At 43.6% G+C, this 288,358-nt stretch overlaps 4 protein-coding genes and 6 long non-coding RNA genes across 15 annotated transcripts; 6 read left to right on the top strand and 4 right to left on the bottom strand.

Moving 5' to 3' along the window:
- The first annotated feature begins 533 nt into the window (after positions 1-533).
- Positions 534-14,548, top strand: rab11fip2 (RAB11 family interacting protein 2 (class I)). Of its 2 annotated transcripts, none has more exons than XM_028990095.1 (6): positions 534-736; positions 944-1,624; positions 5,291-5,703; positions 6,740-7,088; positions 8,448-8,538; positions 11,266-14,548. In XM_028990095.1, exons 2-6 carry the CDS (start codon positions 1,272-1,274, stop codon positions 11,494-11,496), a joined length of 1,437 nt encoding a protein of 478 aa, XP_028845928.1. In that variant the 5' UTR covers positions 534-736; positions 944-1,271; the 3' UTR covers positions 11,497-14,548. The 2 variants fall into 2 exon arrangements, with proteins under 2 accessions (XP_028845928.1, XP_028845929.1); XM_028990096.1 differs by having other exon boundaries at positions 534-750.
- Positions 14,549-66,893: 52,345 nt separating this feature from the next.
- LOC114796050 (uncharacterized) lies at positions 66,894-69,974 on the top strand. The gene is made up of 3 exons (XR_003750590.1): positions 66,894-66,911; positions 68,782-68,900; positions 69,962-69,974. It is a non-coding gene; the product is annotated as an uncharacterized LOC114796050 (long non-coding RNA).
- A 13-nt stretch (positions 69,975-69,987) lies between these two features.
- On the top strand, positions 69,988-74,752 carry LOC114796049 (uncharacterized). Its single transcript, XR_003750589.1, has 3 exons — positions 69,988-70,003; positions 74,484-74,559; positions 74,642-74,752. It is a non-coding gene; the product is annotated as an uncharacterized LOC114796049 (long non-coding RNA).
- Positions 74,753-112,764: 38,012 nt separating this feature from the next.
- emx2 (empty spiracles homeobox 2) lies at positions 112,765-116,893 on the bottom strand. Its single transcript, XM_028990029.1, has 3 exons — positions 116,136-116,893; positions 115,122-115,306; positions 112,765-114,006 (listed from the first exon to the last, which is right to left on the bottom strand). Exons 1-3 carry the CDS (start codon positions 116,497-116,499, stop codon positions 113,839-113,841), a joined length of 717 nt encoding a protein of 238 aa, XP_028845862.1. The 5' UTR covers positions 116,500-116,893; the 3' UTR covers positions 112,765-113,838.
- On the top strand, positions 116,629-121,297 carry LOC114796122 (uncharacterized). The gene is made up of 3 exons (XR_003750608.1): positions 116,629-116,840; positions 118,227-118,495; positions 120,372-121,297. It is a non-coding gene; the product is annotated as an uncharacterized LOC114796122 (long non-coding RNA).
- Positions 121,298-124,935: 3,638 nt separating this feature from the next.
- On the bottom strand, positions 124,936-125,910 carry LOC114796119 (uncharacterized). The gene is made up of 3 exons (XR_003750606.1): positions 125,640-125,910; positions 125,413-125,478; positions 124,936-125,328 (listed from the first exon to the last, which is right to left on the bottom strand). It is a non-coding gene; the product is annotated as an uncharacterized LOC114796119 (long non-coding RNA).
- A 4,111-nt stretch (positions 125,911-130,021) lies between these two features.
- LOC114796120 (uncharacterized) lies at positions 130,022-130,875 on the bottom strand. The gene is made up of 3 exons (XR_003750607.1): positions 130,479-130,875; positions 130,276-130,341; positions 130,022-130,193 (listed from the first exon to the last, which is right to left on the bottom strand). It is a non-coding gene; the product is annotated as an uncharacterized LOC114796120 (long non-coding RNA).
- A 13,162-nt stretch (positions 130,876-144,037) lies between these two features.
- LOC114796104 (uncharacterized) lies at positions 144,038-145,183 on the top strand. Its single transcript, XR_003750602.1, has 3 exons — positions 144,038-144,355; positions 144,508-144,573; positions 144,639-145,183. It is a non-coding gene; the product is annotated as an uncharacterized LOC114796104 (long non-coding RNA).
- Positions 145,184-157,558: 12,375 nt separating this feature from the next.
- Positions 157,559-265,758, top strand: inpp5a (inositol polyphosphate-5-phosphatase A). 5 transcript variants are annotated; one of them, XM_028990045.1, is made up of 16 exons: positions 157,559-157,994; positions 187,178-187,219; positions 193,715-193,815; positions 194,098-194,185; positions 215,794-215,857; positions 216,441-216,544; positions 222,662-222,714; positions 223,995-224,114; positions 231,068-231,152; positions 247,404-247,499; positions 247,945-248,019; positions 252,090-252,163; positions 260,010-260,121; positions 263,509-263,577; positions 263,945-263,981; positions 264,166-265,758. In XM_028990045.1, the coding sequence occupies exons 1-16, from the start codon at positions 157,917-157,919 to the stop codon at positions 264,198-264,200; spliced, it is 1,233 nt and encodes a 410-aa protein (XP_028845878.1). In that variant the 5' UTR covers positions 157,559-157,916; the 3' UTR covers positions 264,201-265,758. The 5 variants fall into 5 exon arrangements, with proteins under 5 accessions (XP_028845878.1, XP_028845877.1, XP_028845875.1 ...); XM_028990044.1 differs by having other exon boundaries at positions 264,163-265,758; XM_028990042.1 differs by having other exon boundaries at positions 263,945-264,029; positions 264,166-264,304.
- Positions 265,759-266,640: 882 nt separating this feature from the next.
- On the bottom strand, positions 266,641-267,970 carry nkx6.2 (NK6 homeobox 2). Its single transcript, XM_028989760.1, has 3 exons — positions 267,471-267,970; positions 267,213-267,385; positions 266,641-267,071 (listed from the first exon to the last, which is right to left on the bottom strand). The coding sequence occupies exons 1-3, from the start codon at positions 267,868-267,870 to the stop codon at positions 266,793-266,795; spliced, it is 852 nt and encodes a 283-aa protein (XP_028845593.1). The 5' UTR covers positions 267,871-267,970; the 3' UTR covers positions 266,641-266,792.
- Between the last annotated feature and the right edge of the window lie 20,388 nt (positions 267,971-288,358).

Below are 288,358 nucleotides of genomic sequence, written 5' to 3'. Positions count from 1 at the left end.
TCTTAATTGTCCCTGTGGGGCAAATTGTTATGCTGTCAGCAGAGATGCGCACACACTACATTCAGAATACAGTGAAAAGGCCAAATATTACTACTCTTATTATTCTTAATCTTCTTTTTGTTAAACTCTTGTCATTATTTTATGTGCGTTGTCATTTAATTGCATTGCTTTTTCAAGTTCATTAACACTAACTTTAAGCTCTCTGATAAGTTATTCATTTTAACTAATAATAATAACATTCAACATTTCACAACAACAACAACAACAACAGTAATACAATACTACTACTGTACTACTACTGTTCTACTATTACTAAACTACTAAAAGTAGTATATTAAAAACAAAGTTCTTAAGTCTGATAATGCAGATAATGCGCTTTGTCGATATGGTTAAAAAAAAGATAAATAACGAGACCAAAACTAAACTTTCTAGAGTGACCAGCGCTCCTAGAAAACGATTCTGTTTTGAAGCCTTTCCTGCCTCCATAGCAACGGAGGAGGCACCTGACCTCTGACCCGTGACGTCACGGGCGGATATGAGGAAACACGGAAGTTAAGAAAAGGCTGCGGTGGAACATCACATTTTGATCAGGCTAAATATATAGTTTATTTGTTTTTTTAAATCAGACTTGCCGTTCTTTTTTTTCGGTATACAGTCGCCGATTCTGACTTTTAAAGTAGCCACCGGTGTTTTTATTGTTTCGCTCTCTGCGCTCAGAGGAAAGAACGGAGTGGAGGTAAAGTAGCCGCTGTGAGTTCTCCTTACTGCTTAATCCATGTACCTTGCTTATTGTTCCTCGTATTAAATGCCCGCGTGTTCGTGGATCGCTCCTCGGCTGCTTCTGATCTCACGGCGTTTGGTTTAACTCTGCGGAGCACACGACCTAAGATATTTCATTCAGGATGTGTTTTCTGTCTTTTTTTATTATTATTATTTCCCGCAGGCGAGGCGCCAGGATTGTACACTCGTTTCATTCTCGTGCTACTGTCAGTGGTTTAAATGCACTTGGATTAATAACAAAACAATGAAATCAAACGAATAATTGCACTGGAGACGAGCTGCGCCCCTGCTTCCCACTGCTGCTTTCAAAGCACAAATGGCTGACTACGTAGATTCGTTCAGCTGAGGGGATCACACTTGGAACCAGGAGGATCGATACCTTCGTAGCAAAAACCGGGGCGTACTTTACTCCAGCCGCCGTGCGTTTAATCCAAACCCACCGATGTTCACGCCGTAGCCTGGCTTCAACAAGGGGGAGAGCGACACTCACCATGTCACTGGCAGAACAGTCACAGAAGTGGTTCCCGACCCACGTCCAAGCCACGGTCCTGCAGGCCACGCACCTTCAACCGAAGGGCAAGGGCGGCACCAATGACGCCTACACCATCATTCAGCTGGGCAAGGAGAAATACTCCACCTCCGTGGCCGAGAAGACCCTCGCCCCCGTCTGGAGAGAGGAGGCTTCCTTCGAGCTGCCTGGCCTGCTGGTGGTGGGCAACCCGGAGGTCTATGAGCTGTGCCTCACTGTCATGCACCGCTCCCTGGTGGGCATGGATAAGTTTTTGGGACAGAAGGTCATAAATCTCAACAAGATCTTTGACGACAAGCAGCGGAAAAAAACCGAGTGAGTACTTTCAAGTAAGATGTGATCCAAACTTGCCAACTGCACCGTGCGTGATTAAACATGTTCATGCTCACTGGACATTTATGACTATTTTTTTTTTTCTAAGTTATGAAAAAATAAGTGTTTTAAACAGTTTTGCCCAATAAGCACTTGTGTATGTAATTCATAATGGGCCCTATATGTGGATTTGAGCTGTGAAAAATAGTTTGCCTCGTCACTGTCCGGGTCAAGAATGAATGGAATGAGTTCACGTGATCGTTGTAGTGCAGATAAGATGAGGACTGACGTGTGTGCAGAGGTCGGCATGTCACTTTCCTCGGATATTATTACGGCTGCATGGGTAAATCGCAGCGTGAATACCTTTCACCGTAAACCGCATGGCTAATGTCGAGTTGGCCTTGCTGTTTTATTTCAGACATTTTCTGGGATGGTTCACACGGCGGCAGATTTCATTTTTAATTTTTAAAAAAAAAGGTGAGCCGTCGTTATTAAAAGACAGCGAACATGTGGGGTGTGTGTCCTTTTACAGGACGCACCCAATTCACAATGGAGCACACTCCCCTTGTTAAAGGGCACCGAGCCGGTGTTTCAAGTCCGAGGTCTGAAAAGAAAAAAAAAAAAAACATTTTTAAGTAGTAGTCTCATCAGTGGTGAACATTTACTTTTTAATTGTATTATTTGCAGTCTACGGGCGAACATCGATTTCGCTGAATAGGTGCACCCGTGAATCTGTGGGTTCAGGTGTTTCTGGTCTCAGTGTACATGTTGGAAATAAGCAGGATTTGGCTTCTTCTTTATAATTCAGAGAATACTCCCTGTTCCAAATAAGAGCTTTTTCTTCCTCCCCCAGTGGATCCAGTTAATTCTCGGGACTTGTGAATAAAACCTTTGTTTGGCCATTCCGGTTCCTTCCACATTTGCATGAATCGCCACACAAGCGGCTGGTGGAGCAGTTTGTGATTTTTATAAAGCAGAATTTCTTCATTTCGAATTAATCGGCTTTAGCTGTAGGTCTTGTTTCCTAATGGAATTTTTGGTGTTGTACCGTGAGATTATTCATATCCAGATGTGTTAGGAACTAGGAAAGGTGAAATGTGCCTTTACTCGCAGCTATCATCATAAAATGTGGAGGTGGGAGGAGCCTGCAAAAGTGCGGGATTGCGGTTGGGAGGGTTAACTGGCGAGGAGCGCAAAGTGTCAAGTGCGGCGCTGGAATCTGTTGGCAATTACGCCACAGTCCATCACCGTGGATACGCATTAGCGCACTTCCCCCCCCGGCCTGCGAGTGCCGCGATACGTCATAATCAGCGTCGGCGCGTCGCGTTTATTTAAGGAGCCTCGGCCGGTACACCTTCGCCGGATTTGTTGTAACTTTTCGACAAGCGGGGCCATTGTGGCCCGTTGGGCTCGTCCGTCACTCACTCCGGCCTTCGGCGAAGGTATGGGTGCTTCCCACGTTAGCGGCCACCCTTCCGCCCACTAGTTTTCCCCAACGCCTGTATTGCAGTGGTGACCTAGCGGTTAAGGAAGCGGCCCTGTAATCGGAAGGTTGTGGGTTTGAATCCAGATCCGCCAAGTTGCCACTGAGGTGCCACTGAACAAAGCACCGTCCCCACACACTGCTCCCCGGGCGCCTGTCATGGCTGCCCACTGCTCACTCAGGGTGATGGGTTAAATGCAGAGGACCCATTTCACTGTGTGTGCTGTGATACACAGCAGCACAGCACACGGTATAAACAGTGAAATTTAATTGATTTATTTACTTTTTTGTGTTGGTTGTTAGTAGTAGCCTAGTGGGTAACACACTCGCCTATGAACCAGAAGACCCAGGTTCAAATCCCACTTACTACCATTGTGTCCCTGAGCAAGACACTTAATTGATCCAGGGGGGGACTGTCCCTGTACCTACTGGCTGTAAGTCGCTCTGGATAAGGGCGTCTGATAAATGCTGCAAATGTAAATGGTTGTTGGTTGTACGCAGGCTTCCCAGCAGATTTTGGAGGGAAGAACAGGCCTGACGTTCTCTACCCCCCTTCCGAAGGGTTCCACTGTGGCGCCACTCTTGTAAAATCACCATAATCTCATTTAAGTTTAACACCCAGTGCCCAACTGTAACGTTACGAGAACGTCCTTCTCAGCAGCTTACTTAAGTTACCCAGAATTCTTCTCTTTTTTTGTTATTTGGCACAAGGAGCCTGGGACAAAGGGCAGATTTGTGCAAATGTCACCTCCTTTTCCACATAGCCGAGGCGTCAATCACGTTACTTCCAGCCCCCCCCCCCCCCCCAAAAAAAAAAAAAAAAAGGCGCGAAAGGTTAAACAAACGGGCTCGGCAGGAAAGCGGCCTAGACGGGGCGTGCCACCCGCCGCTCTTCGTGTGACCCAAACAAACGCAGTTACCAGGGAATTATGTTTATCCCTCTTATAATATGCGTTCTCAGGCGGGGGGGGCGGGGGGCTTTCGCGTCGAATTGCCCGTGGATTTTTGCGCCGAGGCAAAATTGTGTTCTCCAGCAGACGAGCCACCTTGCCCTCGCCTGCCGTATGAATTATACATCCGGGGGGCGTTTTGGAAAGCGGCTGCCTGAGCCTGGGAGTGGGATCTGAGCAAAAGAGCGCTGGACTGTTTCCATTTCGTTCGAGCAGGTTACTGAGACGCCCTTCGTTGTGTTTGAGTATCCGAGCCGCATATCAGAAGTGTGCTGAGCCCAAAGTCATGTGAGCCGCAAAATTATAGCACGTACATCATGAATGTTTCACAGAAAGATTTATTAATTTATTAGTTCTGGAGCCAGTAACCCAAAGGTTTGATGTAATAAAAGTATTGAGTTTGAATAAAAGAAAAAACATTTTTTTTTGTGAGGAATAACAGCCAATTGCTTGCTCATTTTAAGAGGATTTTCATGTTGCATAACACACTATTGACAGAGTTGTTTAAAAACTCAAAAGTAGGAGTTATCTGATTAATTGAGTAATCGATAGAATACTCGATTCCAAAAATATAAAAAAATTGTGTACTTCCTTGGGTCTATTCTGCCAGTTCAGCCTGCAGTCATTACATTACCGATTCATAATGAAAATGGTAGCACATCTGTTTAGTCAAGTAATAATCAGTCATTTTTTTCCTGGCGCTGTATAAGATGTAGCACGTGAGGGAGATTTTGTAAAGGTCGCGTTCGGCAGATCGTCCATCAGAATAGTTGAACTGAAGCCCTGTTAATCTGTCCGTACGTTTGGTAGATCGTGGGCGTGGCCTCAAGATGTCTACTGCAGGGATCGCTGTATCGTGAGATTGTGGCTGCACTTGTGTGTGTGATGTTCCCAGTTGCTTGTGATCACCCTCATCCTTATGTGTGTGTCCTTATCCTTGTATGTGTGTGTGTGTGTATGTATATGTGTGTGTGCCCCCAGTGTCCCAGGATGGACTCTTGCAGCATTGTCCCTGCTTCAGACTAAGTGGGGATAGTGAGTGAGTGAATATATTGCTTAGTGCTTTTGAAATGTATGGAGACCATCTTTGAGTTGGTCTCCATACATTGGTAAATATCTTGCATGTAAGTTTTTTTTCATTTGGGTGTTTTTGGTGAAAACGCCTGTAGCCGTGTGGTGTTGGTGGTAAACTCTGCTATGTGGGTGTAGTGTTGACCCAGGTTGTATCTCCTCCAGCTGGTACACCTTAGACTCCAAGCCGGGTAAGAAGAGCAAAGAGAGAGGGAGGATCCAGGTGAGCATCCAGTTCATGCGCAACAACATGACCGCCAGCATGTTCGACCTCTCCATTCGGGACAAGCCTCGGTCGCCCTTCTCCAAACTCAAGGACAAGATGAAAGGCCGCAAGAATGACGGCACCTTCTCCGACACGTCCTCGGCCATCCTGCCCCGCTCGGCTCTGGGGAACCCTGCCTCTGACCTCCAGGGCCAGGCGCCGGACAACGGCTTACGACCCCAGCCAGAACCTAAACCCAAACGCTCCCTGCTGGCCGGAACACACAAAATATCCGCAGCCCACTCCATGTCGGACCTGATCGGTACCCACTTCCGACCCAAGCTTGACTCCATGAACTCCATCGATGAGAGCGGTGAGGTATTATTTTGAATGTTGGTTTTGGCAGATATGGTTCCTCATGTCCCCCCACAATACAATGGCAACAACCTCAGGTTGCAGTCTAGTTTAAACAGACAAATTCTGGAATGATTTTATTATATTGTGTCATAATACAGACTAGGGGTGGAAATCTCAGAGAATAAACTAAACTTTATTAAATTGAACTTAATATCTACGGGATATTAATAGTGACATAATAGTGATATTAATAGTGACATCCTGGGGCAGTGGTGGCCTAGCGGTTAAGGAAGCGGCCCCGTAATCAGAAGGTTGTGGGTTCGAATCCCGATCCACCAAGCTGCCACTGAGGTGCCACTGAGCACCAGGTCGCCTGTCATGGCTGCCCACTGCTTCACGCAGGGTCATGGGTTAAATGCAGAGGACAAATTTCACTGTGTGCACCGTGTGAAGTCAATCACTTTCAGTAAATCGCAGGGCCGGTCTTGATGATATGATTATGCTATGTGTATTACTGAACAAGAGTACAGGGTCAGTGGTGGAAGTCATACTCACAAATCATCACAGAAAGAAAACAGAACCTAAAAAACTAAAAAAGTGACCTATACATGTTCGATATTAAAACTTGAACATATGCACGATTTCATAGAAAATGGCAGGCATTTATGGTTTTCCATATATGATGATGATGATGATGTTGATGATGATGATTATAATTGTGGTGTTTGAAAATATCGATAAAGCAACATATTGTGATCATTTATGTGGTGATATTGTATCGATACAAGGACATCAAATATTGATATTTTTGTATACAAATTTATTCCAAAATTAAGTAATGTTTTGGCTGAATTATTAATGTAATATGATCCACCCAGATCGTAGACAGCATCTTGTATATAGTAACGAGATGCTTTGAGTATTGATATATGACCCAAAATATCAGTGCTTCTTGCAGTTTGGAATCTATTGTGTTTTCATTTCACTGCCTGGTCTAGGTTGTGAAACGTAATTTTCTTCATGCTTATTATTTCTATTTTTAAAATTGTCAGGAAGCGCGTCACCCCATCGGCGTTCCCAAAGTGAAGTACCGGGTTACACCGACAGCGAGGCTTCGGACCCTTTCTCGGATGTTGGGGACAACATGCCGCAGAAGTACGCCACACTTCCGCGCAACCTCAATCCATTTGACGCAGAACAAAGTGCGTTCTGGGACCGCGGGGAGCGGAAGGAGAAAAAGGAGAAAGTCAGCCTGCTGGAGCGAGTGACGGGCAAAAAAGAGGGCAAAAAGGCGAGCAACGGCGGCCGCTCGGGCAGCTCCGGGGACCTGCGCTCACCGAACCCCTTCAGCATGGAATCCCTGGCCGACACCAACCCGTTCACATCGCACTACAAATCGAGGTACGGAGCCCCGAACCCCATTTTCGTGGGCTGTGCTTGACCTGCTTACGCATGTCCTCATTCTTGGTGTGGACCGTAATGTTCTCGTCTCTTCCCAACCTGAACAGTCACACGCTCCCCGGCAGAATTTATAGTGGAGTGAGTCACGCTGTACTGTGCACCAGGGCTTTACTGAAGCCTTCATGCGGTGGGTGGGTGGGTGGGTGGGCGTGTCTGAATGTGAGCGTACACCGATATTAAATCAGCGATGCAAAATCCACGTCTATTCCCATTCACACAAATCTGGTTTCTAAACTGCATGGTGAAGCGGGTGTCGATAAAGCTTTCATTAGCAAATATTGAAGGGAAATTATATAATCTTTATTGATTTCAAATAAAAATGTAATCCAAAAAAGTGACTCAGGCTGTATAAAATACCAAGTTTATTGGGAACGCAAATATCACAGCATTTTTGTTTTCGGGAGTAGAAGTGACCGCTTGCTAGTTATCTTGGACCTTGCTACCCGTTTAGCTTTTTTTTGTTGGTGTGTAAGTATTTCTGACACACAGAATAAAGTTGAAAGGGGGAGGAGCCTGTAGGCGCGACTCAGCGTTCTCACACACCCTACTTCCTCATTCTGGACTATTTAAACTCCCTGCACAGGTGCAGCGCAGCATCCTTCTCGTCCCTTTCTCATTTGTTTCCTCTTCATGCTCTACCCTCCTAGTACTCATGCAGATTATCTGTTCTGATGGTGACATGAGCAAACACGCCTCATGTGCTGCATCTTGCGTAATCGCGTACGTACGTAAATTCCACATTTGTGTTCTTCCAATTCCCCTGAAGTGCCTGAACTCCCAAGGGCCGATATACTTTTGCTCCTAAATCACCTGTCCTCCGATACCTCTGCTTAATGACCACTGTCCTGCAGGCCCTGTTTGTGGCATTAAGGGACCCCGCCTTGTACAGTCTGGCCACACTGACAGGGCCCTCTGACCCTCCGTAATGAGGTGTCGCGTGGAGGTAGAAGCTGCTTCTCCAAGTCCATCGGTAGCTCCAGCCACTTATGTCCGACTCTCAGGTGGGGGCAGCATGAAGCAGTGCAGTCTGGTGGTGGCTAAAATGCTGAAGTAAATGGTAAAGGCCTATTTCGAACTCTCCTGCCCGTTGTTGAGGAACTCTGATGTTGCGTGAGGGTTGGAAGGTTCTTTCCAGCTGTGCATCCATACTGCCACATTCTGAACATTGTGGAAAAGGGGTGATTTTAAGATTTGAACCTTTCTGAAAGTTCTGAGGATTCTGAAAGTTTGCAGTCCCTAGTTTTTTTCCATGGCTGTCGTGTCTAATGGAGAGTTTTTAATTGTGCTTGCCTTCCGCAGCGATAACGTGAAGAAGCCCACCAGCAGTGACGACCTCAGCCCCAAACGGAAGACCTCCCCCGACAAAAAGGGCGGTGACGCCAGGAGACATGTAAGCCGGCTGACCCGAAGGCTCGTTTCGGGTCAAGGTTCCGCTCATTGACGCATCTCACCAACGTACAATTATCACCTTCTCACGTGTTCATCAAATAATTCACCCAAAAGAAGCTTCCCCGCCTGCGCCAGTTTTTAATTGGCCGTTCGTAGTCGTCTCGCTAGTTGCGGTGGTCAGCGATGGTACTGGTGCCATTTACCTCATTAAAGGCCGAAACGGACGCTCGTCGCCTTCAATCTCGCCGTAATTTGAGACGGTGTGAAGATATTAATGGGCCGCCACTGGTTTAGGAGCCCGGGGTTCGGGGTTTGGGGTTCGGTTTGGTTGTAGTGCAATTACACTTGCGATTAAAACTTGTCGCTTGCTCGTCTGCTTTTGCACCGCCGGTCCGTGCACCTTCGGCACGGCACCCGTGTTGTCGTCTTTATATAAATTGGACGATTATGGTGCGATATTCATCTTTTTCGAGTCGTTAGCAGAATTTGAGCCTAAACGAGGGAGACGGGGCTGCTCTTTGGTGGGTGTGTTGGAGCCACGTCCGTGAAATGCAAGGAGACCGTAATTAAAGGAGGAGGAGGAGGAGGAGGAGGAGGGAGCTGCGCGAGACGCTTCGGAGAGACTCGGGCTTTATATTCTCTGTGCAAAGACCCTCATTAACGATGGTAATGAGACAACTGGAGAATGCCAAGTGGACTCCTTATCTTGGCGGCGGCGCTGATTGTAGAACGCGGTCGTCAGCAGCTCTGCCAGTTCATGGTCATTTCCAGGCCTTGCCGCTACCGGCAGGGGAAGGCTTTCCCTCCCTCCTGCCACAACGGGGCCCTGGTCTTCTGGCCAAGGCTTTGCGGATCGTGTATGGTCTGGATCGGCTGGTTTTTGTAGCATAAGCGATCCTCTGCGTGGAAGACGGCTGCCCTGTCATGGCAGTGGGGGAGACGTTGTAAGTCAGGTATTTGTAAACAGGGGTCCCCTGGAGGAGGACGTCCAGGCTCATTAGACACCATTATGGTTCCTCCCGTACCATGCGGTAAAGAGAGATCAGAGCGCCCAGGCCTGGGCAGAGAGGGCCGGTCGCTGCCAGGGTTGCTGCAAGTTTAATAAAAATTCATTAATCTGGCATTTCTCTGAAATCTGCAGGGCACAGCTGCTTCCCCTGGGAACGGAAGAGGATCGCTGTTTCGTTTTATCTTTATTATTGTTATCTGGACAGGCTAATCTTAATATGCAGCTCTCGTCTGTTCAGCCGGTCAAGGTCACATCTGGGGTCACAGAAGGAGGAGGGTTTCCAGCAAGATTTATGTTGGTTGGTTCTGAGGGACAGATGCATGATTGACCATACTAATGCATCTAAAAACTATCAAACATAAAGTGAAAATTTCATCATCTCATAATATTCTAACATAACCTACCTAAAGACGGTACGGCGAGTATTCAGACCCCCTTACATTTTTCACTCTGTTATTTTGCAGATATTTGCTAAAATAATTTTTTCCACACAACAGCCCATGTTGACAGAAAAAAAAGGATTGTTGACATTTTTGCAGATATTTTAACAAAGAAAAACTGAAATATCACATATTCAGTTCCGATTCTTGTTGGAAGGCAGGGTCACAACGGCTCGGACTAGATCCACCTGCGATGCAGTTTTGTTGTGTCCAGTGAAGGTGTGCCAGTTTTGTTGACTGCCAAGTTAATAAATGTATAATAATCATCTGCAGCAAACACTTTGATTCTGGGTCACATAGTCCATGAGAAATTTTAATTCGTTAATCATTTTATTATGATTCCACACTCAGAATCCTTAACTGCACACTCTGTCCATACTGTACTCATATCTACATAACACTCTCCCCATATAGTTCTTATGTTTATATGATTATTCATACATTCATTTGTGTTGTGTTGGTTATACACCTGCACTTTATCATACTGTTTCTACTTTATACTGTTGTTTTTTTTTTTTTTTTAATACCAGGCATTGCATTTCGTGCCATGTATGATGGTGTATATGACAAATAAAATCTAAATCTGATTCATATAAACTCCACACTCAAAAGGTCCGAGCCAGGATTTGAACTCACAGCCTTGGCCACGTTGCTAAACGTTCACTAAAATCCAAGCTGTTCATAAAACACTGCACACAAACACACACACACACACTCTCAGTCTCAGACAGCTGACAACTTTCCAGAAAAGGTGCTGAGAACCACTTAACACGTCAGGCAGATGAGCTGCAGCTACCTCCTGTGGTCTGACGATGTCACTCATGACAAAACAGAAAGAAAAAAAAAACAAAAAAAAAAACACTGTGCATTGATATGATTTAATCCTGGCTAATTACAGGCTTGCAATTAGCTTCTCTTTGATTGTCTTTTAGGGACAGGAGGCTAACATGTGCTCCCATATTAACATTCTAACACCTCTAATTAGTCAGGAGTCCAATCATTTCCGTTATTTCTTTCCCTCCAGTTTCACACATTTGTTAATTTTTTAATAAACCACAACATTTGTGTGATGAGCCAGATGTAAGGATAAATTGCTGTCAGAATAATTATTTATCTGAAGCATCTTATGAGTGAGGAGCTTCAACCCAGTAGGAGATCTTGAAAAGATCAATAAATGCTGAACCTATTCAGCAAGATCAGGGAAAGGTGAAAAAGACATGGGGAAGGAGATGAGCTGTGAAGGGATTTTTAAAGGTGTCTTCTCCTGGTTGTACCACAGGATTCAAGCCAAGCCCAAGCCTCCGTGGCCTCCTACAACAGCCTGTCTTTTGAGGAGGTGGTGCAGGAGCTGATCAAGCAGAAGGAGGTGGTAAAGAAGAAGGACGCCCACATTCGTGAGCTAGAGGACTACATCGACAATCTTCTGGTTCGGGTCATGGAGGAGACGCCCAGCATCCTTAGAACGCCCTACGAGCCCAAGAGGAAAGCAGGCAAGATCTCCAAAAAGTAGTGGAGGTGCTCAACAGGATGATCTGAAAACAAATTCTAGCTTAGAGAAAGGGTGTTGACTTCTTGTTAACAGTCTTGCTCTCATTGGTCCAGTCATGGTGAGACAGATGCCAACAGCGGAGGTCCAGCAAGGTCTTAGATTTTTAACCCAGTTTCTGAAGGTCAACTGACATTATTTGCCCCCTTTTGCAAAAAAAAAAAAAAAAAAAACATTTCCGATTTTCTTGTGGGGGGGCTTTTGACACATTTGCACATGTTGCCTGCATGAACACACATGATTGTTTTAAAGGCTTGGGTTTGGTCACAATATTCGTGACACCTAAAGCCATCGAGGGCTTCATGAGCCCAGAGTAGAACTGACCCCCAGACACTACAGTGAATCGCTGCTGCTTGAGCTTTTCCATTTGCGCACAGTTCAGTTCGTATTTGTTCACTATTTCAAGCCTCGCTGTGAAAGGCGTGTTTACTCGATGCCTTGACGTTAGAGACTGTGGCACCGTAACGGTGCGGCCTTCGTGGTCTTATTCACTGGAAGCCTGTTTACACTTTAACATACCCTGACGAGAGGACACGTAGCCCACTGCTGTCATTATCTCGCCATCGGTTTAGCAGGAGGTATGCAGAATTTAATGTAATGTATTATTTCATCATATCCTTTTAATGTTTATAATGTTTTTTTTTATTATTATCTCTGGCCAATTTACTAGTGAGTTGAAATGTTTAGTACTACTTTTCCTGAATGTGACTGTAGAGCACAGAACAACACTACTGATCGAACGACAGAGCTGAAGGTCCCAGAGTCGGTGGCAGATGACGGACTGAAGGGTAGTCAGACCAATGACTGCTTGCGGCCGCGTCAGAGCACGGCGTTCACTTGAACATAACAGTGTCAAATACTGAAGGATCTCCAAAATGCTGGAAATGGTTTACGTCGGGTTACAGAGCCTTGCACACTTCGCCGAATCTGTCGAGGAATGTACTTAATCACTGAAGTTTCTCTCACAAAAAGCTTTTGTATGTGAAAACTGTTATTGAATTGACAGCCTCCATGGCTTTTGACTACAGAAGTTCTACAGGAAGGCGTTTTCAGCCAGTTGAAGGTATATAGGTTGGCTTCCTGATGATGAAGAAGACCGAAATATGGAGGAAAAAAAATTGGTTTTGAACATCAGATTAAATATGATTTAATATCTTCCATTTACTTTACTTGTATTCTTACTCTTTGTACATTATCACAGTGTTAGCTAGCTGTGTATTGAGCAGAGTTCTGCAAACTGAACCGAGAACATGCACTTGTGTGAGTTGCACATGTAAAAAAAATAATAATAATCTTCCCAAACACTAAAAATCCTAAACTTGCTTAACAGTAAATTACTGCATATTTAAACACAGAATGTCAGTGTAACCATGGCATACTGATTGTTTGCTTTTCCCTTTCCTTCTAAGAAATGTGTTTTAGGGACCCCCTTCATTCAGCAATTAATTTTTATAGATTTTACTAAAGTATTATTCTGTATATATTGTCATTTTATCCATAATTGCTTCCAGGAGTGGTGTGATGGTGAAGGATTGTGTATAATAATCGTATCATAACACTGTACCGAGGGTCCAATCAGGAGACCTGTTATAAAATGTGATGCCAGGGTAGGCAAGTAAATTTGATCACTTTACAGTGAATATCAATATCAATTACATTTGATATAGCAAAATATCAATATTTTGCAATAATTCAACTGTTCTGAGGACTGAAATCGTGTATTTTGATGCTGTAGTGGTACAGTAGACAGTAGCTCAGCGTTGTTGTCTTGGTGCCGTCGGCAGTGTTATTTGGGAACCGTCAGCTGCTTTTACAGCTACTACAGGTACTAATGGCATAAAATTCCCAAATGTTCATTACAGAAGTTTTGTTCTCTTTCTTTATACTGCACATGTGGTACGGAACTCATTTTTATATTATTATGCCATTATACCAGTTCTTTATCTATACACGGTTTAATGTAACAAATGGTTTGGAACATTCAGTCTGTGTTGTGTTGCTTTTCCTCTCAGGTTGAATCACTCAAGAGCAATGAACTCAAAACACATTTTTTTTTTAAATTTTATTTTAAATATTTCTTTTTACACAGGCTAACTGGTATGTGTGTGTGTGTGTGTGTGTGTTGGTCACCTCAGTTGTCACCGGGGTGACAGCCAGGTAATAATCCACTCTGAAGAGGTCTCTTATGCCATAAATTCATACAGACACGTACAGTGAATAGCATCACAATCAGTCAACATATCATCTCTATATCATATCACAAAGCAGCTTTATATGAAACTAACTCACCTTTAAGGTGATTAGGTCACTGGACAGGACCCTAATTATTTGTGGGTTTTAATGCATATGTTTGTTTCCCTCCCCCCTGGGATCTCTTACACATTCCTCTTACCTACACTGTGGTTTTTTAACTGCAACTGAGCAGTGAACCAAATTCTACAGAAATTTCACTACTATGACATCAACACAGTATTTATGTTCTCATTATTCCTCTAGCTTTGCTTTTTTTTTTTTTTGTATTTCATGCAAAAGTGTCTTAATTTTGCTTTTTCCCTCCAGTGTTTCCACCATCATGCCTGAAGGGTATGAGAACCAGACATTTTTCTTTTTATGCTGTCTAACCAAGTTATTAATGTTACAAAATGGATGTGTGTACTATACGCAAATGTGTTCCAAATAATGGATCAGCCAAATGAATAGTGGAGGTATTTGGTTACTTCAGAACAAACTGTTTGTGAAGTAGCAGCTCCTGGTCATAGTGTAGCTGCATTCACAATGAAACTTTAGATTTCACCCAGATGCTGTGGACTAAATGAATGCTGTAAAATAATTATACAAAAGCCAAATTGCAGGGATTTGTGTATGTGGAGCAGGGTGAATGGTGTGATTGGTTGATATGCATGTAGCATGGATTTCAAAGCTGTAATCCCAGATTCCGAGTGTTTTTCCCTGTACCCGTGTCCCTGTTGGGAGAGGGCTGTACTCTTTGAAATTAAAACATTTTCTTCTTATTAAACACCAGCGCGAGTTGTCTTTTCTGTTGCTAGTTTTCTAGTGATTCTATGAATGGTTCTGCGATTCCCTCTTCAGGTTGGAGATTTTCAGGAACGGATTCCCATGCCTCCCTGGACAAAAAGAACAGGGCCTGGCTTCTGGATGAAAGCCTCTCCCCTCATTTGCCTATGTGTGGCGGCTGAGTGTGTGAAAGCACGGAGGACAAGCGCCACTTATGTTGTTTACCGCCTCTGTCTTTTGTCAACCTGCTATCGTTTCACCTCGGCAGAACAACAGGTAAGGAGGATGGCCTGGTTTCCTCCAGAAGCCTCAGCAGCTTCTGAAAGCCGACAAAAGACCGTCCGCCTCCTCTAGCACTCAACGAGGTGCGGATTAAACAAGTTAGGCTCAGATGCATTGTGCCGTGTTCCAATGGTCCGGAGCTCACCGTCTCCATCCAGACCCGAAGGTCGTTCTGTCTGCAGATGTGAATGGAAGGATAAGGCCGACTCCCACATGCGCTGTTACCAGGAACGCAGGGAAGGTGTAGCGCCTTCGGCTCTCTTGGAAACCAAATACAAAATGCTGTTTTCATACAAGTTATTCACACACGTTATAATATTAACACTACATTTAAATAGCACGTATTTGATCGATATTAAAAACACTTGTTTTAAGATTGAACAATAACAAAAAATTAAATAAAATTTACTAGAGTAGCATGGTCATAATAAAAAAAAAATATATATATATACATGCAACACAGTACACAGGAAAACTGAGAACTGCATCTGCCATCTGCCTCCTTTTTGCAGTTTTTTTTTTTTTAAATATATGATTTGTAGTTTTATTTTTGGTACGTAAGTCATGTGATTCCATGCAACTAACCCAACAATTCTATGAGCAACTAATATTCATGAAAGGTGGGAATTAGGTCATCAGTAAAAAAAAAAAACGCTTAAATAATTCTTCTCGATAAGCAATCATTTAAATGCGTACCCATTTTGAAGTAAACATCAAATTACTTGTGGCTGATCAGGTTCTGTTGTGCTTGCCGAAGGCGTGGCATGTTTTCAACGCTCGAGGACGCGTGCAAACATAATTTCCATTGTTGGCAAAAGGTGCTGAGCAATATGTTGGGCCCGCATTAGGCTCCCCAGCTCATGAATTAGCAATGGCAGAAGCTGCCCAGTCCTCATGCGTCACCCATTCATCTCCCAACTAATTGGAATTCTTACAATAACATTTACACACTCATCAGAAGATTGGGTTTCTGTGCAGCGGGCCAGGTTTGGGTGGGTTGCATGCGTATTTCTGCCCCGTCTGCTGTTGCATTATGTGCTATTTCTGTAATGCGATCGGGCGTCGGCCTGCTAAGCGGCCGCGTTTGGTGTGGGGACGGTGACGCGTGGGCAGCATGCGATGTGGCACGTGCGCTCGGGATGTGTTTTTTTTTTTTTTTTTTTTTTTTTCACAGGTCACCTGTCCTGGTGTTTAAAAATAAATGGGCGTCGTGCGTAGGGATCGGTGTCGCCCAGCACGTGGGTGTCATCGAGGGGTCGCCTGCGGCGCTACAAGGTGAAATTTTAGCAGGGGGAAGAGGTGCTTTGTGAGGTAAAAGTTAAGCACGCGGCCTCAGAGCATGCGGCAGCTGTCAAGGTGAAAATCCCAAAGGGACCCCACCCGTGGTGGACAGTAAACTAATCTGGACACTTGTTTTATGATGGGAAACGCCCGTCAAATGGGCCCCATTGTGCTGCCATTGTTCGTGCTTGATTGCTGCCACGCGTCCGATGTTGGGTGAAGAATGGCCAGGTGACGCCTCGGCTTGGGGAACCCGAGGCCAGCAGAAGGCAGTGTAAAAATCAAGTGGCTAACACATGACCCCAGGTGACAGATGGCCTAGGTTCATGAAAAAACAGCAGGACAACGGCATCATTATTTACTACAAGCGCTTGCTTGAGTTTGTCTTTATGACAGGTAATCAGTACAGTACAATGTCCTCCTAATGTACAAATTTCCACTTATTTCTACTTGTATTTCATGCATAAAATAAGATGACTAGAGAAGATGAAATGAAATACTACAAAAAAACAGCAGCTAGCCAGGAGATGTGTTGCAGTGGTGGCCTTGCAGTTAAAGAAGCAGTCTCGCAACCAAAGGGTTGCGGGTTCAGGTCCCGAACCATCAAGGTTCCACTAAGGTCCTCTTGAGCAAAACTGCCCATTGCTCATTGTGTGTGCAAGCCGTGCTTGCTGTGTATCACAATGACAAAAAAAATGATTACGTTCACAATATAAAAGCACAAATACAAGCTTATGATATGGAACAAAAATTAATGGCTGGACGACATAGCATAGAAGACCCTGGTTCAAATCCCACTTACTACCATTGTGTCCCTGAGCAAGACACTTAACATTAAGTTGCTCCAGGGGGGGACTGTAACTATAGATTGTAAGTCGCTCTGGATAAGGGCGTCTGATAAATGCTGTAAATGTAAATGCAAAATATGGGTGTCCTGGTGTGATGAACCATGCTTCTACTACATTGTGTGGATAGTCAGGTGTCTCACCTAGGGAAGACATTGCACCAGGAAGCACTATGGGAAATTGAGGGCTTACATGAGGTCTTTGAAACCGATACCACAGCAAACCTTCAAAGGACAAATGCAGTCCTTGCCCCAATGAGTCAGGCTGGTCAGGCTGGCACCTACTCAATATTAGCATGATGATATGGATATAGTCTGAGTTCATGAAATGAAACTTAATGTACTGAACCAAAAAATTCTTATTACCTTCTAGAGATATAAATATTTATAAGAAGTATTCAGGGTGACATATGGGTTTGCTAAAGTGATTGCACTCGGGCAGTGCTGTGGAAACCGTGGAAATGCTGCTGTTGTTCTGTCCACACTCTGATTGGCCAGAGTGCTGTGAATGCGCCTTCACGGTTCTAATTACTTATAAAAACCCATTTAGGAAAGGAGTCATGCTTTCTCAGGAACTGGTGGGTAGGTAGGTAGCTGCTTGCTGAAGATCTCAAAATCTGTGTCTAGGCTGCTTCTTTCATCATGGCACTCCAAAGTACTTCTTTAACATGTGTGCTGAAAGAAACTGTAATTGTCCAATAACTCATACTTTATTGCCGATTTTATTAGAACTCTATTATCTGAGTGATAACAGTGTTTTGGTCTGGAATGCAGCAGCAGAGCACTTTTTTTATGTGCAGCAGTATATCAAAACACTGTGGCCACAGTCCCAAACCATGAATTCAAAAGTTAAATATTAGTCACTTGAATGATATTTGGCTTCGCCAGGTCCTACAGGGATCGGCTGAGCAGTCTAGTGCTGTGCCAACCTGTCTAGTTTTCAGTGTCAAAAAACTCTGTTCTATTGCTCTATATCTTTAACTATAATACTGTCAGTAGATTCTATTGTTCAGTATTCTGTTTTTTTCTGTTCTTTAGAATCACCTCTACATATGATCAAAGTGTGCCAAATTTATATACACTGCCTCTGCTCTCAATGTAATTCATTTTTTCCAGTTTCATTTAGTAAATACATTTTTCTATATATATATATATAATATACATTTTTTTTTTTTTTTTTTAACTTTTGAGTTACTTTGACTTGCTTCAGATTGGCTCTTATTGGCCCTATTTTATCATTTAGAACTTCATCCATGTCAATAGAACTCCACTAGCAGTAGTCTATAGATTTTTTTTCTTTAAGAGTTCTTTCAGTTCTTAATGTTCTGTCTTTATCATCATTCTAATTCAAATTCAAATTCAAATTTTATTTGTCACATACACAGTCATACACAGTATGATGTGCAGTGAAATGCTTTCTGCAACTGCTACAGACCACAGTATTGCAAATGTTGCAAGTAAACAATGAACCAATATGCAAATATTGCAAACATAACCAAGTATTACACTTTTACGTCTTTAACATAAAATATGTGTAACTGGTAGGGTGAAGGTGTGCAAATGAGTTACAGTTTTTACAATGTTTAAAGAAAGAGAGAGTGGTGGTGCACAGTGGTGCAAGCTTATGTGAAATATTGTTTACACTTGTATCATTATTCAACACAAATATACAAACTTGTGGTGTTATTGCATTATACCATTGCGTACACTTGATGTACTGACTTCCTACCATTTATAAAAGTTGGAATGTTTTCATCACGTGACCTGACACTAAAAAAGGAACCTGCCTGGAAATAAGTCTGGTTCTGACGACCTTATAAGCTCCTGACATTGCAATAGAAACCTGACATCTGGTCATCCTAAATTCTTATTAAGCAGCAAATGACTCACTTCAGGGGGGACAGAAGAGCTGTTATTGTGTGACTGGACTGGATTCTATAGGTGCAGCATTCTCCCTCACACTCCAGAACGTTCCTGGCTCCAATGTAAGTGTTACATGCAGAAAATACATTTTCCCGCGCCACCAACCAGGCCTCGCATTCATTCAAGCTGCTTTTCCTGCATTACCAGATTTTCCAGCCCTTTCCAAAAGGAGCGGCTCGGCTCTGAGCACAACAGACGGCCTACATACCCACCTTTGCAGACTGCCCCGAAAAAAAAGCCAAAAAAAAAAAAAAAGTGTGATAGAGTCGGCCCCGCCGCAGTCAATCAATCAGTCATCTCCCTGCCTTTCAGGGCCGAGCACGAAAGCTCCAGCAGCGCCGCGGCTAAGCTGCAGATGTACCAGCCAAATGACTCCGGCGGGAATTACCGAGCCATAAATTCAGCCGTCAGACGGGCGGCAGTATTTCACGAGCGAAGCCACGCCACGCCACTTGTTACCATAAAAAAAAAATAAAAAATCGACCAAAAAAACAACAACAACAACGTGTCTCTCGGCAGGGGGGAAGATTGTCACGTATCTCAACTGACAAATTTAATGGTGTTTACATCCAAACATGCCCACACCTCCGCCCGCACCACAATTACAGCTCTATGGGAGGAGGCGGCCCTTGGGAAGCGGAGATGCTGAGTGGCTCCCCACCATGCAAGTCCCTCATAACAACGACCTGCGAGATGTCATCTCCGCCAGCCTCCAATAATCATCTTAAGCCGACGAATGTATAATCCTCTGTAAATGTGGGGCAAGTTGTGGCCTGCCACCCCCCCCCCCCCCAAACCTTCTCTTTTTCTCACCTCGCTCCCCTCCACCCAGACAGTGCCTCATTGTTCCAGAGCCTCGCCCAGCTCTTCAGGTCCTGTCAATTGGCGATCTACGCATGTTTACACGCCGTCAAGGATGGGTCGCCAGCACAAGTGCTGGACTGAAGAGGTCGAATTTGCAAGCAGGGTTTATTTTAGTGGCTAAAACTCAATGGTGGGGGGTGGGGGTGGGGGGCGTGTTTTGTAGAAAAATGTTCTGTATGATGATCTGTGAAAACGGCCCGGTTGTCCTCATGCATTAACAGTAAGAACTTTACTATGGTTTATCCATTAAAACATTCATTCAAGAACATTTAAGAACAAATGGCAGCTTCTCACTTATTTTAATGTCGTTGAGGAACAACTGGAGAATATTTGTGTGAAAGCACCCCAAGCTCTAACAGTAATGGATGGCAAAGTCTTGTTTTTTTTCTTTTCTTTTATGTATGAATATGGGTCAAAGTGTGAAAAAAAGACTCTCTCTGAGGCTCCCGGCCCTGAAGGCCTCCACTTGTGGCCTAGCGGTTAAGGAAGCGGCCCCGTAATCAGAAGGTTGCCGGTTCAAATCCCGATTCCTCAAGGTGCCACTGAGGTGCCACTGAGCAAAGCACCGTCCCCACACACTGCTCCCCGGGCGCCTGTTATGGCTGCCCACTGCTCACTCATGGTGATGGGTTAAATGCAGAGGACAAATTTCACTGTGTGCACCGTGTGCTGTTCTGCTGTGTATCACATGTGACAATCACTTCACTTTAAACTTAAACTCACTGATGAGCACCAGGTCTCACTGCCACCAATCAAAATGTATAAATATGTAGACTGGCATTTAACTTGTGTAGTACCACTTGTCAATCCTCACCTGCCTTGTATGTGAAAAGTGTTGTTGTAGAACTGCTGGGCTGCTGCTGGAGTTGTGAGTGTGTGTGTGTGTGTGTGTGTTTGTGTGTGTGTTGGACTGTGTTTAGGATGGCAGCAGGATTGTCTGACAAAACCAAATGCCAACAGTTAAACACGACAGATTGTGTGTGTGTATGTGTGTGTGTGTACATGCATGTGCACAAATGCGATCAAATCCCATATGTGCGCAGTTTTTGCTAGTGTACTGGTTTGTGTATAAACAACAAGTAAGGATTATGTGCCATGTGATGCATGTGCAATGTGTGTGTTGCACAAGTCCCCATTAGCACAGTAATTTGAAACTGTGAGTGTGTGTGTGTGTGTGTACTCTATTTAAACCGACAGCAACAGTTGCAACAGTTGAACAGGACAGTCTCTACAGTATAGATGAGAGAGAGAGCAGACATTCTGCATGGGAGTGTGTGTGTTTGTGTTCAGATCAGATCCCATATGCACCCAGTGTGTTGCTTTTGATGCTAGTGAACGGCCATGTGTGTGTGTGTTTGTGTGTGAACACATACATACCCAAGCTGAAATAAGCTTTGGTGTGACGCATGTATAATGTGTGTGTTATATAAGTCCCTGTGACTACAGTAATTCAACACTGTTAGTGTGTGTGTGTGTCTGTGTAGTCTTATGAACACTATTTAAACTGGCAGCAAGACTCAATAGCAACAGTTAAACAGGGCGCTGGTGTGTGTGTGTATGTGTGCGTGTGTGTGTGTGGATGTGGGTACTTTCACCTCTCTGTTCTGCCAACATCGTTTTGGTGTTTGGCGTGCTGTTGGCCCGTCTGCATCCACACACAGACGGTGTCTGTATCCAGACCCGGACCAGATGACAGCGGACTCCCAGGAGCACAGAGGCAGTCGTGTGTTGCTGCTGCTGCTCCCTCGGTCCGCGAGAGTTAAGACCTCGCCGCCACCTGCCACGGCTGGACTGAGCAGAGCAGCCTGGGAACCTGTGTTTTTTTTGGTTTTTTTTGCCCTTCGTGGATGATCAGATTGCTTGTCAAGAACCGGAACTGAGGAACCCAATTCCTTTTTAAGTATGTTAAGCGGTGGGCAGGAGACTGAAACAATCCCCATTCTGGCAATGCAGCTTACGCCATTTTGTATGCGTGACATATCGACAGGGTGCTGTTTAAATCATCCAGAATGAAGTAGGGTATATGACAGCTGTCAATCATGCCTACCGGCTCCTGCACTTCATCATTAAAGTTCACCTCCTGGGTGTCAGATATAATTACACAACGGCAACTAGCAGTCACTTCTAGTTTCCATCTGTTTATTTCAGTGAATTGATGTGGCATTAGCCAACACGCCCCACGCAATGCATCTATTATAGCATTATAAAAATAGGGCTCGGCATAGTTACAGCTGCTGATGAATGACGTGGCATGGGAGCAGGTGAGCACTGGTGTAACTTGACCTTTGACCTTGCGCCACTGCATTGACACCTCATGCTGCAGCACCACCTCCAGTCGATGACTTCCTAACTAAAGTAATATGTATTTTCCAGGAGGGCCTGAGTGATTGCAGTGTTTTCATGCCAAGCATTCCGGCTCAAGATTATTTTTTGATATCCCGAATGCGTCACGAGCGCAGGTGTGGTAGTAGCCTATGGGTAACACACTCGCCTATGAACCAGAAGACTCGGGTTCAAGTCCCGCTTTACTACCATTGTGTTCCTGAGCAAGACACTTAACCCTAAGTTTCTCCGGGGGGGGACTGTCCCTGTAACTACTGATTGTAAGTTGCTCTGGATAAGGGCATCTGATAAATACTGTAAATGTAAATGTAAATGTAAGGTGTGTGTATTCTACTAGAATGCTGTTCTGGTGGTTACTTCTGTAAGTGCCTTAAAAAAAAAATCTAAATCAAATCTTGCTCTTCAACTGCAGATGTCACTTTTCTTATATTACCCCTTATTAGGTATTAAATCTCTATAAAGCCTTAACAGTCAATCTCATGTGAGTACTGTAATTTTGCCGCATGAATTAGAGGTGTCAGGGTACTTAGTGTAATTTCACTCTAATCCTGCTCCTCGCCGTGAACAACAGGTGACGGCGTTTCCCCGACGCGCCGTGGATTGCAGGCGACAATGGCTCGGTCCCGTGATTTCAATTCGCTCTGTCGTGTTGGCCTGTTATTTCTGGCTCGTGTGCCTCTGTGCCAAATGTGGCCTGCATGTAATGAGCATCGCCTTTGATGGGAGGAATGAGAAGAAGAAAAAAAAAAACCCGCACCTTGGTGGCGTTCGTGCTTGAGGAAAAAGGGTCGCTTAGTAGCGACACCCATTTTCTCAGCGGTGCCTCATTAACGAGCAGAACAATTAACCAATTGACCAATTAATTACGATCCTCTAATCTATGGGGGGGTGACTGGTTCGAAATGATGCACCGCTGTTTTTCCACTCCAACAAAAGAGAACCTCCATGGGCACTCCACACAAGACGAGATTTAAAGGGGCCTTTAATCAAATTAATCTGAGATAAACAATCATTTACTCCACTAAAAAATGGCTCCCAGTAAGTATTACAGTAACTTAAAACGCCAGAGCGAGTAATCGCTTCCGTCTTTTTCTCCTTTCTTCCCCCACCATCGGGAGTAATAGGATTTTATTTATGCTTTTGCAACTCACAATGTGCCGAACGCTCCGACCGCCGTTGCTTTGACTAATCCTTTTGGTCACAAGGTCAGAATCAGTGGAGATTTGAAATTGCGATTTTGGTTTACAGGCGGCGGCTGAGACAGCCGAGGAGGATCGATTTCCTCGAGGACCCTCTTGGGGTTCTTCAACAGAAGTCAGTGGATACAAACGCACAGTCTTACCACAGACTGCTCGTTGCTGGTGTGTACGACTCTTGATTATTGCTCCACGGTGCCCCCTACAGTTGCAGATTATAATTCGATTTAATTACGTAGTTCTCCTGGTGCTAACGCTTGCTAATGTCACAGCATTTCTGTCTTCTGGATGTACAGAAATAAACAAATAGATTCAAGAAGTGCCTTCTAGCTTGAAGAGAAGGAAGTAAATACCCACATAAGCATGTTTTCGTTAGATCAAAAGGGGGAGGAGCCTGTAGGCATGATTGACAGCTCTTACACACCCTACCTCCATTATTCTGGACAATTTAAAGCCCTTTCAGTCAATACGTCACACGCCCAGGTCTATCACCGCATCCATCTCCTCCCTTTCTCATCTGTTTCCCTCCGTTCTCTTGTTACGTTCCAGTCTAGGCGTATCGCCCATTACAAAAGAAAATAAAATACAAAACCTAATTAGACAAAAGTATTTTATTAACATAAATAAATAGAAAATACATACAAAAAAAATTACAATGAATAACGACGAACAAAAATGGGAAAAAAAGAGAAAAATGAACACGACAAGCAGGCAGATGCAACATGTTGCGTCGCCTCCTAGATAAGGTGGAAACCGGAAGTGATGCAATCAGGAAACGCTAGGGAGGCGGGCGGGGTGGATGGCACGGTAAGCACGGCCCCGGAAAAGAAAACCCTTTTATTCTGGCTGTCCACAGCAGGGCGGGCTCAGTTTGCAATCACCAGGCGTCCTGCAAACGCAAACACAAAACAGAAACTCGCCAAAGCGGCAGGGCGTAACGCTCTACACTCGCAAGACAGGGTACGTCAATGACGTCACACTCTCACACTCTGCTGTGCAACACGCCCACTACCAAGCATAACTTTAGTGAACGTACACAAAACACACAGGTTGCCATATTACATGTCACTATTCCACCAATGATATTTAATGGGTGGTAGTAGCCTGGTGGGTAACACACTCGCCTATGAACCAGAAGACCCAGGTTCAAATCCTGCTTACTACCATTGTGTCCCTGAGCAAGACACTTAACCCTGAGTGTCTCCAGGGGGGGGACTGTCCCTGTAACTACTGACCGCAAGTCGCTCTGGATAAAGGCGTCTGATACATGCTATAAATGTAAATGTAAGCTGTAGCTCTCCTTTGAGGCCATGCTTTCTAACACCTGGGCTGTCTGCAGCCTGTAAATGATCATGGACGCGAGGACCGAGCACTCGCTCCCAGGCCTGGACCGGCTCTTGCCGTGCGCTTTCCCTCTCGAACGCACGCCTGCAAACATGCCGGGGTTTATTTTATAAACAGGCGAGCGCGGCAGATAGCGGAGGGAGAACTTCTCAAAACAGCCCCGCCGTTCATGGGCCGCCCGCTGCATTTTCAGCCCATGTGTTCTCATTAGGGGCTCTCTCACACGCTTCCCAGCTCCCAAACGAGGTGGAAACTCTCCCGTGTTTTTGCAACTGTCAAATAGCTACATGATGACCCGTCAAGACGGTGACCTTGACTGGCCCATCCCTTTTTCTTGCCCCTGCCGCTTAAGGTTCCTTGTGCAGAGCTGTGTGCAGGTGCCTGCCCTGACTGGCTGTTTTCTTACAAATTAGGGCAGCGGGACCCGGCGAGGCAGCGCCTCCAAGAACGAGCAATAAATTACGCTGCCGTGATCGGCAGCGGGGTGTTAGGAAACCGGCACCGAGGAGTTCCTCTGTCATCGGCGATGCCTATCCATTTCAGCCTGGGACTTTTAACAAGATATATTGCTACATTACAACATTTTACAGACATCCACACTTTAAAAGCATTTCACTGCGTATCGTACCATGAATGACCGTGTACGTGACAAATAAAATTGGAATTTATTGCAATATTAAGGATAAGCATGCATTAATTAGAAATTGTGCAAATTTGATTAGAATAAACAACAATCCAACTTCATTACTAGTTAAGAAATTCTGGATGTCAGAGGCCCCTCATCTTTACATTCATACGTTCGAATACAATACAATCAAATACGAGTGAAGGATTTTGCAGTAAGATATTTTTTAAAAATTTGTTAATTTAGCAAATGAATGGTCCTCGTTTCTAATGTGAGCTTTGGAAAACCTGCTGAAAACAAATTCTCAATGTTCTAAGGTGGAAAGAGCGTCTCGTCCCTGAGTACCATCCTGAATAAAGATGATAGGAACTGAAAACAGAGTGGCACTCATCGGCTCGGACGGAACGTGTTTATTCAGACGGAGCCGTCTGAAGGCGGAGGCCCCGATGATGGCCGAGTGTGTGTGCGGTAGGAGAGAGTCGGGGAGATAGGGGAAGATGGGTACTTATGATGCAGGCACATGGAGCCCCTCTCCTCTTGCAGTGAACCAGATCGGAGCGGGAAGCCCACAAGGCCGCCATTGTTCATCCCATTAATCAAACTCAGTAAACCCAAGTAGCCCTCGCTGTCACACACACACACACACACACACACACACACACACACAGAGGTGCACGCGGTGGGTGAATGAGACACACACCACCGTGCTTGGCGCATGAATGGGCTGCTTTTTTAGCTGGCAGCGATTGGTTGTCGGACTGAGAGGAGGATGTGTTTCTGTTTAATTAGTGTGATGAGCTCAGCGCAGTTTGCGTGCTGTGTCGGACACCAGGTATTAACCCCTGGAGTTTGACCCGCAGTGGGAGAGAAGTCAGCAGGTCGGTCTCACACAAACACACACACACACACACACACACACACACACACACAGTCCTCAGGCTGATTGGAAAAATAATTCTCCACTAATCTGTTGTTTTTTTCCCCACATCTGCAGGATAATTTTGGGAACTCTTACAAATACCAGACTAATTTAAACTAAATATACCTACCATTGTTCAATATAATTGATATTATTTATGGTGTTTCTGTTATTCCATTCCTGTATACTGCGTGTTTTAAAAATGTGTACAACAGAGCACATTCAGAACCCAAATAAAGGGATATTTTTGCAGGTTCCATGTAAGAGACATCATGGAGAGATGGTTTTGTGAATGTCAAATTCATTAGCTCACCAATGAATATTCTTTAATCAAAGGACTGAAAATATATCTGCATGTCTAGCTTGGTGGTGACCATAGTCCCATGAACAAAGAAAGGCTCTACAGTTTGGGTAGGTTTCATCTGTGAGGATTCTTTTGAAATCCATTCAGTCCAATAAATAATAGATTTTTTTCTTTCTTCACATCATTTAAATAAATGTGCAAATGAAAACGAGACATTTCTTGCATTGCAAATAGCATTTAAACTTAATCTGAAGGTAACTGTTTCAATGCTCTGTATGCATTTATTAATGAGGAACAACAATAGAGTTGTTCAGAGTCACTGATTAAATAAAATTCTAAATGTTTATGAATGTATTTCACCTGCTAATATGTTTCTTTTTGATAAAAACAGCTTCTGAATCAAAGAGAGCATGATTTCCAGTTATTGGCATCTTTTAACATATAACATGGAAAAGTGAACACTGATAACAAGCCACCAAAAGCATATATGTGTTTGAAAAAACCATGCTCAGTAAGGTGTTGAGCTATTTTAATATATCACTTTTTTATATTTAAATTAATTTGGATATTTTTTAATGCAGAATGGGTGCAAAATGCCTTGTTAAAAAGGAATGCCTAATTTAAGATAATTCATCCATCACCTGACCGCGTCTGTAGGAAGGTGATAATTACCCCCGAAGCAAATGACTTTAATTTGCTGCAACCATAACAATGTTCTGTTAGCGGATTTGCGTATTAATCGGGAACAATGCTGAACACCATGACACTTTTCCCGTTGCGTGCGTGAATTCCACCAAAGGTAACGCAACCACTGCAGGCCCGCAAGAGCAGATAACCATCTGAATGGCACACTTATTAACCGATCAAAACAGACATAAAGGGGAAGTTCACGCATCACTTTCAGCACCTCCTGGAAATACGCAGGCGCCTTTTCTTTTTTCAGGCCCCAGGGAGCCACTGTGTGTCTTTTGCTGGTGTTGTTATTGTCAGAAAACATGCGGTGCGTCGGGGGGCGTGCTAATGGTTATGCACGGCAAGAGGACGTCCTGTAAGCTGTTGCAGTGTTGGGTGTGGATGCTGTTGGAAAAGATTTACTATTACAAAAGGGGTTACGGATTTCAAGACCGTTTTACGGCTTCCCCATTTTGTCACTGTGGAACACTTTTTCCTGAATCTTCTATACACTCAGGATAGAAGCCTAGTTCTAGACTACAACAGAACTTCATTGAAGTTCTCCAGTCAAAAGCCCTTTTAGTTTAAGTCTAGACTAAATCCATGAATTTGAAACAGACTCTTAATGTACATGTTTGTCTTGAAGTGTAGAGAACGGTGACAAATAGCAGGAGAAAAGGGAAAAGTTGGGCGCTGTGAGTGTGAGACATTGGCCGGAGTTATTTTCATTTTTTATTTCTATAAATCCTGAAGACATACAGTATATGTGCAAAATGAGCACACATACCCCATGCACTTTTCTTAATTAGCTCTGGGTAAATATGGCCAAAATCACTTTTTTATATTTTAATGTTGATAATAATGCCTAGAAATCTCAAATATTGCCTACGTTCAGTGAAAAAGAGGATTCACATTACTGGAACATCCTTCTGAAAAGGGTGGTAGTAGCCTAGTGGGTAGCACACTCGCCTGTGAACTGGAAGACCCAGGTTCGAATCCCGCTAACTACCATTGTGTCCCTGAGCAAGACACTTAACCCTGTGTGTCTCCAGGGGGGGGGGGACTGTCCCTGTAACTACTGATTGTAAGTCGCTCTGGATATGGGCATCTGATAAATGCTGTAAATGTAAATCTTTACTTATGCAGTCAATACTTGTTTGGTTTTTCATTTTCGATGCAGCAGAAGTTGTAAGATGCGCCGGCTCCCCGATGATGCTTGCACCGGCCCCGTGTGCTTCTCTCATATGCACTAATTAAAAAACACTGCTAGAGAGAGCGTGTGAGACCGTCTTATTTTGCCATAATAAGTCAAGCTTTCATCATTCTTTTTCACCCCCCAACCCCCCAGCATGCCGCTGCGGGCTTAAGTTTGTACTTATTAATACCACGTGCACCGAAGCTGCAGTCGCAAACCAACAAAGGACGTTGAGTCACAGCATGTCAGGCTTCTAAAGGGACTGTGTCTTCAGCTCCCCCTCCGAAAACACATTATTAATTGGATTTAGATATTTGCAAAATGATCTATTTAATGGGATTACCACTCGTATAATGATCTTATTTGTGAGGGAAGCGATCCAAGCTTTGGGGCAGGCAGATAATGCACTTGCAGCTCTTTGCTAGTTAATGTTGTGTTACTGGGAGGGGATTGAACTCTGAGGGCCTTTGTGCGAGTGAGAGGTAAGTTACACTCGTGGAAAGGGAGACGCTTCGGTGGCACGTCGGATTGGCTTGAGTGGTCCCCAACTCTCGCATTCCAGGGGCCCGTCTGGCCAGCAGACACGGTCACCGCTGAACCCCTGAACAAGTTCAAGGGGGGAGGGGGGAGTAGCAGAGAGGGAGTGTGCAGGTCTGGAAGGTAGAAAAGACGGTGAGAGAGATACGAAGACTCCGCCCCCCGTCCCACCCCATCCCTGGGCATAAAGGCCCTTTCTTATGTCTTCACCTGCCCTGGTATCTCAGCTTTTACAGGGTCCAAATTCATTTAAAGTGTCCTCCCCCACTCACACACACACACACTTTTACACACCTACAAATTCGCATTTCTACCTGTTGTGTAGTGCTGGGGTGGAATGCGATACCACAGTAGAGCGAAATAGCCCTAATGTGGACAAAACAGGGACATTGTTGACGGCTGCATGGCGAGGCGCTCCGAGTCATTTTTCCGGACGGAGTGCCAGCTGGATCCATCGGCCACTTTCCCCCGCTGTCATGTGCACTCACCCACAAATCTTACTATTAAGGCTTTTTTCCCTCTCCACAGTTCACACAACCCTTAAGGATATTAAGAAAAAAATCCCAATACATTTCTATAATATACATATATAAAAATGTATAAAGATTCAACTGAATTTTTTTCATAATCTTTTACTTGGTTTGTAAGGATATAGCTAAATGTGATTATGCTAATGACTAAGCATTTGCATAAAACTGGAGGATATATTAAACCAGATTAAAAATATCAAATATTTATAAGCATTATTTTCCGTTCGCATTTACAAATGTACAACTTTATGTTTTTCTTCTGAAAATAAACTGGCAGGGAAAAAAAAAAATCTCAGTAGCCCAACAGAGGCCTGTAATCAAATCTGTACTTTTCCCCTTTAAACCTGAGCTGCTAAAACCGCCATGCAGTACATATTTTATGTCACGCCGTTTTAAATTCGGGCCGGCGAATAATTTAGCACAAAAGGGCTAAATGTTATCTGGTCACATGTTTCCTCTGGTTAGCGTTGGTAATGTGGTGTGCAGCGGTGTGGCGTGAGGATATATTAATCTTCTGCCCTCTGAGGGCTCTGTGTGGGGCCCTGCATACTACAGGCCCTCACAGACGTCCATTCAGGGTATTAATCTGCAAACAAGTGTTTTTTTGTGTCGCCGGAGTCTTATTTTCATCGCCATCAATTTGCTACATAGATTGGATTGTGATTCGGGGGGCCGGGCTATCGAGTTGCAGACCCCGCCCCTCACCCCCCATTCCAGCCTCGCCCTCACAATCCTCTGTGTCCACATGACCCCTGCAAAATGGCCGAAGCTGCTCTGTCTTTACCATGAACCAGCTTTTTAGTCCCTCCCCGCCATTTTCTTCTCTTAAAAAAATGATTTCATCTTATAAATAAATGAATAAATGCATATCAAGTAAGACAGCAAGGAGAAGGGGTGCTAGGCCTTGAGCACAGATGACAAACTTCGGTCCACTAAGGAGCTGATAATTGGCAACATTAAATATTTAAAGTTCCCCTAGGCCACTTCTAATGGCTTTTTTATTTAAAATAAATAGCCCCACAGTTACAGCGGCTCTTTTTGTTAATATTTTCATTGACCCACTGCGCAAAGAAACGTTGAAGCGACATCTTTTTGGGGTAATCTTTGCACGTCCGCTGTTGGTCCTCTGAAGGTGCAGACTGTGATGCCTGATGCCGTTTTCTTTTATGTCTTCCGAACATCCACTAATTACATCTTTAGGAGTGGCATATAAGGACTAATTCTAGTCCAAATAAGGACGGTCCCACTGCAGATAGACATGCTGAAGCGACAACTTTTTTGGGTCATCTTTGCTCGTCCGCTGCTGGCCCTCTGAAGGTGCGAACTGTGACGCTAGATGAAGTGTTTTAGTTATCAAGTCAAATTATCAAGTTAAATGCTATCAAAATACAGATTGGCAAGGGCTAATTTTCTTGCTTTAGCCAACATGAAATATGGGTTTATCTTGTAATGCTCTGTTTGGATTCTCCAAAGGTTTCTTGCCCCTTTCCCCCTTCCCCTTCTTATTGAATTTTGCCATCAACGCATTAGTGAAGCACTTAAAAAAAAAATCATTGTGAATGATATACAGTTCGGGCCAAAGGCTTGGACACACCTTCTCCTTCAATGTGTTTTCTTTATTTTCATGACCATTTACTAACTGAAGGCATCAAAACTATGACACATGTGGAGTTATGTACTTAACAAAAAGTGGAGACCTGGCCCCCACAGTCACCGGACCTGAACCCAATCGAGATGGTTTGAGGTGATCTGGACCGCAGAGTGAAGGCAAAGGGCCCAACAAGTGCTAAACACCTCTGGGAACTCCTTCAAGACTGTTGGAAAACCATTTCAGGTGACGACCTCATGAAGCTCATCGAGAGAATGCCAAGAGTGTGCAAAGCAGTAATCAGAGCAAAGAAACTAGAATATAAAACATGTTTTCAGTTATTTCACCATTTTTTTTGTTAAGTACAATCTACGAATGTAAATGGTCATGTAGGAACAGCATCAATCAAGATTTTATACATGTTGACAACTGATGGTAGTAAAACAAGCCTTTATTATATTTGAAAAGCATATTGTGTGGTCAGAGAGACCACACCTGTTGAGAGAAAGAAAGAGAGAAGAGAGAAAGTTGTAGTTGTAAGTATTTCTCTCTCTGTTGCTCAGTGTCCTGTCATCTCACACTGGCGTAGATCTCACATAGATCAACACTTACCATCCCAAGGCAATAGAAATGTCCATCTGTTATCTGTCACTGCGTCTGCACCACAAGTTTAATTTACAGTTTAAATTTAAACCACAAGCGTAATTTAGAAATGACAAACCTTAACAGAGTAGAGCAGCATTAGAAGATAAATAATAAATCTGAAATTATGTCATAACAACAACTGAATTTCGAAATGTTTGGGCTCACCATACCTTGGCCTATCATAGGTGGAGCTGTTAAGATCTCTGTGCTGGGATCTGTCATCATATCTGTAGTCATCAGTCTGGCCTGCAAAAAATACAGCTAAAAAAAGAGCATTTCAGAGCATCTGAAGCATGCACCACAAAGAAGTGGAGGTGAAGGACACACGGCATTCTCTCAGGACTAAAGCAATATCTTGTATTGTGTGTGTGTGTGTGTGTGTATATATATACATATATATATATATATATATACACACACACACACACACACACAACGTACGTGTTGCAACGTAATGAGCTTGGTTTGACAGTATTATGAATGAATGAAATGTGTGTCATTTGGAAGTAGCCCGCCCCCTTCACTTTCGAAAGCAACACCAGCAAGCGGGCACACCGAGGACCCCGCAATCACTTCCATTCACATATGTGTGATAGAATTTAGAGTACACAGGGACGCTGATGTTAGCTCCTTATTCGAATTGTCTCTTCCACCTTAAATACGGCAGGCTGCAATAATATTTATTTTACAAGGATATGTCCATACTCATCATAAATCTATGTGCACATGAGCAAAGTTCAAAGGTCAAATTTACAGTGAAAAATGTTTTGGGCCAGAAAGGTATTAGTAGATTTTTTTTGTAAAAGGATGCTATTCACTGAACTGTATCCCCAATATGTGTATTGCAGTCTGCAGAGCAGTATTTAATGTGAAACTGAAAATGAATGCGCCCTTACTCCCCACAATCAGGGAATGGAAAATTGGCAGCCAAGCAATCATGATGGCAGGGTAGCATGGAAACCAAAAAATTGTAATGCCACCCCCCCAACAATGTCACCCATATCAAAAACTGCCACTGCATATCCAGATGCATACAAAGATGTAAAGCATTTCCAGTTCAAATCTGCTGCTGAGACAAACAAATGAAGCTGTAGGTAAACGAACTGGAACAGAACACACCTACAGTTATGAACAGAGCCTAGAAACAGCAGAAATGTAAAATGAAAATGAGTTTAAATTGTACATAGAAATCATGACTTCATTTGCACTAAAATCAGACCTCGGACGGAGGTCTTGCAGACGTAAATACTGGACGTTCAGATGACATAAAAACATTCATCTGGCATCACAGTCTTCACCGTCAGAGGATCAACAGCAGACATGCAGAGGTGACCTGAAAAAGACGCTGCATCAACGCGCCTATGCGCAGTGGGACATAGCAGGTTTGAGCAGGAAGGCACCAGTCTGTCAGTCAAGTTTTGCTCTTTGCTTTTTTTCACAGCACTTTGTTAACAGTTATTACATTATTGTAGGCACTGAAGTTTGTTATGACGGGACAAGCTTTTCTGATAATAATAAGGTTAGCATGCAGGTGCACACCATAAAATGTCACTCTTAGTACGCCAGGTTGAATGTGAGAGGCACTTTACGGTGTGTTTATGGAGGACAGAAGAAATAAAGCCTGTTGTAATCGGCGTGTCTGGATGGTGACTCGGTGCTGATTGGCTTTCAACTGATGTTCTCTCGCATGGTTCCACATGAAGGTAAAAGAATCTACATGATCAGACCTTTAATGTTCTGAGAACAGTCGTATACCTCTGTCTAGACGTGAAGAGCGTTGTGGTTTGACCTTTGCCCCTTGTCATCCCAGCCTGATTAAAAAGGAACTGTTTTTAGTTTGGTGAACCAACACTGATAATGATATGCAAATCCCCAAATGTGGCAAGAATATACAAATAAAAACAGTTCATGGTAAGGCTCAATATTTGAAAGTGAAGTGATTGTCATTGTGAACCACTGCAGCACACAGTGTCCTCGAAATGTGTCCTCTGCATTTAACCCATCACCTGGGCAGCCATGACAGGTGTGTGGGGGACGAATCCTTGCTCAAGGGAACCTCAGTGACACTTTGACGCTTCAGGATTTGAACCTGCAACCTTTCAATTATGAATCCTCTTTAACCATTTATCAATCATCACAGTGATAAAAATTCACCTCTCCAAGTGAGAGTCAGGAAGTTAGAGATAATCTCCAAAAAACTTGCGTGCAAAGGCTTTAATTTTTAACAGACTGACCCATTAAAAGAGTTAATCCATCTGTGTCTGTGGAACTAAATTTAGGTAATAAAGTGAAAGAAAAAAAAAACCTAAACCCTTCCTCTGTTCTTTGCACGATCCACAACCTCCTTTCTAGACAATAAAAGTGCAATATATTTCTGTCTAGGCCCCACATCTGCCGTGTCTTCACAGCGGTCGAGTGCTTCAGTAGCACCTCCAGACTCCTGCTTTGACAGATGCATGAGGTGCATGTGTGCAGAACATTGAGACATGTATCACCATGCCCTCACCCCAATACACCACCACAACAGCAGGTTTGAATATTTTCTCTCCGACTTGTCTTATGGTTCATATTAATGCCGCTCCTGACAGGCAGAACCGCCGAGCCTCTCCACAGGCGGCTCCTACCACACAAACTCGTTGATGCAACGATAAAAACGGCTCCCCGAGACACTCCTCACGTGTTATTAATGTGGCCGAGTTTGCCGGCGAGAGACGAGCGGCCCGGGACAGCAGGATTGATGGGCACGGCGAAGTGGATTTGAGTCTAATGAGGACTGTATGCACATTCCAGGAGCGGTCAGAGGAACTTAGGAATCGATGACAGAGGCTGCAATCAGATCTTGCACCAAGGTAACGAACCTGCGTTCTCCAGGACTGACACACATTTCTCACGGGTTGCAAAGTTCATTTCAGTCGAAGAAGTCATTTCATCCGTCCAAAGTGATAGTTCTTATGCAACAGAGACATCAGAAGTAATAAACCAAAATTGACTCCACACCACATGTCCATCATTAGACTGAATTGGGGGAGCGGTAAACACACCAATCCAAACACTTATAGCTCACAGACTTTCTACAAGACGTCCCACAAAAAATCTTTTCTAAGGCTTGAGATAAATAGAATGAGCAAGCTATTGTCTAATGTATTGTTGTGTGAGGCCTGCAAGCATTTTTGAACATCTGGTTCCTTCAGGAATTAATCCTATGGAAGATGTGAGTGGGATTTTCGGAAAGTGGCTAGAATGGGGTTTGTAGATTAAACTGGCTTTTGAACAGTTTGTTGTGGGACATAAATGCATTGCCTGTAGTTGAATTTTGCCAAATTGTAGTGTTGTAGAGTTGAAATTTGCAATAAAGAATGATATATTTTTAATCATAGCTGAAACTGCTGGGGTTGCTGAGTTCATTCGGCATGGGATCATTGCCTCTGATAATTAGTATAAACTCCTCATAATGATCAAAACAACAAAGTTTTATCAGTTTTCAGCATCATGAGACAGAGCTGCAAAGGTGACTTTTTCAGGTGATGTAGAGAATTTATCATAGGCCTGTAGATTTAATATTTAAACAGAATGCCAAAGGATTTAATTGCAATAGTAAATTTGTCCTATCTTCTTTAAATGACTGTTAATCTGTATGCGTAAAGGCTTAAGATCCAAATCCATTACCAATAACTTTTGCTCCAGGTAATACAACTTTAATCTCAAGCAATTTACAATAATTAAAAAAAAAAAGAAAAACATGATTTGTTATTTGATTGGACTGACCTGGAAAAAAAGATGCATCACTCCTCCAACAGAAGAGTTCAAATGTTTACAGAAAAACACACTCCATGTCAATCGCCCTAACCCTAATCACAGTTTTAATCAATCTAATCACTCTACAAAACCAAAACCTTACAAGAGGGGACCTTTCTTGTTAGATTTGAATACCTTTTGAGTCTTAAGCCTTTCAGTTCATCATCCCTTCTTCAATCGGGGTCAGACCTGCAGGCCTGATGCAGAAGCACGAAAGCATATCCCAACGTAATAGGTTGAGTGCTTAATGAATGGAGCAACCGGAGACCAGAGAAATTCTCTGTATTGATGATGATGTGACACTGGGAACAATTACGGCATCTGTAATTGCCAATTATGTTTATCCATGTTGTTGATGCAGGAGTGCACCGCAAATCCTTCAGGGTCTTGCCTCTTGTGTAACCGAAGGGAAAAAAAAGAGAATTTTGCACAAGTTCCTGCGATAGTGGTTGAGAACTGAAGGATTTGGTGGGTGTTTAAGTGCTGTGTTCTTTGGCATTGGAGTGAAGACAGTCTGTGGCACTGCGCAGCGCTCAGAGGCAGCCCTGTCTGTCCCTGCTGGCCTGAAGTAGAAGTGCACGCCGGCCACCGGTTCATTCCTTGCCCCAGGGCGGGTGGAATAAAACACAAACAGCATTTACTGGTTTATTTTAAAAGTCTAATGACACTCTTTCATCTGTCCTCACAGAAAGCTGGAGTTTTGAATGTTTTATTTTTTTTGTCTTGAATTTTTTCATGTGGTCAGTGTGCTTGTGAGGTAGAGAGCAGAAAGGCCACGTTCCAGTCAAATTGTACTGTACTTTCGGATTTACATATGGTCTCACGTAATGTGTTTGATCCTCCCCAAGCACACAACACACACACACACACACACACACACACACAAACACACAGTGTATTTACATGTTGCAGTCTTCTGGGAACTTATTTTAAAAGGTCAAAGTTTCACCCAAAATGTGATTTTAAATAATCATTTTTTTTATGCTTTTGTGTTAAATCTATAAACTGTTATATCACTCTCTGCATTACAAGCACAACTCTTCAAAGGACTAACAACTTTGGCTCTTGTGAAAAAAAAAGAAGAAACAACAACAATAATTCAAATTTAAAGTACTTTAAAGGCTGTATTGAATTGTGCTTTCAGGCAAAAATGAGGGGGCAAGGAACAAATGTGTGCCCCGTACTTAATACTTCACATCAAAAGTATCCTCCTCATTGTAAATTTGTGTGACATTAATCGGTAGCAGATGCCGGACTCGCTTTTGCTTTATCAAGGTCGAAATTTATTACTTCCTAAACGATTGCTGAACAGGTGGCTTTTTATATACTGTATATGTGAACCCTGCCTTTATGAACCTAAAGCTTTAAATAGCTGCAAATGTACATTGTACATATTTGCTGTATTAGGTGTTTTCTTCCCCCCCCCCCGATGGAGCTATTTTGTTGATATTGATTTATGAAGTGTTTGGGACTGAGGTCACTGGCCCATTGAAGATTTATTAAATGGCCACAGAGAGCTATTACTAAAACCCAATCAATCACACCGCACTATTTTATTATTGTTGTGACGGTACTGCTATAACCTCTATCAAATGCATCACTCGCAGAAACAGTTTTTCCCCGCGGCTTTGTTTGAACTAAAAAGAGAGTGCAAATATTAGAATAGATGGCCCACTTCAGAGAGACGACTTTGCCTCCGACATGAATCATTCAGCTGAGCAGATGAACACATTTCTCTTCGGACAAACTATGTTGGGAAATATTTACCTAATTCCATAAAGCATCGACGTGCACGTATTTGTGCTTTGGTTTGCATGCCCGCAATCTGTAGTACGGTTAAAAAAAAAAAAATTCTGTGAATAAATATCTTGATTGCACCTTTTTTTTTTTTTTTTTTTGCAGGTTGCATTTTAAGCAAATGCACGTAATCATATGAAAAGTTTTTATTTCCGATCACAGGCGTCTCACTGTAAACTGACACTCTGAATGAACGTAAGAGCTCCTCCAGTGGCCTACACATATTCTTTACGGTCCCAGGCTGGCCCAGAAGGAACAGATGTGAGAAACCGCGGACAGTACCCTGAGTCAGAGCTTCCACCCAGGCCTCAGCCACATTTCATGCGAGACAGTTTATGTGTTTAGTTTTCTCAGCTCGACGCTTTCAAGTGCTTCTGTTATCATGGAAGTAAAGAGTGTTATTTTACCATCAATTCCCACAGGCTACATTATAAAAAATAAACTGCCCCCCCACCCCCAAAAAAAGAGTGACTATGAATAATTAATGCAATATTTATAAATATCTGCATAAAAAGTGTTTATTATGTTCATCAAACACTGCAACACTTTTGAATTACATAACTATGTAAAGGATAGATATTGAATCAAACCTTAAATTAATTTGAAGAACCTCTAAATTCCCTTCAATGGAACCTGTGTTCTCCACAATCTCCTCCGCTGGACTCAATCACTTTTTAAAAGTGTTCACACTGAGGGGCACCCATAGGAAATACCACTCAAATTTCCTAAAGTGAATGCATGATAATATCAATAATAATTTAATGTGATAATGCATTACCATTTGCACAAGAAACAGGATCCTCATAATTCACATTAAAATGTAAAAAAAAATAATTTTATTTAGCTACAGTAAATTCAATCTTTTGCAGAATGCTTAACGATCTCAACAATGAAGGCAAATTTAGCATTAGCATACTGCAGGCATATCAACAAATTACAGGGATAAACTATACGTCTATTTTCTGCAATTGCAATAATTGTGATGGCATTGTAGGTTAGAATATTTGTTTTTTTTGCCTCGATGGCCACAGTTATCTTTCCGTTTGTACTGCAGAGAACTCAGCCGAGATCTGCATTGTTTTGTCATTACGGCTGCTGGTGACTTGCTGTTGTGCCTGGAGCCTTAAGTGCCGTGCATTATCTCTGAAAATCCAGGCAGCCCTGCTACACCAAGGCACTGGGAAGCATTTAGTTTCACTACCGAGCATCATCGACAGAAGAGCTTTGGAGGGCAAGGATCAGTGTTACATAAGCCCTTGCTTTGCATGCTCCTTTTTGGGTAATGCAGATGCGTTTTTCGGGTATGGCTCGTGGGTGTGCTCAATGGCTTTTGTGGCTCTGGAAGTGGGCAGACGCAGTTTTCTGTCCCAGATTTTGTGAATAACGTCGTGTAAGTGAAGTGTGTGGGACGACGCGCTTGGCAGGCGAGCCTGACAACTGGATTAGTGCATGCGGGGCCACCTCTGAATGGTCCCCACACGACTCACAGCCATGACGACGAGGCGTCTTCAAGCCAGGTATCACACATCTGACGCCATTTCATGACACAAACACGTATATAACACACACACACACACACACACTCACACAGATGCTGCAGCGCATTTGATATGCCTGCCATGCATGTGGCTGCACTGGTGAATGTGTGCGTAAATTTGGCATGTCTAAAAAGAGGGATAATGATTATAAATGTGACAGCCTGAAAACTAATTACAATTGTCTCACTGCGTTTTTCTCTCTCTCTCTCTCTCTCTCTCTCTCTCTCTCTCTCTCGCTTTTCAATAACGCCACAAACATTTAAAAAAAAAAAAACTCATTTAAATCTTCCACAAGTCCAAAAGGCAGTCTTGCTCTACAGCCATTTGGCACGTTCCTCCACCAGTTTACATTTGGAGGGGATTAACAGAAGAGCTCGAAAATAATCGTGCCAGATGTCTTTTTACCCCAAATCTTTTTTTTCTTTCTTCTTCTGTGGTTTCATCATTCTTAAGTGAGCACACTTTTGGTCCCTTGTAATGTTCAGCCTCGTGCAGCGAAGCGCATGAAACATTTTCAAGTGTGTCGCGTTCCGCTTTGGTTTCGAATTGTTCAGACAGCAACAACTGGTGCTGTTTATGCACGGGAACATGTACTGAGCGACTCAGGTTCTGTTAATGATGTCTAATTGCTGAGATGTTGCTTCTTCACTGAAAGCAGCAGTTCCCGTGCATAATAACCACTTTACATGGTGACAGTTCTCACTGGATCCAGAATCTAGAAAAATCCACGGATGCTCAGGACTCTAGAAAACATTGTGTAGTCTTTACACATTAAGTCACCAACACATAGACCTCACACATTAAGTGTGCAAAGTTAATTACTCGTATACTGTAAGAGTCTCTCGGCTGAATCTGTTGATGCTGAACCCATCTATAAAGTGAAAATGTTATATATTTGTTGATACTGTCCCCTCATAAAAACCCTAAAAGTGAAAGTGAAGTGATTGTCATTGTGAAACACTGCAGCACAGCACACGGTGACACAACGAAATGTGTCCTCTGCTTTTAACCATAACCCTTGGTGAGCAGTGGGCAGCCATGACAGGCGCCCGGGGAGCAGTGTGTGGGGACGGTGCTTTGCACGCTGACACTACGATCCTTGGATTCCATCTAGTTCGGGTGAGATTCCGGGCCTTGTGTTATCCCATCACCGCGTGAGCAGCGGGCAGTCATGAAGGTCACCCGGGGAGCAGCGTGTGGGAACGGTACCATGCTCAAGGGACCTCAGTTGCACCTCGACAGTTGCTAGTCCACGCGAGGCCACTACTCGCGCCACCACAATACTACTGTTCTTGCAGAGTACTTGAGTCTGTCTCTTGGATTTAACTTTTTGTAAATTAACAGTATGCCTCAAACATGACAAAAAACGGTTGTTATACTGTTGTAAATTCTTATTGGCAGAAAGCAGCTCTTAAAACGTATTGACCCTGACATTCAATCAAAAAGGAAATTCTGTACTGAACTGAGCATTCGTTTAAAAAAAAATGTCTTTTGTGAGGCACTTTGTTTTAATAGAACATAACTGTAGGTCTCGTGCTGCAGCATGGAGGCGTTAAAATGAACAAGACAACATCGGCCCCGTCCAGACGTACATTAATAAACACCACCAGACAGTCCACCATTGCTGTGCTGCTCCTGGAAAACATAAAAAAAAAAAAACCTTGTGCAAATGACGCTGTAATAAACACAAATTTACACTCTGCCTCACACCTTGTTCATAACGGGTCCCTTTGTTTAAAAAAAAAAATGGACAAATTAATGAACAAAAAAGTTGGAAGCGCGCGTGGTGCGCGGTGCGCGCTGTTTGTCAGATCTGTGTTTTGGTTTTAATGAGCGTTGCTGGAATGCGGTGTCTCCCACATGTCTCCTGCCCAGGGTGGGGCCCTTTCTTATTGCTGCCACATGTTGTGCTCTTTAGTGGCTCTTCCAGTCATGTGTGGTCAGCTGGTTCAAAGGCGTCGGCCTCATTTGTTATACAACGACTGTGTAGCGGCGATCCGAAGCCTCGCTGCATCTGCAACGCCTGTGAAACAAACGCCTCGTCCTCCCTTCCCTTCGCCTCCGTCATCTTCGGCCCGACTCGAGCCTCCTGCCACGACTGCTTGGCTAATTAACATGTAGCCGACACAAAGCGCAACCGAGGCTGCTTTCTCCTCGAGGAAGCCTTTTAGGGGGCTTTAAACTCCAGTAATAACGCTTAAGTCCGTCTTAGAGATGGGGACTCCGCGCTGCAGTTGATCACTGTCATTGTGGTGGCGGCGCGCCGTGCCACATATGGCAACAATCTGCCATGGTAATCCAGTTTGAGATTATGGGAGGCTGACTGGAGACTCCCCAGATCACATGTGCTCGGCCTGGCCTCTTCTGCATCATTTTTGAATGAAGAGAACGGCCCGGAGCCTCAGCCGAACTTGATGGGATCCGAGGGTTGCGGCGCCTCCGTGTTTTTATGAGGGCACAGTATGCAAATCAAAGCCACCAACAATAATCACAAGGCCCAACAAGTCCTGTCCCATCGTGAATGGACATGTGAAGAGGCATGGAGTTTACCGCCACCCTGCGCTGAGAGACGTTCTGTTGTCTGTGCTGTAAAGTAGGGCCATGGCCGTAATCTCCTTTCAGCAATTTAGAGCCTGATTTGGTAACATTACACCTGCCTCCCTGAGCCACCGTTTTCGGCACGAAGCAGGACGTGTCACCTCTGCGCCCGTCTCACTCAAACCGATGCTCCTCCCTGTCTCCTTCCCTTCATTTGCAGCCGATTCTTTTCATCTGCTGGTTAGAGTTTCTTAACCAGATTACGGCGGGGCGGAGTGTCGCTTTGTGTCGCTAGGCAGCGCCGGCATCCTGGATCTAGCGGGGAGCGGGGAGGGAAGGTGTTTGCTCACGAACGGGTTCGACCCCGTTTCGTTGTCCCCCACAACCCTCCCTTCCCCTGCGTGTGACTTGGACACAGTTCTGCGTTATCACATATGACATTGTGTGTGAGCTTTGCATAGAAAACCCCGGCACTGTGTTTGCTCACTGCGACGTCTCCGTGCTTTATCTCCGTCTCGCCATCCCGTTCGTATTTATTGTCGGATCAAACTTCTCCACAATTGTCATTCTGAACCAAGGGAAATCCCCCAAAGACAGATGGGCTGAATGGTGAGCGGAGCGAGAGAGCAGCATCCTCTTCCCGTCTGTCTCCAATGAAAGTCCTTCAGCCGTGGTGGGTCTGCCGTCCCCGTCTCACTTTCCGCAGAACACAACCCCTCGGACCTCCAGCTGCTTCGCCACGGGCCATGTTCACTAGTTCGCCCATCAGAATGCTTGAATTAAATCGCTGATAATCTGCATGATGCTGTGGGTAGACGGCTTTGTCCGTCTACAGCAGTGTGTGACGTCCACAAGGGGTGTTAGGCCTGTCCAGAATGTAGGACATTAAACATTAAAGTCAAACAAAAAATAACCAGCAAGTAGCCACATGTGGTGCCATCACCTCTCTGTAATTTATATACGGTATAATTTTCTGTAATTTCTTTTGTATTTTTATAGGTAATTTTCTGTAATTTATACACAGAATAATAAAGAAATAATCAGCGAGAGCAACGGAAGAAAACAAATTCGACAGCGTGGCAAAATTCCCAAACTGAGACCAGGCTCCCGCTGAGCATGCCACGGCATAGCATGTAAATATTTTTGCCCCCTTCCCTGCAATATGATGTTGATTAAAAGTGTAAAGGTTGGGGTTAGCGCCGGGGCAGGGATTAGTATTATGGGCTGCGCCTGGGGTTACCATAACAGTCCGGCTAGCGGGACTAGCAATAACAACAGTAGTAATAATAATCGCTGACTAATTGATTGAACTCTGTGTGCTTCCTTGGCTCGGAGAAGATATTTGGACAGGCTCGGAACCCCTCTTGAAGCGCATGGGGGGAAAGCCGGCGTAATTAACGGCTCTTAAACGCCGCTGCCGGGACACGGTTTGATGCCATTTTCCTTTTGTTTTGATAAATAACATGGAGGGCTTAGAAATAATTTGTAGCAATTACTTATCAAGATTCAAGCCTGAGAAATAGTCCCAGAACAATAATAATGAAATATAGAGATGAATATATATATATATATATATATATATATATATATATATATATATACACACACACACACACACACACACACCAACACAGACTCTTTCCAAAATTCGAGAAAAAAAATATGTAGTTCCTTATTAGAATATTAGATTTATGGAACAAAGATAAGATAATTCTTAAATTGAGACACCTTTTTTTGTGCTCATAAAGTCATGTCTCAGGTGCCACACCGAGGTATTTGTCACTCATTGTCACTCGTGTCCCCTTCACGGGGGAGAAAGCCTTAAAATACGTGCTGAACCCCCACCGCCCTTCTCTTCCTTTGCACAGTTTTAGAGCACCACCGGGTTTAGGGCATTGTAACGCGCGTGTCTTCTCCTTTGTCTGGCCCTGCAACCTCCCAGCCCCCTCGCTTTCTCCCTGCTTTTGTGCCCATGTCTGTAACCGATGCCCACTGACTGCCTTGTGGAGACTGGGCCCACAGCCTCTCCCCCCCGAGGCATGATGGGAGCTGTAGTTTATGGCGGGTGGAAGGAAGCAATTCCCACAAAGCCTTGCCTTTCAGGTCAGGTTTTTCATTCTAAGATTGAGTGAGGCTCTACTTTTATGAGATTGCTTTAGCACTAGAAGAAGAAGACTTATTCTTTTAAAATGAAAAAAAAAAAAACCCTTATCTCTTATTTACAAAGTTATACATAAAACAGTAGAGGAGATATGGTAAATACTTAGCATTTTTAAATGAGCATTAGTATTCATTCTTTTCCTACCATCTCAGAAATCCATAGCTTAAATGCAAATGCGCTCTGGCTTGCCCCGTCTCGTTCTTTGTTAGCCTCACACCCCGCTTAAGCCGCGCATCTTAAACAGGGCCATCGTGGCATATGCATGTGCAGTATCTTATCTCCAGAATATCGCAAACACTTTCAGGACATCAAATATTTAAGCAGGCCAAACAAACAGCAGACGAGTTGGGGGAAGTGTGTGTGTGTGTGTGTGTGTTCTCTTAGCTCGCTGCAATATTTTCATACTGAATGATTTTGTATTATCCATATGATCCCGACATAAAGAGGGTCTCTGAACCCTCTCTCTTAAACTGTAGCAGGCATACATTAGCAGGCTTAGCGCTTGGCAAGTCTCACATTCCCGGAATAGATTTTCAACAATGCTGCACTAGGATGCATTAAATAAATCTCCACCGGGGGTAATCCTCAGAACAGTTCACATTTTGGAGAGACACTCCGAGGCAGGACAAAAGTGCCACGTCTCAGGACAGACGGGCATAAAGAGATATTTCTGGAGAATAGGGGCTAGCAGGGTGGAGGAATCCTCCTCTAATGTGACAGCAGATTCAGCAAAAGGGAAGAGAAAAAAGATCATTGCGCTCCTATTCGTACAAAAGCAGATTTTTATAACCTCCTCTGTCTGTCTATCTATCTTTCTATTTTTTTTTTATTTTTTTTAGTCTAGAGAAGCATTTTCTTAATCTAAACACGGGCAGAAGGACCATCGGAAACATGTCGTAGATAACTGTTAATCACATTAAAATTTCGCAGACTTCATAAAGCTCCATAAATAGCACACTGGGGTTGATCCCTCCCTTTCCCCTCATTGAGAGGAAATTATGCTGGATGAATTGCGTTTGCCATGCATGTAGGCTAATGAAAGCTTGGCTCATGGGCTTTCCTGAACAAAAGGGCGTGTGATTTTCCCACTTTCCACTAAAATAAGAACCTGTTCCACTTTTAATTAATGGCTCTGCCCGACTTCATTCAAGATTGGCCGTGCACTTTTCAAATTGATTTCGTAGGTGTGCTCGAGGAAAACAAGGCCTTGTGGGAAGATGCACAAAAAAACATTTTTCGCCGATGAAGTCTTTTTTCCTTCCCTAGCGGATTTCTGTTGACTTGACCATTTACTGGAGAACTCACAGGGAGTCACATTGCACTTCTTTTTGGTAACGTCAGCACCTTATACTTAAATTATTCAATGTATTCATCACAGCCAAAGACCAATCCAATTTTTTTTTTGTTGTTTTTTTTTTGCCGCTGGTTCATTAACAACGTAAACCAAATGTTTAAAATATCATCAAAAGCGGTTTAAGGGAGTATAAAAGCTCATTAAGGAATCAGACGTGTCCAGTGTGCCAGCGAGGGAGGCGCAGAGGATGTAGATCGCCCCCCCAGGCGTGATTGGCGCCATGTTTTCTGTTTGCTCTTAGATCATGCGGCCGCCGTCTAGTGACAATGAACGTGAAGTGCTGACAATTAACATGAGCCTCCTTTTGAATGTGCGCCGGCATGCATTATGTAAAGCCGTCGCTGTAGCGCCACTCAGACAGCCCGGCGTGCAGTTTGGGTAAACAGAGCGTCTGGGGCGAGCAAGCGTCCATCAGAAGCGCCACGCACTGGCTGCGCAAACAAATCCAATGAAGGAGATTTTCGAAAATGGGCGCACAATTATGCAAGTCAATGATTTAATTACACAGCACTCGAGAGGACCTTGGCCTTCATTACCAGCAATTCAATGCCCCTCCTCCCGGTACCAGCTGAATCTGGCTGTCGCGGGCGCACTTCTGTTTCTCCATCCACATCTACACAGCTACAAAACATTTTATGTCCTATTAGGTTCCATTCATGATCATTTTTTTCTTCGCATTTACCTCCTCTTGGGCTTTAGCACCGTGGTAATTATTTCAATTGTACAAATCCCCGAAAACGCCAAGGTTAATTATTTTGCCTTTAAACTCACCCACAGTTTGCTTTCAGTAGTCTAACAGAGACATGATATGCATTAGAACCCCAGGAACATCTCAAGATTTCTCAAGTTTTCTGAATTTATGTCAAGTCCCAGTTCAGGTTTAGCTCAATGGGAAACCTGGAGGTTTTCCGGAAAACACAATGGAGCTCTGGGGCCATTTATCACATTTACTTTGCTCTCTTCACATCAAAAATGAGCACCCCGAGAGCAAAGGCGTGCTCCTTAGAACGTCGCCAGAACATTCTGCAGACGCGTGTTCATGGTAGCCCGATTTGGCGTTTTGTATTTCTAAGCTGTCAGAACGAATCTGCCCTGACGCTGAACAGAACCCGGCCCCACGCAGCCGGAAACGGCACTTTAGTGCCTTTCATAATGATTATCGCAAATCACGGGCCACTTAACTTTATTGCCACTAGGCCCAACAACTGCTTGACGCCTCGTAGAGACGATGAAGGCGGAGCTCCGTGCCCTAATGAAATGCAGCAGCGCGCCTGCCCACGGTTCGCGGAAATCCAGGACCCGAGCCAGGAGCCAGGCAGCCACTTTACTTTGGGTGCCGCCTGGGGAACCTCATTGCCCCCCTGCCGCCCCCCCCCGCCGTCGACGCTCCCCTGTCTTAGGGACAGGCTGAGCACGGGCGCGGTCTCCATGGTGACGAGCCACTTCAGCGCCACCGGTTTTGCCTTGCCTCGCGATGAAAACGCAGGAAATATCAGAGCAGCGTGGAAAATCGCCGGACACTGTTGACCGCGCGCCAGTCGAGGGTGGAGGCGAGGGGAAGGAGGAGAGGGAGGGGGGGGGTTTGAGGGAAAGTGAGAGATTCCCAGAGGATGTCCTGGACCGTCGGAGTGTTTTTGCGGCCCCTTACAGGGGGACTCCAGACATTTGCAAGAGCGGCTCGTCAGACGGTGCCATGGCCCCGGCAATTAGGAGGAGTTAATTTAAAAGCATAAGCTTTTTTTTTTTGCTTAATTAATGGAGGTTAGATGACTACTGCGGAGCCGCTGCTGAATCGAGACCCCTTAATGTCTTCACAGCCCCCCATATTATCTGCCTCTGCCACCTCGTGCCCCGCGGCGCCTTCGGCTTTTCCGGAGCCTAAAAATAAAGAGGCGCTGGCATCGCAGGTGCAACCGGAGGTGGAAGTGACCATGATGTCTCAACGACGTTCCTGCAATTCACATGTCCGTTCTCTCTACCCTGGTACCCGGGCGTGGTGGATGACTGGAAAGAGAAGAGGGGGAGAGGGAGAGAGAGAGAGGGAGGGAGGGAGAGATTGCGGCATTAAGTAAATAATTTGTATGATAATTCATTACAGAGCCGTCGTTTTCAACTTTAATTGGTCTAAATGAAGAGACATTTCACACCATTTAGATAAAAAAGAAAAAAGGAGGCCAGCATAATGAAAAGAGGCCTGGCTATCAGACTTCAGAGGTTTGCTCTAAATGAAAATGTAATTGCAGGCGGAATGGTACAAGAAGAGCCGACCCAGCGCTGCGGATCCGGGGGTATCTTCCGACAGCCGAGCAAAAGCTAATGACTGAACAATTTGAAACATTTACTCACCCCAAAGACTCTCATTAAGTCAATCACAGGCTAAAGCAAGACCCTCTCACTGCGACGGCACAGGGCCCCACATTTATTCCGACTTCAATCGCGAGGGGCCGACTCGCGCTCCCTTCTCGCCCCTCCCGCCGCTCCCCAGACAAGATGAAAAGGAGGCAGAGATAGAAAATGCCCAAGTAATTTATTCTGGATCTTTGAGAGGATAATCACCAATTATTTGTTTATAACACTGGTTAAATTTTCATTAGGTAGATTAATGGAATATCATGTACTGTCAACACTGGACCGAGGAGTGGTGTGTCAGAGATAACCGGCCAGGCAGATGATGTCGCTCTGTTGGTAAATTGGTTTTCCTCGCTCACTGTCCCCCCTCCGTCTCTGTATGAAAATGCGGAGGTGCGCAGCGTGGACGGTGGGAGAAGGGAGGATGGGGTAATGGAGCATGCGAATGAGGAATATGGAATTATGGAAATGCTCAGGGGAGATGCGCAGGCCCTCCGCCGGGATGGCCCTCGACTGCTGAGTGAACTTAATGCTTGATCTGCACGATAAATGCGCCATGGCCCTCTTGTGTGTTTATCTGCACAGTCTTTTCCCTCTCTAACTAAATATCAATCAGTGGCATAATGGCCTGATTTTATTACGGTGGTGGGCGAGGGGCACTTTTTGATCTTCCACCCCACCATTTCCTTCAGCCACTGGGAAGTGCACTCAACTTGGCCACTCATTTATCCAGTTTCGATGGGCTCATAAATGGATTCATAGATTCATGAATAGAGTTCGTTTCTAGCAGTTTCACAGGGTGAGGCATAATCTGGCATTATGCAGGCAACTCCAGATACCAGCAAATGGCAGCTGGCAGGGAAATGGCCACTCCAAGGTAAGCAGGATGACTATGGACTGACCTCTTGTGATGATAAAGCGATAAAAGTCAGTAAATAAATGCACTGGAAGTGGTTTGAACCTAGAGCGTATGAGAATTTTGGACTTTCAGCACATACTTGTGCATATTTGGATGGCACTGCCTCTGCATTTATCTCTCCTGGGGCTCCTCAAGCCAAAACTCGGCTGGCCACAACATCACGTGACAGCAGCTTAACATACCTGTTGGCCAACATCACTCTTATCTACAGTTTAGAGCCAAACCCCATTAAAGGTCTGATTAGCGTGTGGAGTTTATGCAAAGATAATTACACATATACTGAAAAAACTGTTGGCTAGTATAGCTTATGGAGACCAGGAGGGGATGAAAAAAAGAGGGATGTATACAAAGGAGGGATGCACTGATACGTAACATTTTGAGTCAGTGGTGTGATTGTACTTTGAAGATGGGCGTGGACTTATAAACAGGCAAATGTAAAAAACTTTGGACAAGAGACATAACATAATTTTTGAATGCTCCGATATTTTTTGTTGATCAAAATTTTATAATTTCCATTACCAATATTGGTAACACAAATAAATAAATACAGTAGTAAATCAATGTCAGATATTGGTAGTCTGTTTCACAAGAACTCATAGTCTCAACAACATTGTTATTGGTTCATCCTAATACTGAGTTAATACATTTATATGTTCACAATCTGACTCTATCTAGTATTACTTGCTAATTTGTCACAGAACATCAATAAGTTTATCTTTGCTACTTAATGTTAATTTATGCATCTAGAAATAGCTATTATGCTTAAACATTCTACATTTTAGGCATCAGTTATTAGAAACTACTAAGTAGAACTATGTTGGTTGTGTCTCAAGCATCCACATCAGCAGCTCAGGTTCACAGTCTAAGAGCCAGGCTAATAACCACCCCTACTTAACACCCTCATGCAGCAGATGAGATCACTGCTTTAATTAGGCTTTGGGGTCAAACAAAGGCGGTGGAGCCCTTTTTTCAAAAAAGGATATGACGTTCTTGTCTCCACTGGACGAAGAGTGCACTGCTCCAACAGTATCTGCCTCACTGGATTGTGAGTAAAAGTGATAAAGTGAAGTGATTGTCACATGTAAAGACCCCCTGACTGCCCAACTACAATTACAGAAAAAAACGGAAAGCGGTGCAGGAGATGCTGTATGGCTGTCTTTTTCCTAGCTACCACACTCAAAAAGCAGTCACAGAAGCCATTAGGGGAGGTCTTTGAGCTCAAAACACCCCACGTTTCTTGCAACTGTTGACAGAATGTCACACATATCGGGCCAGTTCACATCTAAATATGCATCCGTCATTTTCCCAGCTGTCATCCACCCTTTCCCTGGACTCCAGCATCACCTCTCGGGCTCCCAAAGTCACCTAAAATGGCCAGTGTCACCCAATCAAAACAATGAGCAGTGAAAGGTGGGGGTTATCATCGGGTGAGCTATCTGTCACTGGGGCTAGCAGCTTCCAGCAGGACACTAGGAGCATTTAATTAGGCCTGCTGTTCCTCTCTGGTGTGAAAGACTCTCAGGCCCCTTTGATTCGCCCATTGCTCTCCCAGCAGGAAGTGGGGTGGTGATAATTGACACAGGATTTCCTTGTTAACCAGCGGCAGACTCTGTGGATTAAAGTGACAGAGATCTCTAGAAAGCGAGTAGTGGGGAGCTGATAAGGGGAGGGGTTATTTGGGGAGGTGGGTCGGCGTCGGGAAGGGCAGAATGGAGGGGCCGGGCAAGCTACTTACCACTCTTGAGAAGAACTCGGTGAGGAAATAGCAATAACAGACGGTGGCACGCAGTCCCGCCGTGAGTTGTAGCTCCCACTTATCTTGGCCATTTCAGCTTGGCTGATCAAAGATTGGCTTCCCTCAGAAATAACCTGGGCCCTGGGTTGAGTGCATGTTTCCACACTATGGATCGCCCCCCCATCGCTCTCTCTCTTTTATTGAAGGGGGGCCAAATTATCACCCTTTGCTCCCTTGCCTATCCCACCTCTGAAGCACTGTAGCTGTTTGCCGAGCAACCAGCAAGATAATCTCCTTTCATTTGGACAATTATACACTATCATGGACCGAAAGCACGTTTGCAGATGATGTAATTTCAGCCACTTCTCTAACCGGCTGTGTCATGAGCCATGACAAAAGCATTACCATACAGAGAGGACCAGGACATGGACAGCCATGGACAAACACAGGGCGGAGGCGAGACCTAATCCACTCTATTTATTCTCCTCTTATCCAGACGTTGCTACCACTTGCACACAAGCACGCTCAGACACTGAAATGCACAAGCTGAGACCATCAACCCATTGGGGTGAACCATGGTACATCTCATGTGTACATCTTAGGGCATGTTTGGACAGAATACTTTGGAAAAAGTAGTGATGGCTGGATGTTGCCATGAATGCATTCAGTAATAAATTGTGTTTTAGTACATAAAAACATGTGTAAACATGGAAATGCATGTGTAAAACACATGTGGTATAATTTTTTTTTAGTATTATTTAATTTAGCTGAATATTCTTAAAGTATTCTCTCATTTATTGATTTTAAAGTAATGGTAGTTTAAATGCTGCCTTACAAAATGTAACATGGACTGAATAAAGATGCATACATTTTTTAATCAGTATACACGACCAATCAAACATTTGGATGCACATACTCTGTGGCAGTTACGGAAACTAAGATGATGGCAATTTTGATGAATCAATGCAAATTTTGCCTCTTTTTACATTCATGTCTAGTCTGTTCATTGTCGTTGTCAAAAAATGCGTTATGAGATGCTCATTAACATGAGTGAATCATAAGAAAGTTTTCAGCATAAACCTTCAGGTCTGTTGGAAACCATCCACGTTGTCTAATGTCTCATCTTAGGAGAGACTAAAATGTTTCTTTTTTTTACATAATCTCACGTTTTATTTCATAGTCCTGTGTCTTCAGTTTTGTTGTAGTGTACGTATCGCTATCCATCATATGCATAATATAAGAAAAATAATAATTCCCCTATGTTACAGATCTAAATCAGCCCATATTTAATTTGTCGCCGACCCTCCTAACAACAGCCTCTATCAGGACCCTGGCACTGTTTGCTTTTGCCTAAGCCGTTGTTACAGACAGACAGCACACTCTCGCCCTTTGACCTCAGCAGGCTTTGGAGAGTGTGTACTTCCTGTCGCTCAGAAGCAGGGTGACCTGGAAGCTACTGGCTACAAGTGCGAGTGACAGATTTACTCACACACCTGACATTCTTCAAACAGAACCTGACCAAATCCAGCATAGGAAAACATTATCTGGTCACTTTCAGCGGGATGCTAATAACTGCCAGTCTGAAGGCGTGTAGGGGACAAGGCCATGGGGTTAAAAGCAGGTCTTTCATATTAATCACACAAGGAATTTCACTCCCTACAGCCCCCAAAGGGTGGGCAGATGGGCCTTACCGAGAGAGGGGCGGGGGAGGGAGGTCAGAGTGTCGCTCAGACATCTTTATTTTTGTTTGGTGATCCGTTTCCACAGTAGGTTTATAATAAAAGTTCTTTTCAATACGATGGTAGGTTGGGGCTGACACATGTAAGACTTCAATCATTTTAATGATAATAATGAAAATTACAGAGCTGTGCACACAAATAAGCATTTTTAAATGAAGCAAGAGCAGGAGTGTCTCCAAATTAATGAGTAATAAAAATACTACTAATTTTTTCAAATTAATTATATGCATGCAGCACCTTAATTGAAATGGAACAGAACAAAAATCTATTACATTTTGTTAATAATAAAAAAAATGTAAATGTAATTAGAACTCTGACTAAAATAGCGATTTTAACAAAACTTTCCTAGTTTTGTATATGTATAAAATACCTTGCATCTAATCTATGTACTCATTTCTTTATATAACGTATGTATATACTTAGTTAGAATAGCTCACCACTGTAATTTGAGCTTTTTCCCATTCCTCCCCTGCCCTGCCTGGATGGTGCATCTGATGGATTCCTCTGGCGCGATTCTCCTCTGGGGCTCTTTGGCCCGGCGGAAGGTCTCAATTTTTTACAGATCCTTCAGACACTCCCGCTCGACCAGCAGAATGATTAATAAATGGAAACATTACTGTCCGGCCTCGGAATGCACCGTCCTCCACCACCTCCATCACCTCCGTCACCTCTGGCTGCCTGAAGGTCAGCAGATGAGCAGAAGTTGGTGCGTAACAGGTTCACGAGAGGTTTCAGTTTGACTCTTCTCTTTACATAGAGGTTGCGTGATGTTCTTCACCATAAAGAACAGACACATGCAACAGAAGTTGTAGAGCGAAATTCCACACAATCAAATATGGTGTTGTGTGTAGGCACGGCTTATGGAAACAGCCCTTGATTTAGTTTGATGTGGAAAATGTTCAACCACGTCGGCACCCGTTTCCCTCGGGATAGCGTTTCTTTGACAGTTTTTCTTCTTCTCTGAGTTTTTGGGAAATAAAAAGTCTGTCTTATCAAATTTCTACCTTCCTGCAATTTAGAAAGTCCAAATAGCAGAAAGGCCAAACAATCTAGCAAAATGCTTTTTAACGTGTTTATGGCCAACACATTACACTCGCCAGCGCTGTTGTGGAGTGGGGTGAAAAATTTCTATTGGTGCTCACGCTGCGCTATCTTTCATTTTGTCAACGGGCGCGGTATCTAAAGCACGCTGTAAGACTTCAATATGTTAGTATTAACACGCTTCAGGGTGCTTGACTCCCGCCCAGGAGTTACTTCTTACGGCAAAGAGGGAGAGAAGCAAGACACGGGGCGCGGGATTTGCTGCTCTCGCGCTCTAAAGCAAATAGGATGGGCAGGGAAGCAATCATACAGCCGACATATGCCCTGCTATCAAGAAAACACAGGAGTGTAGATTAAGATTTTGTCATGAACAGAATGATTTTCAATCAGGCACCAGATAAACTACTTTACCGTCTCACCGTGATGAACAAACCAGCTTCCGGTCCCTTGGATTTTGGGCATTTCTTTGCCTTGCCTCACATTTGGCGACACAGAGGTATCTGTGCTGAGGCAAGTGAGGCCTAGATTGTGAGGAGATGAAAATCCCGAATCAGAAATCTCAGGTCAGGACTTTATTAATTGACATCCTTGAATCCTAATTTGTGCCTCTTTAAACATGTTCAGTCTGTAAATTATCCTAAAAAGGAAAAACTTTTCCTAACACTTCCTAACACAGAGAAAAAAAGATTTCATGCATACTTGCATCCTACAATTTTTCACACCCACAGTCAAGATTACCTTAGTGTTTGGTGGGCTGGTGTGGCCACAGTATGCCCCAGCTTTTTAAAAATGATCATGGTCTAAGTCAGTGTGACTTGGTTATGTGTAAATGTAAAGGTGTCGCGTCATGTGTTACAGGTCGTGTCCCCATGAGAGTGAGATCTTTCCTTTTCCATTTCCTACTTCCCTTTTTGTACAGCACAATATGCACTACCAAAACATGATTGAAATCCAAAAAGTAAGACTAAATGAAAATAAAAATGTGTCATCAGTTTTCCGCATACGTAATCAATTTCATCTTAACATGTAGCTGAAAATTTTAAGAGAAACAAAAAAAGTCCTATTTTTAAATAGATGGGCAGCATCAATGCAAAAGTAATTTTTTAAAAATGTTTTATGTTGTTTCTTTGCGGAAGCAGCTGCTATAAATTCTGGTGAAGAGTGTTCCTCTCCATGAATTAAGTGAGTTTAGCTGCCATATCCGGCCCATGTGTCGACTTATGGCTCAACAGGAGGGGCGAGTTCCCTGAACGGCGACTTGATAAAATATCACCCTCTCTACATTTGGGGAATAGGGGGAGAATCTGTAATTGTGCGCATAATGAATTGTGAATAGAGGAGGAAAAGTAAACAACACTTTTGGTAACAGCCTGGATGCTGCAAATTGGACTGAAACAGGGCTGTCAGTGCCACAGCTCCAGGTTTCAGCCGGGTGCATAATTGTAAATAGAATATTTATCCTTTTTCCTGACAAGCTGCCGTGAATAACTAGATTCCAACTTGCAATTTTGTGACTGTCGCCAGTTCGGGGGTAACATTTTCAAAAAATTTTTAACACAAATAGAGTCAGATAAACAAAGCTCTCCCTTGTCGAGTCAAAGCAAATCATCACTGGTCAAGTAATTAATTATCCTTTAGCCAAGTATCACACTGAATACATATTATGCAGATAGTTATTTGCACTAATTTGTAATACAGGACATATTTTTAGACTATGCAGAACAATGCAGTGTGTACCATTCATGCAGCAATTTCAGTAAATGCAACAAGTAACTAAACTCAACATAATTAACGTAACTTAACTGGACAGAATTGAAACAGTGTGCTTGAACACTACATTTGCATAAGTGAATTTGCATCACAATGACATTACTTTTGAAATGTATGGGTTCTGAGCAGCAAAGTCTTCTTTTCCGTATGAAGTGGTCATGCGATAGCGCAGCTCTGCGTCACGTGATTTCATCAAATGGCCAGATGCTCTTTCTCGCAGTGCCACTTTTGGGTCTTTGTTTGCCGTACCTTATGTGGCTACAGATCAGGCCTGGCACTGCGGCCTAATCACACTGCATCAGACGCGGCTTCATTGTGTGCTTGCAAAAAACACTTATTTGGATTATTCATTTATGTTTTGCACCGATAAAGGGGTAAAAAGCAATGGTTTCCTCTGGGACTGGAAAGGGAACATTGCCCTCCCCATAGATTTTACACAAGATTACATTTTTTGACTTTTGCTAAATTTGACTAGATGAAGCTGCAGGTCTACTGGAAGCCAAGAAACATAATCTAAGATATTTTTAAAACTGAGGCGCAATAATCTGTCAAGCAATGCATGCATATGGGAGAATGTACATATTTGAACATGAACGTAATATTGATGCATTACATGATAAAAGAGTAACGATAGACATTTTAATCTCAGAACAACTCAAACAACTAAAAAGGAAAATTAATTTATATCCTCTCAGTGCTGCCCAGCAGGACTGTCACAATATTCTATATTAACTCTTAACAGGTCCCCTGAGTGTGACTATGACATCTGTCACACCCATGAAAATCCAATTTCTAACGTCCAGATACAGGCCTACACTTGGCCGTCTGTAGATCCTATCTGGTGTTTAAGATGGAGATAAGAGTCAGAGCTGGGAGGCGACCTGTGGCTGAGCTCAAGGACGGCGAACCCAGGAGGAGCAGGAAGCCGTGACCTGTGCCGGCCAGGGCACGCCGGCCAGGAGGATTAACCAAACAACGGGCGCTGATAAAGCAGACGGAAATCAGAAGCACATGTCTTCTGAAGGGGTAGAGGGTGCACCGAGAGGTGATTATTTGTTTTTGGTGAATTAGTCAGGGGCTAATTGATATTAGCACTGCGTCACAGAAAGGGTTCAGGCCTCGGGAGGGCCGGGGGAGGGACGAGAAGGACTGTTACCAATCAGCTCAGCCGAAAAATGCCAAGAATGGCCAGGCTGGTCCTCAGATAGAGATCTGTCCCTCTAAACAAGTGCACATTTTTCCAGCCCTTTTCCATATGGCCGCGTGCAAAGATTCCCACCCCCAACAGCAGAACTTTATCCTTATTATTTTAACTAAGCTTCGCAAATTTACCTGCAAATCGACCTTTGAAGCCATCTAAAGGTTGACATGTGCAGTAATAATGACTGCTTCCCATGACAAGGATGCATTGTTGTTTAAACAATGCGGGTCCATGATTGGTTAAAAATCATCTGTGGTGCCACAATGGCATCTCAAATGTCTGCTATTTGCGCTATTCCTATTTCAGTGTTGGCGCAAATTAAATCAATTTCACGCCAGGTTCGGGTTTTAATGTTGACAAAATGAACACCCGTAGCCGAAAGTAACTGAACAACGGACCTCATAAGAGATTCATTAATTCTGCATTGCGACATAAATGGCTTATATCATGTTGCGTTGGGCATGATTGGGCCGTTCCTGTCACTGAAGCATTTATGAAGGATATTTCAGGCCTTGGTTATTCTGTTACCAGCTATTTTTACATTTCGGTTCATACATTTTTAGACAGTCACCATGTAAAAGCCACGTGGCCACACAGTGACGTCTTTCTCCGCACTCCCACGTGCATTTCCTTCTGAACTGGTGGACTTGGTTAGTGCGCGTGGTCCGGTCACAGGTCAAACTCCTACAGTGGCGCCCCACTGAGTGCGAATGTGTCTTGGCTGTTCGTTTTTGTTTCTTTCGGTACCTGGCCCGTTGCGGAAAATCCACACAGCTGTGGCTACGGAAAGCGTCCAGGGGTGAAAGAAAGAAAAAAAAATGTGGGAAAGGTAGCTCCGGGGTTGATTTACTTGACAGTGAGTGTTCCTTTAAAAAAAGGCAAAAAGAGTTCATTACACTCCTCTCCACTTCCCGAGCGCTCCCAGAGGACCTGTCGCCGTAGACGCGGAGAGATGAGCGCGGCCGACGACTCGTCTTCTCCGAACAAAAACGTATTAGCAGAGGCCGAGGGGTGAGGAGGCCATTTACCATCCACGACCTCTCCTTGGAGAGGTCGATCTTTTTTTCTTCCACTTCATTTCAGACATTTGTATTCCTTCGTCTCTACTGATGTAGCAGACGTGCGTGTGTGCGCGAGGTTCGATTAGAAATATCCATTCTGATGTAATTGGATCATGCTGACTCAGAGCAAAGTTGTTTTCTGTTCACCCAACAATTGAATTTTGTTCACAATTAATTGAAATAAACCTTAAAAGAACTGAAAATGAAAGAAACAGCAGCCATTGGGTTATTGTTGTCTCTACTAGTTTACTTCACTTTTGCTAAAACTGGAACATCGTTAATCTCAGTAAAAGATTTTATTACTTAGTTTAGATTTTTTTTATAAAATTTTACACAATTAAAGAAAATACATAAAAAAATAAGTAAGACAACAAGCATTACAAAATACATGTGAGGCATTCCACAACAATGACAAGCACATTGCCAATATGATAGAAGTAAACGTAAACGGTTTAATAAAAAATAAGGCAAAATAAAAATAAAGCTGATGAAGGACAAAGGAAAATCAAACACAGAAACATGTAATAAAAGTTGAAATTGTAATAAAACCCAATTTCTCTAATGGGTTAAGCTAACATCAAAAATTGTTTGGATAAAAAAATGCACATGAACAGTAGTTCTCAGTTGTGCATTGACTGGAGAGACATAAGGGAGCCCAGGGGGATACAGTGCTGTGCAAATATTTAAGCAGCAGTGAAACTAATTTAAATCTTTTAATCGTCCCAAAAGTAACTCTAAAATTGTCCAGGAAGTGTATCTAAAAGTTTAAATCGTATTGATTAAAAAGTGAAAGTACCAATAATGTTCATAACTAGAGATGTGCTAGAAGTTGGTCTCTCCAAACTCTGTTAACTAATGAATTATTTTTAGATTGAAGTCTAGAGATGGAGAACAATATTGCATTGTTGCTCAGAGAACATCCTGAGAACAGAGTCTCTTTGAAATAGGTGGTTTTGTTCCATCAAGAAAATTGTTTTCGCAGCTTAGATAAAAGCTGTATTTGTTTTTGCAGGTTTGTATTGGTGCCTAAGACTTTTGCACAGTATTGAATGTAGACAGAAACTCATGTTCTCATGTTTAAAAAAAAAAAAAAAAAAAAACAGAGTTAAAGACCATCACAGGAGTGTTGGAGAGCAGAGACCTTTCCCCTCAACGCGTCTTTACACTTTCTTATGTTGCCCCAGAAGAGGAGAATCGTTTATCAAAGGCCTCATTTTTAAAGCGCCATGAATGTCAGGCTGTGTTGCCGGCCCTAATTGAAATGTAGCCGGGCCAGGCGCAGGAGCGTACAGGCACCCAGCTGGTGACGAGCGCATGCTTTATTGCCGTGGCAACAGCACCTGTTTGATATTAGCAGCCCCCCCCCCTCCCCTTACAGTATATTTTACATTCCTGAAATCAGCTTTACCTTGATTTATCTAACTGGGGTCAGGGCGAAGATGAAAACGCTTTAATGCGTCGGTATGAATATTTCGGCGACGCCCCTCCACCCAGGCACCGTTTGCGTTTAGCCTAAGAAGAGGTGTTAAACAGAGACAACTTTGGGAATCTCTGATGAGGTTATGGTAATGATTTGCGGCCGGCCTCTAGAGCTCTGTCATCTGCGAGTGATTCGGGCCCGGGGACTAAAGCCATTTCATGTGCGAAAGATCTTCAGAGGCGCTTTTTGCAGACGGGGGGTGTCGGCTGCCTCGCCGTACACCATCTGCGGCATCGGAAACAATTAGCCCGGTCCGGGTGGATCCTAAATCCAGTCCTGCGTCGTGTGGATGCCTTAAATGCGGGCCAGTTCAGCAACACCACGTTTCCCTCGCTCTCCTTGGCTGCCGCTTTTGGGAAACTCGGCCGAGCTCGGGCGAGGGAACATGAGCGTGCAATTTTATCAGGAACCAAGGAAAGAAAAAAAGAACAGCCAAGAACTATCTCTTCCTGCCGGGCCGTTTTTAAAGGAAAAGTGGATATCGGGATGGGGGGGCGTCGCCCTTCCCCCCCCATATCAACCTTGCCATAACCCCAGGCTCCTGAACTCACTTGTACATTTTAGGCCCCGATAATAAACCAACATCTGCAGAACTTACAAGTGCTTTAGCCGAGTTAATTGAGTAAATTGAAGCAAGCTGCGGCGCAGTGGTGATCTATGATCCCCGGTGCTAGGCCCAGAAGGGAGACAACAGATTTACTGCGAAAGACAGTGGGCGGCCTTTTGTTCAGGCCCTGGTTCATGGGAAGTTTGAGGTCAGGCCGGATTAAAATATCTCAAGGAACAAATGGAGTAATTTGAGTGTAATATAAGGAGCCTTGTGCCAGTTTCTGCAGGAGATCCAGGTGTGATTTATTTGATTTTTTCGACCCCCACCCCCCCACCCCCACCTCAGAAAGCAAGCCTTTTTCCACCAACCCTCCCCCCCTCCCCGAGTCAAACACACACTCTCACACAAATACACTCTCACTGCTCGCCACCTTTGCACCCTATCACTTGGTGTTTAGAGATAATAGGAAAACGGGTCATTAGCCGATTCTTCAGTCTTTAGTTGTGCCATTACTGAGCGAGGGAGAGGAAAAGAAGGCAGATGAGGGCCGCTCATCAGAAGGAAGACGCTGATGCTCCGCTCAGCTCAGCTATTTCCTCCTCTGCTGTTGCCTTCAGGGGTTCCCACAATGGCCAGGCCAGACGACGCTAAACTTGCAAAAAAAAACCCACCAGGGTGCTGCTAGTGAGTAGGGCTGTGTACAATATTCATATATCAGGGCATGTTTTTTTTTTTTTCTTGCACTGCTCTATTTTTTTTATGTTAAATATGCACAAAAAACATAATTTTATGTGTGACTGGTGTCCAGAGAGTTCACTCAATATAGCACAATACAAGGTGTCTGTGTATGTGTTGAATTCTGCCAAATTCAGCACTATCCAGTTAAACGTGTTCTATTCAGTTTTTTTTTTCTACGGGGAAACTGTAGAGTACAGTAATCAAAACCATTTTTAACTCTCCGTGATCAAACAATGGTTGAAAACTTATACCTTGCATCAAAATTTAATGAAATTCAAATTATTTTTAAGGGACCGCACCTGTCATGCAAGCACCTGTCAGAGTAGCATCTGTACGATTTGATAAATTAGTGCCGTTCGTGTTTACAGTTTGCGGGTTCGAAAGGCCGTACTGAGGCTGAGGGTAAGAAGCCTGTCAGGGCGAATCGGGCCCAGCTGGCTTTGGTAGCCCCGGTGATTGGCTTAAATTGAGCGTGCTGGGAAAACGCTGGTAAAACCTGGGCCGGCCAATGAGACTGACAGGCCCCTTTCGCAGGAAAGAACTGTGCAGTGTGCACCGATTCCCTTTAGGTTCTCCCAAGTGTTTATTTGACTTCAAGTGTTTATGCTAAAACCATTCATCCTCTGCTGCTTTTTTTTTTTTTTTTTTTTTGGAGTTTCAGGCTAGTAAATTAAAAAATGTCAAGTTTTGGAGGGTGCAGTGTAAACTCTTTGTTCATTTCTGTTTTTTTTTTTCCTTTCTTTGACAAGAACATAAAAAATAACTTGTGGCTGAACAAATTTCCATATTTGATATCAAACCGAGGATGAAAATATTTTAAGAGCAGAACATCTGAATCGGTTATTTATGGCCTACTGAGTGCTTTCATGTGCTAAGTAAATTCTGCTGAAATTGCATGGTGTCGTGTTACAAGCGCCTGTTTGAGAAGTTATGGGTCTCTTAAAATAAGACACTAATGAGTAATTAGTTTGGACCAAAGCAGTCAGATCTCTCATATTGCATTTTACTGCGTGCACGGCTCATGCATTTTTACATTGGCAGCACCAAAATTACTACCTGGGCATCAGTGTAATTATCAAGAGAATAAAACAAGAGAAATCCATGTTAATTATTTAAAGTGTAACATGCCAGATAAAACGCTGAGTGCTATGTGAATGCTCCCCATGTTAGATAGAGAGATGCAAAAGAAGACATCTGAGTTAATTATTACAGAATGCTACATGCTAAGAGGGCTACCTAAAGGTGCTACATTATCGATAAAGTGTCACAAAAGAAGAGAAATAAGCATCTGTGAATTATTTTCCCTTCATGAAAATATTACACGCTATATACATGTTCAGCATGGTAGATGAAGTGGAATAAAAGAAAAATAATAAAACAAGAAAAATTAATAAAGAATGTTTCATACTACACAAAATGCTACATGGAAATGCTAATGAAAGTGCTACATGAAGTTGCTGCATGTTATATTAAAGTGCTATGTTAATGTTCTAAATGCTTGATTATTTTCCTACATAAAGAATTCTACACGCCAAAAATAAATGTTATATGATCAGTATGCTTTAAAAATGCAGAGTTTCATGGCAACACGAATTCCAGCACGCACGCACACACACACATACATCTCCATAATGCTAATAAGGCTTGTGAAACATATGCTATCGTGGCTGAGGATCATTAGGCTGTTATGTTCATCATTTGGCCCCTGTCCCGGTCCTGCTTTATTAGCAGATCTTTTCTGCTGTTTCTTGACTAGCGGTGCCGAGGCCCCGACGCCTTGTCTCCTCCCCCGGCAAAGCGCTGCGCCGGACCGCTAATGAAGCTTTCCTGGGTGGATGGCACAGATAATTAGCCTCCTCTGGTCAACAGCAGTGCCACCACGTCACCTCTCCGGCAGCGTTTTAACACCCGCGCACCAGGCCGGGGCGGCCATTGGCTCCTTCTTAAAGCACGCAGGCACATGTACACACTGCGGCCCGCCCTTATGACACAATGCACGAAACATCAGCCGACAGAGATAGAGAGCGAAAGAGAGAGAAAGAGAGAGAGAGAGAGAGAGAGAGAGAGAGAAAGCTGGGATGGAGGGAGGAAGGGGGGACAGGCAGCCAAACTCGTTTTCCGCTTGATGGGTTAGCTGCAGAGAATGTGCCTCCACTAGGTAAATGATTAAGGTGTTTTGGGGGGGGGGGTGTATGTATGTGTGCATGTGTGTGTGTGTGTGTATTACGGGGGGCTTTACTGCACTGCCATTATGCACTTCAAAGCTCTGCCTGGGCAGGTTCAATGAGAAGCAAATGTGCTTCCCCCCACCGCTCAGAATGCCTCAAATGTTTTAGCAGGTGCAAGCGCAAGAGGGGCCGGCCGAGCCAGCAGCAGGGCCCGCCGAGGCTGCACCTTGCCTAGGAGAGATCACAGAGCCTGCCCTCGGGCCAGATACCTGAGGGAGGGGGAGCTAGTGGTCAGCGCTGGAGGTCAGATCTGGCCTTGGTGGCTTTCGAAGCCGGGCAGGGGAGGGTGGGACAGTAAGCCTTTGGCCCAGATTCAGAGGCTGGGAAAAGGTCATTTAAGTGCAGGTCATGGGGCGGCAAATGTTTGAACAAGTGTTGAAAATGAATCGTTTTCTGTCTTAATCAACATTAATTCCAACACAGACTATCTTGTGCCATGTGTGTTTGAACATCACTTGAACATGCACACTGAACTGCATTGATTGGGATCAGTTTAGGTAGAACCCAATGATATTTTGACTTTTATTTTGTTAAATTACAATTCTATATGGTATAAGGTTATGTTTTAAATGAATAAAAATAATACACCCCAGTTAATCTGCGTTTCCAGGAGTTTGTATGAAATTCCCAGCAGCCATGAACATTCTGCCTTTTCTCTCTGTTCTCCAACAGTTGGCAGTGTTTCTCAATCTTAACTCAGCATTCCTGCAGCTAACAAGGGCAACAAAAAATCCTACAAGAAGAGCATTTTACTTTGAAGGAATAAGCCAAATTCATTAATATTTACAATGATGTTAGAAATTCACGTCTGGTATTTCATAGACTTGTTTGCAAGGTGTACGGTAAAAGTGATGGATAGAAATCAATTATCACCTTTTAAAGTTTGCTAAAGTTTAAAGCATGCTAAGAAATAACTATTCAGTATTCAGCAGTATTCGGTAAAACACTATATATTGTGTCATTATACATTATACATAGATATATGACACAATAAGCCATTATAGGCATCAAGTTAAAAAATAAACCTAAATATCTTTAGGTCTTACAAATATGCTAATACATTTCAAAATGCAACACAATATATCTTGTTTGTTTTAATAAGAATATACATACATATATAGAATATCATAATTCATTAAACACTTACGTATTGATTAATTTCTAATTAGTCTTTTCACAGATATGTTTTTGATGTTTTTAATCTTTATCAAACAAAAAAATCTAAACTTGAAGCCTTTCCAGACACATTAGCAGGTTTCATCCAGATATTAGTCATTTCTCCTTTACGTCACGTCTCAGTGTGCAAAGGAGGAGAAGGAAGGTGATCTTTAGGTAGGACTTTGCATTATTTAAAATAGCACTTCCGTTTGTAAATCCTTAGACGAAGTTGCCAGGTGTAGATTAATCCGCTCGACATTTTCCCCAGACATCCTGTACCTCACACTGACATTCTCCTTCAACTGCTATGGGGATTCAGCGTCTCACCCTGATATTTCAAGGTCCCTCACAGGGTCCTCTGAAAGACGCTTGCTCATGCGATGGACTATAAAAAAGTTTAGTAGCATCAACATGTTGGCAAACTGATGAGGAGAGGAAATTGCTTCTCCTCATATAGCTGTCTTGCTCTTCCTGGCAGTAGGCTGGCCCCATCCCACCATAGTACAGTTAGAAGCTGCTACCATTCTACCTAGTAGGATTTATCTCATAAAGCCTATTAGGGGCAGTGATGGCCTGGAAGCGGCCCAGTAATCAGAAGGTTGCCGGTTCGAATCAAGATCCGCCAAGGTGCCACTGAGATGCCACTGAGCAAAGTACCGTCCCCACACACTGTTCCCCTGGCGCCTGTCACTACGGGTGATGTTTAAAAGCCGAGTTCTGTGCTGTGCATTACAATGACAATCATTTCACTTAACAACAACAATAAAGCGGCCATCCGGTGTGCATCCTATGTGTTCACGCTCACAGTTTTAAATCCAACAGCCAGCGTGTTAAAACGTCTGCTCGCCGCTCTAAAGCCTGCAGGGAAAAGGTCAAGGGGTCATCAGTCCGCGTGGGCGCATGCGAGCGTCCTTACTTCGCGCAGACGCCCAGACTTGATTTGTGCTCGTCTTCCTGCCGAGCAGCAAGAGGGAATTCACAGCGGCGGTTTGGCGAGCGATGCGATTCCGCCGCTCATTAAGAATGAAATAAACGGGTGAGCGGTGCCGGCTGATTTGTCAACACGCTGTATATATTACACCGTTCTTCTTCTCCTTCCTCATTACCGCTGCTCAGACCGTGTTTTTGCGAACTGTGGAACGTCAGAGACCACATTTACACTCAAACTAATTTAAAAAGTTTTCCCATATATCGTAGTAGGTATGGTGAACTCTGCAAAAGACACACACACACACACACACGCACACACACACACACACACACTCACAGACTATTAATGACTGCTAAAAAGTGAAGCGTAAGTATTCTGAAGGTAAATTGCGCAGCAAAGCATTTCTCTTAACTCTGCCTGTTCAGATAGCTCATGTGCAGCTTTTCTTTTTCACAAAGACGAGCGATTGTGTTTTCCTCGGGAGGCTGCATGCCGTCGGAAACACCGCGTAGCTCCGGGCCCGATATCGTGCGAAAAAAGTTCCCGTCTTTTGAAGGGTCAGGTTTGGAGCTCGCTGGCAGAGTCAGGCGGAGGGAGCAGTTGGCTCGCGGACTTATCTGGTGAGCGGAGCGCGGGGCGCTTTTCTCTCCCTCGTCCCTCCATTTCCCCCTCTATCTCTAGCACCAAACTTATCACAATAATGTTGAGTAAGATCGTTTTTGGCCCGCGCCTGACAAACTGATATAAATTTCAATCTGACTCTGACAGAAGTTTTCATTTTGCCAAGAGTGCAAAAAGACTCGAGGGAGACGGGAGGGGCGGCTGGGTGGATGCACATGTTGGGTGAATGCAAGTTATAATGTTACCATGGGAAAGCACTCATTGCTCATTGGGAAAGCTGCTAGATGTTATGGGGGGGGGGGGGTCTCTTTGATTTTTTTTTTTGACATAGGTAAACATGCATAATTGACAAAGTCTTATGATACACAGTGATAAATCTGCCACGATGGAATACACTGGTGGCATCCGTGTGATGTTTCCCAGTATTTTCCCACTGCTAGAGAAGACGTAGCACGTGTGGAATGTGCGCGCATTCACTAGTTCGCCCATCGGAATGCTTGAACTGAAGCGCTGATAACCTGCATGTTGGTGTCGGCAGTGGGCGTGGACATCCATTGACCCACCCTGTGTACGAGGGGTATTAGGAGTGTGGCGAACGGAGGGAAACAGAGGAGAAAGGGAGGAGATGGACACTGTGCAACACCTGGGCGCGTGACATATTGACAGGAAGGAGGTTTAAATCGTCCAGAATGAGGGTCAGTGTGACTGTAGTGTGCGAGCTTTGTTTCTCTCATTAAAAGGCGGCTTGGGAACTTTTCCACACTTTACCAAAATGCACTAGACGCTGCATCATATATAGAAATGATATCTCAACAAGAACAAATGAATGAAGTAACCATGAAAACAAGAGCTTTGGAGAATTTTGTCCTGGAATAGTCCTGGAATCATAAAAAATGGCATTCAAAGTAATTTATCCAACTAGTCTACAGGAAACTACAAAATATGGGCAAAACGCAACTTAAACATTGTGCAACACTAACACAGACTTAAAGCCCAAGGGCTGTAGTTGAAATGTATTATGTGCAGTGAAAAATGTCCTGATACTTGGAGAACATTAGATGCACTCTGTGAAGCGTGAAGTGCTGAGGGGTAGTTAATTGAAGTTGGACTTCATAATCTGTTCAAATTAACCTGCATTTTCAATTGCAGGAATTTTTTTTTTTCTATTTATTTTTGCATGTCATTACTCCAAAAAAAAAGCAATTAGGAACTAAAAACCTGCCCTGTTTTCATGAGAAACTTCCAGACCTTTTTTCCGATCGGTTGCCATCTTTGCTCCCGTCCAGGTCCAGTTTGGCACCAAGAACAGAAGGGGGAACCGTGCACCCTCATTACACAGAAGCCACTCTAATTACAACCTGCTCAAGAGATGTTATTCTACACCTCGCAGTGACAATGACAGCACCGTCTCCTACCAGCTCCTCTCCGCTCCGGCTTTTTGTGCACCGGGGTGCGGGGGTGCAACACAACACCCCCCTGTAAATAAATGAAGCCACTCTTGGAAGATGGGCCAGGCGGCAAACAAAACAGGCCCTCCACTGGAAAATAAGGACACGAGATGATCGGCGGACAGGTGCTAATGTCACCTGTCCATGTGACACATACGCTTGTTGTCGGTGCCAAAGTTATAAATGACTCGCAATCATCCGCTGGTCTCTACCTTCTCATTTTGCTGATATAATTGAGGCGAGGGGGCCTAGCCAGTGAATTAATGCCATTATATGTAACGTGATATTGCATCGCACCCATACGGTGAAAAAATATTGTTTGAAATGCTGCACTAAACTGACAAATCCCCTTGTGGCAGCCATCACCTGAGGAACCATGTGCCTTTATCCGCTACATTTCTCCAGCATTTATATTCATCTTTGCTAATCCAAAGATGGATGTTCTCTGTAAATATCCGTTGCAGTGAATGCACCTAGAGCTTAAGCAAACTGTCCAGAATTTAATTATGAAAAAAAAAAAAAAAAAGCAAGCAAGATTACAGAAATTACAATATATAGCAGTGGAGTGAATGCCTCCAAAACCCCTATTGAGTCAGCTCTGAATGTGATGGACAAATTAAAATACAGTATTTGACAAGGATATTTTCTAATGCACAATTAGGTTAGCCTAACGCATGGCTAACCTGGCCGATAAAATGATCCCCCCCACAACGACTGCACTAAAGGAAGACGTCCAAACACTCCCCTCAATCTCCCGTCCTGCCAGAATTCAAACATATTATGGCTCTGCGGGTTTTTTCACCCGCCTTTGAGTCCACATTAGGCTGTGCGGCTCTTAAAAGGTTTATGACGACCATTTAGCATCACTAGAGCGCGGCTTAACATGGTCGTGTCAAGATAACATGGAAGCATCAGCGTTGTTTTCACTGGCTGTCAGAAGAGATTTTACAGTGGCTGGAGGGAAGAGGACACGGCGCCGAGGAGGCACTAGTGTGTACTGTCACCAGCGAGGAGAGAGGAGAGAATCAAAAATAGCACCGGGGAGGGAGGGAGGAAGGGAGGGAGGCTGAGAAAAGAGGGCGAGTGTTCAAAACTCTGTGGAGCTGGGGTGGACCTATGGGTAAGTCTCTGTGTGTGCATATGTGTGCGTGTGTGAATGCATGTGTGCAAGACATGCAATAAAGTGTGTGTGTGATGTGCCTTATGTTAAAGTGGGGACAATTTGCTGGTCCTCACAAAGAAAAAAATTAATTATTTATTAAAAATAATAATAAAAAATCATCAGCAGGTGACTTTGCTCTACATCTGTATGTATGGATATGCGCAAAACACAAGATGCTGAAATGTCCATTTTGTGAGGACCCAGTCTTACATAAAAAATATTTGTCTTTGGTAGTGACTGTAGAATTGATGTTATCATACAGACTCAATGTTATATATTGCATTAGTGGTCCTCACAAGATGCTTATTTGTTTTATAAAATTATTTGAAATATTTTTCTTTTGTTGCTGATTTTAGTGTTCAGGCTTATTAAAATCTCGCTAACTCATAATGAATATGGTATATGTTTTTTGCCTTAACTTTATTTAGATATTAAAATAAGTTTGTTTGTAGGTGTTTTAGAGAAGAACCTCTATCTAAGAGAAGCCTCTATCTCTGGAATTGAATTGTTTTACAAGCATCTTGATTTGATAAAAAAAAAAAAACTGGAAGCTCAGACTTGCTGTCTCACATTTGATGCTTTTACAACACGTTTTAGAATAAAACTAAAGATTATGCTGTAAATTCTGTTACAAAAATACTGATTTAAAAGCACTGTCAGTAAGTTAACATTTTAAGAGGAGCAGCTGCTCTCTTTTTTCAGGTTTTCAAGGAAGAAAATACTTTATTGAGGCGGAGCCAAACATGTTATTTATTGCTGTCTCATTCCTCCATGCACAAAGAGTCCAAGATATGTGGGTTTCACAGTTTCTCCTTCTCTCTTCAGCCATCAGATGTCATGACAACCCAGCCCTGTAGGCCAGCAGAGTAACTGCAGCATTAATTGGTGTTGTCCAGGCCAGACAGAAATAAAAGATCCCATCGGGGCTAATAATTAATGTATTTTTTTCCCTGTACCCTTTAAGGTCCTCTCTCTCTCTCTCTCTCTCTGCTGTGGTATCATTAAGGAAAGGCTTCTTCCACAGAGCGAGTGGTTAGATGTTGGAGACTCATTAGGGTATTTTTAGATAAGGCCTGAGTAACAAGAGTATTGCTAGCGCTTAATGTGTTTGTTTGGATTCTGTAATCTTTCTTTAAAAAAAAAAAAAATCCACCAGTGTTATGCAAGCCGACTGCTCCTCATCTGCCTGTTGGGATGGACGGGGCCGATAAGGCCTATTGTGGAGTTGTAGGCGCCTGGGCTAAATTGAATTATGTAGGTTTGATGGGAGCTTGTACTGGCTGATTCCTGATTGGCCGTCAATGGTTCTCTACAATCGCTTGGTAATATAATCCGAGCGTACTGCACCCTGCGGAAACTGATACTCATCCACTGTTGCTCTGTGGTCCAGGGGTCTCTGATGGAGATACTGTATCGACAGTAACGCTGCATGGAATTTCCAGAAGTTCCTTTCCATCATGTATACCCAGATATGCACACACACTCAATTTCTGGTTTATCATGTGTTTTTTTTATAGTGGCAAAGACAATATATGTAATTTTGATGTATTTTGCATTTAAAGAAGACGACTTTAAAAGGTATGATGCTTGCATGAGTGAAAGAGTCTTGCAGAAGAATATTAAATGCTTGGTTGTATCTGCTATGATAGACTGTTTTTTAATGTATTTTATAGTGTCCCATTCAGTTCTTACGGCAAGTAGAACTTGCAATACATTGCAACCCTATGTCTTAGCATTATAGCCTCACTTAGTTTCATTTCAGTGTTAATTTTTATACTGTTTACTGTATAAAAAACACAAACAATAACCTGGCCTGTATTGACACTAGGATGCTGGTAGCAGATCTGTGCTCTAGATTCCGGATCTCCACAGTGTTCTCTCTGCTGCTGGTGGAACATGGACGATTTACAGTCGATTAAAGCCCAAATCCACTGTCGGCTGACAAAGGTAGTAACACGCGAGTCTATCCTGAAAAACAAGTGCCACACTCGACTGATGAAAACAAATTCCACCCGTCAGCAGAAGGCGGGGCTGGTTGTGCTTCGTAGCTGTTGTTACTCGTGAATACAGTATTAAGTGTCAGGTAGCAAGCGGCTACTTCTCTCCTATGTCGGCTCCCCCCCCTGTGTGTACTGCATCCTTTAATTGTGCCCACACAGGCCACAGAGGAAGCCGGACCGCCGAAAACAACAGGTAAAAGTGGTCTCGGGGGGGGTTGAGTACAGTTAAAACGTTCCGATTTTTTCTTCCACAAACAGGCGGGGAATTACAGGCCCTCGCCTACTACACACGCAGTTAACAGCCTCAGCCGGGCGGTTTGGCCATCTGGCTTAATTGCAGGTGGTGTCGCACTCGTGCCCTAATGACTCCGTGTCACCCGTACTGAGGTGCAAATGAGTTTCCACATGATCGGAACGAAAAGGTGCCACAAATCAGACTAATGACACAAAACTGCCTGGGTGCGTGATGCCATTGGCCAAAGTGATGGAATAAATCAATTTCTAGAATTTCAGCTGCAATAGAATACATTTTACTACTCCTGAAAGTTTACCTTACTACAGAAATTTGACAGAATATACCCTATTAATAAATAATCCCACCTCGCATGCTCGTGTTATTACTGATTCACTTTGCTAATTTGCATTCCTCTCCTTATCATGCTATATGTCATTTCCTTCTTGAAACAAGAGAGTCATGCACCTGAGATAAAAAAAAAAAGCTGGTCATACGACCCAGTGATCTGTGACCGCTCTTCATTCGGAGCAGGAGGAGCGTTCGCTCAAAATTCCACCCAGTTTGCATCGCGTGTCTCCTCTGCGGAGCAACTTTGTTTCCATCTTGCATCTGTCACTCTGAATGCATCCAGGAAACTGAGGTTTCTGAGCTACAGCAGGCATAACCCCCCAGTTATCTCTAATAATTACGGCAAGCAAACATTTTGTTGTTCCCTCTGCAGAAACGTTAGTGATGTTCATTGCATTATATTTCTCTCTAATACTTTTTTTCAGACGGAAAGGCATGTATTGACCAGGCGCTACAAAGAAATTCAGGTGGGTTGGAAGGTTGCACAGACCATAATAATCAAGTTTTTTTAATGTCCGACTCTCATAATGAATCTTGCCCCACAGACTCTGGGCTTTCTCTCTGAAAAACATAGTTAGTATGCATCTTGTGCCGCTTATATGACTTTTATCATCCAGCTGTGAAAATGACTGCTCAGTCTTTAAATAGCATGGGAAGGGGAAAAAAATACTTTAGCACTACAAATTTGTCAAATGCAATTTTTCATGAATCTAGATACCATATGCTTCGGAGACCGCCGCTTCCCTAACCCATTGTTGCAGAGGCAAAAGGTTTAAGATGCCCACAGGGCAAATCAAGTGGCTCTATTCCCAGCATGCCTTGCTGCGTGAGATACCGGTAATTAACTTAATTATAGCCTTGAATTATAGCGGCCGCCTGATTCGTGGCATGTGTTGATGCTCCCCCGCTGGCCTAAACAACCACTTGCTGCCTCAATACAAGGCAATATTAATGAATGAGATAGCAAGCTTCTGTCACACTGGACTGGGGCTCTTATTAGTCTTTAATCAAGCACTTAAAGGTAAAACGTTTTTTTACAATAGTTTTTTTTTATTGAAATGCACTTGGACTGTGAACTGTGCTGTTTGCTATTTACTGTGTGCTTTATCAGTCACTTGTGGATGAACATTCCATGCACATATAAACACGCAGCATTGCTGACCGGATTTAGACCAATTATGTGACAGGAATGCAATAAAAAGTGCACATCCACACAAAAAATAAGGGAGAGGTCTGTGGCCTGGACTGCTGGCTTCAGTGAAATAAACAGAGAATAGTGTTTTTAAGGTAAGTGTATAAGCATGATTTATCTATTTATTTATTTTTCCGGAACTATATCATGTGTGACGCGGCTCAAATGCAGTATCGCTATTGCCGTTCAGAGATTTTTTTCCCCATTCCCATTTGAACATTGTTAATGCCGCCCAATCACAGCCATGGAGTAATTAAATATGACACAGTTTGTTTTTCCTCGCTGAAAAAGCCATTTGGGGGGGGGGGGGGGGGGGGGGGGGGTATCTAAGCTGCTCTTTGAGCAGCACGGTGTGCTGTCAGCCACCCAGCCCAGGCAATAACTGTTGTTAATTAGTCTGATAAATTACGTTCAAAACAATGACATGTTTAAATAGTCCAATTTAGCTTGTATCCTAAATGAGATATTACATCAAAAGCCATCAATTTCTCCCTTTCTTGCTCATTTGAAGAGGCGTATGCCATCCTGAAAGCATTTTAAAGGTTACGATTTCCTTTGACGATAAAGCAGTACCTTTTAATGAAATTCTAATTAGTAATTTCATGGACTTTGTTATTAACCATATCTGATTACTGCACATTTCCACAGCACCGCTTTAATTAAGAACACTTACTGTACAGTTTCAAACAATTCCATTTTCAAAGATGGAGCAAATTTGTTTTAAAGCCATATTTAGTAAACAACAAATTAAGCATTTTTGACTTTTAATTAAGTTTAAATGTTTTTTTTTCAAAATTTTCCTTAATTTTAAGCATGTTGTTCGGTAAATGAGGGTTGTGTTATTCTTGTCATTCCAACAACAAAATGTATAAGCGGCAGAGGAACAATTATCTCCAATAAACAATTATTAGGTGTAATCTCTTTGTTCTGGGTGCTCAGACATGATTATTTGCAGCTGAACAATGGTAATTAAATTGTCTAACCATATTTGTGCATTTGATGCGTGTTTTGCTTTTCATACTCTCCTCCAGCAAATGTTGTAAAAAGCTTTGGTTATGATACAAACAAGTAGTAAGAAGTAATATTTTTTAAATAACATTCTAAAACAATTTTTAGTGGTCTAGTACATGACTAGACCCCTCTACCAAATCCCAACTCTTTGGTCAAAAGCCTTTAATTATGCTGTTCATGTTTCTGACGTAAACCTCCATTGGTCCTAGCATAGACACCTGTGGGATCCCGTGAACCCTGACCAACACAGTGTCCTCCACGGTGGCAATCTGCAGGGGTCCGTGACTGACACCCCTGTATAGCTGTACTCATTTCAAGTGCAGAAAGCATGGGGGACTGCTTCCCCCATTAGCCCCCCGGTCCCTTCCCCCTTTACCCCTTTCCCTAACATGGAGCCCACCTTGTCACAAGCGGACCCGTAATTTGGACTAATAATTACCAGACGTCACCACAATGAAACATCAGTGTCTGAACTTCTTTGGGCCCAACTGAATTTTAATACATTTGGAAAAGGTTGGCCGAAGGCAGGAAAGGCCTTACACAGGGGGATGGGGAGAGGTGAAGGAGCCCCACATATGGAAGCACTTTTGAAAAAAGTGATAAATGATTTGAAATCCACCGCGTTGCCCCGAATGGAAATTAGGGGGAACAGGTGTTAAATGGGAACCACTGGTGCATTTTTTAATCGGGAAAGGAAAATGGTTGCAGGTCTTTGAGGCCAGATGTAGCTGGACGGGACAGGGTGAGAGCTGATCGCTGCTCTTCTGACCTCCACTCTCTGATATTGCTTGTCCCTTTGAAACTGCTGGTCAGGAAAGAGGTCTCTCCACCATGGATAAACATCCCTTTATCCCAAATCTATGCTGCCGGTGTGAAAACAATGTGGCCACCTCTAGAAGATCCCAAAGCAGAGAACATCTAAGCTCTGCTTTTTGGCTTTATGGTTAGTGTGCTTCTTTAATATTGACATTAACAATGTTTGGCTTCATTACTCATGATACAATCAGACCGTTTTCAAGATGAGCTCAAAGGTTTTGTGTGTGTATACTGGATTCCAGCCAGGGATACATCCAGCCTTACAAGTAAACAAGCAAAAAGAACATCATTTGCTTTATGTTGGAGCCATTCTGTAAGTGACATGCCATCAAAAGCCACTTGGTAACAAATGGGTAATAACAGACGCGATTGGCTCTGTCATTTTTGAGGCAGAAGTGAAGTTGGATCATGAGTCTTTGTCTGAGAAGTCCCTCGGCTCTCTTTCCTCCTTTCTTTAACCTTCTTCTCTCCGTTTGTTTATATGCCACGCCGCCCGCTACACCCCCCCCCCCCCCCCCTCGCACACATGATTTAAATGTTCTTAAAAAAAATGAAAGCTGAATTGTCCACTTGTTTCAAGCTGAAGCACTCCCAGGTAGTTCTGCCTCAGCTGTCCAAACAGAGGGAGTGGAGATGACGGTGGTTTCAGGGGCAAGTCCAATGACGACGTGTCGTGTTACTCACCCTTCCCAGCGCTCGAGGGGTCCCACAATGCCTTGCACCACGACGCCCAGCAATCAGCTGGAATGCTTTGGGGCGAAGCGGTTGGCTGCGGTGTTGGGGACGAGGGGGCTGACAGCAGGCGAGACTGTTTATTGTAATTTACATCATACCTATCTATACTCAGAAACGAGTTAACCGTTTAATTAGCGTCGGGGCAGCCCGCCGCAGACCCTGCCCCTTCTTTTTCCTCCTTTTCTTGTCTTTTTTGTTCTTCTCTTGAACGCTGTGCCGCCTCCCATCACTCTGCCGCCATTGTTTTGTTTAACCAGGCCAGCGTTTTATCGGTCTTTAATTGCCTGCTCCATTAATAAGAGAGACAAACTAATTTAGCAGAACCTGTCCTCTTTAAGAACCCCGGGAACAAAGAGTGGGAGGGTGGAAATCAATCTCGGCTTTGTGGCGGAGCTGCTGACCCGTTCACGCTTTGAAGGCAAGAGTGAGAAAAAAAAAAAAAAACGAAACGGGCATCTGAGAAGTTATTTAACTACAAACAAGCGCCCACCTTCCCCATTCCGGCTGCATAATCAGGCATAATAAGTGGCCCGCGAAAGGTCCACTTAATGTATTTCTAACACCGGGGACCTGCTAATCCTGTCAGAGTGGGTGAGGTGGTGGGAGGACGGGAAAGGGAGCGTTCGACTCCAGAGCCAAGGCAGCCTTTCAGGGAGTCGGCGAGGGAAGCGAGAGCGGCTCGACTTAACTCGCACGTAAAGGCAACAAATCCACGAGCGAAGTGTACGAGCTCACGCTGCGTGATGGCCACGCGGCTGAGTGCGGTCGTCTTCGCCGAGAGAAAAGAGAGGGAACGAGAGAAGGCCGCTTTCAAACGCCGGCCGGCCACATTAGCAGCTCAGCCGTATAATCGCATCTCCGTAATGAGTTATTAATTAAGCCAGGGGCGCTCACTGCCCGCTAACGGCCCTCACAAACAATTGACGGGAGATTTGCGATTTTTGACTCGCTGACACCATTAAACAAATCAATATTGGATTTTGCATCGCACATTCACTGACCCCCCCCTCCCACACCCCTTCTCGGTCTTTGCCAATCAGCCGCACGGAATGCTAATCAGGGAATTAGCTGCCTCGTATTCTGGATGTGTCTCATCAAACAGATCCTTATCAGGGGGAAGGGGAGGGGGAAGAGCTAAAGGCCCATTTGCATAGACGAATAAAAACTTCATCTTTTCTCGTATTGTTTTGCAGGTGAAAATTTCACTGCGTGTCACTCGTTGTGCCATCGGTGAAAACCCCCTCACCCCCACTGAGCCCCCTTTCCTAAGTAAGAATTTTTTTTTAAATAAAATTTATAAAACATTTTATTAAATTTTATAAAATAATTATTTTCTTGTATTATTTTGCAGGTGAAAATTTCACAGCGTGTCACTCGTTGTGCCATCAGTGAAAACCCCCTCACCCCCACTGAGCCCCCTTTCCTAAGATTTTTAAATTAAATTATTCCAATTCCAACACCCATTCGGTCCCTACAGAACCTTGCATCTTCTACGAGAGGATGACGAGGCATTTGGGCAAATGTATTATTATTTTTTTAAAAGCTGCTGCCTTTCATGTTGCTGCTGTGTTTATCATATTTACTCTCCATCTTTCTCTCTTCCTGAAATGTCCTCTTTTTTCTAAAGAAGTCCCTGTCCTTTCTTTGAAATGCCTCGGCCGCTTCGCAGACGACCCGAGCCGCCGCGCCTGGCATTCTGTTCCTTTTTTGATTGTTCCCGTAATCTCGCAAGATAAATATTGCACTTAGCGCACCTAATGATGATTGCTGTTCACATCACAATGGGGAGTCCGCTGAGGCGCCGGGCGACAGGGGCTCTCTATCGTAATGAGCCATGAGGGGATGAAATAACCACCGGTTATTTCCATTTTTGGAAATGCATTTCAAGGAGCCATTGTGTGCAGTGAGGGCCCCAACATTTGGGTGCCACCCTCACCTGGCGTGAAGGGATTTCTTTAGAGGCGCCTCAGTCTCCAGCTGCTCTCAGCTTCAGTGCCATCGATCAGCCAGTAAAGAGTGAGGCCTCCGAATGCAAGTTATTCGTATAATGAAGGAGATTCCCCCTCCCATATCTAAAATCATTATCTAGGCCGGGTTTAAGTTTCACCAGGTGGACTCTGAGGGACAGAAACACTCATTTACCCAGTCCCTGCAATCCCTGGTCCACGTCGTCCCCCTCTTCACCTGACCGCTTCGGTAAAGTGACCGACGGGGGCAGGGAGGGATATGAGGGCTCATCGTCGTCTTTGTGCCGCGTGTGTGGTCGCGGCAAGGAGACGAGCGCAAGGCTAATGTAGGAGATTGACTCTTAATTGCAGAATCACTTCTCATTAATGAGGCCAAGCTGAGAGAACGGAACCCTGCCCAACACAGCCGCTCTTTCCCAGAAGCCAGGTTAAGTGTTGTTTCAGATGACTAGCTGTCCTAAATGACAGTTCAGAAAATGCTCTGAGCGATCGGCGCTATTAACCCTTTGATCCCACCCCTCTGGATTGCATACTCTTGCTCTGCCTCATGTTTCGTACAATTAGACATAAAAAAAGCACCCTCTGAGAATATGTATAGTAGCAGGAGTGATTACCCATTGGTAGGTAGAATGATCACTTATTTATATAAGCAGCATTAAATAAAAAGTAAGGAATCGTAACAAACAAAAGCTTTAATATGTCAGTATAGTCCTAATATATATTACATATTGTACATGGAGGTGAAGTGCAAGGGGGTGCAATATCGTACATGTACGTATATAATGTAAAAATATACACATTATAAATGTATATATATGTGTGTGTGTCTGTGTGTGTGTGTGTGTGTGTATGTATATATATATATATGTAGAGAGAGAGAGAGAGAGAGAAACATTGCATATGCTATGATTACTACACATAAAGTAAAGAGTTTTTTTTTTCAGTTTATGTTCATGGTTATGGGTTATTATGGGTTCAACCTTCTTCTGTGTTTATACATGTACTTGTAATGTTCTCAGGTCGAAAGAATTTTACCATGAGCATCAGCCAGTCAGGTGCCAGAGTGGTTGGCCGTTTTATAAAAGCCCTTTGAATATTCGGTAAAAAGGTTTTTGACTGGCGAGATGTGGGACTTTGTGATCACAGGTATGAGTGTTTGTGTTTGTTCGTTTATGTGTGGGTTCACAGTGGTCCACAAATGAGAAGCAGCCACACATGACGCAGGAGCCCCATGGAGACCTTGAAAAGGCGGGGCCATCTCTGTCCACTCCAGTGCGTCTAATGAGGCGAACGAAAAAGGCCCATTTAGGGGGATCATGTTTCAATTTAGTTCTGACCACGACCAGATCAAAGGTGGATTTTTATTTTGGGCTCAAAGCGCATTGAAAAGGGATCTGCTAATTATTACAGATGATCTGGTGGAGAGAAGGAGGTAAATTGGGAGGTGGACAGTGCAGAGAAATTGGGGTAGCGGGCCAATTACATCTAAGGAGACATCCAATGCATCCTTATGATGGATAGTAGTGTGGGATTATGGAAGACAAATCACAAGACATCAGTTTTTTTAATTCTTGTTGGTTTACTGGCTGATCGTGCTCGTCTGGGGTCTCCAAAAAAAAAAAAAAAAAAAGATTGTCAAGAGTGTTTGAAGTAGGGAAAAAAAGGACGAGTGTGGGCTGATGGTGAAACCCTATCTGTCCTGCTTATGCAGTCAATTTTCTTCCGCTTTATTCCTTTAACCACACTGCGATGTGTGTTCTGCCGCCGAGACTGCACTCCAGGGTCGCCAAATTCATTTCACCTCCTGCACCTCAACTTGACTTCAAGCCAGACAAGCAAAAGTGATAAGGCTGCATTAGGTCCCATCGCTCCCGCAGGAATGCTATTACACAAGAGGCGCTGATGACTTCAGGAGAACAACAGGTAATCCTGTGTCAAATTAGCTCAAGATACTTTACCTGGAATGTAAAGTGGAAGGAGTTAACACCATTTGCACCAATTGCAGTAAACCTTGTTTTTTTTTTTTTTTAAATGTGAAAGTAGTCTGGATTTATGACTGCAATAAAAACACAAAAAACAACCCTCATAAGATGATCACCGTTTCTGAGTTATCCCTTCTGTCCAGGCTGCTGACTTGAGATTAGCACACGAACTCACCTTCGAGAAGAATTTGAATTTGGAAAAGTGGAAACAGGTCGTATGTCTGTCATCACGTTCCACGGCCCGATAGATTGTTAGGATCGAATCAAACACCTGGGAATCTGACTTAATAACAGTGTGTGGAATATGAATCATCCCCATTCCAGAGATGTCGCCATATAACTCTTTTAAAGGGAGGCTTTTGTTGTCCAATAAAAGGCTTGCAAATGTCAGCCGAGGTGGAGGCTTCTACCATTGTAATGGATTCCAGTTAGCCTTTCGCTGGCCACAGAGCGCAAGCATTTCATCTGAGCAACAAATGGCCCTTTCCATTACACCCGTGCTGCAGAGCTGGTGACAAGTTCAGTCTAGAATAGCCAGTCCAGGCCCCGGTGACGTCAGGAGCGTGATTGCAGTCTGCACCCATGCATTATTACATTACGGCCATTTGTTTCCATTATCGCATCAAAGACACGGACCAGTGATGAGGCAGCCATTCTCCACCGTGCACAGTGTGTCGCGACGCAAGGAACAAATGGTACTGTTTGAAGTCACGGCGAGGTTACGCAAACAATGGGGAATCTGCGGTTTAATATAAGGTTAGAATCACAGTCTTGTGTTACAACCCACAGAGAGCAGCAGCAGAGACCCCCCCCCCCCAAAAATCCCTCCAATCGCTTCCCTCTGCCTCAGGATCTAGAAGTCGGAGGGTCACCGTGGCGCTCCCTCTGCTCCAATTAAACACCTCCTTAGCACAGGTCCTGGAAAAATGGTGCCGAGCCGATTCGAAAAAAAAGGTAGAAAAAAAATACAGACAGGAAAAGACCAATCTAGTTATTTCCCAAAAATTCACAAAATTTTGAGGCATTTATTTTTCATTCTGTACTGTTTCCATAACATTTATTTAAATTTCGAATGTTATTATGTTTTTACGTGAGCATTAAGCATTGCATTTAATTCTTAATTTCGAACATATTAAAACACACTTTTTAATATAACACACTTCCTGTGTGGGTCTGATCTATGACAGACATAAAATTGGAGATTGGACAAAAATTGGACAGTGAAGGAGTTTTAGGGCCAACTCAGATGATGCAACTGGCGCAACACACTTTCAGTGTCACTAACAACAACTGCACATAAAGAGTGGAAATAAAGCCTGACTAGTTACAAAATATTCACACAAATACAGTTCAATGTGACACATAGGTGGCAAGGCCTTTGAGTGTAAAAAATTAATTGTGATTAATCATGAATGATTCATTATTATAATTTAATAATTGTATATCAAATAATTATTGTTACTAATATTTTCTGTTATTGTTCTTATTATTATGCTTTTACCCAGACACTGGGTATACATGTGACAGTGTATTTCTTGGTGTCAGTCCCAAGCCCAGGTAAATGGGGAGGGTTGTGTCAGGAAGGGTATCCGGCTTAAAACTTTTCCCAAATCAATTTTGTGGACAGCAATCCGCTGTGGCGACCCATAACAGAAGGCAAAAACATAATATGCTTATTATTATGCTTTCAATTGATTGTCAGCTCTATATTATATTATTTTCTGAAGAGTTTCTGCTGAATTGAGGATAGATTGGGGTTACACCTGATTACACATGCAAATTTATACATTTTGGATCATTCAGCAATTTCCTTACCTTTTGTACTTTGCATTCTGCAGCATTCTTCTTCTGGTGTCCTGTGTGTCTGGGCCAGGTGGAGGTGTGCTGGGCTTGATAACACTGCAGCAGTGTTGTTTAACAGCTGTAAGTGGAGCTTTGCAGGGATATGTTAAGCAGACGGTTCTGCAGGGCTGGTAGTCAGGAGGTGAAGGGGCAGGCAGGTGGAGGTAAGTTGAGCTGAGCGCCACCCAGGGGGACGATGAACTTGAGACATGTCCTAACCGTCCCTCCGAGAAGAAGGTTGAGGGTCAGGACTTTGGACTCACAGGATCCTCAACCCCACCCATGCCAGCGCGCCCCAGTCAGAAATGCCACCATCACAGTGAAGAACACAAAAATGTTCACTCAACCCAAACACCGTACCAACATCGGAGTCGAGCGAGTCACAAAACCAGTTCCGTGTCCTGCTGGCCCTTAATTAGGAGCAGATTATTTAAACCTATATTTCCAGATGTGTCCAGATTGCAATAAAAACATGGATTAAATATTCAGAGGCAAATCCAAGTATAAATAAATCACAAATAATTCTTAAACTGAAGCTTCGTCTGTTCTGAAATTGTGTTATTTCAAATGTAATGAGCAAATAGGCAAGACCCCTTTGATTTTTTAATGGCTGCTGTGATCAATTTGTTTCAACTGGAAACATGTTATTTAATCTTGAGTGAGGCAGTAAAAACCTTCTGATTTCTTAATTAACCACACTGGTAGACAAACCATTCTCAGAATGGGCACATTACTGCCTTTGGGGTCTTCTGAAGAAGACCTTCTGTAGTGGTTCAACTCTGCCATGCTCAATAAGAAGAAAGAAGAAGAAAGTGAAGTGATTACAAACTATATGAAAGATTATGTTATAAGTGTTTCTGCTGAATTGAGGATAAATTTTCTTACCTTTTGTACTTTGCATTCTGCAGCATTCTTCTTTTTCTTCTGGTGTCCTGGGTGTCTAGGCCAGGTGGTGGTATGCTGGGCTCTGGTCTGAAAATATATTAATATTATATTAAACCAATGCCACAGTGAATGCATTCTGTAATCAATGCTGCAGCCAAACATTACAACATTCTCAAAACACAGCATTAAAAGTCAATACAGTTCCACCAATAAACATAAACTCCCTCACTCACTAACAATAACCAGTGAACTGACACACACACACACACCATACATATGGGCAATTTTGAGTCGCTAATCCACCGAGAATTCATGCCTCTTGGTGAAGGGAGGAAACCGAAGAACCTGGACGGGAACCTGCACCAACACGTGGAGCGCATGTAAACTCCATACACAGAAGTGAGATGTGAGACCACAACATAAAGCATATCGCTACCGCGCGTCCCTATAAAGATGTACAGTATCATCAGCAGAAAGGTTGCTAATTGTAGGCATGCCTTTTAGCCATGTCAGAAAATGAACAATGTCAAGCATCCCGTGTTATTTATTAATGTGCGTTGCATCCCTTTTAGGGGTCGGCTCATTGTGTGTTTTGAAATTCTTGTAATTAATGCAGCCTTTAAATTTGTATTTCTGTTGTCTGGGGCCTTAGGCCAGGATTATGAGCACTTACCGCCGAAGCCCCAATCCCCTCCCACCTCCAAACACAATGAGAGCGCAGCGCTTTTTTTAATGTCAGACGTTGTGTAATCAACAAGCCCACTTTCGAGGCCATTCGGGGAAATTGCTGCACTTCTACTTTTTTTTTTTTTTTGGACCAAGTTACGCTCCGAAGACTCTGGCCAGGGTGTAATGCTACCCAGACTGCCAAGAGCTTCATTGAAGCCCAATCAGAGCTAAACAAAGATACTCACGCTACGCTCGCGAACCTCTTATTTTTGGTCGACAGCTGTGCGCCCAAGACCAAAAATGAGTCAGAGCAACGGGGGGGGGGGCATTTGGACTTGCTCCGGCATTTTTCCTGACACTCATTACGTCCAGATTACATGGATGTGTCAGGCGGCGAACACAGATTTCATTTCTTAAATATGCTGCGAACAAAGAGCCGTTCATCATTGTCCCCCGCCGGGTGTTTTTTCCGCTGAGGACAGCAGACAGGACCCGCGCCTGACATCTCGACTCGGAGCCTTATTAAACCCGTCCATCAGACCTCACCTCTTTCACACCCGCCCGGCGACAAACAAGAGGAGCGTCGGCGCATCGCACCCCGGCCTCCCACCTCAACACGTACAATTACCCTCAACCCGGCCCTCAACAGGCTTCCCGGGCCCAGGGAAATCTCAAGCACCCCCATAAAACGACGTGTCGGCGCTTCCGTGGTTTCATCTTTTCTGAAAAAGAGATCGGGATGGGATATTCAATTTCCTCCTCGGTGACAAATTTATTGTCCTTTTCCAGCCGCTTTGAATCCTTTCTAAAGATTTCCAACAAAGACATGCGCTACGGGCTGCTAATAAACGGGGAGCGTGATTAACAGCTTGAAAACACCTAGTTAGCACCTTGCTTTGTATTAAACTTCAGCGCTGTTGAGTTGCGCTTGAGACGCTTGCAGGGGCGAGTAGAACTGCAGACATTGCATAGTGCTAAACAGAAGACAGGACGGTGACGAGTCGACAGAAAACTCTTTTTAATTATTGTAAATACTTTCAACTGTTTAAATTGACTTCTGCTGGAAATTGGTATGATTGCCCTATGGCTTCTTTCCTATGAAGCCTGTTGGTGGTTCCCAGTAGACAAACTCTGCATTTGCGTTCAAGTAAAGATACTCACGGTAAAATTTGACTCCAGCAGAAGAAGAAGTTCTCTTTTTACAGTTGTAGTTGTGGAAAAGTGCCATGATTTGTGCTTAAACAATACCTCACTTTTCGCATCAATGTCATTAAATGTCATACTCTGATAACAATGGAGACTGAAAGCAAATGATTTCCATCCGAAGTTGCTATGTAACAAAATCCTTTTTAGAACAGCAAAGTCTGAGTTTAGATTTATTTACAATTTAGTTAATTGATTCATAAAGATTTGGATTGCATCTTTATGTAACTGTGCATCATGATAAACTGATCAAATCCGATTAAATGAAAAAGAACTCATGTTTGCATAAATTTGACATTTGATTACCATATTTGAAGTAAAAATTAATGACAGGTTAAGAGACACTGAAACCAATTACATTTACTTCCTTACTGTCCACCACTGGTGCAACCTGGACACCAAATTGAAACTATCGGATTGATTGGGTAGGTCTGCTGCCTGCTGTGGCTTGAACGTTGCTCTAACTAATAATACACAGGGTCTTTGAGAGGAAATGCACTGGAAAGATAGTTCTACGTCACTAAAAGCCGGGGGAGGTTCACACTTTGGCCCGTTGCGGGAGGGAGTGCACAGTAGAGGGTTAATGATTGGGTCCCTCAAGCAGCTTTTCCTCCCAGGACTGATGAGAAATGTGAGGTGTGGGAGTATCCAGCTATGCCCCGTTGGTCCTCTTACAATCACTTCATGAAGCAGGAGGGAGGGGAAACGGGTCAGATGTGGCAGATGAAAGAGGCGGAGGCTCCTTTGCTTTAGCTGGAGATGGGAGTATTTGTATTTGTTGGTCTAATTGTGTGACCTCTCTCTATCAGATGTGAAGTTAATGGTGCATGTTAACTCATGGGTTGCTCATTTTTTATATATGTTGCAGTTCAATTCAATCCAATTCAATATTTGTCCCAGAGGGGCAATTTTAAAAATACATATGAATAACAATTCACAATTCATTTAAATATGTATATATGATATATTGATCTATTTGGTTGTGTGTTTATAAGAGGCAGGGGCCACATGGGTTTGAGTGACCTTTTGAAACTGTAGTAAACATATGATAATCACTATCATCCACATGTTTAAGTTAATATATCAAAATAAGGTTCTCGTATGGTTCTCATCCTTCAATATTAATCGTTTCCTAGTGCAAAATATCACAGTATATAATATAAACATAGTGTTTACTTTTTGTATTTGCATCCATGTGCCTCAGGATGTCAAACAGTCATCACTTATCTCAGATCAGTTCCAAACAAGGGACAAGGCAAACAAAGGCCTGATAACCACATAAAGAGACTTGGAAAACCTTCTGTACTCAGTGCCTTAGCTTTCAGTCTATCTACAGGCCACTCGTATTAGACAAACAATAAATAAACACCAACATGCAGTCAACAGAGGGCATTAAGGTTCTAATATTTGTGTTATAAATGACATAAATACATCCAACACTTTTAAAAATTGCCCAGCCGCATTCCCTCATAAGAATGCACCATAACTGGTAGAGTAAAGAAGCAGAAATACTACAATTTAGACAGCATGAAGTGTATGTAGGTGAGATAATGCTGCATTCGACACACCAACCAGTCAAATAAATAAATAAATAAATGCATAAATAAAGTATGCCCATATTGCAGAAGCAGTAAGGTATGAAAGAGCGTGTCTGCGGCTGCTGCGTTTATTTCCCCACCTTACATTCCTCTACCTTGCCAGTGTCATAAGCTATTTTCTGCTCCAGTGCAAATCCTAATTGATCGCTCTCAATCTTAGCTTTACATTATATGGTCAGATGACATCACTCGATACCGATATTGCAAGTCGCACTCCCGGCCTAATGTTGTTTTGCCAGCTCTGGCAAAACACACACTCTAGACAAAAAGCATATGTACACAGCCATGACGGGCGGGATAACTGTTTAGACAGTCATTATTTTAATTTAAAAACTTTTAAGCTTGACTTGTCTCGGAGGGTTCCACTCGGCCGTGTTTCTTGCTGTCAGGCAAGGATATTCTCATGCCCTGCAGGTTGTACAAGAGCAGCCAATAGTCTAATTGGACAAATACTTTTAAGCTGTTGGTGTCAATCGAGGAGACATTTATCTGACACATGCAGTGCCCTCAGAATTCCTCTTTACCTTCTCACTTCTTAAAAGATGAGATGAGATGAAACTACAATGAACTAGGGTATACACACCATGTTTTATAGTGAGAAATCATCTTTTTGTAGATCAGCATCTGTACTGGTCTCTCATGGTAAAGAACCATCTCAAGAGTAAATATTGTAAAAAACAATACCTATCTGGGGGGGAAAGGGTAATAGGTAATTTTATAATCATTTGAGATTCTGTATATTTTTATTAGCTTTACCAACCATAACCTTCAATGTATGTTTCACTTGAATATCGCATATAAGGCAATTCACCTTTTTAAATAATAAAATGCTGAAAACATTTTACATGTTAAAAATGAAATGTGCTAATAGTTCTAATGTGCTATGATCCAGCTCTTCCTCAACAAAATCAATCAGCAAGAGCTGGTCACAGGACCATAAACGATGCATTAATACGAAGTGGTACTGAAGCAGTAATCATAATGTGAGGTAAGAATGCCAAAACTGTTCTGGTCACAGTGAAGAGTGGAAATTTCATAAAGTGTTTGCTTTTCCTTGGTCTCTTGACAGCACCAATGAGCAAGAATGACATTCATTGCCCAACTGGAAGAGCCAGATCTAGCCCGGATTCCTGGCAGATCTAAGTTAAAACGTGTTCAACCAACAACATCAGAAAGACCTATGAACTGAATACATCTTAACTATGGTGCCATTTAGTCTTGGCTCTCCTTTATAATAATGCATCTTTGGAAATACACAAAAATACACAAAGCACAAAAATGGACTCATAATAAAAGCATTTTGATTTAGAATCTGTGGATTGATTTTCATTCTGTGGACAAGGTGGCTTTTAAACTGCTTAAGTACTGCCCACTAGCGCTGACGTGAGCTCATTTCTTTATTTTCTTAACCACGCCTGCTTTTTTGAAGGTCACTAACATTTGTCTCTACCCATTTGTGATTTGTTCGCCATTCCCAACGGCAATGGATGACGAATGGATTTTATCCGTCTGCTACCTCGTTTTATACCTCAGTGAAACAAGAAGCCATGAAATGCCACATTAGAGTTCCCTGAGACTGAGATGAATTTTAAAAAGTTCAGATTTGACTTTAATTTAATTCTGCAGCAAAAAATTTATTTTTAATTTGGTATGTTGTACCATGATGAGCTTCTGAGCTAGTGCAGTCTTGTTAGATGTGTCTCTTACTATATGTAATATATCTAAAGAAACAAATCTCGAGAAAATTTGTCATAGTTGTCATGGATAAGCTAAATATTATTAATTTCCCATTTTTTACAGCCAAAAACAATTATTTAATATATGTATATTTTAGCATGTACATATTTATTTTGGCCTTTTTATTCGTTCTCTCTTCTTTCTCATTCAGAGAAAGTGATTCATGGCATCGCTGCTTCCATTGCCCTGAGTCACTTTGCCTTCCGTTTTTTTTTGTTCTCTCTTTACAAGCTGCCTCCAGGCTTTTACCAGTAAACAACAGGTCAGCACCTGGAATGGCAGGTAATTTATTTGACCCTAAACAGCCAAGAGCAGGAGCAGCGGAGGAAGGGAGGGCAGTGAGGGAGACAGGGAGAGAGTTAAGAGACAGACAGCTGCCCCGAAGGCCTGGAAGTGTACGCCCCCACTGTAAACCACTTACCGCCCCGTTCGTTCTGCTTCTCGTCTGACTGTTTCCACAGCACCGAACGAGCGCCGAGACAGAAAAAGATCTGGGGACTGAATCATCCCAGTTGATCTCCATGGCCATCCCTGGCGTGTGACATCAACGGAAAGGTTCAACTCGAAGCAGACACACACGCATTCTGAGGCTGAGGACCAGAGGACCAGCAGCCGAGGATTACAGAGCACTGCAGGGTTGTATCTGCGCAATGCATTGGGACTGATCAGAAAAACTTACCCCACAGGATGTTGTCCAAGGCCCTAACGAGGACTGAACCATTGGGTCACAGGAAATTAAAAAATTCCTGCAATGCCGATCCACCTCTCTCAGCTATTGTGATCTAATAAGAAAGTGCTCACTTCCTGAACTCTGGCCAGCCTGGCCTCATTCTTTTTGGCATTTTTTTAAAATATGGGAGACATTTGCATTTTTCCCTCTCCCTCTGTGGAGATGTTCGATCAGCACTTTGACAGAATTCCGAGCGGCTGCTTTATCCATCATAGGGTCAAATAAATACTGTACATGGTCCTCAGACATGCTGTGAAACTGTGAAAAGACTGATTTCCTGAAGCTTTAGCATGTGCCAAACCAAAGGAAACATCTACATGCTGCTGCCACCATGCATGTAGAACATGGCAGTAAAGAAGGTGCAAATTCTCCTCAACACATCATAATATGTTCACAGTTTGACACATTTATCATTAAAAACAGCAAATGCCACCATGGATATATTTAAGAATGGCCACTGAACATGCAATAAACTCTCAGCCAAACAGAATCAAGCGTACACTCAGATCTTTAACAATCCAACAATGCAGACATTTCACTGTAGTGAATTACGGGCAATTTTTCCACCAAAGTTTCACTCAGCATGAGACAGAATGCCACACTGCCAGTGATCTAATCTGGAGAAGCACGCTGGGCTCCTCTGTTTCCCTGCCAAGCGCTGTGTAAACGCTCTAGCCTAACCGCAAGGGCAGCAGACGGGGGCCCGGGCTGATGTGTGCGTTTCTACATGGGCAGAAAACGAGGGAGAGAACTCACCGCAGTTTACCAGAGGCCACATTCCTGGTCGGGACCTCCTTACAGAGGCCTACATTAGAATAGATCACGCCCGGAACACCGGGAGAATGACAGAATGCGAAACACAGGCCACACTGGTCAATCCATGTCGTGTAATATTTCTATTATGTTCCTAATGATTTCAGGAGTAATTCACCAAACAAAACTCTTGTCAAGTCAGCTGTGCTCCATAGAACCGTGAGTGCTTCTGACGTCCCCGTAGCGCAGTGATACGCGCAAAACCTCTGGTTCCACCGTTCAGCCCCCCGAGGGGGAATTGAACAGGAAGCCACAGAGTAAAACGATTACATGGAACCATTACAGGTGCATTTCTTTTAATATTTGCACGGCATGTGGTAGTAGTTTGCGCACAGGAGGTTTTTGGTAGAGTGCCACTAATGTGGACGTTTCTAAGGTCCCTTGCTAGCGTTTGCGACGGGGGTCATGTTGTTGAGCCGCCACGGATAACAAGCAGCTTCTCACAAAAGGGTCTGAACGGGTGAACCGCCAGGGTTCTTCAAAGGGTCAAACTTTGCGGGGGTGTGGTGAGAGGAACAGGCTGCGGAACTTATAATAAACTCACGCAGCTAATGAGCTACGACATTGTTACTCTGCGCCATAAACACACGGCCCTGTGGGAGCTCTGTGCTGTTTGGCTCGTCGAAGTTGAGTCAATTTTAGCCTGGAACAAGCTAGTCGGTCATATTATTGCTGCGAGACAGAAATGCTAATTGTGAGAATAACCCTACCCAATCAGCGCTTTAAACGAATAAATACCAATGAAACCGACAATAAAGTCTTTTATATTCTGAAATGGAAATAAACTGAAAGGACGGAAGGTGAAAATAGGGGATCATGGTGAAAATGCCTGACATTATCTCTCCCGAACAGGCCAGCTGAGTGAAGCTTAGAGTGAAACTTCATTAACAAAATCCTCAAGTTTGCAAAAATAAATTGCGTTAAAGCTGTTTGCAGGAAGAGTAAATTCACACCTAATGAAAAGTCTTTTAGAAGTTTTTTTTTCCAGCTCATTTTTGGTTTTGTCATAAGCGAAGCACCCAAAAAACAAACAGCGTAATCACAAGCCATCATTGGTGAGGTGAGCCACACTCGGTGTGCTTACCGCTGCAGCGTTTGTCTTTCGTATGAAGGATGGTTCAAAGGGTTGTACTGACGTGCCAAAGGATCATGGCTTGGCGCTCTATCTCCAGTCCTCACATTAGCACATAAATGAATGCGCACTCTGCATACTCCACCCTGAATAATAACAGAAAGAGTAGTTCTCTTATCTCCAATGGACACGTTTATGACAAAGCAACTCTTCTACCTTGTTTTGCGAAATTGTTGTGGTGCTTGGGCCTTGGGGATCACATGATTCACTTCAAATACCAAAGATGCTATGATGATGCTGATTTTCTGCTCTTCTGCTGGAGGGATGGACACCATGCTTCTAAAGGGTGGTAGTAGCCTAGTGGGTGACAAACCTGCCTGTTAACCAGAAGATCCAGGTTCAAATCCCACTTACTACCATTGTGTCCCTGAGCAAGACTCTTAACCCTAAGTTGCTCCAGGGGGGGACTGTCCCTGTAACTACTGATTGTAAGTCGCTCTGGATAAGGGCGTCTGATAAATGGCGTAAATGTAAATGTAAAGCTGTCCGATTGTTTGGTTGTATTATGATGATGATGTTGATGCACAATGCTTCAGAATATGCTGCAGGTGTTGCAATTGATCTGCACTGAACAAATCTTAAAAATATTGTTTTATGTTGTTATTCTTGTATGTAATCTGCATGTTATGTATTGTCTGTAAAAAAGGTTTTAATTAAATAGTGTTTTGTTGGTTGCAATGTCAACCACTTTACCGGTTTACTAGCCATAATGCCTACCTCAGACAACGTCTCCTGCTGATTGGCGATAGGATGACTCGGTGCAGACAATTAGCATGGTTAACATTTTCTCGAGTAGCAAGAAAGCTACATCCAATATGACTTAAGGACGTGTTTGAAGCCTGTGGGGACCTTCCAGTCCAAACAAGACATGCTGGACCCTTTTTGCCGGAACAGACCTATTTTTCTGAAATAAATTTGACAAGTTCATGCTACAGGGGCAATGGTGGTCTAGCGGTTAAGGAAGCGGCCCCGTAATCCGACTCGCCACTGAGCAAAGCATCGTCCCCACACACTGCTCCCCAGGCGCCTGTCATGGCTGCCCACTGCTCACCAAGGGTGATGGTTAAAAGCAGAGGACACATTTTGTTGTGTCACTGTGTGCTGTGCTGCAGTGTATCACAATGACAATCACTTCACTTTCACTTTCACTTCAATTTACAAAATCAACTCTTTACTTTGTCACATTTCTGGAGTCAAATTTTTAAATAAAAAAAATGGTGGCTAATTTTCCAGCCTTGATTTGAAGCAGAAACGCAACTGATCCATGATGGCATGCAAGGATCGTCGGCTTCTGTAAATCCCTTTCTATTGATAATGAGCTGGCTGGTGATATTAGCCAGCCGGCCCAATCGCTGTGTGTGCGCGAGCACTGACGCCCCTGAATGGGGTTACGCCGTCGGTCCTGCGATTTCCGCAGAGCTTATCGGCCTCTTGAAAGCTATTGTGCGTTTCCTCCCCTTGCCAGTATCCCGCTCTGTCCCTCTGTCCCCTAGCTCAGACGGAAGAGAGCTGCCAAGGCACTGCAGGGCTGCTAGCATTCAGCTATTGGAGGGTTATGTAGTGGGACGTAAATACTGTTTTTATAACGTGGGACATAAATACTGTTGTTTACAGCGGCCGACAAGGCCTCAACATGTTTAATCACACGCTTCCTCCTCCATTCCTCTCATTCCTTCGGAGGAGATGTATTATTTAAACTGATTGGCTAATGGGGGCATTATTCTGCGGCAGTCCCGGGTTTATTTTTTCCGGTGGTTCTCCACCAGCTCCCCCCCCCTCCCCGCCTCTCCATATTTGTTCCTGCTCGCTCCACTCTTAATTAAGCATGTGTTCCTTTTATCAGAGGCTCCGCCACCACCTCTCCTCCAGCCACCAGCCCCCACCCGGCCGCAGCCAGGCTCGGAGCAGAGCGGGGCGCAGTCTCACTCGGCCTGGCAGCTGCCGCCCCCGAAAAGAGCGGGCCTGCTGGCATGGGGGGCCGGGGGGGGAGGGCTCCATGCCAGTCCCTGGAGAGCGAGAGGTGTTAACTTCTAATAGGTTTCCTCACTGCAGGCCCCGACATTTGCAAAGACCCACAAAAAAGAAAGAGAGAGAGGGATGAGGGAAAGGTTTTTTTTTTTTTTCTTCTTCTTTAAAAATTAATGGAGCTGAATGCATCTCAGACGGAGGAGAGGCCGGGATTAATCAGCACATTAAGGGCAGCTCCGGATTGGAAATAATTATGGGAGCTGACAAGGTGCAGAGGTGCCAATACCAGCTCCTTTCAGGAATGCATTTTAAAAAGCAGTTTAAAAAGCCCTCAGATGTTGGCATTATCTCGCGTGACCAAATTAGGGCCAAATGAGAAAAGTTTATCTGGCATTTTGGAGTATTGGGAGAGCTTAGGCTTTATAAATTATACACCAAACGTGTTTTTGTGTGTGTGTGCGTGCACGGTCTTTACAAACCGTTCAGGGACCTTTGTTGGACCCAAAAATGTTCTGGAAAACACAGCATATAGCAATTCTAACCAGCGTCAGTTTTTGCAATGAATGTGCACATGATGAACAAGGGTGAGACTTAATGAGACACAGGCAAACAGAATCATGGGTAAATCCTATTTTTAGAGGGGATTGGAGGTCTTAGCCTGTTTTTTGCCTCCCTCTCTCTCTCTCTCTCTCTCTCTCTGCTTTTTCTTGAATGGTGGCAACTTTACGGGGTTGATTAGCCGCTGGGTGTATGGGTGGAGGGAGGTGGGCACATGACTTAATAAACACCAGTGGTTATTTCTCGTAGGTAATCAGCAAAAAATTTCACTGCCATTTTTGATTTCAAGGGCACTTTTGTTATTCTGCCAGAGTGTCGGTTGACCAGCTGACAGTCCTACTGGCTGCAGCCTGGGCATCTGGGCATCTTCGGGATCGTCATCATTCTGCAGGCTGCACCTGTGACCCGCTCCTACCAACACGATGCCAACATCCCTCTACTACGTCAGTGCATCTGCTATGTTGAGATGGTCCCACATTTGGTGAGTGATGATACAAACATGGAGACACCAAAGTGACCAAATGTTCTATAATAATCAAACATTATGTAGCGCATCTCAAAACAGTAGTATAATGAAAAGGCTGTCAGTTTTCAGAATTTAATTGAATTAGTTAATTAGTTAGAAAAGTTGTATCTTAAATGATTTGCCTATTGAAATATTATCCAGTTTAATTCATTTGTATTTTGCTGTGGCCAGAAATTAAAATCATAATTTATCTGTAGCCATTCAGATAAAACTCTCATGATATCAGAAGCAACGATCAGTCCATGTTGGATGTAAAGCATAAGCACGGTTTGCAGCGGCCACTGTATCCCTTCTGAAGAAGAGGACACTTTGGTTTGAAGTCCAGGAAAATAATAAGCAGCAACCTTTCCATGGTACACAACAGCAATCCAAATTGATTTCCACTCGTAATATTTACACCTTCACAGCAATATGAAAACAATACCTTTGAAGGGGAACGAGTCAAAGACTTCAAAAGGCACCCAGCGAGGATCGTTGACAGACGTTTGATCCGCTCCGTCATGCAGGTTAACCTCGGATTGCCATCTCGGCTGCACTCGCTGTTCTCCGCCATGGTGCTGCACTTTAACTCACCCACCCAGGGCTAATTACCACACCAGCAATCTTACCTCTTCATAAGGTCATTCCTTCTTCATCAGACATTGCTGTGGAACATCAGAAGGATGTGAACCACAAGTGTCTGAATTGGTCTGTCTTTTTACTTTTTTTTCTTCTTCAAATTGGTAGACACCTGCTCAGTTGTTCTTGGCCTAAGGTTTTAGGTTTACACTTCACTCCATTTCAATAATCCATATTATTATGCACACATCATATTTATTGAGTTTCCCATTTCATATGTGAGCTGCAGACTGGGTTTACTAGTTAATAATCTTTTCATGAGTTCAGAAGGAGTGTATGAACAATTAATACCTGATTGTCCCAGAAATAATGGTCATGTGACAGCCCCACCTACTTCAAAGGTTATGTTACAACTGGTATGCATTAGGATTAGACATTTTATGGTATATAGGTAATTTTAGTATTTTATGTGGATGTGTTAACTCTTTTAAAATTGTAAAGATTATTAAATGTGAATAGTAGTAAATAAATGATTAATAGTACTAACTCAGAAACACTGTGATTCCAGTTCATAAGAGAATCAATACTTAAATTATAACTTAGGAAATGGTAGTGCTGAAACATTGCCAATTATTATTCACATGACAAAAGGTATAAAAAAGTTTTTGGTTTGTTGGCACCAGGCATTTCTCGTCTATAAAACTCCTACTTTGGTGGACTCACCTTGGCTGCTACTTGAAAACCTGAGACAATCTTCACGTTACTGACATAATCAATTTTTCAACTGTGACACGGCACAGGATATAAATTTCATTAAGTTACCTACACAGTCAACGCATTCAAAGGCTAATGCAGTTAGGGCGGCTAAATTAAAATATAAACGGGCAGGAAATGATCTTAATTGCCTTGAAATTAGAAGCAAGGACTTTTCAGGATGGCAGCGGCTGGTTGTAAATCACTGATTATGTCTTTTTAGGTTTGTCGTCTTATCAGTGTTTAAAAAATGAAATTGATTTGCTGCCCATTTGCGTGCAAGAGGAATAATTTAAATTGAGATTAGGAGTGAAATTATTCCTGCACTTCTCTTGGAAGACCTTAAAAATGACAAGCACGTTGGAGAAAGACTAATAGACTTTAGGTGAGAGATAAACTTTGACGGTCCTTCGTTACTATTAAGATTAAGACAATTGGCTGCTGCTGAAGAAGGGTATGGAAACAATTTGGTCATCTGACATGGAAGCAGCCATGCCGAATATGTTGAATGCACCAAGGCAAATGCATTCGCTTCATCCAGAATTCACCACCTAGGAGACATGTTCAAGAAAAAAAAACAAAGAAGTTGTTAGTGCAGACACCTAACAATGCCTTTAAACAGAAGAAATAATGTACTTTCCCTATTTAAAACCATCTTTGGGCACCAATTTTGTGTCACATAAATAAATGGATAAAACATGAAACACTTTAATGAATTGTGTACGTGTGGCTAGTTTCTCTTTTTCAAGATACAAATAATGAACAGGATCCCATGCTTAGCACATAGCATTGCACTTAGCGTCAGTTCAAAAATAGTGTCCCTAAATTCTTAATATTGCTTATATTCGAACATCGATAAATACGTTACCACAATTATGGTGGTAGTAGCCTAGTGGGTAACACACTCGCCTATGAACCAAAAGACCCAGGTTCAAATCCTACTTACTACCATTGTGTCCCTGAGCCAGACACTTAACCCTAAATTGCTCCAGGGGGGACTGTCCCTGTAAGTATCTCTGGATAAGGGCATCTGATAAATGCCGTAAATTGTAAAATGTAAAAAAATATGTCACCAACGATAAAAGCCAGTGTTCAAGAAGAGGAAACTTACCAAAACACTGGGCCTTTGTTCACTGGGCCTAAGATTATAGCCGCTGATTAAAAAGAAAAGGGCTTGATATCATCCTCAATACGTAGTTTTGATGTATGTATTTGAAGTTTGAAGTCTAATTTTATCCTTTACAGCTGAGCAGGAAGTGCGAAACATCAGGGTTTCAAAAGGGCGTGTCCTGCAACCAGCCCAGCCGCCCTTGTCGTAAAAGAGCCAAAGAACTCTGCTGGCCGAGGCAGCGGGACAGGTTCTCCCTCGAGCCAAAAGGGAAATCAATTTTCACCTGCAGGTGATGAAAGCTAGGACAGGGTTTACAGCCCAACCACACCCATTTAAAGAGGTCCATTACTCCAGGTGAGACGCGGCAGCTTCCATTGTGCACGGATACTGGCCTGGACTCGTCCTGTCCAAGCGAGGATTAAACATTGCAGTGGACTCTGTTCTACCCGGTCAATTTTCCACCACACGTCACTCAGTCGCCAAGGCATTGGGTAGCAAATTACCCTGAGCGCTGCCGTGGCCTTCTTTTATAACCAGCGTAGCTCGGAGAAGCGTGGTGCAAGAAAAACAAAGTGCTGTTTTCGTTTCCCGCCCAGGCAAAGTTCCACCAAACAACGGCTTCCTCCACCACAACATTCGCGCCAAGACAAAAAGAGAGCGGTGCAGTCAAAACACTTTGACGTTTCTCAGGTTGGCCCTATTATAAGCAGCTTGAAAACATATTTGGAGCAGCACAAAGCGATATCATTTTCTAAATTAAGCAGCTCGCGCCGTAGACACTGGCAGCTTAATGAACTCCACAGCAATAGCAGTGATCCCTGTTATCAGGGAATCTCTCACAAGTAATTACCGCTCAACTCATTATTGCTCGTACTTAGCCAAGAGGTGATGGCAGAAACGAGGGTGGGGGGGGGGGGGGGGGGAGAAATCTCCTCCGAGATGGGTTGCTTGTGCAGCTCTGCTTAAAATAAGAACAATCGAGAGAGAGAAATAAATGAATAAAAAAAGAAACCGGAGGAATGAGGTGGTGGAGGGCGAGGCCTAAACTATCATACACAAAGTCTGTGTTTTTGCTGCACTCAAGACAGAACTGATTCAGGATCAGCTAAAAGAAAGACCAGCGTCAGTAATAAATTGGCTTGTCATCGGTGCAAGTGGCCAGTGGTCACCGGGGTGTGGGACAAAGCCCCCGGGACAGGGTAGAAAGTGGCCTGTGGGCTCTCTCCCCACTGCTCGTCAGTTAGCCCATTAGCCGAACGCCGTTTAATGAGGGAGCGGCAAGCTAAAGGCCAGCTCCTGCCTTTTTAATGAGGCAACGTGGCGGCGCCGCGCCTCCGGATCGTCGCGGCGATTCACAGCCGCTTAATGACACCGCTAATCCCTGCAGAGATGGCGCCAGCAAGACAATGAGCTTGCACCCGGTGTGGTGAAATATCCCAGCAACACCTTTACCCGTCTGGCATCGGCGCTCAATCAGCTCCCCGCCAGCAGTCCGGAGGCAATCGCGAAGCGGGGACGTGCGTCAAATTAAAACGAAGTGTTCCACCTTTCCTGCCGTTTCTAAAGCCTTCAGAACATAAAACACCCCAAAACATCACAACGTCACTGATCTCTGCAGAGTTACTACATTATCGTAGTGGATGCTCTGAAAACCATTCCGTTATTGTTAGGAATGTATTCACAGCAATTACTAGTCATTTCTTGTAATTACAATACTTTCTTCTTGTAATTTTGTGACTGATTCTTGTCATTTTTTATGAGTTAGGAATGTTGCCAATGAATAAGTGTCATGTCTCATAATGTTACAACTCTGTCATCAAAGCTATTCGTCAATTGCTGTGGCGTCGATAAAATGTTCGATTTCCCCTAGAATGATTCCATTCTCACCTGGAACTGTCATGACGGCAGCCTTGGGGCCACCAAGCGGAGGAGCATCTTTACTAGTGTTTATTTTATTGCAGACTGCCGTATAACCAGGGATAATACAGTACAGGAACGCCATTTTATAATGTTTGTGCTTCATGTGTATTGCGTTGTCTTGTTGTCTGGAGGCACACGTGCGGACGCAGGAGGACGAGTTGGCACGGCCGGAGAATGTGGCCTTCGCTTGGAGCGTACAGGACGTACGGTGGCGAGGGGCTTGGTGCGGGGTGGCTCCACAGCAGGAGACAATGCACGCGGTGAGACCGAGAAAGCAGGACTTACCGTGGCGTAGACGTATTGGAACGCAGCAGCTTGGAGAAGTTGGTCGTTCACATCGCTGAATGGGACATCAAAGGACAACACGTTCTGAGCAACGGGGACAACGCGCTGGTTCGGGAATTGGGGGAAGCAAGGTCTAGAAACGGCCGGTTGTAAACCAGAGTCAGGAGCAGGGATAACAAGGTAAGAAGGCTAGCAGCACCAATGGATGAACCAGTGATGAGCAGGCCTGCTTTTGTACTGGGTCTCGGTTCTGGTCTCCTCCTCTTCCGGTTCTGGGGGGCCTCCCACTGGGGTGGTGCAGTTTTAGCACGCCTGAAAATAAAATCCTGGTGTACGTTGCATATGTTTCTTGACAGAACCAAGTTATTCGGCCCATTTAGAGAATGTTGCATATTAATTTCACAACAATCGCTGAACGATTAGTGTCTCTTAACATGAGACTGTTTGGTGCCTTGTTAGAACCTTTATGAAGTCGAACCCAAAAATAGTGCCAGAAACAGGGGCCACTCGCTTATGAACCAGGAGACCCAGGTTCAAACCCCACTTACCACCATTGTGTCCCTGAGCAAGACACTTAACCCTGAGTGTCACCAGCAGGACTGTCCCTGTAACTACTGATTGTAAGTCCCTCTGGACAAGGGCGTCTTATCAATGGCATAAATGTAACCCAACAAAAGAAAAACAAAAGGTGAGTAACGTTCAGTCAAATAGGGTGGTAGCAACAGACTTAACTCTTGTAACCAGTGATCGTAAGTAGGGTGGTAGTAGCCTAGTGGGTAGTAGCCTATGAACCGGAACACCACAAATTCACAGGTTCAAACCCCATTTACTACCATTTTGTCCCTGAGCAAGACACATAACCCTGAGTGTCTCCAGGGGGACTGTCCCTGTCACTACTGATTGAAACTCGCTTTGGATAAGAGTTTCGAAATGGTCTTGCAAGTTGATATAGTGGAAAATTTTGTTCCCTTGATCCAGCTGTTGCCGTTGTTCAGGTAGCGACTTGTAAGGGCTGCAGAAATTTGTGAATCACCAACACTTCTAGGAACTCCGTTGTAACAGTAAACATCTCGGGTCCACCCACAAAGACCAGGGATGGACCAATCCCTTCAGATCCATGTTGGTTTCTGCTGTCATGTGTGATTCTGCGAGAGCTGAAGAAAGAACCTCGTTCCTCGCAGTGACTGAGAAGGATTTATAGAAACGTACAATGTGCTGCTGTAGCGCAGCTGAGCGGTAGTTAACTTGGAAAGAAATATGACAGTATTTTTCTTAGACGTTAGAAAACCCGGCAAAATAAACGTTTCATCTGAAACCTCAAAGTCAATTGTTTTCTAACCCTTTTGCATAGAGGGGGGTAAAAAGCTGGAAGTGCTTGAATATGCGAGAGCCGAGCACTTTGACTGCAAAACATATGGAAAGGGATTTTGAAAGCATAAATTCAAAAGCATGTGAACACTAACCACGCTCCACAAAACATTCCACACTGGGGTTTGGTGGTCTCTGGTCAAGGAGGGACGCCACATTAAATTGGGCCCCGAGCGCATCTGAGGTGGAATAAGTACGTTTCAATAGCTTAACTGAGAATAACAAATGCCGTTCCCACCTCCAGAACACCAATACGTCCGTGCAGGTCTTTTTATATATATATATATATATATATATATATATATATGGATGTATGCATCAGATATTTGAATAAAGTGTGTTTCTAATTTGTCTTTTTCCCCCCCTTATGCCTTGTCTGGATAATAATTCACAGATTTTCTGTCTCACTAAAGACATTTAAATAAGGGGGGATTTTTTTTTTTAAAGAAGGCACTTTGATTTGCAAGATTTGTTTTTCCCCTCAATAAGCAATTGTTGCGAAATCATTTTTGTTGGCTTGAGTGTGAGTGTGTGTGTGTAGAGAGAGAGTGAGAGAGAGCGACAGACACTCACATGTAGAAATAATTACACAGCGCTCTCCACAAACTGCAGGAAAATGAAATGTAATAAGTCAGTAATTTAGTTTAACATTAATGCGAGTTTTCACCCAAGCATCCTGCCATTTATTACCATGACACACACACATGCGCACACACACACACACACACACACACACACGCAAACACTGTCCACAGTGCCAGAGCTCAGATCCAGATGTGCTGAGCAGGGCCGTCCACCCTGCCAGCTAAAGCAAGAGCTGTGTCCTGGCTCAGAGTTGGAAGATGAGATGAAAGGGAGGGGAGGGTGGGGGCGAGGGGCGGTGAGAGAAAGTGAGAGAAAGAGAAAAGGATGGAGGAGGGAGAAAAACAGAGAGGGCGAAAGAAACAGACACGCAGAGACAGATGCTCTGATGTCTTTATTGGGAGTTCGCGTTGGAAGCGCTTCATAACCGAAGCCTACAGGTGTGCAAAAGAAGACACTCGGGCCTTTATACATTAAAATCCACCCCCAACACTGTCACACACTGCGCCCCAAAAAAGAAGGAATGCTGCTCCATCCGCTCCGTACAGGTGGCAGTAAATTAGCTTTTATGATATTGTAATGGGTCAGTCTGGTATTAGGCGGCTGTGAGAGCATGGGAGGGTGGGGTTTACAGTGTGTGTGTGACTCTGTGCAGGCCCGGCGGGGTTTATGAGGACCGATAGGGTCCATCAGCAATGAGTCTGTTTAGTGTGAGGAGCGAACGGGGAGGTCAAGCGAAGTTGACCTCCCGAGCGTATCTATGCCGAGGTATTTCCAGGTGTGTTGAGGGTCGAAGGATGAATGTAATTTACTGACATCACAATAAACCACGGCGCAGTTGCACTTAAAGGATCCAGCGAGGGGACTGCAACATCATTCCTGTGTAATCTGGGAGGACGAATTTAAGACCTGGTGTCAGGCAATATTTTAAGGAACCCTTTTTTTTATACTGGAGAATTAGAATGCCACTGTGATATAATAACAGAGGTTTTGATTTATTTAAGAGGACCAGGGCTAAACGTGAGGAGATGGTTTCAGCAGGTGGTGAATTGAACCAGTCAGAGCGCGGGGTCCATCAAATCTTTAATCTCATCTCGTCAGGTCCTTGTAATCGGTTCACCACTACGGCTGGGGCTTAATGACTGAGCAACTTCCACCTCCCCACCTCTCCACTTCAGTAGTGACAAATAGCGCCCACTCAATGAAGACCCCCACACACACACCCCACACCCCATTCCTGAGTGAGCTGTAGCTGTTTGTCAGTTCCTTGCAGGTGTGGGTTATCTTTCATCCTAAAATAACCCCCTCACCTCACACTCACACACACACACACGCCTCCACCACGCTATCTGTGACCCCATCAGGGTGGAGCAGCAACCCAATCAGATTTAACTCTCAGCTTTGACAGAGAACAGAGGACAGGCATCGTTCAACTCGCATTCATATGCATGCATGCACACACACACACTCACACATACACCTGACCTGACCTTAGTCCACCTTAACTCACACGACCCTCATTTCCCAAACAGAGAAGTAAAGGGCAATTCAGTAGGTCTGACAGTGTCACGTCCTGCCCAGCATCTCTCGCCGGTTGTTCACTTCAAACTCATCACATCCCTGCTTCCCTGCTTTATGCTTATATTTGCCCTGGGCCAAAATCAGCACCTCCTCATTCCCCTCTGCATGAGCTGTCCAGCGAAAAAATATATGCCAGTTTTACTACAGTGCTAACAGGGTTCACTGCAGGCGAGAGACCCCCGTCAGTCACACGACTCCTTTAATGGGCGGTTGGGCCCGCTGCCACATTCATGCGTAATAAAGTTCAACTTCGCTGCTGCCTAAGATGGTTGCGCCGAGTCCAGTCCTCCAGTATACAGCCAGGTGAGGCTCCATTCGGTTCACTCCCAAGAAGCAAACATCCATGGCGTCACTACTGGTTTTCATTGGCCGCCTTAAGGGTGAAGATCAGCCTTCTGCTGAAGCGACAGCCCCCCCTTGCTGGGGTGAAACCCATCATTTGTCTCCTCTGCCTGCTTCCTGTTTTGCCAGGGAAAGTATTCTGCGCGCGGGGGGGGGGGGGTACCCTGACCTCCGCGCTCGGCCCCCACGTCACGCTTTCCCTTTCTTCCGTCGACGCGATCGCAGGGCGTGCCTTCCCCCCCCCACGTCTATTAAGACGCGCCACGTTCGCTCTTTTTATTCCCTCCGCCGTTGCAGTGAGGAGAGGAGCCCTCTTAAATCAGCGCTTTGTTTCGAGTGCTGCAAACACGGGGTTGTTATGTGTGAAACCACAAGAGGCTGGCTTGGCTTGGCCCCAGCTTCCCACAATATGTTGGGCGGAAGAGGGACGGGTCCTGCCAGCCCTCTCCATTTCAGAGAAACGCGGCGAAATGGCAGCAGCCGGGGCCTGCGCGTGCTCTATTTTTACAGCGCGCGGGGGCCTCGTCTGCGCTGTTCTTGCTCCTTCAGAACGGCCCTCTGACCCGAACAGCGCCAGATTTCCCCGCCGTTGGAGTGGACCGCTTCCTGCGTAATTATCTGCGTCAAGAATACGCATTAGCATAAAACAGCCAGGACCTTCCATCTGCGCGTGTTTATCCACATTAATGATCGTTTCCAGCAATTAGAGCCCGTAGACGAATCCGACGAACGGTCTGGGGGAGCTGCCACTTTGCAAGTTTTCCCCGCCTCAAGACTCTTTGTTAACTGATAGATTTTACTTTTTTGATATATTTTTTTATCATAATATATTTTATCATGTTTTGGGTCCCTAGTTTTGCCCTGTCTGCCCTCAACTTGCTTCAGGCGCACAAATCGGGTTTCATAGGTGGTACCAGGAAACTGATTGTATTTACTTGGTAACCTTGCCGATACGCCCTTGACAACCTGTTAAAGGTAAGGTGACATGCCAAGCCAGTTGTCACCTCTGTCACATTCCAGATTATGAAGAATACTGAATACAACGGTTTGTACTTCAAGGCATGCACATTTTACAGTGACATGACACCACAGTAATGGCGACTTGTTTGTAGGACTGATCAGTCCACAGCCTCTGTTGGAAGAGGAACGATGCAAATACACCAGATCATGAAGGGCTGTGGGGCGGTTCAGGCCCAACATGTAGCGGAGTGTCACTCGATCAGAGCAGGAATGTTCGAATAACGCAGATTTATTGTTTGCATTTCGAGCAAGGGGCTTCGCCGCAGCAAAGAGCAGGAACAATTTCCTCCCCTGGAGGAGCCGTTTAAAGATCTTTGAAGTGGCCGGGGGAGGCTTTCGACGCACTAAATTGCCTTGTTACGTAAAAAAGGGGCCAGATGCGTCGCTGACGGTCATTTGGGTTGAACTTTTATGAGCGCCCAGCGGCACGCTCGCCGAGTTGAACACGATCCCCCGGCTTTGAGCAACGAGGGAGCAGCCCGCCTCGGGTAGGCATCAGGCTTTGGATTCTGCCAGATGAGGAATTTTATCCTCCAGTCAGTCTGCTCTAAATGTGACCTTTATCGGGGTTTTTTGTATTGGGTGGGGGAAGAAAAAAAATTTTTTTTTTTGGTGCACCTGTTTTTAGATTATTATTGTAAACCAAAAAAAAAAACTTGTGGCTAAATATGGCTATTTTATATTGGTGCCGAGTGATGCAAGCCTTCCCATAATTGACTGGACACCGGCTAAAAGGCTTTTGTCGCAAGTGTAAACAAAGTCTCTAATTCTAGATAATAGTTTGCCGTGCACAATGCTCAGGGAGCAGCAATGGCCAGTCTCGGTGGCTTAATTATTGCGCTAATTTGCATTAGTCCTGCCGATCCTCTCAGGAATAATTATGCATCTTCTGTGTTCGTCCTTAATGAGGTTAAACTTAAGTCTTTACACAGAGCGCGGGTTCAGCCTCGCTGAGGTCGTGAAAAATAAGAGCCTGGGGCTCTGCGTCCGCTGCTTTCTGCCGTCTTAATTGTTGTTTGTTAACTCATATATTTTTTTTTTTTTTTGTAAAAGGTTGCTGGAAGATCAGTATCAGTTGAAGCAGCTACGGTTGCACTCTCGAGGGTGCAGGCGGACCTGTTACAGTGGCTTATCAGCACCGCGACTGGTCGTAAGATCACTGGTTCAAGCAGGCAAGGCCCGGTCTGCCAGCCGGCCTCGTCCCTCTGCCCTTCTGAGCAGTGATAAGATCCGCGCAGGACACCGTATCAGATCCATCTGTGTCAGTAATTAATCACCAGCCCTGCTGCTGGTGACATTTCAGCGGATGACAACCAAAAAAATTGACATTTAACCTCTTGTTCAGTTGGGCTGCTAACATCTGTAGTATTGACTGAGCTTCGGATCCATGGCAGATTCCCTCTTCCAGCACTATAAGTGTGCATTAAAATCAATATTAGCACACAATCATATCAATGAGCTGCTGATCATTTTTCTAAATCTCCATCATTCACACAAACACATATAACCTACAACCTGCTATGTAATGTTAATCTCGTTGTCATCAACATTAAAGCATTTGTGACAATTATATGTTTTTAATTAATACAGTTAATAGGTATGTCACAGGTTGCAAATAAAGCCTAAAGATTGAATTAAAATTACATTAAATTGATCATTTTGACTGTATGCACGCAACCCACAAAATAATCCATCAACGCTCCCCAAATATATGTACCTCGTACCCATCACCACCTGGACCAGATCATAGCCCCCCTCTCTTCCTAGACCCCACCCACACCTCGGCGCAGGAACACAGGGCGTGAAGAAAAGAAACGTCCTTATCTCTCACTGAGGAGATTTATTAGTTCCAAAAAAAAAAAAAAAAGATAATTGCTGCCCATAGGCCACAGAAGGCTGATTTACAGCCACTAATATTCCAGATTCCTCTGGCCCCTTTATTTCAGTCTCCAGCCTGCTGGGGTGAGCACCGGGGTCGGGCTGCGTGACGACTGGGCAGCCCGGCCCTATGTGGGGAGAGTGAAGAGAGACGCCCAAACGCTGAACCCTCCCGACCGCTAACACGCACCTGCCGCACTGGACTAGCATGCAACATGCTATGCTAAAGCAGCCGTAACCTGATGCTTCATAAGGGCCCGTGTAAATTAACTGCACGGAGCTAAAGCAATAACATCCAGCATATTCTAAAAACTGCATTTGTCCCTGTAGCCACCACTGTCCCGCCACATTTTTTTATTTGAACAATGTCACGGGCCTGAGGGTGAAGACATTCCAAGAATGTACCTCATGATATTGTCTTTTTTTTTTTCCTATACTCATAAAGGGTAAACCTGAGTCTGTGCAACAATGTCTTTTGGATTTAATGAGTTTCTTCATGGGCAGATTTCATCTGAATGGACCATGCGGGAAATATTTAGACATTCTGGCCGCACGTGCCCAACACTATTTGTCTCAATGAGTGGTTATGTGGTGCTAATGCTAACATTGCCACAAAAGCCACAAACGTGTAAAAAAAATCCCACAAGGGATGCACATTTGGTTTATAACGATTCTAATTATGTACATGAGCAGTTTAAGACTAGCAAAGTAGTTCAGTTCCATGAAAATTTCAAACATCAAAATCCATTTCCACTCTCACGCGAGGCTAAATTAAACGTTTCAGCGCTATGTGAATTTTTGATTTTCGACACGTTTTTTTAATTTGCAAATGGCGAAGCCTCGTGAAAAATTAAACATGCACTTGCTAGTAAAAGAGGAACGTCTGCACTGTACTGCATGCACATGTGCAGTAATGTATGTCGACTTACAATCAGTAGTTACAGGGACAGTCCCCCTGGAGTTGCTCAGGGTTAAATGTCTTGCTCACAGACACAATGGTACTAAGTGGGGTTTTAACCTGTGACTTTATGATCTATTAGGCGTCTACCAACATTTAATAACTCTGTCCCACCCCCCAAGCTTCCCCCACATTAGCTGTGCAGTGAATGCCGGCACCATTACCTGCACACAGGTGACGTTTGCTGGAGGCCAGAAGGAGGTGCTCTGGCTGGATGGTTCTGCGGTGAAACAGGAAATGAAGACTTCTGGCCCTGTCTATCTGGACTGATCCTCTCGCTAAGCGGGAGGTGACGGAGGCAGGGGGGCTAGGGGTCTCCGTGGTCAATCTCAGCCGCAGGGTCACCGGTTCAAATCCCAGGTGTTGTGCCCCGCAGCACGACTCTTCTCCAGTCTAAACAGTGTAAGTGGTTTTCAGGAATGCAAACGCGCAACCGCAGATCAAACGGAGGCCAGCCAAATGACCGGCCATTAATATACTGTATCTGATAGAGACATCTGTGTGGTCATCCAAGTCGTAACAGGAAAGACCATCCTTTCTTTCTTTCTTTCTTCCCTTCTTTCTGTTACTTTTCACTGGTTTCTGAACTTCCAGCTACCAATCGGATTCGATTGGTGGTCACTTGGTTTTTAGAGGTGACATATAAAATGCCAACATTATGGAGATGAAAGGCAAAACTGGCAAGACATTAGCAAGATGTGGTTTGAAGATAAAGCTGCAAGTACAGAGGCAATAAGGCCTTTTTTTAATCCCTGAAATGGATAGTGACGAGTGATAAATCAAATTATTTTTTGCAACAAAGAAATACATATTGAATGCTTTTAAAAGTACCTTTAGCCACATTAAATTAGTGAGTCAAATTACCAAGGGTGTAACATCCATTGTTTCATTCCACTTTATTTGAAATCTAAAAAAAAAACATTTACATTTAAAGAAAATGAAGGTGAAACACAAACACATTTAACCAGGAAGCAAGTTTGGTTATGTATGGTTCAGCATGTTGTGTTGAGAAACACTTGAGAGATGGTGCTTATTGGGAAAATTTGTGGATAGCTCATGGTAACGCCACACAGAATGAATGGGGGGGGGGGTAAATTTGCGTTACTTGTGATTCCAACATATCAATTTCTTGGACATGCTGCAAAATATACGTTCAGAAATATGCAATGATTAAACATTTTCTTCGAAGTCATGGGCACAATGCACATTTGACGCCATTCTCGCCCAGCGCTGCAAATTTCGGCAGCGGCCCATTTTGATTCAATTTCCACTCCTTTCATTTCGCTCCCCCGTTTCTTTCATTACCCCCTCCTTCCTTTCCGAGGAGATGTCACTTTGTCAGAACATTTCATTCCTCTTGCGTATCACCAGTTCTTTTGAATAATCTCTCTGCCCGAGCAGAAATCTCTGTCAGGGATAATCGGAGATAAATATGCTTAATTGAGGCCAAGTGAACTTTCTTTATCAGCACTACAGTCAACAAATCTAACGTAAACGGGATAATTAGAACGGAGCTGTCTTCCCCCGGAATGTTGAGTGGGCCTGCTGTACCGCGTGTGTGTGTGTGTGTGTGTGTGTACGTCTGCCTCCTCTGGGAGAGAACTCAAGATAGTGCACACCATTATTATTTATGTGTGATATCACACCATCTATAAATGCTACGGGTGGAGGAAATGCAGGTAACTTATTATCTTATTGCTTATTTGAATCCTGTTAAAAGAGAGTGTTGGCTCAGAAGCGCTCGGTGTTCACATTTACGGAAATAAGGCCCTCAAACCGTAGTCTTATAATATATTACCAAACATAGACATTACTCCATTAATTATCAATGCATGCATTGATATCTATTCAAACTTGCATTTCCTGCATTGCATTATTATATGTGTGTCAGTGTGTGTGTATAGAAGACCACGCCATTGTGAATAAAAATGTCATCAGTAAAAGATGTTTTTTGTGGGAAGGGGGTGCTTGCTGAGGTTCTGTGTGTACTGGCAATGGTACACATCTCTCCGGGCATCTTTCCTAAGGGGTGAACCCATTATGGGTCAGTGGGAGGTGAAAAAAAAAACCATCCTCTTCCCATTTTCAGGGAGGGTTCCTGAATGACGCCCTCCCTGGTCATCGGCTCGGCCTTCTGCACTGATGAGCACGGACCGCCAACACCCCGGGGAAGCCACATCCTAATTACCCCATTGTGCCTGACAGAAACCCCTTAATTACAAACTTCATTAGCTCACTGGTCTTTGTTTTTCTTCCGACAGGGACCGTGCGGCTAGGGGAAGGCAGGGAAATGAAGGGGTGGGGGGGGAGACCAAAGAGTTGGTGTTTTAGCACCTTTTTTCCCTGCGTGCAGTCTTTTATTTTTCTCGCCATCCTCCCTCCTGTCTCGCTCATCCAGAAAATGCTAAAACCTCAGCCAGAGATCTAATTAGACTCATGGCGAGAATCAGACACCTTTTAACTAGCCTCTGGAGTCCCGAGGAAGGGCAAGTTGGTGTGGATACAGGGCCAGGCCGCACACACATACAGCGCCTTTCATGTGTGAAGTGACCTCCTTTGCTCTGTCTTCACCTTCAGAGACAAAACAACCTCCAGCCACCAAAACCACTGGAGCACAGTGACCCTGGAGTGAAAGCTGCTTCAAACTGCTGGCCGCCTCGTTCAAATCAGGAACATTACGGGACCGAGACCAAACAGAAGGCCCAGAGAGACACGTGTCCGTTTGTGCAACAAGCGATGCCCGCAGTGGGGCTCCATCCCTGGAGTTCCTCATCCACATCCTTCTTCCTTCGGACTCTCGCCTTCCTCCACTTCCCAGTTTTGTTTCACTTTTAGTTTTGTTCAAATGTATCATCTACAGCTGCTTTTTTTTTAACCGCTTCTGTTCTTTCAGTTCACCTGCCTCTAGTTACCTGGATTTCTCTGGTTCCTCTTGAACATACTTTTGTGAATTTTGTATAAATGGATTGAAATAAAACCCTTTTTTTTGTCTCTTTAGAATATTTTCGAGGTGCCTCATATTAAGAATGGGGCTTCTTCAACACCGTCCTGGTGATTTACATGAATATAAAACAGCAAGAAAGAATCGTTTGATAGTTATCTATATCTTAGAAAAGAAAATGTACCTCGTAAGTATGTAATTACTTATGCGCCCCAGAACATGGTACACCGTAAAAATAAAAAAAAGTTGGGAAACTTTTTTTAGTTCTCTCAACTTCATGCCTATGCGACAACTAGATGGGCGTGAAGTTGAGGCAACTTCTTCAAAATGCTTTGCAGCCGGTTGCCTTAAAGATTTAAGATTTCTCAACTTGTTTTTTTTATTTACAGTGTAGTAGTTTTTATATAAAAAGAATCCCATTGCTTAGCATGTACTACTTTCTGCTGTGGTCTAGTTGTCTTGTTTCACTGTCTGCTTGACCTCACCTGACAGGCCTGTAGATCTGGCTTTTACAGTGCGAAGAAGGAGGCACCAACAGTTTGAGAGAAGTAAAAAAAATGTTGCTTGAACCTAAATGAAATCTTGTTATCTACAGACGATTTGCACTCTTCTGAGTGAGTGGAAAAAAGAGTGTATATACGTTTTTTTTATATGTTTTATGGTCTGATCACTATATCTCCATATATGGTTAATTTGCATATCTAGCTAAATGGTGCATACAACGAAAATCATTTCACATTAAGTGAAACCCAGAGCTGTGAGAAGTGTCTATTTCATCCAAAAAGCTGTGAAATAACAATGACGAAAAAACGTCTCCAGCACCTTTTAAACTGTTAGTCTCACTTTAAAGGTGCATGTTCTGTACTGTACCTCTGTACACGGAGAGTCTGCATGTCTGGAAATTGCATGTCTTTGCATGAGCGAAAAAGCCTGTCCGTGGGATTATTGTGAGTTTTGGCGTGGGCAAAATTGCCGTGATTACACCACCAGTCGGCACAGCAACTCTTCCATTCTTCCATTCCAGTCTTCCATTCTAGAGCAAATCTGAAGATTCCCAACTTAGAAGTACAAATGCGAATAGTTTGCCGTGATGACTGCGTAAACGCTGCTTCTCCTTTACTACCCGAGTGTTATGTGTTCATCTAGACTGCCCTCTAGATTCCCCTCATTCTTCCTCTGTGGCTACTGCTACTTCCTCCTCAGCTAATGGCTTCATGCTGTATTCCTCCTCTGTGATTGGTTCCACTCATTGTCTCTCCGTGCTTTGATTGGTCCTTCTAGTAAACGGTTGAATAACCCACCCACCCACCCCCTCCGTCCCTTTCCCAGCTCAGAACATGATAGGTGGAGGCCACATGCTTCCAGGGTCTTCTCACAGCGATCAGCACTGGGAAAAGAGGGCTTTCCTGAGAGGCTGTGTACACTATTAACACCCTGAGGTCACAAAGTTGAAACCTTGGCAGATGCTAAATCCCGGATTAGGAAAGGAAAGACACTCTGAATGTTTCTTTTTGGGGGTTTTTTTTTCGGGGCTGCGTTCACATGTGCCCCATACCGCCACCCAGCTAATTGCGATGAATATTCCTCGATCGGCACAAATGGAGGACCGGAGGGAAATGGTTAAATGTACGCTCTGTACCGGCCAGTTACCTTTGTCCAGGCCCCATCCGCCTCATCTCAGAAAACAAAAGGTCGCCCGCGATCCCGGGCATACGGGTCGGGATCGGAAAATGTTTCTCGGGGTCCACTTTCACCAGCATGCTGTCCGGGGCGTGCGCCGCCTGAAACACAATGAGCCTGGGAGAACACGAAACCGGTCTGCGGAGGTTAACGCGTGGCACGCCAGGCCCGGTTCATTAGCCGGCTGTACTGTACCCTGTAAAGATCCCGGGATTCTCTCCTCCTTCTCTCGCGTTATCACCGCGCCGCTGTCCTCGTTTAAATGGAGTTAAAGGGCCAAACTATGTTCGTCTGTGGTGTACACAAAAAGCCAGTCTGACCTGACCTCCTCTAGATTCATAATGGCCCATATGGGCAGGAACGGCGGTAAGCGTTTGTCATTGGTGATGCCGTCCAGAAGGTGTGGCTCGAAACACCTGATCCGGGCTTTTGGAATGGACATGTCCTCGTCCACTTTCATCACAGGACATTTAAGCGGCGCGTAACCTTGTAACTCGCAGGGTCACTGCAGGGTCTACAGAGATGGGACCGAGAATTGGGACCTTTAGGGTGCCAGGTTCGGGCTGTAATACTGATTTCAGAAAATGTTCGAGCAAATCGATGCGCTCTGCCATCAATGCGCCAATAAACACGCGACAGGTGAGGCGACAACAGACATCGGGTGGGGGGGAGCGGACGTGGCCGCACATGTGGCGTATTTAAGGGGAGCCCCTGTTTATTATATTTAGGGAACGAATCGCGGATTTTCCCCGACAGCGAAGGCCCTGGGGTATTTGATCAGGTGTACAGTCCGGACATGTGCTGCGCATTAGTGCCATTCGGAGGAATGTCCGGCGCAAAAATCTGTTGCCAAAGTGAGGAGACTCGGAGATCTTTTGAACGTCGAATTATACGAGCGCCGGGCCGCAAATGTACCAGGAGCGAAGAGTAAAAAGTTGTGAACTAGACGCGTCTTTTTAAAGTTTATCCAGAGCTTTACTTACGCTCAGGCCAGCGCGCCGAGGGTCCGGGGCTCCGGGGCTCCGGGGCTCCGTCGCCGCGCACCTCCGGCTGGAGCTCCGGGGACCGAGCGCTGCAGTCGGCGCCACAGGTGGATAAAAGTTTTGCGTATCCGCGTGCCCCTCTAATTTATGAATTAAGAAAAAAAAACAGAAGCCCGTTTACTTCAGTTACTTCGATTTTCTAACATTTACGTTATTGCTCTGGCTGTTTTTTACCTATAACGCTCTCAAAACGATTGGTTCGCCACGAAGAGGAACCTATAAGAATATAAACGTCTCAAATACAATCAGTGATTAAAATATATATTTGTTATTATTTGCACTTTAATCCGCTTCATCCAGCTCTCGTGCAAACAAATCCATATCAATATTATATATAGGAAAAGCTCCGCTCACAGTGCGCATGCGCGGTGCGCCGCCACTGTTAATTGTCCGGGATGATGGGGAAACCGAAGCCGGTTTGGGGGACAGGGGTGGGGGGGTTGGGTGCTCTGGAGGACATTAGCGGTGACACGGCGGCCGAGGGGGGCTCACGTTGCGCGCGCGCCCCTCTTATCTCGGCTCCGCGAGCCAATCAGACGGTAATGACCGACAACAGCAGCGGGCGCGCCAATAACGGGCCTTTTATTACCACGAAGGGCGTCGAATCGCGAGTTACGTGCCTCCAACGACCGAAGGCACGTTATAGTAACAAAGTTCACTTTTTTATCCCCACGACGGTGTATAAGGTGGTCCGACCGGTACGAGGTTGGTTTTATTCGATCTGAAAATGGAGAATATCCACGTGGTTAATAATAAAGGCAGAAACTGAGCCCGGGACGGCGGGATGATTAATTTATGACGATGTCAGCCATTTGGAGGGTGATTATATGCTAATTGCTCATTAGTCTTGTATATTTATCGCTGTACCTTATGTCAAGGCCATGGGAACTGTGTAGAGCCCGTTCTCTCGTTTCGGGGATCGGTTTCAGGCGCAATTTGGGGAGCGGGACGTATCGAGTTTGTCGTGACGTCAGGGGCCCGCCAGGTCCGCTGGTGGGGCCCCGGTTATAAACGGCGGCGCGGCGGAGTCGCCGGCGTCTCCACTCGGACCCGGAGCGACCCAGGGAGCCTCGTTTTGGACGTTTCGGGCCTGTTGTCATGGTTACTGTGCCTCACGCGGTGTTCGGCGTCGCGATTGTGACACGTCTTCGGCACGTGACAAGGTCCGGCTCGTCCGCGTCGCGCTCAACTGTCTTTTATTAATTGCTTGGGTTCACGAACTCTGACGTCACAGGGTGCGTTCACTGGTAGCTAGGTAGCTAAAGACGGAAAACTTTGTATTGTATTATTTCAACGGTACTTTTAGTAATTTATTGAGTCATACATAGTTTATCTTACGGTCTGCATGTTGCTTAATTGTTGCTTAATTAGTAGTTTATATAATATCATTTTTTATTTTTTTACCATTATTCCTTCCTTTTTACACTTGCAACGTGCTTTCTTCCAATAAAATGATACCGAGGCCAGCCAGCAGTCCTAGACCGGCGTGGCATTCGTTAAAACTTTATAATTTTAATAATAATTCTAGTAGTAAAAAAAAAACAACCACAATAATAATTATATTTTTTATAATTACTGTCATTGTTTGTTTGTTTGTTTTTTTACTTTTTTATTTATTATTTTGAGACCCAACTACGGTAGAAATGCGTTTTAATCCAACTGAATGTCAGGGTGAGGAGAATAAAACGCGGCTCCACCCAGTTGCGCTGCAGCGCGGGGTTTTCTGGGTGTAGGAGCCCGGGTCAGGCGTTTGGTCCGGGTTCGGGTCCAGTTCAGACCATTCGGCCCATCCGTCCGCCTCCAGCGCGTGAAACGTGTGAGTGTGTTAGTGTGTGTGTGTGTGTGTGTGTGTGTGTGTGTGTCACGCCCAGCACCTGAGTCCGGCCCATCCCGTCCACATTAGCAGGACCGGCGGACGTCATTACCGCGCGTAATGGCGGATTAGGGGGTTTGGGGGGTCGGGGGAGGGTGTATTCGATAGGATGCTCGTTTATGTGACGTGACGCGTCATCGCGTTGGAAAACTCGGACTCCGAGGGCCCAGTGATGGATCGTTTCTCGGCCCGTAAGCGTGGCACTGTGAAGCGGGTCACGGGGTCCCCGAACCCCCAGTGCGGGGCGCAGCGGGGCTGCTGGGAAAAGTAAACCGACTGATGTATGAGGTCGAGCTCAGAACCCAACAGTCGGCGTGAACTTGAACGATAACAAAAAAAAAAAAAAAAACTTTTCTCAGACAAGATTTTTTTTTTCATGTAAAAATGACTTCAACAAAAATATGTTACAGCTATGTATTTATGTCACAACTATGTATTTAAGTGGTTTTCTGAGAATAAATAGAAATTATTATTGTTAGTATTGTTAGATATTTATTAGAAATGTGTTATTTATTTATTAAAATGTGTTATTATTAAGTGTTATTATATCCAATTGATTAAATATTAAATGAATATTGAATATTGAATAAAGCTGGGGTCAGAATACACAAAGTAACGGTACTCATATTATATCAATATAATATATGCATGTTCCTAATAAGTAAATTAGCTGTATGATGCTGTATAATTGTATTCTTTGCTGCATTGGTGGCTTATGGAAACGTATTAATTGACATAACCCATGTATCTAACTCTCTATGAAATAAGTGTTGGAAATGAAATCCCCGCCCGCGTTTTATTATTGTGTTGCAGGAATAAAACAGTAAACGTGTGGAATTACGGCGGAATTAATGAGGGAGGAGGAGGGGGGGGGGGGGGGGGGGGGGGGTTCCGAGGAGGAAAAGTTGCGCCAAATTTGTTTTGCAGCGGATCAAGGCCTCGCCGCCTTTATCTTAATTCCGACTTGAAAAGATATAATTATCTAGTTTGAGCAGGAGCGCTGTGAAATCCGTCCCCGGCCGGCCGGGGGAGGCTGGAGTGGATCGCGGGGCTCTGAGCCGCTCGGTGCTGCCCGAGATAGGAGTAATGAAGTTGTGGAGTCCGGAGATACAAAGGGCATTAACCTCATTAGCATGAAACCTTTTCTTCTGACTATTGTGGGACCCTTTCAGCCTCCTAATCCCCCCGATTTCAAAGCGGGGTTTGTAATAAAGCTTTTTTTTCGGCCCCCTTTTTTCAAAGCTAATGGTATTCTCTGAAGATTTTTATTGCTGTTATAGTGCGGAGCGTTTTAAAATTCCCCGGCCATGGTGTGCATGTAAAGACCCCCCCTCCCTTCCTTCTCAGCCAAAAAGCTCCATTGTCGGCCTCTGCAGCAATTAAAACTATCCTGGAAATATATATATATGTATATATGTTAACATGTATATATTGTTAAAAAAGAGGAATAAAAATCTCGTTAGCCTTCCTTTAAAAAAAGAAAAAAAAAAAAACACTCGCAGGTGAATTGCGATTTAGACGTCATGCCTCAAAATGAATAAAATATTCATACAACCCCGGCAACATTAGCTCGCTCTATTTTTAACGGTGACGCAAAATATTCCAGATTGATAAATAAAAAAAAATTAATTTATTATGATTTTCACGCACAAGTTTCTTTGTTGGGGTGTTCCCCCCCCCTTTTTTTTTTCTGCAGCACAGTGCAACCTTCCCTTATCGCGTCGAGAGGCTGGTCAGATTGTACTAAATTATGTCCAACCAGGCCCCCCTGGATCCGCGGATTAAGAGATTAAAGCGGGCCGGTGGGCGACGCGTCCCCTTTCCCCCCCATATTACCCGGATGATAATTGCCTAAACTGATTTGCACTTGGACAAAAGCTGGCGCGGCTCTTTGTGGGCCGAACGGGCACCAAAAACCGAACGCGGAGGAAGAAACACGCCTTCATCATTTAATAAGGGCCTCGCTGCAACTCATATTCATAAAACTTTATTGACAAAATATTGACAATTACATACTTCTTGGAAGTATTTCTTTGTGTTAAAATTGTAGCAAACTTAACACAAACACAAAATTATGTACATTCTGGTAAAAGAGTCTTTTTTACAGAAACATTATTGTTATTTTTTTTTATTTAGTTTTTTTTTTCTTTTAGGATCTCTGTACATGGAATTCGCTCAGTGCTTGAAGTTTCGCTGCTTTAGTCCTTCGTGGCAACTTTTGGACGTTTAGGAGGTCGCGGAGAACGTGGGCATAAAAAAAAAAAAAATCTTTCAATTTTTGACGAGTGTCTTGGTTTTTTTTTAATCCTTGATGTGGGCCTAGTAAACTTTTATAAAGTTACCCTCCCCCTTTCAAAAAAAAAAAAAGTCACTATAATGCAGCACTGCTACTTCATATTATTTCCACAATCACTTTAACACGAGATTCATAGACTGCACACCGTGGAAAAATAATGATAGTATATATAAAAAAAAAAAACAGAAGCACACAACATCTCCGAGATTAAAAAAAATGATTTAAACAAGGCGATCAAATTTTGTCCTGCTACCAAAAATGCTTTCCTCTACCATGCAATTCAAGTTATTTTTATTAAATTTTTATTTGTTCGTGGTTTCTTTGTTTTTGGTATATTGGCTTTTGAAATGGATGTATCTAAAAAAACGGTGTGGAAAAAAAATAAAGATTTTTTTTTGTTGTTGTTCAGAAGTGCAAAAATGTCCAATGGGAGTTGTAGTTTTTTTTTGTTGTTGTCTGCTTTAGTGGGTGGGGTGGGGTGGGGTGGGGGTGGTGATACCTGTCAGTCACCGCGCCTCGGCAGGGTGCCGCGCACCGACAGTCCCGTGGCGGCCTAATGACAGCAGTGCCACCCATCGGACCTTCACCCTCCGTCCAGCTGCCGAGCTCCACAGAGCGGGATTTAAAAAATAAAAAAAAATAAAAAATCAGAAGCGCCCTCCTGTCGGCACGCGGATCCCGGGCCGCCGCGCAGCGCGTCCCGGCCCGGCCCGGCCCGTCGCGGTTCCGGCCCGTCGCGGTTCCGGCGCTCAGTCGTCCGACGTGACGTCGATCTCCTCCGGGCTGCCCTGCTTGGTGGCGAGTCTCCACCGGTTTATGTGATGCGTCCCTTTCTTCTTCTGCTGCGAGTCGGAACCTTCCTCCTCCAGCTTCTGGCGCTTGAACTTCGTCCGCCGGTTCTGGAACCAAACTTTTACCTGCGCGGAGCGAGAGTGTGATGAGCAACAACGACAAAAAATACACCCCAGAAACGAAAACCAAAACAGGCACACGCACCCCCCCAAAAAAACCCGCACGGATCCCGTCTGCCGAACCAAACAGAGCCAGAATAAAACGGAAAGAGTTAAAGACAACGGGGCACTTTTTAAAGGGTGTAGAGTTCAGTGTGTGTGTGTGTGTGTTACCCAGAAACACCGCTGAATGTGTGTAACACACACCTTTTCAGCACGGCGCCAAGAAAGGAGGAAACAAAGAATTCATTTTTCTCCGGTTAGACGGACTTATTAAAAATAGTGTTTTTCATTTATTAATAGAGGGACTGAATAGTCACACGAAAGAGAAACGATCGGGAACGATTGACCGATTTCATTCTGGAGAGTAAATCGTCCGATTCTATCCAGATGGATTCAATTCACGGTCACTTGGTGTGTCGACAGCCGCCGGTTCTGGTGAAAGAGTGGGGGGGGGGGTCTGCCGGGGTTAAAGGTCACCGACGTCGCCCTGATATCGAATCCGCCGGCGCCCCATTTCGGTGTGTGAGACCCCCACCCCACCCCCCACCCCCCCGTTCAGAAAGAGCGCGCGCGGGACAATGGAGCGGGGCCGGTGCGCGGTGAAACGCGCGGCGCCGCGTCGCGCCCGTGCCCGCGCGCGCTCCCGCGTTGAAGCGGCTTAACTGGCTAATTGCCGCTCGTTTTAGAAAGGTGACGGACCCCCTCCCTTTTTTTTAATGCCCCAGCCCCCCCCTCTTCCACCTAAACAGAGTCGTCGGCGATCGGAGCCCTTTATCCGATCCGTTTCCGCCCCGCGGCCCGTGCGCGCTCACAATCGCTGCTAATTACTTCCCATTCATCGTGACGTTTATTCCCATAATGCCATTAAACTCAAAAACCGAAAAAAAAAATCATTCGTTTAAATACTGCACTGACAAACAATCGCAATATGTGAATAATTTCGACACAAACAAAAACGGAATCTTCATTTATATGGAAGGACGAGGCGGACAGGTGTTCTATACCTGATATTTACATATAAAGCAACGTAATGTAATATATGATCGATATCGAACGATAATACGTCCCGACCCACCGACCTGAGTTTCCGTGAGGCTGAGGCTGTGCGCCAGCTGCTTGCGCTCCGCTCCCACCACGTAGTGGTTCTTCTCGAACGCGTGTTCCAGCCGCAGCAGCTGCGACGGCGAGAAGGCGGTCCGGATCCGCTTGGGCTTCCGCGCCAGCGCGTTGTGCAAGAGGAAACTTTCCGGGCTGGCCTCGTTTCCTGCGGGGCGACAAAAATATATATATATATCAATTATAGTAATTATTATTATATCGCAGAATACAACAAAAAAAAATCATAGTAATAAAAGCAGCACGCCGAGGTCACGTGTGGTCGCGAAGAACTGACACACACACACACACACACACACAGACATCAGCTAAGTCGTATCGATCAACATTTCCGATTTATTTCGTCTCGTGTGGAAATTAAAAACGCTTGCCACGACTCGACCCGAGACGATTTAAATAATTCCATGTTCGTATTGCGTCGCATCGTCTTCACACAAAAAGAACTGAGTAAAATAAAAAGCCGCAGCGTTTAAAAAAAACGCCGACTAAAGCATTAAAAAGAAAATCTGGAGACGAAATGTCACGTTCGGATCGTCACGGCACGAGAAAAATCGTTCAGGTGAAAAGGCGGTAATGTTGAAATGTTGCGTTTCACGCAGCTTCCTGCTCACCGACACGAAAAAGCGAAAGAAAATCTGCTCCTTTATTTCACGTCCGTTTGGGCTTTTATTTCAACTCGAGCCGAAATGTGTTAAAATGTAAAACTGTTGCCTAATTAAAATGAAAAAATCAAAAAATTAAATAAAATAAAAACGTAAAAAGACGATCAGCGTCTCGTCGTTTTCGGAAGTAAAAAAAAAAAAAAAAACGAATCGCGGCCCGCCGTGTCCGTATTCGATGTTTTCGTTGAACTTATTATTTACGTCTTCGATTTCGTTGGATAAAAGCCGGTTTCTCTGCAGCGGAAAAAATAAAATAAAAAAGAAAGAGAGAGAGAAAACGAACGACCCCCCCCCCCTCCCACACCTCGCCCCTACCTTGGAACCGGTGTCCCAGGTAGCGGTACCGGTGGATCAGCCACGGGTAGAAGGTGGCGGGGTCCCGCTGCTGGCCGGAGAAGAGCGGGTGCGGGCTGTGCGCGTGCGGCGGGGGGACGGGGTGCACCGGGACGGCGGAGCCGGGCGGGTGGGACACCGCCTCGGCGAACACGAGGTCCGGGTTGGAGTAGACGCCCCTGGCGCCCGGGTGGAAGCCGTTGAGGAACGGGTTGATCTGGCCCGTGTTGGCGTAGCTCAGGGCCGCCGGGCGGATGGGCTCCTCGGGCCGGGACGCCGGTAGCGGGGTGTCCTTCGCCACCAGCGACTCGATGGTGAAGCACCTCTTCGGCGCGGGCTGGAACATGGCTGCGCCGCTCCGGATCCCCCCGGACTCTCCAAAAAAACGGTACTCCACACCCACGAGCGGGAGCGAGGCTGCGCGCGGAGCAACTTCGGGCAGAAAGAAGAAGAAGGAGAAGAGGGAGGAGGAGGAGGAAGAGGAGGAGAGGTGGAGAAATCAGATCGGGGCAGTCAGCACCGGGCCACCGCGGCGCGCCGCGTCTCCGCGCGCTGGTCCATGGCCGCCGCCGCCGCCGCCGCCGCCGTTGAGGAGGATGAGGAGGATGATGATGGTTCTGCGGCCGGCTGGTTACTTCGCGACTCTAATTAGCGCCGGAGCCTCATAAGCAGCTTCCTCCGGATCCGGTAATGGGCCGCTGATTGGTCGCCGGTGTCGCGCGTGCACAGGGACCCCGCGGATTCACGCGCCACGGAACGGATTCGTTCCCATCGTTTTTTTTTTTTTTTTTTAAACTAAAGAAAACTTTTTAGATTTTTTTTTAAAAAAAAGCGAACTTCAAATGCTTTGAAATTCTAATGACGTCATTGCAACGCCTAGCCAGGAATCGAGAGTCGGACAGCAGACGTCCCGTCGGCGGAGAACTCGGGTTCGAACTGCGGCGCGTCCCCCGCGCGGACTCCGCGTTTTCCTTTTCTCCCACCAGCGCGCGGTCCGCCGCTCCTCGCTTCCTATTGGACAAGGGGGCGAGACCGACGGGTGGAGTGTGTGTGTGTGTGTGTGTGTGTTGGGGGTGGGGGTGGGGGGGTTCTGCAGCTTGTTTGTCGAGTGACAGCGAGAGAACATTAGCCGCTAAATGCTCAGCAAATGAGGTTGGATATGATGATGATGATGATGAAGATGACCGAGCCCTCCAAAAGTTCATTGATTGTTTGATTGGAAATATTTAAACCGGTCAAATGCAAGTCATTAACACGACACAACTTTTTTTATTTCATTTTTATTGATCGTTTCATTATTCCGGAGCAGATTTATTACTTTATTCCGTGTGTATATAATCTACATGCTGAGGGCTGTAGGGTTTACTGTACTGGCCGAATCCATGGCGGACGGACATTTATCATTTGAAAGCGACGACGCGCTGATTCTGCGTGACACTGGCGACACTGGGAACCAACAGAAAAAAAGGTTTCATTGAACATTGAGCCGAAAGTCATGCAAATGAAATATTACGAAAATAATACAAAATACGCAAAAAAAGAGGCCTAAATTAGCCTTTCGCCTCTTTATATTTGCTTCTTAAATCGAGTGTTTAATTTTTCTTTTTATTAGAATGTTCTTATGTCACCGTTTAAATGCGAATTAATATTATTGTTATTATTATTAAACAAACAATTAGAACAGATTTTTTTACAGCTTCTCTCTCTCTCTCTCTTACCAGCTCCGTAAAGGTTTTACTCGCATTTTACTCGCACCTGTCCGCACTTTCCTCCGCCGTCTGTATTCGCAGGATCATTCAAGAGCTCGTTTGAATTAATTAATTAAACTTCATCTAACACATTACTATTATTATTCTAAAATAATTAACAATAATACATACATAAATAAAATAACGTCTCTGCCTTCCACTCTACTGCAGAATCTTTGTTTGCGAGTGTAATTCCAGCAGGAAATATTAACGGTGGTGTAAATAAACTTCAAGAGGCAGAAAGGTGTGTTTGTACCATCATCATCATCATCATCATCATCATCATCCTCCTCCGCCTCCTCATCCTCACATGACCAAACCGCAGCTCCACGCCGGAGCTGAGAAGGTGAGAAGTGCTGCTCGGGCTTTCGGGGTCAGATGACCGTCAGCCCACGCCGACCAGAGGACGACGGCGCCACCTAGCGGATGTGGCGGGAGGTGACCACGACTGTCCGGAGCGGCGCGTGGATCGGATTCGTTAACCCTGATTGACGCTGATTAACGCTTTCAAACAGACCGAGACGCAGATGCACGCATGCGCAACAGCACACCTGGCCCTCCATCTTCATCGCATCACTCCGGCCTAGTCCACAGGTACATGATATTTAACTATTCATCATTTCTCTATATTATATACACTTTTATATAAATACGAATAATAATACATCATGTATAACAAAAATGTATTGTGTTTTTTGGAATGCGTCGGTTTTTTCATATATTATTTAGGATTTGAATGAGTTTTTATTTCCAGAAAATCCCCCAGGGTAACTTACGCATCGCAATTGTTCTGTTCAATTTTTATATTAATTTAACAATTTTTCAGGAAATAAAAGCAAATAATGAGTAGATGTTGCGTGTTTCGGAGGAAGTTATAAAGAGTCAAACGTGACAATCCGAGACTACTCTGCCCTCACCCCACCTCTCTCTCTCTCTCACACACACACACACACACACACACACGTGATAGCAAAACCCTCAACATTACATTTCGGACCAGTATCGTCCCCATTTTAGAACCTTCTCAGGACATTTGGTTCCTGCTGATCTGGGACCAGTCTGGCCCGCTGGGTCACCAAAATCCAGGGTCACATCCGAGACGGAGAGAGGAAGGGTGGGGCCAGGTCGGTGTTCCACTGGTGAAATTATTGGATGCCATCTGATTGGTTCAGATCATGAATAATCCGTGATACGCATAGGGCGGGGTGTGGGGACGTGGTGGGACCGGCAGGGTGACCCCGACCTCGGACCCCACAGTGCCGAACCCCTTTTCTAAAGACTAAACCTTAATCTAGTTTCGGAGTTCATAACCTTTGGCGAGGGAGTCGCGCGCAACAATTGGGGACGTGACGTGGTCAAATTGTCGATTTGGTCACTTGTCGTTAAAAAAAAGGAGCTTCAAAGACCCCGGGGGAGGGCAAAATAAAGCGGTGGCCTCTTTCCGTGGCCCGGGCCATTGTGCGCGAATTTAAACGATTTAAATCCCTCTTTACAGCGCGCCGTGAATGCGCGGACCCACCGGCGAGAGCGCGCGTGTGGTCCCGCGCCGAGGCGCGCACCCGTTTTAACGGAGGCCGTTTACGGTCTCAGTCTTTTTTCTTCCTTCTTCATCCCTTTCTTCTTTTTCTTCTTCTTCTTCTTTTCTTCGCCACGTGGTTATCCGGTTTGGGCCGTAAAAAAGCCACAAGACGCGATGCCGCGCCCGGCCGCCAGAGGCCCCTCTTTCCCACAGGTGCTTTCAATAAAGCTTATAGATATATTTCAGAATCTGTCCGGACACGCATTTAGTGTTCTTTTCCCCCTCGGGCTACTATATTCCGTGGAGCCAAACGCCAATGTTTTCATTGAGCATCAGTGAGTCTGAAAGCGAGTTTGAAATGATTTCACGCATCTGTATAAAATAACCAGACTTGTTATTTGCCGGTTTAGCTTCTATTTTTTTTTTTTTTTTGCAGCAGCAGCAGTCGTGTCTTTTTTTTGCACTGTTTCACAAAGATTCTGTTATCACACAGGATGGTGGAAACGTAGGACCAAAATATATAATTGAAATGTTGACAACATGACGATATTTGTGTGTACGCACTTTTTTAAAATCACGACGTCACTGAAAGTTGTCACCGGACATCGTGAGAGTCGAGTTGTTTGCTTTTTTTAGTCTTTCTCTGCCATCTTGTGGTGGATTGTAGGCATTACAGGGAACAAGAGTCTAATCATCGCGTGAAAATATTAATTCATGGACAGCTAAGTGAAGAAATTAACTTTTTTTATGACATGTCCATCAGAATAGGTGTGAAAGAAAAGTATTAAACAGCAGGGAAGCATAATTTTGTAATAACGTGTTAAGAGCCTCCCACTAGATATTATTTTGTGGATGATAATGTTTCAGCTGGGAACAAGTTATTTAACCCTGACTGATGCATTGAGTAGCAAGTTATTTCATCAATTTCTTCTTTCCCGATGACAATGCCAGGATTCATTGGACCCAAATTGTGTAAGAGGAGGAGCATGGGACATCATTTTCACATACGAATTGGCCACCACATAGTCCAAACCTTCACCTTATTGAGAATGCGCCTGAGAAGAATTTGCACAGCTCATGATGTCCCATCATCTCTGGAATGGAAATAAATGTTGTTGCAGAAGCCCTTTGAAATAATACATGCTGTAATTAGGGCTGAAAGTGGTCAAATTGTTTGGGCCTACTAAATAGTTATAGACAAAGTTGTTAATATTTGCAGTCCTAAATGGTCCTTAACTCTACATATGTATTTACATATCTTGTTACTGTCTCTGCTAATTATAGCTTTTACGGATGCTGCAGATGCATTATGCATGACAGTGATGCATGAAGTGCATTGCTCAGTAAAGAACGTAACAAAAAAGATGTACAGTGTAACAGGAAAGACCGGCTGAGCATGGAAAGGGTTTGTCTGCGAGATGTCCAGCGGAAGGTTTCTTTGATGAGGGAACGTGAATGGGTCCACGCACCATTGACACCCGCCTGTCAACATGAGAAGAGCTGAGGTCATGAGCTGGCTCAATGACTGTTCCAGAGTGAGAGAAAAATTATTCTATTGTTTTTTAATATGCCATGTTTGTTTCCTCCCAGTGAGGGTCTGGATTTGACACGGAATGCGAAAATTCACCCTAGCCAGGCAGAATCCCCGTATACTATTCGGATGACGCACCATTTGCATGTCGCATTTACAAAAGAGAGAGGCGGCTGCTGAGGTGCTCAAACATGGGAGCAATGCGGGTGTGTCCGTGTTTAATTGTGTTTAACTAATCTGTGATTATTATGATGGGATATGCTCACAAAAAGAAAAACAAGTGTAAAAAAAAAAATACAGCCATGCCTGCATATTTTAATCAGACATGTATCATGATATCAGTCATTGTTAGGGAATTTCATTTTTATCCATTAAACCAGTTATTCATTTGAATTTTATTCATTTCAGTTTATTGATGTTCGTTATTCAACTATGTTTCTTTAACCTTAATATAACCAGTTATTTAATAATTTTCCATATGTGAGTGTCACATTAATCATACCTATTTATGCAGGAAGATTTCCTTGCAGTCAGATACAACTGAACTTGTTCATAAACACTAACACCTTGAGTTCCACTCGCTGTACTAATACTGCCTTCTAATATCTACTGTTCCTCTCCAGACAATCCTGTACCGCTGTCATGACTTGTCTCCTTGTACAATTAATAAACACTTTGTCAACTCTGGTCCTATGAGTCGAAAAATTTCCTTATCAATCACCCAAGAAAACATTTACATTTACGGCATTTAGCAGATGCCCTTATCCAGAGTGACTTACAAACAGTAGTAACAGGGACAGTCCCCCCCTGGAGCAACATAGGGTTAAGTGTCTTGCTCAGGGACACAATGGTGGTAAGTGGGATTTGAACCTGGGTCTTCTGGTTCATAGGCGAGTGTGTAACCCACTAGGCTACTAACACCCAAATTATTTTTGGAAAAGACCAAAAAATAATTATTACAATAATGATTGTCAAGTTAAAAGCTCCAAAACCACAACTGCATGTTATTATGTTTTTTATAATATATCTTTTATAAGATTATTTTCTTCTTAATAGTTCTTTGCTACAGTGTTTACCTTCTGCTGTAGAAATGCGTGCCTCATGTGATATGATGATTACTTTTGCTTATTGTATAGTACAGGGCATGACAGGGTTTTACAGAGATGTACCTAAAAAGATGACGGTCCACTAGGCTACATGTAGGGTGTGGTCATGGTGTCACATGTCAAACTCAAATCCACACAACGCAGGACACAACTTTTTTTCTTTTTAGCATTTTCACAAGCCTCTGCCATTTGCAAATGTGTCACATTCCGGACACTTCCTGGTACTCCTGGCTTTCCCATGTTCTCCTGGCCAGAGTTTCATGGTTGCCGTGTCTTACCCATGTATCCCTGCTGCATCCCTTCCTCGCTCATGCATCGTTCATTATTTTACTTGTTTCGTTTTTTTTTCATGTTTGGTGTCTGTGTTAGGGCCCACATCCCTGTTTAATTTGGTTGAAACTCTGTGTTTGTGAGTCATGTGTTTATGTCCCCCATTCTCGACCCACGACGCATTTAGGATAATTTAGAAATGTCCTACTTTTGATAGAAAAATACCACTGCAGCATCCACTGGGGATGCGTGTTACAGTGTGCCGGTCCCATGCCTGGGTAAACGGCGAAGGTTGCATCAGGAAGGGCATACCGGACAGCCAGACCGGTTGATCCACTGTGACGCGAGCAGCCGAGGGAGATGAAGAAGACTGCCAATGTCATACGATGGACATGTCCGTTGTGCAGGGAGAACAGGAGTTGACAGATTTACCCACAATACAGCAACCACAATTGGCCAACACATTCAAGATAATTGCATTAACAGATTTTATGAGCTGATGCTTGGTCCATGGTGGATTTTTTTTACATTCTGTAATAGTGTTATATATTTAGTGTTAAAAAAAATGCAACTAATAAATCACACATTTCATAAGTAATTATTTGATCGACAGCCATAAAAAGAAAACCATTACCAGCAACAATTAGTCTGGAGATCCAATGGAATGCTCTGTTCGATAATGCAAGTCACTTTACAAAAGTTAGTTTTTTTGCAATTATCTTATTACCACAAGAAAGACTAGTTGAGAATCATCTCATCTCAGCATGAGTTCTGGCAGCTGCTACTAAGTTAGTATGGGAAGTGAGTGAAGTTCATTAAGCAATTCAAATAAAAGTAATAATTCCTGGGTAATCTTTTAGGATGTTGGTTTTATCAAAGTCAATATACGGAGAACTCCTGGTTCTACCTGACTGACTGCGGCTGCAATGTCCCCAAATGCAGTAAACTGGAAACCTTCCTATCATGACCAACACTGAAGGGTCTCAGTAGCGGTTATTTGGGATCTGACCACTCGCGTCATGCACTAAAGGGACTTGAGCCAGTTGCAAGGTCCCTGGTTGTCCTAGTTTGGGAGCAGCTAACCACTGTACACCGGTAACGAGACCCAGTATCAGAAGTTGGTCCTTGTCAAAATGTATTAACTGCAGGAGAAAATGTCTGTTCAGTTCCTATGAAGACATAGGACAGATGCGTATGAACAAATATGTTCAGGTAAATATTTATCAAAAAAGGCAAACACCACTAAGTGCACACTGTGTACAAGTGTTTTGTCATGTGGAGGTTGAAAAAAACTAAAACGTAAGGGCATGTACCGTAATTTATCGACTTAAACAAACTGTTCAGTTTTCCAGCTGCAGAAAACTCACTCAGAAAACTCAAACTGTGCAAAATGTAACCATGATTAGTTATTAAGACTAAATTATGCTGTTTTATTTAAAACTTCATTTTATCCTATTGTGAACTTGTAGTGGATTTATGAAAAATACAGAGGAACTATGGATCAAGCAGAGATCCTGGTTCCAGCCCTATTGTGCCACATGGTCACACAGACCTTGTGTTTGCATTCATCGTACGCCTCTGCCATTGGCTATTGTTCAAAGTAACAGCTCCTGCCATGCCTTAGTTATTTCACCACTAACCCTGTGAACTGTTTGCCCGTTTGCTTTAACAGAAATTACCCTTCTGCACACACTACATTTAAGTTTAATGTAAATTCACTCTTATTCTTTTTGTTCATTTAACTGATCCTTTTTAAAGGTCCATGACAGTCGGTGAAGTAAATTTTTCAGGGGAGGGGTGGGAAATTCTCTGGGCAGACAAGCATGAGAAAGGGGGGGGGGGGTAACCTTTTGCCTTATGATGGCATAAGGGGAGACATTGCAGATCCAACTTTCTGAGCTTCCGCTCTCTGAACAGCAAAGCAGAATGACCAAAGCACTCTTTACCCTTATCAACCATAGAAAGGCTAGGAGAACACATATTAATGTTAAGTTAAATTTTCATTTTTAAATGACAACACAATATGAAATGGAATTGCTTCTGAAGGAGGAGTTATGGAATCTGATTTGTAATGTAGTGTTTAATCACAAACATGTTACTAAAATATTACAGGCCAATAAAATACCCAGAAGAAGCAGAAGAAACCTCTGCAGTGTCATTACAAAGCTACAGAGTAGCATTTTCTTTTTCAGTGTGATTAGTGCTGGGAGTTTTCTCCAGCACGGGACAAAGATCCTCCGTGGGATTGATGGAAAAGTCTGATCATTCTGAACGTTTATTAGGGACTTCAGATTATTATCACAAAATGATGCCAAACCAAACTGGCAACCCCAGACCATGTATCGTAGAGATGCTGCGTGCATGTTCTTGCCCATAACTCTGGACTCATCAGACCACATGGACCGCACAGAAAAGTACAGCAATTGTCATTTATATGTCAGGGAAAAAACTATGTGGTACATGATCAGTATATGAAAAGAGGATATTTATCTGTTAGTGTTAGTTAGTTTTTTTCAGTCATTGTAGCCTGTAAATAAAAAACCTGACTGTTAAAGTTTTCAACATTTGCATCTTTGTTCAGACACGGACATCAAACCAAAACCCATCACCTATTTTGATTCATTTATTAGTGAGAACATGTTAGAGCTGAGAAACAGAGAGAATCTGAGAAAGTGTCAACACCATTTTTATGTCAGAAATAAGAAATCGAAAGTAATCAAAATGTATTAATATCCTGAATTGGACAGAAAACATTAAAAACATGTCTTTATGTTTTCAACTATCTTGCCAGTGATAATTACCTCTTAGTGACACTTGCATTAGACACTTCTTGTCAAGTTCAAAAGAAAGTAAAAAAATCCAAACCCTTAACTTTGATTTCATTTATTAGTCAGAACATGCTAAAGTTGAGACACTTTGTGAAATACAGACAGTCTGATAAAATGCCAACAGGTCAGATGATTTCCACCACCAGGTTCGAACCCGACGTCAGATGAGCATTCTGTGAGGAAAGTGAACAGCTTTAACATTCATGACTCTTTGTGACAGAACCTGTCAGCTTGCTGGGAAGCTGGTGGCTTCTCACCTTGGTCAGCAGACTACTCTTGATCTTCTGACTTGGGTGGATGACCATTCAAGTCCTCATAGGTATCTGTTATAAAAGCAATAGTGATGATTAGAGAGTGAATCTTGCTCAAGGGTACCTGTATGGTTGGCAGATTTAAACCCACAACCTTCAGGTAAAGGGCCACATCCTTAACCAAAACTGGCCACTAAAATGGATAAAGTCAGTTGAAACTCCTGATCCCTTACCATAGATTATTGGTGGCTCTTGTGGATACTCCTCATAGCCGTCTCCAGAAATCTCAGTTGTAGGTTCTGGTCCCTCTTGACCGGCTCCACTTATCTCCCCCTCCCCACTTGGGATAAAGTCGTTATTAGTTGTAAGTTCACCCTCATCCACCCCGGACCCGTCCTCCTGGGCAAAGACCACCGCTACCAGGAGGATGAAGATCTTCCAAAACATTGCCATCCTTCAGCCTTCAATCAAGGTTCCAGTAAACTGTACATTCAGGAGCTGAGTCTGTGCTTATATAGCCATGATTATTATAATAAGCTGTGGATGAGGATGGAGAAGTCGTGGAGGTTAGACCAATCACTGACATGACGTCTTGCTGTGGTGGCGTGATGCCAGCCTCTCCACCCACCTTGTAAAACTGTCAAAACCGGTTTGAAATGGATTAAAGCTTGACAGGGTTGGGCAAGGAGCGGAACTTTCTTAAACAGACGGGTGGTGATGGGTGAACCTTGGAGACCAGAATAGTCTTTCTGCAATAATCAAATAAACAAATATGACAACTTATTCTTCTCAAAATTCTCTTCTTCACTCATGAAGGAGTCATATGCAGTTAATATAAATGCATATACATCATTTAAAAAAAAAAAAGATCATTTGCATAATTTTATTTTGATAAATACTGAAATGCATCACACAGACCCGAATATCACACAAATATTTGGCAGACGCCCTTATCCAGAGCGACTTACAACGTGCTTTCAAGTTACCATCGATGAAGAGATCAATTCCGGTTCACTAGGACCCCAACTATGAATACAATCTTTTTATTCACTCTGTTGTAGATTCTGTACACAAGTTCGACAATAAGAAGGTTACAAGTTAATCTAAATATTCTTTAAAGAGGAAGGTCTTTAGCTGGCGTTTGAAGGTGCTCAGTGACTGAACTGTTCTGACCTCGAGGGGAAGTTCATTCCACCACCGAGGGGTCAAGACGGAGAAGAGTCTAGATGAGTGTCTTCGTTTTACCTTCAGAGATGGAGGGACCAGGCGAGCAGTACTGGAGGCTTGGAGAGTGTGAGGTGCAGTGCAAGGTGTAATAAGGGCTGTGAGGTAGGATGGTGCTACTCCATGTTTGGCGTTGTAGGCCAGCATCAGTATTTTGAATCTGATGCGTGCAGCTACTGGGAGCCAGTGGAGGGAATGTAGCAGAGGGGCGGTGTGGGAGAATTTGGGAGAAGCTTGAGTATTATAGGCCAATAACATCCTCATGCAGTGTCCAAGCACTTATATCCATAAGGCATTGTATTGTTTTATTTATTTATTTTTAAAGTGAAATGATGTGTTGATTTTTCGATGGCATGTTTTCTCCAGCACAATGGAAAAATTCTCAATGAATTTCAAAATTCAAAAAATGTTCTATTTAGTGGTGGGCCGTTATCGGCGTTAACGTGCTGCGTTAACGTGAGACTCTTATCGGGCGATAAAAAAATATCGCCATTAATCTATTCACAAAGTTGGGTTGGGAGCTGGGTCTATACTATGCAAGCTATTGTGCCGGAGTTAAATGGTTACACTAGATTTATAAGTATATTTCTTCTTTCTCGTGTCTTTTATTTTCTTATTTTCTAAAGACTTTTATTTTGTTTTTGAGACCCGGTTCAGGTCTCTTGGACACATGGCGTGAGTTGTGAGAGGTGCATGGGGTTTGTGTGCAAAAAGTTATTTCTTTTATTTTAATTTATGTACATATTAGGAAGTTCTCTTGGACACATGGCGTGAGTTGTGAGAGAGAGAGGTGCTGAAAGACGCGATGTGTGACACGATGTTCTGATGCGACCTTTCTTTTTGTACAGAATACACTTTGCACAGAAAATCTCTTGGGTGTCAGCTCATCATTTGCGGTTCAAGAAACGAAATCAAAAAGTTCCACAACGCAGAAGAAGAACCGCTACACTATGATGACTTTCACCTTGATATTTTAGCGCGGATGTATACCTAGCTGAATTGCACTGTAGGGGGTGAGAACGAGTCTTCGAACTGTGAAATCTAATGCGCCACCTGGCTTGAGAAACCCGTACTCAAAGACTTACTTTTAGTCATTATTTGGGTAGCACACATATTCTGAATGCCTTTGGCCGAATTCAAATGAGCCATTTTGATCTAGATTAATTCCAAGATTACAGTGAGATTAATCTAGATTAAGAAAATTAATCTATGACCACCTCTAGTTCTATTAAAGAGAAGCGTGGTCATTCAGTAAATTCAGGTAGTGAGGTGACACCATTTTAGTGCAACATTATGATGCTGAACACAGACCAGGTTTACTGAAATAACCATAGATAATGTACAATAGGGATGATGCATGGGGGCATCATTGCATGTTTTTACACTCTGCGGAAGTGCCCATCACTCATGTGACCTACGTGACCTTCTCCAGTAAACCACAGTCCAGTCTGTATGATTCTTAGAAACTTGACATTTTGTTTTATTTTTAGAATCAGACATATAGTCACACATCTGATTGGTTATAGTTGCAAAGGGTTTGATCATTGAAAATGGTTTTCTATTAGTGAATGAAGCTTTTAAAGTGACAGACTTGGGTTAACAAACACATCACTGGAATGCTGTGATGAAGTTCCTGATAAAGTTTCTCTCTACTGATAGCATTCCTCCCTGCTGATAAAGTTCCTCTTTACATGTATGCAGATATTCCATCATTAACAGAGTTTTCTTTTTAATTTATCAAATAGTTGGTAATATTAAAAACATAAAAACAATTCTAAATGATTCCAACGGTTTGAATGGTAGTGCATCTAATAGTTAACATAATTTTATCTATTAAACGGAGCTGTGAGGTCACCAAACATTTCTCACTGATCAAAATGAGGGTGGTGCATGGTGGCACGAAATTTAAAAGACAACTTTGAATCCTGGCACGGAGCTTTTGTATGGGGAGTTTCTGCTGAGTTCTCAGTTTCCTCCCGCCATCCAAAGACATCTACACTAGGTGAATTCAGGCTCAACAGTAGGTGAGTTCGAAATGCCACTGCAAGTATCCTAAATATAACAAGAATATTTTAGCATGTTACTCTGTCTTCAATGGCTACCTGTAAAATGTTGCATTGACAATAAAATTCTGCTATTAAGATAAAAAGCTGAACATGGATTGGTCCCTGAGTACTTGGGGACTTGTTAACAGACTACTACCCTCCACGAGAATCAACCACTTCTCAGCAGGTGGACAAGAATCTGCTACTATGCTCCCATTTTGGAACAGCCCTCCTGTTCCAAATGTTTGGAACTCAGAAACAGTATCAATGTTTAAGTCCAGGCTAAAGACACGTCTTTTTAGCCAAGCGTTCCATAACAGTTAAACTCACATTCACTATGACAATTGTCTCATCTAGACTGTTCTAGATAGATTACCGGGGGTCATTGTTGTACTCAACATCAACCGACCTTGCACTGGATGGACTGTTTTTTAGTAATGTCAGTGGTCGACTCAGCTGTTTAATTCACTTAATGGAGGCCAGTAATTTAACTATTCTGACAGGCCACTGTTCCTTAGTTAACTGTCAGTCAAGAGACACGAGACTGCCATAGCTTTTATATTTCTGATGTTCTGCACACTGTCAAACACAGTAGGAAATATCTATTGAGCAAGGTATGGGTGTAGGTATTAGGCGTGACCTTGTGTTTCAGAGGAAAAGCATGTGAGACAAAGTGAAAATAAGACAGATTGAAAGTGACTGAAAGACAGAATGATGGTGAACATAAGACAAAATTTAATTTAACGTAAGACTGAATGATATAATATAAACAGAAGTGGTTCTTAATGCTCAGTTCCTGATTGGTTTATCTGAATAGGAAGACATTGGAAGTTGCGGTATATGGAGCAAATTAATGAAGCCATTGGTCTATTAAGTAAGCTTTTAACCCTCCAACTGTTGCAACACCAGTGTCAGAAATGTTAGATAGTGTGACCAGATGCCCTATTTTCCTGGGACATGTCCTCTTTTTGAGACCTGGAAATTTTGTCCATCCGAGTTTTTAGAATTGTCTGGGTTTTTTAAGCTGCCGAAACATGTCATGTCATGGGCATCCTACACAACTATTCACTTCCACTCGTGTTAGTGGATCGTTCTCCCCCGCTCATGCTAACTGAAGCATCGTATCCCCCCATGTTACTACACAATTCACAACCTTGCACATGTAGTTTTGTCATCATGCTCATAGTCAGTGGGTTTATTATGTTATTTTTTCTCTGTATGTTGCAGGTATTTATGTGAACTGTAATCTAAATGGATTGATACAGAAAATAGAATTTATACAACAGGAAAATGAAATCTAATGTACATTAATGTAGTGATGGCAAGAATAGGACAGAAAACATATATTCACATATTTCAATCATCTTTTCAGATTTAATATAAAATAATTATAACTGCTGTAGTAGAAGCTGAGACAATGTCTCAAAGGTTGATAGTTTGAAGGAACATCACATGGCTTCTGCCTTGGTCCTGGTCTCCAGTTTCCACTCATTCAAGGTCATGCCAAAAAATACAATTCTGTGAGGAAAGTGAACAACTTTAACATTCATGGCTTTTTGTAACATCTACAAACTGTCAGCCTGCTAAGAAGCTCACTCACCTTGGAAAGCAGACTGCTACAGTGGACCTGATGTGGATGGAACACCATTCAAGTCCCCATAGTTATCTGTTATTAAAATGAAAGTGATAATTAGATAGTGAAACTTGATGAAGGGCACTTCAGTGGCACCTGGATTCAAACCCGCAACCTTCAGATAAAGATGCCGCTTCCTTACCCACCACTGGCCACATAATGTCCCTTACCGTAGACTACAGGTTGCTCTTGTGGATTCTCCTCCTGTGGATTTTCTAACAAGTCCTCGTAGCTGTAATCTCCCACAATCTCAGATGTAGTCCCTAGCCTCTCAGTATTTTCAGTTGGACCGGCTCCACTCATCTCCGCCTCTTGACCTTTGATAGAGTCACCGCTAGTTGTAAGGGTGCCGGACCCGTCCTCCCCGGACCCGTCCTCCTGGGCCAAGACCACCGCTATCAGGAGGACGAAGATCTTCCAAAACAGAGTCATCGTTCAACCTTCAGGTTCGTCTGTATATTCAGTAAACTGAGTCGCTGCTTATATGACAAGCTGTGGTTGAGGATGGAGAAGTCGTGGAGGGCTGACCAATCACTGACTTGTCACCTAGCCGTGACTAAGCGATACCTGCCTCTTGTCACACCTTGGAGAACTGTATGAACTGGTTTGAAACAGATAAAAACTGGTCTAGGTTGGGCAAGGAGTGGAATTTCCTTAAACAGACATGAGACATGTGAACCCTGAGGTCTGAAATATAAATAAATAAATAAATAAAAAAGCATACATGACCATTGGCCACGTTATTCATTCATTTTCCCTCCGATGCATCATTTTACTGCCACGCCCAGCTATAAATAATCGCAGAGACTAAATGTTGCCTAAACTTTTGTGATGTGGGACCACAATTCAATGGCTGATTTATCTGTTCCACTGTGGGATGAAAACATATTTATCTCCTAATTAAGCTTGTATATGGTAATATCTGATCGAGTGCGTGGTGCTTGAGGGGATGTGCATTGGAGAACAGAAGGACTATTGATATTGATTTATGCCTGAGTTATGTGACACGGGTTAATAAGGAGCTGCCCGTGGCTGCGGGGGGAGGTCAGCATGCGGCATATTTAAATTTATCTTATAATGGATCATTCATATACAAAATTCTAGAATATAAAGATCTTTCGGTGTGGTTCAGAAGAATTTCCTTTCCGTTCGCATGTCTGGGTGGGATTCAGTGGCGGTTTGCTTTTTTTGTTAGTATATGATTGTTGTGGAGGTGATTGTGAACTGATTTTATTTTGTATTGCTACTGCAATGTCACTTTAAACTTGGCTTGAACTTGAACTTTTTGTGTGAGTGTTGCGCCACCTTGTGGCGCAGCACGGTTGTTGGAGTGAAGAGACCGTCACCGTTTGATATATATATAATAGTAGGCACACGCTGTTATATAGATATATATATTCTATTTTGTCCTATATTCTAATTCGTCAAATATATTTTTTTTGCACAAGCTGTACAATTTAGAGTTTCACTAAAGTATTAAAGGCCAGTAAAAGAGATCTTTGAAAACTTGGCTCTAGTCACCACAGTGTAAAAAAATGGTGCCAGCTAAAAACAACAATGTAGCTTATTTCACTCCAAGTTTTGATTAAAGTCAACTTTTAAGTAATGAAAAACGAATTTAGCGTTGATTACTTAAAGTTCTTATAACATATTCATTACACTCAATGTATTGAGTTCTTGCAGTTAAAGCAACATTGACCTTTTTAATTTTTGTATTTAGCTCATTTAATTCATTATGCTAACTTTACCAAGTTGGACTAGTAAACAGTAACTTCACAATATATTAAAAAAATCAAAGATAAGAGTTTATTTTCATAAATTACACTGATATAGTGTCATTATAAACTGTACACTGCCAAACCAGCAAGTCACTAAAACAAACAGTCTTCTACTCCACGGTGCCTAACAGACTTTAAACTCCTCAAATCATCTACTAACAGAAAAAACAACGTGTCCGCTTAGTGTCCAGAACTGAGTACATGGGTAACTTCTGTTTTTTCCTTGAATTAAAATTGTGTAGTATCGCCTCAGAGCATCCCCCTACAGTCCTCTAACATCTTATCTTTTGTAAAATGGTGGACAAAATGGCTTTAAAATGGCTCCATCTAACTTGCACTAAAACATTTATGTAAAATAAACAAAACATTGCTTGTCTGCTAACATTTTTAACAGGTTTTGTTGAATGAACAAAATTGTCTTCACTGGTAATTTTACTCAATAGTAATTTTACTCTATAACGGCTTTTGTACAGTGCAGGTTCCTCTTACTTCAGGTTGAGGATGGAGATGTCGTGCAGGGCTTACCGGTCACTGATCTGTCAGCTTGCTGTGACAGAGCAATGCCACCTTCAGTTTGAGCAGTCTGGGATGGGCAAGGAGCAGACTTTTGTGATCCCCAGTACAGAGACCAGTACAGCATGTGCCTACTATTAGATAAATAATGATTACATATGGCCCATGGCTACATTTCATCAATCAGTTTCACTTCAAGTTATAGTGCAATCCTGCAGCAACCGTAAAATATTTATGCGGTAAAGGATGCTCAGAAAATAATTGAGCGTCAATAGTTCAGATAGAGGGTTTAATATAAGGTGTAATCATATTATTCTAACAGTGTGAATAGACCTCTGTTAAATATTTGTACACATTTCATTAATTTTGACAATTTTGATTAAGGCAGGTTCACACTGAGCACACTGTGACAGAGTCTGGAAATGCTGTGAAGAATGTTCTGCTACCTGCCATGACTGCCATGGCAGTGGTTCAGTAATGGTGTGGGGTTACATTTCTTTGGGGTGCCGCACAGTCCTCCATGTTCTCACTAGAGGTAGCCTGACTGCCCATAGGTACCAAGATGAGATTCTCAGACCCCTTGTGAGACTATATGCTGGTACAGTTGGCCCTGGGTTCCTAATAATGCAAGACCATGCTAGACCTCATGTGGCTGGAATGTCGGCAGTTCCTTCAAGATGTAATCATGGATGCTATGGACTGGCTCGCCTGTTCTTCAGACCAGAATCCAATTGAGCAGATCTGGGAAATAATGTCTCGCTCCATCCACCAACGCGATGTTGCACCACAGACTGTCCAGGAGTTGGCGGATGCTCTAGTCCAGGTCTGGATCCCTCAGGAGACCATCTGCCACCTCATCAGGAGCATATCCAGGCGTTGTATGGCGGTCAGGCACAATTAAATCGGACACACACGCATTGCTCCCATGTTTGAACACCTCAGCAGCCTTTTGTAAATGCGACGCGCAAATGTTGCGTCATCCGAATCGTCCCTACAACTCCTCCACTGTCCATCTTTACACAGGGATTCTGCCTGGCTAGGATGAATTTCGCATCCCTATCAAAAGTCAGACCCTCACTGGTGTGTTCTTAGGACTTCATGGTGTTGTTGCTCCCAATATTCTCTTAAACAACCTCTGAGGCCATCACAGAGCAGCTGTATTTGTACTGACGTTAGATTATACACAGGTGCACTCTATTTAGGCATTGGCACTCATCAGGCAATGTCTATGGGCAACTGACGGCACTCAGACCAAAGGGGGTTGAATAAATACGCACACCCCACTTTTCAGTTATATATTTGTAAAAAAAAAAAAAAATTTGGAATCATGTATGATTTTCGTTCCACTTCTCAAGTGTACACCACTTTGTTTTGGTCTTTCAGTGGAATTTCAATAAAATAGATTCATGTTTGTGGCTGTAATGTGACAAAATGTGGAAAAGTTCAAGGGGGCCGAATACTTTTGCTACCCACTTACATGGTATGATATGCAGTGAAATGCTTTTGCGAATGTTATAGACCTCAATATTGCAGTTCTATTCAGTATTCAAGTAAAGAACCAATATACAAATATTGCAAACATAACCAAATATTACAATTTTATGTTTTTAAACATAAAATATGTGTAACAGGTATGGTGCAGGAGGGCAGTCTAAAGTCTTGAGATTATGTTGCAGATGTGAATGTGTGCTGCCAACATCTTCTAGTGCAAATAAAAAATTGTGAAACAACATTAATGTTAACATTTGCAAACAGGAATGTCAGGATTGCCTGCAGCTGGGCTCCACACCGGAATTCAATCCTGACGCCCCATAAATGCCGGAAGTTTCCGCCCGTTCGGGGTCGCTGGCATTTTCGTGAACTCTCTGCACGAACTTGACCTGATTTAGTTTTATGTGTTTTGAGTTCTGGCAATCGCCACACGCCTACGGGTTTGTTTCAGTTCATTATTTACGTTAAACTGTTTTCGGCCACCGCGCCATTGTTTCTTTGTATTTCTTTGTTTGTTATAATAAAAACCCCTTCCCAGCATGTCAGACCTCTGCGCTTCCTTCCCCCTAAGTCCGTAGACGTGACAGAATGCCAGCGACCCACCCAAAAGCGCAGAGGTAAAAAGCAGAGGAGAAGAAACGCCGCGAAGGACGCAGCCCGGCGCGGCGAACGCGGACGCCAGGGGAGAGACGCGCCGCCCGTTCTGGTGGAGCGTTTTCGCCCCGAGAAGCCGTGGTAGGCGGCGCCGCGTGATGACGTCACCCCCGGGAAACTCCGCGAAACCCGGAAGCGACAACGTCGGCGGGTGAGTGGGCGGAGCGAGGACGTTGGCGTCGGCAGCAGCGAGGAAGTGACGTGGGCAGCGAGCGCAGAAGATGCGACCCCCACGATCTTCGCCATGTCGAGCCAAGAACTCTGCGCTCTGCTGGCAAGGCTCCCCGTGGACTGGGACGACACGGACGACGACGAGAGCACGGGAGACGAGAGTTGGGCTCCGCCCATCGCGCCAGTCTGCGATCGTCGCAAGGTCCGTGGGGACCCACGTCACTTCCAGGGGGGTGAGAAGCGGCAACAACGGCGGCGTTCCTCCAGCGAGGAGGTGGGCAGCCTCCAGCCCGAATGGCCAGAGTACTGCCCATGGGAGCTTATCGCGCCATGGGTCCAGGATGTCCGCAGGGTGGACGACCCTTGGAGTCACCGGTGGGAGGACACGGATGACGAAAGCGATGATGACGTGGATTTTCGGTGGGCGGTCGGTGCCGGGATGGCTCCGCCCAGCGTGCGCGTCCGAGATCATCGCGGCGTCCGTGATGACCCATGTGACTTCCGGGGGTACGAGGTTGACACGGACGACGACCAGGATGACGCCGTTTGGGCAGTCGGTGCCGGGATGGCTCCGCCCATCGCGCCCATCCAGGATCGTCACGAGGTCCGTGGAGACCCACGTCCCTCCCAGCAGTGTGAGGAAAGCTGGTGGAAGAGGGCGACGGGAGGTCGCCAGCCAGCAACTGCGCTGCCGGGACTGCCTCGCAGGGAATCCTCCATCCCTGCTCCAGTCGCCGACCCGCCTTCCCTCTGCCCGGACGTTCCCCAGCGAAATGGCAGCGCAGCACCAGCGTCCACACCTGCTGGAGAAGACGTCCACACCACACACCTACCACCATCTCCAGCGACGTGCCCAGCCCCGTGTGGGACAGCCCAATTGTCCCGGGACCCTTCAGTGAGGCAGCAGACACAGACGAGATCACTACCATCCTCACGTGTCTGACTGGATCAGCATGGGGCTGGAGCGCAGCCCTCTGGCAGCAGGGAGAGACAGACAGGAGTTTTCGGGACTTCCAACAGAGACTGAGGGCGGAGTTTGATCGGCCTGAGCCAGGGATCGAACTCTGCCCCTCCACCACATCCAGTGCCAGTCAGGATCCGGGGCAAGAAGACCCAGCACTGGTGGGCGACGAGAAGGTCGCTCCTCCCGAGATCCTGGCTGTGCCCCCTGAGGAGGTCCCGGAGAGCCCAGAGAGGGAGCCAGACGACCCTCTCTTCTGTCTGTCTCTGTGTGTCTGTGTGGCATATGTGTCCGTATGTCGCCCCCACTTCCCCTCTTTGTGTCCACCAGATGGCGACCCAGCCGCGGAGCCGAACCCCAGGGAGGAGGTTCCTGACCCGAATGTGCTGGTCCAAGGCGAGGTGGACAAGCCCCAAGGTACCCCTAAGTCCAGCCGGGGGGGGGTGCTCCCCCAAAGAATTTTTTGGGGGGGTGCAGTTCGGGTTGGGGACTCCTCCTGAGGGGAGGGGAGGTGGGGAAGCGATGGAGCTGGGTCCTCCGGTAGCCAGTGAGGAGGGCAGGCCAGGCATGGGCCTGCGTCTGCCTCCAGAGGGGTGGAGCGCCATAGAGCCCCCGGGTAGGCATGAGGACCCAGCTGGGACAGGCAGGAAGAGGGCCTGCTTGTCCCAACGGACGCAGAAGGGCTAGCCGGATGGTCTGGCAATGCCCCCCCCTTGGCACCAGGGCCGTGCAGCGAGAGGGGCTGCATAGTCCCAGAAGGCACCAACCTGGGGTGCCTGGAACAGTCGCCGGAGGCTCTGGGACAATCTCCCTGCGCGGTGCAGGGGGTGACACAAGACGTGTCAGAGGGGACATGTGGAGACAGGGCCCACACGTACCCAGATGGATCGGCCCTGATTATTGTGTGCAGGTACGGGAGTCCGGGGCCGCCATGCGGGACCACGCCGGGGAGCCAGGCCGAGGGTCCGGGGCCGCCAAGCGGGACCACGCCGGGGAGCCAGGCCGAGGGTCCGGGGCCGCCAAGCGGGACCACGCCGGGGAGCCAGGCCGAGGGTCCGGGGCCGCCAAGCGGGACCACGCCGGGGAGCCAGGCCGAGGGTCCGGGGCCGCCAAGCGGGACCACGCCGGGGAGCCAGGCCGAGGGTCCGGGGCCGCCAAGCGGGACCACGCCGGGAAGCCAGGCCGAGGGTCCGGGGCCGCCAAGCGGGACCACGCCAGGGAGCCAGGCCGAGGGACCGGGGCCGCCACGCCTGACCACGCCGGGGAGCCAGGCCGAGGGACCGGGGCCGCCACGCCTGACCACGCCGGGGAGCCAGCCCGAGGGACCGGGGCCGCCACGCCTGACCACGCCGGGGAGCCAGCCCGAGGGACCGGGGCCGCCACGCCTGACCACGCCGGGGAGCCAGCCCGAGGGACCGGGTCCTCCAAGGGGAGGATACAGCAGGGCAGGAGCCCTGTGGTTGCCGCCGTCCGCCCCGCCGCCTCCACTGATGGTACTGTTGGGGCTCCGAGGACGTAGCCCTTGGAGGGGGGGCTCTGTCAGGATTGCCTGCAGCTGGGCTCCACACCGGAATTCAATCCTGACGCCCCATAAATGCCGGTAGTTTCCGCCCGTTCGGGGTCGCTGGCATTTTCGTGAACTCTCTGCACGAACTTGACCTGATTTAGTTTTATGTGTTTTGAGTTCTGGCAATCGCCACACGCCTACGGGTTTGTTTCAGTTCATTATTTACGTTAAACTGTTTTCGGCCACCGCGCCATTGTTTATTTGTATTTCGTTATTGTTTGTTATAATAAAACCCCCTTCCCAGCATGTCAGACCTCTGCGCTTCCTTCCCCCGTAAGTCCGTAGTCGTGACAAGGAAACACTTACAAGATTATCTAGAATGTTTGCATTGTGAAGTTTCTGTTTACTAGTCCAACTTGGTAAAGTTAGCATAATGAATTAAATAAAAAAATAATAACTGAACTGAAAGAACTTAATACATGGTGGATATGTCATGATATATATGTTATAAGAACTTTACTATAAATTTTGTTAAAAGAACTTTAAGTAATCTTTAAGTAATCAACAATAAATTATTTTTTTTATTTGATTTTGTATTATTTAAAAGTTGAGTAACCAAAACTTGGAGTGAAATAAGCTACTTTATTGTTTTTAGCAGGGACCATATTTTTTTTTTCAATTTTTTAAACAAATAGTATCATAGAAAAACTGTGAACAAGAAACAGCTATAGGCAGATTGCGAACACAAGCTCTAAGAGACCATGTGGCATGACAAGGGCTGGAACCAGGATCTCCATACTCCATATTCGACACTCATCCATCAATCTTGTTCATTAATTCAGCAGATTCAGAATATACTGTAAATAAAACTGTGTGTGTGTGTGTGTGTCTATATATATATATATCACACTCACACACATGCACACGCACGCACACACACACACACACATTAGTGCAAATTCAGGACTGAAGGTTCATCATCAGATCTTTCATGAAAGCATGTGACCAAATCACTATCTCTGCTGGCTTTACTCACTCATGAAAACCCCCCTCTCAGTTAAAAGCTGCATTCTTATTCAGAATACATGGATAACGAAACACAGTTTATTTAGTTGTGATGTGTTCTAATATTCTATGGGTTGTGGGATAGCTATGTAAAGTAGCAATACAAAAATAAAATCAGCTCACAATCACCTTCACAACAATCATATACTAACAAAAAAAGCAAACTGCCACTGAATCCCACCCAGACATGGGAACGGAAAGGAAATTCTTCACACCGAAAGATCTTTATATTCTAGAATAAGGTTGTGCATATTTTTTATTTTATATTATTCTGAAAAGATTTACTGAATGTGCATTAGAATTCATGTTCCTATTGTATAAATTCCATTTTCTGTATCAATCCATTTAGATTACAGTTCACATAAATACCTGCAACATACAGAGAAAAAATAACATAATAAACCTGCTGACTATGAGCATGATGAGAAAACTACATGTGCAAGGTGGTGAATTGTGTAGTAACATGGGGGGGATACGATGCTTCAGTTAGCATGAAAGGAGGGGACAACCCACTAATGCGAGTGGAAGTGAATAGTTGTGTAGGATGCCCATGACATGCCATGTTTCGGCAGCTCAAAAACCCAGACAATTCTAAAAACCCGGCTGGACAATTTCCAGGTCTCAAAAAGAGGACATGTCCCAGGAAAAGAGGGCATCTGATCACACTATCTAACATTTCTGACACTAATGTTGCAACAGTTGGAGGGTTAAAAGCTTACTTAATAGGCCAATAGCTTCATTAATTTGCTCCCTATACTGCAACTTCCAATTTCTTCCTATTCAGATAAACCAATCAGGAACTGAGCATTAACTTCTGTTTATATTTTATCATTCAGTCTTACATTCAATTAAATTTTGTCTTATGTTCACTATTATTCTGTCTAACAGTCACTTTAATTCTACCTTAATTTCACTTTGTCTTACATGCTTTTCCTCTGAAACACAAGGTCATGCCTAATACCTACACCCATACCTTGCTCAATAGATATTTCCTACTGTGTTAGACAGTGTGCAGAACATCAGAAATATAAAAGCTATGGCAGTCTCATGTCTCTTGACTGACAGTTAACTAAGGAACAGTGGCCTGTCATCACATGTGGCTCAGAATAGTTAAATTACTGGCCTCCATTAAGTGAATTAAACAGCTGATTCGACCACTGACATTACTAAAAAAACAGTCCATCCAGTGCAAGGTTGGTATTATTGGTAGGGTGGTAGTATCCTAGTGGGTAACACACTCGCCTATGAACCAGAAGACACAGGTTCAAATCCCACTGACTACAATTGTAGTATGTTGCTCCAGGGGGGACTGTCAGTGGGGGATTTGCACTGATTTGTAAGTCGCTCTGGATAAGGGCTGATTAATGCTGTAAATGTAAATGTATTAAATAGTCCAACATGGTGTATTGGAGGAAAGATCTGTTAATGTATGGAGGTACAGGACAGTGCAGCGTAGCTTTCAGCTAGTCCAGTGTCATTGTCCACAGTGTATGACCATTATGATGATACTGGTCCATTTTAAGATTCCTCTATCTTCAGCAGATATGGTGTTTGTGGCTTTGGTGGCCCTCTGGTACATTCCATGCTGGTAACGCTGGTAACGCTGGTAGCGATAGTAACGCTATCAGTAGAGAGAAACTTTATCAGGAATTTCATCACAGCATTCCAGTGATGTGTTTGTTAACCCAAGTCTGTCACTTTAAAAGCTTCATTCACTAATAGAAAACCATTTTCAATTATCTTAGTATAGCTGAAAAAAAAAAACAATTAAAGAAGCAATGATACAGTCCAAATTCACACTAGTGCAGTATCTAGAGCATTAGCAGATGTGATTACATTCATCCTGTAATTGTTCTATTCAAAATGGAAATGGAAAAAAAATTAAATAAACTTTTGGAGGATGGGGGGATAAACCTTTTAAAGTTAAATCATGTCTGTACCAGTGATAAAAGGTCACAAATGTCATATTAGTCAAAATGGACCCTGTTCTGAGTGATAAGAGAGAAAAAACATGAAGGGATGCACCCATTATGCTTTGTATCTATTGTACATGATCTATGGTTATTTCAGTAAGCTTGGTCTGTGTTCAGCATCATGATGTTGCAGTAAAATTGTGTCACCTCACTACCTGCGGGGCAGTGGTGGCCTAGCGGTTAAGGAAGCGGCCCCTGTAATCAGAAGGTTGCCGGTTCGAATCCCGATCCGCCGAGGTACCACTGAGCAAAAGCACCATCCCAACACACTGCTCCCCATGCGCCTGTCATGGCTGCCCACTGCTCACTTCACTTTAATTAATTTTCCTGAATTTATTGAATGGCCACGCTTCATTTTTTTAAATTTTCACATATAGATTGGTTACCATCTGCAATTCATAGAGAATTTTTTCATTGTGCCGAAGAAGACATGCCATTTTTCCACTCTCCAAACATCAACATACCATTCCACTTCTTCGTCTTCATCTTCCCCTGCTTTTCCAGGTCCTGGTCGTGGGGGCAGCATCCCAAGTAGGGAATCCCAGACAACCATCTCCCCAGCAACCTCCACCAGCTCCCAAGGCGTTCCCAGACCAGACTGGAGATATAATTTCTCCAATGTGACCTGGGTCGACCCGGGGGCCTGCTGCCAGCAGGACATGCCCGAAACACCTCCCCAGGGAGGCGTCCAGGAGGAATCCTGACCAGATGCCAGAACCACCTCAACTGGCTCCTCTCGATGTGGAGGAGCAGCGGTTCGACTTCCCTTCCAAATGTCCGAGCACCTCACCCTATCTCTAAGGCTGCGCCCGGTCACCCTACGGACGGAACTCATTTTGGTCGCATGTATCCACAATCTCGTTCTTTTGGTCATTACCCAAAGCTCATGACTATAAGTGAGGATTGGGATGTAGATCGACCGGTAAATCGAGAACCTTGCTTTCTGGCTCAGCTCCCTCTTCACCACGACAGATCGGCTCAGCATCCGCAACACTGCAGACACTGCCCCAATCTGCCTGTTGATCTCCTGCTCCCTTCTTCCCTCAATGGTGAACAAGACCCCAAGATAATTAAACTCCTCCACTTGAGGCAGGACCTCTCTCCTGACCCAGAGTTGGCAAGCCACCCTTTTCCAGTCAAGAACCATGGTCTCAGATTTTACACTCGGCTGCGAACCTACACAGCAAGAGCTGAAGGTCAGAGTCTGATGAAGCTAGTAGGACCACATAATTCGCAAAAAGCAGAGACGAGCTTCTCCTGCCACCAAACTCGACACCCTCCACACCACAGCTGCGGCAAGAAATTCTGTCCATATAGGTTATGAACAGAACCGGTGACAAAGGGCAGCCCTGGCGGAGTCAAAATCTTACCTGGGACAGGTCCGACTTACTATGCGGACCAAACTCACGCTCCTCTGGTACAGGGACTGAATGGCCTTTAACAAAAGGCCATTCACCCCATACTCCAGAAGCGCCCCCCCCCCCCAAGGGTGTCCCTGAGGACACAATCAAAAGCCTTCTCCAATCCACAAAACACATGTGGATTGGTTGGACAAATGCCCCCTCCCATGCCCACTCAATCCACTTAGCAAGGGTAAAGAGCTGGCCAACATTTCCACAGCCAGGACAAAAACCACATTGCTCCTCCTCAATCTTAGATTCAACTATCGACCGGACCCTCCTCTCCAATACTTTGGCATAGACCTTCCCAGGGAGGCTGAGGAGTGTGATCCCCCTATAGGAACACACCCTCTTGTTCCCTTTCTTAAAAACAGGGACCATGACCCCAGAAGTGCCTCCGATGTCCACGTAATGTTGCAGAGACATGTCAACCACGACAGCCCTACAACATCCATAGCCATGAAATACCCAGGATGAATCTCATCCACCCCTGGGACTCCGCCGCTGTGTAGCTGTTTGACTACCTCAAAAACTTTTGCCCCTGAGATTGGACAGTCCATACCCAGGTATCCCAGCTCTGGTTCCTCCTTGGAATGTGCATCTGTAGGATTGAGAAGCTCCTCAAAGTATTCCTTCCACCGCCCGACTATAGCCCCAGTCAACGTCAGCACTGTAAACAATATGAGCAAGTTGCTGCCTTCCTCTCCTGAGGCGTTAGATGGTTTGCCAGAACCTCTTTGGAGCCAATCGTTAGTCTTTCTCCATGGTCTCATCGAACTCCTCCCATGCCTAAAATTTTGCCTCGGTGACACCACTCGAGTTCAGATCTGGCGGGCCATTCATGCCCCTCCAGGTCATACTGTCTTTGCTCACGTGAGCGTTGAAGTCCTCCAGCAGGACAATGGAGTCCCCAGTCGGAGCACTATCTGGCACTTGTCTCAGGGACTCCAATAAGGGTGGGTACTCTGAGCTGTTATTTGGCGTATAAGGGCAAACAACAGTCAGGATCCATTCCCCGAGCTACCCTCTTGTCCCCCATGGTAACCCCAACAAACAGGCTGAGAGTCTTGCAGCTAACAAAAAGCCAGCCCCAGCCCTCCGCCTCTCACTCTGAGCAACTCCAGCAAAGGAGAGTGTCCAACCTCTCTCAAGGACTTGGGTTCCAGAGCCAATGCTATGTGTCTAGGTGAGTCCGACTATATCTAGCCAGTACCGATCAACCTCTTCCACAAGCTTCAGCTCCTTCCCCACCAGAGAGGTCACGTTCCATGTCCCAATAGCCAGTTTCCTTGTCTGGGGATTAGACCGCCAAAGCTCCCGCCTCGGTCTGCCACCCAATCCACATTGCACAGGACCCTTCATGTTCCTCCTGCGGGTGATGGGTCCACAGTTGGATGAGCCCATGTATCTGGTTGGGGCAGGGCCCTACCGGGCCCCATGGGAGAAATCCTGACCACCAGGTGCTCGATCGCAGACCCCAGCCCCCGGCCTGGCTCCAGAGACCCCAACCCCCGGGGACCTCTCACCCTCTGGGCCAGGTACACTGACTCTTTGTTGTTCCTTCCATGTAACATCTTCTGAACCGTTCTTTGTCTCACCCTTTACCTAAGACCAATTTGTCATGGGAGGCCCTACCAGGGGTACCAAATGCCCAAGACAACATAGCTCGTAGGATCATTATGGCTCTTAAACTCCTCCATGACGATAAGGTGACAGTTGAAGGAGGAGACCATTTCATTTAAAATTTGGAAATAAGTGCTTGGACAATGTATGATAATGTTATTGGCCTATAATACTTAAGATACTTAAGCTTGTGATTGACCATTGCATGATATTTGGGGTCTGTGTAATGGATTTCAGTATTTATCAAAATAAAATAATGCAAATGGTGTATATGCATTTATAATATCTGCATATGACTCCTTCATGAGTGCACTAAGACTTGAAGAACCGAATTTTGAGAAGATTAATCACAAAACGTAGCCAGTTGTCATATTTGTTTGTTTGATTATTGCAGAAAGACTATTCTGGTCTCCAAGGTTCACCCATCACCACCCGTCTGTTTAAGAAAGTTCCACTCTTTGCCCAACCCTGTCCAGCTTTAATCCATTTCAAACCAGTTTTGACAGTTTTACAAGGTGGGTGGAGAGGCTGGCATCACGCCACCACAGCAAGACGTCATGTCAGTGATTGGTCTAACCTCCACGACTTATCCATCCTCATCCACAGCTTGTTATAAAAAATCATGGCTATACTGTATAGCCACAGACTCAGCTCCTGAATGCACAGTTTACTGGAACCTTGATTGAAGGCTGAAGGATGGCAATATTTTGGAAGATCTTCATCCTCCTGGTAGCGGTGGTTTTTGCCCAGGAGGACGGGTCCGGGGTGGACGAGGGTGAACTTACAACTAATAACGACTTTATCCCAAGTGGGGAGGAGGAGATAAGTGGAGCCGGTCAAGAGGGACGGCTCAAGAGATATTTCTGGAGACGGCTATGAGGAGTATCCACAAGAGCCACCAAAAATCTATGGTAAGGGATTAGGAGTTTCAAGAGACTGATTTTAGTGGCCAGTTTTGGTTAAAGAAGCGGCCCTTTACCTGAAGGTTGTGAGTTTGAATCTGCCAACCATGCAGGTACCCTTGAGATTCACTATCTAATTATCACTATTGCTTTTATAACAGATACCTATGAGGACTTGAATGGTCCTCCACCCAAGTCAGAAGATCAAGAGTAGTCTGCTGACCAAGGTGAGAGGCTGACAGGTTCAGTCACAAAGAGTCATGAATGTTAAAGCTGTTCACTTTCCTCACAGAATGTTCATCTGACGTCGGGTTCGACCTGGTGGTGGAAATCGTCTGACCTGTTTCACAAAGTGTCTCAACATTAGCATGTTCGGACTAATAAATGAAATCACAGATAAGGTTTTGCATTTTTAACTTTCTTTTGAACTTGACAAAAAGTGTCTAATGCAAGTGTCACCAAGAAGTAATGATCAAATATAACTGGCAAGAAGACTTGTTTTCAATGTTTTCAATGTCCAATTCAGGTTATAAATACATTTTGATTCCTTTTGATTTCTTATTTCTGACAAGAAGTAATGATCAAAAATGGCGTTGACACTTTCTCAGATTCTCTCTAGTTCAAAGCTGTAACATGTTCTCACTAATAAACTAATCTAAATCAATAGGTGATGGGTTTTCTGTGTCTGAACAAAGTTGCAAACGTTGAGAACTTAAACAGTCATGTTTTTTATCTACAGTCTACAATGACTGAAAAGGTGTCCCTAAAAGACAAATATCTGATCTTATACTAATAGATATTTATATAATAGTTTTTTTTTATTTCTGACATATAAAGAGCATTTGTTGTAGTTTTCTGTGTTCTCACTGTGCATTTATCCATTCTTTATTAAGTGTCTATATATCTTCTACTATGTGCTACATGTGTCAACAGTTCTGTGTTTTCTGTCAATATGGGGTGCTGTGTGTACATTCATCAGGAAAAAAGACGAACTTAAATGGTTGCAATGTTGCCATAAAAAGAGTCAGGTTAAATAACAAAAAAAGCACAAAGACCATGTGAGTCCAGAGTGATGGACACCCAGCATCTCTGCTGTACATGGCCTGGGGTTGCAAGGTCTCAGTTTGGCATCATTTTGTGATAATAATCTGAAGTCCCTTATTAAAGTACAGAATGATCAATCCCGGAGGATCTTTGTCCCGTGCTGGAGAAAGTTCCCAGCAGTAATATCAAGACAAAATCACACTGAAAGAGAAAAGGCTACTCTGTGCTGAAATAAGTGTCATGATACTGCAGAGGTTTCTTCTTCTTCACCTGTAATATTTTTGTAACATTACAAACACTACATTACAAAACAGATTAGATTACTTTTCTATTGGAAGCAATTCCATTTAATCCTGTGTTGCCATTTAAAGGTCCCCTACTATGAAAATTTCACTTTGTGAGATTATTCAACATTAATACGAGTTCCCCTAGCCTGTCTATGATCCTGCAATGGCTAGAAATGGCGACTGGTGTAAAGAGTGCTTTCGCTATGTGCTTCTTCACTGTTCAGAGAGTGGAAGCTCATTCTGTCGGATCTGGAATCATCATAGGTGGAAAGTTTACCTCCTCTTGCTCGTTCTGTGCCCACCCAGAGAATTTCCCACCCCTGCACTGACCGTAATGGCTTCCAAAGTGCAAAGCATTGCAGTTGCTCGGTGATTAGATGTGAAGATGAGCACAGATGTGTATTTTTAAATCTATCATGTGAGACGCTGTAGAACCAGCTTTCTGGTTGCACCAAACATGAATGGTAAATGGTGTTGATGATGTCATTTCTGTGAATGCCTGCTCACTTCTATTGTCTGCTCTCCTCCTCATTATGATTTAAAGTGCCACAAACCGAAACGGCACGTCCTGGAAAAAATCTCATTGTGTGACTGGCTGAAAGTGGCTGTAATACTGCTCCATGGGTGAATTTCGGAAAGAGACCTGAGTTATTGTATTAGGCGACCACTGAGACTTATATAAAGGCAAAAGAACTTCATACTAGGGGACCTTTAACAATGATAAATTAAATAGACAATAATAATAAGAGTGACTTTACATTAAACTTAAGTGTAGTGTGTGCAGAAGGGTAATTTCTGTTAAAGCAAACGGGCAAACAGTTCACAGGATTAGTGGTGAAATAACTAAGGCACGGCAGGAGCTGCTACTTTGAACAATAGCCAATGGCAGAGGCGTACGATGAATGCAAACACAAGGTCTGTGTGACCATGTGGCACAATAGGGCTGGAACCAGGATCTCTGCTTGATCCATAGTTCCTCTGTATTTTCCATAAATCCACTACAAGTTCACAATAGGATAAAATGAAACCTTTACGACTTGTAGAAGGTTATTCTACAGTCGGACAAGGAAACCCAAGGATAAAGCCATTGTCTTTAAGAAATTTCTTCAGCATAATGAAGAACAAAGAATCCTGGAAGTGTAATTATTTTCAAATATTTAATCGCTTTTTCTCACTAACGAAAAACATAAAGCAACAGACCAACAATTCAGCTCAGCAAATGGGAGGGTTCACTGCTAGTACCTGTGCATCTTTCCCACTTCTATGTAAGAGTTTTTTTTTTTAAATAGTCTTAATGACTAATCATGGTTACTTTTTTGCAAAGAAAATTTCAGTTTTCTGAGTAAAGTACAATTTAAAGTAATGTCTACAAATGTAAAACTGAACAGTTTATTTAAGTCGATAAATTACCGTACATGCCCTTACGTTTTAGTTTTTTTCAACCTCCACATGACAAAACACTTGTACACAGTGTGCACTTAGTGGTGTTTGCCTTTTTTGATAAATATTTACCTGAACATATTTGTTCATACGCGTCTGTCCTATGTCTTCATAGGAACTGAACAGACATTTTCTCCTGCGGTTAATGTATTTTGAGAAGGACCAACTTCTGATTCTGTTTCTCTTTACCGGTGTACAGTGGTGACCTTGCAACTGACTCAAGTCTCTTAGTGCATGATGCGAGTGGTCAGATCCCAAATAACCGCTACTGAGACCCTTCAGTGTTGGTCATGATAGGAAGGTTTCCAGTTTACTGCATTTGGGGACATTGCAAATTTCACTCACTTCCCATAACCCCTTAGTAGCAGCTGCCAGAACCCATGCCGGTATGAGATGATTTTCAACTAGTCTTTCTAGTGGTAGTAAGATAATTGCAAAAAACTTTTACTCTTACTTTTACTCTTACTAACTTTTGTAAAGTGACTGGCTTGCATCATTGAACAGAGCATTCCATTGGATCTCCAGACTAATTGTTGCTGATAATGATTTTCTTTTTATGGCTGTCAATCAATTAATTACTTACAAAATGTGTGATTTATTAGTTATAGTTAATCTCTATTAATTATGCTATTTTTTAAACACTAATATAAAAGAAAATCTACCATGGACCAAGCATCAGCTGATAAAATCCATTAATGCAATTATCTTGACTGCGTTGGCCAATTGTGGTTTGTTTATTGTGGGTAAGTCTGTCGACTCCTGTTCTCCCTGCACGATGGACATCGTATCGACAGGACACATACATTTCACTGTACCTAAACAAAAGTGTTGTTGCATTTTCTTTATCTCCCCCAGATGCTTGTGTCAGGAGTCACAGCGGATCAACCGGTCAACCTGTAGCTGCAAAACATTCAGCATCAACTGTTCTAATGTTGTATCCAGATCAAGCTGACCGTGGTGTTTGTGGGATTGAAAAAAAAAAAAAACACTTCACTATTAGACTGAAACTGTGAGAAGAACAGTGGACTAGTCCTTCCACTGACTGTACAAATATAGGTATATAATTTTTTTGTTGTCTTTAATTATCTCACCAGTCGCTGAGATTTTTCCCTGCTTGAGCTGGCCATACACTGTATTTGATATATTTGATTTTGTAAAGATCTTTTCTCCCTGTGGTTCCAGTCATGATAGGTAGGTGAGACCACGTCAAAAAGGTTTGCTTGTATCTGCCACAGCTGAAGGAGTCGAGATTCCATGTGCTGCCACTTGAACTTCAGTTCTGTGTTTGCACATGCGCAGTGAGGCCAAACCTCATTACGAGGGACAGATTCCAAACAAATTTGATATTCTTACAACCAGCCAATTGTGAGTTGTGGCCTGGTCTGGAGTTGTGATTTGGTGATCGTACATCACTCTACGATGCACGATCAGGCTGCAATTCGGGGAATTACCACACGAGTGCAAAATCGTACAGCGTATGGCCAGCTGAGAAACTTGACACCGGCTCATTTGCATACAAACAGTGATCGGATGTTTAGTTTCGGGGATGGTGAATGGGGATCTGGGTAAAAACAGCACACTCTAGGGAAGAAGCGAACAAGAGGGGCAACCTGTCATCTAGTTTATGCCTTTTCCAGTGGATTTTTCAGCTACTGTCCAATCATGTCCAAGTTCAGTTTTTTTGCATATCTATTGTTTTTTAGCTCACCTTTTATATTTAAGGGGGCAGGACGTTTGTTTAAGGGAGTGTTGCCGCATCTTGCCCTAGCGTATTTGTGTATGTCTGGTATGACCCTAAATAATTTTGAGCTTCTAACGAAAGACCTTTAGTCGATGTGTATGGGGTGTGCACCATCTTGTGGGGAAGCGCGGCTATTGCAGCATACTAAATCAGTTCAGGCTGGGGCATAAAAATGACAATGGAATATTTTAGTAATATCTCATCAATATAACCAAACCAACAAAACAAAAACCATTTTTTATGGAGATGGATGAGCACTACTTCTCAGGATCTGCTAATGGACCAGCTACATGAGACCCTGATGTGCTGGAGTGTATGAGGCAACTGATTTTAAATAACAGTGCAGTCAGTATTATGCCTTTGTCCAGAGTGACTTGCAACCAGTAGTTACAGGTACACGTGGGGACACAATGGTAGTAAGTGGTGTTTGAACCTGTTACTTTGCGGTCATCTGGTTCAGGTTCACTTATGTTCTTAAGATCTAAAACGGCTCAGAGCTCTTATATCTCTCAGATCTGTTATGCCATATGACAGAGTATGCACACAATCAGGGTTCATTTCGCAGTTTTTCTTTTGTCGGTCCTGTTTACACCTGTTGTGACCTCAGATCACATCTAATGTTGTAAGCGTTGCTTGCATTACTTATGCTGCTTCTGTGAAAGATGTTTCCCCTATACCCGGGAACTGAACAGAGTGCATGAAGATTCAAAGCAAGTCCTTTGATTCATTCTATTCATTGATGAATACAAAATGTTAAAAATAGACTAACAACAAATGTTGATATAATGCAGATATGTAAGGACCTCAGAGCTCAGTACACTCTACACTGTACACAGTGTCGTAACTTTGTTAACTTCAACTAAACCTTCAGTTCAACTAAACTTTAAGATTCCAGGATAACTTAAAAATGTAATTTGTAAAAATTGCTATTTATCAAGCAATGTGTTAGTGCTTCACAGGCAGTCCCATCAAATTACAATAAGAACTTCAAATCTAACTTTAAATTTATGTTGAAATATATCTCTTTTAAGTTAACTTGAATATTTTAGGGATAAGTTGAACTTAAAATGTTATGGTAAACCAGGAGGAATGTACATTGTAATGCACTCGCCTATGAACCAGAAGACCCAGGTTCAAATCCCACTTACTACTATTGTGTCCCTGGGCAGGACACTTAACCCTGCTCAGGGTAAATGCTGATAAATGCTGTAAATGTAAATGCAAATAATCACACCTGTAAAATGAACTAACAGACTTAAAACTCCACAAATAATAATATACTAACAGATAACAAAAAGAGCACCTTAATCCTCCAGATCTGGGTATATGGGAAACATCACCATCAGAAACCTTGTTGTCCACGGTTTTAAAATGTGTAGTATCACTCCGGAGCATTCTGGGAAGCTCTGAACACCCGCCTTCCTTTGAACTAAAACATTTACGTAAAGTCATCAAATAAATGCAACAAATAAATTGACGTTTTGACCCGTTTTGTTGAATGAACAAATTTTTCTTAACTGGTTTCCCAAATTTACACTTCTTAGTTAATTTTACTCAACAGAGTTAATAGAATTTTTTACAGTGTATTTACAATGTAGAGTCATTTTGGAGTTCATGTAGTTCATGTTGCCGCGCTGTCAGTGCAAAAGACCCTTTTTCTCATGGGGAACAGCTTGTGCCGTCATGGTGGCAGTGCTCCTGTACGATAGGCTGTCCTTTAAAAACATATCGGCTTTCAAAACATATCGTTTTTTTTGCAGGGCTACAGCCGAGCTGCTTCATGAGGGTCTCGGGTGACTGGCTGATTCAGCTGCATGAGGTCTCCGGCAGGACACGCCGTACAGCGCGTGTGTTTGTGAGACAAAGTGACACGGTGGAGTGACGTCTGGCCTGCATCAAAACCGGCTTTGCTCCTGACGTTTTGTCCCCACATGCCCACTAGATGGCAGAATGCATCAGCAGCAGTGTGGCCTGTGAGAACTTCCTTTAAATCCCTGTAAAAGGTTAATAAACCATAACAGTCTAATGATCATTCATCACAAAGCAAATACAATAAGGATTTGAAAACGTATATATGCTCTAATAAAATGATATTCTCTCCAGTGCTCTGTGCTCCTGGCAGGATTTAGGCCACGCTTCACAAAATAACCGACATCTGTCCCAGTAGGTCTCTCTGCTCCAAATTAACCAGTGGGGAGGGAGCGGTAAATTGGAGAGGGACAATGTCAAAGACGGCTCCTTTGAGACCTGAGAAATAGGCCAGCCTTGCTAAGGATCCCTCTACCGGCAAAAATGGCGAAAGTGTGTCATGCGTTTCCAGGCCACAGTTAACACTGGTAAGGTGGGTTTTTTGTCTACTGGCCAAGGTGACACATGGCGCCCAAAGATCAGAGTGTACTAGGACATTTTTGAAAAGTAGTTCTGCTGTATTGTCTGGTAACTTTTACCGGATGGTAGGAGGGTGAAGAGTGCCTGTGAAGGGTGTGTAGAGTCCTGGTGACTTTTTTTGATACAGCTTGTGTGGTAAATGTCCGTTTTGAAGGGAAGAGTGACGATCTCAGTCAGGAAGTTCTGTCCGATCAGGCTCAGCTGGGGAATGATGGTGAAGTCTATGAACAGCATTTGTGCATGTGTGTCCATATTGTCCCAGGTGGGTGTGGGTCGGATGCATTGTCCAAGGAGCGGTTCGGACAATTGCAGTTGGTCCAGCGTGGAGGGCAGCAGGGTGTTTCATGACCAGCGTCTCAAAGCACTTTATTATGATGAGTGTAAGCGCAATGGGACGGTGGTCATTGAGACATGACACTGAAGACTTCTTCAGCATGGGCACGAAGGCAGTAGCCTTGAATCACATTGGAACAACGGCGGTGATCAGTGAAATGTTGAAGATGTCTGTGAGAACATCTGCACATTCTCTGAGCATCTTCCAGGAATGTTGTCTGGTCCAGTAGCCTTTCCTCGCATATATAATATTTTAGCAAATATTTCTTATGTACTATTTCAGTATTTAATGTTGAATCCAAAAATTTACAGACACTGTATAAAAAGACATATAACTTTTTTCTTACTGTCTGGTATTAAATCATACAAAACCCTTTGTCACGTCGTCGGGCTTACGGGGGAAGGAAGCGCAGGGGTCTGACATGCTGGGAAGTTTTATTATTATTAAATAAAACAAATACAAATAAACAAACAATGGCGCAGTGGCCAAAACGGGAAATAAAAGGGAATAAACATAAACAAACCCGCAGGCGTGTGGCGATTGCCAGAACTGAAAATACTAACACACGGTTACAATGTCAAGTTCACGAAAATGCCGGAGATCTAGAAGGGGTGGAAAAATCCGGCATTTATGGGGCGTCAGGATTGGAGTCAGATGTGGAGCCCAGCTGCAGGCAATCCTGACACCCTTTCAGTTTTAGGCCCGTTCGGATTCCCAGAATAATTTCTATTTGCTAAATGTCAAAATAATGTGTAAGAGAATTTTTTAGAGATTTTTTTATTACTTTCTTTCAAAAGTCAAAAGTTTACATACATTTGCTTAGAATTGCCTTTAAACTGAATGACTTTACACAAACGCTTTAGGTACCCTTCCACAAGCTTCTCACAACAGTTTAGTGGAATTATTACCCATTCCTCCTGACAGAACTGGTGTAATTGAGTCAGGTTTGTAGGCCGCCTTGCTCTCACACGCCTTTTCAGCTCCGACCACAAAATGTCTATGGGATTGAGATCATGGCCTTGTGATGGCCACTCCAAAACATTGACTTAGTTGTCCTTAAGTCATTTTGTAACCAATTTTGCAGTACGCTTTGTCCATTTGCTTCAGTATTTCAACATACTGTTCTTTCTTTCTTTTGTGAAGTGCACCAGTCCCTCCTGCAGAAAAAACACGCCCACAACATGATGCTGCCACCTCCGTACTTCACAGTTTGGATGGCGTTCTCAGGCTTGAAGGCTTCCCCCCTTTTCCTCCAAATATGACGATGGTCATTATGGCCAAACAGATAAATTTTTATTTTTTTTTTGATATGCACATTCCGTTCATCTCTTGGACTCAGGAGCCGTCTCCTTCCTGAGCGGTATGAAGGTTGGACATTCCCATGTTGTTCATACTTGCGTATAACTGTTTGAACAGATGAACGTGGCACCTTCAGGTATTTGGAAATTGCTCCCAAGGAGGAAACCAGTCTTGTGGAGCTCCACAATTCTCTTCCTGATGACTTGGCTGATTTCTATAGATTTTCCCATGGTGTCACAAAAGGAAGCAGTGTGTTGAGGTGTGCCTTTAAATACATCCACAGGCGTGTCTCCGATCAACTCAAGTGGTGTCAGTTAACATATCAGACACTTCTAAAGCCATGACATCATCATCTGGACTTTCCCACATAGTTTAAAGGCATAGTAACCTTACTGTCTGTAAACTTTTGACTTCGAAGAAAGTAATAAAAAAATCACCAAATCACACATTTTTTTGACATTTAACAAATTTAAATTATTTTGGGAATCCGAATGGGCCTAAAACTGAAAGGATTTTGTATGATTTAATGTCAGAGAGTAAGAAAAAAATGTATATGTCTTTTTATAGTGTATGTAAACTTTTGGTTTCAGCTGTATTTGTGTATGTCTGTGGTGTGTTAAATTTTGTGCTGTCAAAGTTTGCACATTAAGCTGTTTTGCACTAAGCACCCTTATACATCCCCTCCATCTACTACTCATACTGTAATTTTGTAATCCCTGCACATTTGCACAGCATACTGTAATTTCTCATACTTCTCATAATTTTTTTTCATACTGTCATTTTTGTGCCCCTTGAACATTTATTTCACTTTGCAAATGCACAGTTAATTTTTATTTACCTCTGCAACAGACTTGAGTCTTCACTAACTTTTTTTTATTATTATTTGTATTAATCTCTTGACTCTGCATTTGTATGTGGACAGCAAAGAACGGTTTTAATTGAACAGGGAAGTGTAATTTCTTTTGTACATATGACAATAAACACTTTGAATCTTTGAATCCTTTGCAGGTCTGTTTTGCTTACTTGCTTGAGGGTGGGAATGTCGGTTTGAACATTTGAATTAATCGCGATTCATTAATATTATTGATTACCAGCCCCAATCATTTTCCTGTTGGCAGTTTATAGATGGTCTCTTATTCAAGGGTACAGACTGTTTGTTATGCAAATACTACCCTGCAAGGACTTTCGGGATCTGAAAAAACTTGCAGTGCTTTCATTAGGGAACAACGGGGACAAATAATCATTAAAATAAACCATGAAAAGTGTCCACATCTCATGCAAACTGCTACGCTGAAATCAGCTTAGTGTGCAATGATTAAGTTCATTAAGGGTGCTGAATGAGAAGCTTTGACTGTGTTCACATGATGAGCCTCATGTCTGCCCAAATCAGATTTACCTTGACGGTTTGTAAGTGAATGCGCCTGACCTTCAAAATGCAATGAATGCACACATTAATGTAGTTTTGACATGCTGACGATGTTGGCTGATAACAGCATTTGGCTGGAGTGAGAGTGATATTTTTTTTATTGCTTATTCATTAATTAATGTATTTCTTTAAATGCTGCTGTTCAGGAGAAGTTGATTCTTATAAGTATAGGAGTCAATGCAGTCCTTCAAAAATTACATACAATTTATAGTTTATAATGGAAATACCTTTGGGGGGGCAATACATGGGGACCATATTTGATTAGTTCAGATTAGTTTGGGCAGTTGATTAGTTTGGGCAGTGGTGGCCTAGCGGTTAAAGAAGCGGCCCCGTAATCAGAAGGTTGCCGGTTAGAATCCTGATCCGCCATGGTGCCACTGAGGTGCCACTGAGCAAAGCACCATCCCCACACACTGCTCCCCGGGCACCTGTCATGGCTGCCCACTGCTCACTCACTGATGGGTTAAATGCAGAGGACAAATTTCACTGTGTGCATCATGTGCTGTGCTGCTGTATATCACATGTGACAATCACTTCACCTTATGAAGAAATCCTAGACAACAAATGCTGATACTATACACCAGAAGACTGAAGCTCCACCTGTAACGAAGGTGAAATGGCAGAAGATGCTCAGTGAGAAGGCTCAGTGACCCCGGTGGAGGATTGGCCAATCAAAGTCTGATTTTGTCAGCCCTGCAGTTTACAGCTCAGAGGTTTGTTCACCCATGTGTCCACACAGGGGCAGATAGCGTGATGTCCAGGGTTGGCTGGGGTCAAAGGTCACGTTTAGCCAACAGGAGTAAAAGGTAAAGTACAGTCCTGCTATCTCACAAAAACACTTTAGACAGTTTTTTCTGCAAATGAAGTGCATTTGGTGTGTACTCACAGTGTGACACTGTGGAAGCTTTTATTTGTTTATTTAATTTATTTAAAACAATTAAAAAGTTTTTCTTTTAAACCTCAGAAGAATAAGAAAACCCTCCACAAATTCCCGGTTTTCCTATTTTTGGCCGAGTGAGTTTGTGCTGTAGAAGCAGGCGGGGTCAAAGTGCACATTTTTTTGCTCTCAGACTGAAATTCCTGCATCATTTTTTCCATTACCCGGACTGTCGAGGGAGGAGCTTGGGTCTGGCAGGAGTCCTCTATCAACGAATGAAAGAGAACCAGCTACACACACACACACACACACACACACACACCCTCTGCCCTCTTGTTTCTCCCAGTGGGATATCCTGCCTCTTCCTAACAGTGTAGTATTTACCAGCCTCGCAGAACACGTTAGCTTTGCTTAGCAGTCCTGTCGTCATGTTGTGTATTTTCCCAGTCGCCAGGCCCGTCTGTGTAACAGGAGAAACCAGGCAAAGGAGTGATCAACCTCTGATAAAAGTTAATGTTCCTGTAGATGTGAGGGGAAAGTTGATTAATGTCTGCATGGTTTTTACCACGTGCTCCACCGTTAAATCTTAACTCTCAAGACATCTGCTGTAAAGTGGGAAGAGCTGGCAAGGAAATTACTCTTTGAATTTAGGGCAGTAGCTCCTCACCATTGATTTTCTCATCCAACACACATGCCACCACAGGAGGGTACAAAAATGGACTAAACGATTAAAAAGTGCAAAAATAGCATCACACTATTTTGTGTCTAATGTCCAGGGATTCGTTTGTCACATGCTTCTCCACCAGGGTGGTGCTCCTTCTTCAGCGGGGAACAATTTCTTCACTTTTGTGTAGATTGTGATGAGGTGGAAGACATTTTTAATAACTCAGATCACACTACAAAATACGACTGTGTGAAGATGCTTTTTTTTGCACTGGAAACACGTTGATGTATCTGGCTACGAAGGTGTGCGAGTCGGCATGGCAACGCTCGGCTTGTCCAGTCCGGGCATCGGGCCATGGTGGCGAGCAGCGTATGCAAAGTGTCAGAATAAAATCGCAGGCTTTGCCTCATCCGGCAGTGTGTGGCTAAAAGGCCTTCCGGTCCCGGCGTCGCCCTGCCCCACCCTGCCCAGCTCTGCCACTCGCAGCTGTGGCCACTTTGAATAAGCCATCGGTGCGATAATCCTCTCCGGCTCTCGTCCGAATCTCAATGAGCCACGAGGTGGATGCTCCGGCTGCGTGTAGGCCACCATCACCGATCTATCAGTAGATCATCTGATCATCTACTGATGCTTGCACGAGGCTCTTCTGTCAAGGATCTTTTACTGTAATTACATGCACATAACACAACCAAATGCCATGTGTATGGATCAGTGATAACATGGTTCACAGGAGGCATGTTCAGCTGTTCTTCGGAGGATTCCCCCACTCCGGAAGACCAGGGGAGATTACAACCGGTTCAGGTTGTGACCAGTGTTTTCTGAAAAGGGATCTAGAACAAACAAGATCGTAGATGCAGGTTTGACTTAAATATTTGATGTTTGGAGACGTGTATTGACTTTCCCTTGACTGACTGAGGGATCGCGGGCTAGAGTTATTTGCTCAGTCTGTGCTGCAGGGTCAATGCAAATTTGTTGTCACATGAACCTCTGGGATTAAAATTGCTGTTCTGGATCTTTATAGGCACTCGAACTGACGTCACCTGAGGTTGACTTCACAATCTCTTACATCTAATGCCCAGAATCAGTGACTACAGTGACTGGGATGGGAGTAGACATGCCCTAAACCAGTGAACACCTGATCCATGTACATAAGAACTCGCTGGAGGTTAGAGGATTGGGCACAACTTTTTATTTCAATATTTATTGCTTTCAGTATTTTCTTCATGTGTAGTAACACATGATTTAGGCTTGAAATTGCTAAAAACGATGCAGCGACTCTGTGAATCAGCTAAGATAAAAGCAAAAGGTGGTTATTTCTAATTTTGATGACACATTAACCTGCAGATACTACAAAACCTGCCATTTACATCATGCATGGTATTCGTTCTGTTTTCCTGCCCCGAACGTGTGGCCTGAAGTGTATTTCATTCGTAGCCTTTCTATCAATTAAAACTAATCTGCTTTTGAACCAGCGGTCGTGTCAAAAACAACAACAACAACAACAACAACAACCCAAGCACCTATAAAGTGAAGTGATTGTCACATGGACACCGAAGGCTGCGTGACAATCCCCGCGCGCATTAAAACGCACAATTTGTAACCCACGGAGTGCTCGTGTCCCGGCGGGGCCCACCTGCCGCGCGAGCGGCGGTTGCCTCTTTAAGAGCCGCATCTCCCCGCTCGCCCCGTGACGTCACGCCGGCGCAGGGCTCCAGGCTTCGTCTCCCGAACGGTCCGCGATGGTCGCGTCGGCGCGGCGCTCTCGGGAGAGGAAGACCGTCCGCTGCAGACGCCGAGCAAGCGCTCCGGAGCCCGGCCGCCGCGGATTAAGACGGGCGCCCTCCGCCATGGCGGCGAGCGAGAGCGCGTAGTGCGGAGAACGGACACTTTTTGCGTTTTTTTTTTTTGGTCTTTTTTTTTTTTTTGGCGTTTGCGCGCAGAAGCGCGGCTGGTATGCGCGCACGGCCGCCGACGGCGACAGGGCTGGCCGCAGGACACCGTTAGAGGCGCTTCGACAGAACGCGAGCCCGACGTTTCCGACACTTTTCCCCCCGCCGCCCGACAACAGTTATGGCCGGGAAGCCGACGTCCGCTCCCGGAACGGGAATACTGCTGGTCACGGCCAACGTGGGCTCGCTCTTTGAGGATGTAAGTTTGTACAGCGCTCCTGTCCGCGGCGCAGGGGGGTTTGGGGGTCGGGGTCGGGCCAGTGCTTCTGGTGCTGGGGCGAGGAGTGAGTTGCGCGGCGTGGACGCGGCGTGTCCAGTTATCCTTGTTGACATGCGTCTTGGTTAGAGGAGAACTGACCAATCACAGTGCAGCGAGACCCTCCTGTCACCGCACACAGAGAAATAAAGGTACACACAGGGTGCAATATTAAACCTCCGGGTACAAAACTGCTCCTTTCAGTTGGTTGTACCTCAAAAAGTACCGGACCGATCCTCTGTGATACCATGTTGTACCTTGTAAAGAACACGATTTTGGGAAAGTACATAGTTGGACCCACGAACCTGCAACACATGGAAACGATCCCAATGAACCCCAATGTACCAACAAAATGCTTGTAAATTGCTAGATTTCAGCTGCACAATAGTGATAGAATGGATGGTGGATCTGACCAATTTTCCCAAAAGTGGCTGATGTTCATGTTTGTAAAAGTAATTTTTTCGCAGCAGCAAAAACTGTGTGCTGTTCTGCTGTGCATCACATGTGACAATCACTTCACTTTATTATAAAACACAACAAAGGACAAAGGGAATGTACATGAAAATACATCAGTGACAGGAAAAATTCCTCACAGACAGACAGACACAGCGGCGTATAGCTCTGGAGTAAGACTCTGTGCCTGTGAAGGGTACGGGCCCAGCGACAAGCATTTGTACCCATGCACCCAAGTACCCACAGTTGTACTTCCATTTCTCTCTGTGCGGGGTAAATAATAATTATCCTTTCTTGTCACTGTACATCTACGGCTATTCCCTTAGCTGAGCTTTAGCAGCTGTATGTTCTGCCTGAAGTTCAGCTTCTTCATCTCAACGGTGATGAAACGATTAAATATTTCTGCCATGTCACATTTTGCACCGCTAGATATTAAAAGTCTTGCTTTTCTCTCTGCTTATCCGTGCAAAATATATGTGCATATATAATATATACGATGTCACCCAAAGGTTTGGGGTATTTCCATGAAAGATGAGTGCACCGCACACACAAATACTGCTAAGATCATTGCAAAATTTATGTCTGATAATCAATCAGGTGACCGGTGTTGCACACAGCAGCAGTCCACTGGAATAGTTGCAGTTAATCTATGCAGATTTTCTGCCATTAACAGCCATTTGTAGCTACCAGAGGCATTTTCTACACAAACAGCAGTGTTCTGATCAATTTGATGTTGAACAAAAAAAAAATGTTCCAAAACTTTTGTTCGGTATTGTATATGCACCAGCAAGACATGTTGGCCAGGGCTCTGTCCTGAAACTCTTGTACCAGAATTTAAAATAAATACATAAATAAAAAGGCCTGCCACTCACTGTGACAATCACTTCACTTTACTTGAAGCAGCTTGCAACATGTTGCCATGGCAATAATTTTAACATTTAAAAAAAAAAAGAAGAAAAAAGTTTCATGAATAAATGAGGGAACATATTGATCACCAGCTCTGCTGGGCTATCGAAAAACTGCAGTTTTATGAGAACGGCTTTTGAGACCCCGGCGCGCTGTTTCTCATGAATGTCGGGCCGCTCTGCTGGAGATTCCCGGTGCTTCCTGAGAGGAATCAGATCCTCGTGGCTTCCTCATCCTCTAGATTAGGACCCATTCACACCCGTTTCAGTGTCCTTTTTTTTTTCCCTTTCCCCCCGGTCATTTGCTTCTGCTGTATAAATAGTTTTGAATAGGCTGATTCTTCACTCTTGACCCCACGTGAACCCTAAAAACAAAAAAACATCTCTATTTATAAATATCCTGTTGAACCTTGGGCGTCTCATGGATAATCACAATTTTCTCCAAGCACCCTGAGCACACGTGTGTTTGGTCATGCAGCTTGGTGTGACCCGACGTTGCCCTTTTGGGCACAATGGGGTCTTTTTTTTTTTTGTGTGTGGTGTGTGGTGCCATCTGTAGCTTTTTTTAAATTGATAGAATGAAGGGAAAAATTCCAGCCTTGTGGCTTGTCAGATGCTGCACTGGTTCAGGCTTAATTGGCTCGGCTAATGTTTGAGGAATACTCAGTAGGTCTGACCTGTTTTTTCTTTTTTTAATACAAGAGGAGTGCGGGGGGGGGGGGGGGGGGGGGGGGGGGGTGTAGTGGTGCACGGCCTTTTCATGTGATGTAGGGATGTGGTAGAAGAACTGGGTGTTGGTCTCTCCCAACACTGTAAACTAATGAATGATCTCCTACAAGCAAAAGTCTGCAGAGGGACAATATTGGATTGCAATAAGATAACTTATTTTCTTTCCCTACAGTTATTGTAATGTCATTGTTTCATGAAAAAAAGGACATTCTGCAATAAATGCTTTAGGTAAAGCAATATTTATTAAATGTTTGACGGGGACTTTGATTCAGTTACACAATTGCTTGCAGCTTAGATGAACTGTGGTTTTGGTTTTCTCTGATTTTGTTTGACTATGTATTGGTATACATATACTTATTGGGAATATAAAGAACTGCACAAATGTATCTACATTTTTAGTATTTTAGTAAAATTAGGTCTCATAAGGACTATGAACCTTTTTGCCCTTTCTGTATCAGGCTGGTTTGGCCTTGACGTGGTCTGTGCCAGAACAGTGATTGTTTTATAGTAGCGTGCCCGGCTCGGTTTTTCCCGCTCCTTCGTGCATCAGGGGGTGTCCTGAAGCAGCAGTCAAAACACGGGAGTCCCGACATGGAGGTGTTGCATCACCCGCTGCACTGTTGACATTTGTAACTCTAGTCATACGGACCTGACAAACAGGCGTGCCTGGAGCACACATCCTCGTCCTGGCTCCGTCTGCAAGCGGAACTCAAACATTTGCCGTGAAGTCATGCCAAACGTAGCTTAATATTCTAACATGTCGCGAGGGCGGGGCTAAGCCGATACTGACTTTCCCTCCCTTGATCGTGTTACGGTGGTTTGTGTTACTGATATGATGTTCCGTGGTGGTGTGCGTGAGACTCTTAACAATCGGCATCAATGCAGCAGTTGCATCATCCCTTTCTCAGAGGTTGCAGTACCCTGAAAAATAGATGAAAGATGTTCTGCGTACCGAAGAGGAAGAACTTTCATCATTACGCTGCGAAGTAGACACTCGAGAAAGAAAAACGGCAATGGAAAAAAAAATGAGTCCGCAGTTTCGTTTCATTGGCTGCTGTTGAAAAAAATGTTTAACCCATAACAGCCGTGTGGACCATATGTGCAGGTTTTATATAATTTTTTCATGCAACAGCAGTGGTGAGTTTTGTGGTCTAGAGACCCCCTGCATATCTGTAATAAGAAAAGTTCATGGTGGTACACGGTTTGTAGCCTCCTGGGTAACACACTCGCCTATGAACCAGAAGACCCAGGTTCAAATCCCACTTACTACCATTGTGTCCCTGAGCAAGACACTTAACCCTGAGTTGCTCCAGGGGAGACTGTCCCTGTAACTACTGATTGTAAGTCGCTCTGGATAAGGGCGTCTGATAAATGCTGTAAATGTAAATGTACCTTAGGGTCTAAAAGTATTAAGGTGGCAGTGCTGCCATGACGACCGAGTTTGAAACCGTTTACTGGTCAAGGTGACGAGACACGTAGATCCAGATGTACACCGGGACGCTGAGAGGGGCTCATTATCAGGACTGTGCGTTCCGCTCGGGCCCATGTGCCTCACTAAATCTGCCTCGCGCTTCCTGTCTCCGAGTGCCGTGCGCGGCTCCCGGGCGACTTTTTCCTCGATATCTCATTACCCCTGATGACCAGGCCCGCCGCACCTCATTAAACGGAACGGGCAGATACGGCACACGTGCTAAATTTAGGCCACCGTTTATGAAGAACCCGCAGCGAGCATGTCCTGCTGGGAACGCAGGATATGGTGTTATGATGCTGAGGTGTTGTGGGTTTATTCATATGAAGTAAGGGATTCATGCAGGCCTAATTGGATGTAATTTATTTTAGATGCATTAGGCGCATTATGATTTTCGAATGGCCTCTTTATTAGACACACTTTGCATTCTCTAACTGAGAGATCAGGTCTGTAACTTTTTTTCTTATGTAAATACCTGAAGAAATATAATTGCATGACCTTTTTGAAGGGAAGACCAATTGCATGGGCGCGGTACGTCCAACCTGCTAATGACTGCAGGAGACTGTATTTTCAAGGAACTGACATTGCCTGGTCTCCCCATCTCTCTCCCCATCGCCCCTTTGTATACTGATGTATGTATGCACATCTGTGCAAGTGTTAAATGGCGCAGAGAGCCGGAGCCTGTCGCAGTGCACACCGTCCTGCTGGACTACTGGGACAGAAAGTTTAGAAAGGAAAGTGTGCGCTATCTTTATGAAAGCCCCCGTCTCCTGCCCTCTCGCAGAAACGACCGATGAATTAGGCTCAGCAGCCAGATTAATCTGCCTCGGCTCCCTCTGCGGTGCTCGTGCACGTCTTTGGGGTGGAGCGCGTGATGACGCGTATAAATTGGCTCCTATTTTGAGATGCCACCACGGGCATGAGCGAAATGACTTGGGGGACGCTTAGCGCCGAATAAACCAGCGCTGCCTAAAATGGCCGAAAGTTTTGCACCAGCAGAGCCGTATGAGGTTTCGCAGCAACGGGTTGGGGGTGAGGGGGGTGGGGTCAGAGGTCGTGCTCGTGGTTGTAAGAAGCGCCGTATTGGTCCTGTCTCGCTCTCTGCGCTTTCTCCTTAATTGGCCTTGGTGGGGCACGAGCAGAAATGTTTTGGAAACTCCGCGTGGATCTCCGCAGCCTCGAGCTTCTGTGGTCAGAATCTCTGAGACAAGGCGGACGTTTTTTTTTTTGTTTTTTTTTTATTATTATTATAAGCAGTCATGAACTTTCTTCTCTATTTGCTGCCCTGAAAAAAAGGCTTTGATGCAACATCAAAAATTTCAGTTTCACTGGTGCACACACGTTTGTGTGAAACTTGCATGGTGTTAGTTTATATACTACTGGTTTTAAAGGGTAAAATATATACAATATATATATTTTTTTAAAACTTTAACAACTCAAACTCAATACTCAAATAATCAACTAAATAATTCAGCCATTACAGGTAAAAGTACAAATAAAAAGTCTTCATTTAGAGATGACGGTGTTTTGCTTTATAACATGTCTCTACTAGAAAAGAGGTTTTATGGGGCCTGAGTGCTTTATGCAGGGCCATCCAGGATACTCAAAATGGGCAGATTTGATTTTTAAACAGTGAAAAGGTTAGATGCTTATCAGCGTGTTAACCGTCAGCCCTGGGCATCTTCCACACAAGATGTCTGAGTTTTTAAAAGAGGTTCGCTTCAGAGACTCGGCCTTGTTCGGTTCTGCAGTCGATTATTCGTCCCTTCCAGTATAAAGAGCTGAAATGATAGGAACTGATATGATTCTACTTCATAGGGTTGTTGCCAGTGTAGGATTTTGAACTCAACATCGATACCCAAGGGCAAATTTTTAAACCAGCGTAAACAGTAATATAATAACGATGCCAACAATAACTTGAGACAAAACAGTTTTGTAGTTAACATTGTAATTACAGTGTAATCGATGTAATTACATTACTTAATTATGTATGGAAATATTTTTAGGAAACAATATTAGGACATTTTCTGAAGTGAGTTGTGAGTAGCATAAAGATAAAACATATTAGAAGGAAATAATTGTTATATTGTTAAATTAACTCTGTGTATTAACATTATAACATTAACTGATAACATCAGTACTTTTGTGAAATTTGACTAATGTCTGAGTGCACCAGTTTATTGATTTAGCTATTTACTTTTCAACTGCTGGGTAGTCACCGTCACAGCAGTGACCGAGAAGTATGTTGCTTTGGTACGAGCTGCTACAGAGTTGCGGCTTGCCAGTGGTTGAAAAAGGATGTATTAACATTGCGTAATTCAGTGTCATGTTTAAGAAGGAGGCATAGCGTTCCAGGGAGCGGGGGTCTTATCTCCACCATTTAATGTGAACGCAACAAGTCATGACGGACATGACGCAATTTTCAGATGAACCGATGCAGCCAGAACAAGCGGATGGGCCAGTTGGCCGTTTCCAGGCTGTGCGGATCGGAGCTGAGAGAGTTCACTGACCCTGCGGCCAAATGTCAGGATAATATCTGTGAGGCGAAGCAATGAAGAAACCAGGCGAGAAGCGACATACTTTTCACTATAGCAAGGAACTAATTTATTTAATCATAAATTAACTCATATTATTGTGAAAAACTCTGTTAGTTAAAATAATAAAAATAATAGTAATAATAAAAAAAAAACTTGGAGAAGGCAGATATTTTAAAAGCACACAATGGAAACCTAATCTTCCCATATTATTTGAAATAAACATTTCCTAAATGAACTGCACCATGTACAGTTTGACAAAATGGAATCATGCACATGTACAGTCGACAGTCCTTTTCTAATCATCAGCCATCGGTACATTATGAAGCAACAACATTCCTAATGTTGGTGCCATTGCTACCAAGTGACCAATCAGAGCTCTTTATTTTTCTTTGGGGAAGCTTTCACACATGGAGTCACCACAAGAAACAGGTTGGAGAAGGCTTGATAAGGGAGTTAGGGATGAAAGACATTTGAGCAGTGGAAATTTCTGCTGTGTACACACACACACACACACACACACACACACACACCTTGAGCCCTCCTCTGTTGAGACTTGCTTGCTAAGCTGCCCCAGCGTTGCAACACTCGTCTGCATGTGTAATGTGTCCAGACGAGCATGCAACTCTCCATGCATTTTCTCCTTTGCTGTAACTAAAATTGCTGGGAAAAACCAAAAAAAAAAAAACCTCAAACAAACATGTATTGATACTCTTGTCACTGTAACGGTGGTGTTGTGTTAATGCAATGGTGGAGAGTCTCTACTACCCTCCTGTAATGAGTCTGCATGTTCCTACGTGCCGCTGCATAAAAATGTAAACATGCGGCCTGGCCCTGGAAAGGCAGGGGGGGGATGATGTATTTCCCGGGCGAGCTGCACAGCTGGAATGCGTGAGATAAAACAATCGCTGCAGAGACGTACCTGGCATGGTGGGCAGTGGGAGTCGCTTTCAAAGACATGGGGGAAAAGGAAAGCCCTTCCCGAAAAGTGAAGCGATTGTTCAACACTGCAGCACAGCACATGGTGACAAAACGAAATGTGTCCTCTGCTTTTAACAATCACCCAGGGTGAGCGGTGGGCAGCCATGACAGGCGCCCGGTGAGCAGGCAACGAACTGGCAACCTTCTGATTATGGGGGCTTCCTTAACCACTAGGCCATCACTGCCCCTAAAAAAAAACAAAACAGATGAGCTCTCAGAAATGGGATTCAAACCTAAATTGTGATTATAATATTGGCAATTTATACTGTATACAGTCTTATCATGATATCAAATTTTTTTTCTTGTGCTACAACAGAGCTAGACAATATTTATGTTGAGCATATGTCAGTGTGTGCAAGGTGCAGTTTTGTTTTGTTAAAAGTTATATGCTACATTATAGCCTCTGAGCTTATATCCACCTACAGAATTTATATATATGACGTCTCAGACTGCAGACTTCCATCTCCTTGTCTTTGCCAGTTTGTAAATGGAGGTGCTGTTATAATGCTTCCTGTTTTCAGCTGCTCTGTTAAAAGCCTCTTTTGTTGACCCCGTTGTGAAGGCATCATGCTGGGCCCTGTGGTCCACTGCGACCCTCCCACAGCTGAGGGCTGGACATTTTGTCTTAGCTCAGAGCCAGACTGCTCCCGGACTCACGTGGGTGCTGACCGCTGGACCTTTCAGCCTCCTCTTCAGACCTCCACTCAGGTGCCTTTGATGCCCTTAGCTCCCCCCCCCTGGATGTTTTATTTGAGCTTTTCTAGGCTATGATCATATGGTGTCTGAACTGAAGAAAATACAATAATAATAATGTGTGTTTGTGTTATTCTTGGTCAAGACCAGATAAAAATTTCCACTTATACATTGGGGCAAAAAAAAAAAAAAGGTTTTGGCAGCCACCGATTGTGCAAGTTGTCCCACTTAAAAAGATGAGAGAGGTCTGTAATTTTTGTACACTTCAACTGTGAGGTAATAACATTGCATGGTTTTTAAAGAATTTACTTGTATAATGGATTAGAAAATAAGTATTTGTTCAATAGAAAAAGTTCATCTCAATAATTTGTAATTGGCAATGACAGGGGACAAACATTTCCTGTGGGACTTCACCAGGTTTGCATACTTCTCCAGAGCTGTGATGTTTCATTCTCTATTGGATTGAGGTCTGGAGACTGGCTAGGCCATTTCAGACACTTACATTTACATTTACAGCATTTATCAGCCGCCCTTATCCAGAGCGACTTACAATCAGTAGTTACAGGGACAGTCTCCCTGGAGCAATTTAGGGTTAAGTGTCTTGCTCAGGGACACAATGGTAGTAAGTGGGATTCGAACCCGGGTCTTCTGGTTCATAGGCGAGTGTGTTACCCACTAGGCTACTACCACACTTATAATGCTTTTTACGTAGCCACTCCTTCAATGCCCGGGTGGTGTGTTCGGATCATTGTCTTGCTGGAATATCCAGCCATGTTTCAAAATCTCATGAAACATGGCCCCATTTATCCTTTCCTTTATATGTATCAGTTGTCCTGTCCCCAAAGCTTAATATTTACATGCCCATGCTTCACAGTGGGTATGATGTCTTGGGATGCAACTCAGCATTATTCCCCCTGCAAACATGAGTTCTGTTTTGGTCTCATCTGACCATATGACATTTTCCCAGTCCTGGATCATCCAGTCGGTCTATGGCAAACTTTAGATGGGTCTGGACATGTGCTGTCTTAAGCTTAATCCATGATGACGTGGTGCGTTACTAATAGTAACCTTTGTTACTGTAGTCCCAGCTCTCTTCAGTGTCTGTGAGGACAGAATTCTTGCTTTTTTGTAGGTGATAAATACTTAATTTCTGCACCATATAGACATTAATAATAATAAAAAAACAACATACAATGTGAATTGTTTTCTTCTTCTCAGTTAAACTGTACAGGCCTCTCTCATCTTTTTAAGTGGGACAACTTGCACAATTGGTAGCTGCCAAATACTTTTTGGCCCCACTGTATGTTATCTCTGTGTGCTACGTGTCTGATAAGGAGGAGATTCCAAAACATCCTGTGATTGATAAGAGCTGTAGCTTGTTATCGACAAACTTGAGTTTCACGCATCACGGGCATCAAATAGCTACTGTTAAACTATAAAAACATTCATCTATTGAAGTTGCATTTACCTAATTAGTATTTTATTTATTTTTCTTATTAGATTAGTAAGTGAGAAAAAAAAATATACCAACAAATGTGAAATGAGACATCTTACCAAATGTTTTTAGATGAATTATTTGTTGCAGCATTGTTAATCTACACTCACCGGCCACTTTATTAGGCACACCTTGCTAGTACCGGGTTGTACCCCCATTTGCCTTCAGAACTGCCTTAATCCTCTGTGGCATAGATTCAAGAAGGTACTGGAAACGTTCCTCAGAGATATTGGGCCATACTGACATGATAACATCACACAGTTGCTACAGATTTGTTGGCTGCACATCCATGATGCCAATCTCCCATTCCACCACATCCTACAGGTGCTCTATTGGCCGTTTTAGTACAGTTAACTCATTGTCATGTTCAAGAAACAGAAGATGGGTACTCTGTGGTCATAAAGGGATTGACATGGTCTTCAACAATATTCAGGTAGGCTGTGGCATAAGGGCCCCAAAGTGTGCCAAGAAAATGTCCCCCACACCATTACACCACCACCAGCAGCCTGAACCGTTTATACAAGGCAGGATAGATACATGCTTTTATGTTGTTGAGGCCAAATTCTAACCCTACCATTCGAATGTTGCAGCAGAACTCGAGACACATCAGACCAGGCAACATTTTTCCAATATTCTGTTGTCCAATTTTGGTGAACCTGTGTGAATTGAATCCTCAGATTCCTGTTCTTAGCTGACAGGAGCTGCACCCAGTGTGGTTTTCTGCTGCTCTAGCCCATCTGCCTCAAGGTTCGGTGTGTTGTGCATTCAGTGATGCTCCTCTGCTTACCTTGGTTGTAACAAGTGGTTATTTGAGCTACTGTTGCCTTTCTATCAGCTCGAACCACTTTGGCCATTCTCCTCTGGCATCAACAAGACATTTTCGCCCACAGGACTGCTGCTCACTGGATGTTTTCCCTTTTTCTGACCATTCTCTGTAAACCCTAGAGATGGTTGTGCGTGATTAGTTTCTGAAAACAGCCCGTCTGGCACCAACAATCATGCCACGTTCAAAGTCACTTAAATCACCCATTCTGAAGCTCGGTTTGAACTGCAGCGGTTTGTCTTGACCATGTCAACATGCCTAAATGCATGTGGCCACCATGTGATTGGCTGATCAGTAATTTGCATCAGCGAGCAGTTGGACAGGTGTGCCTAATACAGAGTGTATATACTGCATAGGCTAACACCAGAAAGAAGACCAACTGCTCACTGTCATTTCATGATTTCGGGGTTTTGACAATTTGATCATTCTAATATAATTTTACTTATTATTAAAAAAATGCTAAAATATTTGTTCATCTGGATGAGGTTGAATGTGACTGGAGAAATGTTTTGGCTGGAAGTGGGTCGCATGTTTATGTCGGTGACTGACGCTGGAGAGCAGGCACCAAGTGAGGTGCCATGCTGAGCGGCAGAAGGAGGACGCGTCTCGGCCCATCTGTCCTGGGGGGCGTGGCCTCCTGGGCACGAGAGTCTATTTCAGCCTCCTCCATCGCTGGCCTGTTTTACATGTCTTCTGAGAGATGCAGAGAGCCAACCACTTTCCCTTTCATGCGTGTTCTCTCCCTCGACAGACAGCAGACACACACACACACACACACACACACACACGCGCACAGTCTCTTCTTCACCATGCGTCTTGTGTTTATTTAAACTTCAGACAATGTCAGGCTGTTTATTGTATCCAAATTGCCACCTAGAGTGGGTGTGAGATTCTGTTCTGTCACCATTTGTGAATTCACACAGGTACCTGTCTGCATTGTAAACAGTGACTGTAGGAATCGCTCAAGGGGAATACTAGTCCTGAAACTTACATGTATGTTTATCCTGTGCTGAAGGTTTGAGTTTGGGGTTCCCATTAGACTTGTGTTGGGGGGATTTTTAGCGTACCCAGGTGATTTTGTTCATGAATGTTGTGTGTGTGGGAGTTTGGTGAAGGGCACCCGTTGCTGTATCTCACGCCTTTTCTCCAGAGCGCCCGAAATAGAAACGCAACAGCAGAAAGCATGGAGGGAGGAATGGAGCCAGTGAGAGAGAGAGAGAGAGAAAACGACAATAATTTGCCAGGGATTGCCAGAGCCAGGCGTTGCTTTTAATTATGGCATAATTTGACATGCAATGCCATGAGAAGGGCGGGGTCAGCCTACTCCTTGCATTTCTCATTAGGCATTAGAGGCAGTGCAGTGGCCAGGCACGGCAACTAATGAACTAGTTGGCCCTGTTATCATGCACATTAGCAAAACCTGCAATTTCATTTTGATAATCTGAAAAAAATTTAATTGGCCAAAATGCTACTTTTACTTATGTCATGACTATTCTTTTCAGGGTTAACAGTACTACGACTGCTCTTATTCAAGCTCAAAATGGACCAGTGTTGCAGTGTGTGTGGTTTTGAACCGTTTAGGACCGGATTGTTCAGTTTTTTTTTCTCAATGTACCACTTGCTGCAGCATGATAAACATATGCATTTGTGGTAGTTAGTTAATTAGTTAGTTAGTTAGTTAGTTAGTGATAATTAGTAGTTTTGGTGAGACACGCTAAACCGCCCCGGGGTTTTTGTGGGACGCACTGAACCGGCCCAGGGTTTTGGTAGGACACGTTGAACCAGCCCGGGGTTTTGGTAGGACACGTTGAACCAGCCCGGGGTTTTGGTAGGACACGTTGAACCAGCCCGGGTTTTGGTAGGACACGTTGAACCAGCCCGGGTTTTGGTAGGACACGTTGAACCGCCCCAGGTTTTTGGTAGGACACGTTGAACCGGCCCGGGGTTTTTGGGGGAAGCGTTGAACCGGCCCGGGGTTTTTGTGGGACGCACTGAACCGGCCCGGGGTTTTGGTGGGACACACTGAACCGGCCCGGGGGTTTTGGTAGGACACATTGAACCGGCCCGGGGGTTTTGGTAGGACACATTGAACCGGCCCGGGGGTTTTGGTAGGACACATTGAACCGGCCCGGGGGTTTGGTAGGACACATTGAACCGGCCCCGGGGTTTTTGTGGGAAGCGTTGAACCGGCCCAGGGTTTTTGTGGGACGCACTGAACCGGCCTGGAGTTTTGGTAGGACACGTTGAACCGGCCCAGGGTTTTTGTGGGAAGTGTTGAACTGGCCTGGGGTTTTGGTAGGACACGTTGAACCGGCCCAGGGTTTTTGTGGGAAGCGTTGAACTGGCCCGGGGTTTTGGTAGGACACGTTGAACCGACCGGGGTTTTTGGGGGAAGCGGTGAACTGGCCCGGGGTTTTTGTGGGACGCACTGAACCGGCCCGGAGTTTTGGTAGGACACGTTGAACCGGCCCAGGGTTTTTGTGGGAAGTGTTGAACTGGTCCGGGGTTTTGGCAGGACACGTTGAACCGGCCCAGGGTTTTTGTGGGAAGCGTTGAACTGGCCCGGGGTTTTGGTAGGACACATTGAACTGGCTTGGAGTTTTGGTAGGACACGTTGAACCGGCCCAGGGTTTTTGTGGGAAGCGTTGAACTGGCCCGGGGTTTTGGTAGGACACGTTGAACCGGCCCAGGGTTTTGTGGGAAGTGTTGAACTGGCCCGGGGTTTTAGCAGGACACGTTGAACTGGCCCGGGGTTTTGGTAGGACACGTTGAACCGGCCCAGGGTTTTTGTGGGAAGTGTTGAACTGGCCCGGGGTTTTAGCAGGACACGTTGAACCGGCCCAGGGTTTTTGTGGGAAGCGTTGAACTGGCCCGGGGTTTTGGTAGGACACATTGAACTGGCTTGGAGTTTTGGTAGGACACGTTGAACCGGCCCAGGGTTTTTGTGGGAAGCGTTGAACTGGCCCGGGGTTTTGGTAGGACACGTTGAACCGGCCCAGGGTTTTTGTGGGAAGCGTTGAACTGGCCCGGGGTTTTGGTAGGACACATTGAACCGGCTCAGAGTTTTGGTAGGACACGTTGAACCGACCCGGGGTTTTTTGTGGGAAGCGGTGAACTGGCCCGGGGTTTTTGTGGGATGCACTAAACCGGCCCGGGGTTTTTGTGGGACGCACTAAACCGGCCCGGGGTTTTTGTGGGACGCGTTAAACCGGCCCAATGTTTGGTGGGACGCGTTGAACCAGCCCTGGTGTTTTGTGGGACGCGTTTGTCCCGGCCCTGGTGTTTTGTGGGACGTGATTGACCCGGCCCAAGGGTTGGTGGGACGTGCTGTTTGTCATGCTTCACGCTGGCCCCTCAGCAGTTATCAGTCACCTCCACGGAGAGCATTGTTTACTTCTCCGCTAAGCCATAGATTTTCTTTTTCCATTCTGGAAACACTCGAACAATGCAGCAGTGACTGGACAGGCTGTACTCCACCCATCGCTTGCCCCCACCATACTTCCAAAGACTATTTATATCGCTGTGAAGTCACTGATGTGCTCAGAATAATCTTTACTATAATTTTTTTTTTTTTTTTTTATGCAGATCCGTAGCCTTTCCCTGGGAAAACACCGGCCCACTCCTGCTGTGTCATCCTGATTAATAACTGTTCCACCATATTTCCTACATGATTCGCAGGGCTGTTTTTTTTTTTTTTGTGTTGCGGTACATCAAGGCGACATATGAGTTTTGTTTGTGCTAGTGGTGTTCTAAGTTATTTACCCACTGGTGGCACTTCTGAGGAATTGGATTGGTCAATAAGAGGCAATACTGCACAGAGAAGACTTGCCACCTTTCTTACCAAGTCTGTGTAAATATTTGACCCGTGAATGTTGACATGGTACAAGTTTACTTTTGTGAAGAAGGCAAGTAATTATGTCGCCTGCGGCCTCTTTTCGCTCGTTCAAAGGTTTTTATTTAGTTATTTATTTTACAGTGCATGCAGGCCGTGATGCACTGTAAACCAGGATTTTCCATTTAAAAATGGGGACAGCCCTCCCCTCGCTCCCTGTGACAACCAGCGGGTCACACGTCTTCAGCTGCAGAGTTTTCTTATGCTGCACTCTGTGAAGTTGTGCCTGTGCCATCTGCTGTGGGCGGTGGCGCAGCTCTCGGAGGGTCCCTCGCTCTATAAATGCAATGTGCCATAATTTTTAGTTAGGCTGCCTGTGTCTTATGTTGTGATTTCAGTTTTAAACCTCAATTCAATTCATGTGCGAAACATCACTGAATGGAGAAAATGGCCGAAGAAAAAAAAAAAAAAATATATATATATATACTTTAATTCACATTATCATGTTCGTGTTTTTCATTTTCACGCATTTCCAGTGATTTCAATCTTTTCTCGGTGTCAGCTTTATGCTTTTGTAAACATGACTTTTGAAAACTATTTTTTGTTAAACTTTTTGAAGTCATTATTGTTTGTGTATAGTATTCAGTAGTACTGTTTTTTTTTTTTTTTTTTTTTTTTTGGAAGAATTTGTGTAACTGGAAGTGTAGATTCAGTCTTTCTTTCCAAATGTAGTTATTTGGGTTTTCTGCTTGTGGTTCTTACATTGAGACCAGACGGGAGATGGCTGTGGTGATCCTATTCCAAATGTAAATAAAGCGACACGTCGTGGAAAAATCATTGCCAGCTTTTTTATGAGCCTGCCACCTGGTCTGCAGCGACGAGCCAAGTGTCATATGATTTTCATTGTTGGTGAGGCACGACCCTGCATGGGTTTATTGAAAAGTAAAAAAAAAAATCATAAATTATTTGCTGGTCTATGGTAGGAGGTCTGTGTTTTACAATAAACAGGAAGGACCTTTTCCCTGTAAGGCTAAAATATAATAGTATTTGAACATATTGCTACTTAAATTCTTTTATTATTGTTGTACTATGACCATCATAGCTTCCAGTACCAGCAATAAAAAATCCCCTGAAAAAGTTACTATGTAAATCCTGGCCCTTATTGTATTGTATTTTTGTATATTTTTTACTACATACATAGTGACAATAAAAGGCATTCTGTTTATATGGATGAAAATGATGTTTGTAATGATATCTGTTGTATTTGTATAACTGGGGTATTTTTAATTAATTAATCGATAAACTAATTAATTAATTAATTTTACCGTGTTTATTACTGATTCTCTTATATTAGCCCTAGTTAAAATTTGTGTATTTTTCTGTACTCATTCTTTTTTTATATATTTCTTATTTAAGTAATAATTTGTTTGATTGCATGCATTTTGAGTCTTACCTGTGAGTGGCCAGTTTGTGCCAGTAATGATGTCTGGCCTGAAGACCATGAGCAGAACCCATGTGTGTGGGTCAGGCATGATCTCCATTGGGCAGAGATGCCTCTGTGCTGGAGCCTCTTATCATATGAGAGCTTTGAGAGCTTTGAGTGGGTGGCTGCTCATTGCTGTCAGGTCCTCAACCCTATTAAAGCGGTGCTTTGGGTCTGGGGAGGACAGGCAGCGTGGTTTCCATTAAGCCTTGATTGGTCTAAAACAGTGAACGATGTCAGAGGCCGAGAGATGTTTAGTGATGCTGAGCTACTATTTAAACTCTTTAAGTTGTGTCGGCTGTCGGCCTTAGGCTGTGCACTTGGGTGTTTATACTCACTGAGTTGATACTTAGTGTCACTTGATTTTCAGGATGAATTCCGTTTTGTTTCGTGTTCCTATCAAAGTACACTCTTAAACAGACAAACCAAACAAACAGCAGCATTCCATACGATACGGAGCGTCAGACAGCCGCATCTCTTCAGGAAGCTGACGGCCTCTGAACGAAATGGCACCATATGCAACAGCTTTCACGATAGCTTGTGCTGCCCTAATGACTGGTTTTATTATTTTTTTACATTTCCCTCAACATTTCATACTCAGCTGATACAAAGAGGTTTTTTTTTTTTTTTTTTTCCCTTTTTTGATGAATACATTTTTTTTTCTTAGTCTGGAAAACCAGGTCAAGTATACACTATGTCCACTGCAGTACCGAGATACAGAAATATATACAGAATATATATGAATACACACGATATTGTACATTTAACCATATTGCATACATAATCGTAGATTAATGAAACAGTGAAACATAGTGACACTGTACAATTACCCCTATCTTGGAAAGCGCAACACCACACAGTATTTTTCTCTTCTCCCATTGCTTAAATAGGTCTTCTTCTTTATGATGCCTGGAGTGCAGGAAATATACTCACAGATCTGTTTTATACTGGTTTCAAACTATACAAATTATACTGGTTGTCCTGCACTGCACTTGTGTGTGTGTGTGTGTGTGTGTGTGTTTTTATGGGGTTAGATGGTACTTTGTCTTCTGATTCCTGTTTACACGCGAGTCAGTATTTCGAGTGTTCAGTCATGCAGCTTGAGAGAAACACAACACACCAATCACCCAGTAAACATTTTAAAGATGCTTTTGCAATGACGTCTGCAACAAACATTTTGTTATGTTTGATACACGGGGATGTGGAGTTTGTGCATTGGACGATTGATGGGAAGAATGATAGAACAATTAATATTGTTAAAATGCTGCTTCTAGCCTTGTTGCATATAGAGGTTTTGCCCAGGGTAATTTGGCAAGTTCGTGTATAGAACTCTGGAACAATATAGGCGAATCTTTGCTGTAACGTATTGTAAATAATCAAGGATGTTTGTCATCCTCAGTGCTCTTTTTATTGGTGAAGAATGAATGAATGAAATGAAATGGTGAGCTGCTTCTTAGTTCCCTGTATTTGCTCTGCAATATTCTGGGTCTTGAAGGAAAGTGGATCTTTTGAAGGGCTCTCTTCAGCAGACCTTAAATAACTCCAGTATGAAAACTGTACACTGAACAGGAGCTCAGCCAGTGGATTACAACGAATTGCGCGTGTTTCAGGCTCTTTGGTTGAAGATTTGCTCAAAGTAGTTACGTGCTAGGCTCTCGTGCTTTATGGGTGTGTTGGGGATGATGCAGTAATGCTTTGACTTTTTGATTTGCTTTGTGTCTGTGTTTTATGGAGATAAGTGGACTAATCAGTGACTGACTCCATTGTGGTATGTTTCTTCATTCCTGTCGAATTGCGCCGTGGATCTTTTATCGAGGCATTTGTCCTGCCGTTTTTATTACATTCGTTCTCAGGCTTCTCTACACCGTTTGGCAAGGTCTGGTTCTTAACAGAGTTCCTACAAGGTCCTCAACCTTGTAGACTTGGAACAGTATCCTTATCTTTGGAACATCTTTGGAACGTTCTCCTGTCCGCTCCTGTTATGTAGCTCTAAAAAACTAGAGGCCCAGCCCTCCTGCTGGGCAGATCGCCGTTCATCTCTACATCCTTTTCTGTGCTCCCTTCTCTTTGTCCCTCGGTTTCCCTGCTTCCAACAGGAAACGCCCAATTACAGCGATATCAGGCCGACACAGAGGATGCGATAGGCCGTGAAACGGCCGCCGTGTCACACGGGGGACTCTGCTTGTCCTGCTGCAGGACAAACAGGATGGCGTGTGCAGGGGAGCATTGCCAGATAAGAGGCGAGGAGAAGAGAGGAAAGCCTCGATGGACCGGGATTCTGCCAAGTGGGTGGAGGAGTGCTGGCGATCTCGGCGGGGTGAAGATACTTCTACTCTTAACGTCGGATTCTCCACCATAACCATTTCCTGTTTATTTATGGCTTTGTAATGCAGTTGACCATTTGTGAATTGATCTTAGAGTCACACAAAGACCCTCAGAATATAACACATTCATCACTTATCTACAGGGCGTGATGGAATTTCCGTCCCTGTTGCTTCATAGTGCATTTCCACCTTTTCTTCTCTCTGTCTCTTTTTATATTTTTGTTAAAATATTGTGCTTTTTTTTTTTCTTTTATGAAATACTGCAAAACGATTGTTAAGTCAGTGCTACATAACAGATATATGACCTGTCATGGCTCTTTGTTTGTATATTTATTTACCAGCACCACAGAGCTGATTTAGCTGATTCAGCCATAAAACACTATTGGATGTGAAGAAAAATGGATCGTCCGCTGAACATTTTCAGTAATGCCGGGGAGCAGCTACTTCTGCTGATGTTTTTGTACATAAGAATCGCCCCTGAGTACAGTATTTCATTTTCTTAAGTCTTACACAACAAAATGTCAGGAGGAGCCTGGGGGTCTTCATCATTTGTCGTCATGCACTTTGTGGCACTGTGCATTTGTAAAAAGTGGACTGATTGATTTAATTGATTGGATGCCTGGTGGTCGAAGGTCTTCCTTTGTGAACTGACCTTATTGATTGGAGCCCTACTGATGCTGCCCTTTTCCATTTTAGAATTTTTATTTTTTTTGCTCCTGAATGTTCTCACATCCATACATGTGTTGTTAATTGACCTGGTATAAAAGGAGCAGCATTAGACCTGGTGCAGTGGTGGCCTAGTGGGTAAGGAAACGGACCCGTAATCAGAAGGTAGCCGGTTTGAATCCCGAACCGCCAAGGTAAAACACAGTCACACTTTTATTTTTTATTCTTTAATTATTGTAATTGTTTATATTACTCCAAAAAAAGTTTTTTAGGGTTTTACATTGTAGAATGAAAAATGCAGGAATTGTTTCTGTCCTGCTTTTTCATGGTCTTCATGGACTTGAGAAACATGTTGAAATGAGGCGTTGGCATTGTGTCACCGACCTTGAAAATGCAGCCAACCAGGTTGGGGGTGTCAAAGGTCACTGGCCTTTCAGCATTCTATTAATAGAGCGTGCATGTGTGTTGGAGAGAGATTTTTTTCACCAACCATTGTCCTGACTTTTTTTTTAAAATTTGGATCATTTTTTAATCAAAACTACATTAGCTATGTCATGGTCTGCCCTCTTGTTGGGGCGCAGTCATGACAGGTGGGGCACAAGTGACCCACCTGTCACATAATTAATGTGGAGCAAATGTTTTTTACATTAATATTTAACTTTGAGGTCATTATGACAGTGGAACAAAGAATTTACATCGGTTACATCAGAAACCTGTTCATTCAGTCCTGTCAGAGCCTTGGGCTGTGCTCAGATGTATGTGGCAGAGGCGTCAACGGACTCTCAAGCAGTTGTTTTCAACAGCTGTCTAAGACCATCTGATTTGCTGGGGTTTGAGGAGCAGAGCAGCAGCGAATCATTTTTTCCCCACAGCCAGATTAACACAACATAAACCCGACTGGCTGGTGGTTGGTTGTGCTAAATCATTTTCACAAAGTGATGAGCAGCCTCCAACTTCAGATCACGTACAAGCCCCTTACTGACTTGAGCTGAAGGCCTTGTGAGTAACACCCTCCACCAGGTCGCACCGGTTGTGGTTGCCCCGGCTGAACAGGAACGCCGCCTCCGAACTCCTCCAAAAGAGTGCATCCATTATTCATAGCTATGCCCGGTCCCAGGGTAAATCCTACGGGTTTCTCAGACCCATCTGTTCCTCTGGGACTGCCTTTTTCAACTTGACTAAAATGGAGAAAAGCCCATAGTTGGCCAACAATTCACCATCACGCAGTGATGTTTTCCACAGCAGTATTACTAGATTTAATGGTCGCTACACTACTTTTTTGTTTCCTTTTTAGCGCACTGAAGTTTAAGATGCTTTATTTATAATTCAACATTTTTTTAGATGCCATGTTTTTGATGAGCAAGGATCAGATTAAAGTAACATGTGACAACCAGGCTTGCACAGAAGACATCTGTAAAAATTCCCTTAGCGAAAGCCCTGGCCCTTTGTTTTCAGTCCTTCCTGCTTCCTTCCAGACCCTTATCTCCCCGGACTTCTACAAGCAGCTTCATTCAGTTTGTGAAGGTGTAAAAAAAGAAAAAAAAAAAAACCTAGTCAGTGTTGACCACGTTTTAGTTATGTGTGACTCTATGTGTTGGTTTTTTTTTTTTTTCTTTAAGTTGTGTGTTCACGGTTTGCCCCGGGCTAACCGCCCCGGCTCCTTCTGCAGGGAAAAGCCACAGGATAAACAAAGGGATTACACCGTGGCTGAACAAACTTGTGCCCTTTTAAGCTCTCGCCGAAACCAGGCCTGAGCAGCTCCATCGCAGCGTGAGGGAACGCAGTTGCTGGAGCAGACAGGGCTGCCGGAATTTAAAGGGAAAGGAAACAGGTTTTGTAATCGCAGACGTGGTGATTTGGGGTGTGCGATGCACGGCTTGGTGAGCAGTTGAGAGTCGTGAAATGCCAGTCTGCCCCAAAAGTGATGCAGATTTTGCACGGAGCTTGCAGAGGGGAAGAACCAGAAAGAAAACAGAAAATTCAGTTGAATTATTTTAATGTTTTTAACTTCACACTTCTGAAGATCATTTTGAACAAATCAGCACCTTCTGTGGATGCTAAACCAGACAGATAACTAAATGGACTTTTTCCTACTTTGATTGTACTGCTCTAGTGCTAGGATTCCTATTAGGCAGTAGAGTCAAAGTAAGTAAGCTTATATACATGCATACAGTGAGATCCAGTTGTTGACTACAAATAAGTGACACAGAATATTTAAATTAAACCAATAAACAGTAAGATGAAAGTAGATCTTAAAATTATTTATTTGTTATAAATATATGGCAACATATAGCAACATATAGCAATTGCTAACTATTTGGCCTAAATAAAAAGAGATCAGTAACCATAGAATGTTTGTATATGTGCATCATGGTGTTATAAAGTGTAAACTACTATAAAACAGCTCTGTTTTTGTCCTGAATTGGATCATTTACACAGTAACGTCTATAGGCAGGGGAAAATGAAACAAACTAAATGAAAGAGCAGAAATAAAGACGCTGTGGAGACACTTACTGGGGTGTGGTTAAGGGCCTGACTCCCTCATGACCACACATCCACCAGGGCGCTCTAATGTTGTCTGACGTCGCTAATTCTGGCAGCAAAAAATTAAGTGGGAAAACATCTGGGTCCAAGTTTTTGAGCTAATGAATAGCTGAGTCGCAAACTTCCTTGTGAACCGCACCCTGCACTTCCCCGCGGGCCTTATTCTTAGAAACAAAATCAATGTTTGGTTTTACCCACTAAAAATAATGCAGACAGTGCAGCAGTTGTGAGGAGATTTGGTCTGATCCAGGTGCCTCCGTCAAGGTTTCTCTATCAGTTTCCAACCCGCCCATGTTGGTTTTAGGACACGAGCCGTGTTGTTTTTTGACCGTGTCCCTGTAGAAATGAGAGGGTGTCGATGGTTTTGGAGGTTGATGGAATGAGGCAGCAGAGAGGCAAAATTCTGGCATACATCCAGAAAAAGTGAAAACTATAAACTATCTACAGAACCAAAAAGAAATAAACCACAAAAAGGAAAAGAAACAACAACAACCTCTAGCAAACGTGAACTCTTCTAAATGAGTCCCGGAACTCCTTTACCACCCCTTCCTCAGGATACACCACGATGCCGTGCTGAAAATAGGTTCCGGGTTGTCTTTAACAACCATGTGCCAGTTCTTGCGTATGTACGTAAATGTAGCGTGTTTACCCACCACTGCGTGCTCCAGAATATGTGCAACACAACTGACAGAACAACACAAAACACAACAGAATCCACAAACACTGCACATACATAGACACTATGTATGTGCAAAGACACAATAGCTTAAGACCAAGACACTGTAAATTTTTTCGGCCGCTTTTAGGTCGCGGTGAAGACGCGGTGGCGCTCGTGGCATCACAGTCCCTAAATACAGATCTTCTGGTCACGCTGAGGTTTGTGAGTTGTATGGTGTAGATGAAGGTGTTGGAGGTGAAGTTCCTAATTCAGAAGCCGCTATACTGGAACCTCAGACCTGAGCCTGGAAACCCTTGGTGCTGAGGTGAACGCCGATGGAGAATTTCCTGTGTGCTGTATACTTTAGACTTGATTGATCATGAATAAACCCGCTGCATGGTACTGTTCAAACCAAAAATGCCATTACTCTGTAGAGAGCAGCGGTGGTTGATAAACTTAAATTTATCAATTTTGCGATAACAATATTTATGACTATTGAAGACATAAAGATAAACAGCAAACTTTATATTTTTGTCTCTATTACGATCTCTGCGGTCACTGATGACTGGCGACCATTGTGTGGCTTTTGCCTCAGCATTATAGTGCTATAGTAGTGACATGACATACAGTACAGGCCAAAAGTTTGGACACACCTTCTTATTCAGTGTGTTTTCTTTATTTTCATGACCATTTACGTTGGTAGATTCTCACTTTAGGCATCAAAACTATGAATGAACACATGTGGAGTTATGTACTTAACAAAAAGTGGAGACCTGACCTCCACAGTCACCAGACCTGAACCCAATCCAGATGGTCTGGGGTGAGCTGGACCGCAGAGTGAAGGTAAAGGGGCCAACAAGTGCTAAACACCTCTGGGAACTTTTCTTGGAAAAGCATTTCAGGTGACGACCTCTTGAAACTCATCGAGAGAATGCCAAGTGTGTGCAAAGCAGTAATCAGAGCAAAGGGTGGATATTTTGAAGAAACTAGAATATAAAACATGTTTTCAGTTATTTCACCTTTTTTTGTTAAGCAAATAACTCCACATGCGTTCATTCATAGTTGTGATACCTTCAGTGAGAATCTACCAACGTTAAATTGTCATGAAAATAAAGAAAACATTGAATGAGAAGGTGTGTCCAAACTTTTGACCTGTACTGTAAGCATAAAACATAACTTCTTAAAATTCACTTTGAATAAAAAAGTAAAGCAAATTAGTTTGAGTTGTGTGCCGGGTCTCATCACACCCTTTTCTCGGCTTTGTTGCTGTGGTCCTCGCAGAGCAGAAAAATGAATGCATATTTGATGTTTCTGTGATCTATAAACAGAGGTCATGTTGCACATGATGAGAGGTAGTGTGACATGGTTTTAGGATCAGGTCCCTTCCAGACCCCTGTTGCTGATTGCCAAAATTGTTCCTGGTTCTCAAGTGAGTTATGTCCTAATTAATTCTGGCTAAGAGAAGACCCCTGTGTGTAATTACATAACGTCCCCTTGCCTTATTTATGTGACCTTTTTGAAGGATTTCTGGGCCTTTTTAAGTCCCTTTTTCTCCACTGCTCTCAGTCGCCCCCATGTGGAGCTTTCCTGTCAGTCCAGATGTTTCCCGCCTACTACCCCCCCCCCCCACCCCACCCAACCCCCCCCCCCCATGGGGGCCTATTTTTAGCCTCCCCCATTTCCCCCGACACAAAGCGGCCTCCTTTTTCTCAATTGCATGTCGCTGCTCACATGCTGTCGACGGCTGTGAAGGATTGTCATGCTCCGGCTCTGGTCCGCTGAGTGCCCTCCCATCGTCTTTAATTACTGGGTAAACATGGATAGAACGGGCTGAAAGACAGGAAGAGTGGTGGAAATTTCACGGAAGCCGACTGAAGAGCTCGCCAGCCTCTTTTGCTTCTGCTGTTGTGTACTGTTCCCATTAAGCTAATGGACAGAAAGCCGTACACGATAACCGAAAGCTGGCTGGAGAAGAATGGCTCTATTAGAGGGGGGAGAAAAAGTGTTTTCCTGGCAGCTGTAGTTGCTTGGAAATCCAGACTTCTTCAATGCATCTCAATAAAATAAATAAATCAAATTAAATATGCAAAGAAATTGGAAATAATTTGCATTGATCTTTATAAAAATCACATAAAACATTGTGGATGCAATTCTTTTGTTAAGTAATGTTTTAAATCAAAGTTGAAGGAGTGCAGTTTATATACAGCGCATGACCAGGGTAGAACAATGGTGGTGGAGTCTGTGCCTCCCACCCTGCAGAGTGGTGATTGTCTCCCACTGTGTCTGTTTGCACATACACCCGAGGCCCGCCCCAGTACCCACGTATCCCGGCAACCCCAGTTTCCCACTGCTTTCATGCACAGGTGAATGGATGTGGTGCCATCAGGTGTGTATGTGTGTGTATTGAGATGTTTTTTTTGTGTTTTTTGGAATCGGCAATGCATGCGACTGACCGTTTCATATTTTTCAAGTGTTAGTTGTAGTCAGATTGACGTGAATGCAATTTGATCATTGTTTTGTATGAATTATCAAGTATGTGTGTCTAATTGGGACAATTTTTGGAAGATGTCCTGTAAGCCCTCTGGTCTTCCTGCTTCACAAAGACTTTAATGTGACTACATCTGACTAGAGGTTTTACTTTGAAAGCCCTGGTGCTGGATCTTAAACCATGGAATATTAAAAGATCTGTGGGTTGATACCAGGGTCCTGTTTAGTTTTCAAATTCCCCCGACAGGCATAAAGCTCTTTCTTTGCCAACATCATTCCAGGCTGCTTTTTTCTTTGCTTTTTAATTCAAGTTTAGTTTATTGTCCCCATAAGGATCATTTTGTCATGAATGTGATGGGTCAAAACTAAAAGTACTGCCATGAAAAAGCTCTGCAACTCATAACACTAATTAGAATTCCAAAGTCCCAAAATAACAATGCGTGGCTTTATTGCAATTTTGAATTGCCCAGAAATGCACTGTTTATGATTTTTGAGTATTTATGTTTTTTTTTTTCCCTAAAAAATATAGACCGTTTAGGGCATTATATGAATGAGGTTCAAAGAATAAGATGTCTTACAAAAAACAATGTTCTATAATTGCATATTGAAAATACTTTTCGGAATTTAAATGGTGATCTTTTTAGTGTGTGTGAATATGCAAAGATGGAAGTGTCTGTTCTGTATTATATTTCTCAGGTTATGCTCTAAATCAGGGGTCAGCAACCCTTTGTCCTGCACTTTTTTTTGTGTTTACCTTCATTTAGCTTACATGATTCAAATTCTGTACTCTATATCCCCCAGTTCTTGAGTTGAATGAGGTGTGGTGCTCTCCAGGATCTTGGTTGGTTAAGCCTTCTCTAAATATGCCATATTTTTATCATGTGGTCATGATTCCATATATGATCTAGATTTCGATAATTGCTATTCAGATAATGACCATATGTCAATTCATGTTGCCTTAGTTATCTCGTCATAGATTTTGTTGACCATGACAACACTACTCGATGCACAAGGCCAGCAAATTTTTTTATGGTTTTGGGGTTAGGGGTAAGGTTAGGTTTTCCATTAAGAGTGCGCGCACACACACACACACACACACACACACACACACACATATATAATTAATTTGAAAGGCATAAATTGTCATTGAAATCTATCAAAATCCATCAGTATTGTGTGACTTCTATAATGACATTCATTATAAAACTATATTTGCAATAAAATAGAACTGTTGTTTGTAAAATTCTTCATTTTAAACATGATTCCAATTGGAGAAAATGGTTTATCGTTCACGCTGTTATCGCGTTAGATTCAGTAAATGCGGTTTGTGCGAACTGACGTTGTTCACTGGTTCGTGCTGTGGACTTAGCAGTCTCGGTCAGCTGTGCATCATGGGTGACTCATTCCTCCACTCGACAGTCATCAGCGTGTTTGTTTTCTCTGCGGTCGGTTTGTGAAAGCCTCTCTCTGCGGTGCCCGTCTACATTCTTCCGAAACCGAGGCCTGGCCGGAGCGCTCCTCATTTTTTTCCTTGCTGCAGACAACCATCCGGGTTTGCTGCTATTCTGTGATACTCAAGACTCACGTGTCGGGGCTTTTTATAATACTTGTAGCTAAAACTTGATTTGAAGCTTCAGCTCCCCTGGGTTGGTGGAAAGTAGGCCATGGAGAGGCAGAGTGGAAAAATAGAGAGAGAGAGGAGAACAGAAGGCTTCACAGAAGCAGGGTGATATATTTAACGGCCCCATCTGTGAAGCCCGTGTCTAATTAGCTGCAAATTAACTTTTAATAAGTAGTGCCAGTGGGAGGGGTGCGCGTGGGGGTGGGTATGGGGCTGCTCTGTGCTTATTTTGGACCTGATAGGAGAAGCCCGGCCCTGTATTCCCATGCCAACCTGGAAAACCCCTGGAGGACCCGTCACCATCCAGATGATCCACGGGCTAAGACTCAGGCTGGGTTTGAGATCACTCGTTATGCCCTCATCTCAGCTCACATAATGGGCTATTTGATTATTTGCCGCCGTTGCTGTATTTTGTGTTCATGCTGTATAACAGTTGGAGTTGGAGACCTGTAGCTAGTGTCACAATACAGCGCTAACAGTATCAGTTTCCTCAGTTTTGTAGATAATCGTAATGCTGGCTATTTCAGCATATATTTTCCCTTAATTATGGCAGCCACTTCATTTTACCATATTACCTTAAAATGACATTGTCAACAAGCGTTGTACAGTTTGTGCAATCAGCATCAGTAAAATCAGTCACAATTTAAATGACATAAATGCACCATCTAGTGGTGCTTCCTTTTGAAGTGAAGTGATTGTCATTGTGAAACACGGCACAGCACACGGTGACACAACGAAACGTGTCCTCTGCTTTTAACCATCACCCTGGTGAGCAGTGGGCAGCCATGACAGGAGCCCGGGGAGCAGCGTGTGGGGATGGTGCTTTGCTCAGTGGCACCTTGCCGATCACGGGTCCGCTTCCTTACCCGCTATGCCACCACTGCCCCTTTTATTACACTGAGTAATGTTATTTATTCACAAAGGAGATTTGGATTTTGCCGGCTCCTCAATCTGAAACATCTTGATGTATATTGATCACTATGAGAATTTATTTGATTAGTGCATGGAAAACCAAATTGTGCTTGGCTAAAGGCCTAGATGCTTGTAAAGGCCTAGGGCTGGTAGTAGCCTAGTGGGTAACACACTCGCCTATGAACCAGAAGACCCGGGTTCGAATCCCACTTACTACCATTGTGTCCCTGAGCAAGACACTTAACCCTAAGTTGCTCCAGGGGGGGACTGTCCCTGTAACTACTGATTGTAAGTCGATCTGGATAAGGGCGTCTGATAAATGCTGTAAATGTAGATGCAAAATCTGCAAAGATGGCAAATAATTATAACATGCAGGGTTTGACTAGCTTTATGTACTTGTTTCAGTAGTGTGTTAAATGATTAATTAACAAGCTGGTTAACAAAAAGTTTTTTATTTGAAGAACGATTCTACAGGATTCTACATTTCAGCTTACTGAAAATGTGTTGGTGCATAAAGTGCTTCACTGACCTGAAATTAAATCAAAGATAAATGAAATAACAAGAAAATCTCAATTAAAAGTGCAACAGTTTTAAGGGCTTGAACCTGGTTCTTCTCGGCCTGATAATGAGTTGGCAGCGGGGAGAGGGGACATTTAGCCACTACATTTTTCACTGCACTTCACTGCATTTTTGCCTGCCAGATGCTGGTATCATCCTGAGGAATTCTGTTTGAGGCGAGCTTGTTTTGAACTGTCGAAAGAAACTGATCAGAGCTAACAAATGTTGTGTTCCCAGACTGTTCAGTGTGGGTTATGGTGTGTGTTGACATGTCCTGGCGGTACCGATGGATTTCTGCAAAACTTTTTTTCTGGTTAGGTGCTGCTCTCCACGCCCATGTTCCTCCACGAGGTGCTGAGTTTAAATGGGTCCTCGTCTGCAGATGTGTGCAGTGGAAAGTGCTATAAATATCTCTCTGCTTAGTAATGGCCTGTCACAGCGGGGTCACCTGGGTCCCCTGCCTGCTGGAAGACAAGTCCCAGCTTAGAACCATGTAAACACAGGAAAAACTACCAAACAGGGACTTTTTTTTTTTTTTTTTTCCTTTCAGCACTGTTCTTATTCCGTGTCGTCAAGGAGCACCCCATCGTGAAATGTTTGTGTTGGCAGTTCACTCTTTCCGCGCTCTTCGTCTCACTGAAGCTTTAAACATGGCCTTTTTGTGCGGAAATGGTGCTGGCTTCACCGCGAATACAGCATTACCCCCTAATGCTGCTGGGCGCAGCAGGTGGAGGTCTGTCGCTCGAGCCGGGGCTGAAGTGGGAAGATGGCACCGGCCCGAGAGTTTCCTGAAAGGCAGAGTTTACTCCGGGTCTCTCCCTCAGGCCTGAGTAATGACCGGGTTCAGCTGTCATGTCCTTATATGGCCCTGTGCACCGAGTTGTGTCCGCAGAGGGCTTTCACTGGCACCAGCGGGAAACTGAAACACACTGACTCTTCTCAGTATCAATGAGTGGTGTAACGGTACTCAAAAATCACTGTTTGGTACGTACTGCAGCTTTATAGTCACTGCATAATGCATAAAATTTTAAATGCATAAAATGTACGTTTAAATCAAGATTAATATAGTTTCAGGTGTCTTTTTTTAAACTACTGATTATGAACATTTAGGACCTGTACAGTCCTTTATACTGGCGGTGTTCATATTCAAATTGTACAATACAATAATTGTTTCAAAATATTCATTTAAACCATTTAGCCTGTGGCTAACGGCCACAGATTAAGGTTTCCGTCTATTAACAAATGCATATTTTGTTATTCAGTGTCATATCAGGAAGTTATAAAATCAAGAGACAAAATCTCCTCTTTGATTATGTGATAACTTTTAACAATGTTATATATTTATTTATTTAATTCAAAATTTGTTCCATGCTTCAAATATTTTATAATTTTTCTAATGCACATTCACACAAACCCTATATATATATATTATTTTGTTAATGGACCTTCTGAGGTGCAAATCCATGCATATTTTGTTATTCAGTGTCATATCAGGAAGTTATAAAATCAAGAGACAAAATCTCCTCTTTGATTATGTGATATCTTTTAACAATGTTATATATATATTTATTTAATTCAAAATTTGTTCCATGCTTCAAATATTTTATAATTTTTCTAATGCACATTCACACAAACCCTATATATATATATTATTTTGTTAATGGACCTTCTGAGGTGCAAATCCATAGCATCTGTTATTAAATGTGTGTTTTTAAGAGGCCTCTTAATAGTCACTCTGACAAAAGCACCCTGGGAAGATTGTGTGTCGAGTCTTTGGGAGTTTGGTTCAGATTACAGGAAATAGAAGGATGAGGAAAACCCTGAGCGCAATACTGAGATGTTGAGACATGGTTGTGTTACTTGCGTCATTGATTTGCTACTGCTTACACCTTCTTGTGTGTGTATGTGTTCTGCCATTCTGCGGATTGACCTCTGATAATTTTTTTCCTTCTCGTTTCAGCCTGAGAACCTCCAGAAGACATGGTTACGGGAGTTTTATCAGGTAACCTCATCCATTTTTTTAAACAACAGCACATATACTAGTGATTCTAGTCATTAAATGCATCTCTTACTGTGAAACTTCATATATTTACCCCCCCACATCATCATATCACATTAGACAGAGTATCGTGTGTTGTGCTAGGGTGGAAAAAAAGAAGACGTTTTCACTTCGTCTCTGCTTTGATGTTGACGGCGAAGAAACCGCAACTTTTTCCACTCTCTGCAGGAGGAAGCTGAGTCGCGCCAATACTGTAACAGTGAAAGCGAAAGCGATTCTGAGGGAGGGAGAGAACAGAGGATCGCCAGGATGAACAATATTTACAGAGGGCCAGTCAGAACCCCGTTATCTAATTAACCCCTGTCATTCAGGCCATAAGGTTCACAAAAACATGTTTGTGTATTTTTATTAGTGACTGAACGTGTGTGTGTGTCAGCTTCATGTGTAACAGTAATAAGGCAGCAAGGTGCAGCAGGTCTGTATCCAGGTAACGCTGCTGCTGCTGCAGCACATGAAGAAATCTGCAGCTCGTCTTTATTATGAATGGGAGCAGAGGTTGATCCTGGTGCAGCTCCTCTCAGGCATTTTTTTTTTCATGGCCCATTTAAAGAGTCCCTGTTGAGCATTTGAAGGACCCCATGTGAAAGTGAGGCAGGACGAGCGGAGATGGGAGATGGACCGTGTGAATTAAGGCATTGTCAGCTCAAGTAGCTGTGAAGTGTTCCGAGGCAGAGAGAGGAGATCTGGTGAAATGTGTACATGCTAGATTAGAGTGAGACAGATTTGTGTCCCAATTTGAACAAATAAAACTAATAGTTTAGAAATAAACTAAAGTTTGTATTTACTTTTATCATTACAATTCAGACTTTTTTCTAATCTGAAATATTGACACTGGGGTGAAAATTGAAAGACATGGCAACCCCCGAAGCCCTTTGTGTTTTGAGAGATGCATAATTTCCTTTTTATTGTCTTCCTGTCAGTATGCAGGTGTGCTGGCTGCCAGGCAGCCCCCTGTACTGGTGTGAAAGACTGTAGATTAGGACGTTGGCCAGATGTTTTTTTTTTTTATCCAGTATTAAAACGTACACTTGGTCCATTTCTGTGTATGGTTCCATTTCACAAGGTTAATCTGTTCAGGGAATCAGCATTTATAGGGCAGTGGTGGCCTAGCGTTTAAGGAAGCAGACTCGTAATCTCAAGGTTCAAACCTTTCATGGCTGCCCACTGCTCACTAATGGAATGGTTAAATGCAGAGGACTAATTTTCTTGTGTGAATGTGTGCTGTGCTGCAGTGTTTTACAATTACAGTCACTTTACTTCTCGTATTTTAGTTTAATAATTTTGACTTTTCAGTTTTAGACTGGTAGCAGATAGTACACATAAATCCAAATGAATGAAATGAAGCTTTTAGCGCCCCCTTGTGTTTCTTTTCTTGAAGTAACCAGGGGTCTGTTTTTTACCATCGATTTTACTGGCGCTCATGCGCAGGCCTCTGGCTCAGTGGGCTCATCTCCTTGTGTAAATACCTCACCAGGGTACATTTATAATTCATCTGTGCTGTACTACAGATAAGGGTACTATTAGGTGGAGAAGCGACATTGAAAAAGCAGATCATCATAGAGATAATCATTCTAGACAGAAGTTGGCTCTGGAAAATGGCACAGAACTTCACGGCTTTAGATTTGAGATTTTTACTTACACTTTTGCCCACCATAACTAGCAATCTGTACAGTCATATACTAGACTAAATCTATAATGATAAACCTCTGTGAGTGTTGAGAAAAGTTGACTTGACATCTCTGTTAGTTGCATCATCATGCTCACCATTAATGAAAAGCGTTATACGTAATTGTAGTCACTGTGCAATAATTTCCTGAACTAGTGATTAACACACTGTTGAACTGGCAGACCACTAATCCCACATTTGGAATTGCTTTTGAGACACATTCCTGTAAGTAATTAGCAACTAAGCAATTTTGGAAAGGGAATTAGTTAGGTGCCAGGTAATTGAATGTAATTGTCTAGTTTTTGTTTACATGATTAATGGATTTTTACTGTCATATCCAGCCAGGCCAGCTGTGCAGAAGTAGGTTCATGTAGTGTGTTTGTGTGTGTGTTTGTTTGTAATGACACTTTTGGATTTTGGAATCTGGGTGACTGACCCTCTGTACCCCAACGATGAGGCGAACAACGTTATGGAGGTAAATGTGAGTGTGGGAATGAGGTTGAGTGTGAGGGTAACTCACTTGCTCACTCAGTTGCTCGCATACTCAAACTTCTGCTTCATGAGATCTGCAGTTAGCCTCATCCTCAGAAGAGATCAAGTCTGAACAAACAAGGCTGGAGTGAATTGTCTTATGCTTCTACTGTGTGTTTGCATGTTAGTAAGTACTTGTGCCAGGCCCTGGCACGGTGACATCATGGAAAGCTTCAGGCTTTTCTGTGAGCTCAGAGGGACTGATGGGAACTCCGTGGGTAACTGCTAAAACAGCAAACTTTTATACACTGTAAACACTCCTCCCAACACACGCAAGCACACACACACACACACACAAATGCAGAAACATTGTCTACATTCACACAAGCTTCTCAGCAGCACCTCCGATGGTGATGTAAGAGGTCAAGGATGTGCTGCCTTCCTGCAGAACAGCGCACGCCCTGACCACAAAACCGCCTTGCTTGGGTCATTAAACACACACACACACGATATTCATACTACCAGCATCTGTTGGCACTGCAGGCCCTGTAGTTGATATTCTGTAGGAATCATGTGTTCAGGTACAGCGGTACAGATGTTCTGCAATGAGATATGATTTTGTAGTTTTTTTTTAAGGTACATAAACATGGATGTGGTGGACTTATTGACTTATTTTAAAGTTTTGCAATATCCAAACAGAGGTATGTGTCTGATTCTGTATTCTAAGTGCAGACAAGTTACTTTGGTTCTGTAGTTCATATTCTCTAGTGTAGATATAGATGAGTTTGTGTCTTGTACAATTATGTAGTATTTTTTAAGGTATGTTCTGTGTATTAAATTATTTTGGTGTCTAATGCACATTTGATGTCACTGCCTATTTGAACTGGCATAACCAGGTGGGTGGCATCTATCTACACTTAAGCAAATCAGTACATTTGCTTGCTGTATTTGTTTAGTGGTCTTTCTCTGTGCACCATATAAACTGCGGTTTGCATGGTGCTCTGCGGTGCGTGTCTGAATTTCTGGGCCCCATTTGCATGGGACTCTTCCCAGGTTTTTCCACCGGTCGTGGCCAGTGAGGAGAGATTACTTCCTCCATCGTCTGGATTTGCAGTCAGGAGTGTGTCAGGTTGGAGCTGACTGGCGGGTTGAGATTGCAGCTGTAATAGCCCTGGGAAGTATTTACAACTCAGGGGATGTTTGTGTATGACAACTGAAGTCTCATTTGTGTTGTGTGTTACACCCCTGTGCTTGTGTGTATGCATCAATCAGATCAGTTGTTTTTACAATAGTGGGCTAAGGATAAGGAATAAGTAAAATAGTCTGAATTGCTGGTTGCTGAGTCCCTAACCACCTAGGTGCCAGTGAGCAAGGTCCTGTCCACATACACTGCTTCCCAGGCACCATTATTTTAAAGTAAGTTTTTTTTAGGTTTTAAGCACAGCACACGGTGCACACAACGGAATGTGTCTTCTGCATTCCCGGGGAGTAGTGTTTGGGAATGATGCTTTGCACAGTGGCACCATGGCAGCTCGTGACCTTCCGATTACGGGTCCACTGCCTTACCTGCTAGACCACCACTGTCCCTTCATGGCTTCCCACTGCTCAGTAAGGGTGATGGGTTAAATGCAGAGGAGACATTTTGTTGTGTGTACCGTGTGCTGTGCTGCAGTGTTTCACAATGACAATCACTTCACTTTCACCCAATAAATCAAATGAAACGAGCCTTCAATCTGGTCACTTCCCCCAGAGACAAGCTGAGCCCACCCTGCCAAATGATGGAGAATTTTCCGGGAGAAAAATTGGGGTGACAGTGCCTCCTGCACTAGACAACACTGCTGCTCACAGTTCACTTTGCCATGTATTTTGCAACATGCATTATTTATTTAAGACAGAGTATGCGTTCCACTCTATTATATTCTGGTTGCTAACACCGAAAGCTATGATTTGGTGACTTATTAAGAAAGCAGACATCTTCAACCTAAGCCCAGCACTTTAGGAACTGAAATTCCAAAAGATATAGAGAAACCTACACAATCCTCCAGTTTTGCACCCTCTGCCTTCAACACAATACACAGCCCAGTCTGCCTGACTTGAACATAGATAGCCCATCCAAGCCCGTTTTAATCGACACAGGCAGGGGGGCTTCAGGGAAAAAAAAAAAGTTTGGAACGACTGAATCAGATTGTTTTTATAATTTTTTTCAGACATAATAATTTAAGTGTTTTTTTTTTTACCCTACACGGTTCCTTTTGGATCATTTGTGCATAATTTTTTTTCATTTGCTGTCATGAGTCAAATTAAAATTTTACATTTCCCATTTTAATTGTAGTTTGTAATTTGGCTGCCTTTTACCTCAAAATCAGCTTTTTAAAAATATCTGTTGCCACAGTAACAACATTTTTTTTTTTTTTTTTTTTTTCCAAAGTGGAATCAAATTTGTAACTGTGTTATATCCTAAGCAGCATCTTTAAACTGTGGTTAGACATGGATACACTACACTGACATTTAATTAATTAACAGTTTCTTGGCCATTCTTTTTGGTTTATTGAAGTTGAAATTTCTCAGAAAACATTTACCTCCATTAATCCATTGAAGCACCTTGGTGGTGACCTCAGTGTTTGAACAGTGTAATTTGTCCTCGAAACGACGTGCTATTATCATGTCCGGCCACGTTGGGCAGCACCAGCCTGACACAGTGCCACCCGCACGCCTGCTGTTGTTCGGATAGCATGGAAAGGAACTCCTCGCCCCTTTCTCAAACATCTCATTGTGCCGCATCCGCCAGGGAGACACTCACCCGCCTGACGTGGCGCGCAAACACAAGCGGCGTGCCCCGTGGCGTCCTTGCCAGCTCTCGTCCGCAAACACGCAACTGTTTGCAGTGTTTAAAGAAGCCCCGCTTCTGTTCACCTGTGCCAAGGTGTTACTGTTCAGAGTAAACATGAGCCGTGCTGGCTGCGGGAGGAGCCGCTTACCAGGTTTACACAAGAGTATCACACTGATGGCTGCAAATATGAAGATAAGGCATAATTGCAACTCATGAAGACATGACGTATTATCATCATACAGTCCTGGCAATAAATATATATATACAATACAGGCCAAAAGTTTGGACACATAATGTTAGACATCCTAACATTAAGTACATAACTCCACATGTGTCATTCATAATCTACCAACGTATATGGTCATGAAAATAAAGAATGAGAAGGTGTGTCCAAACTTTTGGCATCTACTGTATATATTTACATTACTGATATTAGAATCTGTCAATGAGGAGTAAATATATGATTACAATAAAATTGTCATAATGATCAAACACAGCATTAGATTACATGTTGATTATGCTTTAAAAAAAAAGTTTCAGCATATATTTAACTGCTTGCACAGACACACACTCTCTCACGTGCACACACACACACACACACACACACATGCTTGTTTGAAAGTTGTTTAAGTCCTGTACACTCTTCGGTCGGGGCTCAGTGCTCCACTAATCTCCTTTAGTCGGGCCCCGGGTGCCCGGGCCGAGTCCAGGGTCATCCAGCTAAGTGACATGGCACTGGCCTGATGGAAAATCCATAGTGTTATTGCTTTACATTACTTTTATTTGATTCCGCTTCGAGCGGGGATAATGCAGACTGTGGAGCGGCCCAGACCTTGGGTTCTAAGTGCCCCGGGAGGGGCCACAAATCCTGGTCGACGTTGATCTACGGCCCTTGCCCACCATCCGCAGGCCGACCTGTGAGCCGCTCTGAGCGTTGTAATTCACTCCCGTATAGATTTTCCGTTACGCCTCGACACCTCGGAACAGTCGGCACTGCGCTCACAAACACCCTTCCGCACCCTGGGGCACGCTGGGAGGGGTAGAGTGGTCATGTGACCAGCAGTCCGATCCCTCTCTGGGTTCCCAGGGCAGCCCTGAGACGTACGTTCTATGTGACATTTCACCCTCTGGGCAGAGTTGCCGTTCAGGCTACTGTGAGGTCATTCGTGGTCACATGTCCAACATGACTGATGTCACTTTAGCTTACCGCATGCTTCCTCTCAGCCAAATAAAGTGAGCTTGGGAGTCGGCTGATCATTCTCATTTACGTCCAGTCTTTTCATTAAATAGAAATCGAAATATAAATGTTAAACAGTCATTTTAGTGTTTTATGGTTACAGTGAAAAATAAATTAAATGGCCTTTGAAATCATAACACATTTGATTTTCCTCACGTCTGCCAACAAAAGACATCCTAACATTAGGTAATGGTAATGTAATGCTTTCTTTCTGTCTTCCTGTCTCTGTTACAGACAGTGAACTCACACAAGCCTCATTTCCTGGCCCTGCATTGTCAAGAAGTCGGAGGCAAGAACTATGAAGAGTCCATGACGCACGTGGACAGTTTTGTCAAGTGAGTGTCCCAAACGTCCCAAGCGCCAAGGGCTGAAACTCTGTTGGACAGGCTGTTTGTTGTCTGTCCTTTCAATGGTATTCACAGCTAAAGCCAATATTTGCCGTGACTGATCCGGCCTGTGGGTTTCCTCCCCGGAGGGAACTGTCTTCTCACAGGCCAAGTGGCCTTCAAATTTGCTCCTGCCAAAAAAAAAAAAAAAAAACGGCGCCCCCTTGTGGTATAAAATTTTTTGTTTGATTTCTCAATGCGTTTAATTAGAGTTTAACACTTCTCTGGCAGGGAGCTGCTGTCCAGTGATGCCATGAAGGAGTATAACCGAGCCCGCGTCTACCTCGATGAAAACTACAAATCCAAGGAGCATTTCACCGTAAGTACGATGATTATTCTGCACTGACCATAGACCAACAGCCAAAAACAACAGGCTTCTGCACTGATGTAGATCACAACAGTGAAATGTTAGCTTGTTATCATAATCTCAGCAACCTCATATATGCCATAAACAATCAATCTTTTAATATATATTTATTCAATAAATATAATTTTTTTTCTCAGTCATGTTGACATTAAGATAAAAAAAAATTACACACATATGGAAATATTTAGCTTTTACGGCCAGCAGATGGCGCCAACAGTGCAGTTTTCCCCACATATGCGGTGAACTTTTTAATTCATAGTAATAATATAAACCTTTCAGTATCATCTTTTATTAAAGGGACATAGACATCGGTAAAGCAGCCAATTACAGCAAATAACTATACTGTGCATTAAAACACTGGCAGTGAAATCAGAAAACAAAGGAAAAAAAGAGAACTATCATTAGTGAAGATTCATAAAAATGCTTTATGATGGACCCATCTTCCCAGTCTATCCTATTATCTTTATGATTGTCTGCTGTTTGTTGGTATTTATGGAGAAATAGTTAATAGATTTTATAGGGACATTTTTTCGAGTTAATGCATTAATGATTGATGTGTAAAATGCCCAGTGCATCATGGGGGATTGCACTCATCTGTCTTTTGCTGAACAGAATGAACTTTTATGATAATAAAGTATGCAGCATGGCACAGTGAATTCATTGCCAATTATGGACGTTGTTTTGATAGGACTTTTTTTATTATTTTTTTTTTTATTAAAAATGTTGTTGCAGCAAAACAGTGCAGCCCAGAACATTTCGTTAAATTCATTTGAGTTATATAACTGTAATGTTATTAATCATTAATAATATATTTTTCCTCCATATGATGTTTTTATAGTTTTGTATTATTTAGTAACACTGTTTATTGGCCAAATATTTAATTGCAAGACAGATCACGATTTATGGTTATTTTCCAAAAAAGAAAAAGAAATAAATTATGAAATTAAATATGAATGATACACATTCTACAGGGGGAGTATACATAGATGCAAATGTGAACTGAAGCAATTTTGTCTATTTTATTTTTAATTTGTCATTTTGAGCAAAAACGAAATAAAATACACTTCCGTCAGTATAGTGCTTTAAATAGTGCTGTCATACAAAGTGCTTGCCATTTACAGGAGATGCGACTTTATATTTGTCTTTTTTTTATTTTCCCCACAAACTTCGATTTTTGTGGCAGAGGGTAATTGTTTATTGTCTGCCCTGCCGGTCAATTTTCAGATAAAGCCGGTCGAAACCTGGCTGAGGCGCCGAGTGCAGTGCAGTGTGTTTCTTTCGGTTTAAGAAGTGACTGAGCTGCAGATCCGTTGTTTGTGTGCGCTTACATACACTCATGCCTTAAGAAAATCTTTTTAACGGCATCCGCTGGCACTTCTTTTGCAGAACTGAAACAAGTAGGATGCTAAAAATCTCCTTGAATGAACACGCACGTGCTCTTTGACCCTTCGCTGCATGGATTGATCAGTCAGAATTGGGGTGGGGGAAATAAATATGCCCTCCTTTCGTTCCTCCCATCGCTCAGTATTTGTAGAGCGGCTCTCAGGTCATAATTACCCTCCGCCTCGGCGGTAGGAGAGCGCTTGAATGGCATGTGCTTGGCCGGCGTTTAACGCCAGCGTTAAGGTATACAGCAGGTAAAATGTCAATTAGGAGCGGCTGCCCTGATAACTCAACTCCCAGTCCACTTGTTCCGGGACATTAATATTTATAATGGGCTCGGCCCACGGGTCCCCGAGCTTCGTGTGTAATGATGTGCACTAATGTCGGCCCGTTTTACTGGCTGTGTGTGTGTGTGTGTGTGTGTGTGTGTGTGTGTGTGTGTGTGTCTCAAGCCACACTTTTTACTTTTCATGGACGCTGACCATTCTTATTCCAAATCATATTAACAGTAAATATAACCTTCAGTGTATGCCACCATCTTAATAAATGTCACCTTTCAGCAGGTGAAGCCGTGACCCGTTTCACGTTTTTGCTAGTGTGACCAATTAGCAACACTCATTTTGTGAAATGGGTACTTTATTAGTACTGTCGTGTCCGAGGGAGTTTTCTGATGGTGTTATTTTGTACAAATGTAAGTGCTGTATTTTCATTTTGTTTAATTTATTTGTAAATCAATTCTGAGGTGATTATATTATTTGCTGCTGTAAGCGTATGCAGTTTTCATTTTATAACTATAATTATAATTATACATTTTAGAACTGAATTATTATTATTATTATTATTATTATATGTTAGGAACAATGACAAAGGGCCATCATAATGATGGCACTTGGAGAGATGTGGTTTTATGAAGTTAGGACTCATCAGGAAACATTTGAGAACCACTGAGCTGCGATAACATTTAGTGACCTTATTTATGGTAAAATTAATCTGTTCTGGTCAGAAGGAGCCCCTGACCTGAAAAGAGTTTTGGAACGTCCGGTGTTGCCGTTTTCCTTTTTTCCTCTCAATTTTGCACTACAGCTCCCATGATTCCAAAAGAGGTGCAGTTTTATTTCAATTTGACACTCACTTAAGTGGGCAATCGTATGACAATTGGGCAATAAGTGATCGACTGTGTCACACATTGTGACACCCAGGAAGTTTATCGGTATCTCTTCTGACAGTCTGTGAAATGTGCGCTACATTAAGCCAACGCCTCTCTCCTCCATCCCGCCGGTCCAGCACTTCCTGTCAGCTCCTGCCAGGTGAGCGCTCTGACTGCGGGTGGGCGAGTGTTCGAGCAGGGGCCCGGCGCATCTCCTGCGAGGTGTCCCTGTAATGTAATCATCACAGCGGGGAGGCGCTCTACTGTGGCGGGTGTTGACAGGACCTGTGTGTGTGTGTGTGTGTGTGTGTGTGTGTGTGTGTTAATCCTGTTTTACGACACTCTCCATCTCCGTAACCTCCACATTTACACCGCAGCGTTTACCCCTGCCGTAAATGAACAGGCCGCGCGGGCATTAGCCCGGACAGAGGAGCCCCGCCCCTGGCTGCTGATGGCGTGCATGGCGGCGAGCTCATAACCAGGTGAAAATACGGCCGACCGAGATTTCCATATGGTGAGGAGCGCGGAGAGGCCGGGGCCTTTTGAATGGAGTAGATGTCAGGCCGGCGTCATCGTTCCGCCATAACTCAGCCACTCGCACGCACACCCCCCCCACGCCCGCACAGACACCCGGGACACGCGCTGAGCGACAATCAATGAATCTGCCATCAGGAGTGAATTATGGAGACGGGAGGGCGGCCGCGCCGGGCAAATTTTCGGCTGCGAAATGCGTAGATAATGAATGGCGCTTATGGGCCGACGGAATGGATTTGTTTATCATAAGGAGCCTAATCTGTGAATCTGGCCTACCCACAGGGCACTGCTGCTGCCCCCCCAGTCACCGCCGCTTTGGACAATCCTGGCGACGTGCCATACGTGTCCGTCGCACACACTCACACACACTCGCCTGCGTATCCGCAGGGCCTCATAAACTGACCTCTGATAAAATGGTTGTTTGCGTGAGAGCTGATTGGTTTACAGCGTGGGGGGTGGGTTATGTGGGGTAAATCAGGGCTGTCTGCGGTGGTCTGGTGGGGAGCGGCTGGTTCTAATAGTGATGCGATTGCAGGAGTGCGGTGGTCCGGCACAGGCCAGGCCGACCGGGAGCCCCCCAAACGCAATCCATCCCATCCCCCCGGCCGCCGTACGTTATGATATGTGCCCCCACCCGCCACCCCACCCCAGCCGGGGAGGGCTGGAGTGAAGGTGAGCCTGTCATATCGATCTTTTTAGTGCTAAAATATGAGCCACTTTACTCTGCTCCCTTGCACAGTGATGTGAAAAATAATAACTCGGACCCAAATTAAAAATATTGATCGCTCGGGAGGTGTTGAGAGCAAATAAACACCCACCCTTTTTTTTTTTTTTTACGTCCCACCTCTCCTCCACCCCTCAGTCCCCTTCTCCATTTCTCCCTTTTAGGTGACCCTCCATCTTTAGCTTCTCACACCCACCCCCCACATGCACTCAGTGCTGCTCCACCCCGTAGGGTCAGGGGTGCAAGACTGTAGAATTTGGTCACCTGTCAATCTTCGCCCCAAAAAGGCTTCACTCTTTTGCCTTAAAATAATATAGTTCGATAAATAAATGTTATTTGGCACATCTCTGCCTGGCCTGTTTCACTGGAATTGATACAGTGCTGGACAGCACAGGCATTTGTGAACAAGAAGAAGGTGTCCTCTGGCCAGGTCCTGATGCATGGTGGCCAATGGTGGCCTAGCGGTGACAGTTTTGACAGTGGTGGCCTAGCGGTTAAGGAAGCGGCCCCGTAATCAGAAGGTTGCCGGTTCGAATCCCACTGCTCACTAAGGGTGATGGGTTAAATGCAGAGAACACATTTCACTGTGTGCACCGTGTGCTGTGGTGCTGTGTATCACAATGACAATCACTTCACGTTATCACTTCACGTTGCATGTTTTTGGTGGTGAGGTGTAAATGGCATTAAATTAAAAGTCCTGAGCTATCAAAAATAAATTGATGATTGCTGCGGTGTGAAGTGAAGAAACCAGAAGAAAAAACATTTTGTGCCGTAGAAATCACGATGAACTCTGGGGTTCAGTAGCTTGTTAACCGAGCCCTCGGGGTAAAGGATGGCAGAATGCTGGAGTGCGGTTAGCGGCATGTCCAGCTGGGTGATGGTGATGGTCCGGTGGTGTGATGGCTGCTAACAGACCCCACCTCTACGGTCTCCAACTGGACAGAAGCTGCTCCAGTGATTACTGGTTTGCACCGATCGCAATTTGCATAACCCATCTGACCTGTGCAGATGCCACCTTTTATTTCCCCATTAGCTAATCTCCCTGCTGCACTTTCCTTAATCTGCTGCCTATAGAAGCCTATCACACCCCAGCCTCTCTGGTTTAGGGGGTCTGGTCTTCCGGGACCCCTTTATGTGGCTCCGCTTTACATCAACAGATGAGTTTTAAACTGATATAAATACTGTAAATAAAATCCACATCGATCTACATTTTCACTCATCCTGCACACTCATTCACCTTCCATCTGTACAGACCAGTTAAGACCAGTTCTCATTAATTACAGTATGTGCAAAAAATTTGCATTCAGGTAAATTGTATAAATGTTATTGATTACATTTATTAGTTTATTTAAACATTCTGCTGCAAGCTATTTGAAGTGACAGACCCACAATTTGGTTCGGTGGCACATGATGTCACCCGAGTCGAAGTGAACGATTAATTATAACTGTCACAGCTTACATTTTGCAAAGAATGAATACAATTAATAATGTAAATGTGTTTTATTTAGCTTTATGCATGCAATCAGTTTATTTTTTTGTCATTGGAATTTTTATCTAATTTAAACATGCTAACAGCACAATGATTAGTGATTTGGTCCGAGAATCCTCTCTTCCATTGTAAAAATCTCATAATTGCTTCAACGCATGCATGGCTCTGTCAATCTGTAAATACCTGTGGACATCAACTGTCTGAAGTTATGGTCTATTGGTGTAGACAAGCGTTTGCGTAGTGGTAGCTGTCTGATCAGGTTAAGACCACTATTTACCACCACCCCCACACCCGCCCCAAAGTGGCGTCTTCCAGGTTTCAATTTAGTTTAGTGACCAGCATTATTTTTTTTTTTTGATTTAATGTATGCCCCCGCCCCACCCCTTCTTTTCATATACAAACCCCCTCGCTCCACAACTCATTCAATGCATTGCATTTTAAAGGCATTTAATTTTTTTTTGCTGGCATGAAACGTTGCAGCGTTACAACTTAGTGTACGTTTGCATTTCCCCTGTGCATAAAATGATTGCGTCTGCTAAAAGGGCCCCTTAATTATATGAAACTGACTTTGCTTACCCTTGATTCGCTGGCCCTGTTTTTGTGCACCCCCCCACTCCACCCAACCTAGCCCACCCACCCCTCTCCATCAGCATTATTAATGTGGCTGAAAGTGCTTTAATGCTGAGCTTAGTCATTACCTGTGCTTGTGCTTTTTTTTTTTTTTACATTTGTAATTAAATACAGAAGGCCATTTGTGTGTAAGTTGTCCCTACAATATTTTGTGTGCACTTGCCCTTACAATAATCAGTTTGGAAATGATTGTCATAACCTTTTAGCCTGTAACTTGTTCTTCAATCGCATTATCTTAAGTTGATCACCACATACATTGATTTCCGTAAAAAAAGACAGTTTTTCATTGATTGGAAAGTGATTCCCAACACCCTGGGCTTCCAAAATGAGCAGATAATTAATAAGGCAAGTTCAGAAAACATGAGTCAACAGGGTTGCTGATGGATCGGAGGAGACTGGCAGTAAGTACATTTGTCACTTTAATGACATTGTTATAGTGGGTAAAATATTGTGCCTCTTGTCACACTTGTGACAGAATGGCACCAATTGTATAGTCTAGGCTTGGCAGATTGGTCACTCTTAGTGAGCAGTGGGCAGCCATGATAGGCGGCATAAGACCAATGTGTGGGTACTTTGCTCAGTGGAACCTCGGTCCGGGATTTGAAACAGCAACCTTCGGGTCCGCTTCCTTACTCACTAGGCCACCACTGCTCATTGCACATCAACTCCACTCTTTAAAACCAACCTGTTAATCTTGGATGTGATATTGTCATGATCTTTGTTCATCGAGGACATACCATGCTAGGATGAGAATGAACTTGCTTTAACTTCTTTGCCCTGGACTGCGATTGGATTACAGCGATTTCCCTACTACTGTCAGCACATGCAGAAGTAATGGGTGAAATACGTGGTGAGGGAATTTCATTATCTTCTTAAGCCAACCACAGTAGCAGGACAGGCCTCAGTTCTACATCAGGCATTTCAACATCATGGTAGAGCTGGATGTTTAAAATTTTTTGAACCATCGCGATTAAGGACCTGCACCTTTTCTGTTACGTTACTCTCAAGGGTACACAACGCGATGTCAATGTGCAATAGTGGTCATGATAAAAAAATTGGTACCATTCAATATGGGAAACTTGTCAAATCACTTGGCCCTGCTTCAGAGACCCAACACAGCATTATCTGATTTTGTCCGTCAGATCAAAGTCTGGATATTCAGGGTTAGGGTCCAGTTCTGTGAGAACTACACAGCTCTCGCTGCCTCAAGAGAGCACAGAACATCATAAAGGACCCCTCACAACCCAATCATGACCTGTTCCAAATGCTGCCATCAGGCAAGAGATAAAAGAGCATTAAAGCCAGGACAAACAGACTAAACTGTTTTTACCTTGTTGCAATCAGGGCACTTAATGACATTTAATCTATCTATCCTTCCACCTCTTACTCTATTTCTTTTTCATGTGAAAAATATTCTGTATTATATTTGTATGACATTTTGTTCGATATGAGTATATGTCTTCTTTTAACTAGTTTTTTGGCTCAGGGACTGCACATAATTTTTTTGTACTGGTTACATTCACAATAAAGATATATCTGGTTCTGATTGTGAGTTACGGTTAATTGGTGAATACGATTCAGGCTGGTTTGTAGTGCCCTATGATTTCCGCGCTGTGGAAAACTCATTCGGAATCGTGGAATCCAACGAATAAAACTGAAACTGCTTTAAAACACATGCACGAATATGCAATGTTTGGGCTTGGCTCGCTGGAACAATGATGTCCTGAGAGAATTATGGAAACCGACTCTTAAGTGCCAAGTTCAGAGCAGAACAATACCCAAACAGTTTTTTATAAATCTGAAGAACTCTTTTTGTAAGAACACATCTTGGTTCCAGTTCATTATGCAAGTGGGCACAACTTTTTTGTATTCCAGGTCTCCCCAATGCTTATTTATTTCCTACGTTTTGTGGCTGGAACTGGAGATCCTAAGGTGAGCCAGATCAGACCAAAAGCCCGATTGTTTTTTACACTTAACCCTTGCAGTTACTTTAAGGGCAGCTTTCAAATGTAATCTGAAAATTCAGTTACAAGCTAATTCCGTTCTAGAGTTAAGTGCAGTTTTATGGTCTTTGTTTCCCCTTTTCTCCTGTCTCTCTCTCTTTTTTTTCTGCTCTCTCTTCTCCCACAACCTGGCATTTCCTCCCTCCTCCCTTCAGCGCTCCACTCCTTGCTGCCACTTCTTGCCCGATATCCAGGTAATTGGGTTGAGCCTCGCAAATCAAATTTCTCCAACATGGTTATCCTGCTCCGAAATGGGACCGTGTCTCTGGCTGTCAGGAGCGGGAAGTTAATCTGCTTTGGTTAAGGCCACGTGTGTGTGCGTGCTCACACACACACACACACACACACACACACACACACACTGTTCCAATGTTCCACATACATTGAGATCCTGTTGAGATGTTCTTTTACCTCAGTTGTACATGAGGATGATCTTGTAATTTAGCTTGTTTTGACACCTACTCGCTCACTCTCTCTCTCTCGCTCTCTCTCTCTCACACACACACACACACACACACAAACCCTCACCTCCAGATTTCCCCCTTGTGCAAATAATGATATTTGAATTGAGCATTAACAGGCTTAATTACTTTCAAATTGTCATTTTAATTTACACTGATATAGTATTGATCACACAAGGCAAGGTGAAGGCTCTCGGCACAGAGTGGGCTGATGTGGAATTAAGCAGCAGCGCAGGGTCCTCTGGGGGCCATGAGGGGCCCGTCCTGCTGCAGCCCAGGAGAGGAATGATATTTCCCCATAATGAACTGGCAGCATGCGCCGACATGAATCTCCCGCTGGCCGGAGAAGGCGGGAAATAATGGGGTTTGGGCAGCGGCCGTGGGTTATTCATTCACTGCCATGCACCAATTCTCCTGTGATCCATCCCAATGGGGTGGTGGGGTGTGGAGTCCCCCCCACCTTCAAATGTGTTTGCCTGCCACGCGGAGCATTGCTGACCTTTTGTGGATAAAGTGTAGATATATTTGCCCCCCCCCCTACCTTCCTCAACCCCCCTATCCTCATCTCGCTCCCCTTCACTAATGGGATGCCCAGTAAAGCGCTGTGTACAGATGGGCTGGGTGCTTGGCTGTGGGTGGAGGGGTGGATGAAGGAAGATCTTCAGGGAGCCATCAGCCCCTAATCCAAACGTCGTCAACACGACAGGAAAGTGTTTGTAATTCCACGGACTCCCACCCCCCACCCCACCTGATTGTTGCCGCTCGTGACTTTTCTGCCAGAGCAGAGGACACCTCTCCTCTGGGACGGAGCACTGATGGGACGTCACGTAGCACCCGTTAATGGCGCAATGAAATCGTTACCTTCAGGCTGGCGATTTCTCAGCAGGTGTGGGGAGAAACGACCACACCTCATCTCCTCTCTGAAAGTTATTTCAGTCGTCGAGGCCGCCCTCAATGATTTTTTTACCTCACGTGCTGCCAGGTTGTAGTGTTTGGACCTGTTTAAAATGCCTTGTTGTTAATCGCAAGTGTTAGCATGTGAGTGTTAATTGTTTGTAATGTGGTCTAGTGGTGGCCTATTGGTTTAAGAAAGCAGCCCCACAATCAGAAGGTTGCCGGTTCGAATTCCGAGGCTCCAAGGTGCCTCTGAGGTTCCACTGAGCAAAGCACCATCCCCACACACTGCTCCCCAGCCTGTCATGGCTGCCCAATGCTCACTAAGGTTGATTGTTAAAACAGAGGACACATTTTGTTGTGTGAACCGTGTGCAGTGTTGCAGTGTAACACAATGACAATCACTTCATTTTCATAATGCATGGTGCTTCAAGATATAGCTGTACAAATTGAAATGACCTCTAGGCTATTGAATTAAAAGCTTTGATATCTAAATTTGGGTTTAAATGCAGATGATATTTCATTGTGTGCACCGTGTGCCCTGCTTGCTGTGTGTCATAATGACAGTCACTTCAGTATAAAAGTCCTCACACACACAGATGATTTCTTTTATGCTGAAGAGTAGTGCAACAGGTTTCAGGTGGTGCATCATCATGTGCTTGGACTGGATTTCTTTAAAAAGCTCAAGGTTTTATTAAATTTTTTTACTGTCACCAAAGACAGTATGCTGCCATTTTACATAATCTGCATAAATTAATTTTGATTACTATTAATAATATTATGGAGGGATATTAACATCGTCATACTACTTCATTCATCATATTATTCTCACCTAATTTGGGGTTGCAGTAAGGAGGCCATTTGGACAATGAAGACCCCCTCCAAAATCATTCTTGGCGGGGGAGGTATCCTCATTGGTTGCATCCTGGGACTATTTCAATACACATAATGGACTTGGCAAGGCCTTCCGATGTTTCAAGTTAAGGCCTCGTCTGTCCACTCTGTCATCCAATCACCTTATTCTAATGCTCTTGCATTGTTTAGTCAACCCAGACTTCCATTTACATCAGCCCATAACCAGGCTGCCAGGCCACAGCGGCACTTAATAGAATTAGCAGGTATTGTGTGGCACATTTTAAACACTGATGCTCCAGACTACTCTTAACTCCCCCTTCCCACCTTTTCTTTCCTCAGATGTTGGCCACATCACTGCTAACAGGGTTTTGAATTTGTCTTTGAAAAGCTCTGCTCAAATAGAATCTTTCAGTTTTAATGGTCTTAGATATGGCAGCCTTAATCTTATTGCGGTTCCGCATCGAAATATACGCAACATATAAAAATAGCGGGGATAAAACTGAACATGCACATGGTTGGAATTTGCAGTCACATGGTCCACCTTTTTATTTTCTTTAATCCCTCAGCACTTCAGTGCTATCTTTTAAAAACAAATTAGCCTCAGATGCCTTTCTCTCTTGTGATTATTGGAGGCTAAATGGCCAGATCAGCGAAATTGTTTTAGCTCTAGTGTCCTTAACAGCATTAAACATGCACCAGGGCAATGGATTTTAAATGGCCCTTATCCACAAATCCTTCAGCTTCCCCTGTCCAGCCATGATCCGGGGTTTTGGCAGCGTACCTTTTCAATGTAGATTTTTGCCAAAAATGAAATGTAGTCTGAGGTTGCATGCTTTTTCAAACGAGTTCTTTGTTTGTGGAGTCCTGAACTGCACTCTGACCCACCAGCTTGCTGTTTGTCTTTTTACAAATTGCACTGAATGGATGTCATTCAAAGCCCACCTGGCCTCTGGAAAAAAAAAAAAAAAACCCTGCGTGAACCTCCTTGATGCATGGAAGCCCTCTCCCATCGTGGCATAAAGTAAACATAACCATATTTTTGGTATGTAATTTATTCCAAAAGGGCTTCAATCAAACACAAAGGCAGCCCTAGTCGGCGTGGCCCAGCACAGAAGTTCACTCCACAATGGTGGGTTTGTGTGCGGCCCTCGTTAACTAATTACCAACTCATTAAAGGACATCGTAATTAAGTTGCATGCTACGCACATTTAGTTAGATTCGGCTCTTTAATTGGAATGGCCTAATTGCATTCCTGTGGTTTTGCGAGGAACATCTTGCAGCGCTTGGATGAAGATGAAGGGCTTCCGCAGTCATGGAAGCTGATGTTGGTTTACAGCAGGACACAGAAGCTCTTTTTCAAACACTCCCTACAAGTTGGACTCATTTTTTGATTGTAACATAAGCAGCAGTCATTTACAACAGTCTTAAGTTATCGCTGAATTTTCAACAAGGATAACATTTTGTAATTTGTTTGTAGTCCTCAGCAGAGGGCAGTGGTGAATTTTCTTTGCTTGCTGGGTCTGTGCCACTCCACCTCCCCCTGGCACCGGCCTTCAGGCTTGGCTTAAACCCCAGAGTGTGTCAGCAAAGGACTGGATGGGCGCTGGCGATTGTGCCTGGATAAGAAAAGTCCCCACGTTTTCTTTATTTTGTCACATTATTATTGTAATACAGCAATAGAAGAAGAAGAGAAGAATGAAACCCATGACATAATTTTGGCTATCCAAGAGGGTGGTGGACGCATTTACATTTTTTTTTTTTTTTTTTTTTAATACGACCCTCCATGTGCGCCACTTTCCTCAAGCTTTCTTTCTCTGGTGATCCAGTGAAGTATAACTAAGCTAGCATGGAGGATATCCAACCATTTAAACCAAGCCTGGGCAACTTTACATAAGACATCATCGGCAGACATGTGCTTTTACATAAAGACAAAGACGCTGAGAAATGCCGTCCAGACTGGGGTCTTAGTGGCGCCGTCAGACTTTTTTTTTTTTCTCCCCTTAGCTCTAAAGCTTCACGGGTCTCTGCTCCCTGTTTGTGCTCAGCAAGAATTCTTCTGTCGATATCAAGAGGCAACTGTGAGAAAAATGCCGTCTCTGCAGCCTTAGAATAAAACGTGAGCCTCTCTGAGGGTCCCTTGCCACAGTCAGATAATTCTTTCGTCCCTCCGTTGTTCTGGCTTTCTCTCCTTTCCTTCAGGCGTAGAGGGATCTGGGCCTCTGAGAGTCGGCTGCAGGCGATCGGCTATGTGGCCGTGGTGACTTGCGGTCATTTAAAAATGTGTCAAATGACTCCACTGTCTCTATGAAAGAGTCCAGCCCATGCGGGGTGGAAGCGTTACTCACATAGTGGGATGAGGATGAACAGAAACGCAGAGAAAAATAACGATGTGATAAATTCCCCTTGCTGACCCAGAGATGCTCCATTCCCATATGTTTTATTGAGGACACCTTCAATAAAACTGTTTCCTATTGGACAGTCAACATGTCACTGCAAGGCCATGATCGCCGCAGTGGAGTGATCTGTTGTAAAAATTGTTTCATCACTGGATAGGCATTCATTTCAAATGAAAGTTTTAAGTTTTGAAGCAGCTTGAACACATTGTTCTCAAAACAAACACTGCGCTATATTTATTTTTTATTAATGGGGTAATTAACTTTATATTGCTACAGGTCCTGACACCACCACATTATGTATCAGCCATGGAGTTAAGACTTTTTTTTGTTAACATTTTGTTTGATCAGATTCAATTCCTTTATAATGTTAATCTATTTTGGTGTTTGTATGTGTGTGCGTTTGTGTGTGTGTGTGTATGTGTGTATGTGTGTATATATATATCCAATTTGTGTCATATAAGAAAGCACCACTAGGTGTGTCCGGTGACATTACTATTGCAGAAGGCCAGTTGAATGGACTCTATCCCCTCAGTCATTTGCACAGCTTCACTTTTCACTTTACACACTTTACACATTTGCACACCTTTGCCCTACTCTTGACATGTAATTAATGTTTACATTAAAACATATATTTGTTTATATTTACAATATTGACATATTTGTAACACTTGAAAACTTTTGTAATTACTTGCAATATTTGTAATAGAGGTCAATAGCTTGCACAAGCATTTCACTTCGTATCATACCGTGTGTGACTGTATGTGACAAATAAATTTGAATTAGAATTTTATCAAGACCTCTCGCTTTACTATTGCATCTTATTTATAATGTAAAATTGCAACCACATTCATCAGTATTTGTGATTTTGTTGTTTGTTAGTTATGGATTTTATTGTGCTGATGTCACATGTGGTCTGTGGGAAAATGATTAGTTTGTGGCATTTTAGTCCCTCTTGTTCCGAGCAGATTGTGCTTGACTTCTAACCAGATATTTTGGTTGAAGAGAGTGAATGTTTCCTGTACGCAGAATGAAATTACAGGAACAGGAAAGCTTTTGTTTTCCTTTTAAAGACTGCACGCATCACATTTGCTACTGCTCGTTTTCTCACGAGAAGAAAGGGAAGGACCAGTTTCTTCCGAGCACTTCAATACGTCCTTAATTCAATAGAATGAATTACAAACGACCTCGGCAATGGGTCAGATATTAAATAGCATGTTAATTTAGATTGATGAACGTTCAATGTCAACATTAACAATATTAACAATAAAAAAGAAAATGGAACAAAGGAGAAAAATCAATGTCTCCACAGACCCCTCTAAAACAATGTCCCCCTAATGGGCATACCTATTTAGAAATTAAATAGAAAAACACACAAGCTGAAATATTCTTTTTAATTATTGGACATCCATAGCAGAATATGATTTACATTAATGATTGTAAGTATATTAAAGCCATTTTATGTCCAGTATGTGAAACAATTAAATAATGGCTCAAGCCACCGTGGGACGGAACGCAGAGCGAGGAGGTAATGTCATTTTAATTACTAATGGATGCCTCCATTGTTCTGCCTTTGATTTTTCTTTTTTGGCAAATCTAATAACCTGGATAATATTAATCATCTACGCGTCTCTTCCCCCCCCCGAAAAAAAGATGATGTGATTATCCCCGTGCTGCGGATTTACTTAAAGAGAGTGGCCATTCACCACGGCAGCCTTTCACATGGCGCTTTATTTGAAGATTGGCTATAATGAAGGCCTGCAAGTGTGTTTTCAGGAAAAGTCAGTGGCGGGCCATGAGTGAATTGGTGCACCTCCACTGTTTGCTCTTACTATTTATTGTAATCATTAGATTTGTCTTTTGTCTTGACCAGCAGTTTGTTCATCTTAAAGTTAGTGTGTTTCTTCTCACTGTTAAAAAAAAAAAAAAGCCTTCTACTTACTGTGTGGAATTGAGACTTCGGTTCAACTTGAACCTTAAACCTTTGGGCTTGTGGGAGTAAACGGAGGCTGTCGTTAAATGAAAGGCTTTAACCACAGATGGGGGTTCAGTGGCACTGGCCGGCCTCTCAGGTGTAATTTCATTATGGAGCGCAGTTCTGGTTTTATGCAGTCGTAAAAACGTGTTGAAGTTGCAGACACTGTGTGGAGGGAGAAAATATGAAATGCCATTAGAAATCAGAAGGAGTAAAACATGCTGTGCAAGTGGCCTTGAAATGGAAAATCTTGTGTAATGCCACTGGTCCAAGAGCACTAAAAAATGCCTGATCACAATGTTAAAACGTTTAATCGGAATAATTTACGCTGCTTGTGGGTGTACTGTGCATAATCCAAAAAAAATTATTGGCATGCAGTGATTAAATACTTTTGAATTTGATAAGAAAATTAAAAAAATTATGCATTCAGTGTCTAGAATGATGACTATTTCTTTACACTATAAAAATGTTTCTTTTATAATCATAGCCAGTATTTTTTGGAATATCTGTGGTTATGGGTAAAGGAGCATCTATTGAAATGTGTGGCTCATTTATTTTTTCTGTATGAAAACCATGACTGCGAACATGGTTATCGTAATGTTTTTGTATGTTATTACTGTGCTCACCCTGTACAAACCTGTAGTTGTCTTGATAAAAACCAAATGCATGTACTCTAAATCTAAATGCATATGTATGTACCGTGCAAGTACATGGCTTTAATGCGTCAGCGATCCTGAACCAACTGTAGTATCAATATGAGCTTCAGTCATAAGGCATCGTCAATTTTGAATAGATGTAATATGTAGAAGAAATAAATCAAATAAGAGGCTGACTCATGCAGAGATGGATTCTGCATTTATTTACGTCTCTTGTGCGGCTTTCTTTTTGCGTTCAGCGTCGTTGCCATGATGGTTTTATTGGTTTAGACCCCTTCAGCAGGCAGGTTAGGGCCCGGCGCTGCGACTGATGAGCGTGGCAGGAAATTGGCAGATGGAAGCATCCATTTCACTGCTAATTAGAGGGTCTACCGGTCCGCCAACTGACAGGGTTCAACTGGGCAATGTAGTGGCTGCCAGCTCCTATAGCGCATGCTTTATAAAATGCTCTTTAATTCTCCGGCACAATATCATTAACTTTGTAAGTGGATGAACACAATGGACAAGCAATTTAATTAACTTCTACCATTGGATGTTGGAAGGGGAGACTAAATGAAATGAATGAACAGTATTTCCCCCGGCGAGGCGGCCAACCTTGGGAGCGGGCCGGATTGTTGGCAGGTCAGGCGTGGTTCTCCGGTTTGCCCAATTATGTCTCGCCCCCCCCCCCACAGTGAAAGTAAAATAAAATCAGTGGTTTTCAGAGATCCATCATGTGTGTATGGGGGGGGCCGAGGCTTGTCAAGGTTTTAAAATTATGAGTCTTGCGTGCGTCGGTGGCCGAAGAGTGACGTCTTGTCTTTATTCCTCTTCATTCTGGGTCTCGCGTCTCTTGCGTTCTAGACTGGGTTCTTCACGTCTTTTAAAAAAAACAACTATTTCTATAAAGTAACATATGAGTAACTTTCCGGAAGATCCATTTGCTGGTGTGGTAGGAAAAATTAAAACGGAATTGTGTGACTTGTTTGGTTATCAGTTGGCTGAAAGTTGCAATAAAATCCATTCTTGCAAATATACCAGACAGGTATTGACCAGTGTTGTCTCATGAGCGTGAAGATGACACAACTGCTTTATTGTTGCATTGCCGCCTCTATGTGAGTTGATTTAACCGTGAAAATGCTGCACGTACACTTTCATCACTGCTATGTGTCATGTTTCTGATATCTAGAACTCTCACGATAAAAGCTTTTGAGAAACTGACGAAATGTCTGCTGTGCGTTCGCCGCATTCATCCCATGCCGTTTTTATGAAGGCGGCAGCTCCTTCAGGCCGTGATGGATCGGCTCCACGTCAGGCCGCTTTTGCAAATAAGAGGGGGGGTGACAGAGGAACTTTTAATGAGAGTTTTGTCTGTGTATCCAGTCAGACTTTCCAGCAGCAAATGAATAATAGACACTGTGGCTCAATACTCAGAATACTCAATCAATCGGGGTGCAGAGGGGTGAGGGTGGGATTGGCAAACATACAGGCGTGTGTGTGTGTGTGTGTGTGTGTGTGTGTGTGTGTGTGTGTGTGGTGAGGGTGGTGGAAACAGCTAAACCTGCTCAATCTCTATTTCTCAGCTGAAATGTGACCCCCATCTGTATCGACGTGCTTTTTTCCCGCGCCTCGTCCTCCCTGCCAGGGTATTTTCATTGCGGCGGATGACAAACACCCTGTTTGTGCAGTTATCAGAGATTTGTGCAGGGCCGCTCAGGAGTCGCGCACCGCTCTCCGGCCCTGAATAACAAGTGCGCTGTCCCCCTGGCCCGGCCTGGCCCGGCCTTTCCACCACGCGGTGTTTGGCCTCCCGTTAATGTGAATTCAATTGCAGCGCACAGGCGTGTAATAGTCCCAATATTTATCTGCTGGTGATACCAGGGACATTAAAGGCAGTGAGGGATGTGCTGTTGATGGTTGTCCCAGTGCCGAAAGGGAATGAAAAGCTCACTTTTAACTGTGATTAACCGAAGTTAATGTCTTCATTTGTTAGATGTATTTTTTTTTTCCCCTCCCATGTAGGTGTGTATGTGTGGTGCTTGAATATGTAGTCCATTATTTATGAAAGATAGCTATACCTACAATATTGTATTCACATAATAATTTCTAAACCAGTATTAATTTAAGCACATTATAATCTTTTATTTTTTTATTAACTCTCCAGTGTTGTATAAATTTGTGTTCTTTTACAGTCCAGTCTTCTAACTCCGTATAAAGATTTACAGACATTCTAATGTATCTTTTTTTTAATGATTGAAAAGGCATTTTATGTAGTAAATGCACAATTACAATACATGGTTGTGATCAGACTCACTTTTGAAAATCTTTCTGAACCACACATCTAATTCTATTTTTTGGTGCTACAAGATTTGAGAAGCTCAATTTTGGCTATCAGGCTAAAATAAATTATTTTTCACATTTTATTTTTATGACATTTCCTTGATGCGCTTCATTGACAGTTTATTGACCATCCTCCTTGCGCAAGGATGTGAGCGATGATTTGTGATGGTCAAACACTCTTAGTCGCACTCTTAACAATCTGATATGATGGCCATATCAGAAAAATTGCTTTTGATTGTTTGCCCTTTCTAAAATGAGAAAATTCACATTATAAAATTTTATTTCAGCAGATCTAGGTGTAGCTGTGTCTGCAGATTAAAAATGTCCCTCACATAAATTGGCCTCTAGATGATCAGAATATTCTTACTGCCTCACCATATAAAGGTAGGTACCAGATATGGCAGACATTTCAGGTGATAGTGAATTTGAAGAGCATTTGACTGCTTGCATGTCCTGAAGATGAAGTTGCTTGTGAGATGTGTGGTAGCGTTGGTTCTGGGATGCTCTATGCCACACTGCACTTTAATTTTACCAGATATGTTAAATGTATAACGGTGTGCAAAAGGTCTGTGAAATATGTGCACAGCCGTAAAAACCCATTTATCTTCTTTTGAAGCCGTAAGGCCAAGAATGGTGCCTCTTCTGACCTTTACCATTGAGAAGGTCCTTTGTTTGTGTGTGCATGTGTGTGTTGTATTGATATCCTGTGTGTCCACATGTGTGTGACATGATCATTTGACTGATGGGTTCTCCAGGGATGCTCAATGACAGGAAAGCTTCTGGGCACAGCCATTGTCCACATTTATTCAGGCCACGAGTCAAACACATTTTATTTCTCTGAAAAAAAAAAAGCATCTCTAGAAGGATTTTCCCACTCACTGTTCTTGGTAGATTGCTCTGTAAGTGCAGGGGGGTCTGTGACCTTTTTGCAGAGAAGCTTGAGAAGAGCCTCGCATTATAACCAGCACTGACGCTGTAATGTGCGGAGCGTGTTAGGTCTGCACACAGGATAGGGATGTAGTTCAGCCCGAGGTCAACGCGCTGCAGAAAAGGGCTACTTTTATGGTTCTTTTTTCAAATTAAACACAGAAAATCCATTTGCAGGTCAGCAAACGTTTTTAAATCTTCCAGTGAGCGGTGGAACCCTTGGAATCCTCCACACTCGAAAAACTAGCTCGCCCAATGAACTCTTCAGAGTTCAGCATGAGAATCGGAGGGGATTAACTTAATTGACTTTGTAACCTGTTTTAGAGGTTCCTTTAGTTTATTGATTAAAGATTCATTTAAAAAATTTTTTTTTTTTTGTGTTACCAAACTGGTAGCATTACCAATGGAACCATACCGGGTACCCTTCCAAACCCAACGTTCTGGTTCAACCATCTTAAGTGAGTATGGGGTCTCGAGGGTCCGTTGGTCACTCTGAGGATTTTTTGATTGAGCTCAAATTATGGTTACGGAGGCGCTATTGCTTCAACCAAGACCTCAAAAACCAGAATGAACTGGGCAAACTGTGATTGGCCGACAAGTTGAATTGTTCCAGTGTCTGATGTCTGGTTTGGTTGGCAACGGCCTGTTGAATTATATATTCCTCAGACCTTTTAGCCGCTCAGCCCCAGTCTGTTCCCATCTTATCTCCTGGCCGCCGCACACCCGATATGAGCCCAGATAAGAGCTGGCATTGCCAGAATGGGCAATAAAACCTGGCTTTTATGGCAGTGGTTATTGTCTTTCTGTCTACAATTATGGCTATTAGTCATTCCCTGGCCCGAGTCGCATTTAATAGACTGCATTTTACTAATGGAAAATTAAGTAGCGCTCCTGACAGTCCGGTTTATAAATATGTAGAATATACTTTTAATTATTTCAAGTGAATCTGGCGGGTAATCAATAAAGTGGGACGTGACAAACATACGCTTGACAGTGGCCATTCTAAAGCACCGCGGCAGAGATAAGCGCTTCCTGTCAGCGCGCCGCGGCTCCAGTTAATATTTTGAGGCTGTCACGTCCGTTGGGAAAAAAATGGATTAATTGTGCCAGGTCTAGTATAAAAGGCTCCTCAAGGAGGCGGCCCAGGTCGGGAGGAGGGGAGAAGCCGCGGCGGTTGATCTGAACCCTGCCGTTAAATATTTATTAGGGGCGGTGTATAGACTTTTTTATGGGCGCGGAGATTGCCTCACTGGCACCATTGTTTATCATTTTATTTGAAAGTTGATTAATGGCAATTTGCGTGAAAGCAGTCGTGTCGGCCATGCTTGCAGCCGACGGGTTATGTGTGTTCGCTGCAGCGAAAGGCAGCTTTAGCTCTGCGTGCCAACCGGCATTTAACTGGTCAGTGAATAAATGTGGGATTATTAAATATTGAAGTTACTTATATATCCATGTGAAAGTTTTTGTTATGATCTTCATAACTGAGATTCGACTTTACTGTCAATTTACTAACTTTGTGCATTATTTTATTTCTAATACATCACATGCAATTGTATTGCTTTGATAGGTCATTACCTCTTAGCTGCCCAAGACAAAAAAATTTAGTTGTAGGGGGTTAATGTAGTATTTGTATGTAGCATGTCTGTTAGGAGGGGAGCAACCAATCAGAGCACTGCAAGAACAGCCAATTGGCCAATCCTGTGTAACTCACCCAATTTATGGCTTGTCTGAGGTCGGGGTGTACAGACATAAACTAAATTAGTCTTCTTCATACGCACAACTTTTAACAAGTAAAGTAAAAAAATCTACCTCTTAAACAAAAAATCTACCTTTTAAATCTACCTCTCTTTATTTACTATAACAGATTTAGTATGACGGAAATACAACACACACACACATACACAGACATCTTCTCCTCCATTCCTTGGTACTGTAAGGCAAACAGAAAACGACATAGATAAACTGAGTCTTCCTGGAAGTCGTCCTCCAACTTTGGGCGCAGTCGACCTTGATTCCTGCTTCCCCCGCTCACTCATTCTGTTCGGTCCCCCGTACGGAGGGAGGGAGAAGCGGCACCATGTGGGTCACAAGCCACTGTTCTCATCAATTAAATGCTAGACAGTGTTTTCTGTTGGATGAACTTACATGTCAAGGAGATGGGCAGGACCTCATGTTTGTGCTTTTGACAAATAAGCAAATGTTTAATCTCAAGATGTGCTGGTGCTCATAAATAATGCAGGGGGGGGGGGGGGGGGGGGGGGGGGTGTCAGTACCCAAACTGCAGCACTGCCAGAGAGAAGGGTGTCTGCACCACGGGGTGAGCAGCAGAGAGATTTCCTTGTGGTCTTTTTATTCCAATTCCCACCCTGAGCCTCGCCCGCTGTCCTTGTCTCCAACCAGCAACCCCCCCCCCCCCACACACAGCACCCAGCACTTCACACAAGGATTTCTCCCCTTGTTTACGTTGCCGGAATTTTCTCGAGAGTGCAGCACGCCAAATGAGTGAATTAGGTTGCCACCCCAGCTAGGCCCTTCTGCACAGAAAGCAAAGGGCCAGGCTCTTTATTGGCTGAGAGAAGGGAAGCGCGAGGTGAAAGAGCCGAGGAGAAAAAGTGTGTAGTGAAGTGTGAACCGGATCAAATCCCCAGGATCATTTTCCCCCTTCTTCTTCTTCTTCTTCTTCTTCTTCCTCCATCTCACCCCCTCTCTTGGGATGTCTTAGGGCTCCACCGACTGGGAAAACGACTGATTGTTCTATAAAAAATGTGCAATATAATCCTATTGGAGTAAATCTTTGGTCATGCTAAATTCTGCCTGACTGAGAGGCGGAGACCCCCTTTGACAGATTCAGGCACATGTGTAATTTACATGTCATATTTTGGGGGGCTTTTTAGGAGCTTTGGGCCCCAAACCCACTGCCATTTGGTGAGATCCGGTGCAGGATTGTATGCTAGCTCGCTCCGCGCTGTAAACGTGAAAAGGTTGAAGTGTGTCTTGGTGGGGGGACATTTTGCTTCCCTCCATGCATCAAAGCTCCCCAAGAAAGAGAAGGAAAGTGGGGACGTGAGGGCTTGGTGCTGCGTGAGATTATTTTGTGTTTTTTTCACCTAGCTCATTTTAATCTCTTACAGCGTTCTCTCTCTCTCTCTCTTTCTCTCTCTTTTTCCCAGGCACTAGGAAGTTGTTACTTTATTCACGAATCCTTAAAAAACATCCACCATTTTGATTTCAAAGGTGAGTCCTACATAAAAAAAAATTGTCCTTATAATAACCCACATGCTCATGTAATTTCCACAGTTCCCAGTTTAATTATTATAAGGGGGATGTGGTAAGAGATTACAGTATTCCTTATTAATATTAGTGGCCGCAGTAATGGTGTCCCAAGGTTTCTAGACGGCCGGTGATGACCTCATCTGGAACTGGGGTTAAAGGGCTGGGGTCCCCACAGGTACAGTAATTAAGGCGGCTCCCATTACGCTGGAGTCAGCATTAAGAGCTTCAGCTGAATGAAGAACAGGGTGACAGGGGGAAAAATAATAAAATATAAAATAAAATAAGCATTTAGTGAAATCTGAATGTTTATATTATAAATACAATATAAATGGTATATATATTTTTTATTTAAATCCTCTTTTTGTGTCATTAGTGTATTGGTTTGCATGTTGTCACCAGTAGATGGAGCAGTTGCCTGCAATGCCATCAAACTAAACTTAATATATATGTTTTTAATTAAAATAAAAAAAAAATAAAGAGGCTTCCCATTAATAAAAGAAAGTAATGTTAACATTAATGTAAACATGTTTTTATGTATCTAAAGCCAAGAAGTTCAAGAAGGTGCTTGGGAAGGAGATCTACTCAGACACACTAGAGAGCACCCCCATGCTGGAGAAGGAAAAGTTTCCTCAAGACTACTTTCCTGAGGTGGGTGCAACCTGCTCGTCATGTCACTTCCTGTTTAGATGCGTCTCTGCTGTGTGTAAAATTTTGCAAATCTGAAACCGAAGCGAATTTTATATTTAATTTCCTTTTGATTTTTTTTATCTATGTTATTTGAAATCGTGTGAATGTAAATCTTTTTGTGTGTGTTTTGGTTGATTTGAAGAGAATTTTACTGACCACATGAAATTTTCTTTTTGAGGGGTGGTTGAGTAGAGATTTAGGTTTATTTTATGGGTGGTGAAAGTTGGATTCAATTTTGTCTATACGCTACTTTGCTTTTAGCAGAATTATGCAGTCAGTAAAATGTATTTGAGAAATGGATTATTTATTATTTATATCCTAAAGTTTTTTTTAATTTGGCAGATATTCTGAAGGTGCATCAGTCTATGAATTTCTGTACAGGTCTTGAGCGAGTGAATAAGTGAACGTGTAGGGAGCAGTGGATCGTCGTTCGCTGCCCACCTGCCCACGTGCCCGCTGTCTCAACACCTTTCTCATCGGCCGCAGCGTCATGTCTGGGTGGTGGTGGTGGGACATCTGTGCTAATAAATAGTGCGAGCGCCATCGTGTCATCCCCATTCTCCACACTCATCTGTTAGGCATGCTCCGCCAGTCACAGCAAATGTATGCAAAGGAGATGGATCTGCCCTTCAAAGACAATCTCGCAATTTCCGTTTTTTTTTTTTCACGTGTTACATGCCTCCCTTCTTGCATAAACCCCCCTCTCCTCTCACATACACACACACACACACACACACACACACGTTTAACTTTTGAGACCATCTAAAACCAATTATGCTGATTAAGCTGTAGAAATGTATGGAATAATTGCATCTGAAAGGTGATCAAAACAAATACAGAAGCCACAGCAAATGAGCGAAAAGTTTGCTTGCTGATTTATGGCACTTTTGCAGCAGTCATATGAATCTGGGATGATGCTTCGGAGAGCAGCACTCCACATAATGTTAGGCCATTTAAAAAGAGCAGATTTGTGTAGTCTATCGGGACCTCCGCCGCTCCCGTAGCCACCCCTCCCCACCCGGCTCGCGTTCTTTCTCAGTCCCGTAGTGAGAAATTGGTTGTTATCATAGATCACAGATACGGCTCAAACCTCTTATGAAAGATGAATTAATTTCACTAATGCTTTAATGCAAAGCTCTCATGAGGAAGGCAGCCTGGCGATAACCCTGCCTCGTCCCTGCTCCCACCGCCGTGATTTATGTCGTCTTTTAGTAGATGAAACCGCTTGGATTCGCCATCCATCTGAGGCCCCTAAAGGAATCCTATTAACGGGGTATCTGGGAAGAGACCAGCCGCTCCAGAGTCGGATCCCTGGGTTCCGTGGGCTTTGGGCTTGAGGGGGGAACCTCTGCCATCCCTTTCACGTTCCACTGGGCTGTTCCTCAGCTTGTCACTGATGTTTAATATCTATTGTAAGAGCGTGTTGTGCTGTTCTGTGCAGCCTTAGCAGGACAGGGACAGTGAGAGGTGGTGCAGAACGATGTCGTTTTTCTGCGAGCTTTCCGCCTTAACTGGGCGCCATTAATAAACTGTCACTGGAGCTACTGATGACATCATTGTTGGGGGAAGTACTTTCTGCTCTCTTGCAAACCCCCCACCACTGAGTGACAGCCTGGAGTTTTACTAGCAAGGCAACAAGGAGAAAATGGCATTCACTGTCATTAAGTGTGTGTGTGTGAGAGTTTGTGTGTGTGTGTTGACTCATTTGCTGCCCCTAGGCTATGGAATCTCCCACTGGTCATCAGGTCTAGCTCATGTTGACACATGACATCTTTAACTCAACCTGTTTTCAATAGCTTCTGGGGCCTACGTGCTCGTGTGTGTGTTAATGTGTATTTATGGTATGTATCAGTGTGACGGAGATGTGTCCTCAATACACTCATTCATATGTATTGTATTTGCGTTTTCTTTTTTCATTGAATATTATATACACTTTACAAACTTCTAAGATATGTACAATACATATGGTCACTCACAGTTTTTGTCATTGCAGAATGGTGGTCAGCTGTGAGTTTAAATATCTATTTACATAACAGCAATGATTTGGATTGTTTTCTTTACATTATGACAATGACTTTTTGATGTGACTTCAACTTTTAAAACTGTTATTTGATCCTTGTTTAAAAATATATATTTTCCCATTATTTATGTATTTATTTATTTATTAGATTAGCGGCAATAAAATTTTTTTGCAAATCAGATATATACGACTATCCAACATTGTACAATATACAGTAGCTGAGTGATGCTATCTATAGACATTTGCAATGCTTCATGTAAACACACAATGATGGTGAAAATTATACAAAGAGAAATAATAAGGCCTATCATTACATCTGGAAATATTTGGAAACTGTGTATAGATTACCAATATGAATTGGTATTGTCCAGCACATGGTGTGTGAGTGTACGTGTGTGTGTGTGTGTGTGTGTGTGTGTATATATATATATGTGTGTGTGTGTGTGTATATATCTGCATTTAACCCATTACCCTGAGTAAGCAGTGGGCAGCCATGACAGGCGCCCGGGGAGCAGTGTGTGGGGACGGTGCTTTGCTCAGTGGCACCTCAGTGGCACCTTGGCAGATCGGGATTCGAACCAGCAACCTTCTGATTACGGGGCCGCTTCCTTAACCACTAGGACACCACTGCCCCTGTGGGCGTGTGTGTGTGTGTGTGTGTGTCTGTGTGTACGTATGTATGTATGTATGTGTGTGTGTATATATATATATATATAATTCTTAATATAAATTAGATTGCATTACAGCAATAGTTTTAGCATTTTGTTGAACAAAAAAAAAAAACCTTTACAGTACATTACAGTACCGGGCAGTAAAATATAAAGGAAGTGGAAGTGATGTTAATGACCAGACAATGAAGATTCACGCACAACCCCCCTCTGCTTCATGTGGTAAAAGTCTCCACTCTTGGCCCACAGGGTACGTTGGGGGGGCGTGGTTGCTAAAGTAAGAGCCTCAGTATGCTAAACACACAGGGCGGCGTCTCGGTGTTCTGGAGGTGAGTTATGGCTTTAAGTGGTGCGCGAGTGCAGGGACAATATTAATTGGAAAGCCGGATGGCCAAACTGGAGCTGAACAAACGTGGCGGGCACATTTCTTTTGAAAGGCACCGGTGATGGATTGGGAAGGCTGTCATTTCTCCGTCTTTCGTCAATCCTTTTAACTCACACCACTGTCAGTGTTTTGTTTTTTTTGGTGTTTTTTAAGTTGCTGGAATGAGTCAAGGTGTTTCTTTAATGGAGAATATAAAGAAATGCTTTAGAGCAAATGTTTTAGAGCGAAAACTCTCAGCGCCCTCTTCTCTTGTCTGCCCCACTCGCCCAATGAGCTCGTCCTCGGGCTTGGGGTGTAGCCTTCCACCCACGGCTGCAGTCTCTGCTTTTATGACCCCTTCTCTTGAACCGGGATGATGGAATAAAGATGAATGAGGCGGCCTGCGTCTGGCCAGATCAATCATGACTTGTGAGTATTACTTATTACCCACAGTGCACTTCTGTCTGTGGTGCAGAACCCCCATCGCCCTTCTACGAACCAGCTGTGGTGTTATTTATGGGTTAGGAGGGGGTGCTGGGGGTCCCAGCCACCGCAGAAGAAAGGTCAGTGAATGAAAACGTTGTGGAAACGCTCCCCTGGCGGCTCAGTCATGGCCTATCACAGGCCTGACATTTGATCGAGGTGAGCGCCCCATATGGGTGCCAGCGGTGGGTTTATGGACTGGTTGACCCGGCCGTACCAGTTCCACCAGCAGCACCAGCTGCCAGGGAGAACCGTTCATCACTGTCAAGGCCCGGCATCGATGGTTGCCCATGGAAGGGCAGCCCATTTCGCTATGTGTCTCCTGACCTTTCACAGACTACAGCTGATCCCAGATGCCAGGACCCTTGTGAGGATCGCCTTTTTTTTTTTTTTTTTAACTGGGCTTTTTAAAAGGGCGAGCGGGGGCTGCATACAGAGATTTGATTGGACCAGACAACACCTGTACCAGAAGCATTTACTGAGGCCCCAGCAAGAAGATCACATAACCAGCTGGCATGCTTCCCTATCCTGTGAAACGTGTCATAATATCTTCATTTTTCAGTTGGTTGGGGCTTCAAAAAACATTATTTATAACATTTTGTTTTTATTTGTTTTATTAAAATATGACTCTTCAGCCTGCGTTGTGAAGCCTTTTAATTGGAAACTATTCTTGTGTAATGTCACTGTTTATGGGGAAGGTCAAAATTAAACTTACTTTGGTACTGTGTGAGTATCATATTTAGAAAATTCTTATTAGAATTCATTATTAGAATTCATTATTATTATTATCATTATTATTATTATTATTAGTAGTTATAATAAGAATTATATTAAGAAATGTTACAGATATTCTTTTTTTATTCATAAAAAATAAATCCTGCAAATTTCATTACCGTCTCAGTCCTCAATTTTAGTTAACATAACATTACAGGATAACAGCCAGATGATGGACGATCTGGGCCTAATGTCCATTTTGCTTTATCTTTCCCCTTTAGCTGTTAGATTTTCCTGCCAGTGTCTTCTTCTGTAGTGCGCCTGATCCATTTGAATAACAGTAACATTGTCAATATGTCCCTGCACTTCATAACTTCCTGGTGATTTTACACGTCCATTAGGAGGGTAATGAACAAAGCTCAATTCATCATACGTGAAGTGTGTTGTTCCATCGCAAATGATGGGTGGAAGTGATGGATTCAGGCGCTGTGATGGTAGTTAATGGTCTTTTAGATTAGATTTAGATTACCCAGTGCCTGATCATTCCTGAGGTAGTTCTGACGCCTTTCCCTCAAATGCCTCCGGAGCATCAGTTAAAGATAGGACTGTGCAGGGTATTGGTGTGATATTTTTGAAAACGATTTTCTTTCATAATTCTTTTAAATGCATGATAAATGTATCTGGTTTAATAATGTTGTCGTTTATCAACAATTTCTTATTAGCTAATTCATAAAATATTATCCATTTTTTTTATTTTCTATTTTCACTGTTATTTTACACATTTTATTGGTTTACAATGGACATTGGTGCACGTGCACAAATTAAATTCATGTAATAATACAGAGCTGCATTAAATTCTTGATCTGTACACTGTAAATCTTTAGAGCCATTACCCATATAAACAGATTAAATTATATATATATGCACCAGAAAGAAGGTGAGAGGGGAAGTAAGGGGGTCACTCACACTGCTACATCTTTAGGTGTTTAGTGAGATGTCTGACCGCCTTCTATCATGGCGGGAATAATTTGCAAAACAAAGTGTAAACACAAAAAAAATACAACAATTCTTATTTCAGGTGCCTCTATCATAGACGCATTGACAAAACTGGCTTTTCTGTTAATGCTCTAATATACTCGGAAAACACATGCACACACACATATGTGTGTGTAATAAATATGTACTGTTCCTTTTTCAGCTGTCATTGTGTCCCTTGAGACTTCCACACGCTCTCGGTGGCTTGTTGGGAACGTGGTGGAAATATACGGCCTCTGGTCCCAGTTCAGTGCTTCCTGAACACCTCGAGTGCTCTCATGTGAGCCAGGCCGGGTTAATTGGGACCATACATCCCAGCAGGCTGTATGGATTAATTCAAGTATGCTAATGTAATTCAATTTGATGCACTTAATCTTGCCCTAATGCAGATTGAAGGATGTGCGATGCAGTCAAATACCTCTCAGCCTTTTAATTTGCATCAGAGTTTTTAAATAAAATTAGTCAATTTGTAATTATGTGACCCAGACCGTAATTAGTTTATTCATCACCGCAGTTAACTCCCCATTAGTAAGCGCATGGGGGGATTATTTATTTATTTCTGGGTGTGCTTTGAATGAGGACCCTCGCGGTCTTGGGCTGTCTCTTATTGAATAACGGGCTCTGTGGACAGTGCTCCGGAGCTCTGGCTGCTGATTGGATAACGCGCTGAGGCCATGTGACAGGCTGATGTTTTTGTTTTGATGTCTATGATGTCATTAGTCTGAGAAAATGATGCAGAATGATTTTGAATGCGAGCATAATGAAGATTTGGGTTCTCTGTCTCTTTGTTGCAGTGCAAGTGGTCCAGGAAAGGCTTTATCCGGACCCGATGGCTCCTGGCTGACTGGTGAGTGATCAGTAATACGGTCACCCCACACAAGTCCTGAAACCCAGAACATGTACCAAGACCATTTTGTGAAAGACCTGTTTTGGTGTTAGAGACAGATTCCGATAGATAAAGAGAGAGATAGATAGAGAGAGAGAGAGAGAGAGAGAGGGAGGTAGAGAGAATTCTCCCTGCTCGGTAAAACCAGCATGCAGGCGATCGGCTGAATTTGATTAGGCCTAATCGTGTTAGTTGCAAGCAGTTGCATATGACAGATGACAGAAAACATTACATGCAATTGAACCTGTGCTGGATGAATATAAACGCTTGCTCCTCAGGGAGGTGGAAGGAGGGGAGCGAGAGAGGCAGGGGTGGACTATAATCTAATTGAAGGATGACATGAGAACAAAAGGGGCCAAAAACTGGGGGCGGGGGGACTCTGATACAAGCATGATGTGAGACGGCCACAAGGCTGCCGTCCAGACAGGAGAAGAGACCAGCAGAGAGAGAGAGAGAGAGGGACTTAAGCGACGGTAACAGGTCTAATAACAGACTTGGCCTCTGCCACTGGCAAAATACTTCTGTCAGTCATCTTGAAGAATATCGATCTTTCCGGACCTTAATCTGTATTTTGTTGTCTAAAGTGTTTAATAAACTGTCCACTTTTGCCAGTGTTACAGAAGAGGATGAGTTCAAAATATTCCCTCTCTTCTCTTCCCTCATAAGTTTCCAAACTTATCTCAGCAGGATGGAAGGATGGAACAGAATGCAATTGTATTAGTAATTGTATTACAGTAGTAATTGTATTACTATTGAATTGCATTGATTTAAAAAATATGTAATTTTGCTTTAGTTGTGAAAAGCATGTTGTGGCAACTGTATCATATCAAGGGGTGAGAACCATAAGGTTATAAGTGACATTTTACCAACTACAACAAAACAAAAAGTAACCATAATCAAATGTTTTTACTGTTTTCTACCTTTTAAATTTCAAATCAAGTGTCCTTTTGGCAAAAACTGCTGCTATCTAAATAAATAACTTAAGATTAAGAATTTATCCCTATCCTTTTGCAAGTAGAATTAGCTGAACAGCAGTTTTCTCTCATGCAAAATAAAATGTCTCTGTATTGTAGGTTTTGTCACTTATTACAAACACATCACAATTTTCACACACTTAAATGCATAAATGCTTACAGCACTGAAGTTTACAGGACAAATTATATACCTTTTCCAGTCTGAGAAAATGAAATAGACTGTTTTTGTTTGCATGTTTAAAATCTTCCCCTTCGTGTTCCTTACAGTGCCTTTGACCTGGTTAACATCCACCTGTTCCATGACGCCTCCAACCTGGTTGCCTGGGAGAAAAGTCCGTCGGTTTACTCCGGGACGCGGCAGAAAGCCCTCGGCTATGTGCTGGACAGGTGAGGAAGGGTCATTTCCTTCTCTCTTGTGTTGTCAGGACTGTTTAATGTGTGGTGGGTTTTGCTCCACACTTTTGAATCCATTATGAATAAGGTAGGTATTTATTCGTTTTGTTTGACAGGTATGATTAACGGTCTTCTCTGTTTTTTTTTTTTTTTTATAAATCCCACTCACACTTCATTTGACACCCGCTGAAAGAATGGACTGGATTTAATGAAGAGCAAAGTAGAGGCGTTTTAGGAATATGGCAGCTTTTACTATTTTATGAAGCTATAATTCATACAGATTTACCAACTTAATGGACTTTCAGAAAGACTTTTGCTGTTCAGCACCCTGGAGATGATTTTAGAGCTTCTGTCATGTTCTTGATGTTTTAGGGCATTAAAAAAGGTCTCTGCTGTGGGGAAATGAACACAATGTCAGATGCATCATGTCTCTGAGAAGTTCTCCATGATGTTCCAACCCCATGAAAAGGGTGGTAATCACATAGTAGTTTCCCCAGATGTGGATCGGTTGGAATGGAGTGTTGTGTTTGAGGGAGATTCATCTTGAATTGTTCATTTTTTGGGGGGGTGCATATCTGGGCGGTGAGTGGGTGAGCGTTTGGGGGGGTAAAAGCTGGGGGGGCAGTGAGTGATGGCCCGATGCTTTCACACAAACCACTAACCTTTTGGCAGCCACCAGCAAACTCCATTCTCCTGCGCCGTTCAGGGGGGACAATGCACCTCGGCCTGGCCTTTCACTGTAGCCTTACCACCAACAGTGTTCCCATTCAGTCATGGGTTGGGAACCATCTTTTGGGCTCATTGTCCTTCTCTCTGACTTCTAGCCCAAGAAAGAGAGCAGGAAAGGGGGAAAGTGAGAAAATCTATTGTCAAACTCCCCCTTCCTTCCCCTCCTTCTGTACCTCTATCCCTCTCTCTCTCCCACAACCCCTTTCTCTGAGCTGAGGGGTGGATTAATACTCCCGTCTGCCACAACATTAAAACCAACTAAAACTGGCCCTAACACAATTCATGTGCTCCACAGAACATCTGAACATCTCCTGTGAGTTCTGTAAGGTCTTGTGACACCACCAAATGTTCTATTACTTTTACATTCATTTAGAGCAACTTACAATCAGTATGTCTGTGAAGATTCTTAGTCATCCAGGTAAATTTGTCTGAAAGTTGAGTCATGGCAATTGGACTTTCTTTATAAATTTGTGGTCAAAAGCCAACTTCCATTGACAAAGTTCTGTGGATGCAGAATGAAATGTTTATACATTAAAGAAAGAATGTCCAGTTGCCATGGCTCATCTTTCAGACTTACAATCAGCAGTTACAGGGACAGTTCCCCTGGAAACACTCAGGGTTAAGACAATGGTAGTAACTGGGATTTGAACCTGTGACTTTGTGGTCTTCTGGTTCATAGGCGAGTGTGTTACTTGATAGGCTACTACTACTCTTAAACACCACAGAGATGTGCAGGTCACTCGTGTACAATAAAAATGCTTTATCCTCACAAACAATTTTTAATTTTTCCAGCAAGCAATTTTTTACGTCTTTTACGTGGGGAAGAAATGGCACCTGGATACAGCAGACTAGACCACCTACTTCCATTGGTCCATTGTCCTGTTATTTAGTAACTTTTGATGATGGACAGGGGCCTCAAACATAGCAAGCTTTTCATCATGACTAACATGAAGGGGTTTGCAGTGTAGTAGCTCTTCAGGGGTATCATAGATATGATCAAGTCTTCACTCCTCACATGCTTCATCAAGATTTGTGCCCCCATTACCCTGCCACCCATTCAATGGTTGTCATAAAGAACTTTCTTCAAGATCTGCTCATTTCACCTGTCGGTGGTTTTAATCTTGTGGCTCATTGGTGCAAGTTAAATCTCCTCCTGCTGCTGGTGTCCGTAACCTTATGGCAGACCTGCTGGCGGAGCTCCGTGTCTAGGCCCTGACCCCCCCTCCCATATCCACACACAGAGAGCTAATAGAACAGCTTAAGGCTCATTGAGATACCATCTGATAAGCCCCTTTCCTCTGCTCCTTTAAACTGCTAAACACAGTTTATCTCCAAAGCTCTTCAACACCCCAGGGGAACAATGCTGAGAAGGAAGAGACATTAGCCAGCTGTTCAGTTAGGGTTTTTTTTTTTTTTTTTGAGAAAGTGTTTAGTTTACTGCTAATGTGTGCCCAGTTGCTAATATGCTTCTTCGTAATTTTTTTATTTTTATTTTTTCCCTTGGAATACCACAAAATTTGGGATTTATTCCTCCCACCTTTTAGACTACATGTGAAAGACAATGTTGGAAAATGTAGTCCATCTATAAACAAATCATCTTTGACCTTGCATAAAATCTCTCTTGTGTTTCAGATTTGTTCTCTCTTTGTTGCTCTTTTCAGGGTGGCTTCTTGGGTTTGGGCAGAACAGTTTTACATTACAACTGTGAAATCTTGGCCGAAAGACGCTCTTTGTCCCCGGCCATTATTTTCACACAAATATAGTCCATTGTCACAGGGCTGAAGTTAATTTGATCAACATTGGAGACATTAAACTTTTCTGTCCAGTCAAAAGGCCTGTTTCATGCTTATTTCAGGGCATTGAAAAGCAATGATTGGCAGAAAAATAATGTTGCCGTTAACAATTCAGAGCAATTAGTTTCCCAGGGGGGTAGCGCTGGGCCACAGTGGTTGCTACACAGCTATTCTTTGTCACTTTATGGACGGTCATCAGTCAACTGTCAGAGCGACTCAAAGAGCCCTCCTATCTAAATGTTTCCCTTTCGGCTTTTCCCAGAACAAGGGGCTGAAAGAGGAGTGAGAGAGGAGAGCCAGTTTCTAGGCAATAGACATGTTCAGCTGCAAAGAGACTGAATGAGTGCGTGGAGATCCTCCATATAGCCGGATGAATTTATTAACAGCAAGAGAAAGAGAGAGAGAGGGGATGGGCGATGCCCAGTCCTCCTCATTCAGGCCTGTGATTGGACATTGTTAGCTTGTTTATTTGAGTTGGTGAATTTGTGTGCTGGCTGCATTAGTTGAGGAAGTGTACCGGGTGGAATTTGTATTTATTTATTGCAGTGGATGTGTGTCATTTTTTGCCGTCATTTGTGATTCTTGTAAAGTAATCACTAGTGTTTTGAGATTGTAATAGAGCTGCTTGTACCATGTTAGCTGAGGAAGGGCATTAGCGGCTGTCAGCAGTGACTTTTCGTACTGCCTTTTCACCCTGGGAGGGCTGGGGCAGAGGTTAATCACCCAGCCAACCAGCCTTTATGTTTATGAGTCAACAAAGCCGACCAGCCAACCAGCCATCGGCTTCCTGACTTGACAAAGCCAACTTGCCAGCCTTTATTTTCCTCCACTCAGCAAAGCCAAGCGGCCAACTAGCCTCCTCTGCACGGTGAGACAAACTGGCCAAGCAGCTACTGGCAATTTTGGACGCAACAAACCCAGCAGCCTTGGCAACTATTATTTACTTTTTGACAAGCCAACAAGATTTACCTCAAAAGCTAACAGCAATAAAGTCTTTAGCTTTGTTATTGATACAAACCTACAAATCTTGGACCATCTTAAGAACATCTACCAAGCAATCAGCCACCCAACCCCTACCAAACATTTGTGATTGGCCTTCAGATGTCCCTTTGCTGAACTGATTGAATGTTGTCAGGCATGTCTTGATCTGTGATTGGGTTACGGTAAAATATTTACACGTTATGAATTGAGTGAAGAAATCTGCAATAGCGACTGATCCTCTAACCTCTGCTTGACTACGTTTAACTGAAATACACCAGGCTGAATACTCCAAGCTTGTCAGAGTGGGGTGAGATCGGGGGCCTTGAGGGTGGCCACCTTAGGAGAGCAGAGGTCAGCTAGGGGGTCTCTGGTGGTCCATTCTCCCAGCTGTCACCGAGAACATTCTTTACAATGTTAACATTCTCCTCCCAAATTCTCCCAAAAATGTGCGCACAATGCCTCCATTGGTACGTTTTGGGCCTTTGTGCAAAACGGCAGGGCTTGGCTGCTCACCGTATTGTGTCACGTAGCATCGCAACAGCAATGCTTTCCCTCGACCACTGGCAGGAACGAGACTGAAGCGCCACCACTTCAACTGTCAATCACTGATTGACGTATAGCGATTGTTAAAAGGCCAGGCAGTGGAAAGTCTCAAATTTGTGATTGAGGGTGCTTCCCTGAAATGTGAACTGGGCAGAAATGTTGTGGTTTTTGGTTTTTGGCTTGATTTATGTGTGATGGACACAGACTGAGAGGAGGTTGAAATACGCCTGTTAGACCTTTTTGCAATGTTAGGCTGAAAGAGGCAGCAGTAAAACTGGTTTATTTTGCTGGATAGACGATTAGGGTCATGGGAGCAAATGCACATAGAGGGTCATGTTATAAATTAACGCCTGACCCCCCGTTTTGTCTGGTCCCGGGAATGCCTCACTAATAATAGCCCCCTTGACGAGTGAGAACGGACCCTCGTGAAGCACTGTCCATCTATTAGTGGCAGTCCAGAGCTGTGAATTGGCTAGGGGAAGGAGGGAATCGTGTTTATAGACTGTGTAAAGAAGTACGTCTTTGTGGACAGGGGGGGTGGTTGCGGCTCCCTTCAATGAAGTGTGATGATGCGCTTTAATGGAGGCTGCAGTGGGAGGGTGTTTTGGGAGTGGTGCGGGGCGGCTCTGGGGACCCCCCACCTCAGTGTCTTTTTCACAGCCAGTCCGCTGTGCCTAATATGTTGATTCTATCTGGGTGGTTGGGGAGTTGGGTAGAGGTGCAGGGGAGGAGGGGGCCTTGGACTCAAAGGCCAGGCTAGAAGCCAGCGTTCACACCAGCAGGTCACGCCAAGTGCTTTAGGAAATGATCGTGTAAACAAGAGCGTTACCTTCTGACCTGAGTCTGAAACCTACTGGGGGGACTCCAGACACAACGGCCCGGGGGGCTATCGCATTAGACATGGCTATTATAGGGATCAGACCGCAAAGTCGGCTAGGAAGAAAAAGGGAGAAAAGCAAGTGAGAAGACAAGCCTGCTTTAGAGGAAAGCCCGTTATTCTTCTAGTAATTTTCCTGTTCACCATTTTACAGTCTTCTTTAATGCACCAAAATTTTTTACTTAAACCATGTATAGTTTTTTTTTGTCTGCGTTGAGGTTGTGTGTGTCTTTAGCATGCAGCTTCCATAGTGGAGGGGGGGGGTGTCAGATGCTCAGATGGCTCTGGGCATAATGAGATGTGTGCGATGCTGTTGAGGCCAAGCACCATTGCCTGCTGCACGTTGTTCAGGGCAATTTGACAAGTAAATTACTTGCGTTACAAGAATGCTTTCCAGATGATGTTACAAGGGTTTAAAGATCTGCCTCTGAGACATATCAGTAATTTTAATGTCTGGGTTCTTCAGTGGATTCCTGTACAGATGTAAACTAAGCATTGAATATACCCATAGATTAATATAATATTCTTATTCGTTACATTTATGTAGAATACTTTTAGAATACATATAAAAAAAGTTTTGCATATCAGCATTAACATTAATAAAATCTAAACACAAACATTATTTATTATTGGCAACCACATCCACATGTGATTGCAGTCATGCCTTCGTTCCAGTTTAAAATACAGGACAGAAGCAAAATCAAGACTATTTTAATATTGTTTGTTAATTCCTTGTTAATTCCATTTAGCATTTAGCCTCCATCTTCATTCCAGGAAGGTTCTGGATTTTATGAGCGCCCGGAAACCGCTCTACTGGTGGAGGGCCTTTTTTACAGCCCAATAAATAAATTATCAGCTTGCTGTGTAGAGAAGAAGAGATTTATCCCTAGCAATTAGCATGGCTAGCAACCTGTACCATTACTCCTCACAAAGACACACTAACCTCCATCTTCATTTCTTCTTATTAATCCATGTGTTCACGTTTCTCTTCGTCCTCCATCTCTCTCTCTCTCAATTTCGGCACAGAAATAATTAGCTACAAGAGTTAATTATTCTTTGCCTAGGTGCATTTATTTTCACTGCTGCTAGCTCTGGAAGCGGTCCATGACTCCAGGAATTTTGGGGGACAGTCAGGTGTGTTCGCACTTGGTGATATACTGTCGGCCAGAGGCACGGACTACAGCAGTGTACTTAAATCCTCATAGTGAGGCACTGCTCGAGGGTTTACATTTTCAACACGCCTTCTATGGCGGCCTCTCACTGTTCATGGTTGCAGTATAAAGACAGATTTTTTTAGTTAATTTATTTGTTCAGGGACTTTTTTTTTTTTTTTTGGGCAGGTCAAGTGCTATACAACACCAATACAAAAAATATATAAATTACAAACAACATGCATTTAATGTATGCAGCCATATCCATAATGTGTAACAGAGTTGTGGGTGTGTAGGGGGTTTGTTGCCAAGATTCTAGGACCCTAGTGGTGGAAAAACAAAACTAACCCAGAGAGTTGTAAGTGTGACCCTCCAAACGTCCTCCTGAGCAAGACCCTTAACCTTGCTCTGCCCCAAGGGGACTGTCCCGGTAATCAACGAATGGATGCCCTTTTAGACTAGACTGGCAGCTACATGAAGAAACATAAATAATATGTGTGCAATGTGAATAATAAATATGTCGATATGAGGCTTTGATGTATTCCAGTTTTGTAATTCAAGCCCAGAGTAAATATTGATTGATTGGCTGGAAATGTGTTATTTGTTTACACGCATTACTCCTCCCTGTAACAGTAAACATGGTTTATGCTGTTTGTCTGTAACTTTTAATATTCGGGGTGTTCTTGCTTTGATTGTGTAAATGCCCTTGCCACTAGGTGGTGCTGTAGGCTTCGCAACCCTGATCGACCTCAGAAGGCTGCTCAAGAGATGATTAATACAAATGCTTTATTGACACTCACTTGTGCATTTCTCCCTTTCATTATTCTGCCCATCTGTCCATTCTTCCTCTTGATTGCTTCTCTTTCTCTGCAGAATCACAGACCAGAGGAATGAGAAGGTCCCGTATTTCCTCTTTGGCGACTTCAACTTTAGGTTGGACTCGAAGCAGGTTATTGAGGTAAGCCCCAGTCATCCCCCTCTCCCCCTCCGCATACACTCCCCGTGCCTGGCTTCCTGTTCATCTGAACCCTTTTAAATAACTGTCCTCTTACCTGTTCATATGAATGGAAGGCCACTGATCCGGTGCTCCTCTAAGTGCTTTACAGCATTTAGATTTATGGTCCGTATTATCATCCCCTCCCGTGCTTTAGCACAGCTGTGTTTGCCCAGCAACCCTTCAAGTGCATTGTTATGTTATGGGCCCCGTTCTTGCATTCTCTCTTCTTTTTCGTACCGCCACCCCTCCAACCCCCACCACGTTGTTCTCTCAACGTGCTAATGAGCCACTTCGAGCCCGAGCTACAGTTGTCTATCGGGCTTCTTGTTCTGTTCTTGTGAAGGCGGAGCAAAGTAGAGCAACTCTGATATCTGCAGTGTGTAACAGAGTGCAATTCTGTGTGAGGCTAATAGGAACACTGTGGCACTTTTACACAATGGCCACTGTCGAAAGCATTGTTCCAGTGAAGAAGGGGGGCATTGCCTCAGTCGGTTGTCATGCTCTAATGAAGGCCTTCATCCTGTGTGGTAGGTTCCACTCTTCCCACCCAATTCTTCAGAGAACCTTATGCCGTCAGCCAATGTTTACTGTGCAAAGCTGGTTATTTTGTGTGCAAACTCGTGTTATAATAAAAAACTTTAGAGCCTTTAGAGAAAAAAGACAGTGAAAGTGAAGTGATTGTGAAACACTGCACAGCACACAGTACATGCAACGAAATGTGTCCTCTGCTTTTGACCCATCACCCTTGGTGAGCAGTGGGCATCCATGAAAGGTGCCCGGGGAGCAGTGTGTGGGGGCGGTGCTTTGCTTGAACCGGTAACCTTTTGGTTACGGGTCCATTTCCTCACCCACTACTCCAACCACTGCCCCGTGGCAGTAGTTGAGTGCTGAGTGCACTCTGAGAATTTGCTGCATGTTTTAACTTTTCAAAATGTTCTCTAGATTTATTCCCTTTTTTAGTGTTATTTTTTTAACAAATAAAACACACTTGGAGCTTTAATATGTGTTCAGCAGCAGGTATTCTGTGAACCGGCACAGTCAAATAATTAAACTGCATTCCGTTTTTACAGGAACAATTGCCCCAAAAATACACAGGTATGTTTCGGTACTTTCAGCAAATGTTTTAATGATTAAAATAAAGATTTACCTGATATTTAATTCTTACTGTCCAGAAAAAAACATATTCTTTTCTGCTTGACACATATCCAGTTGTCGGGACAGATGTTAGCGTTTGGTTTTCAGTGTGCAGTGATGGGGTGGGGATTGCACCGCAGGGGGGGCTTTTAAGGTGGCTCTCAGACCTTTTGAGGAAGTCTGTGCTGTGAGCCATGAACACTCTCTCTCCCTCACTCTCCTCCCTCCCTCCTTCCTCTTCTTTCTCCGGTGCCATTGATGCAACAGGCTCATTAATGCCAGCCGCGCTGGGAAATGAGGGCGTGATTTAGTACCTGCACAGGACCACCTGGTTGAGTAGAACCAGCCAGCATAAAACACACACACACACACACACACACACACACACACACACACACACTCAATGATGAGCCAAACTGGCGTGGCCCAAACCTCCGGCTGTATTTCAGCAGTTTAATAGCGATTAACGTCAACAGTACAATTAGTGCTATGGATAGAGATTGCCTCTACTATATTGATTGGTCAGACCCAATCATGGGTTGATTTACGGTTCAACGTAAGTATAGAAACACACACACACACACACACACACACACACACTGATACAGATACAGGGAAGTAATGGAAGTTTGGCTAGAGACCTACATGAAAAAGGAACAGTACCTCTCCCCATAATGCACCATGGCTTCCCAGTGGTTGAGGGGGCAGGAGGGGCTGGTGTCATTGTCACTGCTGGACACAGGTGGCAGATTCTTGGCGTTCTTGGGCTGTGGGATCTGTAACCACAGACTGGGATGGAGGGTGGGGGTACTGGCCCTTCCCTCCCCTCTCCGAGCAGGGAACACATTAATTGTGGCAGACAGAGGGGAATTGGCTTCAATTGACCCCCATTCAGATGGGCTTTTCACCGGGGACAAAGGACACGTCCACGTGGGTACAAATGCCCGGCCTGATCTCCCTGGAGGTGGTCTCTGCCGCTGCGGCATTCATTCACAGGCATCAGAGCTGAGCGCCGCAAAGGGGCTGTGGGCCGGAAGACAGGATGCACTTATTAATGCACATATATGTAATACATACATACATACACACACACACTCGGGTTGTCACAGACATTAATGCTATTGGATGCTTTTTTGTTATAGTTTTAGATAGTTGTTATATTTGTAAAATAATATTTGCCGTACAATGCTGAGAAGTGGACATAATGGTCACTTATTTGGGGAGTAATTCGTCTGAGAGGAAAAGGTGCACGATTCCCTTGGGGCAAAAGATGGCCGTGAATCAGCGGAGGCTCGTGACTGCAGAAGGGCTCAGTGCATGCGCTCCAGTATATTTAAAATCCCTCCTAATTAAACGTAATCAAATGTAAATTTAATTTGTGGGAAAATGGCGCGTTGCACACTGCCCTACTCCAGTTTGAGATTGATGGGGGTCCGGCAGGGAGGTTAATTACCGACTTGATCTACTGTCCCGGTGACTTGGCTTCTGCTTGTTTTAATTGGACTTTATCTGGACTGGTTCAGGCTGAGAAACCTGCTCAGGCTTCTGGATTACAAAGTGGATAGAGACAGCGCCACCTGTCTGTGTTTGGAGGAGGTGAAGTTGTGCCCCTCCTCGTTTGTCCAAGTTTATTCTCTCCCCGAAGCAGCGTGAAATTACTGGACCCTCCCTCTCCAAATGAGCGCTGTAAACTGCTTCTTAATGACACAGCGGGCTTATAAACGCTTCATTTTTCACACTCTGGAGCTTTTTACAGCATGTGGGCGGGGCCAGTGTTGAGTCAGTGTTGTCTGATTGGCCATTTTGGGCTCTCTGGCATTGATAATGTTGATCTTCAATTTTGTTTGCTAGTCCTTACTCGGAATTTTGAAAAAAAGAACACATTTATTTTTTAAACAAATAAATGCTGTATATTAAAATTAAGTATGTAAAAAATAAATGGGGAAATATTGGTTGTTGAACAAAACAGGTGTGTGTTTTTAGTACATTGACATTAAATTTTGTGCCTGAAAAGTTGCTCAGAGGTTTTGGGCAAATTGTTTCCAAAAAAATAGCTGGAGAGGGGAATTTTTTCCCCTCACATCTATTCAGTAACATGCATGTTTGTTCATTTATTTATTTACCAAAGATTTGTTTTCTGTAAAAAAAAAATAATAATAATACAATTTTAGTTCCTTACACTGAATCCAAAATTCTGTAGTGTTCTTTGCTCTTTTTTAAAATAGCTTTAGATGTTATCTTGGTCTGTAGATTTTAGAAATATTTGTGAGTGTGTTCTGTGTTAGTGGGCCTTGTGTCGATGTGAATTTTCGTGCAGGTTGGTGTATGTTGTTAAATGGGTCCGTACCCCTGTTACGGGTGAAGAGCTTGTCCCGCCATGGCGTCCTCTCCTCTCTGTTCCTTCTCATGGCGCATTTGTGCGTTTGGGACCCTGCCCATAAATCACAGGGCCAGCAGTGTAATTAAGTGTACAGTACATTAGTCAGGCTAATTAATTTTGGGATCCATCCATCCATTAGCCAGTGAACTAGCACTGATTAGCCAAACCCACCCCCACCTCATTTCTGACATCAGCACCCATGACCCTCCTGGACTTTCTGTCCAGCCTGGACACTTACCCACAATCCCCCTTAGCTTTCTATTTTGCCCTACAGGCCCTCATGCTTGCAAAAGTTTTGTACACTTGCAGCTTTACACCAACCTGGTTGCCAGTAACTGAAAACACACACACACACACACACACACACACACACACACACACACACACACACACACACACTCATACAGGGTCCATTAAGCAATGTGTCCTCATTTGAAATCCAGATTTTAATATTAATTTGACACAAATTGCTTAAACATTGCTTTCATTGCATTAACATCAATTTCACAGTCATAAAGCTCCCCGACAAGATGGGCTACACAAAGCAATTATTTCAGCTGGCGAGAGTCAGCATTCCCCATTCTAACCGCGCTAAATGAGGTTAGCCATTGTTTATGACACACTGTTCTTTGTAAGTGGGCCTGATGATAAGCTTGTATTAGCGCCACACCTACTTGATTGGTCAGAGTTTAATGCTATAAGGAAATGAGCCCATCAATAGAGGTAATTACAGCCATGGCTGATAAAGACGGCTGCTTGAGACGAACGCTTCATTGCTCTTATCTCCGCCTCGTCGCTGCTGCGCGGCTGGCGTAATGATGAAACGGAGAGGAGAGCTTCGTTACAATGGAAGACCTCAAGCCTACGGCGCCTTGATCCGAATGCCGTGCGAGACAAACGGGCGCAAACACCGGCCAAGAACAACCGCTGGCTTCTGTTCCCGTCCACGGGGGGCTCTCGTTAACAAGAGAGCGTTTGAGGGGCCACCAGCGAGAGATGGCGTGAGCCCAGGGGGCGAGGGCAGCGCCTGGCACCAGCATCACCCCCCCACTGCAGGCCCAGGGCCGTACGTGGCTTTGACATGGGCTAAGATGCATCCAAACGTTTCGAGTCGAGTGAAGTCAAGTGGGCTTTACTGTCCATCTTTCAAAAGAACGAGTGTGCGGTGCACTTCAAAAAATGCCTTTATCTTTCAACAGCAACCGTTCCATGTTCATTATAATCAATGTTTTACCAGGATAAATGCTGTTTAGATGTTCCTTTTAGTTGTAATCAATCAACATTGTTGTATTGGTTACATTGTTTTTGTCCAGTTGTGGTAAATACATTTTTGATGACAGTTGGTTTTGATCAGTAGCTTATTAAAGTCCAATAGTTCAGTTGGATAGGGTTCCTCAGAACCATTTGAGAAGAATATGAAAATAATCATTATCATTAAAGAAAGAAATCATTAAATCAGAAATCATTAAAAAAAGCTAATCTGCTTCAAGTTAAGATCATATATATATAACTCTGACCCATGCACCAGACAGAAATATAATCATTTATTTATTTTAAATATACAGGGTTTCCTACAGTCGTTAAAAACCAGGAAAAGTCATGGAATTTGGGCCTTGAAAAGTTTGGGGATACGAAATAAACATAAACTTATGAAAAAGTTATTGAAATATGATAGATACGTGAATGTATAAGAACTGCATGAGAATTTTTTTTTACATTTACATTTAAAACTAGCACAGGTCTATAGTATCTTTGCTGGCTTTAGTGAACCACATCGCGTGGTATTGCTTCCATATTCCAGCACCTCTGCAGTCGCTTGTCATGTAAATTACAGCTGATGATCCATGATAGGGGTCCATTTTACTCGGGAAAATGTGGAGGAAGAAACCTTGTTGTTTAACCTTTTCAGGATTGTCATGAAAATTATTTTCTAAAAACGTGTATGAACCCTGAATAGTCTGTGTTTTGTGTATATATGGAGTTGCTGTATGATAAAGAGGTCATAATCGGAATTTAAAAACTGATATGTAGAACCGGTTGTTCCTGTGTTTTCCGCATTGGAGTAGTTTCCATTATTTATCAGCTTTAGTGTCCCTGCTTTCCTAGCCATTTTTACTATATCCTCTACTTTTCCTTTGACTGTCCTCTTTTCTCCTCCTTAATGGCATTCCATTGCTCGTAGGTCTTGCCTCTCACAGCACAGAAAATTATGCATTTTACGCACCCGTCCCTCTGGAGGAGAGAAAAGATGAGGGTTGATGAGCTGTTTTTTGTGTGTTCATTTATTTAATGTTTTTTTTTTCCCTTGTTGAAAGGTCTGCCATTAAACTTGGTCAGGAAGTAAGAATTGGCTGGGATTGGCTAGGAGACCAATGGCCTGTCAGCACTGAGAATGAGACAACAGTCAGCTGTACAATTACCAAGGACAAGGACCTCCTTCCCAAATTTTAGTTCCAAATGGACAGTATCTGCTTCCAAACTATATGCATTGTTTATATTGTTCTCTCACCTACTTCAGGGGCATTCTGCTGTTTTGTAATGTGCTAACTGGCCACTTTACTTGATACACCCACCTATCAAGTTTTATTGTCGCGTGTAAAGGGTTATAAAGACTGCTGAGTAGTACAGTGGGAATACATGATGATAAATATCTAATGAACAGACAGCCGGTAAGCTGAAATTAAGCATTTCAATACGAAAGTATATTATTACTGCATTTTCAGAAGACAGAACAGGGCGCGGTTAAACACCGGTAACAGAGGCCTTTTTAATGTAGTCCTAGTGAAATGTGGCATAAACTGCGACACACAGGCAGTTCTTTGTGGCGGCCAGATAGAAGCCCGCTTGTATGATGTCAGTCTATTTTTGACTAATTCAGTGAGGGAGAGACAATGAGATCCGTTTGAGGCTGGAGGGGCTGGGGGGCTTCGTTAGGCAGAGCGGGGTGCCAAGCGGAGCTCTGGACCAGTCGTGTTGTTGCAGTGGGGAGAGGTTATGTAATCGGGCAGATTCATGACAGCCCTCTCTTGCAGCCAGAGAAAGAGAGAGGGAGGGGCGCGGCTTTTCTGAGCGTTATGACCACGCCCTTACACTTCACATCAAGTGGTCTCATAAATGTCTGGAGCCTCACATTGCTTGAGTGATCTAAACGAAGCACTATGGCTACACAGCAGGTTGCCTGGAGCTTTTCTGTTACTGAGCGCTGTGTGGTTTGGCCCACCATTCCTTATATCCACCTTATTCTACAGAGCTGTATTGGAATATGAACAAATCCAATAACGATAAATATCTGGGGGGGGGGGGGCACTTGCCATTTAGAGAAATGCAGATATTTTACTATGTCAAGGTTATCTAATAAAACAAAGAATGTCCAAAAATTAAAAGCTTTTTCTACCTACTGAAACATTAAAAATAATTTAAAAAAATTTGAAAGAAATATATTTAGTATATTGGCCTAATCTAGTAAATACAAAATATTTCTCCAAAACATCTGGGGTTTTTTGGGGCTATATTTCTCCAACTTGGAGCTTTTTAACATTTTGCACAATATTTTTACAGGTTTGTGTTGAAAAAAGCCCAGACTACCAAATGATTTAGATAATGTTCTGCTTGCAAAAGTATATAATCTGATGCTGCGCAGAGATGTTTGCCCAAAAGCTTGGGCATTCTGGGTAACTCCATGTTAACACCATTAAAAGCGCCTTCTCCCCCTCATATTTAAGTTCCCATTATGCAGTGCGTTAAGAATTCATTGGCCCCAGTTTGTGTTAATTCAACTGTTTTTTTTTGTTTTGTTTTCTCCTTCTTCTGTTCTTTTAACTCTTTTATTGATTTATCCATGATGGCCATATTGCCTGAACTATAGAGGGTCTCTTGGCCTTTTGTCTTGAAGGTGGCAGGAGGAGCAAAAACAATGCAGTTCAGGCCCATTTCTCCTGTAAGGGGCTTTTGGAGAGGCGTTCTCTGGGGCTTGGGAAGGGCTGTGCCGGGTTAACATCTGTTTGTGGGCAGGAGGGAGCCGAGCTGTTGGAGAGCGCGCCTCGGCGGATCCCCTCTACCTCTTCCCAGCAGGGGGGCCTTTGTTCCCGATTTCATGCTATCAGAGGAGCAACATGTTGTCCTGCGCAGGGGCTGTCAGTCGTATAAAGGAGCCTGTTAAAGGGTCACATCCAGAGGGATGGGCATGAAAAATTGGTTCAAAAAAGAGACACAGATCACAAAGCCCACCCACAGAATGGTTGCCTAGCACGCTGCAGAGCGTAGGTCTCCTATCCGCACCTTGCCCTCCTAACCTCTCCCTCGTCGGCCCCAGGACAAACTCATCATTTGGATGAAATGGTGCACACAAATGAAAGGGTGGTGCTGAGGATGAATCATCCGGGCAGCATTGTGCCAGTCACCTTTCACACTGTACGCTGTGGGAGAGTGAATTTCAACAGTTGCGCACCCAGGCATGAAATAAACAGCAACGTAAATCGTACAAATTTTCACTAAAATGTTGTAGACATTCATGTAAACTGGAGTTTGGCAACAAACAGTAATTTTGTTTGTTTGTTTGTTTGTTTTCAGAAGATGGGTCTAGATATTTCATATGGTTTATTATAGCTGAATATCAGTTTCTTGCTCAGTAACTTCTAACTAAACAGTCTTGATAATCATATTTGCATGAAATCAGAGCTACTTTTCATATTTTGTTGTAGTTTTATCATATAGTACATATTCTGGTAAAATGTTGTTATTATGAAACATCAGTGAACTGCACGTTGTCCCTATAGCGGCACTTTTTTTAATATAGGGATTAGAAAGTCATTAAAGAGATGTCTGTATTGATATTTAATGAGGGGCATTTACCTTGAACAATACAAGGCTTGAAAAATGTATTTCATTTTAATAGAGATTGTGTTTGTGCAGCTGTGTCGTGATGTAAATGTACCTCGCATTAGTGTCTCGGCAAAGTGGTCTTATTTCCCACGTGGCCACGTCTGCCTTTGCCGTTAACAGGCAGCACATTGGTCAGCGTAAAATGATTATTGATCTCTGCGGATTAGGGGTTAATCACTATAGATTAGACGAGATGCTTGTTAATAGCCGTGGGGGGGCGGCGTGTCCTTTGAGGAGATCTCAGATGACGCCGATTAGATTGGTATTTCTGATGTGGTGATCTCCTTCTGTCTCACCCGTTCTTGTTAGCACCTGGATTACGGCGTCATTAATTGTTGGTCCGTGACCTCCATTGATCGGCGCCGTAATGAACTCCGGCAGTGCTTCTCGTTTAGCAGACAACGCTAATCGCTAATCACTCTGCACGCCCTAATGGACCCCGCGAGCCACTTTTGAGTGGCGTTCTGATTAAACCTGATGCTTGTGTGCAAGGGCCTGGGGGTGTTAGGTGCTTAAGGGGACTTGAGTAAATAGACGTTAAAAAGACTTCCTGATTAGAGATAAGTAGATGCCGGCAGCAAGTAACCATATGAAATAAATCAGCCACATTTATTTGCTCCAGGTACATCGGTTGTGTCATGTAGATATATCCATCTAGAAGTTTCAAGCAGATGTCTTAAGTTGCATTGCACAGGGCCAGTTTTAGCCTAGCAGGTAAGGAAGCATCCCGATCCATCACTGCCACTGAGGTCCCCTTAAGCAAGGTACTGTCCCTACACACTGTTCCCCAGGTGCTTTTCATGAAGAGGACATGTTTTGTTGTGTGCGCAGTGTGCTGTGCTTGCTGTGTATGACAAACACAATCACTTTCTCTTCAGAATTCGGTGAATACATTGGCCTAAATGTATTCAGCTATGTATTCAAATTGTATTCAGAATCCATGTGTTAAATAGCAGTGCTGTGTGCTTTTTTTTTTGTCTATTTTTTCTTTTGCAATAATTCTGTTGGGTGAATATCAACTGTGTTTTTAAATAATTCCCTGGAATGTGTAACATGGTCTGAAAACAGATGTCACAAAGGTCATTAGATTGGTCACAATCTAATTCATCTGCCATGCAAGTCCCTGCAGGAGACAGTACCAGTACTCAGAAATTCTGCAAGTGACCTAGTGGGAACAGACCTGTAATCAAGACAAGCAGGTCTTTATTATACAGCCGTTTTCAAGTCGGTTGGGCGCCCTGTTAATGTACTTGCGCGCTATAAAGCTCCAAAGTGCCTTGCGAGGGTCACAGGGGAGCCGAGAGTTAAACAGCCTTGCGCACATCTGCTCCGATCGATGTGATGAAAACACGCGCATGAAATAGAGGGCGGATCCTGCTGATTGGCCAGCCCGGTAACTGCTCTTTGTAAAGGTGCCGATGATTGGTCAGGAATAGTCTCTCTTTTTTTCTGTGCTGGAATGAAGGGTCCTCCTTTTACAACCACTTTACACATACACACACCCTCTCCTGCTGACAATGAAGCATCTGTTCACCCGCTCACTGTGGTGGTTGCGAGTTTGTGTGTGTGTTAACATTTTATGTGGTGTGTGAACACATGGCATTTCTTTTTTTCCTTATGTTTTTCTTTAAATACAGTGACACTGCACTGTTTATGTCTATATGTGACATAGGGGTTGTCCTCTGCTCAGGATTGTGTGTGTGTGTTACCCCCGGGTTGAGGTCGGCAGGGTCAAAGTGATGAATTTTTATGGGCCTGTTCTCTGTGTTTCAGCCCTGTCCCATTCTCCTCGCGCTGCACTGCCCCTGAAAGACTACCAAGCTGGGCAATTTGTCCTGTGGGGGCACTGAAAAAAGGGCCAGAACAGGAGTTAAATACCACACACACTCACTCACTCACACACACACACACACACACACAAACCACCACGCATATACATCCCTGTTGTCCCGGATGATTTGTGGCCTGTCTATTATTCGATGGAAAGGATAAATGCATTTGGCTGGGACCCCCTTACGTGCCATGGAGGGTTGGGGAGGTGTTGTGGAGGGGTGAGTGACACCCCCTTGCAGTGGCAGCCATTGTTTTAGAGAGGTTTCCCAGATGTTAAAATGGGACCAGATAAATAGGGAGCAATATTGTTGCCTCTAACTCTGCCTCTCACTATTTTTAATGGGGCTCAGGGGTTTGAGAAAGGGGCGTCGTAGTTGGGAAGACCCCCTACGTCGCCAAAATCACTGTGATGGATGCAGCACTTCTGCGGGGATGATGGGAAAATGTGCGTCCGTTGCTCGTAGGATGTGTGGGCGCGGAATGCCTTTTTTTCTCTTTAAGGGGTTTAAGGGGAAATGTCTTTCATTTCTCAGTGTCCAGCTTAGTCTGGGACTGAAAAATAACAAAAGCGCCTTCTCTCTTTTTCAAATTCTCCCTCCTCAAAACTCTCCCTCTTCTCAAAATGGCAGAAGAAAATTTTCAACATTAGAATTGACAATGCTTGTAAATGAATTGCATCGGCATCTAGATTGAGAAGTTGTTTCTGTCCAGGCCAATGTAGGTTTCAGATGAGGGACAACAAAAAATTCCTGATTTTGGTCCATATATGACCATCAGGATTCTGCAAGCAGTGTGCATCCTGTTATAAAGTGTGCATCCTGTTATAAATTGTGGTTTTTTCGTATTATTGAAAACGAATCACAAAAATGTTATTGTTTTTCCCAGCAACCATACGGACAATGACAAGATGCTTATACCTAAGTATTCCACTGGGCCTAATTTATATATAAAGGGACCACACCTATAATGAAACCTGCAGATCAGGGACAGATAGATTATCAGCATTTCCCTACAAGCGATCGAGTGGACCTAGATCCTTATCTTATATCTTCTACGTTGGCAGGACAGAATATTCAGTGATACTGAATATAAGTATCATAACAATTTCATGGTGTGTGTGTGTGTGTGTGTGTGTGTGTGTGTGTGTGTGTGTGTGTGTGTGTGTGTGTGTGTGTGTGTGTGTGTGTGTGTGTGTGCATGTGCATTTTTTGTGAATTCGTCTAGCCTCTGCCCCGATGACACACAAGGACATGGGGAATAATTGGTCAATGTCCAATTTAAAGACATGGCTAGAATTGATGGAGCCATGTTGAAAAACACTAATAAATATTTAAAATGAGTCCGGTTTTGGTTTATTTGGAAAGACCTTTACTTTTTTTTTTCCAGATAAATTAATTTAAAGAAATTGTGTGAACCACTGTGACCATATTAGTTTCACAGTGTTGCTGTGAAGATTCACATTGTTGCATTCACTTGAGTGTTGCATTTAAGCATTAATAAATATATCTCATTCACTGGGATTAATTAGCTGGCCGCCCAGCTGTGGAATTCTCTGGAAGGTCTCCAGCAAATGGAGCTGAATGAGGTTCACTGTAATGGCTGTCCAGGAGTGGAAGATTGATACCCAGATTCTTTTTTTTTCTATTAAAGCCGTGGCGAGATTGAGGCAAGAACGCTGCCAGCCCTTGGCATGAGCTGAGCAGTTGGCACACCTGGCGTACTGCTGTGTGAAAGTAATGGCCAGACGTGACAGTGCCATCACCTCTGTTGACATGGTGGCCCTGCCCTGCACCCACCTGCCGTTAATGGAGAATGATTCTTTAAATCCGCCAGTGGGCCGTGCTCTAGTCTTTTGTCTCGTTCTGCTCACTACTCCCCTCTATCTTATTCCCTTGCATATTTACCCTCTGCCTCAAAGCCTAATGTTCTTAAAAATGTGGATGCAACCGTTTATTTGTATCCGTAACATTGGTATTACAAAACTGTGAAATTGTCATGAGCAGTGGACGCAGCCACTGTGGTTTAAAGACCAGTAGGCTGCTTGGCATAACCCTCTACTGGTAGAAGTAGATTGATGTGTTGATGCTGTAAAGAACACTAAAGTGACATTTTTTTGTATTAAGTTGTTTTACATTTACATTTACAGCATTTATCATACGCCCTTATCCAGAGCGAATTACAATCAGTATTTACAGGGACAGTCCCCCCCTGAAGCAACTTAGGGTTAAGTGTCTTGCTCAGGGACACAATGGTAGTAAGTGGGATTTGAACCTGGGCCTTCTGGTTCACAGGCGAGTGTGTAACCCACTAGGCTACTACCAACCTGTTGTGAGGATTAAGTGGATGAATTTATGCTAGTGCTTCAAGTTGCAGCCACTGTTTTATATGATTTAGATCGCAAGTCATATCTTAAGGTTTGTAGCTACAGTTGTGTTTAGGGTCTTCACTAGAACATACCAGTGAATGCATGCTCAGTACCAAAGAGTACCACTTCTTGGTTTCTTAAATGGCATGTAAGCGCATGATTTGAACAAACTGTGGAGTGGAAAAACATCAAGTGAACAGACACTGAAGTCAGTGTGCTTTTAAACTTGTCCAGTACAAAGGAAATCCAATGTGATTTGGAAGTGAAATGTGACAATGTTTTACTTCACTTTATGCACGTTGTCGTTGTCCCCTTTGGGTGCTCCAGTCAGGGATCACCACAGCGGATCAGTCGGTGTGGTTGGCCGCACAAAAGATTTGGCAAAATTTCCTGACAACCCTCCCCATTTAAATGGGCTTGTGACTGGCACCAAGGAACACATGATCACATGTGTCCCCAGTGGCTGGGTTTGTTATGTCAGCAAAAATTTAAGGTAAGAAAAACATTTTTGGCCATCGTAGCTGTTGTGGGTGGCTCTCTTTGAGCAGGGCTCCCATCTGTTTATCTTACTGAATCAAGGGTTCCCCGGTGACCGGTGGCTCTTGCGCTTTGGTGTTGGGCCGGATTGCTTTTAACCTCTCTTTTCAACGGGAGGCAGCTTGAATTAAGTGATCTTTTCACAGTTCGTTTTCTCCATGGATTCTGATGAGCTTATTCCACCGATGATGCTCAGGGTCCTCTCTGCCTGTCTCCTCCCCCAATGCTCCCAGATCTCCCAGGTCCTAGCCATTCGAGAAAAAAAAAAAAAAAAAACGCTGAGAAAGGTGCAATGCTGTAATTAAACTGTTCTAAAATGACCATAATTGCACATTTTAATCTTCATTTGTGGCAATGTTAGCTTCCATCCATTTTCTCCCCTTTCTTTCTTTCCCTCCCTCAGCCACATCAAATCAAGAGCTCAATTGCCCTCCAATGGATTATGTTAATATCATTTGCAGAGGGGCGGCTGGTGAGAGTGCATCCAGACAAAATTGATTTAGCGCTCAGTGTTTTGATGGGCCGTGGTAAGGAGAGAGACTACACACTGTGCTCATGCTCGTCTCTCAGTGCACCGGTTAACTCATGCCCACCGCTTGTCTTGTTTGTGAGTGCTTGGGTCACTCACGACCAAGGCTGACCTTCCAAATGCATGAGCCAAAAGCAGCGGCATGAGGGTCTCATTAATAATTGGCCTTTGTTAAGGCGGGTCGGTACCTGTGCGGCCTGACATCACAAGTAATGATTCTTGGGGGATGTACAGACAGCCATTTTGCCAACTTTTTTCGCAGAGACGTTTCTGTTAAAACTGGGATGTCCTGCGACACCGATCAATGGCGCTCAATCAGCGGGGCCTGTGACAGCGGAGCCGCCCGCAGTGCTATGATCAGTCACTGTCAGGAAGCAAGCGAGTGGACAGATCGATCCCATCTCACGCCTTGCAACACACACTTTCCTAAGGAGAATTCACCCTGTCCCGGCCAATCCCTGATGCTTTTAATGTATTGGGACCAAAAAACTGTTACAAAATACTGTAACTCCCGGCATGCATTGTGTTCTCGTGTATTGTGACTCTGTCCATGGCTGTTCTTTTTCGCCTATGGCCATGCCCATGGATTATATGAATCATTTGAACATGAATAGAGGGGTCCGTTTCTGTACCGTGGAAAATGCAAGAGTTTTCCTTTCAATAAGTTATGTGCATCAAGGCAGGCAGGCAGCCTCTGAAATGGCAAAGGTTTTCTGCTTGGCTGAGTTTTGGATTTAAGAAGCCGACAGAAGGTTTTCTTGTTCTTTTTTTCCGCTCTTCTGGTTAATTGTAAAGAGAGGCAAACCCTTGTAGCATTCAAAAAACTCGAAAGGCTAATTTGAATAAGATAATGTCTTCTCCCATGACAAGGTTTTGTTCTTTCGTCATAAGTGCACGTTGATGCCCGTGATGGATGGCGCTTGGCATCATTTGTGAATTTATATCGCCGAAGCGGTTGAGGGCCGAGAGAGGAGAAGGATGAATTTCCGCTCATTGTTTCTTCACCGGTGGCTACAATGACTCTCCGACAGAGAAAGTATCTCCACCGCTCCCCATTCTCCTTCTCCTCCTTTGGCCTATTCAGCGCACAAAGCTCCTTAAGCGCCTTTAAGCGCATTAGCATTTGGATGCCAGGGGAGCATATTGACCCTGCATTTGGAGGACCCAAATGAGTGAAAGATGGAGCGTTTTTTTTCCGGCTTCAGAAAGCTGAAACCAGTTAAAGAGAACTTGGTGGTGGAGGTGGTGTTAGGGGGTGTGTGATGAGATGTGAGGGTGAGGTTTGCGGGCGAATGTTTTTGATCCGGGTGCCATGTCTGACCTAGTGGGACCAATTTGTGACATTTAATTCCATAAAGGCCCCTTTTTGTTGTTGTCCTGTTGTTTTGATCCCTTTGCCCATTATGTAGGCCTGACCTGATTAACTAATCTGTGCTTTGAATTTCAATCAGGTCCACATGCCCACCGTGAGGTATGGGAACCACACGCTGCAGGATTACCCCATTCAAATGTTCTTCAAACACAGATGGTCCAATGTTTAACTAATTGTTAAAAGAGTCCACAAAAGGGAGTTTAGCTGTGCACACAGTCCACAGGGTCACTACCTACCACCAGAAATGAAGAGGAGCAGAGTGGGAGACTCTTCCTCCGGTGTTTTCAGATTTACCCGCCTTTATGGCCTGGGACAGAAGGGATTGCGTTTCAACCTTTCATACTGCATGAGTACATTAGGCTGTTATCAGTTGTTCCCTTAAAAGCAATAAACGAGTAATCATTCTTACTCCCACCTGATCACATGCGTGTGTGTGCACGCGCGAGTGAGTGTGCGTATGAGTGCGCGTGCGTGCGTGTGTGTGTGTCCGAGGGAGAGAGGTTCAGAGTCCTATTTTGACCAGTATAAGGTGTGTTTTTCCTCCTTGCTTTGCACCGTCTGCTGATTTTCGTACCACGCTCAACTGGATGAATGTAACTGGATTAAATTTACATTTACATTTACATTTATGGCATTTATCAGACGCTCTTATCCAGAGCGACTTACAATCAGTAGTTACAGGGACAGTCCCCCCCTGGAGCAATTTAGGGTTAAGTGTCTTGCTCAGGGACACAATGGTAGTAAGTGGGATTTGAACCTGTGACTCTGTAGTGTTCTGGTTCATAGGCAAGTGTATTACCCACTAGGCTACTACCATCCCGCATAAATGAATGTAAAATCCATATTCAAAACCATGTTTTTGAAACGTGCAGGTGCATGGTACATTTAGTGGTGGAAGGAAATCTTGATTTACGTTAATTACGTACATACTGTAGGCTCACTGAACAGTTCATCTCCTGTGTGGACAACTTTCATCATGGCTCTGGTTCAAAGTTTATTTATTTATCTTCATGCAGTTAAATAGATTTATTATTCTTCAACTAAACTCTATTTTGGTGTTTGCTTTTTAGACACAGTGGTCTTCTTATTATTTAAATAAAGTGGTTCTTGAGATGGGATTCATACAGTGTCCTGAATGTTCCAGTCCTCATGTTGACAGTTGAACTGTTTCTCTCCACCAGAGTCTGTGCTCCTCAGCCACCATGCAGACAGTCAGGGCCACTGACACCAATGAGGTGGACAAGGTCATCTTCCGAGAGATGGACAATGACCGGAAGGTGAGGCCCAGCCAATCACACCGCAGATCACCAACGCCTGTTAGAGCGAGTCACTGATCTTATCGGCAAGATCACTTTTATTAAAATTGTAATATACAAGTTGAACACTTCCCATTCAATTAGTAGTTTGTTAACAAGTTGCTTGGTAGATTGAATTAGAACTCATGGTTGTGTGTTTGCCCCAATTTCCTCAATTATGGCATTACTGAACACTTAAAACACAGGAAACAGTTAATGTCATTAAAACCAAACTTGCTTATGTTTGTTTATCATTGTTTTTCTCACCTGGTGTTTATAACCATGACTGAATTCTGAATTTCTGCATTCGGATGCAGGTCTCGATTGCCATAGCACGACTAACATAACCTTCATTCATTTCCATTCTGGCATGATTGGGGCGACTGTACCACAGAATTACCACGTCTCTGTCTTCTCAACTGCTCAGGTGGTGCTTCAGCTGGAAAAGAAGCTTTTTAGCTATGTGAACCAGAACGTTTTCCGGGACAACAATGGCACCCCGGTGAGTTGTTTTTAGTTTATTTCATCTTCCTAAGGGTTCATCTGATTATCTTTTAAGAATCTCTTAACCACAAGAATGCGCACATCCCCAAACATTTCTCATCTCCCGCAGGAGCCGACAGACACTGAATGAAATACATTGATGATGTGCAGCTGGATGATTTGATTTGTGTTTTTTTTTTTTTTCTGGGTAAAAGAGTTCGGAGGACAAAGTGTGTCGTTGAGAAGATACAGATGGTTCAGCCAATTTTAGACACACGCGCGCGAACACTTTTTTTTTAAATGTTGAAGCCTGTGAGCATGTGTCTCTTTAAGAGCATCTGTCTCCATGGAGGGAAAAATGTATGCTCTTTGGTTTATATTTATTGCTATATATTATTGGTTGTGGCCTGAGAGGGAGAACTTGTGTGTCTGCTTTTATTTTTATGTATTGACGTTTTTGAGTTCTCTCTCTCTCTCTCTCTCTCTCTTTTTCTCTGTGTGTGTGTGTGTGTGTGTGTGTGTGGGAGAGAGAGTCTCTCTCTGTTCCACATGACTCAAGTTCTGTAATATAAATGGTGTAATGGGTCATGAGAGATAATCTGATGGTCATGGTCTAGTTAAACACACCATGTTATGATCCTTATAAAACAAACTACCTTTCCAGAAGGATAAATGTTCGTCCCCTGCACCCCACGCTCATGGAGGAGGGGAAAAAAAAACATCCATTGCATCCTTCATCAACTACTAGACTTGTACCAGCCTGACAGAAATTTAATTCGAGGCAGCTCTCGAAAATAATTATTGTATTTTGAAGGGAGTAATCATTGGCCGGGACATGATTGAATGTGTCCGTGCCTATTGACTTTTGCCATGATTAATAGGTTTGTTTAGTCGATATTCCCATCGAAATTGTATAATTAATTATCCCGCCGGCTGTCACAGGGGCAGGATGGAGTGCTCTGATGAGTATTTGGGAAGATTAAATTTTCTGGGGGCCGTTTGCAGGCACGGGGCTCTGGTGGCGGGGGGGGTGGAGAACGGGGGACAGTACCCTCCCACCACCCGAACCTGCACTCAGGCGCACGCACCCTCAAGATTCACCCCCCGGCTTCCTGCCCAGCTTGGGTATTGATTTTATATCAGTGTGTCTTTATTGGGACTGTATCTGGCGCGCGCGGGAGGTGGGTGGAGTTGGGATGGCGTGGGGAGGTGGGGCTCGGAGTGATGAAGTTTTCTGTCCTTTAATGTCACGCCCCGTTCTCAGGCCTGCGTCTCCTTTTTGCCTCCCCCCGACCCTTTTACAGGACATTAAAATAAATATATGAAATAAACCCTGCAACTCCAACTCGGTCAGTATTTTATCTGTCAGATCTCCTTATTGGAAATATTAAACAAAAGAAAGGTAAGCACAGCCAAGGCCATGCTGTCATTCGGTTTATAAAGAGACGAAATTAACCCGCATCACTCTTTTTGAAGCTCTGCGCTATTTGAGGAGACTAACAAAATCTCTGCTGAACCGCATTGGTCAAGTTCACATTCCGTGAAAATGATTCCAAGCAAACAGTATATGCTGCTTTGCTGGTTTACTGTACTTTGGGCAGACCATGCTTTGGGCAGTGGTGGCCTAGCGGGTAATGAAACGAACCTGTAATCAGAAGGTTGCCGGTTCGAATCCTGAACTGCCAAGGTGCCACAGAGGTGCCACTGAGCAAAGTACCGTCCCTACACACTGCTCCCCGGGTGTCTTTCATGTCTTTCATGTCATAGTCTTTTCACTAAGGGTGATGGTTAAAGGCAGAGGACACATTCCGTTGTGTCGAAGTCATCTTCGTCTCCTGATACCATTACAGTGAAAGCACCACCAGCATTTTAAAGTGACCGAAACATCAGCCAGAAAGCATTGGAACTGAGAAGTGGTCTGTGGTCTCCACCTGCAGAACCACGCCTTTATTGAGGACGTCTTGCTAATTGCCTATCATTTCCATCTGTTGTCTTTTAACAGAATTGAAATGATTGACCTGGAGTTACATTGAGCTGCTTAAGTGTTCCCTTTAGTCCCTCCTCAGTCTGGGCTTTCACCATCTGAAGGGAAAGCGTTGCTCAAGTGTCAATGAAGAAGTGTCAAAAAAGTACCAAAACAAAACACGGCTGTGATTTGCTGGCACCGTCACCTCTTACCACACTGTGCACTGCGTGCCAATTTAAATTCAGAAATTAAATTCTGTGCGTGGGCTCCCTGCTCGTCAAAATGACCTGTACATAGCCATATTTCATCCCTGTAAATAAAAAGGTCTATCGTTACGTTAGGATAGGTGGGAGGGGTTAAAAAAGGATGGGAAAATATGGAGCTGTTATGAAGTGCTGGGCATAAAAATAAAATTAAATGACCTCTGACCTTAGCATTTATTGATGGCTTTTAATGGTTGCTGGTGTTGTCAGAAGAGAATTTAATTTTTTTCCCTGTGTCATATAAATCAAAGCACAATTAAGGCGCAGAATTGTTTAATTTTTTTCTTGAAAATTCTTGAGTTTGGTGATGAAAGACCCCGAGATTTCCCTTCTCCGGACACACTTCAACCATCGTCATTTCCTCTGTTTTCCTCGGCTTTGACCCTCCTGCCGCTGCTCAACTCCAAGGTCATTTCCCGTTGATAAACTGCTCCTGGTTTATAGCGCCGGGAGGCCCTGAACCTAGATGAAGCTCCGCCTGCCATATATATATTTTTTTTATCTGCTGACCTACCAGACCAGCAAATCATTATGCTTAATTGACCCGGGATGAAATGTAGTGTGAAATTTCAGCTCTCAGGTTTTTCCAGTGCGACCCAACACACACACACACCCACTCCTGTCTTAAATGAATTACTCAGTGCTAACAAACACACACACAAGCCATCTAATGTACTTCAACCCTGGTCATCTGCCACGTTTTTATGGGGGATTTTTCTTACCTGCTTAAAAATAACGCACTTGCACACAGAGTGCATTTCATGTATTAATTTCTTTATTGCAAATAATTTTGCATGTCTGCCAGGTTCTGATTCATGCTGCCCTGTGCCTATTTGTTGTCAGTGGCTTTAACCCATACGGTCACACGCTCTCAGTTTGTCAGGCGTACGGTGTGTGTGTTGGAGCATGGTGTTTGTGTGGGGTGGGGGGGGGGCTCCTTCTGCAGTCCACCCCCAGCCCCCTCAGCGGTTTGATGAATGCAGCGCTCTTGCCCCCTGAACTCACACACAGGCACTGACACACACACTGCTTCTGCTTTCAGACATCCATCCATCCATCCCCTCTTAGTGCCACAACCAGCTTCACTTAAGGGGCATAACATAAGAAAATATCCATTCTATATATAATATAAATGCACTGCATGTTATGCCATGACTGGAATAGAGCTGTAGTCTGGTAACAGCACTTTGCCGTAAATTTCATTCAGCAGGTTTTTTTCTGTATTTGTAAGATGTTTTTGTGGTAATATGTAAAATTATTTGTGTTTTATGTTTTTAATTCCTCATCTGTTTTTAGCGGATGTAGCTGGACTCTGTATTGCCCACTAGGCTTTGCCTGTAATTATCCATTAAATTCCTAAACTTATAGAGGCGGGGCCTGGTACTGACACCTGACAATCATTTTGGGGGGGGGCAGCGATGCGAACCCCATGACTACCTGTTCCTCTCACAGATAATTAATGTGTACAAGAAACTGCTAATTACACTTCTCAGATATGATTTATGGCTGGCTGTGTGTGTGTGTGTGTTGGGATGGTAAAGAGACAGTGTGTACAGCTGGGAGAAGGGACATGATTGATGAAGACCCACCAGATAGACTGTCAGAGCAGAGGGACAGAACCACACACACAAGCACAAGCAAGAGACCAGAACAGAGAATTTTGCATGGACAAACACACACAGAGTCTCCATAAAGTTGCATTTCTGTTTGCTGAAAAATGTTTGTGGTGTATATATGTATATTAATATATTTATAGATATATGCTCACTCACACACACACATTTCGATTATGTGTGTGTTTCTGAGTTGAGTTGAATGAAGGATGTCGCTCGTACTGACTGCTCTTTTATCTCTTCACAGCTTTTAGAGTTCGACAAGGAGCTTTCTGTGTTCAAGGAGCGGCTACACGAGCTGGAGATCTCCTTTCCTCCCAGGTGCGTCACATACGCTCACTGTTCTATCGGCAGTAGAACCTTATTATGGGCTAATTGTGCACTTTTCATTAAAACCAACAAGCATTAGGCGGCATTATGTGGTGTGATCAGTGGTCAGTAGATCATCACAGCAGTACCTGTATGTGAGAGGGAAGGATGATTCCTCAGAAGCATTTGTTGTCTGTGATGAAACTTTTGTCCAATAGAAGCTGGTCACATGACCTTAAGCTGGAACATGCATTAGATTTATGACAGTATGAGAGAAAGTCATGCCCAGGATTTCTCTCAGCCAATCCTACCTGGTCCAGTCTACCTGTGGTCTGATAAAAAATGGTGGTGTGTACCTGTACATTTCTGCCACCATCCCTTACATTTACCTTTTACCGTGGTACAGAACATAAAACACACCATTAAACTTCATATTGTCAAGATTATCATATAAAATGTCTGTGTTCGTTGTTGTTTTTTGTATGATTTATTTGGTGGTTTGATTCAATTTGTGATGTGGTTGGGCTTGATTTGGTCTTGATTTTTCTTGTTTTTTAAATGATGCTGTTAATTGCTGCATTTGGACTTTTAATGGTTTTTAATGGTTTGGGGACTCTTCTCAGTCGTGACTCTAAAGGTGGCAGAATGAAGTCCCTCTTGATGTTAGAACAGCCGAGTAACTGAAGATCTTGAAACAAAAGCTTAAAGCTTTCTTTTTAGGAGATACTTCTATTAAAAGGCCTCATACATATATAATAAAAAATATTATTATTATTATTATTATCATTATTATTATTATTAAACTAATGGTATTTCCAGAATGGTTCCTATTGAATCAAATGAGGGATTACAATAATGGACATTTTAAAGCACTTATGCTTTTATGTCACTCTAGATAAGAAATGTAAATGCTGTATTTGATTGGTTGTAATTGGTAGTAATGTTTGATGTTTGTTCTTTTTTTTTTTATTGGTTTGAGGATTTTAATTGAGGTGTATATGATTATTGCTGTGTTTGATTTGCGTGATTGGTTTGTATTAGGTGTGTATGATAATTGCCGTAGTTCGTTGTAGTTTTTCTCTCTGGCTGATGTGGGCACGTGTGTGTAGATGTGTATCTGCTCAGCCCCTGCGGGGAATTTCATCCCTTTGTGTGTCAGCCAGCACGAATGTGGAGCCCTTAATATTCGTCAGGGGGGAGAGAGGGGTCAGAGGGGTGCGCGCCATATCGTCTTCCTCAAACAAATGAATTTACAATTAGCCCTTTTGGTGGAGGAAAGGGAGAGGGAGGGTAAACACGATTCGGGCAGCAGGCGTGGCGGCGCAGCTTTTTTGGCGCGGGCTGCCGCTAATAGCGATTGACCTTTGGCGTCCGGGCTAGCTTAATCAGCTTAGATAATGAAACGCTGTAATCAAACAATAATTACTTGATAATGTGCTTCAGTGGTTCAGTAGGGGGAAAGGGCGGTGTGTGTGTGTGTGTGTGTGTGTGTGTGTGTGTGTGTGTTTCCCTCCTCGCATCATGACTTGAGGTCTTAATCACGGCAAAGTTTCCGTGGCATTGCGCAGCTGACAGGTGGATTTATCTTTCCTCCACACTCTCCGGCTCCGGCTCCCATCCATCTCTCAGGTTGGGACGCAGGGTGGTCTCGCGGCGGCGGCGGCGGGCACAGCGGGCATATGCAGATGCTGCTGGGACACGAGTGGGGAGATGATGAATTGACGCGGCGGTCCAGTTTTATAGGAGATGATATCTGCCCAACGCCATGTGTCTGCTGCCATTCACTGTACCGCCAGCAGTCAAAGAAGAAGGGGAACGGTCTAGTTAAACAGGCACACACACACACACACACACACACCCCTCCCAGTTAAGTCTTGCACAGTGTGAGCAATCAAGCACACAGTGATTGTTCTTCATCACACCTCCTGCCCTGGAACAGCCCCTCGCCATCTGTGATCCTATTACTGCCATTAACACTAGAGCAGGGGAGGGGGGGTCGCGCACACACACACACACACACACACACACACACGCGCGCACCAACACGCACACACTTCACGGCGCTAATGCAGTCATACACATTAACACGCATTTATTAGTGTGTTTATTTTGTTCAATGACTGGAGCGTCTGCTGACACACGGAAACTATGAACTCTACATCCAGTCAAGCATCAAACACGCTGAAGGTCCAGTAATCTGAAGTGGAAACCTGCTGGGGCGGTTTCAGATGACGCGGCGGTCACTCGGTCTTATTTATCTATTTCACATTTTACTATTGGAACGTAGTATATTTCTTGCTTTCATTTACCAGTTGAACCAATTTGTCACACAAAATCTAAAATAAATGTGGAGCAACACGAGTAGAGGATGTTCTATTTCTGTGGGAGGACACTTCTTTCCTTGTTGGGTGGGATCTGCCTGATCTGGTCACGTTGAAGAAGGTGTGTGAATGCAATAATGCAATTACAGCCAAATACAAAGCAAAACAAAAACGTATTATTTATTCAGAGACATAATCTTTTTGTACATAATGTTTAGGGCTGTCATATTGTGGGATGGGTTTTAATTATACACATAATTATACACAAGTGTAGAGACTCCCACCACCGGCCAGTCCACCTCTCAGTTTGGTTTCCGACAGCAGGCCGAACTTCCTGCTCATTCCCACCGCTCGGTTTCAGGAAGGGGTGGGACCACGCTCCGTTCCGTTTTTCCACGTTCTGTGTAAGTGTATTTAAAGAATGCGCTACAAGCTGCAAACTCTCATCCCTCTCACCCTCGGGAGGCCGTCTGTCAGCGTCTGTTGTGACAGGACTAAGCACCGGCGCGCAGCTGTGTGGAATTTGGCTGTGTCGCGCCAAAAGAGGACCTGGAGCCAGCAATGAAACACACACACGCTCACACACACACACACACACACTGAGGAAGGGCACAATGGTACTTTTTTTATTTTTGAACTTTTTGTCTGTGTGATGCTGTGTGAACCCTGGCAGGAGGGTCCAGGAAGCGCGGCTCGATTGATCTGCTGTGATTGATCTAAAGGAAGTGCATTTGCCCGAGTTGTTATGTGATTTTATTGCGCTCGTTTGCCGTGTAAAATCAATGGGCAAATCCAATCAGGGCCCGAGCCGGAGAGAATTTGGAGGAGAGCGAGAGGGAGCGAGGGATTGGGGGTCTCTCTGTTCCTGTAAGTGGGTTAGAGACGGGGGAAGAAAAAAAAAGTGGGACTGGCGTCTCCCAGCTGATGCCGCACTTTCATTTCACCTCACAGAAAGAGCGAGAGGGAAACCGAAGGAAGAAAAATGCCTTTGACAGGGCGGATGGCTCCAGTCCCGTGTCTTATCTGTTTGCCAAGTCTAGACAGGGTCGGGCGGGTGTGATCGCTGGGGTCAGGAGTTTATGGCGGGCGCTGTTTACTGCGTTGTAGAGTTATCTTTTCACTGTTTGGTGACTAACGGGAAACCAGAAGGTGCGCAACACCAAACATGGCATGATGAATAGAAGGTGGTGAAAATCTCTGATGTTCTGAAGACGTTCCTTGGTGTTGCGTCTTTTGTCTTTTAAAGCCTGGTTGGACGAGGCTTAATTTGGTCCTACATGAGAAATTTGAAATGAACTCTTTCTGCTGAGTCTACAGGCTGGTCAGAGAAATAAGCCATTTTGTAAAAGAGTGTACACAACTATTTTTATTAGATGGAGGGGGGCACTGGAACATGGCAATTAATTAAAGTAGCTTGTGCCGTTTATTTATATTTAGATTATTTGATTTATTGCTAGATGAAAATATTCCAAATTAACTATAACATGACCCAGCGCAGAACACAGTCAAAACCACAAGCTTAAATCTGCTACTATTTATAAGTGTTTTGTTGCGGAAAAGGAGGCCACAGCCTCATTTTAAGCATTCGTGCAGATCTAAGGAGACAATCGAGATCGTTTTCTTGGTGCTATTTAGGGCCTCAGTGCTTATTTACTAATGTCACATTGTCTAGTTCACCCATCAGGATGCATGAAGTAAAGCGCTGATGATCTGCGTGTTTGAAGTGGCCGTGGTCGCGTTTTTGATGTCCACTGACATACCCTGTGCACAAGGGGCATTGGGAGTGTGGAGGATGCGGGAAAAGAGGGAGGAGGAGATGGACACCTGGTGTGTGACAGCGAGGGGCTTAAGTGCATGACAGCTTTCAGTCAGAAATACAGGCGCCTCCCTTTTTAAACATTTTTTAAAAACCTAAAACATCATTAAAGATCATCTTCTGGCCATCAGAAATAATTAGTGAAAAGTGGCTCGTGTTGAAGTGATGTCACCCCGTGGGATGCACCACAGGCCAGGAATTGAGAACGCAGAGGTTCTTATTCTGTACAAAAGAGGCGTCATAACGGCTCGCTCTTCACATCAGTAAAGGCCACGCGACCGTCGATAGACTGGGCCAGATGTGCCTGGATGAAGAACCAGCTCACTGCAACATTCAGTCCCGGAACGGGCCGTCATCACAGCCTCGGGTCATCAGGGTGAAATAATATGGATGTTACAGCCGCCCTTTGGTGGCGAGTAGTGTCAGATGGACACTTGTCCGGGCTGCTGAATAGGATCCTTTGTATTCCAGTGGTTTTCCATGGGGGAGGGTAACGGGGGGGGGGGCTTTAACGCTTCATAATTGGATTCAGTTGCACAGTTAATAACTTCCCATGTTTCTGGAATCACATCCAGTGTAGTGTTTTGTCCCTTTTCCCTGACAACAGCAAACAAACATGTGCTGCACAGAGGGGAGTGGTCGCGGTTTGACTAACGCCTCCTCCTGGTCGCTCCTGGCCAGACAGGCTACTGACATAATGCCTTGTTTAAGGTCTTGTCTCGTAGCACCGGCTGAATTCATGCGTTTATATTGCCCCCATTAAGCACTGTGCTTGATTTGTTGCTTTTATGCCAATATTTCGAGGCATTTTATGAATCATGAAGGGTGCACTTCCTCTGGACGGGGTCACGTTAGGCCTCAAAACACATGCCGCCAAAGGAAGGCGGACATTAACCGGAAAGCCAGCAGCCAGTCAAACATTAAACCACAGGATGGCTCCAATCGGGTCCTTTATATACCAGCCTGAGGCAGGGCCACTGCCCAGGGAGAGCCGGCGGGGACGACGACAACAAATCAGAAACGGGCCATTTCTCAACAGGTGCTTTCCCAACACTTCCCAACCGAGCACACACGGGAGGCGACGCCGCTCACGGCACACAGGTGGCCGATTGTTGGCTTTTATAAGAGCGCGCTCATTAATTAGCCTAATTAGTCTTCTGCCCGCAGCGAGGAGTTGATAGGAGCTGACGGCCTCCGGTTCTCACGCCCAGCGGCCATGTTTGCTCTCGGAGATAAGCCTGTGAACGCCCTAATCACGGGTATTAATCACGGCGCCGCAAGCGCCGCACGCCTGTTTGCCTTGTGCCTTATAAGGCCGGTAATCACCATCTGAGGGGGGCGGTCTCGTAAATTTTTTTAATAAATAAGTGAACCCATGTTTAAGATAATTGTTACAAAAGCCCGAGCTTAGACTGGACTCAAATTGTCATTGGCCTGAGAGACGGGTATCTGTCCTCAGTGCAGCAGTAACAGTCGGCAAAGTCACCTGAGTCACGCGAGTCTGTGATGAGCGTCCCCCCCCGGCGATGGCCCTAATGAGCAGTAGTTTGTGTGGCCCACCCCCTGCAGATTGCTTACTTCATCCCACTTTGATGGCTTCTTAACACCCCCCCCCCCCCCGTCTCCTCTTCAGTTTCCCTTTTTTTCCCACACCGGCTGCATCTCTATCCTCCTCTCCGCTCTCTATCCCACAGTATCATTCACTCACTCATTCTTCCTGTTCTCTTTCATCCCGGGATCATCCTATGGCGCCCTTTTTAGCATACCAAAAAGGCCAACCTTCATTTCCACTTGCTTAATGCACCATCAATGCTAATTGGGCTCAGGCATTCTGCAAAGACCCCTGACTGGGTCCTGTTTGTCCACCCGGTCAGTGGCGGCCAGTGCTGGCCCGGACGTGACCGCCCCTTCCACATTTTTTTTTTTTTGTAAAAAAGTCTCTTCCACCGCCACCACTTTCCCCACCTCTCCCTGCTATCCGCAGCACTGACCCTTATGGTGTTCCGGTCACCAGGGCAACACTTGAACACTTTTTTTTTTTTTTTTTTTTCTTCAGAAATAGCAGCTGTCGCACGGGTTCTGTTTACCGCTCCCGACTGTTTGCCCAGCCAATGCGCCGTTAAAAGGCGCTTGGCCCCTGCCTGCACCGCTGCTGCGCGATTGGGGCTGTTGGCTTGGAAGAGCACCATGCAAACACAGGCTGACACTTGGCCGAATTGCGCTTATTGGAAACGGTGACCAATATGATCGGTGTCGACAACACATGACATCATGTGTCATGAGCAGAACAATTCAGCATAATAACATTTTCACTTTTTTTTTTTATGGAACACAACCTGTTCATTATAATAAGTCTACTGTACTTATATTACAGGTGCTGGCATATGCTGCAATTTTTTTATTTCAACCATTTTAAATATTTTAAGCCGTGTTTGTCTGTAGTAACACATTATTTTGCCACAAAAGCTGTTTATTGCATTGATATCAACTTTGCATGCCTTATATGCATGGCTTTTAAAAAAAAAAAAAAATTATAAAAGGTGCTGGGAAGTTTTGGATTTGAGGCAATGTAATAAAGACAACTGGTGGTGATTTTGATGGAACTCATAAGTAAACCTTCACATCAGTTCCGTTACACCCTCTACCACCTAATACACTTTATTAGGTGGTAGAGGGTGTAAGGGAACTGACGTGAAGGTTTACTTACTACCAGGTAGTTGTTTCTGGTAAAAAGGCTTAGCGAGTGCAGCTCAATGCACAAACGGTTCTGTGGTGTAATTGCAAGCATTAAATCATCATTAGGTTCCTGTGTAAACATGCTGTTTTGGTGTGTGTGTGTGTGTGTGTGTGTGTGATTTATCATCTCTTCACGACTAACCTTTGTCTGAAGTGTTCATCGTTACAGTATAAAGACACGATTCTGCACTCGGTGCCGGTGAAGGAGCAAATTGGTTTCATTTTATGAACAAAACCCATCCACGCTTTGAGCCCCATTGTGGGGGGTGGTTTAAAAAAAAAAAAAAAAACCCTAAACAAATTGGATTGTGGGCCGTGTAAAGCCATTGCATGTTCATGTGCTGCCGGGGGCCAAATTGAATTTTCAACAATGTAAATCTGTGTCGGCTCAGTGGCTTCTCCTCCTCTGGAATGATCTCCGCCAGCCCCTCTTTACCCTCCTAATGTCTTTCTGATGACGCCGGGGAGTCGCTACGTTTTACTGGAGTAGGCTGGTGTTCTAATGATGCACACTTTCCTCTCAAACAGAACCAGAAGAACCAGGTTCTGGAATGGTCAGTTTTAGCGGTCACTAGTAATATGAAATTTCAACCTCAGAATGATGAGATGATGCGTTTGCATTTAAGAAAATTGATTTTGAATGCCAATTTAGTCTTAAGAATTAACAGTGCTTGCTAGTTATTTTGTTTTAAATCAGTCATACCTTCCATAGAATTAATACAAATTAATACAAATCTGCTTATTATTGTATTACATATGTATCTTTAAACCTTTGGCTGTTTGGTGTGATTATAACAAAAATGTGTTATGTCAGTTTTAGCTAATAAAGGATTGTGGGACTTTTTTTTTTTTAATATTGTGATTATTTACTGAACACTGATCACCCCAGATCACCTCATCAGAAGCTGTACAGTTGCTCTGCGGGTTGAAAACAGGGAGCACGAACCGTCTCATCATTGATTTTTGTGTTTCTGCTCACGTTCAGCTACCCGTACAGTGAAGACCACAACGAGGGAAAACAGTACATGAACACTCGATGCCCCGCCTGGTGTGACCGCATCCTGATGTCTGCCTCAGCCAAGGATCTGGTCGCAAAGGTGAGCTTAGGTTCTAAACGGCATCTCTTTATTTAACAATTACATGTTGGGTTTCTTAATCCTTTCATTTCTTTTAATTTAAAAACCCCCAAAAATCTAAATAAATCCCCCCCCTCACTTCTGTCTTGAATATTTACCCATTTCCACTCTTTCCCTCCCTCTTCTGTGGTGCCAGAAGGCAGATGGGCTGATTGCCACGTGTGAATATTCATCTCCAGTTATAAGCCCAGGGTCCACAGCAGCAGTATATACGACCCGACGCTTATTGAGTGCCAGTCAGCCATAGCGGCTCTATAAAGCTTTATAAAGCTGCGCAGATCTGCCCCCGTCTGCTCAGCCCCCCCTCCCTCGAAGAGTTAACAGCGGCAGCCGGATTGCGTCGTGCAAATCTGCGCCGCCCTGGACCAGGGGGTCCCAGCCGATCTGCTGCCCTGCAGTGCTTCAGTTTATCCATCAGTGCTTAGAATATTGAACAAAATGCGTGAAATGACTGATCAGCCTCAGCATTAAACCACCTGCCTGGCTTTGTCTTGACGTATGGACGATTTCATCAGATCTGTTGCTGGTCTCTTCTCGAGCCAGCCAGTCCCCCCAGACCTGCTACGCCGGAGATGTTCTACCCCAGTCTCGTGTAGAATCAGCTTCAAAGCGACTTTTCACCTGCGGTCCGACACACCTACCGCTTGACAGTCGCCATGACAACCAGATAATCAGTGCTATTCGATTCTCCTGTTTTAGCGACTGTGGCCTTTAATTTATTCCAGATTACACCCTGAACTTTTACTTTCACTGTTTTTTTTTTTTTTACTGTTTATCACAAACAATAATCATAAGTGTAATGAAATGCTTGTTGTAGTGCAATACCTGACTTTAAAAGTTATAGGAGATGTAAGAATAAAAATTGTATGAATTAAGTTAAATTCAAATAATTAAGATGAAATAGATCACCGGATGACTAGAATAGGAAGGCACTTTTCAGGTGGACACTTCTGAACTGCACCACATATTGAAGCTTGGTAGCACTGATGAGGTGGAGAAAAGCTTGTTTTCATTGGATTTTTTTGTTGTTCAAGATCAACATTCTGAAAATCAGATGGGAAAAAAACCCACACATTCAACGATATTAAAAAGTCATTTACACACACACACACACACACACACACCTCTAATGCTAGTTTCTGCTATGTGGCCCATTATAAGCCATGAAAAGTTAATCATGATGTGAACCCTCCCCCCCCTCCTCCATCTCAGACTCTCTCGCTCTCTCTCTCACTCTCTCTCTCACAAACACTAACGGTACAGATTGTTGAGACATGGGCCTGTAAACAGGCCTCAGCTTGGCACCATCGATCATGCCTCGCTCCGTTAACTCGCCATCATGTTATTTTCTGCTTGCCGAGCCCTAACACACCAAAGGTTGGCCGCTGGCAGGCTGGCGCGTCGCGGAGCTGCGGCGCGGGGTAATGAATGCTCAGCCGAGCGAGTGGCACGCCTCCCATGGCGGCGCGCCCGTCATTTGTTTATCTGTCTAAAGATTACGCGGGCCGAAAAAGCCACAATTTTATGCTGCCTTTGTAAATGATGTCGCCGGCGTTTTGATGAATGTATCCCAGCTCTGGGATGCCGAGGCTGGGAGCGCTGCTCTCCTGGGCCTGATGGGAAAGAGCTGGAGCGTGGCAGGCCGGCAGCGGAGAGAGACAGTGTGTGTGTGTGTGTGTGTGTGTGTGTGTATATGCAGATGTAGCTGCATGTACCGGTGCGTGGTTGGCTTGGGTTGAACTTCATTTTCAGCCACGCTTCCAACTACTTCCTTTCTTCTAGTTCGGAGGCACCACAGAGCCCAACAATGGAGGCTGCTTATTAGAGCAATTAAGTTTTTTTAGTTCAAAGAAAGTGGCAGGAAAAGCCCTTTAATGACCTCCAGCAGTTTTTTGCCCACTTGACCCAAATTACTTTTGTATTTATTTGAAATTAAATGCAAAACACTAAGACACTTAAATCTCATGCTGCTGCTCTAGATATTAATAATCATGTTTATGTTCTTAAATAACAGCAGCTGGGTTGTACATTTAACTGAAATGTTGACCACTGTTTCGCATTTGTTAAACTCCTCAGCATCACGGTGTGGGTGGTGCGTAGTTATTAAACTCCTCAGCATCACAGTGTGGGTGTTGCGTAGTTATTAAACTCCTCAGCATCACAGTGTGGGTGTTGCATAGTTAATAAATGCCTCAGCGTCACAGTGTCGATGTTGCGTAGTTATTAAACTCCTCAGCATCACGGTGTGGGTGTTGCGTAGTTATTAAACTCCTCAGCATCACAGTATGGGTGTTACGTAGTTATTTATTGCCTTAGCATAACAGTGTGGGTGTGGCGTACTTATTAAACCCCTCAGTTTTACAGTGTGCATGTTGTGTAATAATTAAACCTCTCAGCATTACAGTGTGGATGTAACACGAGTACTAATTACTAATGCCTCGATGTTACTGTGTGGGTGTTGCATAGTTATTAAACCCCTCAGTTTTACAGTGTGCATGTTGTGTAATAATTAAACCTCTCAGCATTACAGTGTGGATGTTACATGATAACTAATACCTCGATGTTACGGTGTGGATGTTGTGTAGTTATTAAATGCCTCAGCGTCACAGTGTGGATGTTGCGTAGTTACACTGTAATTTTTGTCCTCATACTGTAATTTTTTTTTGTTCTTTGCACATTTTCTTTTGACGTTGCAAATGCATAGGTAATATTTATTCATTTACATTTACATTTACAGCATTTATCAGACGCCCTTATCCAGAGCGACTTACAATCAGTAGTTACAGGGACAGTCCCCCTGGAGCAACTTAGGGTTAAGTGTCTTGCTCAGGGACACAATGGTAGTAAGTGGGATTCGAACTCGGGTCTTCTGGTTCATAGGCGAGTGTGTTACCCACTAGGCTACTACCACCCATTCATATTTGTACACACACTTAAGTCCTCACTAACTTATTTTAATCATTTTAAAGTTTAACCTAACTGCACTTGTATGTTGAATAGAATTTCAAAGAAATGTAACTCCTTCTGTACATATGCATGTACAGGCTTTAAATCCCTGACTCTTTATTAAACAGTCAGCTTTTCAGTGTGGATGTTGCATCATTAATAAATCCCTCCGCGTTACAGTGCGTTACATCACATTGTTGGGTGATTTATTAAACCTTTTGGAGTTACAGTGTCATTAAACATTTCTGCATTACATTTTGGATGTTGCATTATTAAACCCCTTTAGTGTTGGTGAAGAATTATTACACCCCTCTGTGTTACAGCGTTGATGGTGAATGGTTTTCGCTGTGTGGCCGTTTGGTCCTCCTGATTTCATTGGTCTTTGTTTCTCGGTTCTTTTAGCCCGACGGTGAGGACAAGTCTATTAGCTACGACAACATAGGACCCAATGTCTGTATGGGGGACCACAAGGTAAAGGCACTCTATCCACCTACTATGTGTGTGTGTGTGTGTGTGTGTGTGTGTGTGTGTTAAGACCCCCCACCCTGGACGCTCAGACTGGGTCAGACACAGACTGGTCAGTGTGGCCCGGACTCCTACAGTGAGCACTGCCGTGTGTGTGTGAGCTGACCAGGTCGGGGCTCACACACACACGCCAAAATGACATTGAGCTGTGTTTTAGGAGCGTCCGCTGTAGTTAGCACCAGGATGTGCATAGTCCATACATGCATGTAGTGTGCGTGCGTGCGTGTGCGCGCACGATGAACCTGGAAAAAGTGAACTGAGATTAACACGCTTTTGTGTGTGTGTGTGTGTGTGTGTATGTCACTTTTTGCAGCCTGTCTTCCTGTCCTTTCGAATAACAACAGGGACAGGTAAACCTAATGCAAATAAGCACAAGTGTTGTGTCTTGCAGTGATGTGGTAAATATTTTTTATTTATACATTTATTTATTTTATTATTATTATTATTATTAGCAGCTCATTTACTTGTAGATTATATTAAGATTGTGTGTCTCAGGCTGTGATTCCTTGATAAATGTTTGTTTTATTCAAGCAGGAACACACTGCCAGAGGGTGGAGAAAATATTGTGAGAATCGCCTTGCGGGGAGATGGACACAGAGGATACACACACACACACACACACACACACACACGCACATACTGTATGTCCACACAGAAGACCCTGTTAAGACTCTTCAGCAGGACTGAGCGGTCGCTCTCCTCCCAGCGCTGACCCGCCACAGCGTCCTCCAGAACTCCGCCTTCAGCGTCCTCCAGAACTCCGCCTTCAGCCCGCCAGATTTTAACGAAGCAACTCACTTTACCTCACGCTCTGCGTCCCACCGATTCCAGAAGCCTCCGTTCCACACACAAACGCACATGTATGCACAAGACACACACACACACAAATAATGGACAACACTTTTACATGTGATAGCTTTGTTGCCAAAACTCTAAAGAAACCAGAAAAAAAATTCGACATATTTTAGATAACATATTTGCAATTTTTAGATATGCCTCTAAAATAGAAGCTACTTCCGTTCAGTATATGAGATGTTTTTAAAAGTGCAATGCAAAAAAACGGAGTTGTTATATATATTGTTAGGTTTATTTCTTATGTTGGATGTAGAGGTATTGACGCTGTTTTAGTGCCGTTTTTTTTTTTTTCTTTTTTCTTGACCCGTCTGGGTTGCTGTTACAAGTAAGATAAGCGCTTTCACTTCATTTGTCTTTTTTTTTTTTTTTTTTTTTCTTCCCCCTCTAATGCCTTTATTTTTATTTTTTTCTAGGGATGGTTTGATTTTTGTCTTTGTGCCTACGTCACTGCCATGCCTCACACATCGGGCAAATCTCATTTTATATACTGTACTTTTTAAAGATGATAATTTATGATTCTTACCAAAATTGTTAAGCTGAGATATGGGCTCGGTGTGGCTGCCTGGGTGTCCCTGTCTGTCGGCGGTCAGTTTTCAGTATATAGTGAATGTAGGGGAAAAAAAAAACAAAAACCCATCACAAAAAAAGACTCTCACTGCACCTTTTCAGCCGACACGATTGATATGATATCATATGATATGATATAGCCTGTCAGGGTTCTTTTTAAGCAGTGCCATAGAGCATGCCAAGTATATAAGGTATTGTTTCTTATATAGCAGTCTCACATTCTTATTCTAACTTATTTCTGTGTAATAATGTGATTGTTCTGAATGTGATGTTTTTAGATCTTAGGCTTGGGGATCTTTTTTTTTTTTTTTTTTTTTTTTTGTTACTGCATAATGATGCCAAGTATTGTACCCCACGTGCAGAAGGAGCGGAATTGCTTTTTCATGTAATAGCAGCATCGTCATCATCTTCGCTCGTCGGAGCTTTAAACGGCAATTAGAAGCGCATCGATTTCGTTTCCGACACTACAGACTGCGCGAGTGGAAGTGGTTTCGTGGCTGCAGCAGGATTTATGTCGTCTTGACAGTGATCTGGTTAGGCAAAAAAAAAAAAAAACTCTGCTTGTGAACGTCATTATTATTATGATATATTATTATTTTTATTTTTGTGGACTGCTGTGTTTTAAGCAGATAAGAGATTCGGCCCGTATAGACGAGCTGGTGTCCTTCCGCAAGCAATAAACCCCCCCTGTAGAAGAAGCTGGAATTTTTCTGTCTGTCTCTCTGTCTTTTATTCCAACTTTACACACGCGAGGCCTCGCCTCGGCGGTGGGATCAATGGCTTCTTTCACACCGATTAGAGATAAATGCTGTTAATAATATATACGCGTGTATGTGCCGAAAAAGCAATACGTAAATCGCTCATATTAAACAAAAAGTTTTTTTTCATTTAGTTGCTTAATATTCATATATTAATAATAGATTTTTTACATTTCGTTTAAAAGTCGTTGAATGTGTGCTATTAACAAAATAAAGACACTTCTAAACACATCCACTATCGAACCCTAACTTTATCGAACCCTTTAACAACGAATTAGCAATTAATTCTGTTAATATTGCCATATTTTAAAATAGGAAAAAATTATGAGTCAATTGTAAGAGTTAATAATTAATAATAATAATCTTTCACGTAAATGTTGTGTTCTATTCATAATCGGCCTTGTTTTGTGAGGCCGATTTCTGTTCCACGTGGACAAACAACAGAGACGTGATTAAAAGATAAGCTCGTTAAATAATTTATTGATAATACAAAGTTTTTTTTTTTTGTTTGTTTCTTTTTTTCTTTTTTCATCTTCCTATGACACGGAAGTAATAATAATATTCTCTTATTCCAACATCTTCACTCATCCAGCTCTGTCTATTTCTTTTTTTCGTTTCATGAGGTAAACCATAAACTCCTTGAAATGGAAATAAACGATGGAGGTGAAAATTGCTAAAACCAACAGTTCTATGTACAGATTATTTTACAATAAACCAAAATAATTTACAGGCGGCGCGTCCGGGCCTTCACAATGTTAGGCGACGTTATTCTGCAGAAAAAAAAAAAAAAAAAAGAAGACGAAGAAGTGGAGAGAATCGCCGCGTCCTGCTTGCTCCAGAACATAAGTTACTCCATAATAATAATAATTATAATAATAATAATAAAAAAAGCTCCTCTATTTACATCTTTCCACGACGCCTCCGCCGTGTTGTACCCTGCTTCCGCCAGTCCGAGTCCGATCCGCCGCGACGCGACGCGCGTCACAACGCGTCCGACGCGCCGCCGCTGCTGCTGCTGCTGCCGCACGGGCTGATGAGCGCGCAGCTCGCACCCGCGGCCGCCTTGTGCTTCTTCAGCAGCCGCGCGATCTTCTCCTCGTCCGAGTTGGGGTCCAGCGGCTTGTTGTACTCGTCGTCGTCCTCCGCGTCCTCCTCGCTCTCCTTCATCTTCTCCGTCTCCGAGTCGTGCTTCTTCTTGGCGCTCGCCATCTCCGCCGCGTGCCGCTTGCGCCACTTGGTCCTCCGGTTCTGGAACCAGACCTGGTCCGGACACGGACGTCATTAGTAACCCAGAAGTCCAAAAAGTTTATTTTATTTCTTTAAATTGATCTACTAGATAACGAAATGCCAGGTTCAATAGTAATAATAGTAATAATAATGAATGATTTATGGAATAAACACCTTGACTTGGCTCTCCGTCATGCCCAGCGAGTAGGCGAGGCGCGCTCTCTCAGGTCCGGCCAGGTACTTGGTCTGCTCGAACGTCTTCTCCAGGGCGAAGATCTGCTGGCCGGAGAAGGTGGGCCGCGAGTGCTTCTTCTTCCCGTCCTTGTCCAGCATCATGCCGGCCTGAGCTGCGGAGAGCGCGACCGTGAGAACCCCGGCGCCATTTCTCTAACAAACTCCGGTAAAAAAAAAAAAAAAAAAAAAAAAACTCACCCGGACAGGAGACGCGCGGGTCCCTCCACGGGGAGCCCTGCATGACCCCGGGCCAGAAGATGGGCGCCCGGCCCGGCAGCTCCGTCAGCGGCTTGGGGTACCGCGACACGGCCGCCGCGGGCCCGAAGTACATCCCCGCCGACGCGGCCAGGCCGTTTATCCGCGGGAAGCCCGACAGCACCGGCCTGCCCAGGATGTCGCTAATCCCGTGCGGCGTCCCCAGCGGCATCTGGGAGGCCAGGGCGCCCAGCGGAGGCGCCTTGAAGCCCGCGGGGCTCTGCAGGGCGTAGGGGAACAGGGAGCTCTTCATCTCGGCCATGTTGTGCAGCGCGGCCAGCGGGGTGCTGCCCAGGACGAACGCGCTCTGCCGGTTACTGTCCATCTGGCCCACGGCTAACATCTGGACGCGTGAGAGGCAGAAGACGAGGAGGAGGAGGAAGAAGAAGAAGAAGAAGAAAGTTCTCGGCTCATCCGCTCCGTCTCTCCTTTTTTTTTTTTCTATCACTATTGCTGTTGTTATTTTATTTCTTTTTAATTCTCTATAATTAAAAGCGCCGGTTATTACAAAAAAAAAAAAAGCCGGACCTCCACTTTCCCGCTAAATTCGCTCCGGGCGTCTGACGTCGGCGGAGCGCGCGCGCTGATAACCGCGCCGCCACCTGCACGCGCGCACCTCCCATTGGCCGGCGGCGAGCGACGGGGGCGCGCCGTGATTGGCGGAGGCGCGCGCCGGTGCGCGTTGTGTTTTCTTCCTCCCTTTCTTTTTTTTTCTTTTTTTTTTTTTGGCTTCCTCTCCTTTTTCGCGCGCGCGCGCGCTCGTTGTCGCGATATTAATGAGGAGGCGCGCGGCGGGGAGCGCTCTTTCAGGACGTGACGCGGAAAGTGAGTACCCCCCCCCCTCCTCCTTGAGAATTTATTATTATGATCGGCGTTGTTGTTATTGGCGGAATAAATGGCGAGCGCACGTGCGTCATTTTAACCGGTAACCGAGCGCAGTAATGTATGATCCCTTTAATAATAATAATAATAAAGAAAAGAATGTCCAAAACGGCCGAAAATTATTTTCCAAAATAAAATTAGGTTTTCTACAGTGCAGAATACTGTCACGTATTTATGCTTAATGTTGTTGTTGTTGTTGTTTTTATTATTGTTATTGCTGTTTTTTTCCTTTTATATAATTACCTGATTTTTTAGGGGTGAAATCTAGTGAGCGACAACGTTGCTGCATGTCGACCACGATTTTTGATTGTAAAACTGTAATTATTTTGAATGGGATTAAATTATGACCGATGTAGGAATCCTAATAAAACACCTTCTTCGCCACGTGACAACCCGTCTGATCAGGATGATGAGTTCATCTCATCATCACATTTTAGAAACTCGGGACGTCATTAAGATGTAACTAAAGAATATGTGCAATTAATTGGGTTTAATTCCGATTATTATACAAAATTTAATTCAAGTACTGAACTGTTTTAGTCTGTTATATAATACATTATTATTCATATAAGTTCATTAATACCTTTTTGGGGATTTGCCGTGCCGTATGTATTATTATTTATTAATTTATTTATCTATCTTTTTTTTTTTTTTTTTAATTCAGCTATATTATAACATTAAAAATGAACTGCAGCCAAATTAAATGAAGATCTGTGAGTGTCTGAACAGGTAGAACTGGCTGAATCTGCTTTACCCACGGAGACCTGGTCCCACCTCCCCGAGACCCGCGGGGAGAGGTGGCCCCCTACCGGACAGCGTGTTAACTGCAATTTTATTAACCCTCCTCCTTCATCTTAACACTCCATCCCTTTACAGCTACAACAGGGAAGAAACTCACTCCCCACAAATAAAAATGTTTGGGAGGGTTTCCAAGATGGTGTCTTCATTGTTTTTTTTTTTGTTTGTTTTTTTTTTTAACTTCCTTCTCACTCATCTTTATAAACCACATACCCTCTTAATTCTATAAGAAATGAAGTGGCAGCAAAATATTCCTAAAAGTTCTGGGACTGATGGTTTCCACCGTAATCCCCCAGATTAAAATAGACCTTTAAATACTTTAAATAGAAGCAACTGAGCAGCATTCAGAGAGTCATGGTTTGACGTCATGTTGGATTTAAGAAAAGCAGCTCTGGTTGGTGAGTTTCCTTACCTGCCCAAACACACTGAGAGCAAATAAAACTTCAAAATGAGACTGGACTTTCTCAATAAACCTTCCTGTATACTTTATAGTATGTGTAAATAAAAATGCAGCATCTTGTGCTGTCTCTGATGAATAATTGAAGGAGAATTTACCACGCCTGACACTAAGTGAGAAGAATAGAAGAACGCATTGTTGGAAATGATCTACAGTGCTTTGCAGAACCAGTGAAAACAAAACCCCTGTTCATCTTAACCAGAAAGAAAAAGCCTGTATGCTCAATTATTGATTTACCTAAAGCATTTATTGCCGACCTTCCTCATTTTCGTGAATCAATGGGATGATGTGTGTAGAGAAAGAGACCGTTGTTCTCTGAGCAGCAATACAATATTGTCCCGCTGTAGATGTTTGCTTGTAGGAGATCATTCATTAGTTTACAGAGTCGGGAGAGACCAACACACAGTTCTACTACCACATATCAACATGACCCTTATTGTTACTTTCACTTTTGAATCATTATTATTTGTGTGATTTAACACAACATCCCATTCTTGGCAACGGAGAACTTCCCAACAGAACTGTATGCTATTTGCTATGTAAAGAAACGTGGAAATGATCCGTTATCAAGTAAATGCTGCCTTCCAAGCATCTAGATGATCAAGTGCCAGATGTATTTACACTCTCTCACTCTCTGTCCAGCTCGTCTTGAGGGTTGATTAGGAGAGGAGGGTATTGGCGCTTGTTCTGATGGTGGTGGGCTACTTTGCATCTGTATGCTGGTTTGGAGTTTAGTCTATTTTGGTCTATATTGGTCTATTTTGTCGTTCAAATTCCCGATTGTGTCTAGCCTGCACAAGGTCATTATATTTGTATTTATATAAAGTACAGGCCAAAAGTTTGGACACACATGTGTTCAATGTGTTTTCTTTATTTTCATGACCATTTACGTTGGTAGATTCTCACTGAAGGCATCAAAACTATGAATGAACACATGTGGAGTTATGTACTTAACAAAAAGAGGTGAAATAACTGAAAACATGTTTTATATTCTAGTTTCTTCAAAATATCCACCCTTTGCTCTGATTACTGCTTTGAACACTCTTGCCATTCTCTCGATGAGCTTCAAGATGTCCTCACCTGAAATGGTTTTCCAACAGTCTTGAAGGAGTTCCCAGAGGTGTTTAGCACTTGTTGGCCCCTTTACCTTCACTCTGCGGTCCAGCTCACCCCAAACCATCTCGATTGGGTTCAGGTCCGGTGACTGTGGAGGCCAGGTCTCCACTTTTTGTTAAGTACATAACTCCACATGTGTTCATTCATAGTTTTGATGCCTTCAGTGAGAATCTACCAATGTAAATGGTCATGAAAATAAAGAAAACACGTGGAATGAGAAAGTGTGTCCTAACCTTTGGCCTGTACTGTATACTTGTTCTGTGCTTTGTGCTCATTATAAGTAAAGCCCCTGTTTCATGAAGTTCTGCGGTTGCGTCCTGTTTACCTGCCAAACCACGTTGACTCACTCATGACAGTGATGTAACTTGGATCACCTTCTTGAAGGTCGAGATGCTATGGGGCTTATTGCTGGCAGCATGGAGAGTTGGGGGAACAGTGACACCTCCATCACATCAGAAATTGACACCCCTCCTGACCCCACTCGACCCCCTTGTTCTACTGACAGTTTCTTAGATTTCACACCAAAAATGTTAGGGTACCATGAGTGGGGGCATCCACTGACTCTGATGGTCAGAGAGGTGGCAAAAGACAAAAGGCCCAAGATTTTTAATAAATGAATGATTCATGCTAATACGTCTGTACTGTGGTTATTTTTATTTGTCTGTTGCTAAAATCTCCACATGATGGCAGCAAACTCCACAAGATCGATCGCGTGGGCCCTGTCCCCTCCATCCCCACACCGGTCCTCATTACTGGCTGGGACTCTCTGGCATGGACACCTGAAACCACAGCAGGATCTTAGTGTGGGTGTCTGTGAAATAAGACTTTCATTTCTCTTTAACTTCACTTTCAAATGCTCTGGAGAGAAGAGGACAAGAAGAGAAGAAGACGGGGGTTGATAGTATCCTGGTGGGTTACACACTCGCCTTTGAACCAGAAGAAGAGGTTCAAACCCCACTTACTACCATTGAGTCCCTGCGCAAGACACTTAACCCTGAATGACTCCAGGGGGACTTGACCATGTAAAAGAAATTAAATGTTCCTTTTCTTCAGTCTACACATTCCTATAGGCATTTAGAAATGAATGTGAAAAATATGAATGAGGAAATGAGGTGGAGCCACACGGTGGCGCCAAGGTCTCGGGATGGACTTTGAAAGCTGCAAACCTGGTCTGTGTGGGTGTGTGTGTGTGCATGTGTGTGTCTCTTGCTTGGACAAGAGATGCCGCGTGGGAAGAAGGCAAGTTGGCAAAGGCAGTGCGATGCTTTGGGCAACGTTCTGCTGGGAGAACTTGGGTCCTGCACTCAAAGGGAAACAAGAAACACTTCCCAAAAAGTTGCAGGCCACCCCAGGCACCTTCATACGAACATTGTAGCTGTGGTCTCATTCTTCAGGATGATGCAACCCGCCACACTGCGCTTTCTGAAAACGTTCAGAAATCAATCAAGGAGATCGACTGTTGAATTCCTTCATAGAACACGTTCAGATGTCAAGACACCATAAAAGTGATTTTAGTGCTTTAATAAGAAACCCTCACCCTTTCTTTTGTGCATGCAGGGTTCCAAGTCATAATATCCAATTACCTCTGGATTTTTCTAACGTTGCCTGTCCGCTGAAGCGACAAGGATTATCCTTTCATTGTCAGTCCCATTAGCCCGTCGCTTCAGAGAACACTGGTTCTCACAGTGAGCACAACCAAAATGATCTGGCTCTCCAACACGACATTAAAAGGCCACTGTGGGCCAGTTTATCCAGTTCAGGGGAGGTCGTTTGTTCCTGAAACAAATATGATTTATTATTGACCAGAATTAATGGATAATAGCTTGCATCAGTGCGCACCACGGAAACATTTTCACTTCCATTCTGTTCCACCTCAGTAAATCACATTAAACCTTTACATAAGTCAAATCAGATGCTGCAAAGTCGTCAAGTTCTTCAACGCTCACTTCACAGTGAAATTGTGCCACCTCGACATGGCAAGCAACTTTTTCAGAACTCTTTTTCAGTCTTTTAACGGAAGGCCCACATCCATGTTCCCATGGAGCGTGGAAAGCTGAGCTCAGAACAGTAGGGTCAATGGGAGATTCCTATAAAAACATGCAATGTAATGATGCATGCAGAGACGTTGTCATTTCATGGAATCTTATACAAGAATGAAAAGAGGTCAGTCAGCATATTCCATTTTGATGACATCATACGTATTATTAAAGCATGTTCATTATATTCTCATTCTTCTTAAATGTCAGCTTTCTACACTCTCAGTCTATCACTTTCCGTAACTAGTCTGGGTCGTGGCTGCCGAAGCCCATCCAGGGACTCACCCTGGACACATAAACACACACACACCATTCACTCACATACTCACACACACACATCTACGGTCAATTCAGAGTTCTCGCCAAGTTCTCGCCATATCACTGGAACAAAAACTCAAGCACTTGTGAGTCCATTTATTTGTCCACTGACTGTGGTTTTCCAACACAGGGAGGACAGGCTTCATGGCAACACCCATAAGCCTAATTCCATTCCAAAATATGCATAACTAACATCTTCCTCATTTTGTAAACTTATAATAGAGAAGGTTCATGAGATTCAGTAGATGATTTTACACATACGGTCTGGCGAAAATATGGCAGGCTTTAACTTTAAAGTGACACGTAATGACACGAAAGCAAGATTTTGTGCAGCGTGTTTGAGTTTAAATGCAGTTTTCAACTAAATGATCCACCGGTGCGAAATGTGTCATTTGTCCCCCGCTATAAGATCTTGTTCAGGAGCACGTAACATTTTTTTTTGCTGAAGTCAGCACCCAATAATGTACGCAAAAACAACCCTCACCTTTTACTCGGCAAAAGAAATGCAGAGCAGCATAAACAAGTCCTTGGAAGCAGGATCTTATGTTGGTCTGCAGGCTCTGGTGGGGACTGCTGCGCAATCTGTAATGAAATTCCGGCATAAGATGACCCTCACATAAAGAGTGTCAGGATTCCGGCCAAGATTTGTGGCAGCAATCTTCCGAGATGCCGTCAAAAGTCGTTGCAAATCACTGTCGGAGCTCTCCAAAGCCAAGACAACGACACCGTCGTGCGGGAAGAACTTCTTTTTTTGTCGACAGTGGCATTCACACTGTCAACCTTTTCTTAGCTTCTACCCCATTCACATCCTCCACCATTCTGGAAGCCTGAAGATCAGGAGGACAAGGACACCTGACTTCTTGAAGAAGTACTGGATGAATAGGAATGTCTCAAAGATGGAGAAATGGGTGGTCGTAGCCTAGCGTGTAACACGCCCAGGTTCAAATCCCACTTACTACCATTGTGTCCCTGAGCAAGACACTTAAAACTAAGTTGCTCCAGGGGGGGGACTGTCCCGGATTGTAAGGATTATAACGGATTGTAAATTGCTCTGGATTGCTCATGTCTGTCCAGACCCAAATGGCATCAGTATTCTCATTTAATGGCATGTCACGGATAGGATCTGGTGACATTGACCTTTGACCAGTTTTGTTATTCCAAAGTTATACCAAATTTTTGAAGTTCTTGAGAGATGGGGTATATGAATGGAGTTGATGAACATTGCCACATGTCCCTTAAAATTGACCCACATTTTACAGTTTAATTGTGTGTCCCTTTTTAATCTATAAGGGATGGGATGTGATGAGTTTTGATCAACATGCTGTGCACATTTTGTATGAAAATATTTTTATGAAATATATATTTCTGCATGGAATCTAGCAAGGCTACATTACACACAGGCATTAATCCATCTTGGGTCACATTGGGCCATTATGGTACATTTCTATAGAATTTCATCTTCAGTGCATGAATGATGTCTGAAAGAGCTGTACTATTTGCAAGAAAGGGTCAGGGAAGAAGAAGGATCTTAAGCCCCAGAACATCCCAGGAAATCATTTTAGAATCAGTCCTTATGAATTTATTTATATTTGTAAATCAGCGAATAAATACGGGAGCAGGGACTGGACAAGGACAGGGCTGCTGAAAGCAGGAACGCCTGGAAGCCGCTGACGACATGGAGACGGATGTAATGCATTCTGCTAAACGGTCATCAAGGTCAGTGGAGCCCACTAAGAAAAACTTCAGATACTGGCAGCTTGTTTGTGATTGAGCGCAAAAAGTCCAGTGAGACGGCCAGTTTAGTCTGGAACTTTTTTACTCAACTTTTCTGGGACACATGAGCTTTTATAAAGTGCTGGTGTCTATGATTGGCTAATTGCAATGTGATTAATATGTTAACATGTCATTGAATCTTAAATGATGTATGTTAAAATATGATGGTGCATATAAAATTATCCAAGCATATACATTACAAGCATATACATATACAACACATAACTTAAAGATGGAAATACAGTGAAGAACCATCATCTTAGCTGTAAAAATGTGATCCAAATTACTGAATGACAATGACCTTTTCAAACGAATGCTCAAACCCTTCCTTTTTTAGAAAATACTTATGCCCTTATGTATATAAATAAAAAAATTAAAAGAAGAGTATTTGCAGATCGGTCAGTTCTGTGCAATCTACGGCTCAATTGACAGCTACTCCCATTAAAAACATCATTAAATAATGTGTCCTGTGCCACTGTAATAATTCCACACCAATGAAACAGGTATTCTTCTTCACGTTTTTGTATTGTCTACATATATACATCCTGATGACATCTGCAGTCATGCAATCATGCCCCATGCCCAGCGGGTAGTGCTGCGCTTCACGGCAGTTTGAAGATAGTGCCGTTTGCAACTAAATCCACTCTCTCTCATTAATTTGCGCTTAGAGTCTAGTTGTACAAAATCGTTATTGTTGGGTTATTGATTTATGGTTTGAAGCGCTGGGCTCAGCGACATCGGACTCCTGCACAAACCCCATATACAAACTAACGAGGGCTCTGGGGAGCTGCGCTCCACTGGCTTCCTTCTTCTCAGCCGGGCTCAGCTCAGATGGCTCATTTGCTGTCTAATAGAGACGAACCGATCGGCGGAGCACCAATCAGAAGGCCTAGCAGCTGCTAGCACAGGTACCTGCTGGCGGGCTTCGGCACCCCCCCGTGTAATTAATTTCACTTATTGTACGACAGAAACAGCCGGCCCAAAGAGCATCTAGCGCTCCAAATGAAGACGCATTAGTCAGTTCGGAGCGCGGGACTGCAAGGATGGACGCCTTACTGAGGGTGGTGCTGGGATTTAAAACAGGCAGAAGACCTCCTAAACACAGACCAATCCCAAAAACTGTGAAGCTACATGGCACATGAAGACCACAGTATCATGTTCTTCATATTCTGCAATAAACTACTCCTCATCACATTCATATCCAAACAAAGGACGATGCTGCATGGATCCGCGTGTCGAGCATCCCCAGCTGCCTTCGGTGACAGAATCCTATCCAATTATGCAAAGAAACAATTATTATTAAATGAAGGGGATGCCTATTTAATCAAGCAAATGGAGAAACTGACTGAAAATGGGATGAAGAGTCATGTTTTGTTTGTAGATTGGTTAAGGCTTAAGGGAATAGTAGCCTAGTAGTTAAAACACTATGAACCAGACAACCACAAAGTCACAGGTTAAAACCCTACATATTAACATTGTGTCCCTTAGCGAGACACTGAAACCTGCGTGTCGCCAGGGGGACTGTCCCTGTAACTACAAAGCATAAGGTGCTTTGGATAAGGTCGTCAGCTAAATGGCATAAATTTAATGCAAAACTCTCTTGTTATTGATGCTATTAATATTCCTATACATCAGGTACAATTCCCAACTCCACGCGAGCGTTGCTCCAATTAAATCCAATTATACTTTTTTCATAGACAGCAAATATCCTGATGCAATTGAGCTGCATTTTCAGGGCAAGCTACATAAACGTACCTCATTAAGAAGGAAAATAATGACACTTCCTCCGTCCTTCTCATCTGCACATATCACGTGTTACGGGTGATAGATCCAGGGTGCGAGTCGAGCCATGTGAGTGCGCCACTTAGACACAGGCTGAGTCTGTAAAGGTCTCTCCTTTTGGGAATATTGGGACAATGAGGGTCTACACGGTTATGAACGATCTCCCATATGTAGTTGATTCATTGATTCTGTGCTTGCAGCTAACAAGTGCAAATTCCAAATGAGCAATGATTTCGCATTGCTCGAGAAAAGTCATATGGATCTATTAAGATTTTTGTATCTGTTTTTACTCACAGTACAGCCTGTAATAAATAAGAGACATTTTTTTTATTTTATAAAAGTGAAAATCGACAGGCTTTTACTCAGCCACTGACCTAAATGCAAATTTACCATTGAAAAAGCTTTTCATCGGTTAAAAAAAAAAATGTTGTATTTGATTTTTAGACTTTCAAGGGATGTGTATTCTGCACGTGCTTTTAGTCTATTCAGTCCAGGAGCACATGGCCAAGTGAAGGTGATAAAATTCACCTGCTATTAGTTTTCACGTCAAGATAAAAAGTGGTGAGTATCTATGGCAACGTTGACACGGCTAGCGTGAGAGCTTGATGGATTTGTGGTTTAATCAGAGGAAGCTGCCATGGCCTAACTGTATTAGAAGAAAGTGTACACGGCATATGGCTCCGTTCTCTAGCTCTCTACTCAACAACGTTTCACAACCAGCGACACACAAGCATGGCATTTACGCAGGCAATTTCTTTTCCTTTTCATTTATCCACACGTTCATGACTGCTCACATAAAGGGATCCCCATTATGCAGAACGAAATGGGATCTCCTCTGTCCTTTTCATCTGCACCTTTCCCGTGTTACATGCAAATGATGCGTAATAAAAGTCACGCCACGTGAGCGGGCTGCTTCCATGCACAGGTTAATTAGGACCTTTCTTTTGGGGAGATTATGGATGGGAACATATGAACCTGATTTTCAATGGGGCAAGCGTGCGGTCTGATATAGTCTCAGATTCTTAATATCTGAATTCTAAGAAAGGGGACTTCTTGGGAGTTGATTTAAAGCAGCCACTGCAGCTGCAACAACTTACAAATCAAATGTGTACCAGTTATTCTCTGGTTCTATGCTGAAAAACATTATTTTAAGGGGAAGTTGCAAAACCTTTTTATTGTTATCTGAATGAAGATTCAAGTAAATTTGATTCATCAGGGTATGGAAAAAAGAATGAAATACACATGATAACAGACGCAAACAGTCAGTTCATCAGGAACATTCACAATTAACAAACTTTGGCCAAGAAGGTGGACCTGGAGCACCTCAAAAAATCCAGCTGTGACAAAATGGCAATAATTTGATGACAAAATGGGAATAATTTAGGAAGGATTGACCTGACATTTCCTTGTTCTGAACCAGAGTTCCATGTGCTCTGTTGTGTGCCCTTGATTACCTGATAGTTTGCATATCTACATATAATACATATCTAGGGATGTAGCGGCAAAGAAGGAAAGCAAATTACATCAAAAGTTGATTGTCCTAAACACACCTGCCCTTAATTTATTATTTAAAATCCTTTTTAGCATCCATGCAACATTTTTTCCAGTTAGTTGCATTGAAAGTGACTTAATTTGCAAGACAGTGCAGGCAAAGTGGCCACTTTGGGCCTCCATACCACCAGGGTGCCACCAAGCCTGGAAGGTAAAAATTAAAACTGCTCTGAGACCTTTACCAAGGAGGCCTTATTATGGTACACCACCCCTTCCATCATTCTGCTTGAGTGAGATCTTTTTTTTCTCAACACAAAGAATCAGAACCATTGCTAATGAACATCTGGACCTGGGCATTTTACGTTTTTTATCCACTTCAGAATCAGAACCATATGTACAAGTTACCCTGTTATGTGTGTCACACCATAGCCAGTGCTAAAATAATAATTGGAAATTTAATAAAAACTGGAGACGGGCACAGAAACACACATACTGATCACCATCTGTTTAAAGAGTGCCATCCAGTGCAAGAAACCAGAGAGTTTTTCAGGGCTCGACCTAAGATAAGTGGAAAATAGCTGGAGCCCAGAGTAACATTTCTTGGTTTTGCGACCTGTTTTGTGAATGAAAAATTCGCCCCTTGTATTTATGTTGCCAGTTTTGTACTGAAAATCCCTGTTAAGTATATTTCTTTGGTGGTGTCTGGAAAGCTGCATTATAAACCCATAATGGTTTTCAGGATAACTGGGTGTGCATTTTGCTGGATTGGTTATAATAGTCTGGTGCAGGCAGTGTGAGCAGGAAGACAGTCTTTCATGTTCTGATTGACATGTGCCCTGGCTCACATGGAGGGTGCAGAAGAGTGGAGTTCGCTGTCATTAAATATTCACTAGTCGGCATGCAACAATGCTCTGAGCCGTCACTTCATCCTGCACCGGCCAGGCATGGAATACAAATGCCAGACTGTGCTGTATACACACACGTGTGTGTGTTTCTCGTGTCCCATAAATACAAATGTTGTTAAAATGTACTGTTGCTCCATTAATATGCTGAGCAAGGTGTTCATGGCCAACGCTTTAACTAACTTTGAACAGCAAATATACAACAATTGACCACAATGAGTACTGGTTAAAAAGTGTTGCCACATTTGGTCAGTTGGTGAGATGTTCCATTTGGAGACACCATGTCTGATTATGGTCTGTCAAATTTCTCTTCCTCCCACCAAATCTTAACCCAAATATTTTCTTTAATTTAGAAATATGTCGTCTGATCTTTCCTGTTATTTAAAGGACCAAAGGAAAGTTTAAGTTTCTTGTACAGAATGTCTGGAGATTTTGAAGGTTCTTGAGGTTTTGTTCAAACATTTGCTGAAATAATGCAGTTTAACAGTGCAGAAACAACCCATTCGGCACTTAACTTTCAATTTTCATTTACATTTACGGCATTTATCAAACGCCCTTATCCAGAGAGACTTACAATCAGTAGTTACAGGGACAGTCCCCCCTGGAGCCACTCAGGGTTAAGTGTCTTGCTCAGGGACACAATGGTAGTAAGTGGGATTTAAACCTGGGTCTTCTGGTTCATAGCGAATGTCTTACCCACTAGGCTACTAGCACTTTCCAATGCATAATGTTGCTGTCAAGATCACCTAAACCCAGACCAAGACATTGCCGACATTGAAGGGTACCAAGACCAAGACACTGCCGAGACTTGAGGATACTGAGACCAAGAACAAGACACACTAAGGCGAGACCAAGACCATGACCGAAGACAGACCGGGGCTAGAATCAACCTCACATTACTCGGATCAACTGCAGAGAAAAAAAGCATTGCTGTAAAGTGTCATTACTTAAAAATTGTTTCAATTATATTGTCCATATATCTCTCATTTAAAATTGCCCAGATTTCTCATAGTTATGATGCCTGATTCTCAGGAATCCTCTCCTATAACCATTTTATCAGACCTCGTCAAGGGAAAGAGATAGGATGTACCAGAACTATTAAGTCTCTTGCCTTTTGTTGGCAATCAGAGAGGTCAGATGTTTTGGCAGTCCATTCATTTTTGTCGTAGGGTGATACTGTTTTCTTGGTGACTACGGTTCCAGCCAAGTGTATGTAAGTGGGTTTTGAACCTGTGATTTAATGGTCTTCTGGTTCATAGGTGAGTGTGTTACCCACTATCACTACCATGCCCTTTTTTGAAAAGCATTATTTTGGATTTTTGATATTTTGTCTCTCACAGTTCAAATACACCTACCATTGAAATTAGAGACAGATCATTTCTTTGGGCAAAATCAGCAAGGGATCAAATAATTATTTCCCGCACTGTATGTGGGAATAGGTTTGGTGTGTGATTGATGCTGAAAATCTGAAAGTGTGTACACCCACATGTGTGAATCAGCAGCACTATTGTTATGTATGCCACCTCATCTCAAAAACCTTTTAATTGAAGAAGTGGTTATAATGCTGATATATTTTCCAGGTCGCTAATCATATTAAAGCAACTGTGACCATGACTGATGCTGAAAGCTCCCAGTGTGATATAAACCTGTTTGGAGATCATGCTGTGCACCAACTGGAGTTCTTGCAGCTTGAATGTTAAAATCTCATGTCACCCAGTTTGCTCTTCGGCTGATACAATTTCCTGTTTAAAGCATTCACGTACACGCATTTCTGACATTGCAAAAGAAGTGTTGATTAGACTGTTTAAACTGTACATCTTGCTCAAACCAGACCTGAGCATTAGACAATACTTGGCTCCTCACCAGTGAAAAATCTATATCTTTCAGAAAAAAAAAACCCTCAAAAATCGATTTTTCCCGTGCAACGTCTGCGTACATTCTACCTTAATGGACAAACCCCTTCATTTCAGAAAATGAAAAGAAGCATTTTCAGAGAAATTTCTCAGGGAGAAAAAAAAAAAAACAGATCACACAGGAAACACTTCTCTCCTTGTGGCCCATGATGCTCGGGTCCACGGCATCTTCAACATGGTGGTCACACCAGGCATCAAGGGTAAAGACCTCCCAGACAACTCCTTCCGCTTGTTTCCACCTGTCAGCGTCTGGATTGGTATCAAAGTCAGTCAGACATGGAAGAGTGACCCCTTGGGACCCCTGAGGACTGGGCTTTTTGGCAGCCACCATGCTCCTGGGGAGAAAACCTTTGCTGCTCCATTAGCAGCAGCTCTAAGAGACTTGTCAACAGGGGACAAGTGTCAGTCTCGGCCAGCTGCTGCTGTGAATTCTTATGAGGCTGTTTTGCACATTTGGGATTGCTTTGGCTGTGAGAACAAACACATTTCCCCCTAGACACTCTTGGTGATGTTCTCCACAAAGCAAAAGGTAAGCATGAAAGAAAAGCCCATGAAAGCTTGTGCACACCCTCATTCTTCAGCACCGTCTACACTCCACAGTCGCTGGGGGATTCTGTCGTCAGGTCACAGGGCATCAAATGACATTTCAAAGCAGCAGATAATCAGTGCAAATGGGAACAAATTGCTTTAAAACTTCTGGACTCTTCTGGACTTCTTCTCTTAGAGTTTACTGGCAATAGAATCCGGCCCTCATAATTAATGAAAACCTTTGCTCACACCTTTGCTTAGTAGCACAAGTGGAAATTAAAGCATGAAATGTTGTTCTTGTGGTTCTGAAACCACAATTTTGTGTCGAGGCGAGCATCACAAGACATCTTTTGGTGCTTGGCACTGAGCAGCAGATCCTGTGTGAGGTGTGATCTCCAGCAAACAGATTTGAGATCAAGTCAACACCTTCAGTTCCTGAGTGTGGCAGGCTGGATTATCCACCTGAAAGAGACCACTGGCATCCAGGAATACCATTATGCAGGGGGTATGTGGTCTGCAACAATCTAGGCAGGTGGTACCCGTCAAAGTAACATCCACATAAATGCAGGGCCTAAGATTTCCAAGTAGAACATTGTCAGGCGCTTCACCACCGCCTCTGTCAGCTAACATGCCAGGAACAGCCCAAAAGACCTGCTGTTGTAGAAAGAATCACAGACTGTTATGTGTCAAAGTCTCTAAGATCCGTCAATTGTTCCTGCTTCAAGAGCTGACGGTTCAATTGGTGCTCAATAAATCCCACCCACATGTACCCAATGTTATTCACTTCACCTGTCAGTAGTTGGTTTATCTATTACAATGAGAAACTCTCTGGTCCTTAAAGAGCCACATGAACCCAGCCTGGAACACTAATGTCTCTTCAATAGAAATTATTAATAGAACATCCTTGAAGTCGGATTTTGCAAGTCAACGACTCCATTGGTCAAAGTTGCCAGATCTCCTCTTTGCTTGGTTATCCCTATCGACAGTTTAACTGTGATGGACGGTTGTTGTTCTATAAAACAGAACGTGTTGGTCTGCAGTTAACCTGTCCATAGGGAATATGGTTTAAATTAGTGCTTGTTTGAACTGGGAACTCAGAACGCGAAGCGACTGGTGGGCTGGTCCTTGAGGCGGCGAGGCGGCGTCCATCAGTGCTGATAGAGGTGCGCTGGAGTTTTTTTTTTTGCCGTGTGCAGCAGTCTCGGAGAAAGCTGTCAGGCAGCTGACATGGCTGTGAACAGAAGAGATGTGGGGAGAGGAATGAGAACTGACAGCCAAGAGATCCCGAATGCCTGCTGGTGGATGTGGGGGAATGTGCGAGTAGCTCCGTAACCAATTCTACATGTTTAAATAGCCGTGGTTGGGTGTTATTATGTTCCCACAAGCTATTTCTGAGAGTAATTTACTCTAAATTACACCAAACTGTCGGGAGTTAGACTCCAACTCAAAGCAACATTACTGTACGATATTACAACCATCGCATCCCTTCATAAGACTTTAGGATTGTGTCACAGTGCCCGTAATGAATACTTAATACCAAAGTATTATTTTAGAACAGTCTGTCAGTTCCTCTCTTGTTTCATAAGAAAAACCTCACAGGATTTACAGCTTCCTCCAGACTGACATACTGTGTGCTCTCCACCAGTCAGGTGTGCTGCTGTGTGTGAAAGTGTTGAAAAAAGCTCATAATTTAATCAAAATTAAAAGTTATTGACTGTATAAAATAAGGTACTTTTCAGAAGTAATTTTCAGCTATTTCTGTATTGTGAGTCCTTGGTAATGTTCTTATAATCTGAGAAGCTGGATTTCTTTACTAAATTATTGCAAATATAGTTCACTTTACATTGAATTAATACAGAAAATATGATATAATGTTTACATTTTTTAATTATGCATGAACTTTGAATCAAAAGAATGGAGAATAGAATGTAAAAGAATCACAAATGGAAAGGATTGATTTAATAAATAGTAAAATGGTAAATCTTCATCGGCATCTTCTTGATTCAACACCTCTTCAATAAAGAAACATAAAACAGAAGCGTTTTAAGAAGTGCAAAGCATCTACATATGAGTCAGTAGCAACTTTTTGCAAGATTCGCTCCATTCGTCTGGTAATTACACTACCAGCCTCAGCACTTAAGTCTTTTTTTCATTGCATCCGAGACACAGAATGCCTCGGAGTAGCGTGCTAAACTAATCCTGAATGTTTGATCCTGCCAGAAACCAAAAGAGGGGATTAAATTAAGAACATGGAGGCCACTTACTTTACAAAAGGATGATAAATTCACCTGTTAACCGATGTGACTGGAGCCCGTGAGGGGAGCAGCTGATGGAGGAGGACAGACGTATCTAGGCCACCTTCTGGGCGTGTAGACATTCCAGTGCCCCCAAATCCCCAGGCAAGTACACATCCCTCCTCATTTTGCACAATTTGTCCTTTTAACTCGTTTTTAAATGTCGGCTATGCACACTTCCAAAAGCAGTCCGTTTCTGCTGGAGGGTCCATGTAAGTGGGTAATAGTGTTGATTTCAGATATTTCTGATGCCTGCTGAAATTGGAGCACCCTCTCAATGTCACGGGCAAAGGTTGTGTGTGCTCCTCAGTGGGGTTCTAATGTGTTCTGCTGCACTATAAATCTTCACACTCACACACACACACATGCATGAAGCAAAGGCGGTGGTTAAATTAGTTTGACTTTCCAGTAGGGAGCCACTCAACGGACCTTGCATCAGACTCAAGCTGAGTATCCCGCAGCAGCAAGGGTCTCTGAAGACCACCTGCTTATATTGTGTCCTCTCCCAAGGCCAGCCTTCATTACCTACAATTAGATATGGACCGTAACCTTAATGAGGATGTTCCAAATACCCTTACTTCAACCTTACCCATGGGTCATGCATATCTCATGCATAACAGGGACACACACACATATATACACAACCATGCAAATCCAAATCTCTGAACTCTTGAAAAGTGAAGTGATGGGCACATGGTGCACACAGTGAAATTTGTCTTCTGCATCACCCTGAGTGAGCAGTGGGCAGCCATGACAGGCGCCCGGGGAGCAGTGTGTGGGGACGGTGCTTTGCTCAGTGGCACCTCAGTAGCATCTTGGCGGATCTGATTCGAACCGGCAACCTTCTGATTACAGGGCCGCTTCTTTAACCGCTAGGCCACCACTGCCCCATTTCACTCGGTGCTATTTCACTCCGTGCTATACAAGACATAGCATGCGGGGTGTGGTCACTAAAGTCACATTCACTAGTTCACCCATCAGGACACTTGAATTAAATTACATGTTGATGTTTGTAGTGAGCATGGTCCACTTACATCTTCTTTGTAGAGAATGGAGGGAAAAGGAAGAGAACATCTGGGAACATCTACACCTGGACGTGTGATGTATCAACAGGAAGGAGGTTGATTATTTTGGTCTGATTATCATTATTATATATAAATTATTATTCATTTATTTTTCTGCCTTAAACCACGTTGGGCAGGTAAAAACAAACACAATTTCCATCATATTGGATATTTTGTTAATTTCCATAGAGTACAAGACCAAAATTTTTGACCCACATGTGCAAATTGGGCGGCATTTGAAGCGGCAAGATACTCAATGTAAATAATTATAAAAACATCTGTGATTTTACACAAAGTGGTCAGACTTGCATACTTTAACAAAATCAGTAAGTACTCATGAACCATTTGGACTGTGGCCACCAAACTTGGAACACACATATGGAATTCAGTATGTGTATGTACATCTGTAAGACAAGCATGTCTGACGAATTTCATAGGCGTCAGCCACTGGGGGGCGCTATGGTGGTAAATTGAAATGTGCGCATTAGCCATTATCTGGGCTTGAATTTGCTTGTGGGTTAGACCACTCGCCTCTGGTGTAATCTGTGACTTGGCGAACCTTGGTATCGCTTTCTATCTTTATTTCCTTACATTCATGATACATTTTGTGACATTACTGAGCACAGAACCCCATGTTCTGTGTTTATTATTGTGCTGAGACAATACAGCCCCATGTGTCCACAACACTGCTGCTAATGTAATTCTTGACATGATGTCCTTGTCTCTGAACTGAAAAAAAAAAAAAAAACTGTGAAAAGACACTGCATTACTTTTCTTTTCTTCCCAAACTCATGTGTCTTTGGAGAAAAGGGGGGAAAAAGAAAGTCCTGCGACATTTTCTACCATTTCCCAACTCTTTGGAAAGGTTAATCCATTATGAATGTGATAGCTGTGCTCCGCTGGGAAAGAAAGGGTTGTCTCACCACTGTTTTAAAAATGAGACATTATGAGCCCTGGTGGAGACGTACCGGGACTGGAAAGGTTATAGGCTTATTTATGGGCCATATGTATGTAATCAACATGTAAACGGCAGCACGAAATGGCGCGCACAATTAGCTCGGCGCGATTTGCATGTTGATGAGTTTCCCCCTTCCATGGGATTTAGATAACTTTCATGATGAAATGCCACCGGGCTGTTCTGGGGTGCTGTTCGGCTCACACCTTGTCTGGAACATGGCGGAATTTTTGGCTCAGATACTGTCGGGTGTTAATTGGAGGTGTAGATGGCACTCCCGTTGAGCGAGCTAAGTGGTTCTGGCAGTTCGGAGCGGTGTTCTGACACCAGTCTCTGGCTGCATGTCCGGTTCGCCATGTGTCCCGCCTGCCTAGGTCATTAAATGTAATGGAAAAGTAAATGGTGCTTCGTCTCCCCCCACAGTGTCCCAAGTCTCCAGGTTAAAAAAGTGATTCTGAGCCTCATGCCCATCGTGGGGGGTCATCTGGCTTTGCAGATAAGATCTTGCAAATGACCGGGGTCGGTTTAACGTTCCCTGGAGGCGATAATGAAAAAATAAATCCCGCCAGGAAGGGAAATCATTCCATCATTGACACACACCTTTGCCAAACACACACACACACCAACACTGTGTGTGTTTCCCCCACACTGTTTGATGTCTAAAAGATATTTGGTGGGGGAAATGAGCTGTGCTTTGAAAAACCTTTGGGATGGCGCCGGGCAGTGGTGTTTAAAGTGTGTTTGTGCGTGTGTTTGATGCCCTGCAATAGTTTATGTCTTCATTGCATTCCCTGCATATAGAAAATCAATAACAGTCTTCAGGCAAGGAGAACGTGTGGATGCCATTAGCGCAGCAAATTTCATTCATAGTGACAGCACATGGCAAACCGTGGCAAAAATGCACCAACGAAGTAAAAAAAAAATAAATAAATAAATAAATTCAGGTCCCATTCCTTTCATTATTCTTCTTAAATAAAAAGCAAGAGTAATTAAATATGGCACACTCTATAATGAATTAGATAAGTCTTTTGATGATGTTGCTCGGATCGCAGTAGTGGTGCTGCACGTTCTTTTGTGCCCGGCGCTGGTACATGTTGTTCTTCTCATGAGCGGCGCCGGGCCTCATAAATCTCTGGGCAGGTTTCTGCTGAGACGCGTTCTCCGCGAGAGATTTGCTGTGGCCATACATCCAGACATGGCTCTCCTGCCTAATGAGCTGTAGCCGGTTTCTAAACTAAGCGGTTCACACCGTTTCACTGCCTGTTTCCCCCCGGTCGGCCGAATTCACGTCGCTCTCCGTGCGAGAGTCTTCTTCCCGTCAGTCAAATGCTTCAGCATGCATTATAATAACTGAATAAATCCATAAATCAGCCGGCGAACTAACCACCTGCCCCGTGTACAAGTTTTGTAGCTTCATTATTACCTCGGTGTCTAAGATTCGACGGAGCAAGGTGTGGTGGTCGAAAAAAAAAAAAACAGCCCATCATTCTACTGATTCCACACAGACAGAAAGAGGCTCATTTCACCTCATTAAATTCTTTATGGACACAGTCATGTGACAGCCGCTGCTGATCAGCAAATAAGTCAGAAATAACGATGACCAGGTTGGCTGTGGTATCATCACAACAATGATGCTGAACTATCACATACTGGTGTAATGATCTTCTGAGCTGCATCTTCGGCTTAAGACCACGGCTCGCCAGGGCTGATACCTCATCTGGTATCAAGGCCCTTTGATTGGTCAGTTAGCTTGGTTCACGCTCACTCAATCTTGCTCACTAACACGAGAGGAGCCAGCAAACTCCGCACACCAGAGGTCTGAGCCAAGATTTGAACTCACCATGTGGCCCCGGTAAGTTTTAAATGTTTGAAATGCTTATTCTGTGAATCAATTCCCAATTGTTAAACACATCCCATAGTCATAGAAAATGTGTTTCTGGATTTCGGAAAGGGTCAGCTCAACTAAACTGGCTGCTGAAATGACTAAAGCTGAGTTAAGTGATTGTCACATTGCAGCACAGAACACGGTGCACACAGTGAAATTTGTCCTCTGCATTTAACCCATCACCCTGAGTGAGCAGTGGGCAGCCATGACAGGCACCCGGGGAGCAGTGTGTGGGGACGGTGCATTGCTCAGTGGCACCTCAGTGGTACCTTGGCAGATTAGGATTTGAACCGGCAACCTTCTGATTACAGGGCAGCTTCCTTAACCGCTAGGCTACCACTGCCCATAGAACAATGTCTCAAATTTCTAAGACCTGGAAGGTGTCGCGCGACAGAGAATGGGAATTGGGTAAAGAATAAGCTAAATGGTGATGGTGGACTAAACCCAGGTTTCTCCAGAAACGTAGGTTGACTCACTCACACACAGCGGTGCATTTAACAGATGGCGGAGCCATGAAAAAGACGAAGCCATTGCGTAATGCAGGGCCTGATTGGCTGACCGGTGCAGGTGATTCTTCTGAGGGGAGCTGGGACAGAGGTGCCGGCAGACAGGACAGATGGGCTGAGGGGGCGTGACG

This window comes from Denticeps clupeoides, chromosome 8 (assembly GCF_900700375.1).
Source record: "Denticeps clupeoides chromosome 8, fDenClu1.1, whole genome shotgun sequence".
Taxonomy (NCBI): domain Eukaryota; kingdom Metazoa; phylum Chordata; class Actinopteri; order Clupeiformes; family Denticipitidae; genus Denticeps; species Denticeps clupeoides.
The sequence above is the reverse complement of the archived record's forward strand: the minus strand, read 5'-3'. Positions and strand labels throughout refer to the sequence as shown.

Excerpts from the sequence above, each read along its gene's own strand:
- rab11fip2 (XM_028990095.1), top strand. The coding sequence starts at position 1,272 with ATGTCACTGGCAGAACAGTCACAGAAGTGGTTCCCGACCCACGTCCAA. Across the intron at positions 1,625-5,290 it reads AAGCAGCGGAAAAAAACCGA|CTGGTACACCTTAGACTCCA; the intron begins GTGAGTACTTTC and ends TATCTCCTCCAG. Across the intron at positions 7,089-8,447 it reads ACATCGCACTACAAATCGAG|CGATAACGTGAAGAAGCCCA; the intron begins GTACGGAGCCCC and ends TGCCTTCCGCAG.
- nkx6.2 (XM_028989760.1), bottom strand. The coding sequence starts at position 267,870 with ATGTTAGCCGTGGGCCAGATGGACAGTAACCGGCAGAGCGCGTTCGTC. Across the intron at positions 267,386-267,470 it reads CCCGCGCGTCTCCTGTCCGG|CTCAGGCCGGCATGATGCTG; the intron begins GTGAGTTTTTTT and ends CGCTCTCCGCAG. Across the intron at positions 267,072-267,212 it reads TGACGGAGAGCCAAGTCAAG|GTCTGGTTCCAGAACCGGAG; the intron begins GTGTTTATTCCA and ends TGTCCGGACCAG.
- emx2 (XM_028990029.1), bottom strand. The coding sequence starts at position 116,499 with ATGTTCCAGCCCGCGCCGAAGAGGTGCTTCACCATCGAGTCGCTGGTG. Across the intron at positions 115,307-116,135 it reads CCTGGGACACCGGTTCCAAG|GAAACGAGGCCAGCCCGGAA; the intron begins GTAGGGGCGAGG and ends GTCGCCCCGCAG. Across the intron at positions 114,007-115,121 it reads TCAGCCTCACGGAAACTCAG|GTAAAAGTTTGGTTCCAGAA; the intron begins GTCGGTGGGTCG and ends CGCTCCGCGCAG.
- inpp5a (XM_028990040.1), top strand. The coding sequence starts at position 157,917 with ATGGCCGGGAAGCCGACGTCCGCTCCCGGAACGGGAATACTGCTGGTC. Across the intron at positions 157,995-187,177 it reads TGGGCTCGCTCTTTGAGGAT|CCTGAGAACCTCCAGAAGAC; the intron begins GTAAGTTTGTAC and ends TTCTCGTTTCAG. Across the intron at positions 187,220-193,714 it reads GGTTACGGGAGTTTTATCAG|ACAGTGAACTCACACAAGCC; the intron begins GTAACCTCATCC and ends TCTCTGTTACAG.